Source organism: Amphiura filiformis, chromosome 10 (genome assembly GCF_039555335.1).
Source record: "Amphiura filiformis chromosome 10, Afil_fr2py, whole genome shotgun sequence".
NCBI lineage: Eukaryota > Metazoa > Echinodermata > Ophiuroidea > Amphilepidida > Amphiuridae > Amphiura > Amphiura filiformis.
The window spans coordinates 31,197,079-31,485,436 of record NC_092637.1 but is presented as its reverse complement, the minus strand read 5'-3'; the positions used below and the strand labels follow the sequence as shown (position 1 = coordinate 31,485,436).

Genomic DNA, 288,358 nt, shown 5'->3' with positions numbered 1-288,358 from the left:
ATAGTTTTTTTGGTTTTTTTAGAGGGGGGGTTGTTGTTTTTTTGGGGGGGGTTTGTTTTGTTTTTTTGTTTGTTTTTTGTTTTTTGCTGCTGCTGCTTAAGACAATCACAGTGCAAGCATGAGGCCGTATAAAATTAATGTTTTGGTTCTCGTCAGAGGATTTTCATGAATTGATGAGGGAGGGAGGTTTTTGTTTTTTTTTTTTTTTCAATGTAAAATTAGCATTGTCAGTAGTTTTCGGTCTTCTCCAACAGTGCTCGAGGAAACGATGAGGCCCTTTTTTTTTTTTTCAAATGTGAGATTCTGAGGATAAACCCCTAGAGTACCACAAAAAGACTTGGAAGTGATGCTTGTTCTCTAATAAACTTATTTATATGTATGAAGATTTCATAAATCATTCCAAAGTCTAAAAAATTGAAAAATCTAAAAAAAAAAAAAATCTGACAAATCCCAGAAATTGAGGAGGGAGGGGCGAGAACCAAAATATTAATTTTACACGGCCTGATACATGTTTTCTTGTCTTTTGATTGTGTACTGATGAAGATTTGTTTCCTTATTTTAAATTTAATTTCAGATTTCGGAGAGATTCATGCTCGTTTGCTGGATCATAAACCAGTCATCCAGGGAGAAATCAAGTTCTTTGCAAAAGAGTTTGAGGTATGTACCATGTATGAAGCTTTTTTTTTTCTATCTCTCAAACTTCTGGACAGGAAAGCATAATTTATAGGGGCTGTGGAATTATTTGTGTACCCATGTGGTGGTGAATTCTCATAATGATCAGCCAAAAATTGCTCCCTGCCTTTTTAGCATGCCCAAAATTTGTGAACACATAATTATTGAAACACTCCTGACTCCTTAAACTAAGCAAAATTCAATCAGATGACAACATTTTCCATAATGTCTTGAATGCAGAATACAAAATTTCGCTATTAATTTGACCATAACTGCATTGAAGAAAGCAAAAAAAAATAAAATAAAATAAAATAAAATAAAATATGCTTTGCTTGCTTTGATATGAAATACTGTATTTAAATAATTTATATTAATAATATTAATTGAATGGTGAATGTATACTAAAAATGAAAAAAAAATTATTTACGGAAAAAAAAATTTCATTTGTTTTTTTTACAGGGGAAGAGAGGTGACAGTGAATACAAACGACTGGAGAAAATAGAAACTCAGATGAAAGATTTAAACGAGAAAACAATTCCAGAATGTAACAGATTAATGGAGACACATCTACCTTTAATTCTACAGCAATGTAAGTTTACTAAGTTAGCTCAGACGCTAAGGCGTTTCGACTATGGTGTGAGAGGTTGCTGGTTCAAACCCTGGTGGTGATTTTGTGTGAGCAAAATGGGCTCTTCCATTTAAAATCCACACTAACCCTTTGGGACATGTTTTGTGAGTCACTATAACAGATTTTTTGTTGTTGTTGTTTGGTCTAATTTTCTTTATTATGTTCCATTTCTTTACAGTGGATATAGCCAATAAATTTATAGCCCGAATCCAAAGACAAGAAGAATTTAAACAGGAGGTAAGGGGTTTACCAGAGAAGATACCTTACACTTCCCATAATGCACTTCTTCCATTTCAATTTCCTGTACTGATTTGATATTACGTGCAACAAGGGTCGATAGTGACAAAAAATACCTCAATGAACAGAGCACATCCAGATCTTGCAAAATATGTTTATTTCTTGACTATCAGCCCATGTTTAGCACTGGCGTGTCCAGGATCTTTTCCTGCAGGGGGCTTAGAGGGGCTTTCAGAGTTATGCGGGGGGCTTAATGACTAAAATCGCCAAAAAACAGCTGATATTACATGATTTTTAACAAAGTGCGGGGGCTTCAGCACCCAAAGCCCCCCCCCCCCCCTCCTGGACATGCCACTGTTTGGCCAATCTATTCTCAACATGAAAATAAAGGGAACCTGTACAAAGTAATAGGAGTATCATTTGATGTAATGAGGTGATGCATCATGTTGCAAAGGATTCTGGGAAGGGTAAGATATCTTCTCTTGGGTTTTCCTAATCAAACAAGAAAACAATCACACACAAACACAAATGAGACAAGAAACACATTTGCATCTCATAAATATTCATGAGCAAATCATACCATTTATTTGCCAATCGCAAACGACAAACCCTTTCTGTCTGTGTGATAGTTTTCCGTATTTCACTACAACCTCATCCCCATAGTCAAAGTTTGGTGTAATAAAACCATAGATGAAAGAATATACAGACCATACACCAACAGGCTAAGTACCCTTGCTTTGTATGCTGAGAATTCTCGCATATTTATGAGGCCAATCCTTCATACCTGTGTCTAAAAACATCATATGTGTGCATCCATATCAAAACGATTCACTTGTTGGCTGCTACATGTGTCTCATTTCACATAATAGCTAGGAATAAATACCAGTCTCATTTCCGAAGTGGAGGTCACTTCAAATCATCCCAAGTCACATGGTGTTGGAATACATCAAATATTTCTTATACAATTTGACTTGATGATTTGAAGTGACCTACACTTGATATGAGTCTGGTATTTATTCCTAGTTATTATGTGAAATGAGACACATGTGGCAGCCGACAAGTGCATCGTTTTGATATGGATGTACACATATTTGGATAATAATAAGTCAATAGTTTTTCTTTATTTGTTTATTTTCTATAATACATTTCAGACCAAACCACTTGGAGAGCAGAGAGAGCATCGGGACAAAGAATGGACAGCATTTCTAGAAAGACTTACCAAACAAAGAGACCAACTGGAAGAGGAACATCAACAAAGGATGAAAGACTTAGATGAACATTATACCAAATTAAAGGATAATTTAATAGCCAAGAAGTAACTGGAAACCAGGGAGGAATCTTGAATTTTTGTCTCACATGACACTAGCCAGTTAATGTTTTATAAAAAAAGTGTTAAGATTCCAATTTACTTTACCTCTCCCCTTAAACAATCCTGCAATTTCACATGAAAGTTTGATTTATACTGTATCCTGGGATCCTTTATCTGTCAACAGGTATATATTTTCTGACCTCTGGTATGCCCACCCTTTTTTTTTCAAGGTCAATTTTGGTGTGAACATTATGTTTTGTTACCTGGAGAGATTTAATCATGTCTCACCTCCTTTTTCAACCAAATCGCCGGTAATAACTCTTGTGGTGAGGGATCAACATTTAACCACAAATTGCCTCAGGCAAAACTCATTTCCTGGGAACTAAATACCATACAACTTACAATGTCATTTTTATGTAACTTATTGACCCATTTGTGTTATATAATACCTCTAGCTATAATGACATTCTTGTGATCTGGTCAACTCATTGACAGATATACGAACCTCAGGAGGGAATTAAATTTTTGACCAATTCTCTCCAGGTAGTGAAACGTAATGAAAATAGGTCATTGTTGCAAACTTTTCAAAAAGCTTCCCACAAGTAGGAGCCCAAATTTCAATTTATGTATTGAGTTTTGTGAAGATTTTGCAAAATTGTGTTAAATTTGGCCAACAATCGGTGTCTCTGGTATAAGGGTCACTTTGAGATCTCTACCCAAACTAAATGTGAGACCCAGATCAGGACTGTTTACAATTTCTTGACAGAACTACTGCCTGTCAAACGTTGGGGCAAGGCATTAGAGGGGTCTTTAGGCTGTCCAAAATGTTCAAAAACACCTTATTCTACAAAATTCGGGTGTTCACTTCTTATTCACTCCATTATAAAATTTTAGGGTATCCAAATTGAAAACAGGGTGTCCAAATGACACCTGGACACCCCTTTGGCTAATGCCTTGCGTTGGGGGATACAGTTAAGCTATAGGGCACTAGGCCACAGTACATGTATATCAAAATGAGTTATTATTCCATTCTGTGGTGAAAAAATGGAATGTTTTGCTTTTAGTGGGTTGTATAGGGTAATGAAAAAACACTGGATTAGTGATATCTTGATATCGATTATTGACTTGATATCTGTAACTCCATTATTATCCTATATTTAACATTATTATGTTCTCAGAATCTTCCTTCCTATACTTTGTACAGAGTTGAAGAGTCCAATATAATCAACACTTGGACTCAAAACTTGGACTGTGCTGGATAGGCTCACTTTTTCCCCCAAAATTTTGTTTTTTACAATTTTTTGACCAAAACTCATTTTTGACTTGCTCATTTTTGCCAAAATCACATTTTTGACCAAAAATCACATTTTTGACCAAAAATCACATTTTGACCAAAAAATCACATTTTTGACCGAAAATCACATTTTTGACCGACAATTTTTGCCAAAAATCACATTTTGGACCAAAAATCACATTTTTGACCAAAAATCACATTTTTGACCAAAAATCACATTTTGACCAAAAAATCACATTTTTGACCAAAGAAAAGATTCTGATAACATAATAATGATAAAATTGGATGTTTTTTTCACCCAATACAAAATTTATTGGTCTCGCTATGAGTTTAAAATATTGGACTCGATTTTGTCTCGTCCAATATTTTGAAACTCATAGCTCGGCCAATAAATTTGTGTATTGGGTTCAAACCATCCAATTTTATATCAGACTTGTTCATACTCTTTAAAAGGTTCTTTTGTTTGAAATGAATGTAAATTTTAAAGCCTACTAAATCAAAAAATCACTACTTCAACATCAGTTTGTTTTTATTTTTGGCCCCCACAGATATGTGGGGCTTACGTTATCATCCAAATGGTTGCCTGTTTGTTTGTTTCTGAAGCAAATTCATTAATCCACTCTGCAGCCCCAACGCAATAACCCATCAACTTCAAACTTGGTACAGTGATATCATAGCTTGATGTGCTGTATAGTTTTGTGTCATGTTATTTGCATATTTATGAATATTAATGAGCTATTTGCATATTGTGCCTACGTTTTCATTAATCCACTTTGCAACTTCAACGCAATAACTGATCAACTTCCCAACTTGGTATTGTGATAGTATATGGTGTCCTGATGTGATGCATAGTTTTGTGTCATGTTATTTACATATTTCTGAATATTAATGAGCTTATTTGCATATTACATATTATTTGTATTTACAAACCTTTGTTATTAACACACCTTTGTGTGGGGCCACCGTAATTACGAACCGCGTAGTTCTAGTTTGATATATTTTTTGTACTGCAAAAATTCACTATAAGCATATATGCCTATATTAACGAGATGCTCTGACAAGAACAAATTTTAGGGTAGTGTTAAACTTTTTTATTTTTGTAAACTAAAAGTAAAAAAATGAAAAATTTAACAAACTACCCTAAAAAATCGTTCTTGTCCGATATTTGTAAATTAAAAGACAAAATTAAAAAGTTTAACAAACTACCTTAAAAGTTTGTTCTTGTCCTATGCTTAGGTTTACATCGGGTATCAAAATTGTATTATTATCATCATGACACACTGTAAATATGTGTAAATCCAATGATTAAATGAAATGTAAATTTACAATAAATTACATTATAAAGGTTTAAAAAAACCTATAAAAAGAAACTTTATTAGTATATTTGTGGATAATGTCTTTATAGTAATGTCATGCATGTTTAAAGAATGTAGTATACAACATTGAATGAACTCTTTTGCTGAATACCTCAACAATGTGTGTTTGAATAACCACGGACCGTCAGTGTCAAGGCTCATCTGATAATCGTTGTGTATTTTTATAACTTATCTCGTTCTGACCATTTAATAGCATATAAATTAAAATAAAATCAGAATTGCACTAATTAGTCTCATCAGCCAGCTGCGCATTTGAAACTCATATATTTGCTCCATGTTTTACGAATTCTCATATCACTGAAAGATCACACTAGTTTATCACACAAAGAGCACAATTGTTATATTAAAATGAATGTCCAAATAATAAAGCGCATCCCAGCAAACACAAAATGTTTTACAAAACACGTTTATTTGGGTTATATAAACATGATAAAGGATATAAGGTAACAAAACGTTTTAATTAACAAACACGTTTGAAAACTTGCCGGAAAATATTTTATCATAGTGTTCAACGTTGGTAAAATATTATGCAAACATATTTGCACAAATATTTCATTATCACATTTTGACACTTTTTACATTTACATAAATTTTACATTACAAGCATTTATATAGCGCATCTACATCAAGAACGATGCGCTTGGAAACACAAGAACAACGGAATAAAAAGACAATTTAAATTCATAAATAACTGAGTTTTGAGGGACTTCTAAAAAGTGGGTGGAATCAGAGTTTCTGACAGACTTTGGGAGAGCATTCCATGTTTTGGGAGCAGTATATGAGAAAGTGCGATTTGAAGCAGTATGAAGATGGCGTCTGGTACACTTGGTCGAGTGGTATCAGATGCTGAACGGAGACTTTATCGTGATGGATGGTACAAAAGCAGGCAAGATAACAAATATTGCTTCAGAAGTTGCCCACTCAGCTACAACTAAACTGGGCTCAAAAATAAACTTACAATTTTTTACGTGGTCATATCTTGAAAATCTGTCCATCAAATGAACAAAAATTACACACAGGATTAGGCCCTACTTCAAAACTCTACGATAATGACATGTCAATATTCACATGGTTACCTACTGACGCAACTGAAAATCCCGGAGGGGCCACTTACATTATGTGATGGACACCATGCTCATGTATGGACTCTCGAAACGCACCCTAAACGAGTATTACTCAGCGCGTGCAAAACATACCCTAAACAAGTATTTTGCCATTTTTTTAACACTATAAAGTAAAAATTCATGTTCATACTTTTGTTTAATATAAGTAGTTTGATGTTCCTTAATGTTTTACCCTACGATTTGTTCTGATAGAAGCCAAACATAGCCTATTTCACCCTTTTTTTATTTTGCCATTAAACTTTGGTACCCTACAAAAGCCTAAGCAAGGATTTTGCATGGAAAAGTATACCCTTTTTTCCCGATTTTGGCAATTCTGGCACCCTTTGCACTGTACGCGAGTACATCGCCCGTTCGTGAAAAACTACCCTTTTTACGCGTTTTTGTACACGAGCATGGTGTCCACCTTGTAATGGCAGTGCCCCCCCCGGGCTGAAAATGCAGTGGCATGGCACCGCTTGGCTGTCGGCGACACAGAGTTTAAGGCACGTGAAGCCAAAACAAAAATGAAGGTATTCGTGAGAAAGTGTTGGGGCGCACGAGGCGTAGGCCTATGTAGGCCTATCCGTGTTCGCCTGATCGGTGTGCGTTTATGTTCGTTGGGTACGAGTGTTAATTTTCTGAGGGAATCCTGGGACAGGAAAGTCCACATTGCTGTTACAATTGCTTTACACAAATATCAAATGGGCTGTGACATGTGGTCCAGGAAGCTGTTCCATGTTAGTACATTTTGCTGTTGTGACAGTTAGGCAACTGCTTGGTTAATGACATGTGGTGAGTAGAGTATTGAAGTAATCATGTGTGCAATTTTGGTTCATTTTGACGGACAGGATTTTAAGATATGACCTTGTGAAAAATTATAAGTTTCTTTTGAGCCCAGTTTACTTTCTGCTGAAAATCTTCGACTGCCGATCAATGTCAAAAAGTGTCTCAAACTCATTTTTCTGAAAACGTGTACTCATCAGAAATTACCCACTCAGTTCCGGCAGCTTATCAACTACTTTTTGCCCCGGGGGGGTGGTCATTCCCATTGTGGCCTGTACACCATTCGCGATAATGAAAACGCGTAAAAAGGGTAGTTTTTCGTGGGTAGGCACATTACGCGCGTATCGTGTTTTAGGGTGTCAAAAACATGAAAAAACTCGGAAAAAAGGGTAGCAAAATTGCAATGGCTAATACGCGGAAATGAAATTTAGGGTATGAAATTCGATGCAAGGAATAAATCCCTGTTTATGGTTTGAAAATCCCTGTTTAGGGTATCGTTTTAGCCAAGGGTTAAATCCTTGTTTAGGGTGCTTTTCAAAAGTTGATTATCGCGGATGGTGTACAGGCCACAATGGGAGTGACCCCCGGGCTTTTTGTTGAAGATCTTCAACTTCTCATCAATTTCGAAAAGCGATGTCTCTATGCATTCTTTTATAGTACATTAATATCGGAAGTTGCCCACTCCAGCAGCTAAAATTGAGACATAAATTGCCAAAAACCTTACGAACAATAATTCATAATTTTTTGGCAAAGAATAAGTTAACCAAATTAAAAGTTGACATTAATCGTTTTTTATGGCTCTAACATCTACTTTTTGCTGAAGATCTTCAACTGTTCATCAATTTCAACAAGAGTTTGTAACGCATTTTTCTGGATACTAATATCATCCGAAGTTGCCCAATCCGGTAGCTTACTATGCTCTGCATCTATATTCACTCTTATAAATCTCACCATAGCTCTATCTGCTTCCCGAAAACTACATACCACTGCTTCGGACTTGCGCCTTACTTTTGGCATCTGAAACCCGCAGCCTATCTCAAGCACTGCCAAAGACTTTTCACCATAACCAATATGTAATATAGCATCATCAAACATGGTCTCTTCGCAGTCTGCATACTTTCTAACCCATCGTTTATCGGTAGCAAGTTTTGTACATGGTCTTGCCACTCCTTGACACTGTGGGCAACGTGGGACCTCATCCTTTGCGAGTAACGTCTTTGAGTCTATATCAAGTTTCTTCCACGTCTCTTCTGCAGCATTCCAACGTAAGTCACAGCAAGGTGTTGCACATTGAAGCTCATAAATCGACCCCATACATTCTATAACATTAGACGTTGCAAATCCAGATCTAAGAAACATGTTATCGACATTACTAACGTAAACCCACCAGTCTTGCTTACGATCACACCACTTTTTAAGAATCCCATATCCTTCATGAGGAACAGCTTGGTGGTATTCTTTCATACGAGTTCCATACACACCCCAAGCAAGTTGAGGATTGTTTAGGAAGAGTTCACTGTGGGAGATATCAAAGACGTTGATACCGAGTGACTCAAGTTGCGGATGGGCGTTGGCGTAGTTGGTGTAATCTGGAATGCCACTATCAGTGCTGCAACCTGCCCCTGCTGCAATAAGGAGGGCATCAGCGTCATGGATGGCTAGGGCTGCTGATGTGATGGCATCCTCCAGTGCAGACATTCTGAATAGGGTAATCTTCGCCAATCGCGAACTAGGCACCAGTAGAGCTGCAGAGAAGACCTGAAGAGGGCACGCCACTTGTATAGGTGGATCACTTGTTTTGGTATTGTTTCGGCGGTTTTTAAACCAATGCGTGCAGGTAGTTTGTTCAAGATAGTGCTGAGTTGCCGATGAGACTCAGTTGCACATACGGACTGTTCAATTTCAACTGATCAATCGTGCGTCTTCCAAAAGACATGCAGCTGTAGTCCCATTCCTATACATTGCACTTTCCCAATCATAATCACGATCCACAATGTATGTCAAAATCGGTTGTTTGATGAGTTGTGTGGTAATTTTGCATTATCAATACAGAACTTATCATCGTGACCTTAACCATGCATAGTCCGATAAGTCCTGGTATGCAGTATCAATACCAAGGTTTATTTGATAACCATCATATGCTGATCTTGTTCAATGGTCTATTGACTCAAGCCAAAATCACCTTTTACCCAAATTCACACGAATGCACAACAATAATTCCAAGTCGAATCATCTAAATAAAATGTAATTTTACACCTGACCTACTTCAAATTTGTTCTAATATAGGGTGATTGTGGCTGACAAAGCTGAAATTTCTAGTTTGAGCTTCTTAAGGGAAGGGGTATGATATGAACGTTTGGACAGTATTTATTTTGGGACATTAGAGCACATCAGACATATCGAATTGCATTCTGAATACGAAGAATGTCCTTCTGATATCAAATAATTTTGATTTTTGAAATTCGCACTTTAATACACATTTTATGGCAAATCATTAAAAATTAATATTTTTGATATTTAACAGTACTTGAAGTAAACTTTATAAATCTGATGATTTATACTTAAAGTGTATGTAGGTGGGATGAAAAGCCGACGATCAATTGAAAATTTTGACTTTTCGTATTGAAGATATGGATTTTTTTCCCAAAACACCCAAAACAATTAGGTCTTTTTGGGAAAAAAATCCATATCTTCAATATGAAAGGTCAAAATTTTCAATTGACCGTCGGCTTTTCCTCACAGCTACATACACTTTAAGAATATATCATTAGATTTATATAATTTACTTCGAGGACTGTTATATACCAAAAATTTGAAAAATATCAAATTTTTATAATTTGTCATAACATTTGTATTATATTGTGATTTTCAAAAATGAAAATTATTTGATATCAGAAAGACATGCTTCGTATTCAGAATGCAATTCGATAGGTCTGAGGTGCTCTCATGTCCCACAAAAAATACTGTCGAAACGCCATAAACGCTCATTCTAGATCCCTTAAGCTACGGCCCGCGTGTATGTTCGTTGGATACGAGTGTTATTTTTGCGAGGGAATCCTTAGAAAGGAACGTACACATTGCTGTTACAATTATTGCTTTACACACACATCAAAGGGGCTGTAACATGTGGTTCAGTAAGCTTTTCCATTCCATGTCAGTACATTTTGCTGTTGTGACAGTTGGGCAACTGTTTGGTTAATGACATGTGGTTAGAGTAGAGTATTGAAGTAATCCTGTGTGTACTTTTTGATGGACAGGATTTTAAGATATGACCTTGTGAAAAATTACAAATTTCTTTTACCCACTGAGTTTACTTTCTGCTGAAAATCTTCAATTGCCCGTCAATGTCAAAAAGTGTCTTAATCGTATTTTTTTCTGGATACGTATACTTAATATCATCAGAAGTTGTCCACTCATCTCCGGCAGCTTATAACAACTATATACTTTTTGCTGAAGATCTTCAACTGCTCATCAATTTGAAAATTGATGTCATTAACTAGCTCATTCTTTATAAACACGGCCAAAAAAAAAAAATATTGGCCACTATTATAGTTCCATCACCGTTTTTAAAATTGCACGAATTTCTAAACAACGGTTCCTATGCTCACGATATCAAATTTGGTATCAATCTTCGAGGGATAGTGTATAGAAAATTATTTTGTAAATTATTTTGCCATAAACTCATGAGACTCTGATCCACAATGTATGCCAAAATTGGTTGTTTGATGGGTTGTAATAGCTCAATTTGCATCAATACAGAACTTATTATCATCGATATCGTGACCTTAACCATGCATGCATATCTGATGTGACATCCTTGCTACGAGAAATCGTGTTGTGAGTTCATGAATAGGCTTATATGCATCGGTTTCGTGCGTACCACCCCTAGAATGTTGAAAATTTTCCAAATGAAAGCGTAAATGAAGCCATTAAATGCACCATTTTCACCATTTTGTTGGTTATTTATTTATTTATTTATTTATTTTCGAACCGCATATTTTTTTAATGGATTAATGGATTTCATTTACGGGCCTGACTTGCGTGGGACGCAAATTTTTGGCATGGACCTATATTACTCAATTACGTTCACTTTTACCGAATTTTCTTACTTTTCCCCATCCTTATCCCCGTCCGATTTGTATGATAGGCTTATGCCTTATATTAATTACACATTAAATACAAAATATAGGACCAAAAATGATATGAATGGGGGTGTCTGAAAGTTGCAAAATATTTTTCAAAAGCCGTAATCAAACCAATAATTATTGCTTGTTAGGCCTAGCCTATTATGGTGCCTTTTATACTATTTGAAGTTGTTACAAAGTAGGCCTATTATAATAGGCCTATAGTTTCCGATTTTTTGGATAATTATTAAATAATCGTCACCCTCATAACCAAAGTGCCTAAGTCATTATTACATGTTTCTCATTTGCAATTTTGATTTTCTGAGTAATAAACCCATAATTAATAAAAATTTCGAGCTGCATTCTTCATTAACTTGTGGAATTCATCTCTTTTGATTTTGTCCACAAGTTAATGAAGAATGCAGCTGGAAATGTTATTAATTATGGGTTTATTACTCAGAAAATCACAATTGCAAATGAGAAACATGTAATAATGACTTTGGCACTTTGGTTATGAGGGTATACAATGTGATGAAACCCCGTTGAAGTTGGGTAATTTGAATAGATATCGTCCTGGAAGTATGATGATAAAATTGATGGCACAGGATATACTTCATCATGTAGCGGCGAGTTTGATAGCAAAATCACACGAATCCGACAAACACCAAAATGACATAAAACAGATAGAGAAATGTAAAAGCTTTATTTCAAAGTTTGTTTCAGCGTCATACGGTATTTGGTTCTTGAGATATCTTAATTTTAATATTACCCATGTTAATCAATGCAGGAGCTCTATTAACACCGGCACCAGAATCGAGCAAATTACGGCATGTCTCGCCACATTAAGTTAGTATAAAAATCGGCACTAGGCCGAATGCAAAGCTGTAAAGAAATGTTAAAATGACGAAGCTGACCAAAATTGCTATCTTCAGAAGATAGCAAGCAAAAAAAAATAATAATAATATTAAAAAACAAAAACAAAAAAACATTGCCTAGCACGCGTTGTAGATGATGATTCAGTACGGCGCGAAATGGCAAAACTGCATTAAACGGGGTTGCGCGCTCACATAGAAAATCGGCATTAGGCCGACTGCAGAGCTATAAAGAAATGTAAAAATGACGAAGCTGACCAAAATTTAAAACGGCACTTATAAAGCAGAGATAATCATCTGCCTGTTTCTCTATTTTTACCTCTTTCTTTTTTCCCCTGTTTTTTAATAGCGCGGCATATAGGCCGAATGCCGATTTTTTTAAATTTCGGGCAGAGTAACCGTGCGCGTTTTAGGATTCTTTCGCTGTATCTACTGAAGATAGCATTTAGAATCTCATCCCGATTCATTGCATCTTTATACTCTAGAAGTAATATTTTACATTATTTTTTCTAAATTTTTACTTCATCATGTAGCGGCGAGTTTTTTCTTTCTAATACATCAGTCCCGATCAGAAAGTTTAAAGCGATATTACAGACTCGTCACTTTCCGCATCTGCCTGTTTCTTTATTTTTACATCTTTTACCACCCTTTTTTTTTTAAATAGCAAGGCATATAGGCCGAATGCCGATTTTTTTTTATTCGCGCATAGTAATCGTTCGCGTTTTAGGATTTTTTTCGCTATATCTACTGAAGATAGGCCTAGCATTTAGAATCTCATATAGTCCCAAATTAACGCCTATAGTCCCAAATTAAACTAAAACAAAATATAGCAACATTTGAAATTTTAATTTGATCTTCAGAAGATAGCACAGCAGTAACATGATTCTATAAAATATCGCTTTAGGGTTCATATACCACTAAATCCGCCTGTGAAGCGGTTTCCGGTAACAGTTTATCACGCCTATAGTCCCAAAGTTTGCATAAAAATTCTAGAAAATCGGTACAATATTAACAATTTTAGTGTTGAAAATCGTGTTTTACTAGAACTTGTGAATGTGATCTCTACAAATTTGAAAAGAAAATGCGAAAATTTGAGTGATATTTACGATTATGTGCGCATGAACAAACGAGGTCAGAACGCGGTTAGCAGTCGGATGTAAACACGGGAAAATGTGCATTGCCTTTTTATATAGCACTAATTTTCTCAATAACGGCCCTAAAATGTGTAGTCATTTTCAGAAATGTTATGCAGAATTTTGTTCTAGTTAAGATGATATCAAATATATATTTCAAAGTTGGACGTAACTCGACTTATGGCCAAAACGCGACCCCTATTTAGCACGTAAAGTCTCTGGAAAGCTTTTTGTGGTACACCCTTTATCTCGTTCAGCAGACAAAAACGACAACCAACGGGCATTTAAAATTTGAGCTATCTGCAGTTGATAGCAAAATCACACGAATCCGACAAACACCAAAATGACATAAAACAGATAGAGAAATGTAAAAGCTTTATTTCAAAGTTTGTTTCAGCGTCATACGGTATTTGGTTCTTGAGATATCTTAATTTTAATATTACCCATGTAAATCAATGCAGGAGCTCTATAGACACCGGCACCAGAATCGAGCAAATTACGGCATGTCTCGCCACACACAGTGACATCGCCCCGATATCTTTATAGTAGAAATCGCCATGGTAGGTTAAATCCACAGCCACCCATGACCATTTTATTCGGACCTTATGAGATGCATATTATTAGCGAAGTGACCTGACTAAGGCTACTGACAAGACGGGGTAATTGATTTCTCGCTCTGTGAGCAAGCTTGTATACGACATTGCGGTCAATGGTTATACTCTCTCCACTTGAGTGAGTGCCGCTATAGCCTGCTGCGCGCTGTAGTCCATCAGGACCAACGCAATATAAAATTGAGATTTTTGGTCAAATTTTGAGTTCAAAGCGCACGGCCAATTTTCAAAGCGCACGCTAACGACTATAATATCTGTTCAACACGTATTTTCAAGTGTATGAGACCACATCTGGTTTCTTGAGAAAAATTCATTTACGGGAGATATTCATCATTTTGTAACCCAGTATCCGAAGATTTTCGTCTGATATCAAAATCGTGCATAGCAATTCACGTTTATGGATCCCGTGTATTCATTTTAATGTCTCTGCTGCACCAAATAATTATTAGCCAGGCGATGTCGGTGTGCCACATTAAGTTAGTATAAAAATCGGCACTAGGCCGAATGCAAAGCTGTAAAGAAATGTTAAAATGACGAAGCTGACCAAAATTGCTATCTTCAGAAGATAGCAAGCAAAAAAAAAAATAATAATAATATTAAAAAAACAAAAAACAAAAAAAACATTGCCTAGCACGCGTTGTAGATGATGATTCAGTACGGCGCGAAATGGCAAAACTGCATTAAACGGGGTTGCGCGCTCACAGAGAAAATCGGCATTAGGCCGACTGCAGAGCTATAAAGAAATGTAAAAATGACGAAGCTGACCAAAATTTAAAACGGCACTTATAAAGCAGAGATAATCATCTGCCTGTTTCTCTATTTTTACCTCTTTCTTTTTTTCCCTTTTTTAATAGCGCGGCAAAAAGCCTAGGCCGAATGCCGATTTTTTAAAATTCGGGCAGAGTAACCGTGCACGTTTTAGGATTCTTTCGCTATATCTACTGAAGATAGCATTTAGAATCTCATCCCGATTCATTGCATCTTTATACTCTAGAAGCAATGTTTTACATTATTTTCTCTAAATTTTTACTTCATCATGTAGCGGCGAGTTTTTTCTCTCTAATACATCAGTCCCGATCAGAAAGTTTAAAGCGATATTACAGACTCGTCACTTTCCGCATCTGCCTGTTTCTTTATTTTTACCTCTTTTTCCACCCTTTTTTTTTTTAAATAGCAAGGCATATAGGCCGAATGCCGATTTTTTTATTCGCGCATAGTAATCGTGCGCGTTTTAGTATTTGTTTCGCTATATCTACTGAAGATAGGCATAGCATTTAGAATCTCATAGTCCCAAATTAACGCCTATAGTCCCAAATTAAACCAAAACAAAATATAGCAACATTTGAAATTTTAATTTGATCTTCAGAAGATAGCACACCAGTAACATGATTCTATAAAATATCGTTTTCTGGTTCATATACCACTAAATCCGCCTGTGAAGCGGTTTCCGGTAAAAGTTTATCACGCCTATAGTCTCAAAGTTTGCATAAAAATTCTAGAAAATCGGTACAATATTAACAATTTTAGTGTTGAAAATCGTGTTTTACTAGAACTTGGACATGTGAATGTGATCTCTACAAATTTGAAAAGAAAATGCGAAAATTTGAGTGATATTTACGATGATTATGTGCGCATGAACAAACGAGGTCATAACGCGGTTAGCAGTCGGATGTAAACACGGGAAAATGTGGCCTTTTTATTTAGCACTAATTTTCTCAATAACGAACCTAAAATGTGTAGTCATTTTCAGAAATGTTATGCAGAATTTTGTTCTAGTTAAGATGATATCAAATATATATTTCAGAGTTGGACGTAACTCGACTTATGGCCAAAACGCGACCCCTAGGCCTATTTAGCACGTAAAGGGCTATTCCAGAAAATAGATGCACACCCCCTATAGAGGAGTTCGGATATCCGGACTTTTTGTCCAGTCGTGACTGTTGGAAATCCAGACTTTTAAAGTGCCCAAAGGCAAAAAAATCCGGCAGAAAAATAGTTTAAAATCAGAAATCCTCAATTTGAGAGCTCATTTTCAACATTTCCGTGATTTTTCCTTCATTTTATTGGATTTCCAAGCTTTTTCCAGTAACATTGGCAACTGGAAATCCAGTTGTTTTCAGAAAGCAGACTTGGAAATCCAGACATTTCTTTGATTGAAAAGTTACTCCTCTATAGGGGGTGTGCACCTATTTTCTGGACTAGCCCAAAGTCTCTGGAAAGCATTTTTGTGGTATGTACCCTTTATCTCGTTCAGCAGACAAAAACGACAACCAACGGGCATTTAAAATTTGAGCTATATTTGCAGTTGATAGCAAAATCACACGAATCCGACAAGCACCAAAATGACATAAAACAGATAGAGAAATGTAAAAGCTTTATTTCAAAGCGTCACCCTCATAACCAAAGTGCCTAAGTCATTATTACATGTTTCTCATTCGCAATTTTGATTTTCTGAGTAATAAACCCATAATTAATCAGATTTCCAGCCGCATTCTTCATTAACTTATGGAATTCATCTCTTTTGATTTATTTCCACAAGTTAATGAAGAATGCAGCTGGAAATTTGATTAATTATGGGTTTATTACTCAGAAAATCAAAATTGCAAATGAGAAACATGTAATAATGACTTAGGCACTTTGGTTATGAGGGTGACGATAGTAAGTTTGTTTCAGCGTCATACGGTATTTGGTTCTTGAGATATCTTAATTTTAATATTACCCATGTAAATCAATGCAGGAGCTCTATAGACACCGGCACCAGAATCGAGCAAATTACGGCATGTCTCGCCACATTAAGTTAGTATAAAAATCGGCGTAGCTGTCAGGACTGAAGTAGTTGGGACTGAAAGTAAAATGGTGAGCTGCGAACAGTCAAAATCAAGGGTCTCTCTTGGCTTTGTTGAAAATCGCCTGAAAAAGGGCCACACTGAGATACGAGGAATGAGCAATTTTGGGGGCATTTAGTTTTTTTGGGGGCATGAAGTTTTCAAAATCAAGGGTCTTTCGGAGCTCTATTTTGGTCAAATAATTATAGGGGGTCTTTCGGAGCTGCGATATCCAAAAAAAAGTCAAGTGCCTCCCCGCCGGGTTTATGGAGTAGGCAGTGAATGTGCCGAAAATGCCCCCCCAAAAAACCCCTGCAAATCATAAGGGGCGATCACCCCGTGCTCCCATCTAACGACGCCCCTGCCCACCCCACTCCGGATCGGGCACCGATCCCGCCGATTCCCACCGCCTATCCGCCCGCCTATCCGACAGGCTTCCGACGAAACGTTATGGTACCGTAAAATGGGGTAACTTCGGTCAGCGGGGTAACCGTTTGGTCGGTCAAATATATTTTTTTAAATGGTCATATTTTCCTACAGCAATATTGTTTTTAGTCATATTTGGTATCAATCTGTTAAGAAATATATTTGGAAGAAAATCAGGATTTTTGATCAAAAATGAGCATTTTTTTACATTTTTTTTTTCACAAAAATCAAAATCGATATTTGTGAGCAAGGATGTGTGCTTGATTAATTTTGTAAGAGGTCAAATGTCACAAAAAATAACAACTTGCCCATACAGCGAAGATCAATTTTTTTTTTCTTCATGGAATGTAATACTCTGACCAAAGTTGCCCCAAATGCGGGGTAACTTTGGTCAGGCTATTTTTAACCCCTAGAGACCCTTACAAAATTATTAAAAAATCTTCTTCAACTTCAAGGTGTAGAAGGGAACCCTAATGTCATAAAAAAGAGATAATTAGAAATGTAATGGGTTTTGTTTGGAAGCAGTGGTTTAAAAACTCTGAAAACTCTTCGTAGGGATTTTTCATTCCTAAAAAGCAGCGATGCACAACCAAACACACCGGCAACACCGACTCATTGTTCGCTTCGCAAGGTTGCCGAATTTTGAATCCTTCTGCTGTGAACGACGCTAACAAACACGAAGATAACTCAACTCAATAGCAAGTAATTTTGTTTACTTTCAAATAGTTTTAGTAGAATTTAGAAATTGCATGATACGAGTCATGACTCTACTTTTATCAAGATCTCGTATTTGATATGGGAAACTTGATTTTATTACCGAAATACCCGCGGTAAATGTGTCAATTGCATGAAAACAAAATTGATGAAAGCTTAAATTTTTGTACGCTATGTACCACCAGAGTGCAGAGATCATGAGATAGTTCGACAGTCCAAGTGGTTGTCGAAAAAAGATACAACCCGTCTGTCATGTCTGTACTCTATGAGTTTAACCCCGGGACAAAATGAATGTCGGACAACCAGTTCCAATATTATTTATTGGAACTGATTATTGGCAATAATTGGAAGAAACTCACACACAGACATGACAGACACTCAAAGCAGACTCAAAGTCCTCAAACGTTTGAATTTTGTAGTTAATACAACTGTCGGACAACCCAAAAATGCTGACCGCAGTTGTCCAAGGGACAACCTGCAACCATGAAAATGTGTACGTTAACAAGTTGGCTTTTAAAACATAAAATGCATTGCATTTCATGAAATGCTAGCAGGTGTGCAGTACATGTAGATCGGTATGCAGTTAGTTAGTAGGTCATGTAGGTATGCCAGGTGAATTCAAATTTGCCATCAAACTGCATCATTTTATACATGTATCAAATTAAACTTTTAAAGCCCTTGCTTGAGTAAAGAAAGCCAAAACTGAAAACCTTTTTGTCATAGCACTTTCCGTAGCAAAGTTTACATATTGTAAAGATTGACTTTCATCAAAAAGATTCAGCTAACAAAACGGCATTTCGGTGGTGTTTTCTAGATCTTACATGTAGTCTCATGATCATGATGATAGCAGCTTGTCTATATGGAACTGCTATCAAAATCCCTCTAAAATTCCATGTGCGAGTGTCTCATCACCATAAAAAATCATATATTTGGGTCAAGTGAAGTATAGACAACATGTTTATTTTTGTAGACCTGTTTCCTTAACCTATATGCCTGGTCGAGCACCCTCACAGACTCGAATGTAGTGAGGGTGCTTGGTATATCCGCCATGTTTCAAATACATGGATGGCCAGAATAATGGCCCGCAAATTTAAGCTTTATGAGAAGCCTATTTTAGTTGCAAAATGAGAACACAGAGTGGCTTATCTTTAACCCACATTCTCAATCTCTCATGCCAGAGTTTAAAATAAAACGATCCCTAACTAATTTATATCAAAAGATTGTAAATTTAATTTCTTGAAACGTGCCGGCAAAACGATTTGTTTACAAATAACAATCCTTGTTCCGACACCGATACCGTTCATTCGGCAAACCACATGATCACTCAGGTGAACTAGGATTGGACGATCAATTGCGTTAAATTTTATCCAGGTTACCGGGCCATGCCTAATGGCGATACTCGTGTTGCAAAATGATCGGAAATACACCATCAAGGTGGGACTCTTGAAAATTGGTGAGGACCCTTGAAATTTCAAAGGCAAGGGTCCGGAGGACCCTTGGATTTTGTTTCTTATTTCAAGACCTGAGAATGACCCACTAGTGTACAGAATAACACATGTACTCGATACAGTAACAATGTTCGTACTTGTAATCCATGAGCACAATTGGTCGGTTCTACAAAGGTCCCAGCTGTGCAGTACTCGTGTGTGTTACTGCACATGTACCAAGTGTTCCACGATGGGTCCAAATTAGTTGGCTACTCACACAATTTGAAGATTAAAATTTTGTCGTCTTTTGTTTGTATTACAGTATATACAAGGAACCAGAGTAAACTGCCATCACAATGTCAGGTCGGAAGAGAAAGGCCAAGAACTTGGATGAGATTGATGCGGGCACCACACCAAAAGGGGGCGCTGCAGGAAAGGGCAAAAATAGCATCATAGAAGTAGAAGATAAAGATGGAATAAAGAAAAGATTCCGAAGCTGCGAGAAGACAAGGTGTCCAGCTAAGCTACCAATGTGCTTTGCTAAAGCTCATGATAAGTAAGTGAGATATGAAATGAGAAGTAAGTAGTCCAAGACAATTAGGGCAGTTCTGTAGTTGCGGACATACATTCAGAAGACTTTGAAGACCCAGAACTTCTGAATTATTGAGATTGAGGCTTTTGAATTTCGAACTCTAGTACTTATAGTACCGTATATCTGATAGAAGGGAAAAACCTGAAAATTTAATTTCAATCCCATTCTCAATTGGCATGACAGGGCACAAAAACAGCTCCGTTGCAGACATATTCACAGAAAGTGAACAGCCCTAGATTTAACCCATGCTACTGCCCTCAAAATATGTCCTTTACCCACGGCTGTCACTTGCCGTGCCCTCTGGCGAAGTTACTGTTGGTGCCCTGCCCTACGATCCAATATTTAGACTTACAAATCCCCAATGATAGCTTGTGGTTTTAAGCTCAAAGCTCACCTCAAATGACACTTTGCCGACCACTATGTGATGAATTCTATTTACATTTATTTCCCCTTCTATGACCTTTTGAAGGGACAGCTATGGGAATCCCTCAATTCTTTTTGAATAGTTACGTAACTGTATTTGAAAACCAATGTTTGATAAGTACTCAAATCATCTATCATGTTGTTTGTGTGAGTTTTCTTCACTTTTGAGAAATTGCTTTGGTGCCCTTCTCAAATTTTAAACAGTTGCCGTGATACCCTTTAGAAATATTACATATTGCTGTGCAGTAGCGCCTCGTCTTTTCAATGGAAGTCCAAGGCAATAATCAACTTGCCCTAAAAAAGTTGCCGTGCCCCTTGAGATCCTTAATTCGAGGGATGAAAGTGTGAACTTTTTGAGTTACTTGTGTTTAAGTTACAATTGCTCAGCAGTGTTCAGCTCTGATACAGTTTTGTTTGCAAGAGGGACAAAGCTAAAGAAAACCAGTAAAGAAAAAAGAAAATCAGAATCTTTATCTTTTGGTCAAAATTTCTCAATGTTCAAAGTTCTAAACCGTGTTATATCGTGTCATATCACATGGCTTAGAACCAATTAAATTGCAGGAACTTTCTTCTTATGTGTTTAAGAATTAATATGCCTATATTACATATTGGAATTGTTCTTGGTTGCAGGTGTGCTGGTAATGGCTATACATCTAGATGGTATCACATGTCGGCAGGGGAGCATTTCTGCAATGAATGCTTTGACTATTTCTACAGAAGGTATGTCTTTCTGTTTGTTTGTAAAGATCAGCAAATTGAGGATGCACATTAAATGGCCCCTGTTTCATCCAAAGTTGCCCTTGATTCACTCCAAATCTTGGTGAACCAGGGGTCACTTTTTTGCCAAAGTTGCCCTTGGTTCAATATTTATTATTTTCCTTGATGCAAACACATTGAGAAATCTCTGTACTGTACGGTACTGTAATTGTGGAACTGGAACTGCGGTCGTCTTTAATTCCTGGACAGTTTTTTTGTACTAGATCTAAAAAAGAACAAAACAAAGCCAGGTTCGGCTGCAGCCGGCCTAGTTGATGCAATCTGATTCTGATGATTCACCAGCGGCAGCAAAATTATAGCACTTTGAAACCTCTGGAAAAATGCTATATAAATCCAAAATTTGTTTTTATTATTCATTTGTTTTGTCTCTTTTTTTCATCTTCTGTAAAGTCATAAATTCAGTTTAGTGTTGGGTTCATTATATTTTTGTATATTTTGTTCCACCTTTCAGTCACAGAGAAGGCTACAAAAAACTCGCAATCTGGAAGCGCGAGTGGAGCGCGATCGGTAAGACAGAGCCAAGTTTGAAGCCCTACATGGCCGACCAGGTGATGCCACATTGGGTACAGTGTACGAATAAAGCTTGCGGAAAATGGCGCAAGTTTGCCGAAGCGTTAACGCCAGAGCTCATTGAAGGGTATAAGTGTGGTATGAAGGCTGCGGGTGAAAAGGTGAGGAGGGGTCAGAGGTCAATGTGAAAACTTTAAAAAGATATTGTATTAATGAAATTTACTTTAATTTTGTTAATAAGGTAGAATTTTTTGTTTTATTCATTGTATTTTATATCTATTGTAAATTAGGCAGTTTGGCAAATTGGTAATGCGAAAAACTTTTACATTATTTCATCTGGTCTACATTATTTCGGGAAAAAGGGTTTTTTTGCGATGCGAAGATTGTGTCTTCCACATTGCGTATCCAACACATGACAACTGATGGATTCTAGCCCATTTGTTAGGTTACAATAATGAAAAACTATTTATATTTTCAAGTTATAATTTCAAGTTTGAATAATATTTTTTGGCTTTATCTCCAAATAATATTTCAGGACAAAGGATTCATTTTGCATGATGTCATATATTTTTCCCACATTTTTTATTTATTTATAATTATTGGCAATTTCACACCACTCTGCACAAAAAATAACATCTTACAAAACTTCAGTGCGAAAGAATGTGATTTCAAAATAGTTGAATGATAACCATGCATGTGGTTCACCCCACATACACACAAATACTTGTAAAGTTAATGTGTGCAACATTTTTTTTTCTTAAAGTAAATACAATGTGCCTATTGGCAATGCCAACCCTGTGGTTTGACTGAATTGCCAATAGGCATGTCCACACAGTTTTATAGGCATCATGATTATTGGGCATGGAGAAATCCGCCATATGAACTGTTCAATTTTTTTTTAAATTGTTCCTAGATATTTTTGTCTAGTTTTTAAAAATTAATAAGAATTTTTTTTACTCAAGAAATTTTTTGTTACGGTGACGGAAAAAATGTGGGAAAAAAACCTGTTTTGGGATTTTCTCCAAAACTGAGCATTTTTGCCCAAATTTGGCATCAGAGATGGATTCAGCAAGTTATTTCCATTCTAAATATGTATGCTTTTATACACTTTAGACCATCATTTAGAAGTTATGAGACCCCAAAGTTTCCATAATTCCAGGGTTAAGACCACCCTTAAGCGGTTTGCGATATCTCGAGTGATCCTCAGGTGATCCTAGAGTGCTATCCCCGACACCTCCGTGTGAACAAGCCATTTTGCAATCCTTGAGTGCTGAGCTTAACTTATGCAGGGATGTAGCTACGGCGGGCGGTGGCGGGTGGCAGAGCCCGGCACTCAAGATTTAGAGCCCACCACTGATAAACAATTTAAGCTCTTAAGCACCCAGAACTGCAAAATCACATGAATTTGGCCAAATTTAGGCAATTTTCAATAAAATAGTCAATTTCACAAAAAAATTCCCTCAAATACCACCTGGCACTAAAAATTCTCTAGCTACAACCCTGAACCTATATGTCCTTGCTTTCATTATATTTAATTTGGTTTAATGCGATGTCATCATCGGGGATCCCAAAACTTGAGGATTCCAGTTTTCAGTTGAGTCGCATGGACTTGCATTCGAAGATTGACCTAGGAATTGCAATGGGCTATTCCATTTAAAATCCACACTACCCCTGTGGAAGATTTTGGAAATATATTCCACAGGGGAGTATGTTTTTCAAATGTAATTGGTCAGGGTTAATCATTTTGAAACCCATACTCCTCTGTATTATGGCTGCTACCTATATATTCCACAACTGGAGTGAGTATTTCAAATGGAAGATACCCAATTGTCTATTCAATTTGAAATTCATACTCCCATATTTCCAAAATCTTCCACAGGGGTAGTGTGGATTTTAAATGGAATGGCCCAATTCTCAAGAATACCAATCCTCTAGAATTCTGTGTCGGTCTGTGTGAACACACCTAATATGTAATTAACCGTCATGGTCATGGATCACTAGTTATGAATACCTGTCATAGATGACTGGCCACACAGACCCCATGGTGAACTTCACCTGATCCCTTTGTGTTATGTATACATCAGTTGCCATATTTAATTAACTCAAATACAGTCCTGGATTGAGGTGTTCAATATCTTGTCTATTGAGAGTAGCTTTTGTGTGAAACTGTATCTGTATTAAATTGTTTTTACTGTAGCCCTGAATGGAATGTATTTAATTATGTTCGTACTCACTTAGGTAGCATTGTGTACGAATTTTATAGCAATTTCTATATTCTATTCTCTTTTATGGGCATTTTAGTGTCTAAAATGACCCAAAATGATGGGTTTTCAATATTGTAGTCCATTTCTAATCCTCATCCCCATAGACTTTACATGCAAAATTAAAAGGCCCATAAAAAGTGAATAGAACTTAGGTCGGATGTACATTCACACAAAATGGTTTTTGAGTAATTACAAAGATAATTAAATAATTTTCATTCAGGGGCTATGTGGAATTTTTTTTAATGTATTGCTTGCACATTGAAATATACAGTCCTTTCACAATTAAATGTCCATCTGAAACAAAGGTGTCCATGGAAGACATGACCTTCATGTTCCACACAGGGAGTGTGAATTTCAACTGGAATAGCCTAATCTGGTCACCCTCTAAGCAAATTTTTATTTATTTATTTATTTATTTACATAACTGGCTAAAATACATCAAAAATACACATACAAAGCATGTCATAAAATAAAAAATTATAAAAGATTGTCCCGGTAGGCTAGCCAGGAGGAGCCAGGAGCGCGAACACTATCACCCGAGGGGTGTGACCCTCCAACCCACCGAGACAAGTGAAATCAAAACATAAATATTAAATATTGCACATTTATAAATAATTAACATATTACACATTACACATAATTGATTTCTAATGAACCCCAAATTATCCATCTTTGTATGTCTTATTTTCTCATTTTTACAGCCTTCGGCAGGGGCATGTCAGGAAGAAGAAAATCACCGTGTAGCTGAGGTGTATGAGGAGTCTTGGCTGGAGGTCTTAATGATTCCACCGCTACTCAAGAACTCCCCAGCGGCATCCTTCCTCTCCGCATATTTCCCAGATGGAGTGGGTCTCAGTGCAACTTGTCCAGTGGTCAAAGAAAAAGCAGGTAACAGCAGGTTTACATGTTCTTTTACTCATTAGTCGTTAGAGAAAGGAGCACTCCTCTTGGCTAGAGGTGGTTCTGATTACACCTCAACTAAACTTAATGCATCAGATAGCAACATTTGCACAGTATTTTTTGTGGGACATGAGAGCACATCAGACATATCGAAATGCATTCTGAATATGAGGAATGTCCTTCTGATATCAAGTAATTTTGACAGACATGTTCATTTTTTACTTGTTAGAGAAACTCTTTGTAAAAAGGAAAATTCCTCTTGTCGCTACTTCAGAACCCTCCCAGCTGCACCCCTCTTATCAGCATATTTCCCAGAAGGAGTGGGTTTCAGTGCAACTTTTCCTGTTGTTAAAGAAAAAGTGGGCAAGTTCATTGGTGTAATAGCGTTAGGCAATAAAAGCAAATTATTTTGATCTTTTGATCGACCATCGATGCTTGGTCAATCCTTATTATTTATGAAAACAATTAATTGACTAAATAAAATAGTTAATTGTGATAATATATGAATCTTTGCCTGTATTGATTGTCCAATATAAATTTAGCATTAATTCTCATTAATTAGTTGTTAGTTCATTAATAACAAGCATCGGAGCAGGATCGACAAAGATCAAACAGCTTTCGGGGTTCAAGCCCCCAGGTTTATCCCCAAAACATGACAAATCAGTCTTATGGTTGGTAAATTTCATCCAATCCCCACCCCTACGGTAGAAGGTTTCTGGGCAACCCCTGAAGTTCTTGTGCTTGTTAAAGAAACTCCATTGCAAAAGGAACATTCCTTTGTATAACTTGGGGGAATATCAGAGCATTTTAATCAATTTTCAGTTTCTTGTTTTTTCTCCAACAGCACAAAGGAATACAACTAATGGTACATATGATGGTCAAGGTAAGTGAATGCAGATTTGTCACTTTGGATGTTCTTGAATTTTTTGTCCATTTTTCGGTCATCTTTACCACTTTTGGCACTCCTTTCATGTGCATGGCCACTGAACTAAGAATCAAGAATATTCACTATTTAACCAAGAGCCTACTTACACTGTTCTCATCATAAAATAGTATGCTGAAAAGGTATTGTTGAGCATACAGCAATTTAGAGTTAGATGTAATCGGGGGATGTCTGGCTCCGATTATTGGAAAGATTTGTAGAAATTTGTTATTTGTCATTAGGTTTAGACCATGACGGTATCACTTACATTAAGTAGATAAGCAAGGTCTGCTTGTTCACTGTTCACAACATCTCTTTTCAGAGCCACTACTAGGCAAGGGGCATGCTATATGTCTCATACTTAAGTACTTTGTCCTGAAGAAGTTAGAGATACTTCTGACGAAAGCTTGACAGTTCTAAACTTGTCCGACGACGAACCTGCTAAAAACTAATTGTGTACATCCATATCAAAACGATGCACTTGTCGGCTGCTACATGTGTCTCATTTCACATAATAACTAGGAATAAATACCAGACTTATCTCAAGTGGAGGTCACTTCAAATCATCCCCAAGTCACATGGTTTAGGAATACAGAGAACATTCTTTAACCATGTGACTTGGTGATTATTTGAAGTGACCTCTGATTGAGATGAGCCTGGTATTTATTCCTAGCTATTATGTGAAATGAGACACATGTAGCAGCCGACAAGTGCATCGTTTTGATGTGGATGTACACAATTGTTATGAACTCCTGTCGTAAAAGCCTATTCCACAACATGACAGTATTCACTCCTTATCTTCTTTTTTTTCTCTCGTCTACTAGGTAAAGGTCTGACCACATATTTTCAACCGTTCTACCAGCCAGAGGAACAAGGCAAGGCTATGTGTGTACGACCAGATATAATGGAATACGACGAGGTACAGGAATTCCCAGAGTTTACAAAGGAACAGCAGATGTATCTAGCACTCAGGAATCTAATACTGGCATTATGGTCTACAAATTGCAAGGTAAAGGGGCTGTTGCAGTTGTAATCCATGTACCCCCTATGGAAGACATTCACCTTCATCTTCCACAATGGGGGTGTAGATATCAAATTGAGTCACCCTCAGAAATCTAATACTGGCATTATGGTCTACAAATTGCAAGGTAAAGGGGCTATTCCACTTGTAATCCATACGCCCCTATGGAAGACATTCACCTTCATCTTCCACAATGGGGGTGTAGATATCAAATTGAGTCACCCTCAGAAATCTAATACTGGCATTATGGTCTACAAATTGCAAGGTAAAGGGGCTATTCCACTTGTAATCCATACACCCCCTATGGAAGACATTCACCTTCATCTTCCACAATGGGGGTGTAGATATCAAATTGAGTCACCCTCAGAAATCTAATACTGGCATTATGGTCTACAAATTGCAAGGTAAAGGGGCTATTCCACTTGTAATCCATACGCCCCCTATGGAAGACATTCACCTTCATCTTCCACAATGGGGGTGTAGATATCAAATTGAGTCACCCTCAGAAATCTAATACTGGCATTATGGTCTACAAATTGCAAGGTAAAGGGGCTATTCCACTTGTAATCCATACACCCCCTATGGAAGACATTCACCTTCATCTTCCACAAGGGGGTGTAGATATCAAATTGAGTCACCCTCAGAAATCTAATACTGGCATTATGGTCTACAAATTGCAAGGTAAAGGGGCTATTCCACTTGTAATCCATACACCCCCTATGGAAGACATTCACCTTAATCTTCAACAGAGGGGGTGTAGATATCAAATTGAGTCACCCATTCAGGTAACTTCATTTGAAATTTATGCTCACTGTGTGGAAGGTTAATGTCATGTCTCTCATAGCGGGTGTATGGTTTTCAACTGGAATAGCCCGCAAAGGAATTAACATCTGAAAAATGGGGTTATGTAAATATTATGCATGCAAAATTTTCTTTTTCAATTTGTTGAAAAAGCAGATTCACAATTTCTTTTGAAAGTTTTTTATTACAGTTGTGGAAAAATGTCTACTTTTGTGGAAGATATACTAGATCAGCCATAAAGATAGCAAAATTGCCCATAAATTCTGCATGCATGTGGGAGACCACATAATCTAAAAGTATAAGAAAATTGAAAGAAAAAAATGTACTTTTACCCTTGATTAGAACCTATAAGCAAAAGTGTTATCAAAGATTATCAAGACTCCCCTGGATATGACCCCTGGGGTGTCACCCAATACTATAATGCATATATGCAAAAGCCGATAAATGCAATTTTGAAACTTACCCCCCACCAACATACGCCTATAATGCTAGTATAAAATTGCCACTCTACTCACAAGGCAAATTTTGGAAACTATGACCAAAAATAGCACATATTTTATCATTATTTTCTTTAAATTTGACCAGTTATATCGATAAATGATCTCAAAAGTGGATATTATAATGGGCTATTCCAATTTAAGATCCACACTACCTCTGTGGAAGATTTGGCTAAAGTCTTCCACGGAGGGAGTATGAGTTTCGAATAAAATAGATAATTGGGTAGCTTCCATTTGAAATACTCACTCCAGTTGTGGAAGGTAAAGGTAAAGCCATAATATAGGGGGAGAATGAGTTTCAAAATGATTAACTCTGACCAAATTATATTTGAAAAATGTACTCCCCCTATAGAACATATTTCCAAAATCTGCCACATGGGTAGTGATTTCAACTGTAATAGCCCAATGCTTTTTGCATCTTCATGTTTTAATTTATTCCTCATATGTGATGTTTGATTTAATACAGGAATTCCTTACCGGGGAGAAATGCGCAAATCATCTGATAGTGAGAGGGCTGGTTCGAATCCGTTGTGTACAACTACTGCAACCTATCGTCAACTTTCTCACGCGTAAAGGTCTCATCAATGTTGGTATATTAAAGGACCCTCTAGGGGGCGCTATACTCCCAGCAGACTATTGTGAGGTGGGTAGAATGTTGGAAGAGAACTTTAAACTTTCAGTGTTTATGTTTATTTTCACTAGTTGTTGTATGGTAAAAACTTTTTTTGATTAAATTGCATTTTATGTCCAAGGCAAACATTACTGTGTGCCTTTGTATCTTTCTCGCTGTATAAAATTGTACAAACTACTTTCGATGTCAGGAAAATAGCACCAAATCTATTGAATTAAAAAAAAAAATTCTGTTTTGCCTGATGAATGATCAATGTTTCAAAAAAGAGAGAAAATTTTTTATTTTGCCTGTTATGAGCAATAATAGGACTTGGGACAAGTCTGCAGCCTGGGGACAATTAAATAACTGAAATAATGATGTAAGTCACCTACTGTAAAGTAAAACATCATTGGGTATATTGCTAGGTTTCCCATTTGTAGAAAAACTCGAAAGTTAGCATATGTGCTTACTATCGAGCGCTTTTAAAACATGCAAACATGAAGTGCTCCATCCACAAAAGTGTAAAGGGTTTTGAACAAATCATCGATACACATAGTTATATATGAACAAGTAAACCTGCAAATTTGTGTCTCAACCCCATTAGATCAGTTGGTAAAGCGGCGGACTTTGGTACAATTTCATGTTTTCAAAAGTGCTCGATAGTAAGCCAACTATAAATTTTTACGGTATATCTTAAAATAATTCCAATTAATTTGTGACAGTTATAGTTTTGCATTCTTTCCTTATTTTTTTTTATCTAGTTTCATGGCAAGGTGATAATCATTGGTGCAGGTCCATCAGGCCTGGCAGCTGCTAGACAACTGAAGAACTTTGGGTGCCAGGTTACAGTACTGGAAGCAAGGGATAGAATAGGAGGAAGGGTCTGGGACGATTCAGAGTTTGGTGTACTTGTTGGTAAAGGGGCTCAGATAGTGAACGGAGCAATAAATAACCCCATATCACTTATGTGTGAACAGGTGAGTTGCAGTGTTGGTGTAAGAGTCTGGTATGATGCAGAGATGGGTATACTTGTTGTGGGTTAGGAACAAATGAAATCACAGGAACTTTTTTAAGTGTTTTAAGAATTTTAAAGTAAAAACATAAGATGCAAACACGATAGAGTCAGAAGTTTAGTTACTGTTTTCTCATTTGTTTGTCTCACCTGAACTATGTATAATCAGGTCCTTAAATATTTATGGGCAAAAATATCCCAAAAATGGGTAAAAACTGAAAAATGCTAATTTTAGCATATTTTGGTCCATATTTTGACAAATAAGCATAATTAAAAAAAATGTAGAAACAGTAACTAGACATTTGTCGTCTCTAGATATGTAACTTTTATCATTTAGAAGTGTAAGCATGACTAATCATGGTGGACCAAAACCAACAATTTGGTGGGAAAATCAATTTTTGGACCTTTTTTTTCGAAATTTATAATATTTTCAACATGTTGAGCATATATATAGTTGAATTCCTTTCATCATTTCCTTTCTAAAAATGTCTACTTTAATTTTACTTTATCATTTGATATCAGGTCTTTGCCTATGGATGCTGAAAGTTAGTCCCCATATGTGACAAGCCAATGAAGCTGGTTTACCATAGTATTATACACCATGATTATTTTGGATTCTGGACACTCGAATGTAACCTGTTTGGTTCAAAGTCTTGATATGCTTGATGGAAATTGTAATTTTCTGTTATTCATTTTTTCTGACTCAGGGCGGTCAAAGAATGCGGAAGATGCATGAGAGATGCGACCTTGTGGAAGAAGACGGTTCCATCACAGACTTGGCGCTAGATAAACGGGTTGACTTCCACTTCAATGCCATGCTGGATGCAATAGCTGAATGGAGGAAAGATAAGACACAGTCACATGATGTAGCATTGGGAAGTAAGTAGTGTTTGACTGCTTGAGTGATTGATTGATTCATTGCTTGATTGATTGATTGGTTTGATTGGTTGGTTGGTTGAGTGAGTGAGTGAGTGAAACTGAAAAAAAGTGTACTATAGTCTGTCTCGTCTCAAGTTGAGAGTAATGCCATGTTGGATTTCGTAGTGTAGTGGCAGATTGGAATCGCTTGTGATAATCTAATCCTATGGGGCATATGCACATGCGTAGTAGGGTGATTCGTGCATATGCTGGCGACGCAACTGTGTAAACGCACTAATTTGAAAATGCCTCTGCAAAATCCAAAATGGTGTCACTCTCATCTTGAGACAAGACAGACTATAGTGCAGGTAAATTGAGTGTGTGAGTCAATGATTGGTAGATCAATCAATTGATCAATAGACATTGATCAATACATGTCAATAGAAATTGATCAATACATATCAATTGAAATTGATCAATACATTGGGCAAGTGGGGGTGTGTGTGTGGTGGGGGAGTGAGTGGATAATGGGGGTGGAGTGAGTGAGATGTTGTTGTTGCCATATTGATTTTGTTTTGTTACAATTAAGTGGTGTGCTGCATAAAAATGTACAAATAATAATAATGATATTCTAAATATTAATTTAACCAGTGTTACACAAAATTCTGTGAAGGTTGCTTGTCAGTGGGCTATCCCCTACACCCCCGGTATGTTTGTAAATGAAAATTCATTGACCATATTTGTTTTGTTTTTTCTGCCTTATAGAGAAGTTGTGGGAGATGCACAGAATCTTCATAGAGGAGACAAGTTTAACCTTCACAGCAACAGAAGAGAGATTATTGCAGTTTCATATCAGTAACTTAGAATATGCATGTGGGTGTAATCTATCAAAGGTTAGTAAAAGCATTTACAGCTAAGTCGATTTCCAAAATGGAAAGTCTGTTATGTAATCAATTTGACACCACTTTGACCTTATGCACACCTGTGTATGGTTATCCTATGGAGTGATGTACATCACCAAAACAGCCCTCTAAAATGGTTCAAAATACTAAAAAGTGGCTGTTCAACTTTTACCATTCACCTTACGGTACCATTTGAAACAAAGGGTCATTGAAAATTTCTGTCCATGGTAAAGATATGGGAGGACATGTCCCTAATACTATAGCCAAAATAACAGTTTCTCGATCATGAGAGGATGTACCTTCTGCGTCAGCGTACTTTTCATAGAATAACACGATTTTGCGACCTGCATGACCAAACCTTGACCTTGCCTAGCAACGACCGTGTGATGGTCAATTCTCAAAAGCTGTGTTTGCGCCGTAAGCGCCGTATTTGCGTAGTAAGCTCGGCGCAAATAACTGTGCGTACCCAAGTTGGCTCTCATGATCGAGAATTTAATATTTTGGCTAAAGTGCAGCCAATATCCTGATGAAAATACCATTTTTATTCATGTTTATAATTATCAGAAAGGTCATGAATTTTCATGAAAGTTCCTGAAAAGTCCTGAAACGGGATTATAAGTTTGACTTTACAGATTTGCAATGCCAAACCAATGTTGTCAGTCTTCAGGAAATTTCCTGATTTCAGGAAATTTTACTTGGATGATCCTGTACAAATCTATATGGCAAAGTGCATTATTCAGGAAATTTTTTGCCATTTTTTGGAAACACTGACTGGCATCTCTGCAAACACTTCCTTTTCCTGACATGTTCTGAAACAGACTAACTGTATACATGACAGATGGCAGTTAAAGACATGTCACCGTATTTAGTATGGTAAAACATAATAAATACGGTGGTACGGTCAGCTCCCGAAAAATACGGTATTCAATCTTGACCAAACTAATAATAAGTTATGCCTCAAAAAGATAAATGGCTGAACATGTAATTTAGTGGCTTCAGTGACGTATAATGCATTGATGTGTGCATTTCCCAAAACCTGTCAAAAGTTTGCCAAATAAATAAGGGGAATAAGTACTGCAGCCTAATACTTAGAGGTTAATGACTGCGCATCAGTTGTTTTGAGGGTATTGTGAAATATCTAAACATTGTGCATTGGAACCGAGGGATATTCCGAGGTCCAAAGCACAATGTTTAGATTATTTCACAATACCCGAAAAATAACTGATGTAAAGTCATTAACCTCATTCATAACCGTCACTTTTCACTTTTTTAAATTCAATTTACGTCACATTTTTTTCTTTTAATTTGAAAACAGAACACAATTTTAACTGTATCTGTCGTTTTCCCTGTAAAAAATCGAATAGCCTATTAAGGAAATACCGCTAGCGACCAATCACAATAGCACGCAATCATGCGATGTCCAAATACGGCGGCCAGCGTCCGCTTAAATTGCTCGAACGCGTAACACGTCATGTAACGCGGTCATTGTAGAGCGTATTTTAGCTACGTCGCGAGACGCGTCATTATACTTTTTCAATGACCTGCATTTATGCGTCCAGCGTATTTAAAAGTTATTAGCTGTGATTGGATCGCATCTTGCTGCGTATATTAATGAGGTTATGAATTACAAACATAGCCCACGTTCAGTCAAGTTGTTGCATGAATTTCCCCGACAATGCAAGCGTTCCTCAAGTGGCCCACTGTCAATAATTGAATCCTGTCATCTTTATTCAGGTATCTTCCTTACACTGGGACCAGAACGAAACCTTTGCCCAGTTTGCAGGTGATCATTGTCTTCTTCCGGAGGGTTACTCAGCGATCTTACAGAGATTGTCAGATGGCATAGACATCAGGTTACAGCAGGAAGTGGTCAGTGTGGATTACTCAGGTGATGATGTCATTGTCAGGACAAAGAAAGGCGACGAACACAAGGCACCAAGGGTAAGATTGGCTAGACTGAAGTTATTATTGGCTTTGTATGATTTTTAGTTTGGAACTTCAAATCACAAATATCAAATCAATGCATGTGCCATGTTATCTGTACAGAACAATGCTCTTACATTTTGTAGGTGGCATTCCGAATGGATGCAAAAGAAAACAAACAAAGCAAATTTAAACGGCCACCGCATTAATAAAATGATATCCAGCCGTGTCCTGCACAAAAAATGTTGTGAATTTTTTTGGATTGTTTGAATTGCATTGTGATGACGACACATTAATCAAGGAAAAATATGAACAAGTTCTGAGGCGCAGTAGATGTTCCATGCCTCTGTAACGAGTTCAGATGTGTAGTGGATTGATGCACTACATGGATTAACCGATAAAGTAGATCTTGGATCCTATGCGCTCATGCCCCCTGAATAGGGCCTGGGCATCCATCCACACCATGGATCCCCTCCGTCTGTTAACTGAAACTTGTTTAGTGATACACAGCTTAAGATTTAAATGTATTATCTTGTCAAAGTATTCTTAACAGACTAAGTTGATAGGACCCCTCATCTGCTTTCATTCATTATTGATCATTGCTCTCTTTGTTTCACTCTAGGTGCTGTTGACAGTTCCATTGGCATTATTACAAGCAGATGTTATTGAGTTCAAGCCATCGTTACCAAGCAACAAATGTAAAGCAATCAAGAGCCTGGGGGCTGGTGTTATAGAAAAGGTAATGTTCAAATAACTTATTAGATTAAGATTTTAGCAGTTGACATGTGCTCTCAAATAACAATGCAGAATCTGAAAATAAATAACAATGATAAATAAATAACATCTATAGACGAATCCAACGAGCCAAGTCATGGTCAGGATTTGGTCGGCCATTATTGGGTCCCCGCATGCACCAAACTGGTCTTGTGAGTGCCCAATTGGGTGGATTAAACCCGCTTAAAATTCGATGTTAGATTCTTTCGTGTTGTAAACTGTCATCATTCTTTTGTCTATGTGTAACACGGGTGATAGAATGCAGTTTAAAATACCCTCCAAGGCCGCATCATTTCACATTTTAGGTGAGATAGAGCCGACAGGGACCCAGCTAATGGCTGCCATTGAGGTGTAGGAATGCGTGAAATTGGATTCGTCTATACCATTTTCTCCCCGATGTCGCAGTGGTGTCAATGCATTGAGACAGGTGTTTCCCTTGCACATCTATGTGCCAGCGTTTGAGCGAACGCTAGCGATTTGAGGCTGTATCCAATGACGTCACTGCCACATCATGGTTTAGCAGATGCTGCACTGTACCTAGGAGAGACTTGTTTTTTTAATATGTCTGCTCTCAAAGTAAAAATGCATTTTCAACAAACTGGGCATATTGAAGCCTTCTCAAACCTGAGTTAATGATTGTGAAACAAGAAGTTCCTTTTACAACAACAAATGTATCATGTTCTTTCAATTACTGGCAATCAGGGTTGTAGCTAGGATATTTTTAGTGGTGGGTAACATTTGATGAAAATCTTGCATATTTGGCACTTTCTTGCCAAAATTGACCAAATTCTTGACTAATTTAACAAAATTGTACAATTTTGGCCTCTAAGTGGTGGGCTCCAGTGCTATAATTGCAGCTGAGTTGTGGGCTCCAAATCTGAGTGGTGGGCTCTGCCGCCCACCACCGCCCACTGTAGCTACAACCCTGCTGCAATCCCCGAAATATGTCTTGAAACATTAAAGCGTCTTTAGGGGAAAATTAGTCCCCCACTCCCCCATGCAATGTTGAAACGTGCAAATGTGTTCAGCGTGTCTCCAAAGTGTCGCAACATTGAATGATGGGGGGTGGGGAAGGAAAAGTGTTAATTGATGGCCCAGCTTTCTTCTAATTCCAAATATTGAACATTTTTATCCACATTAAATATACACTTTGGATTTCATTCAAGATGCCTAAAGCGTTTCAACGACATTTTTCGGGGATTGTCTGAGGCAAACGCTAAAATTAACATCTGATTTTAATCTTTTGGCTATAACTTTAAAACTACTTGATAGAATCACTCCAAATTTTCAATGAATATTAGTTAGCGCATAAGCTATGATGTGGGTATAAAATAAAACAACTAATTGTATCAATTTTGACTATATCGCCCTGCACTACAAGCAGCTTGCACCCATCACCTGTGTATGACTACAATCATAGATTGAATACAATAGCGCTCTTTTCAAACATACTAATCTTACAGATGTGAGTGATCAGCATGATATAGTTCAATGCATAGGTACCAAGCGTGAAAAAATTTCCATGACTATTCATTAATAGATAGGCTATGATGTGGGCACAAAATAAAACAACTCATCTTTTATTTAGGTAGTGGTCAAATAATTCTTTTGTACTCCATCCATTTGCATATCTTCTGGAGCGTGCCTATAGAGGAGATGATTTGAACTAATGACCTTATGTGCAAGCACTCTATAAGTAAAATACTTATGAAACGTATGAAACTTGAACGGGGTGGGGGTGTGTGTGGGTGTGTGTATGTGTGTGTGTGTGTGGGGGGGGTTATCTTACAATTGCTATAGTGCCCATATTCATGACCTTTAAAGATGTCCGGATCTATGTTTGTCTTTATTACAATTTAAAACAAAAACAATCAATTATCATGCCATAGATAAATTAGGGTTTTAAAACTTATTTTCGTGTTTCATAATGTCAATTGTCATGAATACAGAAGAATAGTTTATCTTACAATTGCTATAGTGCCCATAATCATAACCTTTAAAGATGTCCGGATCTATTTGTGTCTTTATTACAATTTTTAAAAAAATCAATTATCATGCCATAGATAAATTAGGGCTTTAAAACTTATTTTCGTGTTTCACAATGTCAATTGTCATGAATACAGAAGAATAGTTTACTGGTTTGAATAAGTCACACACAAAAAAAAAAAAAAAAAAAAGGTGAAACTGTTGAGGCTCGAACCACTAGCCTTCCGTTTCACCGTCTGAAGTACTGTCCATTACACCACGCTGTCATGTTGAAATAATTACGGGATGCCGTGATATATGGGTGCGCATTGCATTCTCGTGATTATGAAAATGGTAAATCTCGACAGACGATTTACATTTGCTAAAATCAGTAAAATGTAAATAATGTTAGAGCTAACAAAACGTAAAATAGTAAAATTAGATGTAGTTTTTAACAAGCTTTCAAACAAAACACTTTACAAATAAAAGTTGACACCAAATCGGCCTAAATTATGAATTTTGTCAACGGTTTACCATTTCTAAATTAAAGAAACTCCTTGTATTAATATTCAGTATTAGGCTAGGGTAAATGCGCTAACTAATATTCATTGAAAATTTGGAGTGATTCTATCAAGTAGTTTTAAAGTTATAGCCAAAAGATTAAAATCAGATGTTAATTTTAGCGCTTTGCCTCATACAATCCCGAAATATGTCTTGAAACATTAAAGCGCCTTTAGGGAAAATTAGTCCCCACTCCCCATGCAATGTTGAAACGTGCAAATGTGTTCAGCGTGTCTCCAAAGTGTCGCAACATTGAATGATGGGGGTGGGGAAGGAAAAGTGTTAATTGATGGCCCAGCTTTCTTCTAATTCCAAATATTGAACATTTTTATCCACATTAAATATACACTTTGGATTTCATTCAAGATGCCTAAAGCGTTTCAACGACATTTTTCGGGGATTGTCTGAGGCAAACGCTAAAATTAACATCTGATTTTAATCTTTTGGCTATAACTTTAAAACTACTTGATAGAATCACTCCAAATTTTCAATGAATATTAGTTAGCGCATAAGCTATGATGTGGGTATAAAATAAAACAACTAATTGTATCAATTTTGACTATATCGCCCTGCACTACAAGCAGCTTGCACCCATCACCTGTGTATGTCTACAATCATAGATTGAATACAATAGCGCTCTTTTCAAACATACTAATCTTACAGATGTGAGTGATCAGCATGATATAGTTCAATGCATAGGTACCGCGTGAAAAAATTTCCATGACTATTCAGTAATAGATAGGCTATGATGTGGGCACAAAATAAAACAACTCATCTTTTATTTAGGTAGTGGTCAAATAATTCTTTTGTACTCCATCCATTTGCATATCTTCTGGAGCGTGCCTATAGAGGAGATGATTTGAACTAATGACCTTATGTGCAAGCACTCTATAAGTAAAATACTTATGAAACGTATGAAACTTGAACGGGGGGGGGGTGTGTGTGGGGGTGTGTATGTGTGTGTGTGGGGGGGGGGTTATCTTACAATTGCTATAGTGCCCATATTCATGACCTTTAAAGATGTCCGGATCTATGTTTGTCTTTATTACAATTTAAAACAAAAACAATCAATTATCATGCCATAGATAAATTAGGGTTTTAAAACTTATTTTCGTGTTTCATAATGTCAATTGTCATGAATACAGAAGAATAGTTTATCTTACAATTGCTATAGTGCCCATATTCATAACCTTTAAAGATGTCCGGATCTATTTGTGTCTTTATTACAATTTTTAAAAAATCAATTATCATGCCATAGATAAATTAGGGCTTTAAAACTTATTTTCGTGTTTCACAATGTCAATTGTCATGAATACAGAAGAATAGTTTACTGGTTTGAATAAGTCACACACAAAAAAAAAAAAAAAAAAAAAGGTGAAACTGTTGAGGCTCGAACCACTAGCCTTCCGTTTCACCGTCTGAAGTACTGTCCATTACACCACGATGTCATGTTGAAATAATTACGGGATTCCGTGATATATGGGTGCGCATTGCATTCTTCGTGATTATGAAAATGGTAAATCTCGACAGACGATTTACATTTGCTAAAATCAGTAAAATGTAAATAATGTTAGAGCTAACAAAACATAAAATAGTAAAATTAGATGTAGTTTTTAACAAGCTTTCAAACAAAACACTTTACAAATAAAAGTTGACACCAAATCGGCCTAAATTATGAATTTTGTCAACGGTTTACCATTTCTAAATTAAAGAAACTCCTTGTATTAATATTCAGTATTAGGCTAGGGTAAACCGTCAAATCACTATGTGATTCAATGGGACGATTTACAATCGCACTTTACCATTTCACGCAAATAAAATATCAATTTTAAAGATATCTCTGCATGAGTAGGCCTACTTCATAAGCGTACTAATGCGATTTTGTTATTGGTTCGTTTTGTTTTGTTTTTTGCTCGGGCGGGGGCGTCGCTCCGAAACAGGTGCACACGGTCGTTCTTTCACCATCTTGCCCTGCACTGCAGCGCTCACGCTGATACCTATGCATTGAACTATATCATGCTGATCACTCACATCTATAAAATAAGAATGTTTGAAAAGAGCGTTATTATATTCAATCTATGATTGTAGACATACACAGGTGGGGGTGCAACCTGCTTGTAGTGCAGGGCGATATAGTCAAAATTGATACAATTAGTTGTTTTATTTTATACCCATATCATAGCTTATGCACAAACTAATATTCATTGAAAATTTGGAGTGATTCTATCAAGTAGTTTTAAAGTTATAGCCAAAAGATTAAAATCAGATGTTAATTTTAGCGTTTGCCTCATACAATCCCGAAATATGTCTTGAAACATTAAAGCGTCTTTAGGGGAAAATTAGTCCCCCACTCCCCCATGCAATGTTGAAACGTGCCAATGTGTTCAGCGTGTCTCCAAAGTGTCGCAACATTGAATGATGGGGGGGTGGGGAAGGAAAAGTGTTAATTGATGGCCCAGCTTTCTTCTAATTCCAAATATTGAACATTTTTATCCACATTAAATATACACTTTGGATTTCATTCAAGATGCCTAAAGCGTTTCAACGACATTTTTCGGGGATTGTGGCAATTATGACTTTTAAAGGGGCATAGTCTGATTTTTCATGTTCAGTTTTCTATCTTTCATTTCTGAGGCCTACCAATTATTTACAAAAGTTGTATTGCTCCAGCAGTTTTGATATCGTAGTGGATACTTACGAGTTGTGCCAGCAAAATCCACTACTCAAGATATTGCACCTGGCTGTCATCTATCATTCGGCATACCTGCCAACTGTCCCTATTTAATAGGGACTTTCCCTATTTTTACAGAAACAAATAGCATAAAAGAGAGCGATTTTACCATGTGTCCCTATTTTTGCAAAAATATGACTATAGGAAATTCAGGAATGTCCCTATTTTTAGATTTTTTTCTCCCATTTGTCCCTATTTGTGAGGTTTTAGGGTTGGCAGGTATGCATACGGTGGAGGATAGTAAAAACAAGAATTCCTGTTCTCGTTTATCGTCTAATTAATTCTCCAGTTTGCAAGCATTGTTGGTGTATATGAAACCCTAGTAGTAAAACAATTGTTGGTGATATTCAAATGTCAAATTTTGATGTAATTGTATTTGACTCATTTCACCCTCTAGGTCGTGATGCAGTTTCCGTCAAGGTTTTGGGATAGCAAGGTGAAAGGCACAGATTACTTTGGGCATATACCTGCATCAGAGGACAAGAGGGGATACTTCTCTGTCTTCTATGACTTGACCCCAGATGTGAGTATATCAAGCCAACTTTGCACTCAGTTTCTGCGAATGTGGATTTTGGTAAAATAGCGGCCGGAGTGCTTTTGTACGCCATGCCAGACACTCTCTGGCATTTTCTGCTTACGTGGTATTTTGGTACACACTGTTAAAAATAAGGGAGCGCTTCTATATGCCACGTGTGTCGCGACCCCCTCTGACATTTTCTGCTAATGTGGTATTTTGGTACACATTGTTAAACATAGGGGAACTGTTCTGTACATCACACATGTCAGACCTGCTCTGACATTTTCTGGTAATGTGTTATTTTGGTACACACTGTTAAACATAGGGGAGCACTTCTGTACTACAGACGTGTCAGACACCCTTTGCACTCATTTTCTGCTAACTGTTTAAAATATGGCAATGCTTCTGTATGACACTTTTCCGATTCTTTTAAAACTCTGCATTGTTCAAAAAATAAAGAGCTTCTTGTTGGTGGTGTACTTATTATAGAATCTAGCCAAAATGGGCTATTTCAAGTTTCCAAAGTTTCATAAATTCTCTGGGCGAATGAATTCGCAATTTACACACATAAACTACGCAAAAAAATTTACCCACTATTAAAATCTAGCGACCAATTTTGTACGTGTGCTAAATAATCGCATGCGGGAGATTGTCCTGCGCATTTTGACACCTCAATCACTACCCTATGACACCCCTGAGAAAAGTTATGAATGTTTAAGTAAGACGAGGTCGAAAAATGAAAATTGCAAAGAAGCCTATTCAATGGCTTTAGAGCTGATTCACTGATCCAAGACGGTTTCATTATTCCCGCCTATTCAATTTTAATCTAAAGCATTTTCCTTGATGCATGTTGGATAATCCTTTGCTTATTGTGCCGATGAATGATCAAAGACAAAGGGGAGTGGGTACTAAGACATTTACGTTTTGAGAGATGGATTTGGAAAGGGGATTCAAAACAGGTCATGATTACAGCTGCATTCCTGAAACCAGAAGGAATTGAGACACTTGAGTGGCCCTCCAGAAGCCCTGATCTTAACCCCTTGGAAAACCTTTGGGATCAGCAAAAGAGACGACGAGTCAACAAGAAGATAAAGGCAGATACAACTCTGGTGGGATTGCGTCGCATCGTTATCAACGAGTGGAACGGGGTTGAGCAAGGTAACATTCGACGCCTCATTAGGAGCATGAGCCGCCGCGTGGCTGCTGTAAGGGAAGCCAACGGTGGACACACAAAGTATTGAAAGACTTTTAGAAAAAAGAGATTAATCTCAAGTGAAGTTGGAAGCGGCAGTATGATGCCTGAAATGTGCTCAGCAATTAAGCAAAAAAATTTATCTGCATGTTTGTTGTTTTTTGTGTTCTTTTATGCTGAAAACTTGAATAGGCCTTTTTGCAATTTTCATTTTTCGACCTCGTGTTACTTAAACATTCATATCGTTTCTCAGGAATGCCGTAGAGTAGTGTTTTAGGTGTCAAAATGCGCAGGACAATCACTCGCATGTGATTATTTAGCAACCGTACAAAATTATTCGCTAGATTTTAATAGTGGGTAAATTTCCTAACCAAAAAGAAACTTTTTTTGCGTAGTGTATATATATGTAGATTGAAATTGAGCACTGTAGGTAAACTAATTCAATGGTCTTGATTTAAATTGATTGTTTTTGTTTGTTTTGTTTTTCAATTGTGATAATCGATTGTTTTTAACTTTGTCTGAGCCTAACGGAGGTAGCTTTCAACAACAGAACTCCCTGCGTCTTATCTCATCTTTGTGCAAGATTATCGGCCATTGGATATTACATTTTTCAACTTGCCACACATTTTCGGCCAACATGGTGTTCATTACAAAACTGCATTGGTATTGGTAGAGTGTAATTGGTCCCTGAACATGTTTAAAGCAAAACCTCCTATGTAACCTCTTGGCAGTTTTGTTTTAAACATGTTCAAGGGCTACTAGTATATAGGAGGTTTTCCTGCCCAACAATGATGTATGATCTTACTTAGCACAAAATACATAATATGTAGGGCAAGGATGTTTTGTTCCCAATTTTGCATTATTTGCATAGATATCAACCGAAAGTGTTTGTAATGTTGTATTTTTATGGTTTGTAGAACAAGAACACAAATGTACTTATGACTGTAATCAGTGGAGACGCAGTGGATGAATTGAAAGATTTGGATGATGACAAGATCATTGATAAATGTATGGAGTGTATCAAGGGGCTATTTCCAGGACAGGTGAGTGAAAAGAATCATTCAACTTCAACTTTATTTCCACAATAAAAAAAACAAGACAAATGCGACATGATCAAGTGGAATGAGTCACTTGTCGGCAATTTTCAATTAGAAGTTTTTTGCATCATTTTTTTAGCCGTTTCAAATGCTACATTTTGATGCAAACCCCATCAAAATCGGACATCTGGTTACCGAGTAATGAGCAATTTATCAATGGCTGAAAACAGTATAAAACAAAAGACTTTGAACACTGTTTTTGCCAATATCTCAAAACTTATTAGCGACATCCGACTCATTCCCCTTGATCATGTAACCAATACTTATCAGATACATTACTACAAAGAAAGATTAAACAAAAGGATTGTGGAGAGAATGATTGAAAGGCCAATAAGGCCAGCATTGACCACCCACTTTTAGAAGACAGAAAAGAAGAAAAGCAACTTGCTCAAAGAATTCATTGTAAGATGATAAAGATGCAGTTTGTATTTTTTTCGAAAGTTTTCTAATGATTTAGCTTTTTTAACATTTTCGTTTAGGGAGTTCCACAGGATTGGGCCTGTGGTTCTGAGACTGCTTGATCATTAAAAAGCTTTTATTTCTGTTTGATTATAATTGTTGCTGTTTCTTGTGTGATAGCTATGGATATCAGAGTGTTTTATAAAGAAGTTATTAAACAAGTTTTGTAATTGATTAAGACAATATTTGTACATAAATACACCTAATTCTAATTTGTAGGTATCAAATATGTTTAGAAATCATATTTATGAAAAAGTTGTCCATATTGGCCATATTGACATCGGTGTCAACCAGCATGGTCTTTGTTAAATTCCTTTTGTGTGGCCCCGAGTATTTTACATTCAGTGCCGTATCAGGGTCAGTTGTCTTTAGGGATAAAAAGAAATTCCTGTTGGGCATTATTTTGATCCTGTGTTACTGTGATAATTGCACATGAATATTTTTCTATTGTACACTAATTTAGCCCAAAATGAAGGTGATTTTTTTATGTTTACCAGGCCAGTTTTTGATTTTGATTTTTGACCAAAATAATGGCAAAATTTTATGTTTACCATGCCAATTTCCTTTTTTACACTTTTGGGGGAGGGGGTTAGGAGTTGAAATTTTCTTTTTTGGGTTGGTTGGTTGTTTGTTTTTTTTGGGGGGGGGGGTTAAATTTTCTTTTGGGAGTTGAGTTAGCAAACCAACTCATGGGGGGGTTGGGTTAACCCCTAACCTCTCCCCACTCCCACCTATCCTGCCCACTCCACCCCTTAACACCCCCCACATCAAAGTGTATGTCAAAAAAAATGTATTGAATAGAAGGTGTTTCTCTATAATTGTCTCAATTATCACACAACCCAATTTATTTGACCCAAGTGCTTCTGTCTCTTGTCCTGTTGCAGAAACTGCCCTCACCAAGCAAGTACTTTGTCACCAGGTGGCACAAGGACCCTTACGCAAGGATGGCATATAGCTTCATGTCAACGGGAGGCAGTGGGGAAGCCTATGACACGATGGCTGAAGATGTCGATGGAAAGATCTTCTTTGCAGGAGAGGTAAGTGTGGACACCTGCTGATATATGTGACTGGACACGACGAATCAGCCGTAAACTCGGCCCCCGGTAAATTTATGTTTTATTTCGTGTTTAGAAAATATACATCATAAGCTTTAAAATAGTATATCATTCGACTTCAAACGATATCCAGAAGCGGGGTTATCGTTTGTTGAACTCTGCTCCTTCAACAAAATGGTACCCTTTTTTCGGTTTTACATGTGTCTCTTTTTCCATATTGCTGGTAGTAAAGTCATAATTGGCGGTCATTTCAAATCATCCCCAAGTCAACGAGGTTCAGGAATGTCCTCTCATTGTTTATTGTTTATACATACCTAGACAAAATACAATGCAATTGTAACCCACCACTTGAACAGGATTTAGCCAAAGCATACAAAGACTAGAGCTATTTAATGATTCTATATGTATGTTATTATCCTCTTCAGCAATAGGATTATTGATTGGTTTAAACACTTTCAAATGAGAAACATGTCGCGCCTAATTGAGAGACCTATGAATACGACTTTCACACATATTTTGCACTGTATCTCAGAATACAATTTGCTGAGTTTACGGCTCATTCGTAGTGTACACTCACATATCATCATCTGTATCACATACTGTTAACTCTCAAAAGGCTGCCTTTTGTGATTTTCTTATTATTGTCATGTAAGGCTAATGAAATGAAATGATTAGTTTCCCATCACATTTTTTTCAGCGAAATATGAGGTCATGATTTCATTATTCATTATTTTGGAAAATTTCTTTATTGTTAAAACTTCCATTTATATGGCTATTACCTATATTGTTGATGAAAGACATCTCAAAATAGGTATTAATAATGCCTAGTTCATTAATACAGACATTTTTGCAACAGATTGAGAAAAGATTTGAATTTGTTTTTATTAAAATGAAATGAAATTTAATTGCGCTATAGAAACATGATGTGGTTATCCTTAAATTTCCATTATTTACTACATCCTCTAATACTACAACTAAGAAAACTGCTGATATGATCAGCAGGGGATGTCAGACACTTTGAGAGTTTCAGTTTTGATTATAGTTCCATCTCAATTGTCAGATATTTAACTTTTTTATGAAAATAATGAAAGTTTTGGTCAAATTGAAAAGGTGATGCAGGCTGATGACAGGAAACTAAGAATAAACTTTCATTAGCCTAATGAGATACACTGTAAGATTTCTTTTTGAGGTATTGTTACATTATTGCATCCTCATGTCCATTCATGAAGGAAAGAAGCATGCTGATATATAAAATAACTATATGAAATACAACAGTGATAATAAAAATCACACAAGGCAGCCTTTTGTGATACAACAGTATGTGACACAGACAACAATATGTTATTAGTGTCAAAAAATACATGTGGACAAATGCCCGATAGTACAGATAAGTTGCTGATACATCAATTAAACTTAGGATGAAAGTAGTGTCCTGCAAATATTCCTGTGGTGAACATACTGACCACTTGAGAAGGCCTAGAGGTTGTAATGTCCCTGTCAGACTTTCACGCTGCTTGTGGCAAATGGCACAACGTATCGGCCAATGACGAGCCTTGATTGTGTTCTTTTGTCTGCAATGCGTGTGTGTCATGCTCGTAAGCGGAATGGCGGTATGAAAGCGGCAAAGTGTCTTCAGGATAGCTGAGGAAAATAGAGATGAAATGTACTATTCCAGTTAAAATCCATACACCCCTATGGAAGACATAGTCTTAATCTCCCACACAGGGGGTGTGGGTTTCAAATGGAATCACCCATTAAGGTAACCCCATTTGAAATTCACACTCCCTGTGTGGAAGATTAAGGTCATGTCTTGCATATGGGGTGTATGAATTTCATCTGGAATAATCCAATGTAAGCTTTTTACAGCGCTGCATTGGTAGAGAAGTATCCCAAGTCGGGTTATGTTAATAGCGAATTGTTTCATATGGTTTTGTTTTTACAGGCAACCAACAGACATTTCCCGCAGACGGTAACGGGGGCATATCTCAGCGGTGTCAGGGAGGCAAGCAAGATTATCTCATCATGATAGCGAGGGATAGTAATGACTGTTATACCTTCAACAGCTGTTGTATTCAGTATGCAATCGCCATAGACCAAAATCATCTCGCAAATGATGAGATAGCCGATGAAAGGGATGCAAGGGCATATCTGGCAGTGCTTGACTGTCAGCTACAGCGGCTGTCAACAGCAGTTTTCGGCAGCAGGTGGTTGAAGAATGTTTGAGCAGTCTCCAAAGTAGCCATCTGCTGAACACCAGATGTCGTTTGTTTGTTGGTCAAATAGCAATTATCCATCACTAGTAACTGAAATATAATTGGGCTATTCCAGTTGAAATCCCTACACCCCCATGGAAGACATTTTATCTTCTACACAGGGAGTGTTTATTTCATATATATGGGGTGACTTCATTTGAAATCGACACCACCTGTGTATGATATTAAGATCATCGCCGTTGGGCAGGAAAAACCTCCTAATTGTCATTGGCCCCTGAACATGTTTAAAGAAAACCTCTTATGTAACCTTATGACAGTTTTGTTTTAAACATTTTCAGGGACCACAATTACATAGGACGTTTTTCCGGCCCAACAACGTCATGTCTTCCATAGGGGGGGGGGTGTGGATTTCAAGTGGAATAGCCCAACTCATCTGTATTTTGAATCAACCAAAGTAACGCCCTCTCTCCGGGTTTGGGGTGATAGGCCCGCAGCAAGTACATCAGATAAAATAGTTTGCCATATTTCTCCTCTAACCATGTAGTATTTGTATTACTGTCTTTTTACTTGAAAAGAAGTTGTTGATCCAGTCCACTCTCTCCCCTAAAAAAGTATTTGCTGGTAGTTAACAAAGGAATTACAGAAATTGTGTCCCTGTGCATTACTAGAGGTCCCAAACTTTGAACCCATGCAGAAGTATACTTTCTCAAGTAACAAGTCTGAAATGTCATGGCACATGTGTGGGAAAAGTACAGCTTTAAGATGGCTGACAGTAAAGTTCAGCATACTACTTTTACGTGCCATTATTTTATCCTCAATGTTTTTTTTGTATAGAAAGTTTCCAATGCTGCTGAAATGTTCGACATTTGGGTCATTTTTTAAAATTTTGTCATTGTAAAATTATGATTTTTGTTTGCAGAGGGCTATTATTTATGTGACCAAGGTCACCAGTTAGACTGAGTGCAACTTGGTAATATCATAGAAGCAACATCATCAACCAGGTTCAGTTGCTGTTCGCCATGTGTGACATTGTTGCACAATATGATTGGCTGATGACTTTTGCTCTAATGTCACACGCACATTGGTACCCCTGCATATTGGCAGTATTTTCAAAAGGGTACTAAATAAAATTTTCAGATAATTTTTTAATGATGGCAGCAAATCATGTTATCAAAGAAGCAGGAGCTCTCCAGTATGAGACCCATTTTCAATACATTAGTAATACATGTTTGTTGTTTAGATATCTTGGATACCCATGAGAGTATTCCTTGGAGGTGAGCATCAGCATCAGCCCCGTGTAAAGAGAGGCATGCCTCTACAAACAGGTCATACAGCTTGCAGTCAGTTTTAAAATGAGTAGGGTGTTCTTAATGCCATTTAGTTCCCTTTTGTGAATACTGCCGCAGTGTGTATAGAAGAGGAGAAAATGTACTAAGTATTTATTGTATAAATGTGTTTTTTGTGATAAAAAAAGAAGAGTACCTCATTGTATTAGTCCTATATGTCATGTGTTTGTATAGTTTCATAATCTGTATCGTAAAAAAGGAAAGAGGACATATCCGCATTGGCAGTTGTAAAATGCCCAGGTAATGAATCGCCCATTAGAATATTTTAAATCGTTGTTGGGCAGGAAAAACCTCCTGTTATTGGCCCCTGATCATGTTTAAAGCAAAACCTCTAATTTAACCTATTTGTAGTTTTGTTTTAAACATGTTCAGGGACCAAAAGCACATAAAAGTTTTTTTCCTGCCTTGGCCCCTGAACATGATTAAATCAAAACCTCTTATGTAACCTGTTGGCAGTTTTGTTTTAAACATGTTCAGGGGCCAAAAGCACATACAAGATTTTTCCTGCCCATTTTTTTTTTTGCACAGAAAGTTCCTATCTGCAATAGCACCCTGAATCTGATCTAATCAGGCTAAAGGTGGCAATAGTGAAATTAAGATATAGGCAATAATAGGGAGCAAAAGACAATAAAATATTTCAGGAAAAAAAAAGCAATTTAAAAGATATTTTTGTAGCCAAGGATGTAAGGAGTTCAGCATTGGGCTATTCCAGTTGAATCCATACACCCTCTGTGGAAGACATGACCATAATCTCCCATACAGGGAGGGTGAGTTTCAAATGTGGTCACCTGACTCCATGTGAAATCTGTACCGCCTATATGGGAGATTAAGGTCATGTCTTCCATAGAGGGCTGTATGGATTTCAACTGGAATAGCCCAGCAGTACAGATAAGTTGATGATAATAATACCTCAGTTTTCAAAGTTGCCTGCATGGATCATATCTTGGCAACTTTAGGGTGTCCCTGAAAGAACTATATCGTTGGAATCTTAGTATTCTTTCAGTATAGTCTCCGTGAAACAGAGTGTCTGGGACAATTGCCCTTATGGGAGGGCCATAGCCTAATGATAAGCTGATGGTGCCCCAACAGGCAAAATCTCTGTACTTTTTATGCAATGAGAATTCTGGCATGTTTATGGGCCAATCACAAAGAAATTCATTTGTTCAGATTTATTCAGGATTCAGACATTTTCTTGAGTATTTCTTAACTTTCCTTAACTTATTTAAATTGTAAAGAAATAGTTAAGAAAAGTCAAGAAATAGTCAAGAAAATGTCAGAATCTGAACTAAATCTTAACAAATGAACTTCCAAGTGAATAGTTCTATGGCCGGAGTCTAACTACTCAAGATACAGGCGACGTTGCATGTAAGTTTGTGTTAACGCAAAAGATTTCATGGATGCGCTTTGAAAAATACACTTTTTCTGGTACTTGCTTAGTGGGTGTAGCATTTTCATCTCGCGTTCTTCTTGGAACGATTGACCTTTATTTAACAGATGGCGCTGGACTTTGCCAATTGGTACCCCATCTGTTTAGACTATGGGAAGAACCGTCAGAATGCAAGTCTAAGACACCCATTGCAACCACCTCTTTCACTTCTGTTGGCTACTGTCAAAGGGGGACTAATCGTAACTCTATAAAATGTGTTACAAAATGTGTCTGAATAATTTCACTGTTGTAATTTAGTGTTGTGCGAGCCAAAAAGTAGCTTGGATAATTTATCAAGATTGGGAAATCCAAAGAGTTAAATACAGTACTGCATATGCTAGGAAGAATATTGGTCCCAGGAATAGTAACATTTAAAAAGTTGAACCTGCAAGTTTGTGAGCAAAAGGAAAGTGTGATTGCTCTCTTGTAATGCTTCCGTCAATTGCAAGCCCGGCTACCAGGGACCCGGGACGTAGCGGGGGAGATTACCAAAGGCAATTGTAATAATCCCCGCTATGCCCCGGGTATTGTCCACAAATTGTGGGTGAAACCCCCGGTACTGTCTCCGCCCATGCCAGCCGGGTTTCAACGTCATCTACATAACGGTATCATGGCCCCGCTACCGGGACGACTGATTGTACATCCCGGGTACAGTCCCGGGTACCGGGGACGTACTTTCTGGTAATTTCAGGGTGACAGTCCCGGGTATTGTGTCTACAGTGCCCGGGTCCCTGGTAGCCGGGCTTGCAATTGACGGAAGCATAAGTTGCAAAAATAGACCTGAATGTGACACAGTCAAGAGCAATTGAGCCTAATGTTGATAATTTTGATTTCTATAAAGTTTTGATAAAAACAGATTGTATGTTCTTATATTTATTTATTTTGTTTTTAAACTTAATAGAGAACATTTACATCAGAAACCAGGTCTTACCAGGAGTTACATTTTAATGGGTTTGGACCATACTTAACAGTGTTGCCAGTCTTCAGGAAATTTCCTGATTTCAGGACATTTTACTTGGATGATCCTGTACAAATGTATGGGCAAAGAACATTTTTCAGGAATTTTTTTGCCATTTCAGGAATTTTTGACAATACTGACTGGCATCTCTGACTTAAGCACTTTCAAGTTGGAATGAATAATGAACAAATATCAATATTGAAATTGGTCAACATTAATACTTGTTCCAATTGATTGTGTCACAAATGGTTACTCACAAACAGTGGTAATGTATTGAAAGCCAAATATACAAGGGTCCAAATGCGCTTACTCAACTAAGGTGGCAGGTGCCTCAGAATGGTCATACAGTGATAAATGGGTTTGGAACACCTGTTAATTTGCAATTGTAACGTTTTGGTTTAAATGGCCCCAAATGATATGAGCTCAATGCTTGTCAGAGACAGGTGTAAGATGCATAGAAGTAAGATGCATGATGTGTAAGTTCACCACGGTTCATGAAATGAAGATTATTTAAAACACTTTTTCTTTCATTTCAAGATAAATGACATTAACCTCAAACCTATTCAATTATTTTGTTTTTGTTAAACTTTTTTTTCATTACATGCACTAAATTGATTAAAATAATACATGTTGTTGACAAGATATTTTATTTTAATTTTCTATTTCATTTTAAAATACTTTGAATAGTGATATATTTCATTTGCGCCATTTTATTGTTAATAGATATTGGCTCAGATGTAACAAATTTTCTGCACTTTATTTACATTTTATTACTTTTAATTTCAATTATGGATCAAATCCTCAATAAGAGACGTTGAATTACCGTAGTTTTATCACAGGAATATTTGCATAAGGCCATTCAAGTTGAAATCCATACCCTCCCACCTCTATGGAAGACATGACCTTAATCTCACAAATGGGGTGGGGGGGGGGGGTAGATTTCAAATGGAGTCACCCCATTCAGGTAGTCTTCCATAGGGGGTGTATAGATTTGAATAGGAATTATTGCTGTAGTTTTACCACAGGAATATTTGCAGAAGATAAAAAAGTGTCAAGTTTGAGTTAATAATTGAAATAACTTGATATATTTTCATAGCATAGAGATTTATTGAAAATTGGTATGGTGTTAAAGTATAACAAAAGAAGTGTTTTTGCATTGTATTACTTAACAAGTTTTCCATTTTAGTGAACAGAACTATTTTAATTTCCATTTCTATTCACTTTCACTGTGTTCTGGCTTGATAACAATGGAATACTCAATACTATGAAATTGGAAATTTTCGCGCTTGTAATTTTTAACGCTTTACCAACTTTGAACTGTTTCACTTATTTTTCACAATAAATTCACAATTCTGAGTGTCCATACATTGAACTGTATAGAAAAGGAAATTATTTGTGCATATTATTTTCGAGGTAGCTGCTTGAAACGCTAAAAGAGCGAAAATAAATGTAGCGTGAAAATTTCCACTTTTATAGTACTGGATTCAGCAATCATTTCAAAGCCGTGGTAATAGGTGCCTGACTTTATTGAGCTTATTTCATAAATTTACCCCAGTTAAATAGATTTTGAAAAAGTACATGTATTCAAATTGCTTTGCTGGAAAATCTGTTGGGTCCGTCAAATTGAATCTTTTTCATGATATCTTGAAATGGGTAAGTTGTCAATAAAACTATTAAAACCAAGTTTCCAAGGTCATTAATTACTAAGAAAAAAACATGTATTCAATTAGATAGTGGCTTTTAAAGTGGGATAAATTGTGTCTTTTTTTTCAGTAACTGTTAAGTTGTTTTTCTTCATATTGGACGGTTCCAAATTGATACCCATAAACCCCACTCAGTATATTATATCATTTTGCATTTGAACTCTTTAAAGTTCTCATACACATGGAACCAAGCTAATGGTATCATAAATACACACTGCTGATCAGCCCCACCAGAACAGTTCTGGGTTGAACCAAACCTGCCTGGTTATCAAATTAATCAGTGACAAATTGATACCCATAAACCCCACTCAGTATATTATATAATTTTGTATTTGAACTCTTCTCAAGTTCTCATACACATGGAACCAAGCTAATGGTATCATAAATACACACTGCTGATCAGCCCCACCAGAACAGTTCTTGGTTGAACCAAACCTGCCTGGCTATCAAATTTTAACAGTGACAAGTGACTTAGCTAATGCCAGGCCAAGTTCATTCATTTGGTAACATTTTCTTAAAATGGTCAAGGATATTTCATTTTCTGAATTTGGTTCACCCCAGAAGAACTGCTCTGGTTGGGCGGCTTCTTCTTTAAATGAAACTGGGTTATCCAATTCTGAAAGTGCTCTATAATGGAACAAATTAAAAGTTTGATGACATCTTATAAACGTAAATCCTTTAGTTAGGGGGGGGGGGGGTCAAAACATCTGATTATGTTTGTAAAAGAGTAGTTAAAATATCTATCAAAGTTGATTGGCATTTTCAATGTTTCATATTTACATTTCAGGGAGGGGGTCAGCTTCCTAACGAACGTTTTTAGGACATCGTCAAAGTTTTTGATTTGTTCCTATGATGTGAACCAGTACTTCCATGTTTCATTTTACCAATTTGAAATAATCTCGTTATAAATTTGTAATACATTATTCTAGTGAATGTTTTTTAATACTTGTATTCAATATAATTGCCAGTTTAATTTTCTTAAATGTACTGTTTGCTAAAACAAAAAAGGGTTTGTCTCAGACGGATATGCATGTCGGTTTTAAGATTTAATTTGCTTTTTTTTTCTGGTGTCCAGGCTTTGTGGTGTTCTTTTTTTTCAATTTAAAGGTGGGTAACCTGATTGACAACCTCATCCCCTCACTTTACCCCATCAAAATGCTGATTTTGGTATCAGGTGAAAGCTCATATTTTTCTCATTAACATGCTGAAATTGTGCGTTCCAAATTGGTATATTTCCTGAGAAATCATAAAAAACAGTAGAATTAGTCTCAAATATGGTATACCATATTTTAGACTAATTCAACAGTTTTTTGATCATATCTTCGGAAATACACCGATTTGGAACTCCTAATTTCAATATGTTAATGAGAAAAAATAGGATCTCATTTGATATCAATTTATTACATGATCATGATGATTATCATTAATAAAAACACTGTAGACTACCAAAATCACGCTGTATAAAATGTCAGTAATTCAAGGAATTAGTCACATTTACAAGGAGCATTTACATGTTCTTTTTGCATGAATGTTTGAAAGGGATGACATTTTATGTTATAGGTAAGTTTTAAAGAATTTGATTTTCCAAATATATCAGGTCACCTTCCTTTAAAAGAAAGTGTTTTGTTTCTTCTTTTTTTTTCTTGGTGCACATATTAAATGCGTTACCTTTATTCTGACTTTAAAATTTACATGCTGTATGGGTGTTTGTTTTACCAATTTTCTGCAGAGACAAATCTTCTTTTGTTAGCATATGTTAATTACTGCAACCGCTTGCAAATAAATTGAGAAAGGTAAGGTATTCAAGGAAATTTATTTTCCAAAAGGTATGGGCAACTAGGTGAGGTATAACTTGTGATAAAAAATGCAATAAAAAGGTGAGAAAACTATATTTGAACAGTTGCAAGTGCTTTGTGTACACCATATCATCTGCCTCATCAGTCTGTTATATTTTACATTACAATGCATGTTTATTTGCTGTGTACTTAAGTGTTGGGTGATACATTTGCAAGATATGTTCTGAAGTTATAGTTTGTTTGGCTTACAATTGGCAAAAAAAAATGACTTGTAACATCGTGTATTGATATAGAATGGTATGCGTGCAGTCGTGTTTATGCTATTATTATTTATCATAAGCCGAACAAACCATAGCTCAATATCCATTTATACTCGATCTCATACAAGCCTGATGTTACCAGTTGAAGATGCAATGATGTATTCCTCATTACTGTAATTAATGCCCTTGTCAACTCCCTTGCAAGAAATCGAGTCAAAATTGCTGCATCTTTTTTTCATGAAAAATATCCACAAGAACATTATTTATATCGTCTGGGGACGTCTGGGCACTAATTTTCGTAGAATACAGTTCATTTGATTATTCCAGTTGACATCTATTTAACCCCTATGGAAGAAAATGTGACGTGTCATGTCAAAAGGAGACACTTTTGGGCAGGTTATCAATTTTGAGGTTTTTACATATCTTAAATATAGATTTATTTTGCTCCTCAACGCCGTTTTCCCCAATGAAATTGGACACTCCTAAGCAAAGATATTGAGTTTGTAAGTTATGGTATTATAAAATTGGAAATTGAGATATTGGCCTTTAAAAATATTTTTGACAATGTTGAGAGTAGGAATTACCTTGTGAAAATGTCTCAAAAAATACAAGATGCCATTTATATTCCGGTCTGAGACTATCTATCAGACAATATTTTTAACATTAATAACATGACAAATTCGCAACAAGCCCAAATTGTGAAAAAATCACCCCGGGCAGGTTTTTGGCTATTTCTCCATTTACGACCCTGCCCAAAAGTGTCTCCTTTTGTCACTCATTCAAGTCACCTCATTTAAAATTCACACTCCCTGTGTGGAAGATTAAGGGAATGTCTTCCATGGGGGTGTATGGATGTCAACAGGAATAGCCCATTGCATTAGCTTTAAAGATACTGTCAAATTTTGTTCAACATAAAAATAATGTGCCATTTCAAGTCTTCAGGAATAAATTTTGGTCACATAGGCTCTAATTTCAGTTTTGTAAATAACCAGGTTTTGGCCACATAGGCTATACCACTTTGTAGATAATGTTTTGTACAGTGTATATACATGGTCACATAGCAAGTGGCATAATGATAAGTACTAGTGAGTTTGTTGTAGTGTAACTTGTAAAATTAAATATGTCCTGTTTAAAACTATGTTGTAAATTTACATTTTATGCTTGTGATTGAAGGAGAAATGAACATGTTTCCACATCAACAACTAAAAATTTGAGTGTTTCTGGTTTTCGTGTTTTTTTATTGAGTATTAAGGCGATGAAAAAAGAAAACTCTATTTTACGGGCCTGACCGACCCAGATTTGGGAAACAAATTTTTCCTGTAAAATGAATGCCGACCCAAATTTTGAAAATATCAGAACCAAATGTTTTTTCTTGGTATGCCCACATATTGTAAAATATTTATATTTTGGGGGTCATTTGCAAAAGAAAATGACCGACCGAATTGCTTGAAAGGTCCATCCGCCCATAGAACTTTTTTTTTTTCGTGGCCTGAATGCATAATGTACAATCTTATCAAATATGGAATTGGTTAATTTTTTCAAACCTGATTTTTTGGCTTATTTGTAACATTTACACATGTCCCAACTTATACCTAAATACGGTAGAATCAGCCAAATTTGTTGTGTTGGTCGATGAACAGAGCAATTTTGTCATACAGTCATAATTCTGACATTACGTGCCCCATAGAACTTATAAACAGCCAAAATGACCAGGGCTTCTTTCACTTTACCTTGTTATTTCTGCTTTGGAAAGAAACCCTTTCTGGCAGATATTACAGCATTTTGAATACAGAAATAACAACAAAATTCAAATTTGATGGAAATCATACATTATAGCTTTAAATTAGCGTAAAAGTGCAATTTTCATTTAGTTAATTTTTGCGTTGTGAGGTGTGTGAACTTCCCCAGGGTGTTGTTCTTATTCACACTTTTTTGATTTTTAAATTGATGGATAGCCACATGTACTAACAGGTATGGTTCTTCAGTACATGGGAACAACAGCTTCACGTCCCCTCCCAAGAACGGAATTCCCTCATGGCTCATATACCTAACTCTAAATGCACCATGGGGAAAGCGGAAGTTATAAATTTAATCTACAGAAGTTGCCAATTAAACCCATAAGTATCTCAGCATGTTTTCGAGCAGCAGGAATCGAACCCTGGACCTAATGTGCCAAAATAATTACATGAAGGATCCCCCCAAATGAGAGAAATCTAACCACTGAGCCACGCTCTCCTCCTACTCATCATTATTTGCAATTCAAACTTGAGCACAAAAATTCTAGTAAAAACAAAGTTCTTTTTATCAAAATCATGTTTCATAGAAACTTTTATTGTAATTATCATACAATTATAAACATACTCTTTATGCTTACACATGAATCAAAATTTATTACAGGTCCGTATTATTTCAAAGAAATAGTAGTACAAAAAAAATATGTAATCATTTTTAAAAATGTTGTAGTGTAAATAAAAATGACACATATTTGCTTAAAATCTGCAGAGGGCTAAACAAATAAGCTAACATGGCAGATGTTACACAGTACACATGCATTCTACTTTACAGCATGCAGCAGTGTTGCAGCTATGACTTTTTAAAAGGGCGCTAGGGCCGAGGGATCTTTCGGGGGGCAAATATCAGGGTAGCCTGCAGGGGCGGGGGACTTCTGGGGGAGCCTGCCCCCCCTTGCTAAACAACACACAACATTTGTACACCCCAGCACATTAGTGCACTGCACACATTAACACACCCCTGCAAAGTGCAAACACTTAAACATTGCCACCTGCATGAATCTGTGAGTGGCACCCCAGAGTGGCACATCGTTTTCATCAACCATTTTATTATCTAAATATTGCCAAATGATTAAAGGAGTATTTCGTGATCCTAGCCTGCTCTTTTTTCAGTAGCTATCCACGAAAAAAAAAAGCTTATTCCCAAAATTTCAGTTGATTCCGATTTTGCGTTTGTGTGTTATGCATGATTATGTGTATTACACTGCTCCATAGACAATGTGTTGTAATTTCGTTCTGGTAAACCAGAACGAAATTCAAATTTCACGATATCTTTGCTAAAGGAATTAATCTGCAAGAAATTTTTTGTAGATAAACATTATGTATCCAGAGGTTTCTAGTTGTATAAAAATCGCAACTTTTTTTGACAAAAGTGGGGGATGATGCTGTGGATCACGAAATGCCCTTTTTTGTTAAGTTGCTGCATGCAACATTTTACATTTTAGAAATAAAACAAGGATTTTGTGATACAAACAAAAGTATGATAACATTATGACCATTGTTGCTTAAAAATATAAAATTAATGTCCAATTTCAAGTGTAAAGATAGTATAATTTGGGATTTGCATTCATAATTAGGGGGAAAGAAAATACTGCTTTGCCCAACTTGATCATTTCCTAGATCGAAAATAGACGGGAGCTACTGGTTGAAAAAGCAAAAAAAAAAAATATATATAAAAAGATTGACATAACTCTTAGATTATACCCAAAGAGTATCGACTCAAAATTGTCTTGTGGAATGCTAGTTTTTTGACAAGAGCCAGAAATCAAAATGATTAATTTCTATCTTAAAGCCATATTGTAACATTTGCTGAGGAGGGCGCACTCAATGCTTATAGCGCACTTTGTCACAACACGTTAACACAAAATGCAAACACACCCCGCCGACAAGGGGGGTTAAGGAGGTGTGTTACCCCGGACCCAAAGTCCTAGGGGGCCCGTATAAATAAAGAAAACATACATTAATGGGCCAATAAAAGAAAAGAAAAGACAACTCAGGGGGCCGGGCCCGTAAAAATTCATTTTACCCCCGGGCCCGTAATGGCTCTCGGCGGCACTGCGCAATTCGAAGTTTCCTGGGCGCATAGGAAAATAATCCGAATGACTACACACAAAATATTTTTAAATATTTACATGTGAACACCTGTTGTGGTTCAAGTTCCAACTTAAAAACACCAAATTTTCAACGATTTTATGATAAAATTCAAACTGTGTGATGAAAATGTGCAGTTGTGTCCCTATGACTGTCCACAAAGATGCTACAACCCAGTTGCTCAATATTAGCTATTTAACTAAAATATTAAAATTACATACAGCACAAACACAATGAAAATATATTATTACTACTTTTTAACTTCTAAGTATTAAATACACATAACATAGGTAAGTTTGGAATAAGAATAAATATGAATAGAAGCAAAAAGCTAATTTAAACAGGACAAAATACATGTAATATAGATATTTTAAATAATATACTGAAAATATAACTTCTAACGAGCTATTTACATTATGCAGCGTAACTTATCACACCAACATCTTAAAGTTTGGCTTTTTTTATATTATATAATAGGCAAAAAAATTGATACAGAATGGCATGCCACTTGGACGCAGCACTTACGCTATATAGTCGCGTGTTGCGAAATGTGTGAATGGAATTTATAAGTTAGAACTTTACTGACACACACAGCAACAAAATCCAAATAATTTTTGCCTATTATAAGCCGAGCAAACTAAGGACAACCTATTTGGGACCACTGCCCCTATTTTGTTAAATGTTTTCCAAAAAATAAGCAATAACATTTAACATTTAAAGACATTTTTACACAGAAAAATGTGTTTCAAAACGTTTTCTAAACCTCTATAAAATAACCCTAACATTTAAAATTTACTAAAACATTGTAACTTTTTAAAAATGTTTTAAAAACATATAAAATGTTTTAAAAAGATATTTGTGTTGTAGGCAGAGGCTCAGGGGGCCAGGGGGGGCAATAGTGCTTGGCCCAAATTAATGGGGGCAATGGTACTTTTCAATAGCCATCAAAAAGTATTGGGGGCAGGCCCCTGGTTCCAGTGCCACTGGTTGGGGTTGAAATAATAGGAGTATGAGTATAAGGATGACACATAAGGGGTGTGAATTTCAAATGGTGTTACCTGGGTGACTCCATTTGAAATGCGCACCCCTGTGTGGAACATGTCTTCCACAGGGGGTGCATGGATTTCAATTGAAATAGCCTTTTTGAGACAAACAACACCATTTTGACAGAGGTGGGTACAAGGTTGACATTGAAAATTTCATTGTCATGTGAATTGATCATTCCATTCACCGCACCTTAATGTGATTGTGATATCAAGAGCTCACATCAAAACATGATCGGGAGTTCAGAGTATGAAGCACCTGTCTGCAAAAGCTGCCAGATGTCATAATTTGAGTTATTGTCCACAATAGGCCTAAACAATGCAGAAATTGTCAAATATCTACAAGGCAGCTATTTAATACAGATATAGCACTAATCCCTCGATATACATTACATGAAAAGGCTACCGTGTGTATTTCAGGACTATAAAGGTGATTGTGATATCAAGAGCTCACATCAAAACATGATCGGGAGTTCAGAGTATGAAGCACCTGTCTGCAAAAGCTGCCAGATGTCATAATTTGAGTTATTGTCCACAATAGGCCTAAACAATGCAGAAATTGTCAAATATCTACAAGGCAGCTATTTAATACAGATATAGCACTAATCCCTCGATATACATTACATGAAAAGGCTACCGTGTGTATTTCAGGACTATAAAGGTGTACAGTCATTATGGACCACAATGGCCTCATCTCAATGGCATAGTTCAATAACCTCAATTAAACCTTTGACCTCAAGTTGCAGAGTATGAGTTTTTGTACCCAAATTTTCAAAGGTCATTCAATGAATATACAAATGTATTGGGGTTAAAGAACTGCACTTTGATAGATGAGCATGTTGTGGATCCTAGTGGGTATTAAATGGTGCAATGAATACAGTATTAAAAGCTGAGGTCCATTATAAAAAGAAATATGTACACTGGAATTATCAATAATAATAATGTTGAAATAACTCGAGGCAGCATATGAATTTCAAGGCAGCACATGGCATGTATTTTTTTTGTAGCACCTGGACAATTGACATAAAACAAGTGTTTAAATTATGTGGTTATTTTTGCCATACTAAACTGGCCTCAAAAAGAAACTTATAATTTTTCACAAGGTCATATCTTAAAATCCTCTCCATAAAAATAAACAAAAATTGCACACAGAATTACTTCAATACTCTACTCTAAACACTGGTCAGTAACCAAACAGTTGTCCAACTGACACAACAGCAAAATGCACTGACATGGAACACCTTCCTGGACCACATTCACAGCCCAACAGATTTTTCTTACTGGGTTCCAATTATTCGCCAGTACATGAACAAAAATTACACACAGGATTACTTCAATACTCTACTCTAAACACATGTCAATAACCAAGCAGTTGTCCAACTGACACAACAGTAAAATACACTGACACGGAACAGCTTCCAGGACCACATTCACAGGCGAATAATTGGAACCCAGCAAAAGAAATCTGTTGGGCTGTGAATGTGGTCCAGGAAGGTGTTCCATGTCAGTGCATTTTACTGTTGTGTCAGTTGGACAACTGCTTGGTTACTGACATGTGTTTAGAGTAGAGTATTGAAGTAATCCTGTGTGTAATTTTTGTTCATTTTTATAGACAGGATTTTAAGATATGACCTTGTGAAAAATTATAAGTTTCTTTTTGAGGCCAGTTTATTATAAAAACCTCTACCAATGTCAGAAAAGTTATTTTGAATATTAAAAAAACATATTCGGTATATTGGGCTATTCAAGAAATAGATCCACTCCCCTGTAGAGGAGTTTAGAATTAAAAAACAAAACATATTCCATATATTGTACTATTCCAAGAAATAGATCCACACCCCTATACAGAGGAGTTTGGATTTCTAGACTTTTTCCAGTCGTAATTGTAAATTGTTGGAAATGCAGAATTATAAAGTGTCCACAGGCAGAAAAAAATTCACCATACATTTTGTAAGTACAAAATCGGAAAACCTCGATTTGAGAGCTCATTTGGGACATTCCTGTGATTTTTCATTCATTTAATTGCATTTCCAATCTTTTTTCAGTAACATTGGCAAATGGAATTCCATTCGTTTTTAGAAAGCAAATTTGGAAATCCAGACATTTCTTTTATTGAAACGTTACTCATCTACAGGGGGTGTGCACTTATTTTCTAGAACAGCCCATAAACTCAATCCTATATCCGTCAGTATGACGTATGAATAAATATTGGTCAATATGCAACCCCTATTATAATTCTTTTAAACCAGTCTATCAATACTGAAGTTCAAAAACTTGCCATGTTTATCAAAAGTTAAAAAGTTAATACCAGTACATTGATAGTTCTATATACCCAGCAAACACAAAAACCGTTTTTAAAATGTTATAAACGGGTTATATTTTGGGGTTTTGTTTTGGTAAAAACGTTTTAATAACATTAAATGTCGGGTTATATAAGGGCTGTGCAATAATTATGAGGCCCCGGGGTAAAATTTCAAACGGCTCGCCAAAATCGCTTGCCCCCCCCCTCTCGGCTCGCCAAAAATCGCTTGCCCCCCCCCCAAAATACTTTCCCCCCCCCCCTTGAATATGCCAAATTTTGGGATCCCAAATTGCAAACCTTAAATGGTCTAGATGTATGTTGCGAGCGCAGCGAGCAGGAAAATGTATTTAAGCGTTTCCGTACTGTTTTCCTAAGTCTTTTTAGAGCGTTTTATTAAAAAGGCGCCCCATGAATGCGTGCCAAAATCGCTTGCCCCCCCCTCTCGGGTTGCCAAAAATTGCTTGCCCCCCCCCTTTCGGCTCGCCAAAAATTTCTTGCCCCCCCAATTTTACCCTCCCCAGGGCTCATAATTATTGCACAGCCCCTAAAGGTAACGAAAACGTTTATAAAAAACGTTTTGTATGAAAACACACTACAACATGATTTTAAAATTGTTGTCAAAAGGTTATTGCAAAATATTTTTGCAAACATTTTTTGCGAAATATTTCTCCAACACTTACATTGTGTTGGAACATTTTACAGTAAGTTTTCAAAAAATGTTATGGAAACGTATATATACCCTTTATGCAACCCGATATTCAAACATTTTCTGGCAACCTTTTTCTAACCTTTTGAGAATAATGTCGAAAACTTGTGTTTGCTGGGGTAGTGTATGACATCGACAACACGTTAAAATGTAGACTTTTTTACCTTTTCTGTAAACAGAATTGATTGATTGGAATTCTTAACTTTATTACAGATATGTATGTAGGTCAAACTAAAGGGTTACAATCACCTCGTTTCTAAAAAGTGCTTTATTTTTATACCAAACGATATGAGAACTTTTAACCCAAGCTAGCTATAAGAAACATCCCATGTAGCCTGAATCCTTCTGGCCTCTAATGGCGGCGCCTTTTTTTACCCACAATCCTTCACGTTGCCTTATTCGAGGCCTGAATTCCAAACACGAAAAAAACAGGAGCGCTCCAAGCCCAGATTTTGGGCTTGAGTTTGCGCAGTATGCACTTGTTTATATGACGTAGTCTCTAACACCGCCAGTTTTATTCCGCTCATGGCGCCAAACTACATGGCGGCTCAGGAGACTATATCATGAATAAGTAATGAGCTTACGTCATGACTTGCATATTGTCGAAGTCTGGACAATCATGTTATCTGCCAGCGGGTAGCGGTACTGAAACAGTTAGTAGGCCTAGGCTAGGCCTACTTTATAGATTTTTGGAAAGCAACAGCCGAGTTTGAATGGTTTCGTTATTTATTCACTTTCATTGCCAGAATCATTATTGTTCCAAGTTATTCTTTAATATTCTTCTTCGTATCATTATTATTATTGTTTTGGCACAGAAACACGTTTTTCATTTAAAAAGTGTTTATAGGCCTATTGTGGAGTTTTAATAAATTTAACACATTTTCATGACCTTTATATAGGCCTATATTAAATCAGACGATTTGAATGTTCTTAGGAAGTGTTCATAAATACCTTGGGGTGGAAAATATAGGAGATCAAATACATTTTGGGTCCGAAAAAGGGGGAACAAAAATTCAGTTCTTAATAGAGGGATCAAAATATCAAGAAAGTTTGCGCACTTCACACTTTGGGTGTAAAACACTAACGGTAATTTTTGGCTGAGTTCTTTTTAGGACATGAAGGGGGGGCTGGGGCATAAAAAAGTTTAGACCATAAAAGGGAAATAAAAAATACATAAATAAATAAATCCACGCTTTTTTTAGGGGTATCAAAATTTTTTGATGTCCGAGGTTCCAACTTTTCTAACACCCCCACCCACCAAAGTATTTATGAACCCTCCCTTTTAACAGTTTTTTTAACCAAAACCAAACTGTTTATATGAAAATTATTATTTTTGTACAAAAAAAGGCATACCAGAAAGCACACAAATGTTTAATTGCTGGTAGGCCCCCCTATGCCTTTTTTTTTTTTTTTGTACAAGCAGTGAATGTGAACGCATCACAAAAGAAACGAATTAATATTTTGACTAGATGCCTGATTTTGATGGAAACCGTTTATTCAGTTGCTTGGCTCAAAATATTTACATTCATTTGATGAAAAATCGCGTTTAATTATATACAAAATCTTATATTTACAAGTTTATAGGGTTTTTTAAATCATGTTTGATTCCCTCTTCAGGGGATACTGTCTACACCCCTGGCCAATTTTGTGCCTATTTTTGCATTTTTCTCAAAAATTATTGCGCATATTGGTGACAAGATCCCGGACAAGATATGTATATTATAGAGGCAAGGACTACAATTACTGCACTAAAAATTCAGGAACTCAAGGAAAGTAGTTATTGACTTATTGATCAAATATTGGTTTTCCCTCATTTTTGACTGTTACTCCACAACTGTTGTCCGTGTTCAGTGTGTTGAAATAAAATTTTCAGTGCAGTAGTTGTAGCCCTTGCCCCTATAATATACATATCTTACTTGTCACCAATGCGCTAGTTGAGAAAAATGCAAAATATAGGCACAAAATTGGACAGGGGGTGTAGTACCCCCTTAAACTGAAAAAAATTATCACCCACAAATACACCCAATATTGATACCAGTAAGTCCCTAAAGGACTCGCCAAAAAAAGAAAGCAAGCACACAGATACTGGTACATGATACTTCTTTTCATTTTATTTTTCTATCACATGACTGACATGGTGCACAAAGCACAAAAAAAAAAGGATTACAACTTGATATGGTCAATATGATTCAAACAAGCATCAATTTATTTTAAAATTTAATTGGAAAAATACACTAAGAACATTTGCATTTTAAATAAAAATCAATAAAAAATTACAGAAAAAACACTGCTTTTAACATGAAATAACTGGTATTCAGATTAATCAGTTACCTTATTTTTGAAAGATGCTAGTAAATAAACTGAGCTCAAAAAGAAACTTATAATTTTTTACAACTTGTGAATCACAAGATCATATCTTAAAATACTGTCAATCAAAATGAACCAAAATTACACACAGGATTACCTTAATACTCTACTCAAAACACATGTCAGTAACCAAGCAGTTGTCCGACTGACACAACAGCAAAATGTACTGTCATGGGACAGCTTCCTGGACTTCCTTCACTTTCACAGCCCAACATTTGGCACCCAGGACAAAATATCTGTGAGAATGCACACAAGATCCTTGCACAGATGATAAAACGGTGCTGCTTTCTGCTTTTCATACACTTTTTTCATGAAACAGGGCTGGGCTGTGAATGTGGTCCAGGAAGCTGTCCCATGTCAGTGCATTTTGCTGTTGTGTCAGTTGGATAACTGCTTGGTTACTGACATGTGTTAAGAGTAGAGTATTGAAGTAAATCTGTGTGTAATTTTGGTTCAATTTGATGGACAGGATTTCAAGATATGACCCTGTGAACAATTATAAGTTTCTTTTTGAGCTCAGTTTACATCTATAAATTGAATTTATTGATACACTGAGGAGATAATTTTTTGAGACAGGCTGTAGAACAAAATAATGTCCAAGGCCATCTTAATTAAATCTGGTGTCTCAAAGTTACCGCGCGCGTTAGTAAAATCGTGTGCGTAGTCCTCTTTGAAAATCAAGAAATTTTTTTTATCTCTTTTTATTTTTTTAAACAAAAAGGCGAAAATAAAACTCAAAATTCGTATTTGATTTCAAGTTTTTTATTTTTTCGCAAAATTTGAACACAAATATATTCAATTCAATTCAAGAAACATTCATTTCACAATTCACAACTTCAATAATACATGATATACATTGTACTGACAAATGTACAAATATAATAAAAGAGAAGAATAATAGTTGGTAGCAGTGAATTTTTTGTCTGTTATTCCAACATTTGCAACATTGGATATATTTTGCACAAAATGCTTGCACGAAATCCTGTACTGACACATAAAAAATACAGTAAAAAACACCGCATTCCGCATTAGGTTTTCAATTTCTCACAAACTTTGAGACACAGGATTTAATTAAGATAGCCTAAGTAGTAAGCATCAGTGCAATACACAAAATCATGCATACCTCACAAATGCAAAATTGGAATCAACTGAAATTTTGGGAATAACCCCTTTTGTGGATATCTACTTAAAAATGATAAGAGGATGCTAGGATCACTAAAAATTAACATTGTCTAATTATTGTCCACTGTTTAATACATACAGGTACATGTATAACCTACAACACATCCCTCTCTACTAGGTTATTAATTATTTATTTATTATTATAATTCAGTCTGTAAAATTGGCACATACAAAAGTCATGTAGCTTACCAGGGTAAGGGGACAGCTAATTAATGGCAAGTTAAAAATGGGCGAGTTAGATCGAAAGAAAATGGCGAGTTAGATAAGTTACTCCTCTGGCCCCTGCACTGCAGAGATTAAAGATTGACTCCTGCTGAGAATATGGGAAGTCTCGCCGGTGAGTTAAAGATTTTTATGGCAAGCCAGCAGACGAGTTATGACAAGTCCCATCGATGAGTTAAAATTTACGGCAAGTCCCATCAGCGAGTTATGGAAGTCTTATCAGCAAGTCAGCAAGTTAAGATTACAATCTGATTTAGGGTAAAATGGATTTTTTCTCACCATCATGAACCTCATCAACTAGTGAAAGCAATTTCCCTGTTTTAGTGTCATCATATAACGGCATTGCTGTAACTATCTTGATAATGTTGTCAGAACTCGCCGACTTGATTGTGTTGTTGTAACTCGCCGTTGGGACTTCATGGCTTTGTCGTAACTCGCCTTTAGCTTACTTTATATGGGAGTAATTGAAAAAATCCCTAATCTCTGTGGGAGGGGGTAACTCGCCTTTTCTTTAAGTTGCCTTTCTTTTTAACTCGCTTTTTTAACTTGCCTAGTTACCACTGTGTCCAGGTTGACTTAAGGGGGTACTACACCCCTGGCCAAATTATGCCTACAATGTATTTTTTGCATTTTTCTCAAAATTATAGAGCATTGGTGACAAGTACATGTAATAGATATGTATACATGTAGGGGCAAAAGACTACAACTACTGTACTGAAAATTCAGCAACTCAAAGCAAGTAGTTATTGATTCATTGATCAAATATTGGTTTTCCCTCATTTTTGACTGTAACTCCACAACTGTTGTCTGTGCTGAAATATAATTTACAGTGCAGTAGTTGTAGTCCTTGCCCCTATAATATACATACCTTACTTGTCCCCAATGCGCTATAATTTTAAAGAAATATGCAAAAATAAGCACAAATTTGGGCAGGGGTGTAATACCCCCTTAATTGTAGTCCACATTAGCATAATTATAAATTATGAGTTCCACTGCTATGGTAAAATATCAAATTATCAGTAGCGATGGCTACCAGCTAGCTAGTCCACCAAACCTAATGGATAGGTAGGCGTGAGGCCTACATGTAGGCTGTAACAGCCATTATGTTGACAATGTCTTTTTCTGTCAATAGTTAAATTCACTTGAACTTAGTTGAAGCGCCGACATTCTATATGGCACAGGTGATTGCTATGGAGCATTTACTTTACACATCATCACTATATCATCATCTCGATCTGTCTCTTGCTTTAGCTTGTTGCTGCAAGTGGTTCCTTCCAATAAGTTCAAATTTCATCTGTAAAGAAATAACCAAAATATCAATTGAAAATATTTAGATGTTTTTCTTATCAAGATTTCAAAATGAACAACCTACAGATCCCCCAAAAGTGACATGGAAAGAAAAAAATATCTTGGGGCCTGACTTTAATAGCTCAGGCCTAACTAAAAATTAGGGGCCAGTGCCACTAAGTCAGATACTATCTTGGGGCTTGAACTTGAAGTTACTATCTTGGGGGCCTGAGTTACTTAGTCGCAGTGGCGTGCCGTGGCCGCCCCTGCCCCCTGTGGCTGACGAACATCCGATGTCTCCTCCCCTTCCTCGGCAGCCCGAAAAGGTTGCCCCAATTTTTTTTTTTACGGTCGTTTGAAAAAGTGAAGAGCAAAAAAAAACCAAAAAAACAACAACAAAAAAAGGATTTATAGGCGTATCGCCCCAAAAGCAACACATTTTGATGTATAGTACAATTTTTTCAGATTTTCCGCCCTTTTTTCTTTACTACATGTAATTCTTTTTGCCGCCCCTTCATCTTCCCACCGCCCCTTCGATTTTGCCGCCCCCTGCTTTGACCCCAGGGGGCTGGCGCCCCCAAAGCCCCCCCAAAATACGCGCATGAGTCGGGTCCCAAGTTACCAAGTCCGGGACCCAAATTACCAGATTGGACCCAAGTTACCAAGTCAGGGATAGTATGTAGGGCCCCATGATTATTCCATGTCACTTCGAGAGCTCCTTCCCAGGCGGGGCTGAAGAAAATTCAATTTTGCCGCCCCTTCCTCAACAGTTTTTTTTTTTTTTTTTTTTTTAAAAAGTGAAGAGCAAAAAAAACCAAAAAACAACAACAAAAAAAAAGGATTTATAGGCGTATCGCCCCAAAAGCAACACATTTTGATGTATAGTACAATTTTTTCAGATTTTCCGCCCTTTTTTCTTTACTACATGTAATTCTTTTTGCCGCCACTTCTTCTTCCGCCGCCCCTCTTTTTGCCGCCCCTTCGATTTTGCCGCCCCCTGCTTTGACCCCGGGGGGCTGCCGCCCCCAAAGCCCCCCCAAAATACGCGCATGAGTCGGGTCCCAAGTTACCAAGTCCGGGACCCAAATTACCAGATTGGACCCAAGTTACCAAGTCAGGGATAGTATGTAGGGCCCCATGATTATTCCATGTCACTTCGAGAGCTCCTTCCCAGGCGGGGCTGAAGAAAATTCAATTTTGCCGCCCCTTCCTCAACAGTTTTTTTTCCGGTGGTTTGCAAAAGTGAAGAGCAAAAAAAAAAGGATTATAAGCGCTAGCGCCCTAATAGCAACACATTTTGATGTATAGTACTTGCCTGGTGTCACTCCCATTGTGGCCTGTAGGCCTACACCATCCGCGATAATCAACTTTTGAAAAGCACCCTAAACAAGGATCTAACCCTTGGCTAAAACGATACCCTAAACAGGTAACACGCACCTGTTTCACACCCAGGGATTTTATTCATTGCATCAAATTTCATACCCTGAAATTTCATTTCCGAATATCAGCAATTGCAATTTTGCTACCCTTTTTTCCAATTTTTCGACACCCTAAACACGATATGCACGTGTCGTGCCTACCCACAAAAACTACCCTTTTACGCGTTTTTATTATCGCGGATGGTGTACAGGCTACAATGGAAGTGACCCTCCCCCAGGAGTACTTGTAATTTTTTCTAATTTTTTATACTTTAAAAAAATTTTCCGCCCTTTTTTCTTTACCAATTCTTTTTGCCGGCCCTTCTTCCGGCGCCCCTTCGATTTGGCCGCCGCCTGTTTTTACCCGGAGGCGCCCCCCAAGCCCCCCCCCAATTACACGCATAAAAATCAAACATCACTCTCTTATATCAGATTTAAGGAGAGCAGTAAAGAGCAATGCTCTTACTACTCTCCTCAAAAGGCAGTCCCTGGTTAATCATAGTACATACCAGCTTGTCCAGTACTGTTGAGTTCATCACTATACATTCTGATTAAAAGCCATGCCACCATCTCCTGAAAGCAGTTGCTGCACCTGTACAGTTCACATCAGGTTGACATCACTGGTATCACCTAGTTGGGAAAATTCAAGAAACAATATCTTAATTTGGAGTGCTGCAATCCTAGCCCCAGAGTTACATGGGAGGCCTAAGTACCAATTCAAAATATATTTTTGGAAATTGTTTAATTTTTACCATACCATTTATTTTTGGAAATTGTTTTACCGTACCAGAAATTGTTTTACTTCGCACATTTTAGGTAAAAGTTCCGCAAATCATTTGATCATTGCATCCATATGTGATGTGTATAGCATGCGAGTTGTGTTGAAGAGATCTATGGTGGTGCATTTGAAGTGTAACACACGTATTGCAATTTGCCCATTCATGCCTTAAAGGCTAAACTATGATCAGCTTGTCATCATGTGTGAGATGGAGTCAGGACTAACTATAAAAAAAGCCCACAATTTTCCGCTTTACAAATGTCAAATTCGCTTTTTTCCACTTTGTAAATTTTGCGATAAAAAAAATTTTCACAAAAAACCCTTACGATCAAATATAGGGCCTATGCAGGTGAAATGATGGTTTATTAACAATTTATTAATGTTGAATTTTGAAACTGTTTTTATTACCGGTATTTAAGGTTGGTCTGAACCCTGGAATTATGGAAACTTTCGGGCCTCATAACTGCTAAATTGTTGGTCGAAAGTATATAAAAGTATACATATTTAGAATGGCAAAGACTTGATAAGTTCATGCTCATTTTTTGCCCAAAATCCCCAAAAAATGTTTTTTGGCCAACTTCTTTTTTGTGAAAAAAAAAAAAAAAATTCTTGGGCCAATTTTTTTTTTTTTTTTATTAATTTTTAAAAACAAGATAAAAATATCTAAGATTAGGAGCCATTTTTTTATTTTTTTGAATTTTGACCAACTCCACCAAAAATATTTGAAATTTGGGCAAAAATCAGGCTTTTTTATGATTTTTTTTGAAAATTCAGCCATTTTTTGAAAATTTTGAAAGTTGGTCGAAATTCAAAAAATAAAAAAACAGCTCCTAGATATCTAGCTTTTAAAAATTAATTTTAAAAAAATTTGGCCCAAGAATTTTTTTTGGTAGGATCGGAAAAGAAGTGGGCCAAAAAATTTGGAAAAGAAGTGGGCCAAAAAACAGTTTTTTGGGATTTTGGCCCAAACTTGACCTCACAGATGAACTTATCAAGTCTTTGCCATTCTAAATATGTATACTTTTATATACTTTAGACCAACAATTTAGCAGTTATGAGGCCCGAAAGTTTCCATAATTCCAGGGTTCAGACCAACCTTAAAGGAAGTCTCCGGTAATCACAATGCCTTTATGTAAGAAAAATAATTATCAAGCACGAATCACATGGTTTTATTTCAACAAATTCATAGTGACCATGACCATAAAAACGAATAAAAACATCCGTCTCTCAACACGCGATATTCAAAATTCCCGGGCGCGAATTTGTCGAGTGCAATATGAGTATGACGTCCCAGACAATGAAGGCTGACAACAATTAAGCACAAATAACCATCACGTCATTGCACTTAGACAATTTCGGCGCGGGAATTTTGAATAATGCGTGTTCAGAGCCGACAGTTTCTATGGTCAATATGAGTTTGTTTTAAATAAAACCATGTGATTTGTGAAGGCATAATGTTATGATTGCGGAGACTCCTTTTTTTCAACTTTCTTTTTTAAGCTTTTTCAGTTCATTTTTTCTTTTTTTTAGCAAAACTGCTTTTTGCGTGTTTCTTCCCGAATTCTGAGATTGTTGCGGAAAATCCATGCAATGCAGAAAAAACTACTGGCTTTTTAGTCAGGAGCAGGACTCATCATGGTCTATCGTGGATTGCGTGCACAGCTGGGCGCAGCGCTAATTAGTCGGAAATTATTCGGCTTTTACTGCGCTCGTCAATAAAGTCCAAACTCAGTCACGCTCACATAAATGCACATAAGCGTCGCCAGTCACATAACGCACAACTAGCATTTGATTTAAGCATTGCCATTGCTTACGCCCATGATTGCGCCCAACTGCGTGAGGGGGCGCGCGCCGGGTGCGCCCCCCCTCTAAATCCGCCACTGCCATTCTACATGTATTATTTATTGTATATCAATGCAATACAGCACGTTGGTCGTTGTTACGAGTCATTTTTTTTTTGCCTTATATTAAACCAAACAAACTTTAGGTGCTTTCAAACATCACGTTGTCCGCCCGGGGTTGTCCGTGTCAGAGAAAACATTCACAACACATGATGAACAGTAGGATAGAGTAGGGCATGATGATGATTGTATTTGTTATTTTGTAAATCATGTACCGTACCAGTAAATCTAAATGTTTATGCACGTCACTACGGATGTTTTTTTCGTGGCCTTTACTTTAGCCTACAAATTACATTTACAATATTGAATCAGTCATGAGTCACGACACTGCTCTTGTTTTAGTGTAAAAGATGCACATCCTACGTGAAAATAATTGAAATAAGGGGTGGTGCAATAATTATGTGTACCCCGGGGTGAATTATAGGGGGGCAAAGATTTTTGGCAGGCCAAAAGGGGGCAAGCATTTTTGGCAGGTCAAAGGGGGGGCTCAAGCGATTTTTTGGCAGGTCGAAAGGGGGGCAAGCAATTTTTGGCACAGATATTTTGGGCACCGTTTCTATATTACGCCCTAAAAGGCGTGGGAAAACGTTCGAACACGTTCAAATATGCAAAATTTCCTGCTTTCTCGCTTCGCACTATATGATAAGACAATTTAAGGTTTTAAATTCGGGTTCCCAAAAATCTTGCATGTGTAAGGGGGGGGGGTAAAGATTTTTTGGCACATCAAAAGGGGGGGCAAAGGTTTTTGGCACGTCGAAGGGGGGGCAAAGATTTTTGGCACGGCCAGAGGGGGGGGCAAGCGATTTTTGGCAGACCATTTTGAGAATTCACCCCCCCGGGGGTACACATAATTATTGCACCACCCCTAACGTCAGCTTTTATACTTGCTTACCATACATGCATGACCACCGTGAATACCGAAGCTGTGCTGTGCATGATCGGTGCATGTCTCTACTGTGTGGTCCCGGTGTGTGCTCTGAGCGGGGTTTGTGTGACGATTTTTAGTCTTTCCTTCTCAAAATTAAGTTGAATATTGCGATCTGTCGGTGTGCAATGGGCTCAATGTGTTAGAAATCCACATAAGTTTCACCATGATGACTAAAAATCGTGCAAAGTTCATTATTTTGGTTTAAAAATGGAAAAATTGTAGAAACCACTAATGGCGGACGCAACAGATTTTTTTTTTTTACATCGGCTACCAAATTGCAAGTAAAAAAGGTTTATTCCCTGCGTCGGTACTCGGCTGATTGTTTTCAAACTCGCTTTATGTATAGCGAACAAAAGCTAGCCAAATCAGCCAAATGTCGGGTTTCATAAGTGTCAGATCAGGGCCCCCGTTTGTCTTTATATTCCCTTAGTAGCATGATATGAGATACATAGTAGCTGAAAGCAATGACGTAATCAAATTCTACTAAATATTCATTTTTCACTGCTCCTGATTTGGAACGCAGAACAGTTCAGTCTTCACCAACAGCACAACCCGATGACCGTGCGTAGTTGTTGAAAGACTGAAGGATCCAGTCTACATCCCATGAGCCAAAATAGTATCCTCCCCAGTTGCACCGTTCATTGACACAATGCATTAAAAGACATTGGGGTTAGAGAACTGTGTCTTTAGAGATGAGCATACGGTATTGATTGACCCCTGTAAAGCCCGCCTCAAATATTATCTCTAGTTCAAATTTAACGCCGTGAATTATTTTCAAGTTTTAGAACCTAACTACCGTATTTTCTCGCGTATAAGCAGCAGCAAAGATCCCGCAAAGATACTAGTGATAGGTAAGTCTATAAATAAGCTGAACGATCTACAGAACTATCAGTTTGGACCCATACAAAGATTTATACAGATAAAACCCGACATGTTAGTATTAAACCTAAATCACAAATCTAAATCACAAGCACCAGATGTTTTTGGTTTTTTTTTTACATATAAATACATTGCCGATACGGCTCTATACATAATACTTGACAATAATTTGTTATTAATTTATAACACATCCAGCTTTTGAAACAAAGCTGAAACAAAAATCAGACAAAGGTATACACATTTTTGAAATTATACTTTTGCTAAATTGCTGATAACCCACTTACAGCAGCTAGCTTGGCGCAACCCGGGGGGCATCGACATTTTTGGTGGGTATGCTCCCCGGAATTTTGAGGTGGTGGGAGCTGACGGCGTACCGATAAAAGGGTGTCTTTTTGAGCTGCAAACAAGTAAAATAGGGACTTTTGGAGCTGCCGCGAACAGTCCAAATCGAGGGTCTTTCTTGGCTTTCTGGTTGAAAATCGTCTGAAAAACCTTTTAGAGCTGAAATTATTGAAATCAAGGGTCTTTCAGAGCTCTATTTTGGTCAAATATAGGGGGTCTTTCGGAGCTGCGAAATCCAAAAAGGGGGGTCCTTCCGGGAGCATACCCGTATGGTCCAGCCGTATGGTCATTTGTGTAAACAAGTAAAATAGGGACTTTTGGAGCTGCCGCGAACAGTCCAAATCGAGGGTCTTTCTTGGCTTTCTGGTTGAAAATCGTCTGAAAAACCTTTTAGAGCTGAAATTATTGAAATCAAGGGTCTTTCAGAGCTCTATTTTGGTCAAATATAGGGGGTCTTTCGGAGCTGCGAAATCCAAAAAGGGGGGTCCTTCCGGGGGAGCATACCCGTACGGTCATTTGTGTTGAGTGCGCCCCGAAGGCGCAACAAAGAGGATCTATTACAAGTGCTATTCCTAGTTAGGTTAAACTTCGAGTACACATGGTATGGGTAATATCTGACAGGGTATTAGCAGACCAATAAAAGCCATAATAGTCAGAGACGTTTTTCCAATGGGCTATTCCAGAAAATAGGTGCACACCCCCTATAGAGGAGTAAATTTTCAATCAAAGAAATGTCCGGATTTCCAAGTCTGCTTTCTGAAAACGACTGGATTTCCAGTTGCCAATGTTACTGGAAAAAGCTTGGAAATCCAATCAAATGAAGGAAAAATCACGGAAATATTGAAAATGAGCTCTCAAATTGAGGATATCTGATTTTAAACTATTTTTCTGCCGGATTTTTTGCCTTTGGGCACTTAAAAGTCTGGATTTCCAACAGTCACAACTGGACAAAAAGTCCGGATATCCGAACTCCTCTATAGGGGGTGTGCATCTATTTTCTGGAATAGCCCAATCTTCAGTTCTTATACGATCCGTAGCGCAAGATACTGCGACAATGCAATGGCAAACCGTCTACCACTATGGAAAAACGCCTGAAACTACTTACTTAAACCCTTAACACATAAAGGAAGAAAATACTTTCTAAAAGACCGTAAGTCAAAACAAATTATTAATTGCAGACCTGAAATGATCTATCTCGCCGATACTGAAACTTGAACAAAAATAACCATGCCATGAAACTAAAAGTTTTGAACACGCCGAGAATAGAGCCATTATAGGCCTACGTTGGTTTCCCATAACTTGAAATCTTGTCGGGTGTCATCAAAGACACTACAAAGTGGTGACACAATGAGAAGAGTACAAAGCCATTGTCCCGGGTCTTTGTCCTTTACCAGAATCTCTATAATAAACTATTTGCCGACTTTATTTTCAACCTCATGATTTTGTTCTATATAATCTAAACAAAAGAACCACTATCCTTACAACTCTACAACTGGGTATACTGAATACATACATAAAAATATAGTCAAAATATAGTCATAAATCTACCAGTTTTGGGTAATCGCATAGTAAAATTAGTTAATAAAACAGTCAGTATCTTACAAAATACACTTTTTAAGAATGTAGAGCGCTAAAAAAAACGTGCAGAATTCTTAAGGGAATACTAGGTATTGTTGGTCGAAGCAGCCAAAAAAATTGATTTTCATTTATATCTGAATCAATATATTATTGAAAAATAACACTTTGGTGTTTTGCAAAAGTTCATTCTACAAATCATATACTTTGAAAACTTGCTTAATTTATTGTTGTTAATGAGTTATGTACGTTTTACAAAAGTGTTGTTGTTTCAGCCCTCTTTACAACATAACTCAAGAACCACAGGACCTACAAAAGTATATCTGTGATATTTGAATTCTTCTACACGCTCGCTATGAATTGAGCAATGCAATTTTTGCTAAAGTTCACTACCATTCGCAAGATGCTGTGAACTACTTTTTTTCTGCTGCTTCGACCAACAATACATCGTATATTCTTAAATGGGTGAAACACTTAATGGACCCACAGCGTTCTCATACTACGTACCAAACGAATGCATGAAAGATTGCAACTTTCTTGCATATCTGTCGCATAAAATGGTTAAAAACCCAGATTAAAATACTGTTCCAAATATACGTTTGAACTTAAACTATTTACCCGTGTTTACTAAAAATTTCCTTTTCAGAACCAAAGTTCAAAGTCACAAGTTTCTTAAAATGCATTGTTCTAGCTGGTTTTGTGTTGAAATTTGTATACAAATTGTTAATGGTTTTTCACAATTTCAAAGTAATTTTGACTTTGAAACACTTAATGGGAAGTCGCTTTAATTTATGTCAAATGAGAGCCATTTAATACTTTTTTTTGCATTGTAACTTGTTTTTGTCCAATTACTCAATTTATAAATTAATTCCAAAAACCAATTATGGGCATATACAAATAAAAGATCACAGTTATACGCACGGTATCATAGACACGTCATGCATGATGCATGTATCAAAGAAATAACCGTGGAAGATAATACCGTAAAACCTCGTCTACAAGCATACAGAGTGTTTTTGATGAAAGCTAAATTAATCCTAGGCGCTTTCCATAAACAAAATTATAACATTGTGGAGTTTGAACAAATAAATTACCGATAGGCCTACACTCGTATACAAACAACTAAATTGTAAGACCAATCTATTGTATTGTCATTTTTACGGCTGTTTCGTATTAATTTGGCTTTCATCAAAAACATATTGCTTGTAGATGAGGTTTAACGGTATTCGTACATCGTCATGATCATTAACGTCACAAACAAAAATTGTTGATCACAATATAATTATATTATAATAACCACACAATAATATTATGTAACACACACGTTTTGAACTTGATGCATTTTGACGGTCCTGTTTTAGACAAGGCAACAACAAAATTAGTATTATAGTAAAATGTTATTTACATTGACCATAAAATGTCATTTAACATTTATAAGAACAAATGATTAAACAATAAGGAGACTAAAACACCATCTTAATGTTGACAGGCAATATGTTATGAGGTGATCCTGAGATGCAGTGTCTACTTTGGCGTGACATGAATCTGTACCTTATTCGATATGCACCATAATATTGCAGAGTTAGATGAGGTAAGATTTCTTTAACGTGGTAAAAAGACACTGAACCTCAAAGTCATCTCACATCGACTAGCCTATTGAGGAGAAATGTAATGCCATGGTTGTTGTAATCTCTTCATTGTTTATCATCTTCGTTACGAACTCCATAAAGTTGTCATATTAAAATGTCTCGCTAATTCTTCATTATATGGTCGGTAAAACTCCCGTAGCTTAGCGATGACATCATCGCTTACGTCAGGATGGTCCCTTCCTTTGCTGTCACTCATACAATTCCTAAATGGTTTCTTTAAACAAAAGAAATGCTTCTCTTCATCAAAATAAAAATGATCCTTTGTAAAATAATGACGAATTCCTAAGAACTCCTCAACTTTAATCAAAGTCGGTCCCGGATCCGTGATAAAGGTCTCACCATCGAGTAACAACATTCGATCAGGTTGGTATGTTTTAAACCAATACTGCAGGTGTCTAATATACATACCTTTGTCGATGAGTAAATTGTGCGACTTGACAGTTCCGTTAGGAAACAAAACAGATTCTTGAAAAGTTTTGTGGATTTCGTATTGTCTGCCTTCATGAGATTCCAATGACTTTACTACCGCTTCTTTTGCAGCATTCACTTTAGTTCTTGTATCATTTACACTTCTTTTGTACTCCTCTTTATTTTCCAACCGTGCACAATGTCTACTATCCTTATTTTCATCACGGCAATTGATTTTAGAAGTCATATGCACAAAATCTGATATGGCACGCTTCACAGGGTCTCTCATAATAATGATAATTTTGGTGTCAGGAAGAAATGAATTAATTCTTTCCGGTATGGCATGCCCTACAAAATACCCTGGTGTTTTTTCAATAGTAACTTGCGTTTCTGTTGAATAAGGCATGTTCTCTTTATACCAATCCATTCCTTTCTTATAATTCGAATTAAAAAATTTCATCTCTTTCGTTGCCATAGCAACGTCTGGATGATAACTAAGAAAATATTTCAGTGTTGTAGTGCCGCCTTTTTTCGTACCGGAGATGACTGCTTGTGGAAAGCGTCTTTCGCAGCCTCGTTTTTCAAGTTCTTCATCTTCCATTAGAGCAAAGTACCCTTGTCTGTCTGCTGTTTTTAGGTAACAGCCAACTGGGGATCGAACCACTTTTGGCGAAAGATCAGAATTGAATTGCACTCGCGCCGAATCGCCGCCTAATAATAACAAAGTTGAAAAGAACAACAAACTAATAAGGAATACTATAATCCGCTTCATAGTACACAGGAAGCTGCTTTTCTGTATAGGAGTCCCTGATGGCCATGGGGTAATCTCCACCAGGTGAACTGCGCCGTTTGGTATGTGTCCATTTTGAGGTACTCGGTTCTTATCCGAATGCTTTCTTTCCATGATAGGATCGGAGCTATTCGGTGCCATGATGATGACGTCATCAATGCGGTTTCCTTGCACGGGAGGCATGGAACTGGTGTTGTTGTTAATCTGTAAGTAAGGAATATAAATATGTATATTAAATAAATAAATGATAAATAAATAAATAAATAAGTAAATAAATAAATAAATAAATAAATAAATAAATAAATAAATAAATAAATAAATTTAAATAAATAAATAAATAAATAAATAAATAAATAAATAAATAAATAAATAAATAAATAAATAAATAATATATTATTTTGTACCAAAAGATAATACAAACGAAAACAAATTGCACTAAAAGTAATGCTATACTTATATAAAAGAGACACATAACTTTTTGAAGAAATTAACTCAGTCAGTTGATTTGATTATGCTTTTGGTATATAATATAGGCCTGTACGCTTACTTTTTCATGAAACAGTTTCTTACTTTTGAAGTTATCTAGTTGTATAATAATGCATGTTGCTGAAACGCTATCAAAATATCATGGCTATCGAAACCAAGTGTAAGTAGACACTGGGTCTATATTAATTCTATTTTCAGATTTCCTCCACGCAATAAATCCCGGGACAATCAATTTATCGGAGAAATAAAGTAATTAAAAGTCATAATCATTATCAATAGTCTATTCTTAGTCATATCCTACCAAATCATACACGGTTTGTTTTGGCAAATTTATTTGCTTATTCGTCAAATTCATATTACAGTTAACCCAGCAAACACAAAAACGTTTTTAAAACGTTTTAAATAAGTTATATTTTGGCTTTTGGTTTAGGTAAAAACGTTTTAATAACATTAAAATGTCGGGTTATATAAAGGTCATGATAACGTTTTAAAACGTTTTGTATGAAAACACACTACAACAATATTTTTACATGTTTTAAAATTTTTTATTGTAAACTATTTTTGCAAACAGTTTTGCCAAATATTGTGTCAATACTTAAATAACATTATGTTAAAATATTTGAACCCAGCAAACACAGAAATGTTCTTAAAATGTTTTTTTCAAAACCTTTTAATAACATTTAAATATCGGGTTATATAAAGGTCATGAAAACGTTTTTAAAACGTTATTGAAAAATATTTTGGGCAAACATTTTTCCCAAAATATTTTTTCAACCCCAAAATAACATTCTGTTTAGAATGTTTTTATCAAGTTTTCAAGAATGTTTTTGGAATGTTATTAAAACGTTTTTATACCCTTTATATAACCCGACATTTAAACGTTTTCTGTAAAACATTTTTGTTTGCTGAGTAGTAGATTATCAAAAATGTTTTTTAAGGTTATGAAAACGTTTTATACTCTTAATATGTGACCGTACAGCACGAATGAGCCGTAAATGTCCTCAGTTGTATTCTGAGTTACAGTGTAAAATGGGCATGAAGGTCATATTCATAGGTATTTCTATTTGGTGCTAGTGCTACGTGTATCTCATTAAATGAGGTACACGTAGCACCAAATTGAGGTAGGGAGAGCAGGGGAGTGTTCGCCCTATTTTTTTCTGACCCGCCTAGCGATGTCAATTTTAAAGTTAGGGATGACCTGATTAGCCCATGTGAAAGCCCGAAGTCTTAGCTATATACGACCACAATCCCAGAACTATAGGCCTTACAATAGCAACAGGATAGAGCAAACAAAAAAGTTTTTCAAAGTGGCGAACTTGCCCCGTATTGGGGCAGGTTCGCCCATATGGTGGGGTAAGTTCACCCTAATCGCAAAAAAAGGTTTAAACATAGCGTAACAATAACATATTCAATGTATACATTTAGCAAGAGTATACAGGGCATTCATTCTCTTCTGGGGAATCACTAAATTTGTTGCAGGGTCGGGTCAGGATAAAATATAGGTCCAAAAGTGAGCTTAAACGTATCATGTTTACAACTTCGGGGGGATTATGGATTAGGACATAAACGGTGGTATGAGTAATACTGATACCACATAACTAAAAAACATGCTTTCCAGTAGTTTTACCTTGTTTAATGGTTTAATTATCAATATTTTGCATAATACGCTAATGGGGCATGTCCGCCCTCCAGTTTGGGGTAAGTCCGCCCGGGGAAGATATGGGGCGAACATGCCCCATCCTCAAAAGGGCGAACGTACCCCTTGTACACATTTTTGTATTTTCTTCAGGGTATGCACAATACAAATCGAATAAGGAGTTTATAATTGCATTAAATTTTTAACAAATCCCATATGTTCCAAATACAGATTTCCATTAAAACCATCTGTATTTATGTATCAATGATAATACAACATTATTAATGCAAGAAAAAATTACGTTTTGGTGTAATTTTTTTGTTTTGGCTGCAGTTCGACGAACACGTCCCTATATGTCGCGTAGCTAATATGAGATGTTTATAGTGACCTATGTCACCTAATTTTGCCATCATCAAATTCCCTGAAAGCCGTAGTGCTGAGAAACAAGGGGTGGGCGAACCTACCCCTAGGGCGAACACTCCCCGCTCTCCCCTACCTATGCATACGACCTTCATGCCCATTTTACACTGTAACTCAGAATACAATTGAGGACATTTACGGCTCATTCGTGCTGTACGGTCACATATACCCTTTATATAACCCGACATTTAAATGTTTTCTGACAACCTTTTATAACCTTTTGCGAATGATGATGTCGAAAACGTTTTGTGTTTGCTGGGAAGGTATATGCCTATCTAAGATATATATGTACTTAATCAATGCATTAAACACTATTTATTTATACGAATTTCCTTTCCTTTGACCCAGAGGCAGGCAGTTATTGTTCACTTCGTTTGTTGAAATTAGCTTTCTTTTAGCATGTCTTTTCCTTGCTTTGTCTCAAAATTTGAAGATAAAGATCAAGATCAAGATAAAAGATCAAGGAAAATAAAGCTCTTTTCTTTCAATATAGGCCAGTATAGCATGCTTATAATTTAAAGGCGTTTAGCTTCAGCTTGGGTTTTACTAGCATTTTGTTTGAACCTGGTTCCATCAGAACCCAAGCGTGTCTCCTCAAAATTAATGTCCAAGGTCTATAGCAGCTTATAGCTCAGTGCCAGAAATGGGTAAGCTATTGCACTTACCCACTTCTGGCACTGAGCAGACGAATCATTTGACTTACATCTCAGGCATCAAAGACGGGTTGGGTTGTAAAATTGCATATAGATGGCGCTGTTACGTTGCGCTAGAAACTTCTTGTAGTCTTCATCAAGTCTTGAGCAGAGTAAGTTTGATCTGGAAAAACAAAACGAAATCGCATTATATTGATGGAGAATATGGGTAATACACGCTGGTTTTTTTTATTGGTTTTTTTTTAGATTCTGTCACCCGGTAGGCCTATTTACTTTTGGGACACCCTGTATGGTGAGGATAATGAATGGTGAGGAGCGTATATCCATCCGCGTATGCTATTTATCATTTCCAAAATTTGACAATCATTGGCCATTATTTTCATTATGTTCCATATAAGTTGTAGCTTTATACAGGAACGAGTCACGAACATGTGTAAAATAAATCGGTAAACATGGTAAATGCTATCTAGGCCAATATATGCCTAGGCCATATATAGACCTTAATAGAAAGGTCCTATACAAATCGAATTGATAACAACATTCAAATGATCGATGACATACTTATCTACTCCATCTAGTCTCCCGGTGGTTAATATGCGTGATATTTCAATTGCCTGGGCGTATCATCTAGATGTTTTATGTTGGAAACCACTTTTGTTTTTGTGATTTTAATGGTCAGTTCCCCCCCATATTTTGCCAGGGGATGGTCCAAACAATCATCCCCCAATGTTGATGCCCGATAATGGGTTTATGACCAAATTAACCTCATATTTGCTCATTTTAGCCCCAAAAGTGCAAATTTTCGCACGCTTCACGCGCATTTATTCTACTTTTACACCATATTTCATCAGTTTAGCTTCAAAATACCAAAATTTTTCGCTGGATTGCGAAGAATTCGACAAGTAGCCTAAATAATTAGGACATACCGGTTATACCGTCGATCCCCTGAAGTCACATTGTAGGCCTACCGTGTTAATTGGGCATAAGATGCCAATTTGAGTAAAATCAGGCATATCCCTGGTAAAATTTAGGATATTGTTTACCCACCCACGGGTTCAGGGTTCCAAGTCCTGGGAGCTTCGTATACCCAATATTTTACGCCCACATCAGTCAAACCAACTCCCACGGCCAAACCCAGTTTCAACATCACATCTCAATCGAAAGCAAAAATACCCAGATGTTGAGAACTCAAACACATTTAGTAAAGCGCTGAGAGACAGTAACCACCTTTTCAACTGTCAATATTTTTCTTTCCCCTCATTTATCCAATGGAGAGATGGATGAACTTGAAATCAGTAGAAGGCATTTTGACATTCAAAAGCTGTATTAATCAAATTGGACTCTTTTAATTAAGTTTTATCAACTAAGCTATCATGACTATTTAGGCTACATAATGGTCGTAGCCTACCTTCAGAACAATGCGAATAATCATGATAATATATCAATTTCCATTCAAAACATTTCACAACTATATGCCACATATTATTTTAAACAGAAAACAGATGGAATGATGGAAACCGTTAATTTCCGAAAATGACTTAGAATATTATGCCGCCACATTAGAAATGACATATATTCAGAATTTTTCAAAGTATTCATTTTCAAGAAGTTTTCTGTTTCATTTGGCTGCAGTGCAAGTAGCTCTGACTAGTGCCATAAAATGTTCCAAATAAAAGTCGTATGACCAAGCACTATGCCTCTGAGCTGTCCTAATCCTGAAAGTTTGCCGTTATTTTCGCGTAATAGACTGTCCTAAATCTCTTGGACGTTTATATCACTGATTATATAAGAAATAACATTCCCAGGATCATCATAAGCAAAATGTTTGAATCACAAATTTGCCTAACACTAAAGCATCATGACGATAAACCCTTCGGCGTATCCAGGATTCAGCCCTGGGGTTTAGACATTTTGAACATCATTTTAACGGGGATACTAATACTTGCGCATGGTTGTCAACTATCACGCATTCAGCGTGAGACTCACGCATTCGGGCACTTTCTCGCGCTCTAACGCCAAGGTAGTAAAATCTCACACCAAGAGGAGTAGTAAAATCTCACAAAATCTCCCGCATCACCAAAATTGATTTTGGTTCCTCCTGCATGTGCTCTTCTTGATATCCACTCTGAAACGGAGCAGGCTTACATGGAGTATATGGTCCACGGCTATATGATCCGTTCCCCAGTTTAGAAAGGCTTCTTACCTTAGGAAGTTAGCTTCAGAATCAATGTTTATCTCATGCGATACCATAGGCACCGATACCGGTAATTTATCTCGTATTGGTAAACACAGACCAGTTAAAGAATGCCGATTATTCCACGATTTTGATCACAACATAACCTCAGATATATAAATTAGATGCTTTGTGGATATGCAGATAAATAATTATATTCCATAGGTCAAACATACAGCAAAATACATCCTACACACTGAACAAAGACGCCCACCATCAGAAGAATGAATTGCTTTCTTTGCCTAACCATGCCACAAGTTTGATAGCAAATTGCCCAAAACAACCGCACTGCCTGCCCAATTTCGGGAAACTCTCTAATTGTGTTACCCTTCCGTTTGCTGGTTATGCGCAGAAATCTTGGCTTAAAGAGATATGACGTCAATTTATCATACTGATCATGCTCAAACGAAGTATTTGTATGATTGATGATCGCTATGATGTCGTCACAGCTCTAATCAGCATTTCTTAATTGATTGAACTTGTTCGTAAACGCTATGTACTTTTTGGAACCGGAAATTTTCAGCTTGTTGGTCAATGAAATTTGTCTACTAATTATTGTCATTCGGAAGGACGCATTATATTAATTTAACTACCTGTGTCTTAACAAGCGCTAAACGATACAAACTATTTCATAAATGTCCGTACAATTTAGAACTGTTGCATGGTTAACTTAAGATTGCGGAAGGACAACTCTATCGTGTCTATGATAATATTAACATCAGCGATGAAATTTTTTAAATAGTGGAAATGAGGATTGCCGGCTCGGTAATTAAGAATTTTGATGAGTCACAAATAACAATATTTTAAATTGTAGTTAGACATATGCCTTTGACGATGAGACTTAACACAGATCTTTTAACGTGTGATTATATATTTTCGGGAATGGCTGGATATGCATATGCTTGGGTTTGAATTTCAGTAGCACAGTGTCTGTAATTTTATTAAAATACCATGAAATAAGATTAAGAAATAAATGATTTGTCATGAAGAAACCTACGCTAATAATGAGAAATTTCACCAATTATTTATTTATTTATTTATTTATGCCCTGTGTTCATTAATTAACCTTTTGTTATACTTTAATGTATCTATTCAACACTTAAACCATGCGCAAATATTTGTGAAAAAATATGAATATGAGCTATTCATGGCAATAAATTGAGATAAGATCAATTGACATTAGGCCAAATAAAAAATAAACATGTTTCACGTCCCTCCCGCTTCCGTTTTTGAGGTTTCTTTTTTATTTTTTGAAAATCAGTTGTAACTTTTCAAAACATATGTCTAGGAAGTAGATATGCTTTCTATAGCCTTGCTAATATACAAGAAACACTTTTATAAGGTTTGGTGATAGTTAGCGGGGGCCTATCTCTCAGAACAACAAATAAAAAGAGGCCTCCTCCTTTTTCCAGGCATTATTGTATACGCTAAAACAGCTCTAATTATGGGTATTTACACCGATTTTGCGATAAAAAAAAAAAGTCCCCCTTCCTCCTTTTTTTCCAAAAACCTGGACGTGAAACATGGTTTTTTTTATATTTTACTTGGCCTTAATACACCAGGCAAAAAAAAAAACTCGTAGTCATCCTTGGTGTTCAACAACCTGATAATTTTGGAATATTCTGAATGAAATATACATTTTGTTAATTGGACTTTGCTTTCTCATTATCTGTTCGTGAAAATCGAGCAAGAATTGACCAAGATATGCGCCTCCAAACCCGCAAACCCCAAAATCAAAAGTTGCAATTTCAACGATTTTCAATGGGAACGCATCGTTTTGCACACAAGCACCAGGGCCAATCAATAAAAACACACAAATTGCAACTTTTGATTTTGGGGTTTGCGGGTTTGGAGGCGCATATCTTGCTCAATTCTTGCTCGATTTTCACGAACAGGGTGTCAAATGAGAACGCAAAGTCCAATTAACAAAATGTATATTTCAGAATAATCCAAAATTATCAGGTTGATGAACAGTAAGGATGACTAGTATAACTGATTAGTTTCTTTTTGTGCCTGGTGTATAGATAAAACTATTGGCACAATGGCCATGATGGCACCTATTATTTTGATTTCCGTATAAAGCGGCCTGTACCGCACAAAATAGGCGTTTACAAGTGACCTTATGCAGTTATTTACGCTTTTACATGCCTACGCGAATTTAAAAATAGCAATTATATCTTTACCCGCCATCTCTTAACTCTCTTTCCCACATATCGCATAAGAATGCACTTAACTTAACCACTCATTGCGTCCCTTTCACGAATAAACAATACAATGGTCTGTATAATGTAGATATAATGAATACAAAAATTGAACAATATTTGCCTTGTTGAGTTCAGGTGGTGTTTACAATCATTTTATACCGCAGTTAAAAACCAATATCGCAATTTATCAAAAATTTAAGTGATAAATAAATAAAGTTTAAATGAGTTATTGAAGGGTAGAGTGGCTATTTATATTGATCTTGATCATGACTAATAGTGCAATTATTTTGTGTGTTTTCGTGTTAGGGCATTGACCCATATCCACAGGACCACTATATTTTTACCACGGTTATTTTTTCTCCCTCCATGGTGTAAATTTGGATGTTTAGAAACATGACACATCTGGAACTGTGTAAAGATAAAGTTACCGAAAGTTCACGAGAGTTTGCGAGATAGCGTTTTCTCTTGAAGCCAAAACTTCAGATACGCACACACGTTGCAAAGAAACATGTTGTTGCAGTTGCTCCTGAAGTAGGCTATATAAATAGATTTGAGTCGAAAGCAAGGTTCGGAAATCAAAAAATAAAACAAACCAAAACATTGGTATAAGGAAGTTTATTTAATTTTTCTCACATTTAATTGCAAACCATGGTTTGAAAATATAAAAGAGTCCGGATTATAAAATCTTGCTCCCTGAATTAAATGTTATTTCTTGCAAGTACCAAGTGAAGCCAAATTTGCAAAGTATCTCAGTTTGAAAATATATTAAAAGAGTCCGGATTAAGGTTAGAGTGCTCCCTGAATTAAGACATACACCTTGCTGATTAAAAGTGATGTCGCCTTCAGAAATACTTTCTCAATTTTTAAGGCAAAAAAATGTATGTATGCGTATATAATACCTAGTTATGAAATAAAAGATAAATATGTTATTATGTTATTTGTAAGTACCAAGCGAAGCCAAATGTCTGGTAACTGAATACCCCCTTCACAGCGTAAGTATATCATAGCACGTAGCAATAACACACGGAAATGATATGGCGATTAGATTTGATAGTATCTGACTGGAGGCAAAATGGCTTCACATGGTACAACTTGATAACATTTTCACCAAAAGTAAATGCAGAGCTCTAAAGACATAAACACGATAAATGGTTCAATAAAAAATAACTTTAATATGAGAATAATTTAAAATTAGACTTCCAACTCAACTTGATGAATTTGATGACACTAGATGTAATTTCGTGTATCGCGTGTCGAAAAGAAATCGGAATACCAAATAAATATGAATGTCAGTCATTTGATTACTTTGAAATATGGGCAAGCAAATCTGAGATCATATCAAGCAATTGTATAGCCTACATACAAAAACTATACATACCATTATGGAATGAAATACATGGGCGCTAAATTTAGTCCCACACATTACAGGTAATAAAACGAAATTTATATGCGTGTAGGTATATTTATGTTTGTATGACAACTGACAATAACATGCAATAACATGGATAATGTAGTTTACTCTGTAGATATCTTGTGCCACATGCTCTAGTTCGAATTCTAACCATATATAAATCAAATATTTATCACTAGGATCCACAACATGCACATCTATCAGGGCACAGTTATTTAAGCCCAATACATTTGCACATTCATTGAATGACCTTTGACAGTTTGGGTACAAAAACTCAAACTCTACAACTTGAGGTCAAATTTTGTACTATGATTGCTTAATTGAGGTTATTGAACTACACCATTGGGATGAGGCCATTGTGATCCATAGTGTATGTAGGTAGAGCTCGAAGGATAACTTGCAATTATTTTGCTGGCACACAGAAGCATTCAAACATGTCACGTATTTTGACAGTTAAGATTATCTAACCAACACGTCCGACTGAGTTCACCGTCTAGAAATGTTTACTCGATCTACAGACTATAATTTAAAATGATTGGTGCCCATCATTTGTGTATGTTATTGAAAAGTCTGCCTCTTCCAAATGCAACATTGGATACCAGAATATGATAAAGTCTGCACAGAAAGTAACGCAGCTGTTATAAATACGTCTATAGCTTCAGAACTAATAACTGTTTTCTCAATATTTCAACATAAAAAGAAGGATGGTTTATTTCCGCGCAATTTGATACCCTATTTTGTACAAATTTGACAAAATGGGGCATCAAATTGCGCGTAAATAAATCATCCTGCTTTCTGTTGAAATATTGTGGAAACAGATATTAGTTCTTAAGTTATAGGCGTATTTATAACAGCTGCGTTACTTTTTGTGCAGTCTACAATTTTTTTGGTGATATGTTGAATTTTGATGTGTCAGACTCATCCATTATCAACGAAAACTGATGGATACCAATCATTTTGATACAGCTTAAAAATGGTATTATGTTTTCTAAGATTCTCTAGATAAAATCAAAGGTCTCGCTTGGTTATAGCTCATGGTTTCTCAAATCGTCTCACAAATCCATTAATTCTCATTTCTCAGAAAGGGTTCTAAAATCTGTCCTCTATGGAAATCTCAACGGTTCTTAAATTAACTAACTAAAACGGTTCTTTAACTAACTAAAACATGTAAAAGGGCTCTATAAAGCCCAAAAAATTATTACTACAAAGGGTAAAATTGAAATGTTTTTTTCAGTTAAAGAACCTTTGTCTTGAAGGTTCCATATTGAGGAAAAGTTCTTTAAGGCCTTTTAGCACCTTTATTCAGAGAGTGTACAACTAAAACATGATAACACTTAAAAAGGTGTTCAAGTTCAACTTGAACTTGAACTTAAAAGGTGTAAAAATCGGCAATAAATGAAAACTGCACAATCTTATGGCCCCAAACCGCGATTTAATGTGAGCAAAATAAGAACTTTGTATGCATGGCATACTTCAAAAGTTGTTTTAGTCGTTGTATTACGATGAAGGAATCGAAACATGTTAAAGTTAATGAACTGTGTCGAGTGCCCAACGGCAAAGTCCGAGTTAATTGTTTACCAAATCCCAAGCTGGACATGAACATGAACTTAAACAATGCATGCGGTTTCTTGGGTGCTGGACAATGCTTTACAGCAAACAGCGCGTGTTTTAATTGAAAATCTAACAAAGACGGATTTCGGACTTCAAATTAAAATTTCAGCATTTGGCCCTATATATGTGGTAACTTGTATACTAGTTGCATTATAAATTATAATTGTTGCCATAAATTTACGCTTATTGTAAACACTTGAGTTACATTGTAATAATATTTTGTTGAAAAAATAGGAAGACGAAAGTGGTCAGTGCTCAACCACAAGGGAGCTTGATATTAAGATTAAACAATTTTATTAAATTCGGCTGATATTACATGATGTTGTCAAAAACTCGACATCACGTTATATCAGCAGAGTTAAAAAATTTGTTTATTGTTATTTATTTATTTATTTATTTTTATTTTTATTTTTATTTTTATTTTTATTTTTATTTTTATTTTTATTTTTATTTTTATTTTTATTTTTATTTTTATTTTTATTTTTATTTTTATAATAATAATAATAATAATTATTATTATTATTATCATCATCATCATCACTATTCAAAGCTTCAAAAATGCAGACTAGGCCTACTTTGACATCCTTTCTGCGGATTGCGTGGAGCTCAAATTAGATTCCATGGATTTATATCAACTTTGAAGTTAAACTAGTCAAGCCGTCACTTGAAAAGCAATTACCACATTTTGCTGTAACATATTTCCGATCATATTCGACATATTATGTGATCCCTTACTTAAAGGCTCACTTAAGGACATCAGGAATTGACCCTTAACTTGCTATTGCTATTAAATATCACACAGCAGGAACATGTAGGATGTCATAATTTAATGGTGGGAACGTGGATTTGATCGGAAGAGCATGGGAGTTATAGGGAACACTCAGAGGAACACTCAGTGAACCAACAATTCGATGACGTCCTAAAAACGAGAGTGTTTTCAGTATTATTAGGTAGACCTCCGTCCATATACGATTTCCGCTGATATTTCTGAGGAAGGAATAACTTGGGCCATGATGTTTCGGGCTAGTGTATTTAGAGGGATTTCCAATTCGTTACACAACTTGAAGACATTCTGACATGAAGGATTCAAAATCATTTTCTGAAGGTTGATAATTCTACCACTGAGACTTTCGGAACTTATATTTCGGAATTGCAGCTGCATTCATCGGTGCGATCATTACTATTAAATTTTGAGTGTATGTGGTCCAATTAACTGCTCAGTATTCATGGTATTGTACGTTTATGTTACCTGCAACAACGCGCATGACCTGCTTTATTGAATACATATGACACACAAAAACGATGCATTCCCACCATACTGCAGTTACTGTCCGTTTTCCTATACACAATAGGGGCCTACACAGTGCTCTTACCATTGACGCGTAACCTCTACAAATAGTGTATGATAGAAGTATGGGTAATTGCCTAGTTAACGTCGCTGTGTGAAAAATAACCGGCCAATATTAAAAGTACTCCTCTAAAATTCTAGAAAATATAGTTTTGTAACATGTCCTAAATTTTTAGTTAATTTAGATGTTTGGAAATATTCGCACTTTGGTGTTTTAGTGTATGTTATAGGTAATAGTACATTGCCTAGTTAACGTCGCTGTGTGAAAAATAACCGGCCAATATTAAAAGTACTCTTCTGAAATTCTAGAAAATATAGTTTTGTAACATGGCCTAAATTTTTAGCTAATTTAGGTGTTTTAGGATATCTAAACGACAGAAAACACCAAAAAATATGAAGAAATTATTTCCAAACCGTGTTACGGCCCACAGCCATTATGTTTCTCATTTTCAAGAATGTGGTTAACAATATGCACAGTATTGTCTCATTTCGTGAACAAAGGCCACACAGTAATTGTTACCTTGCATTTGCTTTATAATCGTTCACCCAACTGAAACTATAATACCAGCTCATTGCTCATCACACAGGTAAAACAGACACATGTGTGTGTGGATTTAACCAGAGAAGATCTGATGTAACATAGTTGAGCTATTTTCAATGAGTGTTATCTTGGTTTAATAGCTTTTAATGGGGTTTAAGTCCTGCAAAGGTCGTGATGAATTCTACTGTAGACATGACAGCATCATGCAACAAAGTGGTCCAACAAAATTGATCTAAACGAAATGAAAGCTAATGAAGTATAGGAAAAGTTGGCTACTGCTCATGAAAATATCAACATGGCATTGAACAGGAACAAACTTGTGACAAATAATATTGTCGTACATATATTTATAAATATTTGACCTTGAAACTTAGACACGACACAATTCCGCGGGACAAAGTTCTTACCCCTATTTTATGCAATACTGAATCTTGCATTCACTGGCTATTTACTCACGTCTTACAAAAATAAGGTTAATTTTAATAATAACTTAGGTAGATGTGGGTCATTCACTATGGACCGTATTAAATGACCTCATCCCAATGGCATAGTTCAATAGCCTCAATGAAACAACCATAGTGCAAAATTTGACCTCAAGTTGCAGAGTTCGAGTTTTTGTACCCAATTTTTCAAAGGTCGTTCAATGAATGTGCAAATGTATTGGGGTTAAAGAACTGCACACTGATGGATGAGCATGTTGTGGATCCTGCTGATTGAGCTATATAATCTGGATGTTAGATTGTGTGTCCATATGTGCCAGACCATAGACTCTTCAGAGTCTATGGCCAGACACACTCAGGAAACAGTAGGGCCTAAGTGTCCATAGGGTCTGTGAGTTGTCTGACCCGTTATTCCCGTTAGCCTATATCCATGACAAACCATGATTAACCATGATAACACGACCTATCCATGTCCTTTAGTCCGGCCAAACTGCTCATTGACTTACTAAAATGATATTGAAGTTCAACATCACGTAGAATACGCGAATTCGGGTATCAGTGTGTGTATACTACATGTATAATATACTGCGCCAATAAAGTATCCTTACACTTGGAAAAATAATCACAATTTCAAACCTGAACAATATTGGGGTAAATTTGTTTTTTTTAATAGATGCACTATCTCATCCTGCACATTATGACACCACATTGAATCCAATGTGACTTCAAGAAGCAAAGTTACAAGCATTTGAATAGACGAAGGTCCCGTTTTAAAAGTGACAAACTGTCCTATACAAGGCGCAAACAGATTCCAACAAGCGAAACAAAGAGACAACACAGTTTCTTCAATGAATCATTATTTAAAGCAGTTTTTATTTAAGTTTTTGCTTCTCTGTACTTTTCATAACTTTCATTTTATTTGCCAGTTCTTTTGTTTCAGTTTTCTTTTGTTCCTTTTGTTTTAAATTAAAGCCAAACGCATAAATTAGCCATTCCCCACTCTCAAACCAGATGTCTAGTCTGTGGAGTTTTGAATCTAGGTCAGTTTGAGTTTGTCACTTTTAAAACTGCACCTTCGTCTAATCAAATGCTTGTAACTTTGCTTCTTGAAGTCACACTGGATTCAATGTGGTGTCATAATGTGCAGGATTAGATAGTGCATCTATTAAAAAAACAAATTTACACCAATATTGTTCAGTTTGGAAATTGTGATTATTTTTCCAACTGTAATGATACTTTATTGGCGCAGATTATGTTATAGACCTATATAAAACTGTGCTCAAAATTTAAATAATATCCTGGATGCCCTACATTTATATACTATGTTTTGCTTTGTTTTTAATTCCTTTGTTTGATGAAGAAGAAAACTTTGGGCTGTGACCACTCGTTTCAAAATGAAAAAAGTAATAAGTACAAATTTAATCAATAATTAATAATTAATAATCTTAAACAGTAGGTCTAAACTAAGAATAAATTGTGAAGGGCCTTAATATTATTTACTTCAATAAAATATTCATGGGTAGAAAAATAATAAATATGCATTTGCCTCTCTTCACTCATGTTATTGTGAAATAGTACGTATATGAATGGTTGAGTTGGTTTTTAAAAAAATCCGGCCGGCTGTACCACCAGATTTTAGGCTTGGGAGGGTAACACAACAATCTATTTTTTTTGGCCTAATACAACTGTTGTCAAGTTATAGGAATAATAAAGATCAAATATCGACTTCTAAAAAATGCTTGGAGTTGCGTTCAGATTGTCAAAGCCAAAATTAATTTCAATGTCCAAAACATTCGTAAAATAAAGAACATGTTTTACAACGTTCAATAACTAAAGCCTTGCAATCTCAATATGTTGTGCCTACTAAGAAAAAATGGCCTAAAAACCTTTGTACACGGAAGCACGTTCTTTTAAAGGACTGTTCTTGTTATCTTAACAAATAAATTACTAGTACGCCCCCGGGAGTACGCCTAAAGTCATGAAAGTGTATGGTCGTGTGTCTTGAGCTCGCCACCAAAAAAAAGTGGCGACGTTACATTTTGCCAAAGTCGACTCAAAACAAATGATGATATCGCTGTCAAATATGAAGTTATTGTCATGCTTGTGGTATCATTTTATTGCTAAATAAAATGCACTTTCAACCCTGTAAAAAGAAATACTTGAACTTTTTTAATACTAACACTGTGCTTTATAGAATTCAGAATGGGCAGGGTGGCGGTGGTGGGGGATGTGGTGGTGGGGGATGTGGTACACACAAACTCTATGGGATTGGTATTTTTAGTGCGTAATCTGCTTCTGTAAAGGCTGTAAATTGGATTTGGACTCTATTTAGCATCTAAAAGACTCATGGCCTTACAGCTAAACAATTCTACTAATTGTTTTTAATCACTGATTGGTTTAGTCTAGAAAATACAAACTTTTCCATACAAAACTACCCGTTGTCATATTAAACACTGTAGTAAGTAATGCAGAGGTCTTCAAAATCTAAAAGTTACTGTAAAATTTTAATTACTTATCCTATCATAGTCAAAGTATAGATTTTCTGAAGGGAAATTTGACGAGGAATCTAAATATGGACATATTTTTTCTGTATGGGTTAGGGGAAAATGTTTAAGTTCAAAATATGTTGAATTGTAAAAAATCTAACATACTTTGGGACACCCTATATTCCGAGATTACCAAACAGCTGTGATTTCGGTTTCTTCCAAAGTCAGTTGGCTCTCCATATCCTCTAACCAAATGAATGTTCTTTACTTCCAGTTTATTAATTTAAGTTGGTAATAAGCAATGCACTGAGTGACCCATTTTTATCAAAATCTTTTTTATTCCACCCTGTATAACTTGCAGGACACCCTGTATAATGAGTTGAAATGTATATATTTGAATTGCTTATGCCTTCAGCTTTCCAAAAATGTATACTTTTGCTAGTTTAAGGTTGATGATTGTCGAGATAATCTAATTAGAAACCCGGTTGGTGTAAAAATTCATAATATATGTCATGTAACGCTAAGGGTGGCGAGTTCAGGACACACGGCCGTATCTATGAAAAAAGATTATAAATATTGTCACTTCCATCAATGAAATGGCACCAATAATGCACCACTTATAGGCCTACCACTATTCTATACAAAAATGAAAAGGATTTGATAGATCTCTCGCCTTTCAAAAAATCATTAAAATACTAAAACCACATAGTCCGACGAGTAGGACCTGTTTTTTTCTTGACTCTGATCGCTCAAGAAAGACAAATCACAAAATCCACTAACCGCTCCTCCCGATAATGGCGGCGCGGTCACTGGACTTTCGCGATTCGTCTTTCTTGCGCCATGTGACGTGAGATAGTGATCATAGTCTAAGCTGAGTATAGTCTGGTAACTTAGAAAAAAAGGTCCTACTCGTCGGACTAAATCCATTTTATAGGTGCATATTTTACAGATTTATGCTAAAATCTCCGACTGTGCCGCGAAAGAAGAAAAGCTATTTAACATAATAATGCCGGGCAATAATGAAAAGCTTATAGATCTATTTTGTCTATCATGTGTCTATATACGCCTGCTGCTTAACATTCCAGAAAGATACAGCACTTTAAAAAGTCTTTCAAACCTACTCATTCATTCGTATCGAAAATACAAAACATGACACTTTTTCATTCTAAGCAGACCAATAATATACAGACGGAAAATAAAGAAAACAAAGTTGGACAATTTCGCGCACTAACGGAACTATGTGAAATTTTTGACCCGTATCAGGCCAGATTTTTCGATTCGTAAAAGACCCTGTAAAAGATCAGAACTTATTACCAAAAAACAAATTCTCTGAACAATGGAGCTATTGTCGAATATAGACTAGTATTATTTTATACGGCTTATAACTTTTTATTCCCAAAAATACAACAAATGCTATACATGTACATGCATGGAAATTGACAACTCGCTCTTCATTATGTAGACCTATATCCAAAGTAATTCTAGTATACATGTATCTATCCCTCTTGTTGATAGCAAAGAGATTTACAAAACATGATCAAGTTCTACATGTTGTAAAATGGAGCAGGCCTTCGTCTCAATAATCGTGTCTTATACCTATTGTGTCTTGAAATAATACCGTAAAACTTCGTCTACAAGCATATAAAGAGTAATTATTGAAAGCTTTTAAGTGATACGAAAGTAACGAAACAGCCGTACAATACAATAGATCGGTCTTATAATAATACTTCTTTGTATGTACGCTTGTATCAATGCATTCGCTTAAACTCCACAATGTTATAATTTTGTGGATGGAGGGCGCCTGGATTAGCTTTCATCAAACGCAATCTATTATGCTTGTAGACGAGATTTTACGGTATAAATAGTATGTCTTCAACAATAAGATAACGTAAGAAATCGAATGTGTCTTTTCTGACAACACTGTCTTCTGCTGAGACATATTAATCTGCTCGGTGCCAGAAGTGGGTAAGTACAATAGCTGTCCCCCTGTGAACAGTTGGCAATTACACAGTATTACTGGACTCATCTACACATGCATGGCAGCTACACGTGGCAGCTGAATTACGACTGCTCGGTGCCAGAAGTGGGTAAGTGCAATAGCTGCCATGTGTAGCTGCCATGTGTAGATGAGTACAATAATACTATGTAATTGCCAACTGTTCACAGGGGGCAGCTATTGCACTTACCCACTTCTGGCACTGAGCAGTCGATTTTAAGTTTTGTATTGTTGACGAATGTCCATTCCATTTGCAAGACACTTAATTGCCTGAAGCGTCACAAGAGTCTGGAAGAAAGTTTTGACTAACATTTACCAAAAATGATTCGGTATATAGATCAAGAGGCAATTAAAGAACTTATTTATGTGCATAATCACATACTGATATTGTCCTTTTATTCACCAAGGTTAAAATAATTCAATCTTTCAAAAGCTTGAAAAGATGACCAATATTATTGAAGTATTGATTTGATCGTCATGGCATGGCCTCGTCAAGTCGGCAAGAAGTCACATACAAATGTACATAATATGGACATACATACAACTATATATTAGTCAGAACTGAATTCTTTAACCAAAAATCGTGTTCTTTTTATATATTTCTATCATGCAGGCTTATATCATTCAAAATGTCTTTATTCAAACACGACAATGTATACACTATGTCCAGGTGCGTACATACAGAACTTCAGTGGGATAAGAAAGCCTATAGAAAGGATTATGAAACGTGTTGAAGCTTAATAAACGGAATAAATTCGGGTTTTTTTAAAGCTGAAATGGTCACATTTTCGATACCCGGGCGCGCGCCCGTTTAAAAAGGGTTATACGCTACTGACGTCCTTTTGCATATTTGCAAGATGTGTAATTGTATGGTTATAGAAATTGTATGTTTGATCATAAATGATTTGACCACACATCCCGTAAGTTTACCTTCTGCCATATTCAGGCGGAAACTATATATGATATAAGAATAATGGAAAACATTACACAGTATATACACAACATTATACAAAATTTCTATTTGCATGCAGATTACAGACATTGGGAAAAGAGGAAAGGCAAATACTAAATAGTACCTCAAAAAACAAAACTGCAGCTGAAGTGCTTCCGATCCTGATCATGCACTCAAATAGTCCGGGGTGTCTCCCTGAGTTAAAGATATACGGGGATTTGCTATTGGTTTTGGGTACTTTTCAGCGATTTTGGTGTATCGATTGGGTTTCAATCTAAGACTAGTATAGTAATAGTTTATACTATTCTCAGGTTTCAATGGAGCCCACTTGGGTGCATTGGCCCCTAAAAGAGCCCAGTTATATAGGTCAAATTTGGGTGTTGTGGGTGTTTTTATATGAAAATTGGTATACTGATGGGTGACAAAACAGCAAAAAGTAGGTACAGAGAAAGACAGCATCCGAAAGTCCGTGCAGCACATCCCCAGGTGGTTAATATTTAAACAGTGTGTAAATATTCATCATTATGCTGTACAGTATTTCAATTTCGAGTTTCAAGTCTTTTCACCACAAATTGAAAAAGAAATCTGATCACTTTTTTATTGCTCAGTTTCATTATTTTCTGATTTCTTAACCAAGACACGTAAACTGCTTTAAACCCGAGACTATTTAAATCTAAAGTAGGCATATCAATACCAGAATATAATAACGCCTCTTGTATGTCATGTATGTAGCCATCACTTTGTGTCTTGTTAAAGTTTGAGCTGTCTTGCGTTGCTATGTGTGTTTTACACGAGGACGTGTCTGAGATTTGTTTCTTCTTCAATCTGATTAGGATATCACAAGACATTTCTAACAATGCAATACATCTCATCTGCTAAGACACCATTGCTGTTACAAGTGACATGGTTGAAGATTCGATTCAGTAATGCCATATCAGCGCCATAACATTAGGCTAATTTCTCACAATATGATAGCACAAGACATTTCTAACAATATGATAGCACAAGACATTTCTAACAATGTGATAGCACAAGACATTTCTAACAATATGATATCACAAGCCAATGAAATAACATTAGGCTTCTTAAAGTACGCAGTCTATCATCTAGACTCCTCATAAAAACTTATTAAAATGATCATAATATGACACTCAAAAGTACAATGACGCCATAATGATATTTATGCTTAATCTGCATTCTAAATGGGGTAAAATAAGCCGTGAATAAGGTAGCCTGTCTAATATTTATCGAACACCCGCCTCTTGCTATGTTCAGAATGCGATCAATAACAAAAGAAAGGTAAACTTTATTGTTAATCTGTGTTTGCCTTGCCCAGTACTTGTATGAATGATCAATGAAGAAAATCAATGTCACTCTAAAAACATGTTGTTCTTTCAGCAGTGTACCTAAACTATTTTATTAATAATATACCAAAATATTTATCTTCAAAGATGTTGGTATTTGCACTGTGCGTATGTGCTTACACTATGGATCACAATGGCCTCATCCCAATGGCACAGTTCAATATTTTCAATTAAACACTCATAGTGCAAAATTTGACCTCAAGTTGCAGAGTATGAGTTTTTGTACCCAAATTTTCTAAGGTCATTCGATGAATATACAAATGTATTGGGGTTAAAGAACTTAACCCTGATAGATGAGCATGTTGTGTCTCCTAGTGTTACAATAGACTATACAGTCTATGGTATAGTGTAGTAGTGTTTGGAAAACCGCAACTATATCGTACTAGTAATAATATTGGTCTAGTTAATAAAACTGAGCCCCTGAGGCTGGCCTAAACGATTTTGATAAGAAAAAGATAGAAACGCTCTAATATCTAAGAAGTTTAATCTCTTCTTCTCTGGCAACATTTCAAGTTTCTACGAGTACACCGTCGATTATCACAGTACCGGTGCAGTCGGTCCCTGTATGCGTGGACGAGCTTTCGTCGAATGTGTCTCTGGCTTCATGGGCTTTATCAGGACTCACATACACATCTGACGAAAGTTCGACCACTCACACAGGGACCGACTGCACAGGTACTGTGATAAACGACGGCGTACTCGCAGAAATATTAAAGCTTAAGAATTTCCATCAATTTATATCTTTGTATGTATCACACGCACAAATCTTACTTTATTCATGATGCTGGTGTAAAAATAATACAAATGTATCATTTCCGTATATACAACTCTTGCTTTCTTTCTTCATCTTTAATCACAAGCATGCACTCTTTCCAATAAACAATATGAGCATTACCTTTCGATATTTTCGGTTTTGCAGTCAGAAAACTTTGCACAATATAGGTCACAAAGACCCCTTTTCCCTCTATTTTATCACCACAATTTTTTAAGTTCACCTAGTATTGGGGGGGTGAAAGGTATTCCAGCCCCGCACCAAAATTATTGAGGGGGCTGAGCCCCCTCAAGCCCCCCGGTTCCTAAGCCTATGTATAGGCTAGTATAACCATCGAGATTTTTTATCTCGATGGTATAAGTTATACTATAAGTCCACAAACTACTATATTAATAGGTCTAAATAGTCCAGAGTCCTATGATCTGGAATTGAAACCAGAAATAGCTTATAATTTAGCCTTTGGACTATACTATACCGTATAGTCCCAGAGTCAGTATTCATATACTTGCACACAGGGAACATAAACATAGTTGCTGTGAAATACGGCAAGTGAACTTGAAGTTTTGTTTTCATGCCGTGTTTTGGTTACAGGCCATGACAAATACTAGGCTGCCATGCGTGTATTCCCCATCAGTGCATAGTAAAAAGAAAAGGACAATTCTCATAAGTTTTCATAAATTTTATAATTGTCACACAAATGTAGGCCTACAATTACCCCCGGGGACAATTGTACTACCATAATCCATTTTTTACAAGTCAGAAAATGCAACTTTCACAGAACTTTTGACACTAACTAGTCCTGCCAGCAAGACTTCAGTCTTTTTATCATAAACATAATGACATCTGCAGTATGAAGATACTGAGTTACAGTTGCTGAAACTAACCATAGACAATACAGATTGGACTATGTATCAAAAGCCTATGCAAAAACTCACCATTTTTCCTTCGTAACATTTCAATGCAGTATGATCCTTCAAATTCATATGAGTAATTCCATTATTATATTATCCTCACGTATAGCTTAGTTAAACAGATGAATTATCAGATCTATAAATGTTGTTGATCACTGTGAAGTTTTCATGGTTATATAAAACACCAATGCATGAAAATCTATGATACATGCCTGGAAGTACAGCTCTGGCACTAAAGTTAGTTCCGTACCGTCTGCCTGATACACAATGCATTAACTGACTGACTGAGTACACTGAAAGCAAAATCTGTTTTATTTTTGGTTCAGGCTAAGGCCTTGAATGGCGTACGTACTTACAGTCTGGTGTATTGATGTTAATTCAACCGTGGCCGCTCCCTGAAAACTTCCGGCTTGCAGAATATCTGATGTTTAAAACTAGTTTGCCCAGGCTAGTTGCTTTGGTTAACCCATTATCTGGATAATCTCGAGATTTAATAAGAAGTGATGTGGTTTCAAATCTGTCCTGATTTTTTTCTTTCCATCAAAAATATGGCCTGGCCTGGGGAGAAATATAGAAAAATGATACAAATTATGACCGATTAGTCATTGCATTGTTGAACGCAGGCTGTACGCCGCGTGTTTGTGTGGACATGGTGTAAAAATTTAAATAAATGAAGATGATGATGATAAAAAGGAATCAGATCTATAACAATAAAGTGAAAAATGAGTCATTGACTTTGACCATAGACAGATTACAAAAAAGTGATAACAATGACTCATTTGTATATTAATTGAAAATTATTATGAGATATTGTACACCATTATCTTGAATAGATTTTTGTTTGAGAACGGGTCAAAAACGTCCGACTCCTGGGGTCAAAAATATATAAATAAATAAATAAATAAATAATAAATGACAAGATAAATTACTAAATAAATGACTAAATAAATGACTGAATAAATAAATAAATAAATAAATAAATAAATAAATAAATAAATAAATAAATAAATAAATAAATAAATGAAATATAAATAAATGACTAAATAAGTGAATAAATTACTAAATAAATAAATAATATGTAAATAAATGACTAAAATTTAATAAATAAATGACTAAATAAATAAATAAAAAATAAAAAATAAATAAATAAATAAATAAATAAAATATAAATAAATGACTAAATAAGTGAATAAATGACTAAATAAATAAATATTATATAAATAAATGACTAAAATTTTATAAATAAATGACTAAATAAATAAATAATAAATAAATAAATAAATAAATAAATAAATAAATAAATAAATAAATAAATAAATAAATAAATAAATATTTCTGGGAAGGTAAAAATAAATACCTTTTATTATTAAAGAGAATTAGCCTAGGGGTTTGTGATCCTTTCAACTTTTGAAGGGGTTGAACCCCCTGACTATACTCAATACTGATTAAAAATAATAAAGTGTAACTTTAACAAACTTTTGAACCAAAACTTGATCATCATCATACAGCATATGGCAATTCAGTCACTCATGTCACCGTAACGACTTGAAAATTGGTTTACATGGTTTAGTTACTCGGTTCAGTGCTGATGTTGATCAGATTCATAAACCCTGGCACAGTCCCGGCTTTGACCATGTTGACATTTGGTTTTGCGATAGGTTTATCTTGTCCCAAAGAAAACAATTTATGACTTGTGTATAAACTGAACTTCGCACACGAAGTATAAACTGAACTTGACACACGAAGTTCAATGTAAATGACATTCAAATGTGTGCCTATTTTATCAACTTAAGGTGGCATATGAGGTATTTTCTGGAAACTAGAAAATGGTCTGAGCGTGTGGATTAGAGTAGGGCAAAGTACACTGACCAATATGGCTTTCGTGCAAAAATTACATATTAATGAGCCTTTCACGTCATTTTAGCTCATTAACTACATTAATTATTGATAAAAACAATAAGATACAAAGAAAATATAAATTGATGTCTTATGAAAACCGTATGTCCGATTTGCTTCAAACAAAATCCATATTGATCAGTGTACTTTGCCCTACTCTATTAATCATTGAATGCTTGCTCAGAGCATTTCCTTATTTTCAGAAATATCCTCATATCATACCACCTTAAAATGTACATTTTGTTCAAATTTAGGGGCCTTTACATGTAGGTAGTGCTAGTGTGTCCCATATCGGCAAAGTAAGAACCGAAACAGAAGTGTCACCATGCATGGTCACGTTCTTGGACAAGCTATTTTAAGAAAGTAACTGAAAGAGTGGTTCAAATGAGACACCAGAGATTGTTGCACAAGTTCAAATTCGAGTAAGAAACTCAGATGTTAATTGCGCGGATCATGGAAAGTTGAGTGAAATTTAACGGGTCATAAATAGCAATGAGGTTCGATTACTATAACGAATTGGGTTGTCCAGCAGATGATGTTTATAACTTATACAACCCTGTATGATCTGATGACTAGCTCCGTTGGAATGGAAACTTTAAAGCTTGATGGCAGACCTGACGATTATAAACTGTTTCCCATCTTGTGGCTAGATGAGATGGAGATAACAGGACCGATATCCCCACATTCAACTATTCGGTTTCACTAGAAAAATGGTACAAATTAAGACTAACTTAGAAGCTTTTTGTCATAGGGAGTTAGACAAAAAGAAGGGGTTAATTATATGTTCATTGTTCAAGAACCCAAAAAGGTTCCTTATAGAACCATATGGGTTCTAAAGACCTTTTTTGAAGCCCTGGAGGACAACCGAAAAAGCCAATGATTTCGCACCCTTTCTTTCTATAAGAGTGTTGGGTTCACAAACCTATACCATAAAGCAGAATTGATGCTGAATAGGTCAATTGGCACGTGCCTCCCCCGTTTGCCTTTTTGAGGCTACCATGGCATGGTTAGGTAAGGTTACCTAGTGTTTTAATCGGGGGCGCTCTTTTCATTACCAAAAGAGCCAAAATACCACCACTTGATGAAGTGTCTGCACTTATTTATTTTTCAAAATATTAGAAATTGAAAAGACAAAAGGAATCTGCAGTTTTCAAAATATTAGGCCTACGCCTTTAAAGTGTCAGTATTTTTCAAAATATTAGGCCTATAATATGTGTTTGTCATTGTTATTAAATATAAGTTATATTTCTTATCGACAAGCATTGCATCGAATATCGCAATGTTACGAAAACATCACACATTCAATTCGATCATTAAATTCGTTTATCAAAAATGCTGTTTTTCAAATATGATTTTTCCATAAGGGCCGAAATTGTCTTCGTTTTCTTGATTGAAGACATTGATGAGATTTCCATATCAAAGTTGACAGCACGGGGTGGTTCAACCGGATACCCCTATAACCTCTTTTATCCGTTTTTATCCGAATATTAAATTCACCGGTCATATAGTGGCTCTAATATCTTAAATACAGGATACATTTTTGACCTAGTTTAGCCTATAGCATCTTTCACCACTAAGTTCTATAGCTGATTTTATATAAAGTATTAAATTGATTTTTTTGTTTGTTTTAGAATCTAAATCAAGTTTTCATATGGTATCACCTTGTCAATATCAATTTCGGACAAATATACATGAAAATGAAAACGTTAGTTTAACCACGGACTTGCCTTCATGGTCAAAATGTATTTTTACGGATTTTCTGTTGAAATTTGAGTGAAATAAAGATAGTAGGCCTACACTGACACACTAGGACATGTCTTTTTAATATTTGAAAATATCACGAGTGATCGATCACCAGTACCAAGAATTCAATCAATGAATGGTATATTTTGTAAGCATTTCATGAACGTCGGATATACTATTGAGAAAAATGTACATTCGATGGCTCAGCAACAGAAAGTTCTGTTGCACTACGATCGAAATGATCGCAACACAAAGTTTATGGCATGTACTACCTCAATGATCCAGTTACCAGGGAGTTATGTAACATCTTCGCTGCTGACGAATTGCCCATAGGGCAGGGGAAAGGAAATGGTATATTTTGCCCTATCTCAAATTTAACTTTGCCTGTTTCACTCTTCCCCAAAACCCGCCACAAAATTGGCTCCTATATAAAAACACTTATTTGAAGTTATGCACTAGGACTATATTGTTTTCGCTCAGCCTTATTTTGAGCCTCACATATATCATTTTGCACTAAACAGTCAACATGCATGGTCAATAGTTTGACTGATAGGCCTGTACATGAAGTGGCTTCAATATTGGCTGACGTCTATTTGATTAACTTTAAATTTTCACACGAAAATCGGGCACGTAATAAATGGTAAACACCTTTTCTAATTTTTACTTATTATCGTGTCACCTTTCAATTCCAATAATTATTTTAAGTTGACCTTATAATGAGGTCATGGGCCATCCGTCATAGTCTGGTGATGGTGGCCATCGATCAAAAATTGACAAATGACAGGCACATAAATCAGCGCCACGAGACCGTACTAAATCAAGAATGCCAGTTGCAGAAATTGATATCATAGATCGTCAAATTACAAATGTTTGAAAAAAGCCTAGAGAAAAATAAATAAATAAATAAATAAATAAATAAATAAATAAATAAATAAATAAATAGATAAATAGATAAAAATGACAGGCTAACAAAACTACGCGCAACAACATTCATTTTGGACTTAGTAATTGGTTCAATTACTGTTAAAGTTATTATTTTTTTGAACATGTTGAACCACATAAATGCGGATATTAAACGAATAATAGGGCCTATCATAACAAAATAAAATTCCAAAATATAAGACGATGCCCTTTCATTGCCGATTTTGGGCAAGTAAAAGGCCGAAATATTTTACCTTCTCGCGTTGCATTATCACGGCTTAACTTTGAAATATAACACCATCACCAAATACCTTATCAATAATCGCCCATTTTCCCGAAAATTATCCATAATTTATCCAAAACATGTTACATTTTCATATCGGAAACTCAAAATGAGAGCCGGCGACTTTTCTTAATAGGTTAACCGTTTTTGACAGTGGCTCCCCAGGTGTGCCTGGGTTGGGAAGTCGGTAAAGGCGCAATCCACAGAATAACAATTATGTGAAATACCTAGGGACACGAAAGATATACATGTAGCGTGTTTTTCATGAAAATGGCGATGAAATTGGCCATAGAATTCAGGTCAAATTGAAGATGTTTGTGTTTCATTAGCGGTAATATTATACGGCAAAGTTTATCGTCTCATATTTCAGTTACATGACACACTTTTGAAGCTTTTTGATTTTCAAAGTATACATTTTGCAAAAGGTTTGGCTACAAAACGATTCTCTTAAAAAACGCATCTATGCATAGTTTCCACCTCGATACACCCGAGCACACAATTTCGTCCAAGAGCTTCAAAGCAAGCAGTGAATTGGTGGAAAATAGGCATCTGTGATTGGTTTTTGTCAAAACCTCAAGTGTTCCCTTCATCTAATCAGAATTTTTTTTATATCGAACGAAATCTAACACTTCTCCCTAAGAATTTGTTTGTTTTTTCATTACGCCAACATATAACGGAATTCAATGTTTATAGCAAGGCAAATGTGGTAAATCTGTTGAAAACGACCTATCCAAGCACAATTTTAGACCAAAATGTAGGTTTTGAAAGTCAAAACTTTTTACAATATTTTTCAGATTTTATGTCATTAATTAAATAAAAGAGCAAACTTTATAATATTGTCCATGAGCAATGACCAGTTCTCTTTAAAAATGGCAAATCGTGTCTTGTACGAAAATGTAGTTTCGACTTTCGCCTGTTTTGTCATACGGTTGTATAAAATTCATAGAACAATTAGTGCTTACAAAATAATTATAAACATGATACTTTGTTTTGACATACACATATACACGATCACGACAACATCATCAGAACTTGATTGACCATGTTGACCCAAGATTTGGTTGACCTAGCCTTTAATAGCAAAATTGGAGACAAATTTCCGCCTAGAAATTTCTGCCCTATTACTGCACCTTTATTTAACAAAATAAAATCAAACAAACACAGTTAGAGTTGATTTAAGAAATTTAAATTTGAAACCATTATAATATTCTTATCCGCATGAAGCAACATATTTTGCGTCTCTTTTTACCAACTCCCCGCGGCGCGTCCTTTGAACTAGTTTCATCATTAAAGTTCATCATCCTGTTGTAGGCCTACCCTGGCGTAAATACTCACCTATATAAGCTCTATCATAGACCATTTAAAACGGTCTATGGCTCTATGGACAAATCCAGGATCTTTGAAGATTCTGAGATCATTTATACCACATCAGGAAATGAATTTGGAGAAAACCTTCTGTCAATAATATACTATAATTATGCTGAGCCACCAGCCTGGGTGGCTCACGCTCCAGTAATTTCAGATGATTGAGCTCAGTAATATACATCAAAGAATGTCTTCCAATTCATGAAAACAAATAGATAATCAGCTTATCGGATTAAAAGCTTAGAGAAGGTCTCGCTGCTCAGCGAGTGTTTGTAATTATCAGAAGGTTTTCTCCAAATTCATTCTCTAATGCATAGTGTACACAACCATTTCAATGTTAAAAACTTCACTTTTATTCCATTGTTGACATTGATATATTTGAAGTATCAAAATTTTGGAAACGTTTTACCCCATGATGTTGACAAATTTTAAACATATTCTTTGGTGAGGGGAAACCGGAAAAGACTAAAGCAGGTGCCAAAGACGTCAGTTAAATATTAACCATGCAACAACGGTGCAATATAGTGGAGTCCGCAGGTGTTTAAAAGTCGGGAGGGGGGGGGGGGCACGGGTCTCGATTCCCCCGATTGTCCCAAAATTTTCGTGCCGGTACATTCAAGGGTCATTCCAAGTAATAGGAAACCACCACTGGTGATGCCTGTTAAATGACATAGAATGATTCTAACTCATCCTCCCTAATATGTGAGGTAAACTTTTGTTCTATGAAGGATATGACTTTTGCCATTGGGTATGTGAGATCATTATAACTTGAAGTAAAGTTCCTGAATCATGTCACAGATGTCAATCATTAAAAGATCCATAAATTGCTCAATCTTCACATCTCGCAGCTCCGAAAGACCCCTTTTACCGTACGTTGTCAGCTCCCAAAGACCAACCACCTCAAACAAAATTCCGGGGAAGCATACCCAGTTATTACCCACCAACAATTGATGATGCCCTCTCCCCGCTCGGGTGTGTTCTGGTACATTTTAATGGAATATTGTTGGGATCGATGTTCCTTAAAAATATATTTTAAACGCGAAAATTTGGACCCATACCTGTACCCAGACATCAGTATAGAAAGGTTAAATGTTGCAGATGAACATTTGGTTTTCTGATTTAGTACATCTGCTCATGTGTTAAATGTATAAATTTTATATTAAAAGAAATTATTTGTTAAATGGCAACAAATCATTTGGCAGTGGACAAAATTATATAAACAGGATCTAGGAATGATCGGTGTTTGGGGAATTTTTGAGCTGCTAAATTTTGTCACATCTGCACCTGTAGTATTAAGGGTGCACAACACTGAATCCTTTCGCATTTGGTGTAACCCTCATAATCCTGGTAAGAAATACTCAAATAGGGTCATGCGAAATATCGGCGTCCCGATGGAACCGAATTTGAGTGACTCTTGGTTGTGTTGATAAAAACGATAGAATAGGGGCTCAACATTACAAATCTGTTCAGAAAATGTTCCGAATCGAATGTGCATGGGTCTGAGAGCAATATCATGGCCGGAACTCAGTAAGGAGGCACCGGCTGAAATTCGAGATGGCGCTTTTCAGGAGTTCGTATCTCTCAAGTTTGTCTTAGCTTGTTTCAAAAAATCAAATTTAAATAAAAATAATTATTTAAGACATTGGTGCGATCAAAATATTAAAAATATTGTTACATGGGGTAGAAAAAGAAACTCACTTTCTTGCAATATCATGGCCGGAACTCAGTAAGGAGACGCGAGTATCGGCTGAAATTCGGATGGCGCTTTTCAGGAGTTCGTATCTCTCAAGTTTGGCTTAACTTGTCCCAAAAAAATAAATTTAAATAAAGGTTTAATTTTAATGTAAGACATTTTTTTGATGAAAATATTAAAAATATTGTTACATGGGGTAGAAAAAAACTCACTTTCTTGTATTTCCACGTGGGACGTTTATTTAGTGATGTGCGCCCTTAAGGGGAACGAACGTGTAAAAACGTACGTGCTAGGTTTTATGACTATTGTACAAAAACAAATATATTACGGAATTGGAACAAATATTTAGGTAAATTGGACAGATTCCTTTTGAAACTATGTATGTTTAAAAACTAATATTTATAAGGACGATAGCAATTTCCGAGATCAATGCAATAAGTATATTTCCATCTGAAGGAGAGTTGACTGAACATCCTATTGAACTCACAACATATTATTGCAGATTTCAAATTGAATTGCATATCGGGTGGTGTTAAGGGGTGGTGCAATAATTATGTGCACCCCCGGGGTGGTGAATTCTCAAAATGGTCTGCAAAAAATCGCTTGCCCCCCCTTTCGACGTGCCAAAAAATCTTTGCCCTCCCCCTTACACATGCAAGATTTTGGGGAACCCGAATTTAAAACCTCAAATTGTCTTATCATATAATGCGAGCAGGACATTTTGCACATTTGATCGTGTTCTAACGTTTTCCTACGCCTTTTAGGGCGTAATATAGAAACAGTGCCCAAAATATCTGTGCCAAAAATTGCTTGCCCCCCCTTTCGACCTGCCAAAAATCGCTCGACCCCCCTTTCGACCTGCCAAAAATGTTTGCCCTCCCCCCCTTTTGGTCTGCCAAAAATCTTTGCCCCCCTATAATTCACCACCCCGGGGGTACACATAATTATTGCACCACCCCTAAGTCAGTATGACCCCAAGCCGAGCATTCTTGTTATGATCAAAATATTTATTTAGTATATAGGTGAAAACATTTGTCAAATCACATTAACATTGCGAAGTAAATTTATCACAACAGAAATGCGATAATAATCTGATCACATTCATATCATGAAGGCGTGCGCAGTCGATTTCCATGATAGCAAAAGATAATTTTCACGTCGAGATGTTATGTATTATGTTATGTTCTGTAATAGCAGCAGCGTGTTTAATCATAACAAATCTGTGTTTGGGAGATGTCAAACTTCATAATGATTATCGTGTCAAAGACTGCAATGAAGAGATTCTCCCCTCCCCTCCTTCGATCAAATGATTATTGGCCTGTGTTATCAGAACGTCATCGTTTAATTGCGTAAATCACAATCGCACATATAGGCCTATCTAGGATAGCTTTGAGCCTCATACCCTGCCAAAGAATGTACTTTTTGAATGTGCTTTTATATACCATTTCAAAAGACGTTAATTTAAACCACTACCAACTTGCTCCAAAGATTATGATGAGTCATTTAATACCACGCGAAGCTTCTTGGTAGATTGCCGAGGCACTTTATTATAGTAGCCTATCCACACCAAACTGATAAGTATACCAGTGATACTACTAACCCCATCTGAACTGATACACAACTGACATCTGAGAGAAAATAAATAGTGCAGTGCAACTCGACCTCCATTACCTTGGAACCATTCTGGCCTCTTATCTTTGCACAATATTGTAAACTCAACCCAGAAAGTATCGAAACCGGGATCGAAACGAATATAGATGGTCAGATATATCGGGAACTGAAATATATAGCAAAAACTTATTTAATGTATGTAAAGCGCAGCTTTCTCCTGCGCATTTTGATACCTCTTTTGTTGCTCTACGATATCATTTGGTCGAGTTATGGGCGCTTGAGTGGCTTCAAGTCGAATTTTGAAAGTTGCACTTAGGTTCTATTCAAGCCAAATGCGTTCGTCGTGTACACACACCCCTCCAGGCAGTGAAAGACAATGATGGTGGGCACACCAAGTATTCAGATGTCAGCAGAAAGAGTTCATGAGATAAGTCAGTAAAGGGTAGCAAGCCTAGTTGGAAGTCGAAAGAGTAAAATAAAGTAAAGTTCATGGTTATGTAAACAGAGCACATCGGTGTCCTTTGTCTTGATTTTGTGTTGGGGTGTGTGTGTACACGACGAACGCATTTGGCTTGAATATGAGCAGTGCAACTTTCAAAATCCGACTTGAAGCCACTCAAGCGCCCATAACTCGACCAAATGATATCGTAGAGCAACAAAAGAGGTATTAAAATGCGCAGGAGAAAAAAGCTGCGCTTTTTGGCTATATATTTCAGTTCCCGATATATCTGACCATCTATAATCGTTTCGATACTGACTTTCTGGGTTGAATTTATAAGGCCATAGGGAGGATTCAGCAATGAGTGGAACAATATTGAGATTTATTACAATATGATAGAACAAATTTTACATTTTGGCCCCATTATGACCTTCAACGTGTCAAAACTGCTTACTTTTTGCAAATGAACTATACCAATGTTCTAGAGAGCTTCAGAAGATGGCAATCATTGATGACTTCCTTGCGATCACGCCTGCAGTGTTTATCGACGCCCGGTCGGCAGGTATGCTACAACACATTTTTTTGCTGTCATCCGGCCCATTGCTTTCAGTAAATAAATAAGATGGCATTAAACTTCAATCGGAAACGTATGATGAGCCATCTCAACATCTTGTTAAATCACCTGTCCCACCCGCTATTTTCATTTTGTAGGTAATTATATTTTTTTAGTTCTTCTAATTCTTGATCTACAGATCTTTATTATATATAAATTAGTATCTTAATATTCTTCTTCCGGATCTGACGTTTGCCTTGATGTGTTTATTGCATTATTGTTTCTTCGGCACGGGCAATCGAGGAAAAATAGTTAGTGCGATCTCTTGAGATCTCCGCCTTTTTTTCTCGTTAATCAATGTCGGGGTGAAGATAGGGCCAAGACTAAGATCTATTGGGCTATTCCAGAAAATAGATGCACACCCCCTATAGAGGAGTGCGGATATCCGGACTTTTTGTCCAATCGAGACTGTTGGAAATCCAGACTTTTAAAGTGTCCAAAGGTAAAAATATCCGGTACAAAAATAGTTCAACATCAGAAATCCTCAATTTAAGAGTTCATTTTGGACATTTCCGTGATTTTTCCTTCATTTAGTTGGATTTCCAAGCTTTTTCAAGTGATATTGGCAACTGGAATTCCAGTCGTTTTCAGAAAGCAGACTTGGAAATCCGGACATTTCTTTGATTGAAAATTTACTCCTCTATAGGGGGTGTGAAATTATTTTCTGGAATAGCCCAATTGTCACAAGCACTTCCATCTATCATAATAGCATGTAGCACACTAGCATTGGGTTCGGTTTTCTCGTGCGTCAACGCGTTACGTCGATTTGATGTGATTCAAGACTGCCGATTGGTTACAACGGTTGAAATGACGTCACAATGACGTCATGCGTTACATACCAGGTGCACGTGCGACTATATAACCCTGTCTATTGCATCCATGAACATGATCAATAAATAATCAAACTTTTTCACCAGGATCGTCGTCGCAAATAATAAAGGAGACAAGTAGAAAAAGTGATCCCGCCTGGGAATCGAACACAGGACCTTAGGTTTACGTGACCTGTGCCTTAACCACTTGGCCACGGGAGCTACGGTACATGATTAGGCTATTTGAAATTCTAACCCATAAGCGGTCACTTAATGATCAATAAAGTACTAGTACATAGTGCCAAAAGTTATCGAGTGATGTGTTTGAACCGCATTATTTGTCTATCCCCCGAAGATCTGTCTGTTTATCTTTTTGCGTTTCTGCAATGCAATGAGAAGGCAGTCAAATGTATAGAAGTGAGCTGAATATGAATGCGGTACTAGTATATTCAATGTCAAATTTTATTCCTGATGAGACAAAAATAGCATCCAAAAATCTTGCTATTCACTGTATACAAATTACAAGTCCCAATTATATTACCTTCTTCGCTTCAGGCGGCTCACACTGCATCACCTTACCACACCTTAGCATCCGACCCCAAAGCAACTGTAAGTGCCCAGGTTAAAACAATTCATGGTTAACCTACATTGACGATTTGACGCCGTTTCAATTTTGACTTGTAGTAGTAATAATAAATTGTAATAATAACAGTAATACGTGTATCAGTCGAACGGTTAATGACCTAGTATTTAACAGGCTGGAAAAATAATAAGAGCAAACATAAAAATGAAGAAAAAAAATGCCTGCATGTACATTTGTAAAGCTAACAAATAATGACCAGGTGCTAATGGCAAATTTGGTTAACCCTCGCTCTGCTGAATCATATATCGTTTAACGAAAAGAACCGAGGGAAAGAATCACAAGTTTCAGTTTAAGAGATGCAAGTGGGTGCACTGCGTATGACGTCATAATGCAACTCTTGATCGGTCAAGTGGACATTTGACTCGAATGCACACTCACACTCGCGCTGGGATATGACTAGACATCCATCCGTATTGTCCATCTACTTCACCTCTTTTACTCGTTAATATTGACCAGGTGTTGATTGGCTAATAATATACCACCTGGTATTAGGTCATAGTCAATGCTGACAAATTTCTCTCATTGTCACGTGTAAAAACATTTAGAACTGTTGTTCTTCTGATCCCTGAGGATGATATCTCCAGAGGGGGTCAGATTACGTGGGTGGGCAGTGGCAGAAATATTATATTATTTTGACAGAGTCAGAGTAAACATGGTAAATAATATTCTGACTGATTATCGCAAGCAAAATATCTGAAACAAAAATAATACGCGGGTATTAGCCTTTCTTTGGCTATAAAGCCCATCTCTATTTTTTCTCACGTCGTTTTTGATAGGGCTGAACAAAGGTAGAATAGTACTATGACCCTGTCTGTCCATGTTTAGGTTCACCTTATACAATGTACCCCAAGAATTGGTTCAATCCGATGAATCGGATTTAAGTTTTCCGACTTGTGGCGGCCGTGTAAGCCCATCCAATTTAAAGCGGAATTCCTATCTTGCAGCAAGCTTATACCCGTGAGCTTACGGTATATTTAATCGCGACAGTTACTTACCCTAATTTCGTATTTGCCGCATATTCAGACAAGTTTTGGAACATGAACTTCAATTTTATCAATTTGTTTATTATAACGGTACGATATCAGTTTAATTTATGGTGAACTGAATGGTTGAATAAGTAAGGAGGAAAATAAAGACAAATTAAAGGTGAAAAGAAAAATGGATCCCAGTGCAACGATACAATTTTTTCCTTTTCCTTTGAATATATTGCAAAAAGGTAACGACTTTTGATCCTTTAACTCACAATATTCTGTATATTAAAGTTGCGACGTAGGCCTACATATTTAGGGAAAGCAAATGAATTGGATATTTATTTGCATGTGAAGTATAAAATTAAATTTCGAACAAAAATTTCGAAATTTTTCCCAGGTGTCAAGGGGATGCGGAGGTGGACATTAACTGTCTTTAGAAATAACATCCAACGTTAAAATAAAATTTGTTTTTGACATTGATGTTATGAAAACTTCGCACTGCTTTTATACTTACAAACAGTTTCCGTATAGACAGTTTCCGACGCTCCTGGCAAAAGTCAAAATAATATTTAGATTTTAAGCACGGTCTTCACCGTATGAACTCCCGACGTATAAATCGAGTTGGGCTATTCCAGTTGAAATCCATACACCCCCGATGGAAAACTTCGCCTTAATCTCCCACGCAGGGGGTGTAGATTTCAAACGGAGTCACCCATCCAGGTAAGCCCATTTGAAATTCACACTCCCTGTGTGCAAGATTAAGGTCATGTCTTCTATAGGGGGTATGGATTTTAACTGGAATAGCCCATCGTACCTTCCATGGCAGAAACATTACTCGTTGATGGTCGATAAACGTCCCAATAAATCGGACTTAGTCACCGGTCAGTTCTACAGCATAGATATCCATGGCTAACGATGGTTAACTATGGAAACATGTTAAAGGACATCAAGAAAATTTTTTAAGTTATTTATTTTGAGCTCTTTCGAGACGAGTAATGGATATATTCTGTAGATTTAAGGTTTTGTCTGTGACTGCTAATGTGAGGCCGTCGTAGGTCGTACGGGGCTCAAACTCGGTGGGTGGGTGTAGTTCTGTCCTGGCAAGAAGAAGTTTATGTTCGTTAAGTCATCCGACCCCAGGGCCCCTCCAAGGGGTCATTTGAGGTCAAATGACTAAAAACTGTCATATGGGCATGAAACTAGGTCCTACGGGACTCAAACTCGGTGGGTGGGTGTAGTTCTGTCCTGGCAAGAAGATGTTCATGTTCGTTAAGTCATCCGACCCCGGGGCCCCCTCCCAGGGGTCATTTGAGGTAAAATGACTAAAAACTGTCATATGGGCATGAAACTAGGTCGTACGGGGCTCAAACTCGGTGGGTGGGTGTAGTTCTGTCCTGTCAAGAAGATGTTTATGTTCGTTTTAAAGTCATCTGACACCGGGGTCCGCTCCCAGGGGTCATCTGAGGTCAAATTACTAAAAAGTGTCGTATGGGCATGAAACTTGGTAGGTACAGTCAACATTTAAAACAACATTTTGAAGGTAATTTTGGGGTCATCCAAGGTCACCACAGGTCATCTGAGGTCAAATTAGTAAAAACTCATATATGGGCATGAAACTTGGTGGGTACAGTCAACATTTAGAGTTATAAGTTTAGATCATTTTGGGGTCATCCAAGGTCACCCAGGGGTCATCTGAGGTCAAATTACTAAAACTGTCGTATGGGCATGAAACTTGGTGGGTACAGTTAACATTTAGAGCCAAATTTTGGAAGGTCATTTTGGGGTCGCCAGGGGTCATCTGAGGTCAAATTAGTAAAAACTGTCATATGGGCATGTCACCATCAGCCTGGTAATCGCGCCCAGGCGAGAACCGCCAAATATGGTAACCGCCTAGTCTATTTTAAAACTGATGCATCAATGACTATGTTCATCATGTCATTATTGTATCATTCTCACATACATTAGGAAATGAATTTGGAGAATAGAGGCCTTGTATGTGACATATCATCCCGTAAATATGGCGGACTACTCAAATGCATTCAACAAAAGCATGATTGCAATCAAATAGGTTGATGACAACATTTGATTGAATGGACTGCACTCCGCCATAACTACGGTGAAGGACACCGGCTCAAATCCTTTGTTTGGAGCCAATCGATAATTTCATGCAGGGCCTCTATACTTTCTGTTAATAAAATACTATTCTGACCTCACACTCCAGTAATTTCAGATCATTGAGCTCAGTAACACATCAAAGAATGTCTTCCAATTCATGAAAACAAATAGATAATCTGCATATCGGATTAAAAGCTTGAGGCATTTCAATTGCAAGGCCCATTACTTATACACCAACAACAACATAGGCCTACAAGTGTATATAATGTAGCATGTGCACACATTATCATGTTGTGGATGGTGAATCAAGCTGCAGTGCCTACCCATTCCCAAATAAATGCAGTGACCAACCGGTGTTCACTCATGATTGACGTACTGATCATTATTTTGGCAATTTGGGAGGGGGTGGGTTCAAAATTACCCCATAGGATTATACGGGGGTAAAAATTTCAAATTGCTCAAATACCCCTTTCAAATATATCAAATTATTTAAATAAATAAATAAATAAATAAATAAATAAATAAATAAATAAATGAAAAAAAATGAACAAATTGTAGCGTAGCATTAAAATCATAATAACCATTGCTGGCAGGCGGATTCGAACCAACGATATTGACATTACCAGCCTGATGCTCTAACACTGAGCTATGCCATCATCTTGTAATGAGGGTCGAGTTTTTAGCGTATACAGTGTTTGTCTGTGTAATGCCGCCTTGTGAAATAAATAAATATAAAGTCTCAATTTTAAATTTAAATTTATTTGATAAATTTCTAACCTATATTTTCTTTAGAGCAGGGACAAATATTTCCCCTTTTATCCAATTTGGCCGCTAAATAAGAATCTACTTCTTTTATTACTGATTTAATTCCGCGATTTGTTCCATTCAGCAATATCAAAGATTAATGTCAAGCATCTCACGACAGCTATTTAGTTGGTTTAGTGGTTTTGCACAGTGCTTTTTAACCGGGAGGTACCGAGATCGATTCCCACCTCTGCCTGCAATTTTTTTTCAAGACTAGGAAATAATACCCTGACATTCGCCGCTGACATTCGTACTGCAGAGTTGTAACTTGTTAAATTTTGCTCCTTCCGTAAAAGGGTACATTATTTTAGCATTACATTATTTTTTTTTTCACATTGCTGGTATTAAATATCAAATGGTCATAATTGGCGGTCACTTCAAATCATCGCCAACTGAACGAGGTTCAGGAATGTCCTCTCATTGTTAATTGTTGGTTAACCCACCACTTGAACAGGATTTAACCAAAGCAAACAAAGACTTAAGCTTTTTTACGAATGCTATACATAAGTACATAAGCTTATTTTCCTCTTCAACAATAGGATTAAAGATTGGTGCTTGACTGGAATTACGTGTCATTGGTTATTGTTATTAAAAAGGCAATAAGGAGTGTAATTGCAATATTTCCTCTGAATAGGAAAGAATCTCTACATCGAACCATGGATGCTGGTGGTTCGAATTAAGCCCAATCCTGACTCCACTTCGCAGCGGTATGCGATGCTGCGATGCTTTTCAAACATCTCAGCATCCCGCGATGAAATTAAAATGTACAGGTGGAGTCAGTATCGGGCTTTAGGAATAAAACCCCAATTCGAAATGATGCGCTTGAGATCGAGAATTCAACAATATAAATAATGGTAGCTCTATTATAATACACATTAATGATAAAATTCCAAAATATAATACGTTTTCTGTCTTTGCTTGTCACGTGGTAGGCCTATGTTGAAGTTGCGATTATATTTTTAAATAAGTTTCAAATGAATAACAACAAGACAAGTGGACGAGTGGTCTAAGGCGCTAGGCTCATAGAGTACTAAGCGTTGCGCCGTGAGTTCGAACCCCGCCTCTGCCAAACTTTAAAAGAAGTGAATTAAAATTTGACTTTTTTTAATTTCATATTTGGGAAATGTGACTGGGAGAATTTATGTATGGTGTGGAGTGGTGTGATAGGGCATGTACTTTAACTGGCCGGCGCGGTCCGGTGACTAAGTCTTTATTGGGCGTTTTATCGGCAGTCAACGAGTAATGTGAAGAGTTTGGTTCCAAAATCACTATGGACCACAATGGCCTCATCCCAATGCCATAGTTCAATAACCTCAATTAAACAACCATTGAGCAAAATTTGACCTCAAGCTGCGGAGTATGAGTTTGTGTACCCAAATTTTCAAAGGTCATTCAATGAATGTGCAACTGTATTGGGGTTAAAGAACTGTGCCCTGATAGATGAGCATGTTGTGGATCCTAGTGAATGCGCTCCAAAGGCTGCTTTGTGTAGTCCAATTCATTTGAAGATATTCCTAAGAGTATACAGTAGGCCTACCTTGCCAATCTAATAACATTGGTGCACAATTTTTTGAAAAAAAAAAAAAAATAATTGCAAATCTCTTTAACCTCCCACGTGCAAATAAGAAAATAATAATAATAATAATAATAATAATTTATTCTTATATAGCGCATTACATCAAAGACCACAAGGCGCTTTACAATTAAAACATGTGTACGTAAAAACAAAATACCCATTAAAATATAAATATACATCATTAAAAAAATTAGAAACAAATGAAATAGGCACACGATGAACATTGCACGGTATTGTACGGACAAATACATGCAAAATGAGCAAAGAAACAACTAAGTGAAATGTTCAAAGTGACGGCATAAGCAATAAAGCAAAATAAGTTAAAATATTAACTTGATATAAAAGAAAACCTTTTTTTGATCCAAAAGGAGCTAAATCAAATGGCAGCCATGTTAAAACTTTGAATTGGAGAATTTTTAAGGGACAAAAAAAATGATGTTGAAAATAAACTAGAGTTACAAACATATCCATTTCAATCGATAAATGTCATTTAAACTTAATGTTAAAATATACCAGAAAAATGTGACACAAGGCAGCTATTGGATTTAGCGCATTTTGGAAATAAGCTCTTCAAATATATTTCGCATCAACTGAATCAAATAAATCGGCGCTTCCTGATTACATTGGGAATGTTTCTTCAAATTTTCCAGATGATCCGGTTTCATAAATCATAATCAACATGAATGCCAACATATGTCAGGTAAGGTTTCAAACTAACCTCAACATTTCATGTGAAAATATATGTATTGAGTTCAAAAAAATTCTATACACTTTCTCAAATAACAGAAGGTGAAGTTATTATTTTATTCGTTTGAGTATTAATGTTTTGAAGCATAAAACCGATAAAGAAAACACAATCACGCTTAATACATCACGCCGTACATTAGAGAATAAATTTGGAGCCTAAACCTTCTGATAATTACAAACACTCGCTGAGCAGCAAGACCTTCCCTCTAAGCTTTTAATCCGATAAGCTGATTATCTATTTGTTTTCATGAATAGGAAGACATTCTTTGATGTATTACTGAGCTCAATCATCTGAAATTACTGGAGCGTGAGCCACCCAGGCTGATGGCTCAGCATAGTATTTTATTGTCAGAAGGTTTTCTCCAAATGAATTTCCTAATGAGGTGCAGCCGGTCCCTGCACGGTTGAGCTTTCGTCAGCACAAGGTACATGCTTATTTCGAGCCCTGCCGAACTTATTTTTGGAGTAAAACAACAAGCTATAATTTTGTAAGTAACATGACATTGCAACAATACCACGGAAATATTTTGAATGATATTAATCTAAGCATAATTATGCAGTACAGGGGACTAACATGTAACCCGTATTCAGGAAACGGAGTTGACAACGTGTGGAGAGAAAGGTGACTGGTTCCAAGTTGAAATGTGATAAATATTTATGGCATGGATTTGGTCACTGTTGATCAGTCAGTCGCCGGTTCATAAATACTGAATAATTTAGATGCCTTTGTAACATTATTAGGCCTATTAGAATAATTATGACATTGGGTAACAAATTATTTGATTGTGATATATTTAAAAAATACATTTGCAATGTGTCTGAATTCTGTGAAAAATCAATCTTAAAGATTGTGTTGAAGGAAAAGTCTAAAATTAGATTGAAAATGCAATGGAATTTAGTTTGAATTTTCAATCTTTAAGACTGATTTCTCAATCTTAATTTGGACTTTTCACTGAAAACATTATTTCGTAAGTTCTACTAAATAAAAGTTAGTAAAAACGATGTCTCGTTCTACTAATTAGTGATTTGTAAGGCATGTTTAGCGATGCTATTATATTGGTTGGGTATGCCGAACAAGTCTGCTTTACCAATGAAACTGTTCGTACGGCATACGCTTTACGAATTTCAAACCTGCCGTACTAACGTTATAAGATCGTAAAAACGATGTCTCTTTCTACTAATCTTGGTTAGTTCGACAGGCTCAACAAAGTTTAGAACTCGTTTGTCTGGTCGAACAAATCAATTGTACAAATGTGATGTACGATGGTTGTGAAAGTGGAAAACTATGCTAACAGATAATATTTCAAGTTATTTCTCTCAAAATGAGCACTAAATATTGTATTGATGGTGTAAGCTTCTTTTCTGTATGATCAGAAATGCTGTGCCACATGTGCAGTGTGCAAAGTCACAACTGCGTCACATCGCATGTATAAGCTTACAGCTTTAAGCTTACATGCGATGTGACACAGCATCATGACTTTTAGTCTTTACGACCACACTGTACATGTGGCACAGCATTTCTGATCATACAAAAAGAAGCTTACACCATCAATACAATATCTAGTGCTCATTTTGAGAGAAATAACTTGAAATATTATCTGTTAGCATAGTTTTCCACTTTCAAGTTTGTCGCTGCACAACCGCTACTCGATCAGTCGTCTGCAAGCACGAGCACATGATCGAAACAGCGGGAATGTTTAAAACATCGTAAAACCACCAGAGATTTGTAAAACCAAATGGTACAACGAGTTCGTAAACGCCGCGATGACAGCGTTTACGAACCATCGATGCTGTACTAAATGTTGCATTGTCGTAGAACTTCCAAATCCAATTGGTAGGACCTACTCCACAACTATTATTCCTTCATTTACGAGTCTCGCATACGTCTGCTTAGTATACATATATCGTAAGACATCGTAAACCTGGTAGCATGCGCTCAAGCAGTTTATTTGACTAATTTAAATTAGTAGAACACAACGAAAAACAAGCTTTTGTTTTCCTCACCACAATCTTTCCATTTAAGAGAGAATTATAAGCAACAGAATAAATCCACAGTTCCTTAACCATCCTTATAAGAGCAGATGTTGATACTCGCAGCCCGAAGTGTCTGTATCGCTTTGAGGAAATTTGTTTTGTTTGTTATGTGTTGGTTTAGTTGTTTGTTTGTTGTTTGTTATACTTTGTCTTGATGATATGGAAAGAATATATGTCGACCACTTTCAAATGTCTTCACTCTCCAGCCACCCTTTCATTGCATCTCGCTTCGTGCATAAACAATTTGTTTCAGACACTGCCTCAATTCGTCTCGGTTTGATTTGACAAACTTCAAATTCTTTCTTGCAAATCCATCTCATAATTGTTCTTGAAAGATTGAATTCAAAAATGAAGAAATATTTTTAAAATGCCAAGATGTCAGTACCTGATAGTAAACCGAACTAAGCATAAATGATCCCTCTTTATGAGGAGATCCTTAACCCTCAAGCAAGTCAAACGAACTTGCCAAAAGTTCCATCAATTATAGGGTTCAGCAAGAACTTTTGATATAATAATACAAAAATGCACCCATATTAATAGGTTATAGCAAGCCTAGTATCCATTCAGTGGTTCTTAAGCTATCTCCATATATTTGGAGAAACGACCGAAAATCTGCAAACTTTTAAAATTTTTAGTGAGCTGCACACGCTGAGTCAAAATAATCTCATCATAGCCAAACTCGCATTTCATTAACCTCCGTTCAACCATCACATCTTAAAATATGACCTCAAATTATGGAGTATGAGTTTTGTGCCCACGATATTCAAAGGTTATTCAATGAATGTACAAAGATATTGAGGTTGAAGAACTTTGTACTGGTAGACGCGAATGTTTGAGATCAGTCGTGTACGGACCCGTACTCATGGTACCTGGGACCACCGTACCTCTTTTACCTGTCAGTTAAGACTTCCTTTGTGTCTCGCTATTTAAAGATGGCTATTCCAATCGAATCCATACACCCCCTGTAGAAGAAATAACCTTAATTTTCCACACAGGAGTATATGAATTTCATAGGGGGTTACCTGATTGGGCAACTCCAGTTGAAATATACACCCCCTGTGTGTGAGATTAAGGTCATGTCTTCCATAGGGGGTGTATGGACTTCAATTGGAATAGCCCAAGTAAGATTTCGCCTGTCAATAAAATATTTTGTGTCAAATTTAAATTTCATGAGATGACAAATTTGTAACTTGATGATTTCTGTCCATTTTTTTATATTAGAAGTGAACTTTGTTGTCACGCATTTAGCTCCAGGGTATTATAATTATACGAGGATTGATTCTGTTGGAAAACTTTGAACTCAGAATTTGATATTGTGTGACTTTATTTTACAATTTGAATAAAAAAGAGAGCATTTCAAAGTGACAAAATAGACCTTTTTTCTCGAAACACGCTAATTATGGGTTCGAATGTGAGTGTTGATCTGTCACGCTATAAAGAGCCCATTAAAATACACTATGGACCACAATGGCCTCATCCCAATGGCGTAGTTCAATAACCTCAATTAAACAATCATAGTGCAAAATTTGACCTCAAGTTTCAGAGTATGAGTTTTTGTACCCAAATTTTCAAAAGTCATTCAATGAATGTGCAAATGTATTGGGGTTAAAGAACTGTGCCTTGACAGATGAGCATGCTGTGGATCCTGGTGGTAGCCGGCAGGAGGCTGGAGGAGGAAATAGCCCAAATTTGTCACTCAGTTTTGAAATGATACTTTTTTTTCATTCAATTCTGTAGGGCCTATAACTTGGGGGGAATAAAGTCGCATCTTGCCAAATGAGGTATCAAAATACGCAGAACAAGATTTTTAATATCAATCTATCATGTCTATAAGGATTACTTTATGGTACTTTAAGATTAAAGGGGCATTTCGTGATCCACAGCCTCATCCCCCCACTTTTCCCAAAAAATGTTGAGATTTTTACACCACTGGATACCTCTGGCTACATAATGTTTATGTACTAAATATTTCTTGCAGATTAATTCGTTTAGCAAAAATATCGCCAAATTTGAATTTCGTTCTGGTGCACCAGAACGAAATTACAACATATTGTCTATGGAGCAGTGTAATACACATAATCATGCATAACTCGCAAACGCAAAAACTGAAATTTTGGAAATAAGCTTTTTCGTGGATATCTACTGAAAAATGTCATACAACAGGATGCTAGGATCACGAAATCTTCCTTTAAGTGTCTTTAGACATTGCTTTTGTTTTAAATGTTCGGGTAGTTTTTGTGCGCATGTGCATGAACTATATAAGTTGGCTTAGCTTTTAAAGTGCAACAACGAAGGTAACCCTCAGATAGATTTAAAAAGTTTACATTTTAAATTCTAAACCATCATCATTCCCGTCATCATGACGACTTTTGAACAATCCGTGCATGGTTTTAGCATCATGGTAGTGCATCATTTCCATGTCATATCTCCTACGTTTGTTTATATTCTCTTGTCTATCCACATAAGTTCATCTTTCATCTCCATTGCCTTCAGGCAACCCACTGATTGACACTGATACGCCAAGTATCCGAGATATCACAAAACTTCTCTTGATAAGTTCAGTGTCATGGTTGCGCTGTGTCAATATAATGTTCATCTTTATCATGTTTATGTGGTTCAGATGAATGCATGATTACATAGCATTATGTCATGTATGCAGAATGGCAATTTTATACAAGGCGAGTCTGAAAGAACTGTCCTCCTCTCCCCTCCTCCTGCTAAAAGTACATTCTAAAAATACTAAAAATTATGTCCCGTCCAACATGTGCAGATAAACTTCACGAACCTAAGCTTTACTAAAATTAATCAGCTTCCACGTGCTTTTTGAATTTTGAATTGACCTTTCTTCCTGAACTATGTTGATTTTAACAAACAAACAAGTACAGTCTTAAAAAAGATAAGATGGTTTATGGTTTGTAATACTGAATCCGTGGATGGGATTGAAATTTGAAAAGTGTTTCCTAAAGATGTCAGGATTAATCAACGTAGTTCATTATCTATCTCCAACCCAGCAAACACAAACACGTTTTAAAAACGTTTTAAATAAGTTATATTTTGGCTTTTGGTTTAGGTAAAAACGTTTTCATAACATTAAAATGTCGGGTTATATAAAGGTCATGAAAACGTTTTAAAACGTTTTATATGAAAACACACTACTACAATATTTTTAAAATGTTTTTGAAAATGTTCTTGTAAACTATTGCCAACTATTTTGTCAACACCTAAATAACACTATGTTAAAATATTTGCACTCAGCAAACACAGAAATGTTCTCAAAATGTTTTATTCAACAGACCATCATAAAATTTTGATTGCTCAATAAAGATGAACCGCGAAAGTCCACAAACCGCGAAACCCGGGGAAAATAATTTGTAATAACGGTTGATGGACTTTGGCGGTTTGGTGGAATTTCGTGGTTTTATTTTTCATCGGATTTCGCGGTTGGTGGACTTAATTCGCGGTTGGTGGACTTTCGCGCTTCTTCTTTATTGAGCAATATAGATTGTCTGTGGCTAAAAAAAATCAGGTCCTACTCGTCGGACTGCCAAATTCAGCAAGACGGACTCAATGCTGACGTCATAATCAATCCATGGTGACGGTGACCTGTTGTTGATATGCGAGTCTAGAAAGTGTCACAAAATATGAGTTCGGGCCCGTGAAAATTGATGAGAGCCCGTATATTTTAACCCCAAGTCCTGAATGGCCCTTAAAGACTTCGGTTCATGATTTCGAGCACTGTCTGACATTCAAACAATTACACTGTTGGTTAAAATGACTATAGTTGTAATGCTCTTACCACAATGCAGATTGTGAATAACAAATATAAACCAGTTTTGACTGTTAGAAACTAAAACTCGATCCTATTCCCACGACATGAATCAAAATGTTCATAACAACAAAACATGGTCTGGTTATCGTAACTTCACATTCGACTAAATATAAATCACGAACAGGATGTTCAATTTGAAGTTCAAATTATTTTTAAATGTTCCATGCATGTTCAAACTTTAAAAAATTGGACTGCATATCATATTTGCAATCGTTAGTGATAAGCGACTGATTTCATATTTAGAACAATGAATGAGATTGTACTATATAAAAGTTGTTGGCCTCAGAAGCAACGATCACATTCATTGGTCAATTTCATTGGCTCACTATCGCCGACGACGCAAATGCAGTAGTATAAACTCAAGTTATTTGGCACTCAAATCGCAGACCCTTTCTAGGGCTAGTGCTTAGTGCAATCTCTAGTGCAATCTCAGATCTGGAACACGGTCATTTAGTTATTTGCATGGTTCATTAAAAGTCTCTTGAATATACCCCTCCTTGAATATACCCCTAATAATAGTAATATTACCAAATGACACCAGACATGCTGGACGAGACTAAAAATCTTCATCAAATGTTTACTATAATTTGAATATAATTACATTAAGACCTACAAACATGATCACAATTGGGCTATTGGGCAGATTTTGGAAGGTGGTATTGGACCGGGGGCCTTGAAAAATATTAGTTTGGGAAGTGACACGCAGACTCTGGAAAATCATTTCTACAGTCCATGGGACATTTAAGTTGAGTTCTAGAAAGCAAACAACACTTGTCTACTTTTGAGGTGAAAGTTGCCCAAATGCGCCCAATTCATGTAATGTTATGTGTTTTTGTCTCACGGCTTCCTCGCTTCGCTATAGTATTATCATTATGGCCCTACCCAAATTCCTAAAAATGCACCCAAAACCGTGACACATACCCGTATAAAACAGGGAGATCCCCCTGCTGCAGGGGAAATGGCCTAGTTTAAAGTCACGTTCATACGAGGAAATGTAAGTCACGTCCTCAAATCATTATTAGCATGACAACTTTAGTGCAATTTGCTCGGGAGTTTGCTTGAGGTGATACACTGCAAAAAAAAGTGTTCTGAATTAGAACACTAAAAATTGTAACACTTATTGAACATATAAAAGTGTACTGATTGTGAACACCAAGTGTTTCAGACTTTAACACAACAGTATAATTTGTGAACACGTGTGTTCACCTTTTGAACACATGATGTTAACATATTGTCGTCATTTTGTGAACATGGTGTGTTCATGTTTTGAACACCTAATGTTAAAACTTTGAACACAAAGTGTTCCAAATCCTAACACATTTACATGTTCAATGCCATGTAACACTTTAAGAACACATTTACATGTTCAAAATCAAATGTGTTCAGCTTTAGAACACTTGTGTTCTAATCATTTAGAACACTTGTGTTCTAATCTTTGAAACACCGAGATGTGTTCACAAATGTCATACACTTAGTGTTCTAGTCTGGAACATATGACACTTAGGCCTACATGTTCAATAAGTGTTACAAAAAGGGATGCAATACGGCTACGCAAAGCAAGATACAATGGGTCAATGTATAAATGTACACCTTTGTCCGAAATTTAATTGTAGGCCTAACAACAGACTCAGTAGTAAATTACAGCAAACCTAGGCCTATGCATGTTTGACGAGTGCAACATCGCAATTACATCTGATTCCATCATGCATGCCATGGCATGAAATCGACCCGCATACTGACCAGTTGTAAGACACACTCGTCAGAGGTTTAGGCCTACATTATTGGTCCTATTAGGCCTATAGATATCAAACAGATTTGCACATTGTCTGTCTGACCATGTGACTATTGCATGGTCATGATTGATAAGCTTACTGCGCATTCATTAAAATGCACTAAAACCACGCAATACAAAAACGATGAATTTACATTTTTAGTCTCATTGTTCTATGATATGTGGAGAACACGTTCGATACATTTGTTTTTAAATAAAATGGTATTTTGTGGGTAAAATCTCACCTCCAAATCCCCGCCCAAATCACGGTTTCTCACTACGATGACATCGTATGTTCTATGAACGGTGCAACGACGCATGCGTGGCCCAGCACGTGGTAAATATAGCCTACATACATACAGTGTTCAAAACGAACACATTACATGTTCATTCAGTGTAAAAGTTGTGAACACCTGAGCTGTAGGCCTACAACACGATTTTATGGGCGTGCACCCAGAGTTATTTGGAGTGTACGGTACCGGGGTACGGTATAGGCCTAAATTTCAATATTCGACGTAAGCCTACCCCTATAATAGGCCTATTGTCAAGTATTTTTCTATAAACCGCAAAATGTTCAACATGTTCAATGTTCTTTCATTCCGTGCAAGCTGCAGGCCTGTGTAAAATAAAGTGAGAACAACTGATGATCTCCATAAATAATAGGCCTAGTAACCAATTGGTTTTACAATCAGGCGAGCATTTTATGCTATGCCTATAATAGTGTTGTGAAAATTGTAGATTAAACATACAGTGTTCACAGGCCTCGAAATAAGCCAGAATTTCTGAGGGCCTTTTGGGCCCTCGATCTAAAATGTTTGAGGGCCTTCACAAATTTTTGTGGGCCCGAATTTAGGTTATTGGGTTTAACCTATGAACCCCACAAATTAGTGAGAAAAATGGTAAATTTTTCGTGGGCCATTTGGGCCTGCCAGATGTACCTTTTGCGGGCCCTCACTGATTTTCGGGGCCGAGGGCCCTTGGGCCCTCCTTATTTCGAGGCCTGAGTGTTCATTTTATGAACATTTAGTGAATGATCAAACACTATGTGTTTAAAAGTTTCCTCTGACGTTATGTTACGAACACTAAGCATTACAAAAGTGAATGCTGTATGTCAAATAGGCCTATGTCGAATTTGAACAGGTGGTGTTCTAATGCTGAACATTTCAAACACTATGTGTTAAAAGTTTCCTCTGATATTATGTTACGGACACTAAGCATTCTGAAATTGAATACAGTATGTCAAAATTTGAACAGGTGGTGTTCTAATTTGAACAGGTGGTGTTCTAATGCTGAACACTTCAAACACTATGTGTTTAAAAGTTTCCTCTGACGTTATGTTACGAACACTAAGCATTATGGTTACGAACACCAAGCATTATGAAATTGAATACAGTGTGTCAAATTTTGCACAGGTGGTGTTCAAATGTTGAACACTTTTTTTTGCAGTGTACTTAGTACAGTATCCATTCCAGTCGTTTTAAATTAGTTCCAATTTGTCCACGTTTATTCACATTTGATTGATTGATGATCGGAACTTTTTAACAATATGCAGCTGTATTTGTTTTGTCAAAAACATGAAAACTCAAGACGTTATACCAGAGAGAGAAATGCTTTAACCCTGTTAACGTCTCGGTATTTGTCAAGCCTTTGATGCGGTCGATCAAGAAGTGATGAGGATGGAACATGATGACATGATTAATATGCATTTAAAGAATCTCACTTTCCAACACTCGATCATGTCCATGGACATCCAGCTGTATTTATTTTGTCAAAACCATGAAAACTCAAAGACGCTAGTACCAGAAAGAATGCTTCAATACGTTTGGTCTCGGTATTTGGCAAGCCTTTGATGCGGTTGATGAAGAAGTGATGAGGATGGAACATGATGTCATGATTATTGATTAATATGCATTTGTGTTGCGATCAAACAAAATCAATCGGAACTCGGAAATGTTAATTTTCAGTTTCTGATTGTAAACAGCATTTACAAAGCTGCATTTTGTAGAAAATCCCATTGAAATTGAAAAACTAGCTCTAAAGATATGAGCAATTAAAGAGTTTCCAAAACAACCGGAAACAAAAGGAAATATTTCCTTTGTTTAACTATATCTCCAAATCAATATTTCCGAGTTCCGACTGATTTTGCATGCTTGATCGCATCACATTAAAGAATTTCACGTTCCATCACTAGATCATGTCCATGGACATCTTAATTTTTTTCAGTTTTTCTGAAGCTCAAATTTTGCCACAGTCTGAGATTTGTCACAACAAGACCATATTCTGAATTATTCTTTTATGCTACACTTTTGTATAATGACGACAGGCACATGTGCAGAGAGGGTTGTTTGGATTGAATGGCTAAAATAAGAATAAACTATTTTGCCGCCCATAAATGGTTTCTAAGCATTACAAAAGATGTTTTTTTAACCATCCAATTTGGGATGCGTGTAAGCAGAGAAGAGAGGTGTAAAGAAGAGGACTACGCCCAATTCTTTGGTCTAATCCGATTCAGGATGATACCAACATGATCAAGAAGCGGACTATTTACGTCACGCGTCGTGCAGGACGAACGCGATGCGCAGAATCCAACTTTTTTGCTTCCATACCAATGCACCAGTTTCTATAATAGGGACCGTAACGATTCGAGTCAATCTGGATTGAAACCGACCCATTGTTGATTCCCAGTTCAATCTTTCATCACTTCATATGAAAATTAATAACAAAATACCTCCGGTATGTTTGACCCAGGTCATATTGAGCAGCCGTTTTCTAACTTTTTTTAACTGATCCATGTTTTGAGAAAATATCGGAACGAGTAAAATGATTGTCCCCGTGACATTATGTTTTTTACCCGGGAGACCTCATAAATGATTCGTATTTTGAATGTCAATGTAGGCTATATGGCATGAGTCGGAATCAACGCTGACACCAAGCATGTGATAGCTAATGTTCCCATTGATCCATGAAAATGAGATGGAAAGCCCACTGGAAAAACTTAAAAGCCCCCAAATTCTGGATACATGTAGTTGAAAAAGCTTTGCAAGACATTGTTGCCCGACGCTATTAAAGGTGTGTGACCCCCGGGCGTGACCAGATTGTGGTCTTTAAATACATTATGTTTTGTACCCACACATTTTTACCAAGTTCTGAGGTAAATTGCTCCAGCGATTTGTATTTATAGCAAAAGTGTGTAAAACAGTACAGACCTCGACGGCGACTTCCGGGTGCCATCACCAAACTACCATCGTCGTTGGGCATTGTTGGGCAGGAAAAACCTCCTAGGTGCTTGTGGCCCCTAAACATGTTTAACATAAAACTGCCAACAGGTTACATAGGAGGTTTTGCTTTAAACATGTTCATCAGGGGCCAATGCCACATAGGAGGTTTGTCCTGCCCAACGACGCCATGTTTTTGTTCATACCGCCTAAACGAAACAAAAGGCCTAAAGTTTTACTGGTGCTTATGTTATCATACCAAAATCTGCATTTTGATCAGGTAAATTGGAGGGTGAGGCTGTTAATCTGATCAGGCACCTTTAATTGAATATATGAATACAAAACCTACCCAAGTCCATATTTTAGCCAAATTGAGTTAAGCATGGGAAATTGTTGCTATACATAGGACCCATGTCATATGTTTGAAAGAACAACTCAAATTCATCCTCTGTGTCTATTGAGCATGTGAAAAATAGCACGTATGAAAGAAACACCCAAGTCCAGGATTTGAGTCTTGAAACACAATGATTGAAATCCAGTAGGCCTATGTATAAAAGTCCACTTGTAACACATTCATTGCTAGAGAGTGACTTTTGAAAAAAAAAGGGTTTAATCAAGGAAAGTGTGTAGTGTATATTACATGTTAGTATGCTTATCAACATTATACATACCTGTGAGCTTTATTTTGTATAATCTTACTAGTGGTAATCTCATTCTAACATTGTTGTCTTTGTATATATGATTCAAAAAACCACCCAAGTCCATAATTTAAAATGAACCCCACGGACTTCCTGAAATGCTAATCGTCATACCTAATACAGCTTTTAACCCACTCATTTGCACGTAAAACTTACCGTATTGACCAGGTAAATCTAACTGAAGGGAATTAAAATGACACACATGTTTTTTTTCTCAAAATCACTTCCCATGGATTTGGGTGGGTTTTGTATTCATGTATTCAATTAATATCAAGACCAAGTAGGCTACTCCAGCTTGAATTCTTTGAATGAATATAATGAAAGCATGTCATACTTCTTAATGGTCATCTAATATTTTCAAAATAAATACGCAATATTTTTCTTATGTATACATTTTGTATGTTTATTTACTTGTCCTGCATTCGCACTATAAGCAACCAATTAGTGATGACCCTAATACTTTTGACAGCATGTTTCTATAAAGTTTCAGAACGAATAGGACACCGGGATAGGACATCATCATCAAGCTGGGGGTTCGCCTGAAGGGACAGGGGTAAATGATGAAAGCTAAATAGATCCTGGGAGCAATCGTTTACACATGTTTGATTGAAGAAGATTGAGCGAGATCCATCAAGCATCACTGAGGGAAATGCAAGGGTTTGGCTGTCCTGTGTGTACAATATAATTATTTTTTGCTATAGAACATTGTCAAGTCTAAAATGGCTATTTCTCACAGCAGCCTTTCCAGAATCCATTTTTGTTCTTTGTAGAACAATTCCACATACAGGTCGTCTCAAGAGAAACGGGTTCTAGGCAGAACCCCAACATGGTTCTTTTAACTTCTTTATGGCCTTCAGAGAACCATTTTCATGTCTAAAATGGTTCTCTTTGCAGAACCGTTTTTGAGTTGTTCATACAACTTTCAAGTTTCCTACATAGACAGAGGATAGCTCATCCCTTTGGTTGTATATACTTGGAACCACGAGCCACCTGGCACGTTCGTGCGGTGACATTAAAAATCCGTGCAGTGAGATTTTAATCCGTGCAATATTTCTATGCTATTCAAGTTGCAACTCGATAAATGACCTGGAAATCAAAGAAGTTCCTCATCAAAGTAAAACTGCTCGAGTCGCAAAATCCTATATGCTTAAAAAAAAAATTATGCTATTCAAGTTTCAACTCGACAAACTGACCAGGAAATCAAAGAAGTTCCTCATCAAAGTGAGACTGTTCGAGTCGTAAATCCTTTGCAAAATGTATCAGTAAAAGTTGCACTTACCATTCCTGCAATGTTTACTCTTCAATTACATTTCAGTTGATGTGGCTGACGATCTGAGTGTCAATTTCGTACTGAATTTTTTCATTATTTCTGAAACAAACAAAATCAAAGTAAACATTGTTATGGTAATCGCTAAACAGACAGCAAAAGAATTAGGTACCAGTAGCCTAATTTTCACCATATATGTTGTAATAATTAGTACCATCAGCCAATAGCTGCATCGTTTGGCTCGGATTTAAGACTCCCCATTTGTTGAAACCTGTCAAAAAATAATGACACGATGATCCAAATTACTATGTGGATCAGCATTTCCGTAAAAATTTTCTCATTTTTTCACATTACGTGGTCCTCCGCTATTATTGTTTTGCATGTTTGGTCATCTTGAATGCAGTCGTGGTGATTGTAGACACCAGAATTTCTATTTCTTCAATCACTAGCCTGGTTAATTACATCTGCCCATATCACTACAGTAAACTATGCTGTATCATTGTAAGCTTCCAGTAAGCTTAACTCGGTTTCCACTTGAGGAAGCGTACTGTATTATTAGTAGTTTAGCTGTATATAACACAAAGCTCTATCTTGCTGGTCTGAGCAACCACAAATGAGAACATTCATAAAGAAAATTATGATTTTGATGTCCGTAATCACACACACCGACTGCAGCCAATTAAACACACAAAACAAAATGGTGGAAATTAGCCTCGCTTTCAAATTCGGACTGGACCCATTTGCCATTCAAGCAGGTCAAACATCGGAACCGACCCATTGCCTTTTTACACCGAGTCAATAATGACTCATTAAAAGTATTTACAGGTACATTTACTCACCATACGTGGGTCAATGCAACTGGGTAACATTGTAATGACTCATTATATGTGAGTCGCTGCTCTTGGTTACCATGTACGCATGTCATTTGACCTAATTAGGCGTGTCAGATGAAATTACTCACTGCAAATGAGTCAAGTGACCCATCTGTGACCCAGAAAAGTTTTCTGTGTACAAGAGAACTGCACAGTGCTTTCCAGTGCTTTTTGCAATTTTCGATTTCGTTCCTTCATTGGGTTTTCGATCACTGTTTCTCTAATCTCAACGATTTCAACAAATGTTAAAATAGTTAAAATTAAGCTTGACAATGGACAAATGGACGACAATGGGTGGACATAACTGTTACATGTACCTTAATTCTTTTGCTGTGTCTATTTTAATACGTGTCTATTTTAATACGTCGTAAACACTATGGATCACAATAGCCTCATCTCAATGGCATAGTTCAATACTTCAGTCAAACAATCACAGTACAAAATTTGACCTCAAGTTGCAGAGTATGAGTTTTTTTACCCAAATTTTCAAAGGTCATTCAATGAATGTACAAATGTATTCAGTTGAAGAACTGTGTCTTGATAGATGAGCATGTTGTGAATCCTAGTGAAAAACCTGAAAAAATCTTCAGGTAAAAACCTGCCCCTTTAACTTGAGCAATTTGTCATGTTTGTGGTCAGTATTATTAAATACGCCCTTCAGTCCTTACAACCATACTGCCAATCCTTCTCCACCCCTTTACTCCTAAAATCACCTACAAATCCCTAACAAACCCTTCAGTAATCCTCCATCACAATAGCGAGTGACGAGCGACTGACTAGCAGGAAGGGGTGTAAACATATCACTCCTTACCCCTAAGGTAAATGAGATTGGTAAAATCCAGAGAAGAGCGGCCCGCATGGTTTGTAATGACTATCAACAAACCACTAGTGCATCTGGTCTGATAAGAGATCTTGGCTGGGACATGTTAAGCACACGGAGGAAGATCGCTAGGGTCAACGTACTACACAAAGCCATAGGGGGTCACCTGGCCCTACCAGTGTCGGACTACCTGCGCCCGGCCAGCCGCTTCACAAGACGCTCTACCACCAATACTTACATACCATACCACGCCAGAACCAATTGTTTCAAGAACTCTTTTGTACCTCGCACCGTCGTGGACTGGAACTCAGATCACTTCCACCTGACTTCCATTCAATTGAAGAACCTAACCAATTCAAATCAAGCACTTCAGAATACTACAAGAACCAAGACACAATAAATAATATCAGAGACTAAGTAGCAGCACAGCATTTGCGCACTCACACCCTCTTCGTGTGATTCCTTGTGGAATGTTGGAGAGTATCCAGAAAGAAGAAGAAGAAGAAGGCAAATTAAGGGCATACACAAGGGATAGCCTGCTGTTATAAACCCGGCATTTTTTCACTTTTCAGTGTGATTTAAAATGAACTGTACCCAACTTTACCCATTTTTTTAAATATATATTCGCGGAGATTGTACATATCAAAAAACTTATCATAGAAAGCAGTGATAAGTGTTCTGTAGTAGAAATTTTGAATTTTGATATTAAATAAGTAGTTTTAGTCAGAAGATATCGCATTTTCAGTTTATCATCCCATTTTTAGACCAACACATGGAACTAAGTTTATCCGTGTTCTCTACCGCAGTAACAAAATTGGTGTGTTTTTATAAAAAAATGTACTTTTCTTCAAAACCATTTGAGGTAAAGACATGATTTTTTCACCAATAACAGGTAACATACTATCCTGTTACAGCTTTAACACAAATTATTTAAATGTCGGTAAGTATTTTATTTTAATTTTTTAATTTGGGTACAGTTCATTTTAAATCACCCTGTATACTTCGTATATTTATATTTTTTTACAATATTTTTACATGTCTAATAAATGTAATACTCATACATGTTGGGCTATTCAGTTGAAATCCATACACCCCCTATGGAAGACATGACCTTAATCTTCCACACAGGGAATGTAGATTTCACATGAAGCCACACATTCGGAAATCACACACCCTGTGTGGAAGATTAAGGTCATGTCTATGATGTCTTCCATATGTGTATGGATTTCAACTGGTAAAGCCCAATATACTCCAAATGACAGAATAACCAGCATCCCATGTAACATGTTTATTTATATAAAGTGATGCTGCCTATTATTGGATGCACCCGTTTACAAGAATGTTTCGGTTGTTGAATTCAGTCACCTCAATGAACGTCAAAGCGTATTTTAAGCTGTTTGTGTTCCAATTATTTTTTGCTCGGAAAATAAATGGCAGAGGTTCCCAATTTTGGACCCACAGTGAATCTTCTTCGAGGTCTGAGCTGTATGATGAGTACATGGGTAATTGAACACATTTACATCACATTAGATCAATGAATCATGTTTATGTACCAGGATTATAAGAAGTAAGATTCCCTGCCTTATCTTACGAGGTGGCATCAAACGACTTGAGCAAATCGTAGATCCATCTTTGGACCAAAATTGGGTTATTCCTTCATGTAATTTTACACGAAATGAGGGTTAGGGTTAGGGTTAAGGTTAGGATTAGTTTAGGGTTAGGATTAGGGTTAGGGCTAGGATTAGGGTTATGATTATGATTAGGCTTAGGGTTAGGATTAGGGTTAGAGTTAGGATTAGATTACACGAAATAATTACATGAAGGATCGACCCAAAATTGCCTCAGTAGGCACATAGCTGCACATGAAGCTACTATATATATCTTCATGGTAGGAATGAAAGGAAAGGCACGGCATATTTGAATGAATGCATTTACTTGTGAACCTGGGGGCATATCATAAAATTTTTTGGTGGGTATGTTCCCCCGGAATTTTAAGGTGGTGGGCTTTTGGGAGCTGAAGGCGTACCGGTAAAAGGGATTTTTTTGAGCTACGATAAAGTAAAAGGGGGTCTTTTTGAGCTCAATGGGAACAGTCAAAATGAATGGTCTTTAACTTTCTGGTTGAAAATCGCCTGAAAAAACCCCAGAAATGGCCTTTTAGTGCTGAAATTATCCAAATCAAGGGTCTTTCGGAGCTCTATTTTGGTCAAATTTAGGGGGTCTTTTGGAGCTGCGAAATCCAAAATGGGGGATCTTTCCGGGAGAACATACCCGTATGGTCATTTGTGTTAAGTGCCCCCCTGTGAATTTCCAAAATGCAGCGAGAACTACCACTAGACTATATCATAATATTATATATTCCCTGACCAACTGCTGACCGAAAAGGCATTCGACACTAGTAATCGAATCATGAAGCTCTCTACTACTTTCATGATCGAATTGGTCTGGCAACTTCGTTTTGTACATTCTTCAATTCCAGAGCATCTTTCGTTAAAGACAAGCCTGTGATAACTGGAGTACCGGACTGTTTGTTGAAATACCTTGGATAATATTCATACGTTGAGTGCCATTAAGTCCAGAAAAGAGACCGTATTTTGATTTCTGTAAACCATGTCAATTTCAAAGATCTTGCCCTTTCTTTCAGGTAAAACGCAGTATGCTTTTTACAAGTAGATAGCCCTGTATTGCGTTTACCTCACTGATTACATACATGATAGGTCCCATGTAAAAGAGCTGTATCTGAAAGAGCTACTGTGGGGGTAGACGTGGTATAATCGATTTTCATTATCTAAATCAATATATTATTGATGTTTTGCGAAAGTTCATTCTACAAATCATATACTTTGAAAACTTGCTTGATTTTGTTGTTAATGAGTTATGTACGTTTTAAGGGATGGGTTTATATGTGTGTAAATGGAGGAGAAATGGGAGGATTTTGGCATGTTTGCTGTGATTGTTTGCCTAGCAATATTGATCACAAGTACACAATTGATGGTGCATATCAAGGACCAAACTCTATAGTTTTATATTTGAGCACGATCACTTCTGTAAGGTCATGGGAAATTATGTAAATCGGCTTTTATATTTGATGTTGCATATCGGCTCACGCACTTTATTTTTGTACCCAGTATTTCACAAAGTCCCTGTACTCTGATGACCCTATGACTTTTTGCTGGTATGTTGAGCACTTTAAACAATTAATTATAGTACTTACCTCCTACTTTAGGAACATGCGTATGTCTTTATGTATGTCGACCATGTCAACAACCCAGTGTAGTTTTACATGGTTGGAAAAGTCTATTTCCTTTCGCTATTTTGCCAATCATAATTCATAAATTGTCCAACTTTTTGACAAAAAGAGTTTTACAACTATTCCGCCAGCAAGGAAACACAAATTTATGTGTATCCAGTGCGTCCTTTACGTTTAAATAGTTCAGTTTATTGTCAAGTTGTGCCTCTATACGCCATATTTACGGAATTGATGATACGAGCTGATACGGAATTTTTGAACCCAAATTTCTTGAAATATACATTACCTTTTTAACTTCTCGCCACGAAATTGGATTCATAAGAAGGTCAAATACAAGCATTCCATTATGGCTGGTATCATCATCTCGATTGGTGTCTTGTGTTAGTATTATTCCATATTTTGCTGGTAGAAGTTCAATGAAACCCTCCATAATTCACGACTACTGTCACTTGTGTTATAAACTCGATGTGTTTACTATATTGTCGCTCGGATCCGCGACTAATCGCAGGGACCAGTCTATCATTAGCTATTCTATACACTTTTCAATAGCCTTATTGTGATGTGTGGGAGGTTTAAAAGCCGAGCCATGAACAAAATATAATGCGAGCACCCGGGGGGCATCAACTTTAGAGGTGACGGTATGTGCCTGTCAATATATGCCCCTCTTTTGAAGCCGACTATACCCGATGTCCAGGCACCTTCAGTTTTCAAAATATTATACCCAATGACCCCTTTTTCATTTTGATTGTACATAATGACACTTTTTTTTATAAAAAAAACCCAACGTTTTGTACTGATATGCGCCTACTTCGCGACGCTTGTACAAAATGTAGGCACATATACCCATCAATTCTAAAGTTGAGTGCCCCAGGGGCGAGCGCATACTGCGGGCCAATGAACAATGAGATAGTGGCTTTTCTGATATCACTTTGAGGAACTGTTGAAGTATAAATCAGCCAACGAGTAGGTGTGTCCAAATTGCACATCTTGAATTGAGACCAAGACATGCTGTTATTTCAATTGTTATATCGTTCCGGTTGGTTTATTACCTACCATTGCCTACGAGATGCAGTTCTAAGGTGACAGGGGGACAGGTCTGCAATTCGATTCCACAACCATTCATACCTTTCATCTGTTTTATTGTATTATCGTGCGAATTGCTCCGTGGTACCTTACGGGTACCTGAATTTTATTTGAATGAAGATGACTCTGTCATGCTCGACGTCATATTGCATAATTTCTATACAGTATATGCAATAAACCAACCAGAACAGTATAACAATTGAAATAATAGGCAGTTCTAAGATAGGTTAAGAAGAATATAACGTCATTCTGTATTATTATTCAAGGTTGTAACGTGTGTCTATGCTGTCATGTAGGCCTACCTGGCAACAGACACGCCCCCGGTACAAACAGATGGAATTTGTAGAAAAGCGTGATTATGACAAAAAACATTAAAAAATGATACTTTGAGGTATTGTTTTTTTAATTTTTGTATGGCAGATCATACATACACATGTGCTGAGGTCAAAAGGTAACAATTTTGTTTTTGACCCCTGACTCACCTGTCATTCCAAACAACCCCTTAAGTGTTGTTGTTTCAGCCCTCTTTAATAACTCAAGAGCCACACCTACAAAAGTATAATGATACTTTAATTCTTCTACACACTCCCTATGAAATGATGCAATTTTTGCCAAAGCTCACTACCAATCGTAGCTGTGAACTACCAAATCGCAACAGTTTAAAATAGTTGATAACCTTAACCCTATTCTAAATGTTTCCCTGTGGATATGCCTACTGTTAAATATCTTTAACAATACAAAAAAATGGTTTCCTTTAACAAAAACACTCTTGAAACTTTGCAGGAGTTCTCCAAATTAAAAAAATTGTCTTTTTGTTACAACAAAGTTCTGGAATAATATTACAATTATGGTACTATTGGGTCTCTTTTAATAGTGCATATAACTGATCAAGTTAGAATAATTTGGAAGAGCTACTGAGCTTGTTGAAATTAAGCGATTTAAGCCACTCTATCAAAAATACCACATAAAAGGACCCAGAAGTTGTTCTTTGTAACTTTTCGTTAATAATAGGGTCCTATTGTCTTTTTGTTTCAACGGTAGAAAGGGGGGGGGGCATTAAATGTAACTTTATTGAACCTGCATTATTCTTTTGACTGTATACGTCCTTTTGACTCTTTAAAAAACAAATTCACTCGGATAAAAGTTTAATTCACCGTTCCATTTCCACTCATCATACTCATTCCATTCCACTCTCGATTCCACTTATATCGTATATCAGGGTATGATATTAAGATACAGTATGCAGACTCTGGTATTAGTAATTATGTTTCTTGTATTGCCAATTTTCTGGTATAGAGGATTTACATAGGGGCCTACTAAAAATATGAGGGGCGGTCAATAAGTTCGTAGAACAAGGTATACTTTAAAGAGTACTATAGCCAAATGATATCTAGCTCACACCTGAACATGGTCACTGCATACCTTAATGCACACGTCGCAATTTTTCTTGAAACCTTCTATGTCAACAAACTGGAAGTCTTCCGATTGCTCCATTGAGCGATCTACTACTTAAAATGTTAAAATAGGTTTCACTAACTGGAGCTCGTCACCTTAACAAACCGAGAATAGGTGCAGGACACAATCCTAGAACAGTCCTATTCCTTCCACCAACCTAGCCTGAGTCCCTCGGTCTCTCACTCGCAAAATGGCGGACAAACATGCGTAGTATTCGAGACTGGAGGATTCAGTCTATCACCAACCTTCTTCATTTGATGGCTTGCCTCAATTTTGCTATCAAAATTTTATGATATATGTCTGTGATTGTACTTTCATTTGGCCAATGATCTATCATCCATGCAGATTCTCCCTAAATCTCAGGAAACAGCGATGAATACCTTCCACTATGGTGACCGAGTGATGATCTTCTTAGGGATAGGAGATCCAGGTGCTTCCACTGAATGGGCTCATAATTCCAATGTCTTATTACCATGATCACCTTTAGCCAAATATATATAGATGGAACTTGTCAAGCTCCTCATGCTAAGTGCATAGAAGGTGTGGATCTGATTATGTCACCTGGTATCAATTTTGTGCATGAAGATTCTGGGACCCCCCCATGTAGAAGACACACTGGAGTACCCAAACGTTAATAGATTTATGATGAAAACACTTTCATCAGAGTTGTCATATTTTCCTAGCAGTCTTTTGGAGCAATTTCCATGATGATCCTGTATTTACTTCTGGTAGTACAAGTGTGTGAATTCAAGGAGCTAGGCTTCCTCTATGCATGTCTACAGAGGGTCCTGCCCATAAGTGCAAAAGTGTAATATTTTGGCAGTAATATTTTGAAGGAACAAGCTTTCAAATGAGATCCCCGGGGATGAGATCAAATTCATTATCTTGCGACAAAGTAGCTAAGTTGTTCTACGAACTTTTTGACAGCCCCTTGTAGCTCACTCTTCATTCATCATCTGTTACAAACTTACAATTCGAGTATAGAGCCATAGCTAAACAATAATTGCTGTATTTATAATAAATGGTCGCTACTGTTAAACGTACAAGCGCAACTTAAACTTAAACTTGATAAAAATGATTAATCTGATACATTTTGTCTAGCTGATCAAGATAGAATGCTATCACTATCATCAGGCTATACTATGCTCGGTATGTGTTCAACTTGACCTCAACCAACGCCTTGAGCAATGGCAGCAAATGTGACATGCTTTGCGTTCGGCAGAATGCTTTGATACGAACTCGAGCCTACTTTTTACTTCACGAAACCAGCTGATGATGATGCCGAGTGATGATGTGTTTTAGTTCCTCCATAAATGTAAAAAATAAAATTAGCTTCATCACTGGCTTACATCTCATTCGCTTCCCACTGTCTCCCACTCTTTATTTCTCATATCGCACACAAAACTAAATGTGAAAACAGTGAACCTTTGCTCACATGTCAAGCCACGCCTGTACGGGGTAGGGGGTAGGGGCAGGAGGTACAGTCGCACCCCTAAAATAAGCAAAAAATAAGTCCATTCTTTCTAACAGTGAATAAGTAAAAATCGTAATTTGGGAGCGTATCGAGCAAAAAAACCAGTATTTTAAATGCTTTAGTTTTTGGTCAAAAAGGTCAACATTTTGAGCAGGTTGCCTACTTTTCAAAATAGCCCCCTGAAGAAAAGGTCCACTTTTTCGTAATAGGCACCCCCCCAAAAAAAAACCCCACAAAAACAACAACCCCCAAACCTGCGTACGGGCCTGAGGTAGGCCTACTCTGTAAGCTATAAGATCATTAAATAGCTGTTGTTCAGCAGGTAAAGTGTTAAATCCTGAAAGCAGGCATGTAATTCCACATACAGTACTCAGTAGCTTCGAAAGTTTCTGCTACACCACATCTCGCATTACATGTACCTTATTTCACCATAGATCCCAGTCCTTAGGCCAATGGGTACAGCCATTAGAGGTAAATTAAAATATTGACAGGTTTGTTTTCTTTTAATTATACGATACGTGCCTTTAACGTTTAAAGGGAATATTGTTTTACAATTATTGAATAGTTGCTGTTCTCAAATTATATTATAACGGACGCGTAGCGGTTAAGGTTTCTCCTCATAATCGTGAGGTATGGGCGAAGTTGTGGTCGTGGGTTCGAGTCCCTGTAGCACTTTCCGGGTTGCGCACTTAAGGAAAGGCGCTTTACGTCGCTTGCCTCACCCCACCCAAGAATAATGGGAAGCTGTTGGCAAATAATTATAAGTGTCGAGAGAAACTGCACTATAAAAAAAACCTCATATTAAATTAGTTGCACTTGGGCCTGAACAACAGAACGACCATCCCTGGAACGACATACATGACTGTACAAATAAATTGTAGTATGCTCTATTCGATCATCATGCCTTCAAAAGGCGTATGGTTCGATTATGGCTTTATTTTCTTTCCAAGTTCATTTTCATGTAGTGGGACATGGCCCTAGTGGGACATGGACCTAGTGGGACATGGCCCTAGTGGGACATGGCCCTAGTGGGACATGGCCCTAGTGGGACATGGACCTAGTGGGACATGGACCTAGTGGGACATGGACCTAGTGGGACATGGACTAAGTGGGACATGGCCCTAGTGGGACATGGACCAAGTGGGACATGCATGGCCCTAGTGGGACATGGACCAAGTGGGACATGGCCCTAGTGGGATTGGACCAAATGGGATTGGACCAAATGGGAACTGGACCAAGTGGGAATGGACAAAATGGGATTGGACCAAATGGGATTGGACCAAATGGGAATAATCCAACAAAGTTCCATGTTTGTTTTAATTGTTTGTAACCGAGTTCCATAGCCTGAGAGGAAATCTTCACGACTCCTAAAATTATTATAAATTTACCCAAAAAATCGCAAAATTACACAAACGAAACCAATATTAGTCATATAAATAACCGAACGCAAAATAGTTTCCGGAAACAAAACATTTTACTATTCAACATCTATCAGGGATAGGGATGTGAGACAACCTTCAGTATAAAAGTTGGTTTTGCCCCAAGAATTAAGTCGATTTTATTTCGGCTTTTTACAAACGCCTGTTCGGTTTCAGTCAAGCATATTAATGGTTCGGTTTCAGACAAGCATAAAGTGGCGTCAGACCCACAAAGTATAAATCGCCTAAAGAAACAAAATTGTTATACATGTACATGAGGTCCTATTTAGGTATAAACTTTGGTTAAGGGTTTTCTGACAACAGCTTTGCGATAAAAACAAACGATCAAAGGATTTTATGGAAGTGAAATCTTCTATATCGTCGTGTTTTGTTGACGTCTGTCATTGGCTACAGCTGAACTATTAAGACTGTGCTGTTTTTGGATGACAACCAAAGTATAGCGGTAACTCGTGCTTGCTGCAAACCTTTAGTGACTTAAAGAAAACAAGCTTTTCTTGTTACATTTTGAAAGGGTAATCCTCAAAAACATGAGTCAACTGTAGGGTTCGTCTTCATATTTTGAGTACAAACTCATGTGCGAGAGCAACCACATCTTTACCGATGACCTTGAAAGGAAATCTGGACTGAAACCTGGTCCTGTGTCACAACCTGGGGTACCTCTGTGTTACATAGTAAAAAAATGAAATGTTTCAAACATTTTACCTACACGTCTCATTTGAAGTGGTTCATCCTCCTGAGCATTTTGACACCTTTTTTTTTTTATGGAAATCGGTTAAAAAATGAGAGAGTGCGGGCAAAAACAATCACAAAGTATAGGTGGGATTTAACCCCACCTCTTTTTCCACATTTACAATCATTCTGAGCGAGTATTAGTCTTTTAAATGACCTTCTGTATTTATTTACTTGGTTTAGATGTCTGGGAGACATTTTTTTATTAGATTCAAATTTTTAATGAGGGTTTTAGATCAAATTTACGATACGAATCCTCCTCCTAATCCTTCTCTACCTAATCCTCAACCACCCTTGGCACATTACATGCCAAAAAAAAAAAAAAAAAAAAACAGGATAAAAACATGAGTAATATAAACTATATTAGCCTCAGTTTAAGACCTAATTGAATCTTCTAAGTGAAGAAATACTTAGTACTCAAGCGACACTGTTTTGAAGTCCAAGCTGCACATCAAAATGTAACAAAACTACCTTTTTGGGTACCCCAGTATATGACACAGGATCACCTACCAATCATTGTTGTAATACCGTAGAATTCCATCTATAAGCATATGTAAATGAGTGGTATTTTTTTTGACGAAAGAGATGAATGGCAGACACCGGAGAAAACCTTCTGATCATTACAAACACTCGCTGAGCAGCAAGACCTTCCTCTAAGCTTTTAATCCGATAAGCTGATTATCTATTTGTTTTCATGAATTGGAAGACATTCTTTGATGTATTACTGAGCTCAATCGTCATAAAATTCCTGGAGCGTGAGCCACCCAGGATGGTGGCTCAGCATAGTATTTTATTAACAGAAGGTTTTCTCCAAATTCGTTTCCTAATGAAATAGATTAGTCTTACAAAAATACTTGTATGTAGTTGCTGAATAGTTGCTGTTGTTGTAATATAGTAGGCACTTTTAATGTTTTGGTGGAGGTTGTCTTTTAAAACTATTTACATCGCATGCAATTTGTGTTGCTTATATTTTTGTCTCACTTTAAATGTTTGGATGATATCCTATAAAATCAGCATGCTACTGAAATATGTGTGTCAACTTTAATCTTAAGCTTTTGGAATGTCAGTAGGCATGGTGGTAGGCCTAGAACAGACTACAGTGCATTTTTTCCAGGGTATCAGTATGACATTTCATATCGTACCATTTTCACAGCAGGAATTGTAGCTTTTGTAACTATACATTTATTGGAGTGAAATTAAAGAAATGATACACACGAATGTTTTAAAGCGAAGGATTCTTGTACAGCTAGCATCGTGAGAGCTATCCGGGGAGCTATCAGCAAGCATTATTAACCATGTTGAACCAGGGATGTGGTTGAGCTTAAATAATTGACTCTTCGAGGTTGGCAAGATATTAAAGCTTTGTTCAGACGGGGTTAGGTTTAGAGTTAAGTTCGTGTTAGGCTAACACTAAGCTACCTCAGAGGTAGCTTAAGCTTAACCCCGAGGAATCTATAATGGTGCAGTAAACCACGATGCGATAGCTGCAGCTATAACACGGAGCTCGGAGTGCTTAGAGTTAACGACATCACTGCATCCGTGTTACGCTAACACAGAGGTAACGCTCCCGTCTGAACATAAGTCAATGGTCCAATTTACAGTGGCATAGTTAGGTAATCTCTATTCAACAACCATAGCTCAAAATTTGACCCCTAATTTTGGAGTATGAAGTTGTACCACCCACACTCAAAGGTCATTCTATTACGTGAAGAAGCTTAAGTTATAAGAACGGTGTAGGCCTACTGACAGATGAGTATGTGATCCTAGTCAGCTCGTGAGACACGTGAGAGCTTAATATCAATAGTTCAAGTGTTATCACGTTCCTGTCTTCGTGTGTCATCATCATGTAACAACAATACAAGCAGCATCACATTTCGTATTTAAGTACAACAGAGCGTCTCAATGGTTCAAGTGTAACATTAGTGTTAGTCAGTAGTAGGCCTAGGCTTATTAGCCTATAAACATCGAAAAAAAGACATGCCAGATGACTCTATGACTTTATGAGGGAGTATTAATGTCCGGCTCAAAAATGCACCGTAGACTTGAAGACAACTGACAGAACTGATAAAATCCCTTTTTAACGACGACAAATCGTATTAATAGAAGTCCAATCTACTCCACCAGACAGAGTTTAGTATGTCAAAGAAAACCAAAATAAATCCTTTTTTGGGAAAAATGTAAACTTTTGGCGTCATCCACAGTCGCCTTCACGCAGCGGCCAAATTAGCTCTTCAATTATCTGATTTCTATGCTCTTCTCTGATTAACTGTAATTTCACAGCAAACCCCAATTTTGTTATAGACTGTTATTATTGTCTTCCGCAGGATCGGGCCGGGAAGAAGATGATTCCTCAATATTTGCTCCATGATTTGTTAATATTTATTTTGGATTCACAACCTCATATCTCTTAAGAGAACGAGATAAGAACAGAAGGAATTTATTTTGTCAACACACGAACTACCACTAAACAAACCTTACATTCTGGTATTTACCATGATTACGAGTACATACCAGGCGGCGGATGACATGATCGAGCCGGCAACTTGTGAAACCGCCCGGCCGTATGGCATTTTCCATAGCCGGTTAGTTTTGTGGGGTTCATTATCGAACCCCAACGGTTTTAGCTTGTATTTATATTATTTATCAACATAGGCCTATTTGTTTGTGATATTTCAAGCGTTTTAAAATTTCAAAATAATCCCATTCAATTACACGGTTGACGATGAAAATTTACTGAATTTAGAGAATGCAATGCGGCCAACACCTGAGTACATACGGCATTATACAAAGATAAGTTTAGCAGCAAACACAAAAATGTTCTTTAAACCTTTATTCAAAATGCTATTATAACATTTAAATGTCGGGTTATATAGATCATGATTTGTTTGTAAAACGTTATTGTAAAATATTTTGGGCAAACATTTTTGCAAAATATTTCGTCAACAGTTAAATAATATTCTGTTAGAATGTCTTGCATCACGCTTTCAAAAATGTTTTATGAATGTTATTAAAACGTTTTTATACCTTTTAACGTCCCTTTAACGTCACATTTACATTTTAATCTACATCGTTATAACTCATGTAGCACTTTTTAATCCTCAAATTGTGTACAATTATACTTTGTTATTAAATAAGAAGTATACAGTACAGATGGTGCAGAGCCATGATATACGGAAAGAAGCGTGATTTATTGCTTTATCAAGTAACCTCATATTATCGTTTACCGGTTGAAGTTGTATCTGCGCATGAAAAGAATGTTTCGTCTTCAGTAGATAGCATACAGCATATTAATATATAACTGTAAAAAATCACTGTAATTTTGACGGTAGACTACCTGGCACTTAAGTTACCAGCATTCTACCGTAAAAAACGACGATACGGTGGATGTTATTTGAAAAGAATTAATGTTTCGTCTTCAGTAGATAGCATACAGCATATTATATCACTGTAAAAAAATGACTGTAATTTTGACGGTAGACTAGTACCTGGCACTTAAGTTATCAGCATTCTACCGTAAAAAACGACGATACGATGGATATTATCTAAGAGAATGTTTCGTCTTCAGTAGATAGCATACAGCATATTATATCACTGTAAATATAATTTTGACTGTAAATTTTACGATAGAATACCTGGCAACTAAGTTACCAGCATTCTACCGTAAAAATCGACGATGCGGTGGATGTTATTTGAAAAGAATTAATGTTTCGTCATCAGTAGATAGCATACAGCATATATACCTGGCACTAAGTTGCCAGCATTCTACCGTAAAAAACGAGGATACGGTGGATGTTATCTGAAAAGAATGTTTCGTCTTCAGTAGATAGCATACAGCATATTATGTGCCACATAGATGTAGATGTCCAAATTTAATTGGTGATAATTTGGCGGTCCGGGCGAGCTTGTGTCCTGACGGGACCAGGTACATGCAAAATGCTCAAACCAATCTGAAAAGCTTACATAGCATGTTGGCATCTATATATGACTACAAAAAAAAACATAATTGAAGAAAAGGAGCATTGAAAAAGCAAGTGTACAATTTTGCTCGCAATCCTTATTCGAGATTGAGAAAGATGCTCGAATCTTATAGGAGTGTTAGACCCCTATAAATTATAGGGCCTAGTAGGCCTATAGAAGGAAGGTTAGGCAATTGTTTTGTAAAACTGCTGTAAAAATGTATATAGGGGCCCAAGAGACTGGTAGCTTTACAGTGACACTACTTATATCGGTTGAAGTTTTGCTTTATTACTATTATTATGATTATCATTGGTAATTTCACGAGCAATTCTGTTTATTCTACAGTTGAGGACAATGACATGCTAGGCCACCATATAAAATCATTATAACTTTAACGCAATGTAGGGCCTATACTGGTTTTTTGTTTATCATCATTCATCCAACACACCTCGGGCAAGAAACAAGTCACAAGTGCTTTATAAACTTATCGCAATAATCGGCTCATTAACAGTAATGCTAGACCAAGTAGTGACCTGCGTGACTTTAAAACCTCATTCATGTTCTGTTATCAGGTCAGTTGATATCATGTTTGCTCCAAGCAAGCTGTAGGCTCTTAATTCTATATCCTTTACCATTTACATGCGAATATGGTGTGTATGTTTACGCATCAGGTCAAATTTGATATCATAACTCCTGAATGTCTCAATATGATTAATTTTCCTAATAATACTGAAATGCATTCAAAAGAGTATAGACATGCCTAGTATTGGCTCACTAAACCACTTCCTTAAACTGTCCTTTATATATTAAAAATGGAACGATTCATATTTGGATAACTCTTTCCACGCGTCGCGGGTGTCGACTGCAGACGACAAGTTTCATTTTTTGTGTGTAAAAATTCAGAATTGTAAATTTGCATGACCATATTTCGAATCAGCATGAAAAATGCAGTCAAATGAGTACAAACAAGCCTAGTATTGGTTCAGTGGTTCTTAAGAGAGCTCTTGATATTTTGAGAAAATATCTCAAAACTTGGAACGTTTTATGCTATAGTTAGCACGCAGAGCATTAAACAGGGACAACACGACAAGTGAGCGGCTTGGATCATGTATGTTGATACTGATATAAGAAAATGCTTGATAAATAGGCCATAACGTAAGTAGATGCTGAAAGCTGACTCCCAAAATAAGGTTTATTGGGGTATAACTTTTCCCCTTTAGGACACGGGAATTTTGAAAGCGTCTTAAGTTTGTAATCCTATAATTGAATTGGTCCGGGGAATTGGTGTACATGTAATTTTCACTTAAGGGTACAGCGAGGTTTAAGGCTTACACGTTTGGAGTCAAACTTGGAGAATTGTGGTTTCATTCCTTTAGGATATAAAGCAGGGAGGTTAATGAACTTTTTGAAGTGAACATGAAAAGTTTCAAATCAAACAGCTGAGATCAAAAGCGGTAGAGAGGTTATTGGCTCTTTACTATTATCGATATGTCACATTCATTATGTGTTGGCATCTCAGAATAATGAAAAAAAACGAGTGTTGGTTGAAAAGCTAACTTTGAACTTTATCTATATATTTCCATCAAACTTAGTACAATGATAAAAAGATTGGCTATATCACTAGGATCCACAACATGCTCATCTATCAGGCCACAGTTCTTTAACCCCAATACATAACATTTGAAAATATGGGTATAAAAACTCATATTCTGCAAGTAGAGGTCAAATTTTGCACTATGATTATTTAATTCAGGTTATTAATTAAACTATGCCATTGGGATGAGGCCATCGCCGAAATATAAACACATCATCACATAAAGTAACTATATACTACATGTAGTACCTCTTTTGTTTTGGAAAAATATAGAGCACGTATGTATCACATTTTCAGACAGTAAAATAAGATCATAAAGCCCCATTTATGTTTTGACCATTTTGTTTTAAGCCTATAAAGCAGTATACAGACTTTTTATTGTACGTACAATATTGTATGTACAATATGTATATTTTAATCTATTGCCATTCTATTTCCAGTAATGTTTAAGTTCTAACGAATGTTTGATGACGTAAAATCGATAATATATTTCTGCTAGATATTGTATGTAACATATTATCGATTTTTCGTCATCAAACATTCGTTAGAACTTAAACATTACTGGAAATAGAATGGCAATAGATTAAATAACGTACATATTGTACATACAATATTGTACGTACAATACTCGGAGTCTGAAGCGCGCTTTTATAGTATACCACAAAAATATAGTCCAAAAACTGTTACCATCACTGACCGTCGCCCCTTTTGATGAAATATAGAAAAGCCAATGCTATATTCTAAATAATAACTAGATGGACCGCGGTTCTCGGATGTCGCGGTTTTCGACGCACAGCGTCGACCGTGATGCCTCCACCAAAGGGAGCGATGTGGCACTCAAAAGTTGATACAAAGCAGTTTGTATCAATTTGACCTCAGATGATCTCTGGGTGACCCCGGATGACCCCAAAATGACCTTCCAAATATTTGGCTCTAAATGTTGACTGTACCCACCAAGTTTCATGCACGTATGACAGTTTTTACTAATTTGACCTCAGATGACCCCAATATGACCTCCCAAAATTTGGCTCTAAATGTTGACTGTACCCACCAAGTTTCATGCCCATATGCTAGTTTTTACTAATTTGACCTCAGATGACCCCTGGATGACCTCAAAATGACCTTCAAAAATTTCGCTCTAAATGTTGACTGTACCCACCAAGTTTCATGCCCATACGACAGTTTTTACTAATTTGACCTCAGATGACCCCTGGGTGACCCCAAAATGACCTTCCAAAAATTTGGCTCTAAATGTTGATTGTATGTACCAAGTATCATGGCCATACAACAGTTTTTGCTCATTTGACCTCAGATGACCCTGGGTGACCTCAGGTGACCTTGACCCACTAACCAATACAAACTTGTTCTGCCTGGGGTCAAGATGCACCCACCCACCAAGTTTGAGGAACGTGCGACCCCTAGTCTCTGAGAAAAGAGGTAAATAAGGAAAATGGGCCCCCTGACCTCAAATGACCTTTAACCTCAGTATATGACCTTGAACCTCACCCAAAAAAAAGTAGCCAGAGTTTTTGACCATGACCCACCTATCCTGAAAATCTGAAGTCAATCCGCCCATGCATGCCCGAGATATAGCGTCCGGACGGAAGCACGGAAGGACGGAAGGACGGAAGGACGGAAGCACGGAAGCACGGAAGCACGGACATTGCAAAAACAGTATGCCTCGCGGTGGAGGCATAAAAAAGGATTTTATTGGTACCCTTTTTTTATTCAAAATGTTGCTATATATAGTAACAAATTAGGAACTACAGTTTAACGCAAATTAGATATCAAAATGTGTAGAATGTAGAATATAGTTCATGTGTAGTTAGGGTTTTTTTTCTAATTCAGTTTACAATTGCACCCCACAGTTCAAGGTGTTGCAGGAGTACCACTTTTTGTGGTGTGTTTATTTCCTAACACTATGATTTTATCACGGTTTATATGTATATACATGACCTATATCAAGTATATTGTTACCAATCTGTTTATGCACACAGTCCTAATTCAATTAATTAAGCCGATAAACACGTTAGATTATTTGATGATTAACTTTTAAACACCGTAAACAAACTTGTCGCTTGCTCACATGTTTCATACTACCGTAATTTAGGAAAATGGACGGGATTCACGCGTTGTTTCCACCCGCGAATCCCCACGATGCCTCTTCATACATTTGTACTTCAGTTGCGTAGGGGTGTTTTCAAATTTGTGTGGGGGTGTGTGGGGGGGGGTGTGGGGTGTCCTGGGCTAACTTTCCCGTAGGCCATCCAATATGCCATACATCGTCATTAGTACTGTAAACGGCGATTATATTCTCATTTCCACATCTCTCTTTTCAAAGTGTGGCTTTAAGGACCACGTACCACTACGTGCGGCGTGCACACGTGACGTGACTTCTTACGTACGTGCGTCGGACGCGAAGTGGAAGTGTGTGTCAAACTGGAAATCGCATCCTCTTTATAGGGGAGATCTCACAAATCAATGAAGAGATCTTGCAAAAAATGTTTATTTCTTCACCATTGACCCATGTTTAGCAAATCTATTCTCAAAATGAAAACAAAGGGATTCTGTACAAAATAATGGGAGTGTCATTTGATGAAATGAGGGGGATGTATTATGTTGCAAAGGATTCTGGGAAGGGTAAGATATTTTCTCTGAGATCGTAGATATATTCTGCAAATTGTCTCTTCCCATCGAAATTCATGCTCTTCCCATCGAAATTCATACTCAACTTTAAAAATGTCTGGATACGAAATTAAACTGATTAAATATTCCCATCCTTCCTGTGTCTGTTTTTTAATAAAGGGCACTTCCTGTTAATGATATAGAAAATGTTATATCAATCACGTTAATCATAAATATTATTTTGACGGAAATCCATTGAAATCACCAATTAATAATAAACCTGGTTATTCAATTAAAGAGATTTGACAACTAAATGGATGTACGCCTCTAAGTCAATCAGTAATGTCAAAACATCATGTTTGTCAACATAACAAGATTTGATCATAAGGTTTTGGCTCGCCTCATACGGATTATCATCGACTTGCCAAACCAGGACACATAAGGCCCGTTATACTTTTTACTCGACGTAGAATAACAATTCGATGCAACATGTTTTCTGTTCCTATTATATGGTCCTGCGCCATGAGTTGGGACACCTTTCGGTAACACATGGAAATTTTGAAAATTACAATGACTTTCATCTTGCAGCTATTAAAAGTAACATCTTACTTGATGAGGCTTGTTTTCCTGAGCATTTTGACACCTTTTTAATGAAAATCGGCCAAGAAATGAGCTGGTGCTGGCCGAAATACCATTTTCAGGAAGGGAGGGGGGTCTGAAAAATATATATTTGTAATAAAATGATGTTAATTTTTTATTTTAAAGCTTTTTATTTAATTTTGGTGTGTCTATCTATATGTATTTGGGGTCTGTTAATCCAGAAATTGTGTTTTCATGATACATGGACCTTCCCGTTTCTTGAAAATTAACTTTTAAAACTGTGAAAATGGCTCCCTTGCCACCGGCTCCCTAGCCACCACCGCAATCACCAATTCATTAATTAATTAATCCTAATTAAAACTGAAACAATATGAACAATTTTATTTATTGCTACGGAAAGAGTATAATTATATTACTCTTTAAAATGACAATAAATTTATTATTGTATAACAAGTATTATGGAAAATATGACATCATAAACATCACGTACCGCCAAATTAGGTGTCCCAACTCATGGCGCAGGACCATGTCCAGTCATGTTTAACTTATGACGAAAGTTTGGTGACGTAAAATCAATATTATATTTCCACCAGACATTCGACATCACATATAATTGATGTTCTGTCAACAAACATTCGTTAGAAGATAAAAAATAATTGAAATAGATTAAATAACGAATACTTGTTGAACGAATATTCTACTTCGAACATTTGGAGTATATTGCTCTTAAAAGTCATCAAAATTCGGATTTTTGAATGTGTAACAAACATTGTGTTCATGAAGAGAACAATAATTGGGCGTGAATAAAGACATTAGAAGTATCATGTCTGTTCTTTTATTATTTAAAAAAGGAAGAATGAAGAAGGATATTAAGGCAGAAGTCTTGAATCATGGCTAATGTGTATTGAGACTGTCGAATTCAAAAACAAGTGAAACATGGTTTGTACTTAAGGGAGATACTTTGATCCACTTTTAGTATGAACTTATGTTATTACAGGTTTATAGTATTATAATTTATATGAAGGAGAATTGGAGAAGTGTTGTTGTTGCTGGTATTTTCCCAGAACAAAATCAAGCGTATGAACTCAAAATATCAAAATCTAAATATCGTTCTGGCTTTAAGTACCGGTTTTAATAAAACCCTCTATTTGCCATATACATGAGGCATGTAACACAGAGTATACAGGGTCCCTGAAAGAACTGTATTGTCGGAAACTTAATTGTTAGGGTATATACTTTAACCAATGTTAACGCATAACTAAATAACCTATGTGGTTGTGGAATATATCAGCTATCACATACTTGAACTTTACAAGAATTTTACGAAATACCTCACTTTCAATTCGTTCCACGGAGTCAAATATCTATCAATGACAATAGACGCCTCATGCGCTGATGATGCGCAGTGATTAGCACTCCGAATACAGATCATCGATTGATATTTGAATCCGTGGAAAGGTTTGAAAATGAGGTAGTTTCGTAAAATTCTTATATTTCAAGAATGGTGTGGTCAATTGTCAAAATTCAAAAAGCATGTGATATAGCTGATTTATTTCCCAACCACCACACCAATTATTTAGGTATATTTAGTTAAAACACTCAAACAATTAAGTTTCCGACGATACAGTTCTTTCAGGGACACCCTGTATAATATTGCATTTTAGAGGAAGCTTGTCATAATACCTAGAAATTAAATTATGTAGGTCACATTTAATTCTAATTTATACAAGGAAGCATGCAATGTGCTATTAATATTTTCCATATATAAAAATTAGTCACTTCTGGGACGATTAATGCAGGAGTCAAATGCAACATATTTCATTCCAGCGCCTATAATGCGTGTATATTTGCATGTTACATGAATTTCCGTGATATTTTAGTACACCATTTTGGGCATTACACTCATGCAAAAAGTAGAAATTCGAGGAAAAATTGAGGGCATCGTTCTGGAGCAAATCGTGCAATCAATTAATAAAGTTAGGGTGCTATATTAAACGGCGCTATAATAATTGTATTGGGGAGTAACTACATGGGAAAGAAAGTATAAAGAGGGCGAAATTACGTCGTATATGTTTCCATTATATTAATGGAAACCTGCTACCAAATCGAAGTTTTATTATTTTATTGACTATAAACATGATAAATAACTCTCCATATTCAATAAACAGTTCGATTAGCATTAAAGTAAGACTACTTGTTGGCATACAATAAACGATAACATTTTAAGGCTTATTATCTACCGCCCCATAAACATTACGTCGTTTATCTTCTTATGATTTTGGTGATGGGTAATAAATACGAAGTAGGGCCAAAAGACTTGTTGGGCTCGGTAACCCACATAATGCAAATTTTGCACAGTACGATAGTAGAGAGATCGCGATTTCCAAACGTAGCATCGAACGTATACGTGTAATCTATTCAAACTCCCGTCACAGGAGAATGGTTTTGAATAGATTCCACGTATATACTTTCGATACGTACGTTTGGAAATCGCAATCTCTCTAGTATACATGTATCTATAATGCTACGTACTTAAAGGAGGATTTCGTGATCCCAGTATCCTCTTTTTATGACATTTTGCAGTAGATATCCACCAAAAAAAAAAGCTTATTCCCAAAATCTCAGTTGAATCCGATTTTGCGTTTGCGAGTTATGCATTATGTGTATTACACTGCTCCATAGGTCACTGTTGTAATTTCGTTCAAATTTGACGATATTTTTGCTAAACGAATTAATCTGCAAGAAATATTTGGTGCATAAACATTATGTAGCCAGAGGTTTCCAGTGATATAAAAATCTCAACTTTTTTTGAGAAAAGTGGGGGGGGGGTGAGGCTGTGGATCACGAAATGCCCTTTTAAAGTGTATGTAGCTGGGATGAAAAGCCGACCATCATATAAAAATTCTGATTTTTCGTATTGAAGATATGTTTGTGGGAATCTTCATGTACACCATCAGGACATTCCTTGTAATCCGAATGCAATAAGTCCTTGCATGAACAAGCTGAGAAATTAATAAACAAAATACATTTTACATTCTGAAGCTGGCACATGGCGTGACCTTTTCTTCCATCATTCAGTTAACTTCATGAGACAACATAAAGATTCAGGGAATTGTGTCATTGCATGATAATTGGAAGAGTGTTTCTTCCAATAAACTTGATAACATTTGACATGACAGAGAACGTGGCACAGTCATGATGCATATTGAATTATTTAGGCCTAGACTCTTAAAACGATCTACTAATTTTTTGAATAGATCAATAGAAGCCTGTCAAATTTGACAAGGGAAACTATTCAGATGGGAACACAGCAGATTTCTCTTCAAAATGAATCGGATATTCCCATTAAAATGACAAGAATCAAATTTGATGAGATTGCCTTGGCAAAAAAATAAATATAGATGCTTGTCAAAAATGACCCAACTTATCAAATCTGAGTATTTTGTCTTGTCAGAGGGGAACTTAACAGTATCTTGTGAAAATAAAATCTTGTCAAATAATGAGCTGCAGATCTTGTCAATTTGAATAGTTACTTGTTAAAATAAAACAGGAACTATAGCTACGCCTATTATGCTATATGAAGTATGGGCAGTATATATTGAAGCTTATTGAAATGGTATAAAAGAGTTTTTAAAACACTTACCAAATTACCATTACCAAAGTTGCTACATTGTAGCAAAGTATTCTAGCCAGAATACTTTGATTGTAGTCAAGTTGCAAAACGCACATTATTACCCAACAGTGAAACAGGGCAATGCATCCGAAAGCTTATATATCTAAATGAGTTTCTCCAACATGTCCAACGAAAGAGGTCTGTAGGCATACAATTTGTTGTCTTAGATTTCAAAACAGTTCATTAGGCAATAAGTTATTCGGTTCTCATTTACAGGTAGTTCACACGGACAATTGTATACACTTCAATGTACACAAGTAAAACAATGCTATGCAGTGGTTTACAGGCAATTACCTGATAAAAATACATTCCAAAGTGTAATCGGGATGATAACCAATGCAAACTTTTGAGTTAAATGGTTTAAAATAACATTGGGCACGGGTCAGGTTCGGTATCATCGACATGAACAGAGCGAGGGTCAAGCTATAATGCTGCGCGTTTGTGGGGATTCGAATCTATCGCAAAATAAGATAATACAGGGTGTATTGAAATGATTGGTACCCATCAGTTACCAGTGATTTATGGACAAGACTACCACAACAAAATGCAACAATAATTATAGGATAGGAGCTATATAAATGTAACAGGTCATAAAACTATAAATCATGGGCATCGATTTTCATTATTTAAATCAATATATTATTGAAAAATAACACTTTGATGATTTGCAATTCATTCTACAAATCATATACTTTGACAACTTGCTTGATTTATTGTTGTTAATGAGTTATATAGAGTTATACGTTTACAAAAGTGTTGTTGTTTCAACCCTCTTTACAACATAAGAACCACAGGAACTACAAAAGTAAGCCTATATCTGTGATATTTGAATTCTTCTACACACTCGCTATGAAATGATCAATGCAATTTTGCCAAAGCTGCACTACCATTCGCAAGATGAAATCGCAACAGTTTAAATAGCTGCCAATGTTGCATATTGACAAGCAGGCGACTTGTCAATAAAATATGAATATGGCAGCAAGGAAGATGTCACAGGATATCTATCGATGAGCAAGTTTATCTTACCGATTTCAAGTTGATTGAGTTCGATCCCGGGGTTCAGATATGTCATCTGCACTGTGATAAATAACGTCCTTTACCGTACCTTTTCAAATTATGTGCTATTAAAATGCAGCGTGTCAGTTCGGATCGATCAAGGCTTTGCGCTGAATCACTTTCAATATCCCTTAGGGACGCACCATTAGATTCTCAGGGGGGGGGCATGGGAGTTTGGGTCAGGCAGAATTTTTTTTTTCGCCGCCAAAGGCGGCGGAATTTTTTTTTTTTTTGCCTCCGAGAGCACCAAATTTGGCGGCGAAGTATTTTTTTTTCAATTTTAATGTAAATTTTTATACAAAGTTGGGTGGGTGTATTTTTTTTTTTTACTTATCAGTGAGGCAAATTTTTTTTTTTTCGTCTCACTAGTGGGCAAAGTTTTTTTTTTTTCGTCTCACTAGTGGGCGAAGTTTTTTTTTTCCAAAAAACTCCCATGCCCCCCCTGGAAATCTAATGGTGCGCCCCTTACGCCTTCAACTTGACAACTTGAAGGCCTAAAGTCAAGAGACTATGCCTAAAGCATAATTTATACCAAATGCAACCGTGACCTCAGACTGACATTTGTAAGGACATAGTAGCACGTAACAAATAAACATGATGTAAACACAAATCACATACTCGCATTATTAGATTAGATAAAACATGATTAATATCACTATGTGTAGATATTCACATGTAGGCCTATAACACATGCCCACACGAGAATATGTCATATCATAGACTGGTCATAAAATCGGACCGTACCCATATTGGGTATGGCCCACACTGTGGCCCCATTTTCTTGATTATTCTTTTACATTAATGTTTATTCCTATTATTATAATGTTTATTCATATAGCTATTCAAGGAATGAACTAAATGAATACAAAGATTGAATTTGGAAAAGAAGTTTTATTTAAATCAACTTGATCAAAGAACAAACTTTGGTCAACAACATGGTCAGCGCGTCTTGGGGCCCGAATTGTCAAAAGTGGGGGGATGGGGTGTTCCTGTGTCCCCCCCTAAGGATTAATGGTCATGCTGGCAGTGTTTCCATCTATATAAACCATAGACAGTATAGAGAGAACTTTAAACGGAACGTGACGATTTTGAGATTTCGTTTTCTAATTGTATCATGATGTTTACCATACCAGGCATGCATGTTTATCATTAATTTTATATTCCGTAGGATTCTGTGTTAATTTATCACGTTCCCTATCATTTCTCCTTCATCTGTCTGTGAATAATGTTTGCGTACATAAACTTTCAATTCACCCTTCCTCGACCAATAATGTTTTCCCCGCAAAAAAACCGATGGTTCCCCACAAGGGACAAACATTGCTAACAATTTAATATGCAACAAATTGTTTTATTTCTCTCTTGAGGCATTCATCATTGCATGGACACATGGGTAGCATACCCAACTACTACGGTAAGCAATAAGCATTTTTCAGCAAAGGTGTTTCCTGTCATGCGTTTGCCCACAAAAGTGACAATTTTCTGACCTAAAGGCACGGAAACACTCGGTGCTAATTTTAGACTTTTCACAGTTCCGTTTGTGACATTTTTCTTAATGTGTGTAGACCTATATAATAAGATTTTATGATTAGCATTTTGATACGAATGCTAGAATATCATTTTGTGGCTAAGATAAAATTATGATGAATCTAAAGACGTTTGTAATAATTTATTCTTTTGAATATTTCATGTTCACTAAAACTTACTTATCCTATAAAAATGGTTCATACAGAAATGTTCTCTTTTTTATAATCGTGCCCCAAATCAGCATCGGTATTTTTTTTGCATCTATTTTTTGTATATATCTTTTTTTTTTTTCAATTGCATCGGAAAGCTAAACATGCTAAAAGAGAACAAGTCGTGAAATTAAAAATATATGCCTATAATTATGTGCCTACTTGTTTGACTGGCACTTTAAATTTATTTTCAATGGTATTAATGGCATTTTATGGGATATTTTTATACGACTTGCTCATCCCCTTTACATTTAGCCCTCAACATAAAATTAATGTCAAGTATAATCAGTTACTGTACTAGCGTATAGCCAGTATTTTAGCGTGAGGGGGCAAAGCCAAATTTTCGTCCCCATTTGTCACTTTCTTGTCCGGGATTTCTTGTCCCGTTTTTTTTTTGTCACTTTTACTCTTTGCCGTCCCCATTTTCTCCCTGAGAAATTTCTGTGGGGGAGGTTATCACCCACCCCCGCCTCCCCCTTGCTACACCCCTTAGTATAATATGCAAATCAAGCAGATCTGGCCATTGACTTTGGAGGTTGTTGATCAGTCTGCTTACGGTCCTCATTATACTGCAACAAGCACACATCAGATAGCAAATGGGTCTACTTGTTTTTTTACCCCTCCCAATTAAAGTAAAAGAAAGTAACCCATTGCTAACAAACAAAGCAAACACGGCCCTTTTACTTTAGAGGGCGGGGTTAATCGCGTTACAAGTAGGGCTTTATCTGAAACGAATTCCCATTTCAGGGCGCATTACACCAAATCACTGCGCGAAAGGGTGATGAGTTCCGAAAAGTATATGGCTACTGGAGACAATGTGGTGTCCTTTAGGGACCATGTTCTACGTGAGGTTGGCACGTTCTGATTTAAATGAAAGATGCTAACCTATTAATTAATGACTAAAATAGATATGAAATTATACAAATCGATTTCACAAGAAAAGTAGGCCCTGTCCGAATTACTGCTAACGGAACAAGTTTTAATGCTAGTTTTGGCGTTGAAATAGCGACGTCGCTTTTCAACATTTTTAAATAAAAAACTGAATCTGTAAAGTTCCCCAAAATTGAAGCTATTTAATTAAATGAAATTTCAGTCCTTAATTAATACAGGGATGACGTTAAAAAGTGAAAAATATTGTCACGTCTGATAGAAAACGCCGCTTAAAAAAGTTGATTTTGACGTGCTTTTCAATGGAGAAGTTATTTGGTGGTTTACGCCCTTCATACCAAATGTGCGATCTGGACATGGCGATGTGAACGGCGAGTGTGAACGTTCAGATCAGACCCAATAAGGCAATATAATTATATACAACCAAAGGTGACAAAAAGATCTTGGAAATTTAATATGTTGTATTTCAAACAGGTGATATACCGTAAATAAATAATTTGATTTTCTTCACAAATGTCATTGAAGCCAAAGTTCAAAATCACAGCATTCGGGCATTTATTATTTTTATGCAGATGTCAGGTATTATAAATCAAGTTCAATGAAATATGGATTTTTACAAACTTTTTACACACACTATTATCGGGACTTGTATGCCCCTACAACAAGTAGCATTGACGTATAGTCTGGCATAGAAGACCCAACCCCTGCACAGATTTGAACTTGTTGTACATTCTCATGACCCACCCAAGACTTGAAGGGGCGCCGAGGTTTACCGACACATTTTGCATCATTTAGCCCTATTTTCCTTTTTCCTAAGGCTGGTAATATAGCACCTCATTCTGCAGGTTGATCTTGATAAAGTCATATTCCATATATATTATGGACATGGACATGGAAGTTAAGACATTTTCTATACTAGAAAATACTAGAGTTTATAGCGCAGCGGTAGTTCCCTCGCTTTGCACCACTGAGGGCCCGGGTTCAAGCCCCGGCGCGGCCCAAGGACTCATGTGCACTTGGTTTATCCCGATTCCATGCTCGCTCTCGCAGGTTTTCTCCGGGATCTCCGGTTTCCTCCTGCTTTCAAAAAATCGGTGATTAGTTGTTTGGCTATCAAAAACTTCCTTCACCCAATGGAATTTAGGGAGCTGCATAGATAATTGGTGGATGTTACAATCTAAGTGCGGATAGGTTTGCGCCAAGTTCGGCTGCAACCAGCCTAGTTGATGCGATCTGATTGTGATGATCCACCATGGCAGCGAAATTACAGCGCTTTGATCCCTCTAAGATGCGGAAAAGGAGCTATATAAAACACCGAAATTTATTTATTTATTTATTAGTAGTACAGTAGAAGACATCTAGATACTCCCATGGTTCAATTGCCACACACTCACTCAGAAAAAAATAGTGTTCGGGCCAAACATTTCATCAAAACAAACCAATGAATTACTGCAAACCTTCTACTTTGATCAATTAACGATCATAGAGAAATCAACATGTGAAATTGCATGACAAAGGTGTGACATTGAATACCATGATTCGGAATTATACCACAAGGTCCAATGAAGGTCCAACGAGTGAAGCAATGCACGGTTTTCACTGCCACAAGTTGCCACAACATTAAACTCAAGGATCCAAATAAACTTGAAATATGACCTTGCTATATCTGCAATATAATATACTACAGTAATGTCCTTTGGTATAAAATTGGCTTTAAATGAAATGGAAACTTTAAACTGATAATGTTAAATGTAAAATGGGATTTGTTTAATACAACCCCATGTACACCAACATTTCCCAAGCTGAATTGAACCAACAAGGGTTGATTCAACAAAACGGTACTTCATGAAAACTAAATAAATTTGCTCTGCAGGGTTAATACCATATCTGAACATACAAACATGCCGCGCTCATATAAATCTGGTAGTCCGTATGTAAACTTTATATCACAAAAGAAAATGGATCTACTATAAACGGCACTCGCTCAACTACTTCTTCAACAATGTAAACATAATGGTAAATGTTGGTTAGTGTTGCAGTAAAATGTACAGCAGCTTGCAGATATCTTTGTAAACTGCCACACTGCCAGCAAGTGCCTTTAAAAACTTCAAATTCCTCATACAGACAAGATAGATGAGTACTACTCCCGGGGTACTACTTCACCTTTATATCTAGAGTGCGGTAGGTCGATTCATATGCTGCACCGCGGGCTGCACCTTTATCAGTGGTTTTTGATGTCAAATTCAGTTTTAAATACACGTCAAAGATTTCAACGTGAAAAATGAATAGTTTTAGTTTATACTTTAGTATATCAATTATTTATTGGCATATATATATAGCAAAAAGATAATTTTAGTAAACCATCATAATTTAATGAACTTTGCAGCCCTTTCTTTAGCGCAGCAGCGCGCAGTAAGGTTACATTCGTGCAATTAAAACACTTTTGTCGAGACATATTAACAAACACCACATGTTTCGACGGTCTCTGTGCCCAAAACCACCATTTATCACGGTAATTAACATGATAAAAGGGGTGTGAGTCAGGGTCTGTACATATCTCCCACATTATTTATTATTTTGATCGATGTTTTCGCTTGCCTCGTTTCCATGGTCACGATTGTCACGCCTGGTGAATGGTGATCCCATCAAGTTGTCAAGTATAATAAGCTTACGCTTGATACTCAAGAACCGCGCGCTATTGTTAAACCAGATTTGTTTGCACTAAAGCATTTTATCTGACCAACGAATATTTTGATCTGACTATATAGTATACATATAGGACGAAAACAATATTGTGAAAATGATGATATTAAATAATGCGACTTGACTGTATTCGTTATCTCACGCATGCAACCCAACTGTAAGTCCAAGGATATGCCTATAGGGATACGGATGGTAACAAACTTCCCGGGAAAAACTTGCATTAAGTCATTCATGTACCTGCTAAAAATGCCACATGCGAATCTAAAAATGTTACAAGAAAACTAAAAATAGTCACCTACCTTCCACGATGGCGCATCTAAGCTCCTTAAAAGTAAAGCACAAAGTCGCAATAAAACAAGATAAATCCCAAATAGTGTTCCAACGGACAGCGCAATTAATATAGTAGGTGATGGTGACCTACCCCGTAAGCATTGGCAATACTGACCGGGGGTTGTGTGAGGCAAACGACAACAACAAGCCTTTGACTCAGACTGCGGCATGGTCGGTGTTAGATTTTATGGGTTACAAAGGTTAGACTTATCTAAGACTCCTAAAATGTTGACAGAATTATTCTCCTTTAGAAAATGATGGCGCTATTGATAGTCTGCAGATGTTGCTGTAAAATGTTGCTACGAAAGTATCAAATATAAAGTTTGTTCCGAAATGTCAGAATAGTTTGACAAGAAAAACTCAAAACATTACCACTTGCAGTAGGTCTTTATTGAGTGAGTGAGTAATGTTGATCAACATTGTAATAAAACGTTTCGTTATAAATAGCTGTTAATTAACAAGACCCACTAGCACTTCCCAAATGCTGACACTTAAAATAGCACATAATAACATATAATGTGTTACACATAAGCTGGTGTATTAGTCACTAAGCCTTGGTCATACACTGCGCTAAGAAGCACTAAACCTAAATTACCTAATAGGACTAAGTAATCAATAGATGGATGATTTTGTTCTGCATATTTTGACACCTCATTTGGCACGACAGGACTTTATTTCCTTAAGTTACACCAACTTGAATGGAAAAAGAGAGCATTTAAAAAATGACACATGCAGTTACTGTCCGTTTTTCCTATTCAGTTCTTCACACAGCGCTCCAATTGATGATTGACCTCTAGCTCACTCACTGTATTGCAGATATAGGCAATGGACTAGTTAGTGGGCTGGTGGGAAAACCCTTCACCCAATAATAGCCATAGGAGCTCACATGTGAATTATAATGTTCATCCTTAACATACTACAATTTGAAGTAAAAAATGTCACGGGAAAGATGTTGTCGAGCCGTTTTCCCGAAGAGAGTCTTCCAAAATTTCAGAACAGTCGGACATGTAATTTCAATGGCAAATTGTGCTCAACAGCTGACTCGCGATAGCTCCAACTTCGAACGAGCCAATTTTCGCCATAGAAGCTGTAAATAAACTTCAATTCTTTCCCTCTATTCGCTACTTGCACGGTTCCGCCATTATGCACTATGTGCGGGAGAGCCTCGAACTGGCAGCATACATGAATGGGAATTGAACTAGTCATAACGTTCTGTGTAAGGTTACATAATTCTTCCTTTCATGTATGCTGCCAGTTCGAGGCTCTCCCGCACATAGTGCATAATGGCGGAACCGTGCAAGTAGCGAATGGTCATCTAAAAATGATTAAAATGCGATTTTGGGAAGATTGTTGTCGAGCCCTCCCAAATATAGAGTTCTGACTGCCTGATAGGGAGCTAAAAATGGAAAAACTTTTTCCAAACCGTGTTAAGTCTAAAATCACATGTTTCTCATTTACTTGTGTGATACGATCACAATAACTGTGACAAGTTTGACATGAGTTGTACCATCAACATGGCTGGATAACAATACGCAGACTATTGTTCTCGTTTCGGAAACAAAGGCCACGCTCAGTATTGTTACTGTGCGTTTGCTTTGTAATGGTGCATCCAACTGAAATTATAATACCTATTTCATCACCGCACATTGAATATCGCACAGGTAAATCAGAAACATATGTTTATGTATTTAACCAGGGCTATGAGACATATTCATGATTTAACATAGTTGAGCTGTTTTCAATGAGGTTTATCTTGGTTTAATGGGGTTTAAGTCCTGCAAAGGTCGTGGTGAATTCTGCTGTAGACATGACTGCATAATGACACTTGGAATATTTCTGCCTTCAGCATGTTCGGGCGAATCCCACCGGCTTTTTTAACGGGCTCATTACAGCATGGCAGATCAACACTCACTCGCCGTGCTCATAGCCTATTTCGAGAGATAAGTCTATGTAAACATTTGTCCCTGTAGAGTCATTAGTCAGAAAAACCATGGATGCAGTGGTATTAGAATGGGTTTTTTAGAATGGGTTTGACCCTTCCCAAATTAAAATCTTAATACAGTGGATTCGAATTCCTCAATTAAGCAATCAGCAACCTGGATCCTGCGTAAACTCAGAATAGAAGGATATGTTCACATGGCAAAGACCAGGTATGTGTAACATACAATGTTTATATAGCATACATTAGAAGCTATTAGCGTTATTCTATATCTACTTCGAAGACTGCAAGATATTAAGCCCCAATAAGTTTGTCACTTTTTGTCCAACAAATATTATCCGTGGGTATTTTGGCTTATTTTCATTCCGTGGATGTGGTACATTAATAGTCGCATTGTCTCCAGCTTGAATGACAGTGACATCCCGAGATCCTTCATGAACCTGCACAGCACCTGTAAAAAGAAAGAAAATTAACCTGCAATCATTTTGAACATGTTGAAGTACAAAAACCTGAGAAAATTTTTAGGACTTTTAGGAAACTGATAACGTACCTGGTCTGCTACTGGCGGGTGGAACAGAGGATTCTGTGGATGAGGATGAGGAGGTTCGTCTGTTTCTGCTCCCGCATAATACATGTACCTGCAACGTTTTGAAATAAATAAAAGTATTCACCCAATATTAAAAGGTACACCATGTTTTAACATGGTGTAAAATCAGTTAACAGTTATGTTTAAACCTGTTGTCACAATGTTGCAAGATACAGAATTAGTGAGTTGAAAAGCCATTTGTTTTGTCACGGTTACCAAAAACGTAACAAACAATGACTTCAGAATAATTCGTCGGGGTTGCAATTATTTACCTGACACGTGCACTCCGCTTCATAACATAGATCTTAATTTCTATTAAACTGATTAAATTGGTGGGGCAAGCATGGACCATCGCCCCTAAACTTGCAAAGGATCTGGATGGCTGTTATACCCGCATGCTAAGAACTGTTCTAAATGTGTATTGGAAGGAACACATGTCAAATGAAGACCTATATGGAGATCTTCCAAAAATAAGCCACAAGATCAGGGAAAGAAGAACCCGGTTTGCTGGTCACTGTTCCAGAAGTGAGGAGCCCGCATCAAAAATGGTTCATGGGATAACCAAGAATGGGAGGCGGAAATCTGGAAAACCTGCTCTGACCTACATTGACATTCTGAAAGATAACACTGGACTGGAGGCAGCAGACTTCAGCAATGGAGGACAGAAAGTTGTGGAAAGCCATCACAGTTTGAGGACACCACTCGAATTAACATGATTAAGCAAGTAATTGCTATAAGGCTCATTGCCAACCGTCAAGGTCTTTATATTATAAACTTATAAGAGTTCGTCTGGTCACGAGAATGCACTTCACTTCGGATTAAGGCGCTGCATGTCCTTTCATAAATGTATATTAACGCTATTAGATGCTGATAAAAAATTTACCATAAATAATCAATATACATACCCTAGGAACTAACCGGACTTCGTGGTATCGCCCATCCTCTAGGAACTTCCTGACAGGAGTGTTGGCAGTTGGGAACTCCTCTCCATCACCACATAGCTTCAATACTTTGACATTTCCTTGAGCATCACTGCAAATCTTACACGTTGGTCCAACTTTGAACGGTAGATTGGGAAAGTCTTTGGCTCTGATATCCTCAAGTTCTGCGATGACCCATTGTAGGACTTGGACACCGCATCTGCCACGCCTTTCATCGGAGCTCTGCACTACCAATTTAATCAGTTGCTGATCTATCGCGTTCACCTGTAGCTGAAGCATGAAGAATAAAGGATTTTCTTTGCAACGGAAAATACCACATCGACGGTACACGTTTTTCTTCAGAGCTTTGTCTGGATGGTGGTACCAACATCGAGCAAGAAGTCGATGGAAGATGACGTCACTAGGTACATATCCAAAATCAAAGTAGAATACTTCGTCATCAGGTGCGCAATCCCAACATTCATCGGGGTTTTTATCTGGTAGATGAGATGGTACGATGCAGCTAGAAAATCGAGCCTCATTTGCCGGTCTTATAGGTAACAGCATGTTGTAAGCTTCAAGAAATCGTGTGACCACAGTCACCATTTCCTCAGTGTCATCTATAATCTCTGCGAGTAACTCCACGCTTGCCACGCCAGCCGCTACCAATGTCCGCCATTTCTCAGCACCTTCAAGAGGGCGTTCTGATAATGGCGGAAAGTTCAACAAATCCGTCATGATGTCAAGAAGATACTGAGGATCCAATATGATATAATCTTTCATCACCTCATCATCATACCTGTAAATGAACTCCCCCGATATGTGGCAGAATTTCAGGAAATTGTCAACGTCCTCTTCGGTAATATCACCCTCCGCAGCCTCGACGATTAACTCGTCCTTTTTAATATACCAAGCTTCTATATGTTTGTTCTTCCAATTCGTAATAATTTCTAATAACCTAAGATACCAGATCGGTTGCTTCTGCTTCAAAAACGGTCTTTCTTTCGCTCCTCTTTTGATTGTTTCTCTTAAAAGTACACCATCAACATCTATGGGACGAGAATTCTCGACTGGAAACAGAGGGGCTTCATATTTGAGGTTGATTGCCAGAATACCACAGAATTCGTCATACAAGGAGTCCCGAAAGCATGTCGTGACGTTATCCAGGAATCCTTCATGATCTTTAGTGCCATCACGATGGGTTCCGACAATAAACACAATCGCATCAAATACTGTGGAATGAGCCTTCACTGTGTGCAACCATTGTTTCAGCTTTTCTACTTGTTGATTAAGATTTTCCAATGCCTGTTCTAAATTGAAGACCAGGATGAATACTGCGCTTTTAGGAAAGAAGAAATGTTGCATAAATTGATAAACAGAATCACCAGCAAAGTCCCAAATGATAAGCTTCATGATTGTTGCGTCTTTGCCACGCGAAGATACTACTAACTGGTCCCGCAATACATCTATAGGCATTCCCTCGTGTTTAGATTGATGAAATCGATACCCGATATAGACATCACGAAGAACAAACGATGAAATATTGACTAACTGTTCCCACCGAAAAGGATAAATGATCCTCCATCCAATTATTTGTCCAAAGCCGATAGCAACCAGAAAGCCAATGAGTTTCTTGGTGAGATACCTGTCCTTCAGCCATTCTCTATTTGTCAGTATAGCTCTTCCGCAAAGGACTCCTGTTAAAGATGCGATTCCCGCCACACAACCGAGGCAAAAGCCTACCATGTATCTTCCAAATGGAATATAAAATTGACAAATAAACAACATGAAAGCAATTGATATCGTTGTGCATAAAAGTTTCTTGTATCCTAATCTTGACGCTATCGATTTCATATACATTCCTGCTTGCCGTACCATGACAACGCCAAGAAGGTGGCCAACAGTGTGGACCACAATCATGAATGCCGTGGGCTTCCAGTTGACATCAGCTGGCCAATATAATGATCCAATTCTGATTGGGCGTGACATGAAACAAAATGCAAGAGCCATGCCAGTTCTGCCACCTACACCACAAAGGAAGCTTATAACACCGACCAGGCATACCGAAATAAGAACTGTCCCTATTCCTAAAAGGAGGTCCCAATTGAAAGTTACTTCAAACTCGCAAACAAGTACATTACTGATAACATCAATGAGAATGCCTTGCAACGCACAAGCAGTACCAAACCGATACGCGTTATTGAAATCAATGAACAAACTCAACCCTGCTACAGTTATCCATGCAAAGGGTGCGAATCCACTGCCTACACGATTTAATACTACCATGGCAATCAGAGGCAGAAGACATTTCAGCTGCAATGATAGCACAAACGCCGCAGCAAGTACTTTTCGTACTGCCCCAGTATCATTGGTGACTCCTTGTCGTTTATTTCTAGGTAATTGCTGGCGTCTTAACGCTTTACCGCCTCCTCGCCGCCTCGTAGGTTTTGGACTATCCATTTTCTCTTCATTCTTCAATACACCTTGAAAACAATCTTCATCTTTGCAGACCAGCCACGCAGCGGATAGCTTGGGATCGTCAGCTTTATCACCAGATGATTTCTGCCATTCTGGACTCAGATCTGAAGTCTCACAGATAGTGATGTCAATACCTTCTGTAGACTTTGGCTCACAAGTAGGATCACAGAAGCTTCCAGTTAGCATCTCTAATGTGCTAGTCTTACCAACGCCTTTGTCCCCGATGATCAAGGTGCGTTGGCGGTTGCATGTACCTTCTCCATGTGTTAATGCGTTATGATATGCCTGCTGTAGAGACTGATCACAGACCATCACACTGATGCTGGTGCTTCTTCCAAAGCTGGTAAACCCCCTCAAGTAGGTGTCCAAATCTGGCTCCATGATCTGTGTAAAAATACAAAAAAAAAAAAAGAAAAAAAAACCAGTTATTTTCGCGACCTGACCACTTGTATTATGGTGTACCATATACCATCAACTAAAACAACGTAACATCAAAGCAAATATCATGATTTTGTAATCATTTTCGCCAGCCCATAGGGCTGGTATCTAATTCTGAGATGGGATTTGTGTACACTAAAGATTAGCTAAGATTATAGCCTTCTTCTATTGGTATGAATTATTTTTTTAACTTCTTGTGGTGGAAATGTTTTTGATGTCTGCTAATTCGATTTGCAAGGAAAAGAAAGTATGTTTTGCCGTTTCAACGAATGAAAACGATAGAGTATTGCCAAAGTTATGTTTGAATTAATTATGACTTAAAAAGTTATCATAGGTAAGGCCTACACATATAAACATAAACTTGTTCAGCAATCAGCATATCAAAAAAATGACATGGTCAACAATTAGTAATTAGCGGGGAATGATCACTGGAACGAGGTCATATCAGTGGACTACTGAGCATAGCATGATGTTTGGTTGCCTGTGAGTGCATAATTGATATGTTGATAACAGATCTATAATAATGTTGTAGAATCAAAATCTTCATTATATGGACCACATTGAAGTCAAAGTAATTATCTATTTTATCCTGTATCGTTTAATGGATAAAATTAACTCAAAATGTTATTGATGATATTATTGCTATCTTTAACATCAGTTTTGTCTTTTCAACGGGAAAAATCCGATGGAAAATAAAGTTTTTAGGGGCTAGCTATAATATTGAACAATATATCCCATATTTTGACATGCACTTATAGAAAAAAAAAAATTATTGTCTTACTTTATAAATTATAAATACTGTAAAATGACACATGGGTAAAAAGCAGTAAAGACAAAAATACAGAACAATTTGGAGCAATGAATTAAAGAGTTGACAGGAGTTATAGGAGTTAATGCTTTTTGCTGTTTCAGTGTGCATGTTCTCACCATTGATAGTTTGGTGAACTGTCATGTAACATGGATGTAAGCGTTATCCTAAAAAATGCCTTTCACGGTGACCCAAACTATTTACAAGACCTCTTCTGCATTGAGGCTGGCCTTCCCTTTTAAAGGGAATTTTTATTTAATCTTGTTACAATTAGTTTTTACGTGTGCTCTTTAAACTGGCAATAATATTTTATGTTGTAAAATCATTTGCATTTTTATGCAATGTATATAATTGGTCATTTTGATGGGATGGATTACATAGTTGCAATTTGTGCTATTAAAACTCTATCTTATTTATAAATACGTATTTATAGATACGCACGTGACCCATGGGCACGACAAATCGGACAAGGGTAGACAAATCCTCATGCCATTGAAAAGGATAGGAACTCCTAATATAAATATCATCAAATTTAAGTATTAATTGAATAGCAAAATTTTACACATGTTATCAAAAACAACATTTTGGAAGTATTTGCCGACGGAAAAAGTTACTATTGACGGAAACGTTTACAATATGATAACAAAGTTAAACAAAATTGACAATTTTGCTGCACAGTAGTCTCGTGTTGTTTACCGCTTTTGCATTCAAATGTACAGGAAGACCACCCGCTTTGTAGAAGGTCATGACAAGTTACTGTCTGCAAGCTGTTATGGCAGCGCGGAGGTGGTCGTCATGTGCGTATTTATAAATAGGTATTTATTATTATCGAAGCATACTGTTTAGGAAAAAATCGCATGTTCTGCGGGATTCAGGCTCAGCCGAAAATCAATTTTGCTAAATCGTCCGTGATATGCAGTAGAATTTGTAATATTTTGGCTAACAGAAACAAACTTTACTTGGTTTCTTTCCTAGTTCCTCGTATCTGACTTTTCGGTGAAATTGAGATTTTGTACTGATTTTGTAGCTTACAAGGCTATACCAGGCTTTATACTGGTAAAACCTTGTATGTCTATCTGCAACAATAAACCCACAGTCTTCTTATTAATTTTGTCTTTACACATTAGTCAGCCTAAAGCGAAAGGAATGTTATTGAGAGTATTGTGCAAAAACCTTGTGTCTCCAAAACTCGAAACCATGAAACTCCAGTTGAGTGTCTTTCTTTGTGTTTAGAGTTATATCATGACTGTGGCAAAGCGCATACAAAAATCGTTTCTTCAAAAGAAGGCAGTCATTTGGTGCTAAAATTTCTGTGAATGAAATGTGAATGTTTTTGTGAAATTGTACCGATTTTGTCATAGCTAATACATTATCTCTATAGGCCTATAAGCCAGGCTTTATTACTGGCAAAACCTTGTAGCCTATCTGCAACAATAAACCTAGTCTTCTTATTTTCAAAATTGAAGTGACAAAACCACATATCTAATTATATGATAACATATTAAGATCATTACTAAATACATTAGTTACGAGGTTTGGTCATTGCACATTAGCTCATACGAGCAGGCCTGCATACGAGGTTTTGTCATTACAGCGACGCGTCGCGACGATGTCATTACAGCGATGCGTCGCGACGCTATGCCATACTCCCAATATCGCGAGATAAGAGGGCACATTCACATTATGATTTTATAGCCAGGCGGTATAGGACACGATCTGTACACATTTTAAATTCGTCATTGGTTTACACATTATTTTGAAATAATAATAATGTATGTTGATGTTGTGACAAATTATTTTTCCATTTAAAAATCAGTTCAAAAACAAACTGAAGTTTAAGTATTTTGTTCTTCAATTTTTAATTGTTAATTGACTTCCCAGCACACCCCAATTAATAATTAATAATTACTACGGCATGATTTAAGTTTTAAATAGAGTCCCTACAAATTTATTTTTGATCACGTCCGTTTTGATGAGATAGGCCTATACTGTTGAAGTTGGTTTAAAGTGATAATATAAATATACCTAATCAAAATGAACAGTAGGGCCTGAGTAGGGCCTATAGTCTCCACATAGTGACATTACGGTACAACTTAAAATATATACATGTAGAATGTGTCACTACACACAGCATTTTATAAAATAATGTTCAATAGGCCTATTCCTTTCATTGAAAAAAAATGCAATTTTAGTACTTACCTATTTTCAAATAATTTTCACATTGATCAGATGGTATGAAAAATCCATTGAAATAAGTATGAAGAACGGGTTTGTCTGTATAGATAGCTATGTTGATTTTGTGGGTAATACTAAGATCGGGATTTCCCCGATATCGTTTATACAAGGCGTTTGGCGTGAACCTGTAAATTCCAGGAAGCTATTTTTAGAACGCCACACTGGCTCAATTCTAGAAAAAAAAATACACACACCACTGCTACACAATAATTATGTATGTATTAAAGGGGTATTTTGTTATTCTAGCATCTTCAATTTTGTAGTATGTTTGAGTCACGGGTTTGAGTAGATATGCACGAAAAAAGACGTATTTATAAAATTTCAGTTGATACCGATTTTGCGTTTGCGAGTACATGCCATTTGCATGCGCGTGCACTCCTGACATGCCCGAGTGCCATTCCAATCCACTCAGTGGCGTAACCAGTGGGGGACCGGGGGGGCAAGCTGCTCCCCGGACACAAAAAAACTGGGAAGAAGAGCAAAAAATTGGGAAGGGAAAAGGGGGGAAGGAGAGAAAAGAGGGAAGAAAAAGGGAAGGAGAAGAAAAAAGGGGAAAAAGAGGGAAGAAGAGAAAGGGAAAGAAGAAAAGAAAAAGAGGGAAGAAAAAGGGGAAGGAGAAGAGAAAGGGAAGGGAGAAGAGAAAAGGGAAAGAAAGAGGGAAGAAGATCTATACTACTTTCATTGTGACATTTTGTACTCTGAACACTGGATTTTTAGCTTCTAATATGCCAAAAACCATGAGCTTCAGGGGGCTCCGCCCCCTTGACCCCCACCACAGGCCCTAAGGCGGGCCCCTGGACCCTACCCGTTTATCACTTCGCGGCAAGCCGCTCGCGATGCGCACATAAATAATACAACATTTGGTCAAAAATTGGGAAGTTTTCAATCTTGCCCCCCCCCCCCCGGAAGGTCGCCCCTGAATCCACTGTTATACCAAATATAATCAACTCAAAGTTCTTGACTTAGGCCTATACTATGTAAACTGAATATTGGCACATTACTTACTGCAATAACTTGTTGCCCCAGCATTTAACAATATGTTTACAGCTAATGCAGAAAATCATAATTATAACACTAGAATTGAATTTCCTAAAAGCTTGAATTTGGCAACAAATCTATTTGCTACCAGGGAGTAAAGATTTGGAACAATATCCCAAATCATGTTAAAAAGTTTCAAGAATCTTAACTCTTTTAACGGTTCTTTAATAAGGACTCTCTTATATCAGATTATAAAATTTTAGAATAATCGGTAATTTAGTATAGGCCTATATTTTTGTGTTTTTCTTGTACATTACATATGTGGAAATAAATAAATTAATATGTTGTTGTTGTTATGTTGTATGCGATATAAAAATCTCAACTTTTTGAGGAACTTGGGGGGGATGAGACTATGGATCACAAAATGCCATTTTAAAATGGAAAACGATATTTTTAACCGTAAATTGGATCGATTTGGTCCACTTTTGAAGTATTAGGGGGCTGGCATTTTCTCGGGGGGGTCCCAAATATAGGCCTACTTGGGGGGCATAAACTTTGCAAAGAAAAATAGGGGGGTCATAAAATTTTTGATGACCAAAATGTAGGGAGTCACAAGATGACCACAGATCTAGTGTATTTATTTTATTCAAAAAGATTGATTTCAATACGATTTTAGCCTGTTTAAGGGGTAAGGTGTATCGATGGATGTAATGACATTAGCCTGTGACTGACCTCTGTACGGTCAGCGAGCATACATACGCCATTGTTATCTGCTTTAGACTGCCTCTACGGTAGTCTCCTACACAGCCAGTTTGTGTCAGTCCGTCTGACACTCTGTCTCAATCTCCAGAATATGAATTCTGTTTTAACATCCTAGTATTTTAAGCAATATCATTGGTGCATTTGCCCAAATAATCATAAGTATACGTACCAAAAGGTAGCAACATGAAAGGACTCCTGAAGGTTACCAGATAATGTTAAACATGTTAAGATATGTATTTTCTATACAGAGATGAAGCATACATGAGTAAGCATTTATTGATAGCGTAATTGTTATCAATTAACAAAGGCGTTTCAGAGTTTGTTCACTCAGGCATGTAAGGTGATTCGGAAAGAATTTAGGCGTTGTCACTTGATGTCTTTCGCTCATAACAGCTAGATCGGTACGGAGTATTGTCCTTGTGCGTGTATGCTTGTTCGATTCGTGGCAGTCAGTTGTACATCGGTTGTTAATTACTATGTCCGAGGAGGAATCGGGACCAAGCCAAGGGGCCAAGAGTAAACCTACTGGTTCTACACAAGAATTCGCAGGATTGTTGGACAATTTCAAGTCTTACTTTGAAGGCAAACTGGATAGTTTTCGCAAGGAAATTACGGATCAAAGTTCGCTGACCAGGGAAAAGGTGGAAAAGCTACAAACGCCAGAACCGGAATTTAATTATAAAAGCAACAAAAAACAATGGCGGTTCAATACTGAGGTAGGAGATAAAGTTGAAGAAGCGAGCGTATTTCTTGAGAAGAATAAAGTGGGTGAAGCAAAAGAAGTGTTGAAACAGGCTGCGGCGAGTATTAAACACAGAAATAAGCTGATTCGTCTCGCAGACAAGAGTGACGGGGGCTGGTTGGCGGTAGAAGAATACGAAGAGGATGACCTTGCGTCAGATAGCGAAGATGACAAGCGTATACGGTCAGCACAGAATCGTGGGGCAGCTCGTAAAAAACGCCAAATTCGTCAAAAATCTGATTCGTCCAAGCGCCGTGCTCAAGACCCAAATTTCAAATCCAACATGGCGGCTACTTCTACTGATTTTTTTCGCGGCTCTAACCAATTCAACAGACGCAGTTTTGGAATTGGATTCTCACCGCAAAGCACCGGTAACTGTTTTGGATGCGGGCGACCAGGGCATTTCAGAGCAAACTGTCCGTTTAAGCGACCCAGTGGCACCCACCCCCCACCTACTGGCCCCCCAGTCATCAACCACTGATTTTCAGAAATCTCTGCAAAGGACAACAGGTTAGTTTTTTAATTAAAATATGAATTTTGCACTGGCATGAATTGATATGGTAATGATAAAATAATTGATCCATGATGGATATATTATCATGTAGGCCTAATGGTCTTGATGATCGTTATTATATATGGGCGATGGCCTTTTAAAGAAAGCATACCAGCGTGGTTGTGGTCGCTGACGCGGCAAGTAGTCTATGCCTATATAAAAGGTTGGCATAGGAAATATTTTTTGTTTCTTTTTTCTTGCCTTGTTTATAGATCTTCCAAGAACATCGGTTTTCAACGCCTCTGATATCATTAATCTACCGGAACTTCCATATTTTTTGGACTTTGATGACATGATGAAGAATTATTATGATTACGAAGCGGGTACTTCTGATCCTTTCATAAAGGAAGACTCAAAACGTCTGTTCAATTTTGGCGCTCAATTGGTGCAAATGAATTTGTTATAAGTATTATTGAGCAAGGATACAAACTTCCACTTATTTCATTACCAACATCCGTAGTTCTTAAGAACAATAAGTCTTCCATAGCTCATGCAGAATTTGTTTCTAAAGCTATTTCAGAATTAGTAAGTGCAGGGTTAGCAGTGGAAGTAAATAGTAAACCGACTGTAGTTAATCCACTGTCTGTTTCTGTGCAGAAATCGGGAAAACTTAGATTAATCTTAGACTTAAGGCATGTGAATGTCCATATTTGGAAAGATAAAGTGAAATTTGATGATTGGCAGACTGCTCTTAGTTATATTTCAAAAGGAGATTTTTTATTTTCATTTGATTTGAAGTCCGGTTACCACCATATAGATATATTCCCCCTCATCAACAATTTTTAGGGTTCTCGTGGTTTATCAATGGTAAAATGAGATTCTATACCTTCACCGTTCTCCCATTCGGGTTAACATCGGCTCCCTATGTCTTCACAAAAACTTTAAGACCATTGGTAAAACACTGGAGAAAGTTGGGGTTTTTCCTTGTTTTATATTTAGATGACGGTTGGTGTCGGGCTCCAGATGAAGAATCATGTTCTATTATTGCTAAGAAAGTGAAGTCAGATCTGATTAGCGCTGGTCTTGTTCCAAATTGCGAAAAAATCTGTTTGGGTTCCCACACAGCAGTTGCAATGGCTCGGGTTGCTGTGGAATAGTAAAGATGGATATCTGCAGATATCTCATAGTCGGATTCAGGATATTATCGAGTCAATCAATTCCTTGATTTCTTCTCTGCCTAAAACATCTGCCAGGAAGTTAGCATCAGTCACTGGCAAGATTGTTTCAACCTTTCCTGTTTTAGGTAATACCACCAAGCTTATGACACGGTTTCTGCATCACGAAATTATTAAGAGAACATCATGGGATGATCTTTTTAATATTCCTTCCAGTTGTTTGAGTATTAACGAGTTGTTTTTCTGGAAGTCCCAAGTTCAAAATTCCAGTTAAGCGTGATTTTGCTAAGTATCTTGTTCCACATACCTTTGTTTTTAGTGACGCCAGTAGTACAGGATGCGGAGCTTTCATTTTAGGTTCTGACGTCATCAGCAATCGGACCTGGGACGACACTGAAATATTGGAGTTCTACTTGGAGAGAATTGCATGCCATTCTTTATGCTTTGATTTCTTTTTCTTCAAGGATTACTTCCAGTTCTGTCACAGGTTTTACAGATAATAAGAATGCAGTTTCTATATACCAATCTGGATCCATGAATTTGAAATTACATGTTTTGAGTCTAGCTATTCACAATTTTTGTAGAGATTGGGCAGTGACGTTGGACGTACAGTGGATACCGAGAGAAGAGAATCAATTGGCAGATGAGATCAGTAGATTTGTAGACTGGGACGACTGGGGCGTGTCATCGGCGTTTTTCTCTTTTGTAGATAACATTTATGGTCCTCACACAGTAGATCGTTTTGCCGATGAAATGAACTCAAAACTACCTAAGTTCAATTCCAGGTTCTGGTGCCGAGGGTCAGATAGAGTCGATGCTTTTTCTTTATCTTGGGAAGGAGAAAACAACTGGATAGTTCCCCCGTTAGCTCTCGTCACAAAAGCTATTTTTCATTAAGTCGCTTCCAAAGCAGTAGGTACTTTGGTGATCCCTGTATGGCCATCTTCTTCATTCTGGCCCATTCTTTTCTCCAGATATAGTAGTGTGAGATATATAGTATCAAGTGTGTTTGAGATTACAGATTCTCGTGGTGTGTTTATTCATGGTTGTAATCAAGCACCAGTTATGGTAATTAGGCTAGATGCTAGATAAATTGCATCTGATGACAATTATAAATGTCGTGAAGCATGAACATCACCATTGGGTGATGGGTAGTTCGATGGACAAATTGCCAATGGGCATTAAGGCCAATGGGCCAGGCGATGGGTTAGGCGCTGGTAAAAAATTGTGAAGAAAGTCGCCACTGGGCTAGGTATATTGTGACTGGTGTAAGAGATAAGTCACTGGAATAATATAAAAAGCCATAATTGCAAAGGAATATAATTATATGTATATAGAATATGGGTTTTTTTTTTATTGAGGACATTACAATTAAATTGGACCCGTATCTGTTTTGGCTTTAAGATGCGATTGCATAGCCAACGGCCTTGTTGTTTTTGTTTTTTGCTATTTCAGTTTACGTTCAACCCAAAGCACCTATGAGTAAGAATAGTACCAACATGGCATCTCCTAACATTCCAAACGATTTTCAAAGTGTTCTAAACCATGTGTTACAGTCTTCGAGAGCTACTTCTACATCTTCCAAGTACAATGCGGCGTTTGATTCCTGGGAAAAATGGGCAAGCAACAGAGGTTTTCCATCACTCCCGAGCAATACTGAACATGTAGCAAGTTATTTAGTTTCAATGTTTCAAGAAGATGCACCGTTTTCAAGAATAGAGGCAGCGTTTTACGGTATTAAGTGGAGACATGATATTGCTAATCACGATAATCCTTGCGATTCAAAATTCTTGCATTTAGTTGTTGAAGGTTTAAAGAGAATTCTATCAAAACCAGTTGTCAAAAATCCCCAGTCTCTGCTTCTATGCTTCTAAAGATTTGTTCACAATTTGCCTATCCTTCCGCGTCATTGCTGGATCTCCGCGTCAGTACGTTGTGCTTATTGGGATACGCGGTTTTTTTTAGGTTTAGTGAACTGGTAAATATTAAAAGATGTGACATTCAATTGCATGATGAATTTGCTCATATTTTCGTGGAGAAAAGTAAAACGGATATATACAGACAAGGTGCGTGGGTTATCATATCGGCTACTGGGAAAGTCACTTGTCCGGTAGCTATGGTGACGCGGTTCTTACAGTTATCAGGGTTACTGGAGAATGAATTATCTGATCAATTTATTTTTTGTGGGCTTTCTTTTTGCAAGAAATCATCCTCGTTTAAGCTTAGGAACAAACAACTTTCATACACAAGAGCGCGCGAAGTATTCCGTGATGCTATAAAGAAGATAGGAGAGGATCCCAAAAAGTTCTCTCTTCATAGTTTAAGAGCAGGAGGTGCTACGGCTGCGGCTAACTTGGGCGTCCCAGATAGGCTTTTTAAAAAGCATGGAAGATGGCGTTCAGAGAACGCTAAAGATGGCTACATTCAAGATTATGACGATGTTAGAAAATCTGTGTCTCTCAATAATATTTAGGCATTTAATGATTGTTGTTATTATGTTTGTATAATCTAAAATGAACAATAAGCATTTGTATCATGACTTTATTTTTGGCAAGTCAATAATTGATTCTTGATTAGTGTTAATAATAAAATGTTGAGCATCCTAATGTTTTCTCCTGATTTTCCCGTTCTTTGATACACTTATGAAGGGGAGCTAGCCCTTAGCTGCTGCGGTAAGACGACTCCCCAGTACAAGGATTTCAATGTTTGTGTGTATAACATGTGGCGCAAGCGCGTTAGAAAATGTTTTATTCGCGTTTAAGCAGCGCGTATTTAGCGAATAAATGTATTTTCTATACAGAGATGAAGCATACATGAGTAAGCATTTATTGATAGCGTAATTGTTATCAATTAACAAAGGCGTTTCAGAGTTTGTTCACTCAGGCATGTAAGGTGATTCGGAAAGAATTTAGGCGTTGTCACTTGATGTCTTTCGCTCATAACAGCTAGATCGGTAAATTTTCCAGAAGTGGGTAAGTTTTCAGATTTGATTTGATTCGGTAATAAGGAGGCCTACAATAAAGTCAGGCCTAGTACGTTTTATAGACTCCGGCCCTTAGCTGCTGCGGTAAGACGACTCCCCAGTACAAGGATTTCAATGTTTGTGTGTATAACATGTGGCGCAAGCGCGTTAGAAAATGTTTTATTCGCGTTTAAGCAGCGCGTATTTAGCGAATAAGTACATTCTAGTCACGGTTTATGAAAAGTTTTCATAATATTTTACAATAACGGTACCGATTTTGTTGTACGTATTGTTATTGTAAAGTTGAAAAAAACATTTGGCAGAAAACAGCTAGCAATAATAAACATCTCAAAAAAAGTAACTGACCCCCCTTAAATAATGACTATTATTAAAAAACGGGTGATTGTATTACAAATATGTAAAATGCGCTGGAAGCAAAATTTATTTCTGCACATTTTGACACCTCATTTGTAGTAATTGACTAAATATTGACGTCATAGCGTACATTTAAATCAACGTAACCCAAGATTTGAAAGTTGCAGTAAATTGTATTGATTTTGTATTCAGTGTAATGGAAGGAAATCTGTGTAATGATATCTGGGTGTTTTTGTATTGTAAAATTTGTATGAAAGTGCAACTTTCAAATCTGGACCTCGCTACATTAAATTGACCGGTGTTTTATTGTTTTCCGGGCTATCCTATCAAATGAGGTGTCAAAATGCGCAGAAATAAATTCTGCTTCCAACGCATTTTACAGATTTGTAAATACAAAAGCCCCTTTGTGAATAATGGCCATTATTTAAGGGGGGTTAGTTACTTTTTTTGAGATGTTTATTTAGACAACATTAAAGACTAACATTTTTAAAGCATTATACAACTTTTTGGGAAACCTTTCTTTAACGTTTCAATATGTTGCGTTTTCTGAGAAATGATCTCGCAATATGATACGAACTACTTGAGTGTATTTAGCTGTATTTATTATTTCTTTGGGTGGGAGGATCTATTTTGTTTCAAATTCCCTATACTTAGATATTATGGCAGGGATATAGCAGATAATGCTACACGCAATTTTATGCACCGTGATCAAAGGCGCGTTGTTGTACTTTATGAGTGTGAGTGCATTGTTTTATAGCTTTTGGTCCCAATATCATAGACGTAGATCCGGGGGGACAAATCCCCCCAATTATTGGGGGGGGGGGGATAAATCCACCCCAATATATTTTTTCAGGGGGGGATGGTCCATACAATCACCACCCCCCCCCCATGTGGACGCCTGTATGTGGGTTTCTGACCAAATTAACCTCATTGTATTTGGCAATTTTACCTCCCAAAAGTGCCAATTTTTGTGCATTTCGCGCGCATAATATTCCACTTTTGTGTACCATATTTCATCATTTTAGCTTCAATATATATGGTTAAAAAAATTCACGCGCTTCTCGCGCATTTGTTCCATACACTAGTTGCCAAAAGGTGCAGAATTCACTATACGACGTACTTTAAGAATTTTTTCCAACCCCATCCCCCATACAATGTCAAAAAGATATTTACTCCACTGTCCAATATTATTATTAATGTTAGGCCTACTAATGGTTCATTTGAACTGCTTTAATTATATCTCTTGTTTAGGATCCAAATGTTTTGAAAAATTATTGAATTTCGTTATCCTTGCTTAAAAAGCTAGCACTAAAAATGGATTATATATGACCCATCACCGAGATAGTTATCATTTATTAATGATATACTTAGCCCGGTCTCGGTCTCGGTCTTGGTCTCGGACCAGCCGGTCTCGGTCTTGGTCTCGGTCTCGGACCAGCCGGTCTCGGTCTTGGTCTCGGTCTCGGACAGCCTGGTCTCGGTCTCGGTCTTGGTCTCGGCTAGGCCGGTCTCGACTACAACACTGCTAGCTAACGACGATAATATCTGTTGAACATATATGTTCAAGTGCAAGGAACCAGATCTGGTTTCTTTATACGAAATCATTTACGGGAGATATTCATCATTTTCTACACCGGTATCCAAAGATTTATCGTCTGAATATCAATCGTGCATAGCACATTTACGTGTATCGATCCCGTGTATTCATTTCAGTGTCTCTGGTTGTATAATGTAATTATTAACCGGGCGATGTCAGTGTGTACCGCTAGTTGAATGTTGTAATCCAAAAATCCTTTCCATTCTGTTTAGTATTTATCCTAGCCGTAAGATGCTATTTGACAATCAAAACAGTTTTTTTTTTACGTTTCAATTTTGTTGGAAGAAAAACAATCAATGTACCTTTAAAGGACTCTTTAAAATAGACAGCTTCACCCATGCATAGAATTGTTGGACTGGGAAAATATACCCCACCCCTATTGTAAACACGTATAGTACGTGCCCTGCGTACGTGCTGCTGGGACGTGCTGCTAGAAATACATGATATAAAATCTTCGGTTTTAAGACTCAGTTTACTTTAATTTTACGTCGAACTTGAAACTGTTAACTTCATGAAATCTACATGTATGTCACCTAAACTGCAGCTAACGGCAAAGCATTGACATCACCTACCAGCTCGCCCATTTTAAGTTATACTCATTCTCAACATCTTAGCCTGGGCAACTGAGGCTACACTAAACATGCTAAAGTTCGTGTAATTGTTTTGCGATAGTCATGATAGTGTAAAACTTGACGGTAAGTTATATTCAATATCTTATCTACGTCACATGTAAGCTCATGTATTAATGCATTTGGTGCTTTCAATATTGAATAAGGGCATCTCTTCATTTATAACATTAATATTAAATTAAAGGAGGATTTCGTGATCCTAGCATACTCTTTTTATGACATTTCAGTGACATTTTTCAGTAGGTATCTACGAAAATAGCTTATTCCCAAAATTTCAGTTGATTCCGATTTTGTGTTTGAGAGTTATGCATGATAATGTGTGTTACACTGCTCCATAGGCCACTGTTGTAATTTCGTTCTGGTATACCAGAACGAAATTCAAATAAGACGATATTTTTGCTAAACGATTTAAATAAATTTTTGGTACATAAACATTATGTAGCCAGAGGTTTCCAGTGGTATAAAAATCCCAACTTTTTTTTGTGTAAAAGTGGGGGATGGGGCTGCTTTGAATCGAGAAATGCCCTTAAATCTCACCATTATGGTTCATATTTCGTTTAGGCCCTACGTCTTTTTGTGAAGACTAAATCATCATCGGGCTAAATCATCTTCCAATATGTCTGATTTTATTTTGAGCCTTTACACGTGTTTGTGTCTTTTGTACTTCAAGGGTTCAGAACCAGAGAGCCGTAACTCACTATGGCCAGCTCTCACAGAATGAGCATAAAGTTGGCTCCTTGCTTTGGTCTTCAAAAATCTCAAAAAGGCTCATTCCATTGAATTTTGTCATGTTTAATAAACTGTATCTTCTATAGTGTCCTGACGACTTTATGCTCATTTTGTGGGAGCAGGTGATTGTGAGTTGAGGTTTTCTGGCTCTCAACCCTCGATATGTTTAGCGATTGTTTATATTGGTTGACTTGTTGGCTAGATATCTGATATGCAGGGTATTTCCGCAATAAAAAATTGCATGACTATATTGCGAAATATCGGTGCTTTCCCGGTTGACAACCTTTTATAACCTTTTGCGAATGATGTCGAAAACGTTTTGTGTTTGCTGGGAACACATACAGATACCAAAATAAAGATTTGAAAAACAAATGAATGATTTATCAATCAACCAACTCTTTCTTAATTTCTTAATACAATAAAGGAAGTCTCCGGCAATCACAACATTAAATGTCTGACTAATGTTAGAAAATTAATTATCAAGCACGAATCACATGGTTTTATTTCAAACAAACTCATATTAACCATAAAACGATTAAAAACAGCTATATCTCAATACACGATATTCAAAATTCCCGCGCCGAAATTGTCTAGAGCAATGATGTCCCAATAATTCAATGAAGCCTGACGACAAATGAGCACAAACAACCATTACGTCGTTGCTGTAGTAAATTTCGGCGCGGGAATTTTGAATATCGCGAGTTGAGAGATTGCTCTTTTTATGTTGTGATTGCTGGACACTTCCTTTAAAGAATATATATATTGTAACAACAATTGTCTTATCATTATGAATGATTTCATTTGAACAAAACCAAAATGTAACTCACGATTGACGGTTTCGCCTATCATGGTCGGTAGGCATCATCAGAATGATGGTTGTTGATCCTTACTTCCGGTTGGACGAATCCCGGCCGACGAGGGTGTTTTATCAGCCAGGAGAGGATCATACACGTGACTAAGGAAGTGGGCCCCCTCGTCTCTGTACATGACGTTCGGGCCTCTTCTCCTGATCCAAATGGATTCTTTGATTCTTCTTGTATTTGCATCGCACTCTTTGCACAAGATCTTAGCATTGTCCCAATTGATGACATAGTTTTGCTGGACCGCATGGTCCGCAATGGCGGACTTAGACTGTTCACTCGCTGATTGCTTGCGAGATTGTCGGGTATAGTTGGTTTTGGTCTTTGACACCCTAGCCGTTTCTTTTTGGTGTTCATTCAGTCTAGTTTCAAATTTGCGGCCCGTCTCCCCCACGTAGGAGTGTTTACACGTGTATGATCCTCTCCTGGCTGATAAAACACCCTCGTCGGCCGGGATTCGTCCAACCAACCGGAAGTAAGGATCAACAACCATCATTCTGATGATGCCTACCGACCATGATAGGCTAAACCGTCAATCGTGAGTTACATTTTGGTTTTGTTCAAATGAAATCATTCATAATGTTTACCAACAAACCTGATGAATCTATTTAACAATTGTCTTATTTCTTATTGCTTGTTCTATCAGAATTGAAAACAAAAATGGAGTCGAATTTCAATACCTACTTGAAAGGGTTCACCAGCTTTGGGAGAAGCACCAGCATCAGTGTGATGGTCTGTGATCAGTCTCTACAGCAGGCATATCATAACGCATTAACACAAGGAGAAGGTACATGCAACCGGCAACGCACCTTGATCATCGGGGACAAAGGCGTTGGTAAGACAAGCACATTAGAGATGCTAACTGGAAGCTTCTGTGATCCTACATGTGAGCCAAACTCTACAGAAGGTATTGACATCACCATCTGTGAGACTTCAGATCTAAGTCCAGAATGGCAGAAATCATCTGGTAACAGAGCTGACGATCCCAAGCTATCCGCTGCGTGGTTGGTATGCAAAGATGAAGATTGTTTTAAAGGAGTACTGAAGAATGAGCAAGAAATGGACAGTGCTAAACCTAGACGAAGAGCTGGTTGTCGACAAATACCTGGTAAAATACCACAAGGAACAAGCAAAGAGAAGCACGAAGGCATAATAAGAAATGTATTCAACGCGGCGTGTCTGTTTACAGTGCAATTAAAATGGTGCCTGCCCTTAGTTGCTATGCTCGCATTAAATCGTTTGGATAGTGGATTCGCACCCTTTTCATGGATAACTATAGCAGGGTTGAGTTTATTCATTGATGTCAATAACGCGTATCGGTTTGGTACTTTTGGTGCTTTGCATGGTATTCTCGTTGACGTTATCAGTACTGTACTTGTACACGAGTTTGAAATGGGTATCAATTGGGATCTCCTTTTAGGAATCGGAACTGTTCTTATTTCCTTGTGTCTGGTCGGTGTTGTAAGCTTTCTTTGTGGTGTAGGTAGCAGAACTGGCATGGCTCTTGCATTTTGTTTCATGTCACGCCCAATCAGATTTAGGTCACTAGATTGGCCAGCTGATGTCATCGGGAAACCCACGGCATTAATGATTGTGATCCATATTGCTGGCCACCTTCTTGGAATTATGATGGTACGGCAAGCAGGAATGTATATGAAATCGGTAGTGTCAAGATTGGGAATCCAGAAACGTTTATGCATAACGATAGCAATTGCTTTCATGTTGTTTTTTTGCCAATTTTATGTTCCATTTGGAGAATACGTGGTAGGCTTCTGTCTCGGTTGTGTGGCGGGGGTCGCGTCTTTAATAGGAATTCTGTATGCACGAGCAATTGTAAAACATAGCAAATTGCTGAAGAACAGGTATCTAACCAAGAAACTTATTGGATTTTTGGTTGCTATCGGCTTCGGAAAAATAATCGGATGGAGGATCATCTTTGCTTTTCGATGGGAACAGTTAGTCAATATTGCATCGTTTGTTCTTCGTGACGTCTATATCGGGTATCGATTTCATCACGCCAAACACGAGGGAATGCCCATAGATGTGTTACAGGATCAGTTAATAGTATCTTCGCGTGGCAAAGACGCGACAATCATGAAGCTTATCATTTGGGACTTTGCTGGCGATTCTGTTTATCAATTTATGCAACATTTCTTCCTTCCTAAAAGCGCAGTATTCATCCTGGTCTTCAATTTAGAACAGGCATTAGAAAATCTTAATCAACAAGTAGAAAAGCTGACACAATGGTTGCACACAGTGAAGGCTCATTCCACAGTACTTGATGCAGTAGTCTTTATTGTGGGAACACATCTTGATAGCATTAAAGATCATGAAGGATTCCTGGATAACGTCACGACATGCTTTCGGGACTCCTTATATGATGAATTCTGTGGTATTCTGGCAATCAACCCCAAATATGAAGCCCCTCTATTTCCAGTCGAGAATTCCCGTCCCATAGATGATGATGGCGTGCTTTTAAGACAAACAATCAAAAGAGGAGCGAAAGAAAGACCATTTTTTGAAACAGAAGCAACCGGTCTGGTATCTTAGGTTAGTGGAAATAGTTACAGATTGGAAAAAGAAGCAGATGCAAGCTTGGTTTATTAAAAAGGATGAATTAGTCGACGTGGCTGCCAGGAGTGGATTTACCGAAGAGGACGTTATCAATTTCTTGAGGTTCTGTCACATGTCGGGAGAATTAATTTACAGAGATGATGACGAAGTAATGAAAAATTATGTCATTTTGGATGCTCAGTATCTGCTGGACATCATGGCGGATTTGTTGAAGTTCCCGCCATTATCAGAACGCGCTCTTGAAGGTGCTGAGAAATGGCAAAGTTTGGTAACGGATGGCGTAGCAAGTGTGGAGTTACTCGCGGAGATTATAGATGACACTGATGAAATGGTGACTGTGGTCACACGATTTCTTGAAGCTTACAACATGTTGCTACCTATAAGACCAGCAAATGAGGCTCGCTTTTCTAGCTGCATCGTCCCATCTCATCTACCAGATAAAAATCCTGATGAATGTTGGGATTACGCACCTGATGACGAAGTATTCTTCATTGATTTTGGATATGTACCTAGTGACGTCATCTTCCACCGACTCCTTGCTCGATGTTGGTACCACCATCCAGATAAATATCAGAAGAAAAACCTGTACCGTCGATGTGGCATTTTCCGTTGCAAAGAAGTTCCAATATTCTTCACGCTTCAGCTAGAGGTGAACGCGATAGATCAGCAACTGATTAAATTAGTGGTGCAAAGCTCCGATGAAACGCGTTGCAGATGTGGTGTCCAAGTCCTTCAATGGGTCATCGCAGAACTGGAAGATATCAGAGCCAAAGACTTTCCCAATCTACCGTTCACAGTTGGACCAACGTGTAAGATTTGCAGCGACGCTCAAGAAAAGTCAAAGTATTGAAGCTCTGTGGTGATGGAAAGGAGTTCCCAACTGCTAACAGTCCTGTCTTAAAGTTCTTAGAGGATGGGCGATACCATGAAGTGCGTCTAATCCCGAAGGTATGTATTTTTAATCATCTTACTTTTATTCAATAGAATTTTAGTTCTAAAGTGATAGGCTATATGGCTGCGGCATATCTTCTTTTAGGGTTTAAATATTTATAAGGGAAATAACGGATTAAAATACCAATGTATTAAAAAAAAAAAAAGCGGACTGGTTTATAGTGCACTAGCCCCGGCACAACGCCTAGATCTTGATCCACAAGCCTCATCACACTTTACAGGTTGTCGCTGACCACTACGGTCCCACATCATTCAATAAACCATTTAACAACTCAGGGATTTTGCATTTTGCAAGAGTGCACACCCTAGACATTCCACAAATGACCGCAACCAGGATCAGCTCCCCATGTTTCGTACGGGTTACAACGACACAATTAGCAGTAAGTTCCGTGTCCAAGGGAATTTCAAACTAACTAAATTTACGAGAGCGTACTAAACCACCGCCCGGGTTCGAACCCGCAACCTCTCCAACCATAGTCGAACGACTTATCGATTGCGCTAACCCCTGTGTGCCGATGTGGAGTGTACTCTGGGAGTGTAACTGGTAAATTATTGCGAGAACTACGAGTCCCGATTGTTACACATAATTATTCTATCTTGCCAGATGTGGTCTGTATTGTCAAATCGCTACGAAAGTATACGACTTATAATCCCAACTACTTGAGATCACAGAATTTGTTAATGCAGTGATAGCATGTAATATCAAGAATGTGTAAATGCTTCCTTTTTGTTTTCCCCCAAAAAATTGCAGTTAGAAGTTCTGTGCGGAAGCAGAAACAGACGTACCTCGTCAGCCTCATCCACAGAATCCACTGTGCCACCTACGAGTAGCAGACCAGGTAAGTTATCAGTTTCAGTTTAGACATTTGTCTTGCATTAAGGGCTGGGGTATGGACGTTTGGGCAGTATTTTGTGTGGGACATGAGAGTACATTAGACATACCGAATTGCATTCTGTTTACGAAGAATGTCGATTAAATAATTTCGATTTTTATGAAATTCGCGATATAATACACATTTTATGCCAAATGATTAAAAATTGATATTTTTGATATTTAACAGTCCTCGAAATAAAACTTTATAAATCTAATGATACATGATAAAACTTAGATGACCCTGCTACATTAGTTTTAGAGAACTGTTTCGTAAGGGCCGTAGCCCTCATTCCTCAGAAACATTCTGCACAAAGTTTCTGAGGAGTGAGGGCTACGGCCCTTACGAAACACTTCTGAAAAACTAATGTAGCAGGGTCATCTAAGTTTTATCATGTATTAAGCTCCCTCCTTGGTTGAGCACTTTACCATGTCCATGGTTTCAACCTTTCTTGGATTATTATAAATCTAATGATATGTACTTAACGTGTATGTAGCTGAGATGAAAAGCCGACGATTAATTGAAAATTTTGACCTTTCGTATTTTTCACAAAAACACCAAAACAAACTAGGTCTTTTGGGCATGAATGGTCAATTAATCGTCGGCTTTTCATCCCAGCTACATACACTTTAAGTACATATCATTAGATTTATAACGTTTACTTCCAGTACTGTTAAATATTAAAAATTAAAAAAATATCAAATTTTAATAATTTGTCATAAAATTAATTTGTATTATATTGCGAATTTCACAAAATCTAAATTATTTGATATCAGAAGGACATTCCTCGTATTCAGAATGCAATTCGATATGTCTGATGTACTCTCAGCTCCGGCACAAAAAATACGTGAAAACGTCGCTAAACGTTAATATCCCATTACATAACATGATAAATTCAAAACAGGAGATTTGCTTACGTTTTTGCCCTTTCAAAATCATTATTATATTTGGCTATCTTTCCACAGGTGGTGTTCAGGTTCACGAAGGATCGCAGGATGTCACTGTCATTCAAGCTGGAGACAACGCGACAATCAATGTACCATATCCACGGGAATGAAAATAAGCCAAAACTCAATTTGGGCAAAAAGTGGCAAATTCCGTCGGTGTTTTGACATAGGCCTACTGTTTTGGGGCAAAATGAGTTATATAAACTTCCAAAATCTGTGAATGAAACTCTATATATACACACAATTTTGAGACCTAAATGTAATTAGTTAATGAGATATGGCACTAATTAGTGTGATACGCCATGGCTTTTATGTACCGCCTCCATGAAAACTTCGTTCTGTGATTTTGCATACAGTCGTATCATGATACGTCGCCATAGGCCACCGTGTAACTGCAGTTGCCTATTGTTTTGACATACTGTCGTATCGCATGACGTATAGGTTGCCAAATTGTGCATGTTGTATTTTTTGGCATACTGTCGTATGAGTTTGCAAAACTGTATTTTTCGTCATACGACAGTGTGTCAAAATACCAACGATTCAATAGAACCAACTGAAACATGGAATATAAACTATGGCGACAAAGTTTCGTCTAAGTTCCCCACATCTGATTGAATTCCAAGCACATGTTAGGCAGCAATATAATTATTAGCATGTGAGCAAGTTTAGAATCACGGGACTCCAATGAACCATCAGTCTGAAGCTTCAGGATCTGGAAGACCGCAAGCTACTAGAGATCACAAGTGAAAATTTAATAGAGTTAGAGTTAGATACACCAAAAGATCAGCAGCTGAAGACCCCTTTCTCAGCCTCGCCCAAGCAAGTTTTAGTGGAACCATCCGGAAGACAATACGGTATATCCATTAGACTATGCTATGCATAGTCGGTTTTTGAGGCCTAATTAATCCTGATAAACGTTTGCAGCTTTATTCGATATTATAAGATGCAATAAATAGTCAAATAAGTAGTCAAATAAGTAGCCAAATAGTCTCGATATCGTGTACAATTATTGTAGGCATAATTATGACTGATTCGTGCCCCTTTCTTGCTAAACAATTAATTGTCTTTTATTTTGCTGAATGTTTAATTTTGAGGGATTGCTCACATTCAGAGAAACTTGGGCAGCAAGTAAACAGAGAGAGTATGTTAACTGAAAAGATCAGAAAAATCTACCAATTGTGCACAAAACAATAACAATCGAAGGCTTATGCGGTGTAACTTGTAATAGCCAGAGTATGCACAATGGCAAGTGGACTACGGAGAAGTCTGGAGGTATCCATACAAACAGCAGCACGGTTCTTATGGCCACATTTGGTTGAAATCGGGTCAAGTGACTGGCACTATACATGTTATAGATGCATTTTAAAGATTTTCACACAAATAATAGCCAGCGGGGGGGGAATGAAAAACTGCCCTCTGACAAAAAAAATGAAAGAGAAAATCAGGAGGGCAAAGGAAAAGAAAAGGGCAAGGAGCCCTTTTCTACCAAAATTCAGCCCGATCATGGGCCAAAATAGTGTAAAATAAAACTAAAGATAAAGCAATTTCCATCCTGATAATGGGCAAATAGTGTAAAATACCAAGTTTTTGCGCGCTACGCGCGCACATCGTCCCGATAAAGCCCTTTTTGAAGCTCGAAGACATACTAAGCAACTGTAATTTTTTTCGTCTGGGGCCCTAAAAATGAATCCCCCCCCCCCCGACCAAAAAAGGCTGGCGTTCACCCCTAACTGTGTACAACAGTCCTTAAAATGAGCTTGCAGGTCAGTGCTTCTTGTGGCGAAGTTTAGTCTTGGGAAGAATGGGAAGAAGCTAAAGAAGCAGATTCGACTGCTCAATAATATATATGCCACCTGATATATATAAAAATACACCCCCCTACACATACACAATGCATGAAATGGGGTATTTTGTTATTCTGGCATCCTCATTTTGTTGTATGTGGGGGGGGGGATTCTCAAGGTTTTTCTGGGAATCCATTCTAGATCCGGGGTTCCTGGAGGTAACCCATACTGGGACTAATTTTAACTTAAAATGATTTTGTTTACAATCACAATGTATGCCAATGAATGACTCAGTGCCAGATGGAGAAGACATCAGTATGGTGGCAGGGCACTGGTTTGAACAAATGAAATAGGTGCTTGGATCCGGTAAGCTTTACGGGGGGGTGCGTGTGTGTGTGTGGGGGGTAGGATAAGCTTATGACACATGTAATTCAACACTTACAAGTTAGGCATTATGGTTATGTTCCTGATTCTGTGTGTCTATCTAACTGCTTGTCACTCTTGCCTGTAGATAGCAGATATCAAATACACAACGATTCTGCTTGAAAATTATTTTAACTCGCTTTTTGCTCAAACTATGCTCAAAATAAATTAATTGGATGGAAATAGTCTGAAATTAAGGACAATCAGACACATGTTGGATCATTCATATTTCACACCACCAAATAGTATTATATGGTTGTGCGCCCTTTAATTTCAATTATTAGAAAAAATCATTTACACCTAAAAGTAAGCATGCAAATGAGCATAATTTTGGCTAAATTTGGATTGGTCATGATTAGTAATGTTAAATCCTGCTAGTATCACACAGGTGCGAGAGATCAAGTAATTTTTAATGATTTTAAAGCCATATTATAACATTTCTGTAAAAATAGCTTAGTATTTATTTTTCATAAAATGTTAGCTTTTACTGTCAGATATGTCCCCTTTTAATTTTGAGCCAAACAAGTGAGGTAAAGCATAGAAAATTGGAATTTACTACTAGCGCCCATGCATGTTACTCCCGCGGTTGTAATACGGTACGATCCTCGGGGTGTGTGTGCATGTGTATCCCACACGCCGTGTATGTACTGTGCATACGTGTTCGACTAATATTTCCATCGTAATAATAAATCGTTTTACTCAAAATTTCGGATTTTGACAAAACTACAGCACCTAAAGTCTTGATATTTGCAGAGTATTTTTTGAGGGCGTTCTCCTCAGCAAATGTTATAATATGGCTTTAAGCAGCCCTTTTCATCTGTTTTCTATATAGAAACACTCGTTTTGCATGTAAATTAAGTAATTCCCGGACAACACAGACTTTGAGGGGCTGTCGTAAAAAAATAATGACGGTCAACCTATTTTTTCTCCCAGTCAGAGGGATCAGGCTCTCGCTAAGAACTGAGTCCCTCCTGTGAAGAAAAAAATATTTTTTCTTAAGGCAAATTTAGCACATCTCTATTGGACTTTGATTTGGTGGTGTAAGATCAGCAATCCAAAAATCCGTTTGATTTTGTCACATGTCTTCCGAGCCGGAAGATGCAATTTGACAATAAAAACAATTTTATTTTACGTTTAAATTTTTTTTGAAGAAAAACAATCTATGTACCTTTAATGAACAGACAGCTCGACAGTGTCACGCAATTGCTGGACTGGGAAAGTAGAACCTATCATGCCTACTGTAACACGTACGTGCTGTACTAGAAATAACAGGATAAAATGCTGGTATTCGCATCCGGGATTCGCATATTTATCTTCGGGTTTAGATTCGGTATACTTTAATTGTACGTTGAACTTGAAACTGTTAACATCATGAAATCCACATGTATATTATGTAACTGCAACTGCAGGAAACTGCAATGCATTCATCCTCTACTAGGCAGCCATTTTAACACTCATTGTGGATTATATTCTCGTCGATATTCTCAACAACCTGGCTACGAACGGACAGATACATCTTGCTTTAGAACGCAATAAACCAAAGCACGAACGCTGAATGTATACGATGATTGGACAGGCAAGCTCGTGTCATTTTTTCCCGATAGTCATGATATAGTGCAAAATTTAACGGTAAGCTATTATATCTACGTCATTAAGAATATTTGATGTTTTTAATACGGAATAAGGGCATCGCTAAATTAATCATTAAGGGACCGTTCACAAACACTTGTAAGGGGGGGAGGCCTGATGCAAAAAGATTTCATCGCGAAAATTGTTCGAGCCCCCCCCTTTACAGACCTCAACAAATTAGGGGTCCCCTTTTTGACATGAAATTATGGGTCAAGCCCATAGAAAAGCATATAAACTCAATTTTTCCTGGAAACTTTGTGGTCATTTTTTCAGGCCCCCTGGCCTTAGGAGGGTCAAACATTTTCAGGGTCCCCCCTTTTTACATCAGGCCCCCCTAACAAGTGTTTGTGAACGGTCCCTTATTAAATTCAATCATGCCAATGATAAATCTCAACATCATCATTAAATAAATGATGTTGAGATTGATCATTGGCATGATTGAATCTAAAATAATGACATCTTATTTCTGGCTCATATTTCATTCTCTTTGTGGTGACAAATCATCTCCCAATTTTATTATAATAGTCCCGATAATAGTGTATGTTACTGGCTGTAAATGCCTAGAAGGTATGACCCCTCCCCGAGTGGTGTCAAATGAAGAGGAAATAGTAAAGAATATAATAAAAATATTTCCTCATCCGGGTGTGACACTCATCATAAGACTCGGGTCAATATTCATATGGGTCCTTTTCATATCTCAAAATGCCAAGAAGGTATTACCTCTGAATGATGTCAAATGAAAGAGGAAATAAAAGAATAATAATAAACACATTTCCTAACCCGGGGGTGACACTCATCATAAGACCCGGGTCAATATTCATATGGGTCCTTTTCATATCTCAAAATGGAAAGAAGGTATGACCCCGAGTGATGTCAAATGAAAGAGAAAAAAGTAAGGAATATAATAATAAAAAGAATTTCCTCACCCGGGGGTCACACTTATCATAAGATCCGGGTCAATATTCATATGTGTCTTTTTCATATCTTAAAATGCCAAAAAGGTATGACCCCGAGTGATGTCAAATAAAAGAATATAATAAAAATAATTTCCCCACCGGGGTGATACTCTTCATAAGACCTGGACAACAATCATATTTTGGACCCTTTTCATATCTTGAAATGCCAAGAATGTATTACAATTATTTTTCCACCTGGAGGTGACACACCTTATAAGCTCCGGGTCAACCTTCCAATTTTGGGCCCTTTTCATATCTCGGCATTTCAAGAAGGTATGACCCCGACTCCCGAGTGGTGTCAAATGAAAGAGAAAAAAGTAAAGAACATAACAAAAATAATCTCCCCACCAGTGGTGACACTACTTATAAGACTCTGGATAATATTACTATTTTGGGTCTATATCTGGAAATTCCATGAATGTATGACCCATAGTGGTCTACCAAAATATACTGCCGAAGTCCCATGGTTCAGCTACGGTGCGGTAACCGTTCTAGTTATCCTTTGTACGTGTTTGAGTGTGTATTATTATATGCATATTCAATAATGTCTCGCGATTGTTGCCTCTTCTTGTTTGACTTGCCGGGTATTTGTACAGTATAAATTGCATGATTATATTGCGAAATATCAGGGCTTTCCTGGTTGAAGTCTCAAAGAGTACTGGTAGCTGAATGGTGTGCGTATTGATCATTTTACCGGAAAAGCGTCAACATTGGCTAAATTTATTAATTTCCATGATGGTGGGAAAAGGTCATCAAAGTTTAAACAGAGGTAAAATCCGAAATATACCAAAGTATTCCTCTGGTAAGGATTCATAAAAAGTATAGTTTGACATATTCTGGTAACTTAATAATGCAGATAATAATGCTAACTAATTTTCTACTATAGACGAAGAATGTGTAGCAATATGTAATACCCCCCGAGTGATGTCATAAGACCCGGGTCAATATTTATATCGGTCTTTTTCATATCTACAAATGCCAAGAAGGTATGACCCCGAGCGATGTTAAATGAAAGAGATACATACTGCAGTTACTGTCCGTTTTCCTATACACAATACACAGTGCTCTTTCCCATTGACGCGTGACCTTTACAAATAGCCCTACGTTAACAGTATGGGGATATGACTAGTTAACGTCGCTGTGTGAAAAATAACCGGCCAATATTAAAAGTACTCTTCTAAAGTTCTAGAAAATATAGTTTTTAACATGTCCTAAATTTTTAGCTAATTTAGATGTTTGGAAATATTCGTACTTTGGTGTTTTAGTTAATGTTATAGGTAATAGTACATTGCCTAGTTAACGTCGCTGTGTGAAAAATAACCGGCCAATATTAAAAGTACTCTTCTAAAATTCTAGACAATATAGTTTTGTAACATGTCCTAAATTTTTAGCAAATTTAGATGTTTGGAAATACTCGTACTTTGGTGTTTTAGGAAGGATATGTAAACGACAGATAACACCAAAAATATGAAGAAATTATTTCTAAACCGTGTTAAGTCAAAAATCATTATGTTGCTCATTTTCAAGAATGCTGGTTTACAAAAAGCACGACATTGTCTGATTTCGTGAACAAAGCCACACATAACATTGTTTCCTTTCGTTTCCTTTATAATCGGTTACCCAACTGAAGCTATGAATACCAGCTTTATTGTGATATCGCACATGAAAACAGTCACTTGTGCACAACCAGAGAAGATCCGATTTAATCAGTTGAGCTGTTTCAATGAGTGTTATCTTGGTTTAATAGCTTTTAATGGGGTTAAGTCCTGCAAAGGTCGAGATGAATTCTACTGTAGACATGACTGCATCATGAAAAGTAAAGAATATAACAAAAATAGTTTCCCCACCGGGGGTGATACTCTTCATAAGACCTGGACAACAATCATATTTTGGACCCTTTTCATTTCTCGAAATGCCAAGAAGATATGACCCCGAGTAGTGTCAAATGAAAGAGAAAGAAGTAAAGAATGTATTACAATTATTTTCCTACCTGGGGTGACACTCCTCATTAGCTCCTCATATTTCCATGTTTTTTTGGGTTTTTTTACGGATCAAATATTATTTGTAACAAAAATTGTCTTATTTCTTATTGCTTGTTCTATCAGAACTAACAACAAAAATGGAGCCGAGCTTCGACACCTACTTGAAAGGGTTTACCAGCTATGGGAGAAGCACCAGCATAAGTGTGATGGTTTGTGATCAGTCTCTACAGCAGGCATATCATAACGCATTAACACATGGAGAAGGTACATGCAACCGGCAACGCACCTTGATCATCGGAGACAAAGGCGTCGGTAAGTCTAGCACATTAGAGATGCTAACTGGAAGCTTCTGTGATCCTACTTGTGAGCCAAACTCTACAGAAGGTATCGACATCACCATATGCGAGACTTCAGATCTGAGTCCAGAATGGCAGAAATCATCTGGTAACAAAGCTGACGATCCCAAGCTATCCGCTGCGTGGTTGGTCTGCAAAGATGAAGATTGTTTTCAAGGAGTACTCAAGATTGAGAAAGAAATGGACAGTGCTAAACCTAGGCGAAGAGATGGATGTCGACAAATACCTGGTAAAATACCACATGGAACTAGCAAAGAGAATCATGAAGGCATAATAAGAAATGTATTTAACGCGGCGTGTGTGTTTTCATTGCAATTAAAATGGTACCTGCCCTTAGCCGCTATGCTAGCATTAAATCGTTTGGATAGTGGATTCGCATCTTTTGCATGGATAACTATAGCAGGGTTGAGTTTCTTCATTGATTTCAATAACGCGTTTCGGTTTGGTATTTTTGGCGCTTTGCACGGCATTCTCGTCGATGTTATCGGTAGTGTACTTGTATACGAGTATGAACCGAGTTTCAATTGGGATCTCCTTTTAGGAATCGAAATGGTTCTTATTTCGTTGTGTCTGGTTGGTGTTGTAAGCTTCATCTGTGGTGTAGGCGGCAGAACTGGCATGGCTGTTGCATTCTGTTTTATGTCACGCCCAATCAGAATTGGGTCATTTGATTGGCCAGCTGATGTCAACTGGAAGCCCACCGCATTCATGACTGTAATCCATTTGGTTGGCCACCTACTTGGTGTGCTGCTTGTACGGCAAGCAGGTATCTATATGAAATCTGTAGCATCAACATTGGGATTTAAGAAACTTTTATGCACAACGATGGCAATTGCTTTCATGTTGTTTTTTTGCCAATTTTATGTTCCATTTGGAAGATACATGGTTGGTTTTTGTCTTGGTTGTGTGGCGGGAGTCGCTTCTTTAACAGGAATTCTTTATGCACGAGCAATTCTAACAAATATCGAATGGCTGAAGAAGAAGTATCTAACCAGGAAACTCGTTGCATTTCTGTTTGCTATGGCCTTTGGAAAAATAATTGGATGGAGGATCATCTATCCTTTTCGATGGGAACAGTTAGTCAATATTTCATCGTTTGTTCTTCGTGACGTCTATATCGGGTATCGATTTCATCAAGCCAAGCACATGGGAATGCCTATAGATGTATTACGGGACCAATTAATAGTATCGTCGCGTGGCAAAGACGCGACAGTCATGAAACTTATCATTTGGGACTTTGCCGGTGATTCTGTTTACCAATTTATGCAACATTTCTTCCTTCCTAAAAGAGCAGTGTTCATCCTTGTGTTTAATCTAGAGCAGGCATGGGAAGATCTTAATCTACAAGTAGAAAAGCTGAAACAGTGGTTGTACACAGTGAAAGCTCACTCCACAGTATTTGACGCGATTGTGTTTATTGTCGGAACACATCTTGATAGCGTAAAAGATCATGAGGGATTCCTTGATAGAGTCACAACATGCTTTCTAGACTCATTGTACAATGAATTCTGCGGTATTCTAGCAATCAACCCAAAATATGAAGCCCCTCTGTTTCCAGTCGAGAATTCTCGTCCCATAGATGATGATGGTGTACTTTTAAGACAAACGATCAAAAGAGAAGCAAAAGAAAGACCATGTTTGAAACAGAAGCAACCGGTCTGGTATCTTAGGTTATTAGAAATTATTACAAATTGGAAGAACAAACAGATAGAAGCTTGGTATATTAAAAAGGATGAGTTAGTCATTGAGGCTTCGAAGAGTGATTTTACCGATGAGGACGTTGACAATTTCCTGAGATTCTGTCACATGTCTGGAGAGTTCATCTATAGATATGATGATGTGGTGATGAAGGACTATATCATATTGGATCCTCAGTATCTGCTGGACATCATGACGGACTTGTTGAAGTTTCCGCCATTGTCAGAACGCACTCGTGTAGGTGCTGAAAAATGGCAGACTTTGGTGACTGATGGCGTAGCAAGTGTGGAGTTACTCGCGGAGATTATAGATGACACTGATGAAATGGTGACTGTGGTCACACGGTTTCTAGAAGCTTACAACATGTTGCTACCAATAAGACCGGCAAATGAGTCTTACTTTTCTAGCTGCATCGTACCATCTCATCTACCAGATAAAAACCCAGATGAATGTTGGGATTGCGCACCTGATGACGAAGTGTTCTTCTTTGATTTTGGATACGTACCAAGCGATGTCATCTTCCACCGACTTCTTGCTCGATGTTGGTACCACCATCCAGACGAAGCTTTTAGAAATAAACTATACCGTCGATGTGGCATTTTCCGCTGCAAAGAAGATCCAATATTCTTCACGCTTCAGCTACAGGTAAACGCGATAGATCAGCAACTGATTAAATTAGTGGTGCAGAGCTCCGATGAAAAGCGCGGCAGATGTGTTACCCAAGTCCTGCAATGGGTCATCGCAGAATTACAAGATATCAGAGCCAAAGACTTTCCCAATTTACTGTTCAAAGTTGGACCAATGTGTAAGATTTGTAGTGATGCTCAAGGAAAGGTCAAAGTATTGAAGCTATGTGGTGATGGAGAGGAGTTCCCAACTGCCAACAGTCCTGTCTTAAAGTTCTTAGAGGATGGGCGATACCACGAAGTGCGGCTAGTCCCGAAGGTATGTATTTTTTAATCATCTTACTTTTATTTATTGAATAGAAATTTAATTCTAAAGTGAAATATATAGCCTATACTTCTTCTTTTGTGTAACATTGATCCTGAGAAATAGCACGCGAATATCACGCGAAATTGATGAAATTATTCAAAGGAGAGAAACAGATTAATAACGGAAAGAATAATCTTCACAAAAAGTTTGGGAACTTTCCAAAACGGCTTTATATCAGAAATATTTGAAATCTATATCCATATTGTTTCATATCAATACAAACATTGTTCTTTCCTTTCTTTCAAGTATGACACCAAATTTGTGACCACAACTTATTCCATGGTTGAGTAATGTCTTTGATAGACAAGGAGGTCTCAAACAAAATGTGCCAAATCTGCCATTGTCTGCGCCATTTGCATCAGTAAAAATGAATAAGATATATCGCACTGTTTCATTAAAAACGGTTTCAAAGTGCTGCCAGTCTGATGTACCGGTCTACTGCAGCCTTTGTTTTTCTTGAGCGGCCACTTCTGGGTCTGTCTTTGACATCTCCGGTCTGACGAAACTTGGCTTTTAGGTTGGAGATCATACTGCGGGAAACTCTGATTCTGAGGTATGCCAGCCTCAAGCTGACCAGTAGCTCGAGCCTTATCCAGATCTGATAATCGAACCATGGTTGATTAGAATTTTCTTGCAAATGTCCACTATGAAGAAGTGACCAGCAAGAGAGATTGACTTGTGTTGATCCACATGTAGAACCATCCTAGCACTTATTATTCAACATGATGTACGGCAAAACAACTCTTCATTCATTCTTTTATTCACTCGGTCATTCATTCAAAGTAATAAGATGAGCGCAGACAATGGTCAGTTTGGCACATTTTCTTTGAGACCTCTCTGTCTTTCAAAGAAAGTTACTCAGCCGTGGAATAAGTTATCGTCACAAATGAGGTGTCATTGTTGACAGGAAAGAACAATGGTTTCACTGATATGAAACAATGTAGAGATAGATTTCTAAAATTTCTGATATACAGCCGTTTTTGAAAGTTTCCAAACTTTTTTGAGGAGATTAGATTAAACATGTTAAATATCAATGTAAGTGAACCCAAGCCACGCAATATGTAGAAATCAGCACAGTTCAGAGATAAATCTTTTTGCTATGAAATTCATTTTCTCGGTCAAAAATAAAGCAATAATTTTTTTCTTCTATGTAAACATAGTGCTTGGATATACTTAAAAAAATCTTGGTGTTAAAAATAGGCATGGAATTGTGTCTTTCAGTGTAAGATTGTTGATTTTTACAGGCCTCTTTTTCGGATTTATAATTCGTTAAAGAAAGACATTTCTCACCTCTGTAAGGCACATCTTGTGGGTTTATAGTTTTGTCAGAATATCTGTTTTGATTTCACCTTTTTTCACATGCGACTGCCAAAAATGGCCAACCAGTGCTTCATTTCTAATATACCAGCAGAAATAAACGATATTTTTATTGTGGCTTTGAGGCTTTCAAAATCATCCATTCCTGGGTACATTCGCGAGATGATTTAAAAAAAATTGATCGGAGTTGAAAAATGGTACAATCAGAACCGAAATTCTGACAAAACTATGACATATAGCCCTATATGATGTGCTTTAGAAGTTCTTTAATTTAAATATCTTTCGTTAGCGAATTATGTTACTTTGAAAAGAAAAAACGTTGACCCAAAAATAAGCTCACGGGGCGGGGCGAGTTGAAGCCTCTGAAAATCGAAAATCTTACACTAGAAGTCTAAATTTCACACCTAATTTTAACACCAGGGTTTGAAAAAAATATACAGTACCAAGCATTTTAGTTTTCTTCTGACATTTACCGAAGAAATGAAAATTATTGCTTTTCTTTTGACAGAGAAAATTAATCATTAAGTGAAAAGGTGTAAATAAAATTTGTGCTAATTTAACACCGAATTCGATCATTTCAGGCGCCTAATTAAGTGACTAAGTGGGTCTTGTTTAACAAGAGCCATTGACTGACTAGCGTCCTATGTGAAGTGTGAGGTGAAATGTTCGCCGGGAGTGTAACTGGTAGATTATTGCAAGATCTACGATTCCTGATTTTCACGCATAATCTTGACAGCCTGTGCTTTGTATTTGCAAACTGCTACGAAAGTAACGACTTATAACATAACTACTTGAGATCACATAATTTATTAATGTACTGACAGCATGTAAGTAAAAAAATGTGTAAATGCTTACAGTTTGATCAGCTCGTAATCGACGGGCCTTATAACAACGCGGATTAATATCAAAATATTTTATTTTTAGATCTCGCCAGAAGCATCACAAACTTTTAATTGAAGTCCTATACTTTGTCTACTTTCTTTAACACGGAAAATATAGACCAGACAGGTCAACTATAGCACTTTTAACGTCGGTCTACTTTTCGGCATAGTGATAAGAGCCTAATAATTCCCGCCGATTACGAGCTGATCAAAGTATACTTTTGTGTGTTTCCCTTAAAATGTACAGTTAAAAGTTCTATGTGGAAGCAGAAACAGACGTACCTTGTCAACCTCATCTACAGAATGCTCTGTTCAACCCGTCAGTAGCAGACCAGGTAAGTTATCGGTTACACTTTGTTTAGACACTTGTCTTGCATAAAAATGACAATTGGAACAAAGTGGCAAATTGACCTTTAAAAATCATTATTATATTTGTATATCTTTACATAGGTGCTGTGCAGGTTCACGAAGGATCTCGGGATGTCACTGTCATTCAAGCTGGAGACAACGCAACTATCCATGTACCATATTCGCGGGAATGAAAATAAGCCAAAACTCAATTTGGACAAAATGTGCCAAACGTTATATTCAACCTAAATAGTATTACAACCATACAAGTAGCAATTGAAACATAATGTAGTATTTTCTGTATACGCACGTTTATACATGTATTGGCGGTATATAGTCAACCAATGATTTTGGATAACAGCATTCGGCCCTCTTGTGGCCAAATGTTTGTAACCAAAATCTGGTATATTCTGGAAGGCGTAAACGTGTTTTTAACGGCGTTCTATATAATAACGTTAATTCGACCTCATTTGATTTAAAATGCCTCTTAAAATTGATTGTTTTTCAGTGCTTCCCGAATATTATTATTACAAAAAAACTAATATTCCTGTAGAATAAAGAACACTACAGGGTGAGTAAAAAAAAGTGCAATAGAGAAAAGAATCCATTTTTATTTAAGAACCGATTTGAACCTTTTAGGTTTTAAAACATTTTATAAATGATATATCCATTAGTGACCTTGTGTGATAAAACCAAGGAATTAGCATTTACCGTTTTGTTTTTATGACACATTTTATAGCTATACCCAATTTTAATGTTTGTCCAAGAAGCATCTAAAATTTAAATGTCAGCCCACTCTGTGTATGGTAGATTTGGAACAACTGATATTTTCTTAACCTCATTGGCATTGAAATAAAATGGAGCACCCAAATTGTTATTGTCCTTGGTCTTGTTTAAGGAAAAGAAACATTATTTGTTGTTATTTTCATTTTACCTATACTTTACAGATGTTTATTCTCTATCAAAAACATACACATTTGTACGCGGATTTTTTCAAATGTCGAGATGAAATGCGCGCAAATTGAAGTGGAGTGAATTATAAATATCCAGTAAGTTGGACATATTAGGATTAAAAAAACTGGAATTGGAGTCGAGTGAGGTATGAAGGACTTAAAATAATGTTAGAAAGTTTGTTTGAACAGAAAAAAGAAATTAAATTAACGCAAAAATCACCCTTATTTAAGTTAAAGTCAGTTTCAGAGCTGGTGATTTTATCGTGCATTGTGTGCTCTCATTCAAAATACATGGTACCTCGTGGACAAATAAGGAAATTGGGTATCTTAGCGAAAGGACTCATAAAAATTAAACGGTAGATGTGATTGACTTCATTTTTTCGCAACTGGTGACTATTGAGTGTGGCATTTATAGAAACTTTCAATAATTGGAAAGTTCAACGTGGTTCTTATATAAATATCGATTTTTTGCTCTATTGCATCTTTTTTGACTCACCCTGTATATGCATATTATCATGACGTGCGTATACAAGCCACGTTTGATTCAAAAAGGCACATCGCAATGTCATTTTTATACGGCCGATCGCACATGCATTTCAATGGACAATCTGTACGAATGAACGGAGCGTATGAATTTCGTTCATTTCGAACGTGGAAAATCTTCATAACTGATACGCGACCTCGCTTCGATAAAGGAGAGTGGTTTTGAATAGATCGACGGGCGTAGGATCACGGCGTTTGGAAATCGCAATCTCTTTATTATGGATTGGGTACCGCGTTTGGTTTGTTCCTATATAGTTATAGGTCTCTCCAGTAGGTACCTATGGTTCTTTCTGTAATACTCTGGGGATGTAATCAATTGTATATATTGAACGTGATTATGAACATTTGAAGACATGAGCGCAAGAAGACCGTAAGTCCACTTGGCCCCACAACATGTATACACTAAAGTTATGTATAGTTTCTAAGGCTTTTATAATGTTTAATACATGTTCCAGGGTGAAAACATGAAATGTCGTGAAAGATTTGTTTTGGCCCCTGAACATGTATAAAACGTTACCAAACTATACGACACTATACGCAATTTTAGTGTATACATGTTGAGGGGCCAAGTGGACTTACGGTCTTCTTGCGCTCAGTTCTTCATTTGCTTGGTGTTATCGTTGTTTATTAGTGCAAATGTTCAGGGTATAATATTGGTATCTATCGCAGGCCTTGCCGTTTAAGGCGAGCCATCGCTCTCGCTCGCTACCGGTCGCCTAAACTCAATTTCTATTGAGCGATTTTTCACTCGCCATAGACACTAAATACCGCTCGCTGCGAATTACCATTCAAGTGTCAGCACTTTCAATGTACATGTACTCGATTTATTGTAATAATTCTCCTGAAAAGGAGAGGGTCAATAGTGTAAGTGTTTCATATTGGTATGAATTATCTTTTAGACCTAGAGAGTGAGGGCGAGATGGCCGTGTGGTTAAGGCGTTGCGCTGCCGGCCGGGAGATACGATCGACGAGGGTTCGAGCCTTGGGCTTGCCTTAGGTGAAAATTCTCTTCCCTCCCAAAAAGTTCCTATATGGTCGGGAATCCTTCAATTAAGTTCAGTTAATTAATTTCAGAATTTAATTGAAGAATTTCTTCTCGCCCCCATACACTGCTTATCACGTGCAGATATAGGTAGTGTATGTGCTTCGTCCGTGATTCGGAAGTCACGTAAAGCCGTTGGTCCCGTGTACAGGAAGAGTCAAACCCTGTGCACGTTAAGTGTCAGAGCTATTCGAAAGAGAAGGGGACCATCCCGGTTCTGATATCTGCAATCAATCCTAGGTTCCAGGATCGTGCATAGGTAAACAAAACTGTGCATGTTAAGCCCGTGCGACAATACTCAATTTGAGGTATGCACGTATATAGGAAGAAGAGTATAGGAAGAAGAGTGATACGACCAATACATACTAGAGAGTGATTCAGCTCTGAGAGTGATTCGACCACTCGCCTAACATCAGGGGCTATTTTAGGACGAAATTGTCACTGCACGTTGGCAAATGGATAATGTCTAGACCTTGTAAAAAGCGTTTGGGGAGTTTGACGCTCTAAGGCCTTGTATCCATAGGCTGTTCCCTTGTGGCGTGTGCCCTTGTTCCGTGTTTACTTTTTCCCATGTGACCTGCCACACAGACAACGAACCGTTGTTTTGCTTAGTGGCCGTATCCATAGGTTGTCTGTGTGGCAGGTCACATGGCACAGAACAAGGGCACACGCCACAAGGGAACAGCCTATGGATACGAGGCCTAAGATACAATAGTTCCTAAACTACTTTTCTATTTGAGCATAGCCTAAATGTTATGCTGTATGGTGCAGGTTAACTGTCTGTCCGTCCGGTTAGCTGGTTCTTTCGCCGGGTGGAAATTTAAATCCAATCTGCTTCCTACACGCAATAACTGATTAACTTCAAAATTGGTAGGATGATATATAGAGTATGGAGACCTTATGTGCTGTACTAGTGAGTCAATTATCTGCATATTTTGAATATTAATGAGTTTATTTGCATATTTTGTCAGAAATTCCTTTAATCTACTCTGCAACCTAGCCACTCGGAATAACTGATTAACTTATGACTTGGTAGGATCCAAGTATAACTGTATAATTACCCTTATGTTGTATAATTTGTGCCAAGGTATTTGTATATAGGGTCCACAACTTATAAGTTCCCCCCTGAATACTTTTTAAAATAAATCGAAACATATTTGACAAAATGCAAACGTGTAAAAAGGTATGGGTGCTATGGACTCAGGTGCAACTTTTAAAACGACCTCTTTTCTTACACAATTAACAGTACGACGGCAACTTCATCTACTTCCGGTTTATTTTACCGTACGTGACCTTTGAATGACGTCATATTTTTTAAATTTAAAGGGCCCGTATTTTCGTGCCGAAGCGCGAACCAAAACATTGGCTATTTTACCATGAAAGAATTTGATTTATTCAAATTCACATATTTTTTTAAAGAGATAAACATATGATTAGAAGTTCCATTATACTGAAACAAATCAAATGTTTTCACTTGATGGAGAAAAAAGGTTTAATCTCCGTAAAAATTTGAAAATTCTGACTACGCATTCACCGACGCGTTTTACAAAATCCTTCAAAACATCTTTGTTCTGAGCTCGCCGCCGTTGATATTTTCCCATGTGTTAGACGCTTCCTAAATGAAATTTGTATCCCTAACCTTATACAAATTGGTTGTTTTATACGGCAAATTCACACCCCAAGTTTGTTGTTTTTTCTGAGCTGTGCGTAATGCGTACACGCACAATCAGCCATGATCAATAATATTACCTTCAATTATTAAAAACAATTAAATATATTGCCTTTCTTTTATGAATTTGAATTCGTTAACATAAAATGCTTGTAATTATATATTTTTCAAATCAATGACGATAATCGGCGTATTTTCTATTTCGAAATCAAAGTTGGAATTAATAATCTTTATGATTGACGGGAAATTCCCGGCCTGGTTGGTCATTGAGCTCGCCAGGCCCAGACCAGAGCTGCCCAGGACACGGCCACGGCCGGTGTTGTCTTACTGTGCTGGCGGCGCGGTCGCTGCTGGTCTGGTTCTTTACCTGGCCCGTATAACATGTATAATAAGCTTAGGCCTATTTGATATTAAGATTGAGATCCAAAGCTAAGCTCGGACACGATCTGGGCTGATGCCTCTCTGCACAGTCTGTGGCATGTGAATGATCATCACTCGATAAGCTTACTGAAAATTCATGAACTGAAACTGGATGTGATAATTTAAATTTTCTTTTAAAGTGTATTGGGCACTTGGGCAGATCTATTATGATTTATGGGCTGGCAAACTAGGAGTTTGTCAAAAATCTAGCGGGAAATCTAGGCCTAAGCCCTATAAGGCCACACTGAACAATTTATGCATCCAACATGTCCAACTCCACGGACGCACAATGATTGTTTAGTGCGGCCTTAGGCCTAGACATGCTAGATTTACAAACTCCCTATTATTTTGCTGGAAGTAAACCATTGATGATCGAGAGCGTATATGACTTCTGCGGTGTAGCCGGTGTTAACAAAGTGCACGCTTTGTATGTTCACAGCAATTTACTATACATTGATTCACTTCCAAGTTCGGTAGTGGCGTCAATAATTTTAAGCGATTAACGTGACCGTACCGTGTGTGCCGACAAACCGCCCTTATGCGTGTGTATGCTGTGCGCGATTAACTTTATGTACACAATTAACTTTTATAGCGCATGATTCAATATTGCGATCAGTAAAATATGCACATGCTCACTGAAAATGACAAGGGGGCCTAAGCGCTAAGCGGACCCCACGACATTAGACGCTGCGCTCGAATTGGATTGTATATTGCGAGCACCGCACCAGTATTAAATTCCATGCATCGGGCCCGTAAATTGACACAATTCATTCATAATAAATTGACACAATGCTTGACAGAAGCAGTCAAGTTAATCGATAAGGCGTTAGACTAGTGCAAGAGGTTATGGTTTCAAACCCTGGCGGTGGTTAGTACACTTTAGGTTAGCTTGAAATTCCAATGGACAAGGAACTCACTGCTTATTGCCTCATTGTATTAAACCCATACTGAAACTTGGGGAGCTGATCCTGGCTGTGAAGGATAATTGTGGAATGTCTAGTGTGTGCTTCTTAGCCTCAACCGGGAGCTGTAAAGCCCTGTGTTAAATGGTTTATGAAATGATATGGGCCGAAGTGGTCAGCGACAACCTATAAAGGTTGAGACTTGTGGATCAACGTCTAAGCGCTGGGCCTGTGCCTATTAATCACTGTGCTTTTTGTGTCCAATTAATGTGTCAAGTCGCAAATAAGCGAATCAAGTCAAGTATGCCAGACTCCAATTCTACAACTCACAGCCATAGGCATAGGAACAGGCCAGTAAGGGGACAAAAAAAGAAAACCCTGTTCTGCGGGCCCGACCGACCCAGATTTTGAACAAATTGGAAAATAAATTTTTCCTCTGCCAACCCAAATTTCAGGAACAAATCTTTTTTTGTATTTTCTCAAATTGCAAATTATTTACAGATTTTGGTAAAAAAAGGCCGACCGACCAACCCTACTTCGTCCACCCGTAGAACAGGGTTTCTTTTATTCGTTGCCTATTAACCATGATTTATTTGGGGGGGCTGATTTTGAAAATGTGGACCTTTTTTTCAAAATTTTGACTGGAGTGCGGCAGATTTTGAAAAAGTGGCTTTTTTCCCCAAAATTTGGACCTTTTTTTGACCTTCCCATTTTTTCACTGCAACACGAGCAAATGGGACATTTTGGGCATGGGGCGGCTGCCCTCCTGGTTCTGGTCTGCATAGGAAACAGTACTGTATTTACAGTATTACTGTAAGATTATTTGCATCTCAACAGAAAGGAAGTATTATTAGCAGGGGAACAAGCCATTTTTGAGTATACAACTATACACATACTTTGGGGTAGGCCTATACCGTATTTGTTCCATTAATTGCCCATGCCATAAGCACCCCACCTACAAGCCTGGAAATAAGCAGGTCTGGACCAGGAGCCACACAGTTGGAAAAAGTGGCTCCTGGACCTGTGATTATCCCCGGGGTGATTACCTAGTGAACCAGGGTCCTATTTCATAAAACTGCTGCCACTGCTGCACCTTTGTAAAGTGGAACCTCTTCAACACGGAATCTATGGGGCACAGGTTTTGGGGTTTGTATTATCAGGATTTTTGTTATCATCAAGTACTTTTAACGTACATACAAAACCAATGCCAGTGACTACAAAATGTGTTAAGGCTCTCACCAATTCCGGTACTCTCGGGCCCGTCCGTCCTTGGCCTACCCGAGTCAAAATTCCAGTAACAGGTGAACCCCCCTCCAAAAAACAAGTTCCAAGTTATAGACCCTAAATTACTTGTTATAGGTTGGAAACTGGAGAAATACTGCTACATTGTACTAAAAAAAATGCTAGCAATGCATACTAATTCAATGTGTCCCTGGGTGTTCAATAGAAGCAAAAGTAATTTTAATTACTTTTAAAAATGTACAGACTTTATCCAGCTTTCATGCATGAGTGGCTTTGCTTGAAAAAGATGAGAACCAAAGATAGTCAAAAAAGCTGATCAGCTGAAAAATCTCCTGCCTGCAGCTTTTAGCAGCATTTCTCCACTTTCCAACCTTAACAAGTAAGTTTGGGGTCTATAACTTCCTTTTTTTCAATTTTTGTTTTTTGTGTTAAGTGTGCGAAACTAGAGGAGGGTCATGATGAGAAACAGATATTTTGATGAGAAATGGCCAAAATGAAAAGAATTTAAATTTTCAATTTTTTTTTTTTGATAAGAAAAAACTGCTATTTGTGGTGAGATAAATTTTCTCATCGTAGTGTCTATTATTATTGTCTCATTGAAACTGGGGACACTACAGTTGATAATCCCCAGTAAATTTAGCTCACCACAAACATTATTTGTTTCTCATCCAAAAAAAAAATTTCATTTTCGCTGTTTATCATCAAAATGTCTGTTTTCTCATCCAAAACTTCATAGTGCCTGGCCAGTACTCCACATAACATAGGAACTGACATGCTTCACTTTGATGTGACAGAACAGAATTGACATGGACAAAAATCTCAACCTTGACCTATTCCCTAAGGAACTTCAACATGCTGAACCAAAAATGGGATGGCTTCTTTAACCCTAACTAAGTAGTTTTTACACCATTATGTTATCAAAAACAAAAACACACAAAACATAACTTCAAATCATAAGCACATTTTGGGAATCATTTTTATTGCCTAAAGGTTCACATACAAGAACCTGCTTCACAAACTAGCTACATTATCACTTTTGGATGTTATGATAAGGCTGACGAAAAAAAAACCCTGTTCTATGGGCCTGATCGACCCAAATTTTCCACAGTTTGGGAAACAAATTTTCCTGTACAAAGGAATGCTGACCCAAATTTTGAAAATATCAGGAACAATTTTTGTTTGTATTTCCCGAATTGCAGAATATTACAGATTTTGGTGATTTATGGGGTCATTTTGCAAAAAAAAGAGACCTGACTGACCGACCCTACTTGAAAGTTCAGCCCGCCCGTATAACAAGGTGTTGTTTTTTGTCGCCTAACCTGAATCCCTTGAACTAATTTTTCTTTTCAAATCACAGTATTCAAAATCTTGTCATTATAAATATGGTAAACAAAGTAGTAGATCTATAGCATTCATTGGGGACATTCATGTGTACCATGCACAAATTTTGATTGTAACCGCCAAATTTTGACAAATTTTTTAATATCACTTTAGTTGCAAGCTGCAGTTGAAAATTTATGACTCCCCTTCAAAACTGACAGCCCCTAATTATATTGACATCAGTAATGTTGATTTAACAATGCAACCAAACTGTCTTTGTTGCAAAAACTAATGTAGCCCCTTTATGACGATCTGATTAGAAGTTACATCATTCCACAGACCAGGATCTGTGATCATTCCAATTTTATTCAAAATACTCACACAAAACATTGAAAAGGAAAACAGATAAAGCCAGACAGGATGGTTAAGGAGGTGACCAGGCTCAAACATGATTCATTGGTATTTTAAAACAATTTTAAGACAAAGGGGTCAAATTACATGTACATTTGTGTTTGTTTTTTACATGCAAGTTCCATGCATGTTTCAGAATCTTTTTATTCCGATTAATAATTTTTACTTTCTAATGGCTCTATATCCAGGAACACTCCAAAATTTTTAAATTTTTTTTTAATCCACCCGCCCGCACCTCCTCTTTCAAAGCTGTGAAGGAAAAACAAACAATTATCTTTTTGGCCTTAAAATTAATGGCGAGTGAAAAATGGGCGAGCTAGAGCGAGAGAAAATGGTGAGTTAGATAAGTTACCCCTGGCCCTTGCAGAGATTAAAGAGTGCCCTGGTTAGAATACGGCAAGTCTCACCGGTGAGTTAAGATTTGTACTGCAAGTCGTGCCTGCGAGTTAAGATTTTCATGCCAAGTCCAGCAGACAAGTTACGGCAAGTCCAATCGGCGAATTAAAATTTACAGCAAGTCCCATCAGCAAGTTATTAGTTATGGCAAGTCTTATCAGCGGGTTAAGATTTTTACAGCAAGTCCCATTGGCGAGTTAAGATTACAATCTGATAAAGAGTAAAGTGGATTTTTTCTTTCAATCATGAACCTCAACTGGTGAACAGGACTTGAATCACTTGATAGTGTTGTCATAAACTCGCCGGTGGGACTTGATGGTGTTGTCGTAACTCACCGATGGGACTTGATAGCTTTGTCGTCCGCCTTTAGCTTACTTTGTGTAGGGTAATTGACAAAAAACCTAATCTCTGTGGGGTGGTAACTCGCCTTTTCTTTAACTCAACTTTCTTAAAACTCGCCCTTTGTTTAACTTGCATAGTTACCACTGTGTCCAGTATAAATTTTTTGACTTAATTGCAGTCCACAAACACATTATCATAATTTTAAATTACGAGTTTCACTGTTGTAAAATATCAAATTAACAGTAGGTGATGGCTAGGCTACCAGCTAGTCCACTAAGCCTATAGATAGGTAGGCCTACATGTAGGCCCTACCAGCCATCCATTTGACAAGATGTCTTTTTCTGTCAATAATTTTCCCCTCAAAGTTTAATTCGCTTGAACTTAGTTGAATTGCTGACATGATATATGGCACAGGTGATTGCTATGGAGCATCATCATCACTGTATCATCATCTCAATCTGTCTCTTGCTTTATTAGCTTGTTGCTGCAGGTGGTTCCGCCAGTAGAAGTTCAAAATTCATCTGTAAAGAAATAAACCAAAATATCAATTAAAAATGAAAAAAAAAAAAAAAAAAAATATCTTGGGGCCTGACTTAATTAATAGCTTGGGCCCCGACAATAAATTAGGGCCTGCGCTTCAAAATCAGAGCACTAAAAAACTAAAATACTACCTCGGGGCTCCAAGTGAAGTTACTTTCATGTGGGCCCCAAGTTACTAAGTCTGTGCCCCAAGTTACCAAGATGGGCCCCGAGTTACCAAGTTAAGGATAGTATGTCGGGCCCCAAGATTATTCGGGGGCTCTGTAATAATCTGGGATTGCAGTTGTGAAAAGGAATGATGGCAATAAATTTGAATTCTTTTACGATTCTCAATTGATTTATCCAGTACCGTATTCATTCCAATAAGCACCCAGGGCGCTTAACGAAGTCATTTTGGGTGGGTGCTTATTTTTTACCTGGTTTACCTAATTTTTTTTTTTTTTTTATTATTAGAGATGAATTTACGTATGTTATAAAAGGGTCCTGAGACGTTCTTGTAGCTTTTCTGATGTAGAAAATGTATTGCAAGTTTACACGGATGTGTAGTCCTCCAGCTATTTCACTATCAACATCTATCTGTCACTTCAACATTAATGGTACCCTTTAGCAAATTGAATATACCCTGGGTGGGCGCTTATTGGAATATGGTACATTAGTTAAAATTCACATAGTACATGTAGTTGATTTGCAGAGCTACAATCCAGCTGTAAGTAGGTAGCTGCAAAAACTATGACTAATTCTGGACCATTGTTTGAGGTATCAATCATTCTGGACAATTTTATTGAGGTATACATTTATTCGCATTTTAAGCCATATGACCTAATCCTTTTATCACCCAATAAAGCAGTTACTCATTGTACATACCAGCGTTTTGTACTGTTGAGTTCATCAATATACATTCTGATTTGGAAGCCACACAACTAACATCTCCTGAAAGCAGTTGCTGAGCCTACAACTGTACAATTCACTTTAAGTTGACATCACTGCTATCACCTAGTTGAGAAAATTCAAGAAATAATATCTTAAAATGGAGAAACATTTTACAAGAACAAACATGTTTTTCTCGTAAAGCTTTATGAGGCCTAAAATCTATATAAAATTTATAATTTCAATTATATCAAGAGTTTAGGCTTAGCAAATAAAATTCTCCATTTCAATGTTCCGTAAAAGTTACGGAACATTGAAATCAAGGATTTTATCATGATTTTAGGCTTCATAAAGCTTTGCATAAAAGCTACGGAACATTAAAATCAATTTAAAATTCTCAATTTCAATTTTGACGAGATTTTAGGCCTGGTAAAGCTTTACAAGGCCTAAAATCTTGATAAAATACTTGATTTCAATGTTCTGTAAAAGCTACGGCACACTGAAATCAAGGGTTTTATCGGGATTTTAGGCATCGTAAAGCTTTGCATAAAAGCTACGGAACATTAAAATCAAGTAAAATTCTCAATTTCAATTTTATTGAATTTTAGGCCTAGTAAAGCTTTACGAGGCCTAAAATCTTGATAAAATTCTCAATTTAAATGTTCCGTAAAAGCTACGACACATTGAAATGAAGGATTTTATTGAGATTTTAGGCCTCGTAAAGATTTGCATACAAGCTACGAACATTGAAATCAATTCAAATTCTCAATATTAATTTTACTGAGATTTTAGGCCTTGTCAAGCTTTACGATGCCTAAAATCCTGATTAAAATTCTTGATTTCAATGTTCCGTAAAAGCGACGGCACATTAAAATCAATGATTTTTTCAAGATTTTAGGCATCATAAAGCTTTGCGTAAAAGCTACGGGTAATTGAAATCAATTATAATTCTCAATTTCAATTTTATCGAGATTTTAGGCCTAGTAAAGTTTACAAGGCCTAAAATCTCAATAAAATTCTCAATTTCAATGTTCCGTAAAAGATATGGCACATTGAAATGAAGGATTTTGTCAAGATTTCAGGCATCGTAAAGCTTTGCATAAAAGCTATGGAACATTAAAATCAATTAAAATTCTCAATTTCAATTTTATGGAGACTTTACGATGCCTAAAATCCTGATTAAAATTCTTGATTTCAATGTTCCGTAAAAGCTACGGCACATTGAAATCAATGATTTTTGCAAGATTTTAGGCATCGTAAAGCTTTGCGTAAAAGCTACGGGTAATTGAAATCAATTATAATTCTCAATTTCAATTTTATCAAGATTTTAGGCCTAGTAAAGCTTTACAAGGCCTAAAATCTCAATAAATTTCAATTTCAATGTTCCATAAAAGCTACGGCACATTGAAATGAAGGATTTTATCAAGATTTCAGGCATCGTAAAGCTTTGCATAAAAGCTATGGAAAATTAAAATCAATTAAAATTCTCAATTTCAATTTTATCGAGATTTACGATGCCTAAAATCCTGATTAAAATTCTTGATTTCAATGTTCCGTAAAAGCTACAGCACATTGAAATCAATGATTTTTTCAAGATTTTGGGCATCGTAAAGCTTAGCATAAAAGCTACGGGTAATTGCAATATTTCTCAATTTTATCAAGATTTTAGGCCTAGTAAAGCTTTACAAGGCCTACAATCTCAATAAAATTCTCAATTTCAATGATCCGTAAAAGCTACGGCACATTGAAATGAAGGATTTTGTCGAGATTCCAGGCATCGTAAAGCTTTGCATAAAAGCTAACATTAAAATCAATTTAATTCTCAATTTCAATTTTATCAAGATTTTGGGCCTTAAAAGCTTTAGTTTACGAGGCCTAAAATCTTGATTAAATTCTTGATTTCAATGTTCTGTAACCAAAAGCTACGGCACATTGAAATCAAGGGTTTTATCAAGATTTTAGGCATCGTAAAGCTTAAAAGCGTAAATTAAAATTGATTGGGCAGCTGATTGGGACAATATATTACTTTGATCATTGTTTGATGTGTGAGGTATACTATTTTGCAGCAAACCTTTGACGAAAGCGCGACTGCCGTGATGTTGCAAATTCGAGCTAACAACGCGTCACGGCGCACAGTTCATTCATAAATTTCCACTTTCGCAACAGCAGATCGCCTCAGCAGCCAATCAGAGACAAGTCGTCCAACGCAGTAAATATACTGCTGATGTATGCTTAAAATACGCGCTCGTCAAAGGTTTACTGGAATTGATTATAATACTCATTTTCCAGCTTTTTGTGTGAGATTTATTACCTAGGAGTGAGATTATACTACCTGCGTGAGACCGCGAGAAAGTGACCCCATGCGTGAGACTCACGCGGCACGCCAATGCGTGAGAGTTGACAGCCCTGATGACCATTATTAATACTGCAGAGATCATTCCAGAAAGGAAAGCAGTAAATATGTCATGCATGTTTCGTTTTGTTTGTTGTCAATTTATCATGACAAATTGACATGCAATAAAAATGCATGACTGACAAAACTTTATAAAAAAATTTAATTTCAATTAACAAGAATTTGATAACATAAAACACCGACGCTATTTAACACATGGAAATGAACATGTGTTTAATTTGCACAAAATCAGCACTGTTCTACCGATTTTCTCGATTTTTTTATAGTACGCCGGGAGTATTTCATACACGGCGCAGAATTCGGCAACCTTTACGTTGACCGATGTCGACGAAGGTCCGCATGGAGCCTCGATTATAATTCCAATTTATTGCAAATAAGAGAGTCCGCCGCTCACAAATTTCACCTCAACATAAAATTAACATATTATAGTTTTATATTTTATTATTCTCTAACTGTTATTTTGTTTTATACGGCAAATTCACACCTCTTGAATAATGTAAACATGACGAGAACATTACTTACCGTGACCCAAGCAGTGAACACATCAAAATTACTTCCGGCGATGATGGCATTTCAGATTTGTAAATTTGGTATCAAAAGTTAAACAAAGTCAACATCCATGTAATTTTTTACGTATTAACAGTCGATTGATGATTTTTATTTTCTGTAATGAACTGTCAAAAAGTTGTTTAAAAATCAGCGGGAAAAAATATCATTCCTCATACCCACGGGGGCAAATGTCGTCCACCAAAGTCCTTAGCGGTAAAATTTGACCTTTTAACGGTCGTATGCGAAAGTTGCCGTCGTACTGTTAACCATTGTGACTGAACGCAATGACGTGTGACGCTATAAATTGGTCCACATGTGTAAAACAAATAGGGCTATACATATCTTTTTACATTTTTACATTTTGTAAAATGTTTTTGATTTATTCTAAAAAGTACTAGGGGGAACTTATAAGTTGTGGACCACACCACTCTTCGCCATACATACATTCTCCCAGCCACATTTCCCTAACATAATATGAAATTTAAAAAAAGAAGGAAATTTAATTAGGCAGAGGCGGGGCTCGAACCCACGCTGCACTGCGCCGCTATCATGTATACCATATGACCAGCGCCTTAGACCGCTCTACCACGAAGGACTTGATAGAGTCATCGTGGAAATTTAAACATATAATATTAATAAATCGCCACTTCATTACTACATCATATTTTGGAATTTTATCTGCTTAAGGCGATTTAATACCCTGATTTTCATCAGTACCCATCTTCTTTTTTGTTGTTGCAAATTTATAAAGTATATAAATATGTTCATCATCTCATGTCCTGAACTTATAAAATATCTCTACATACAAAGTGGTTTTAAACCATTTTAGACAATCATTTTAGCCCTATATATTTTTTGTTTACTGTATCCTGGTAACTGAGATGTGTGTTTCATAACAAACCATAATTTATTCTATTGAACATGTCCAAGTAGTATACATGAATAGAATACATTAAATCCTTTGTTATACTATCTATAGAAATATACTCACTGATTATAACACTGAATAAATTAAATAGGCCTAAATAATCTCTTCCACATAGACAATTAAATACTACACCATGTATGTATCTTCTATAATATGTTGTTAGGAAAAGAGATTAAAAAAGGCTATAAGGTCATCAAAGGTCAGGTTATAGGTCAATTGGCTCAGGTCAAATTCAGGCATCAATTTTGAATACATGTGATAGTCTGTGATATCATACATGTCATAATGAGGCATCAATTTTGATATTTTGTCTGTTACTGGATATATAATGGAAATGTGTGAGGTGGATATACTAAAATACCTTGGGATGTAAATGGTGAGTACAATTTAGATTGCCTAGTTGAGTTGGATTGGGCAAATAAATATAAAATAGTTACCAAAATCACAAAAATGAAGCTTACGGAAAACTACCTAATATGGTGGTATAGGTGAAAAAAAGTACAATCTTTTTCAGCATTGCTGTAGTGTGGTTGTGGTAACCTGTTACCTATGGCTTAATTAAGTTTCAGTGACATAGTGTTGCAAGTTCAAAATACAAAATATAGCTCGACATTGAAAATAGAAGCATTTTAACCGGTTCGTTTTTTGATAGTTGTGGAGCACCAAGTTCATGAAGTCATAAAAGAAATCAGGGACCACTTATTCCCATTTTATATATCAACATTATTTCCCTAATGTGTTAGCAACACATATCCAAAATTTTAACGAAATCCGTTGATAGTAAGCTTTCCAAAATGAAGTGAATTTAAATCATCAGTGATGTACCTCCTTTTGGCTTCTATCTTCAAAAGCATGTAAGCTACATTGATACCGATGCCACCAATAAAACGAGAAGATTTGCCCCTTCATTTTGCATACCACTTTGTCCAATTTTTTTGTAATTTCTTCACAAAATGCAAAAAAAAAAAAAAAAAATCAATGGGTGTAGTACCCCTTAAAACATTAATGTGTATTATAATAAAGCTACCATTATTTATATTGTTGAATTCTCAAGCGCATATTAATACGAGGGTCCTATGAATAGGCCTACATACACAATACATAAAATCGATTTTGATATCGGCCACGTGCTCTGCTGTGCATGTGGTTTCCCGCAGTGGCGGATGTTGTATTACGAAGTGCATCCGAACTCCATTTTGAAGCAAATGCTTTTGACAAGGCATTGGATTGTTCCAGTTTGCATCCTAAATCCACATTAGACCCCTAATTTTATTTACGAAATCAAAAGAGTAGATTATCATAACAACAAAACGGTAAACTTTTGTCGGGTCTAATGTGAAAATTACATTAAAAAATTACAGTTTTACAGAATTAATTTTCACTCATTCCAAAAAAAAAAAAATGGCGTATATAAGATTGAAATAAATTCTCTACCTTCTATACTAGATCAATTGTGACGCAAGTTGTTATCAAAAATTGTTGTGATAGATGTACAGTTAATATTCATATATTCCCAAACCTATCTGATGGTACAGTTTTTACACAGATAATATTTATTTGAAAAACCTGCCACTCGGCTATTTCCGGAAAGGTCACAGGGTCGCCGTGACCTGTGCAATAATTAAAATTAAAATTTTTCTTATTCTAACAGCAAGCGTTTCTAAAATGTAGTATGGCGAAATGTGGTGTAGTTGTGGACCGTATATTTATGAATATCAATGAGATTGTTTTGCATATTTTGCTAGATATTCCATTGATCCACTCTGCAGCACATGTGTTGTAATAACCGATTGATTTCTTACTTGGTAAGATAATAGAGTGTGATCACCTCTTGTGCTGTATAGTTTTGTGTCAGGTTATTTGCATATTTATGGATATTAATGAGGTAATTTGCATATTTTGCCGCGAATCATGATGCAGTCATGTCTACAGTAGAATTCATCTCGACCTTTGCAGGACTTAACCCCATTAAAAGCTATTAAACCAAGATAACACTCATTGAAACAGCTCAACTGATTAAATCGGATCTTCTCTGGTTGTGCACAAGTGACTGTTTTCATGTGCGATATCGCAATAAAGCTGGTATTCATAGCTTCAGTTGGGTAACCGATTATAAAGGCAACGAAAGGAAACAATGTTATGTGTGGCTTTGTTCACGAAATCAGACAATGGCGTGCTTTTTGTAAACCAGCATTCTTGAAAATGAGCAACATAATGATTTTTGACTTAACACGGTTTGGAAATAATTTCTTCATATTTTTGGTGTTATCTGTCGTTTACATGTCCTTCCTAAAACACAAAAGTACGACCCTCTCCAAACACCTAAATTAGCTAAAAATTTAGGACATGTTACAAAACTATATTGTCTAGAATTTTAGAAGAGTACTTTTAATATTGGCCGGTTATTTTTCACACAGCGACGTTAACTAGGCAATGTACTATTACCTATAACATTAACTAAAACACCAAAGTACGAATATTTCCAAACATCTAAATTAGCTAAAATTTAGGACATGTTAAAAACTATATTTTCTAGAACTTTAGAAGAGTACTTTTAATATTGGCCGGTTATTTTTCACACAGCGACGTTAACTAGTCATATCCCCATACTGTTAACGTAGGGCTATTTGTAAAGGTCACGCGTCAATGGGAAAGAGCACTGTGTATTGTGTATAGGAAAACGGACAGTAACTGCAGTATGTTCCTTTAATTCACTCTGTAACCTATAGCTACTTGCAATAACCGATTAACTTATAGTTTGGTAGGATGATAGAGTATAATCACCTAATCATGTATAGTTTTGTGTCAGGTTATTTGCATATTTATCAACATTAATGAGCGTATTTGCATGCACCGCCTTTTAAGGCGGTGCATGCAAATACGCTCATCCTATTAACCCACTCTGTAGCTTAGCAATAATTGCTGAACTTCAAACTTGGGATGACAATATGATCACCTTGTCTGTTCTATAGTTTTGTTCATATTATTTTCTCATTTTTAATGACCTTATTTGCATATTTTTATACTCTTTTAAGGGATGGGGTATGAACGTTTGGAGAGTATTTATTGTGGGACATGAGAGCACATCAGACATATCGAATTGCATTCTGAATACGAAGAATGTCTTCTGATATCAAATAATTTTGATTTTTGAAATTCGCAATGTAATACATTTTATGGCAAATCATTAAAAATTGATATTTTTGATATTTAACAGTACTTGAAGTAAACTTTATAAATCTGATGATTTATACTTAAAGTGTATGTAGGTGGGATGAAAAGCCGACGATCAATTGAAAATTTTGACCTTTCGTATTGAAGATATGGATTTTTTCCCAAAACACCAAAAAAAAAAAAGGTCTTTTTGGGAAAAAAATCCATATCTTCAATATAAAAGGTCAAAATTTTCAATTGACCGTCGGCTTTTCCTCCCTGCTACATACACTTTAAGAATATATCATTAGCCTTATAAAATTTATTTCGAGGACTGTTATATATCAATTTGAAAAATATCAAATTTTAATAATTTGTCATAAAATTTGTATTATATCGTGAATTTCAAAAAATGAAAATTATTTGATATCAGAAAGACATGCTTCGTATTCAAAATGCAATTCGATACGTCTGAGGTGCTCTCATGTCCCACAAAAAATTCTGTCGAAACGCCATAAACGCTCATTCTAGATCCCTTAAGGTTAAGGTTTGCGAATTGTGAAGAGTTTGCGACTCAAATTTTATTTTGATTTGTTTGTTCTGTAATGATTATATAATAGCACGACCAGTTTGCTATTTCTGGGACACCCTGACCGTATGCGATGTTCTTTTCCAAACCTGACACTTAAGTTTTAATTAGTAATAGTTATGTATAAATAGCCTATTTATGCGCTTATAAAGATATCTTGTACTATATTTTATTTTATCATATTTCAGTTCCTCTTTTATTTTATCATATTTCAGTTCCTCTTTTATTACTTTTATTACTTAAGTTACTTTGAGCTTTTATGTTGATGAAAGCTATAGAAAACCGTTATTCTCAGAGTGACTGAGAATTATTTTGTTTTCATTTGTAAAAGTGACCAGAATCATTAAAAGGTTTTCAATTTATCATATTTCAGTTCCTCTTTTTACAAAGCTCAAATTCAGCCTCCCTAAATCCGCCATTTTAGGTAAATTCGCTACAATATACGCACCATAATGTAAACTCGTGGAAAGCACATTTTCTATCAAATAAATATTTTACACCATCTCCCGACACACCCCAATTAATATTTAGCCCATGCGGTTTATGCAGACGCCTTCCAGACCAGTCATGGAATTTTGCGAAAAATTGATTTTATTTTCTGTGGCTTGTAAGCAACAGAAAATCGTTGTTCTCAACATAGTGATGATTATTTTTCTTTTACCGAAGTACACAGAACCTTAAAGGGGCATTTAGTGATGCACAGCCTCATTCCCCACTTTTCTAAAAAATAGTTGACACTTTTCTAAAAAATAGTTGACACTTTTATACCACTGGAAACCTCTGGCTATATAATGTTTATGTACGAACAAGTGACACACACGCACACACAAAAGAAGTTCACGGGCGAAGTTCAGTCAGGCCTGTAAAATCAAAAATCTTACACAAACAGACACAATATTTTAAGCACGGATTGTTAATTCTCACTGCACGTATTTTTCACATCACTGCACGAACGTGCCAGGAGGCACGTTAAAATAGCCCCTGCCTAACATCATGCTAGCGAGTAATTAACCACTCGCATTTAAAATCAAAACGACAAGGCCTGTATCGGGGCACAAATAGCGCTATATGACTAAAATAGACGTCGTGCCGTATTCATTGTTAGAGAGTTTGCAAAATGCGGTTCAAAAGCACAAATTTCAACGTCTAGAGGATTATAGAGGAATATCTATTCAAAACCACTCTGCCATTAAAGCCTTTTAAAGTCGAAGTTGACGTGAAATCTATAGTGAGCAGTAAATTATGAACGAAAACACGTCAAATGCAGAACAATAGAGTTTCTATATTTTGCAGCACAAACTTACAAATTATGTATTATCTAGTTAGAAGACCAATTATTGAATTAGGTTAAAATATCTTTTTTTTGTTCCAAACGTCAAGCTTGGTCTATATACATTTGTGTGTAATAAAGTCAGTTTGCGAAATGGCGTTCTGTGAAAACGTCACATAGTGCAGTTATGTTCACGGCAAATTCACCGCGACCTTTCCAGCCATAAAACCGCTTAGTGAAGATTAAACCGATATATGCAGTACTAAACCATTATAGTAGGTATATCACCTCAAAAATAAGGGCAGCAGAAACACGTTATTTAATGTTTCTACATGAATGACCTTTATTAAAGCATCAAAAATTAAAAAAACCGAATTGAAATCGGTCAATGCATTGTGATGTAGTGTCAATTTTAAGATGCTCATAAATGGAATGCAAATCTGCCACAAATTGCTATAATGACAAATTGGCACATTTCGAGATTTTGAAGGTTTATTTGGACACTTGCTTGAAAAAGCAACGTTAATTTAAGTATCACAGGTTAATTGCCTATCTTTTCTAACTTCGTTAAAGAAAACAAAATTTAAAAATCTATCATTTAATAATTATAATAAATTAACCAAATATACTATTTTACCAATTGCGGCCAATCTGCAGACAAATTAAAGTTGAAAAAATTACTAAGTTCAGCTAATTTATATGCAAAATTGATGCCAAAAGAAAACCGTACATGATATCAGGGTGCGGGTTTTTTCTCACAAATATGTATACAAAGTTCTTTCAATTGATAACAAAAAAAATACACAAAAAGTAATCAATTATGCAAATTAGCTTATTACAGCTAATTATGTATTCATGATATTATTATGTAAATTAGGCATGAGTAATTTTGGGTTGTTTTCAATATTTAATGAAAGTCTTTTCATTCATCATAAATTTGTCAAGTATGAACCTGTAAGGATGGTGAGTAAAGAATCTGCAGTTAATTACTTTAAGGGGTGGGGTATGAACCTTTGGACAGTATTTATTGTGGGACATTAGAGCACATCAGACATATCGAATTGCATTCTGAATATAAAATAATTTTGATTTTTTGAAATTCGCAATGTAATATACATTTTATAGCAAATTATTAAAAATTGATATTTTTGATATTTAACAGTGCTCGAAGTAAACTTTATAAATCTGATAATATGTACTTAAAGTGTATGTAGGAGGGATGTAAAGCCGACGATCAATTGAAAATTTTGACCTTTCGTATTGAAGATATGGATTTTTTCCTCAAAATGATTTAAAGATTGACATGTCGAGAATAAACCATACTTGATTCACAGAAAGTACTAAATTTGTACCTATTACGGTTTCGTGACACCAATCTTCTAAATACGACCAAGCCAGGGCTGCCCGGTGAAGCAAAATGTGCATTGGAATAACACGGGAGTTTGGACAGATGGTAGGATTTCTTTCTCATACAAATGTATGGTCTTCCGTTATTAAAGCTTGTACCGGGTTGAAAATTCAGATATTTTGAAAAGAATAAGTAATTGAAATATAGAGCAAGTACTAAAATCATAGCTTTTATACTTTTTGATATATGACGCTAACTAGTTCATCTCCTATATCTACAATACAGCGCTACCAGTAGGGGTCAATTGCCTATTGTAGTGCCCCTGTGTTGTGTGCAAACATGTAGTTAACAATAACTGCATGCTGAACGGCAAGGTGTTTAAGTTCGCGTAAAATTGGCTTGTGTTTACTGGCTTTTACTTTTACTTTTAATTGATTTTTATTCGGGTGCGCCGTCGGATATCACATTACCGGTAGCTACCGGTAGTACCGGTACAGTACTGGTGCAGCCAGTCACTGTTTCACACAGTGACTGGCTGCACCAGTACTGTAGTTTTCACATATTGACCGGCTGCACCGGTAATGTGATATCCGACGGCGCACCCAAATACAAATCAATTGAGATATTTTACGTTTTGGGCTTTTTGTCCCTTTTTGTCAAAAATGTGGTTTTTTTAAGTCGCCTCCCCATGTCCTCCAAAAGGAAAAACCCTAACAACGCCACTGGGGAGGGGGAAATGGGAGTACCCTGGAGAGTGAGTGGGGTATTATAGGAGGGAGTAATGTTTGAGAGAGCGAGGATAGATGGTGGGCAGGTGTAAGAAAGAGTATGGCAATATGAGGGGAGGGGAAACAGAGAAGGGGAAGGGGAGAGAGAGAGAGAGAGGAGGGGAAAGAAAGAAAGAATTGGTGTTTCATTCCGCTTTGTGTTATAAAATGGAAATATGAAGTTGACAAAACTAACGTTAACTTTAATAATTGAACCTTTATTAAACTGCACATATGGAAAAGTTTGGCCCACTTTCAGTCAGATAAGCGCACAGTGAGTGTGTGCCATTATTATAATAATTGACCCTTCTTCACGCTTGCACGCACATCATGCACAGATATTGACTACTCAAGTGGGCACTGCATGGTGGTTTTGTCCAAAGAGCTTTTAATAGAAATAGAGTGGCAATAGATTATGTAACGCTTTGTTCGTTTGATGCCGATTAGAGTTTGCGACAGGCTATTCATAAAAGTGGTACCATTGTTTCGAACAAAGGGGTTCCGCCATTAAATTGGTCACTGATCCGGCATCATATTAGCACTCTACACAACAGGCGAGTATTAATAAGTGACCACAATACAGTCATGTGTAAGGGCAGTCATGTGTAAAGTGGTACCATAAGGCGGAAATTACACATTTATGCTTCTGCTCCCATTCAAAAGTTACGTTTTCGCTCTACCGAATGGGGGTCATCCTGGATTTCTGGGCAAAATATGTCATAACGTCAAACTAACGTCAGACTCAGAATCCTTGGGGTGGACTTGCCCTTATTTTTTCACGATGGCGCCGGTGGATTTCTGGCTAAAATTGGTGTGGTAATGTCAACGTAATGTCAGATTTGAAATCCTTGTTGTTGACTTATCCGAAAAAGTGTCTTTGTACATGATTATAGGTGCTCTGGCTCAAAACTTAATTTTTCAAACTGGCGGCGGCGGCCATTTTGGATTTTGGCCTCTAGCAAAAAATGCCGGGATTTTTGTGAGGGACATGGGGGCTAAATTTTTTCTAAATAGTTCATAGAAATCAAACCCTGGGGGTCACTCCCATTGTGGCCTGTACACCATCCGCGATAATCAACTTTTGAAAAGCACCCTAAACAAGGATTTAACCCTTGGCTAAAACGACACCCTAAACAGGGATTTCATTCCTAACATCAAAGTTCATACCCAAAATTTCATTTCCGCGTATTTAGAAATTGCAATTTTGCTACCCTTTTTTCCAATTATTCATGTTTTTGACACCCTAAACGCGATACGCGCGTATCGTGCCTACCCACGAAAAACGACCCTTTTACGTGTTTTCATTATCGCGGATGGTGTACAGGCCACAATGGGAGTGACCCCCCCCCCCCCCGGAAATCAAATCAATTGTCAAACCTTACTAGCCAGAGAATGGTCACGGAATTGAGGTTTATGACTATACTAATAATTACATATGTGTTTTCTACAGATCATGGGCAATAACTTCTGGGTGACGAACTAAATCAGTCCTCTACAGGGGGTGTACCAGCGTGGTGTCAAAAGTTACATGGGGTCACATTTCAAAATTGCTCTAAGATTGTTTTAAACCCCACCAAAGTATTCCTCTGGTAGGAATCAGAAAAAATATAGCTACCTGTGACGTACGGTTCTTGAGTTATTATCAAAAAGGTCAAAGGTCAAATTTTGACCTCCACAGGGACCAACAACGTAAAAATGCTCCCGATTTAAACCAAAGATGTCTCAAATTGTTCCTCTTTAAAAACCATTTCAAAATAACGATAAGTTTACAATCTTAAATGTTTCGTTACCTAGGAAACGGATGAGAGGTCAATCCCTTGTAAGCTCTATTGATTTTGCTATGTACATGATGTAACAAAACATCCTACATGGTGCAGACTTCTTTATTTTAAATTGCTTTGCAAGATGAACAATTTGAGACATTTTTGGTTAAAATCGGAGCATTTTTACGATATTTACCCCTGTTGGTGTCAAACCTGCTTTTGACCTTTTACCTAAGAACCGTATATCCGTATAAGGTGTTTAGGTTCTCAATACCTTAAGATTTTTACAGCACAGGTCGGTCAAACTCTACGTTTTCTGAATCCTTATGGCCAGAAAAATACGTTATATTTAGTTTTATATCATGATTACAGTGACTTTAGCCGTGTTATAGTTTTTACTATCACATGGCATGAAAAGAAACCATGTGATATCATGATATAAAACAAATATTACATGTCAATATTTGTGTAATAGTAAAATATATCATTTGGTCAAATTTTGACTGATCTATTTCACTCGGTTGCGCCTCGTGAAATAGAAAAGTCAAAATTTGACCTCATGATATATTTTCTACTATCACACTCATAGGCATGTAAATATTTGTATACCAATGTATAGCTATGGGTCCCCTCTATCCAGTTATATCAAAATAAGTACAAACATTCCCCAGATAATGTCGCTATGACGTCATAATGTGAGGACGCCCATGGGAATTTTCTTTGGTACCGTGTCCACAAATCCGCCACTCTGCAAGTTCGTTAGTTTAATTGATCATACAAATATTAGCATGAATTGAAAGTCCTGGCTCTGGTGCCAAATTAAATCTAAAGAACTAAGCTTTAAAACAAGACTAATATGAAAGGTATTCGTATTCATCTTCGTTATTCATTTTTTCATGGAAAATATCACACCGCCAGTCTTTTGAGTGCCCCAACTTGTGAAAGTTTTAACATGGTTCTCACGTAAATATCGATTCTATGCCCTATTGCACTTTTCTGTACTCCCCTTTGTATCTGTTCTGCTATTGTCAAAATGAACAGACCAAATCCACGAATATTCAACCATTTAAAATTTTAAAACTCTGCCACTTTCTTCTCTAGAGGATACAATTTGGTATTAAAATAAAAACATAAAGTCGGTGTAACTTTATGTATTCAACCACAGATCCAGGAAATGTGATATAACCATGCTTCACCATGTTCACGCATGATCACGGGACTGATTTTGGGGATAGGGAAAGTACAAGTCCTGCTCAAAATAAACATGATATAAGTTTCGATGTCAACTGATACCATCCACCAGATCGCTATCAGTATTATATTCTCTACCACATAATACATAAACTGTCGCAGAATGGGCATATTACGCCCTATCGGACATGCACAAATAATTTGCCTTGATCAATGTTGATTGTTTCCCGATACGGATATTTACAGGATAGCAAAGGTAAGTGTAACTATATAGACCACTTGACATGTGACGTCATTGCCCGGCAGTATGCGCACGCATTATGGTACTTTCCATTGTTCTTTGCCCTGCAGTGTGCGTGCGCATAATAGTCTGCTCAGGGCATGTGTATTTTAAATCTCCCATCACATTTCATATAGTACAAGAAAGCCATTGAACAGTGAAGCGGTTCGTTCGAGCATATCGACAGACCAATCCCTCGCCTTTGTTGATAAACAATAATGTAAAGTGGTCTATACGACTAAATAGTTTAATATTAATGGAGCAATTAAGTTGAAGTAACTTGGAATACGGGCTGCACCACGTCTACACTACACAGTACGAATCTCATTTACTCTTTCATCATGCAGTTATTGTTAACTACATGTATGCACACAACACAGGGGCACTCACAATAGGCAATTGAACCCTACTGGTAGCGCTGTGTTGTAGATATAGGAGATGAACTAGTCAGCGTCATATATGAAAAAGTATAAAAGTTATGATTTTAGTACTTTCTCTATGTTTCAATTGCTTATTCTTTTCAAAATATCTGAATTTTCAACCCGATACAAGCTTTAATAACGGGGGACCATACATTTATATGAGAAAGAAATATACCATCTATATCCAAACTCCCGTGTTATTATATTGCACATTTTGCTTCACCGGGCCGCCCTGGCTTGGTCGCATTTGCAAGAGGGGCGTCACGAAACCGTACTAGGTAATTTAGTACTTTCTGTCAATCAATTCAAGTATGGTTTATTCTCTACATGTCAATCTTTAAATAATTAGCATAGTCCTTATAATAACGGGGGACCGCCTTGATGAGTAAATGACAACAAACCAGTGAAAAATACCCCAAAACTAAGTCAGTGGAGCTCCGTCCGTTCATGTCAATAGCGTCATTATCGATTGGATTAGTCGACCGTAGCGGACAATTCGATCGCTCACACGTGGTAATATAAATTTGCGTTGGACAATCGATTACTATAATGGTTTAGTACTGCATATCTCGGTTTAATCTTCACTAAGCGGGTTTATGGCTGGAAAGGTCACGGTGAATTTGCCGTGGACATAAGTGCACTATGTTTTGTCACCGCAAATTATTGGCCATTTTATTTTATTTATATCAGGTGGCATGAATGCCACACTGATATATTGTGGAGCACTAGAATCTTCTGCTTCTTCTTCTGATTCTTTCGTCAAACCATCTTTAAATATGCTACTAGTGCTAGACGCTTGCATCAATCTCGACCAAATTTGGCCACAAGAAGCACTGACCCAAGCTCCTTCTAAGGTGTAGGGGTGAAAGGTCATGTGGGGGTTATTAGAGGTCATTATGTGAAAGTCTTTAAAATGCTACTGGTGCAAGGCGCTTGATCCAATTTCGACCAAACGTAGCCATAAGAACCGCTGACCCAAGCTTAATATAAGCTGTACACAGATAGGGGTCAAAGGTCATATAGCGGAAATTAGGGGTAATTTAGTGAAAATCTTAAAAATGCTGCTACTCCTTTAAATTTCATGCTATGATCGCTAAACTTGGTCAGAAGAACCACTGACCCAAGCTTGATATATATTGTACCACAGCGTAAGGGTCAACCCACGGTCAAAGGTCAAATGAGGTCACATGTTAAAATTAGCCTGATTTGGCTTTGAACATCTTTGTGTAAAATTTGATAGAACAGCTATCATTAGGCACGGTGACCTACATTTATAGTAGACAAGCAACAACTTGAATTTTTTCCAAGAAAAGTAAGTTGCGAAATACCCAAGTATTATTCAAGCAGAATCTTAACCATGTAAGTGGATTTTTTTATTGGGGGGGAACTATCAGCTGTATAAGTGGACCAGGTAAGAGGCGTCGAGAACTGTTAGGAGTGTAATTTCGCTTGTTCATGGGTGGGACGGCAGTATGGGTAGTGGTGGGAGGGGAGGTGTTCACTCAAATGTTAAATTTTGCCCAGGCCAAAGGTCAGGTCAAATTTAAAGTTGCTCCGATGGGACTGTAACTTTCGGAAAACAATCCCTGGCACTCGGGGTGTATGAAACCGCAAAGGTCATCTGAGGTCAAAGGTCAGGTCAAATTTAAAGTTGCTCCGATTGGTCTGTAACTTGGGGAAAATGATCCCTGACAAATTGGGGAATATTTAAACTGCACAGGTCATCAAAGGTCAGGTCAAATGTAAAGTTGCTCAAATGTAAAATTAGGCTGTAACTCGAGGATAACAATCCCTAGCACTTGAGGATTATTAAGTGGCAAAGGTCAACTGAGGTCAAAGGTCAGGTCAAATTTAAAGTTACTCCAATCGGGCTGTAACTTGCAGAAAATGATCCCTGCACTTGGGGAGTATGAAACCATAAAGGACATCCGAGGTCAAAGATCAGGTCAAATTTAACGTTGTTCTGATTGGGCTGTAACTCGAGGGAAATGATGTAATGGCAACGATCATCCGAGGTCAAAGATCAGGTCAAATTGGAAGTTGCTCCGATCGAGCTGTAACTTGCAGAAAATGGTCCCTGAGACTTGGGGAGTATAAAACCGTAAAACATCAATCTGAAGTCACCCAAGGTCAAAAGTCAAACGAGGTCAAATGTTGAAATGGGCCTGATTGTGCTTGAACTTGGTAAAAATCATCCTTGATGTGAGGGAAACATGAAAACATCAAGATGACGTTAAAGGTCAAATGAGGTCAGATGTCGCCACCTGATACTAAAGTATTCATGGCTCTTGAGCCACAGTAGCTCTAGTTTATTTTAGCACGCTATCGGACTTGATTCATGCACAACGGTAAGTAATAACGTAGGCTAAATATCACAAAACAAGCATGGGAGCGAAATCACAATGTTCATAGATCGTTGCATTATAACCAATATATTAAATTACGACGGAAGTATAGGCTATCGAATCAACAAGAGACTTGCATTTATTTTTTTGTAATTTATTTAGGGAAAAGGGTAAGCAAATTAAAGTGAGAAGTAGGCCTATTTAGATTACAGTGCTTTATTTTATGTAGATTTCTACCAAGTGCATTAATTAAAACGACCCATAGGTTATACAGGGGTCACAAATTGAAGGTGTTCAAATATCACTTCAAGGTATATCAAATTATTCGTCGTCTAGGCCCAAGGATCACAAATATGTATTTGTTTCTCAATACAAGCTTATTAATCAGAAGTTATGTGCCGCAACAGGTCAAGGGTCAATTTCCAGTGTGCATAGAGGTCAAAAATTAAAGTTGCTCCGATTTTGGTGAACGTTGTAGCAAATTGTTTGTCTATCAAAAGGAATTCAGAAACAAAACAGTTTACATTAGCTCCGATGTCTGGTTTATGAGTTGCGGAGACAAATATTGCACAGGTCAATAATCTCAATAGGATCAAATAGCAACCTATGGTGTTTGACCTTTGTAATCGTCTATCTTAGTAATTATGCATTGTAAAATAGTGCAAACTATTATGTTTCTGAATTCCTTTTGATAGACGGACAATTTGCCATAACTAAATCTGAAAATCGGAGGAACTTTAACTTTTGACCATGCAAACTGGAAATTGACCCTTGACCTGTTGCGGCAAATAACTTCTGAACCATAGGTCGTATTGAGAAAAAAATTACATATTAATTTGTGATCATTGGTACATTATATTTGCTGTTCCGAAGAAAGCAACATTACTTTAGCACGCGTGACGCGTGTGTGTCTTTTGTACAACTAGTGCACCTGTAGCTGTGAGGGCACCTGCAGAACACCAGCAGCAGGCGTTTAACCCCTGATGAACCTTTTGACTTTTAGTTCCCGTCATATTGAGAATTATTTTACCCTGTGCAAGCCCAATTAGGCGTACTTTAACGTATGACTCCATAGGACCTTTGTCCTCGAGTGACCTCATGCTCACGTGATATTGGATATCAAGGATTCTGCCCACCAAGTTCAGCCCAATCGGGCAAAGTACAAAATGTAGTTCCTAGATGACCTTTGACCTCGGCTTGAGTCCAGGGTTTACTTTAACGCACAAAACACGCGTATTTACGCGTTCAGGCACTTTGCGGACCCCTACAAATCCAAAGTCCCAAAGTTCAACGCGTACAAAATCTTGAAAACGTACGCGTTCAAATATTGCAAGATTTGAATAGAGAAACACCTGGTATTGTGCATTTATTTCCGGCTTTTGGCATTAAGGGGGTACTACACCCCTGTGGTAAATTTGTGACTATTTTAGCATTTTTCTCAAAAATAATAACACACTGGTAACAAAAGTTATGTATATTATTGGGGCAAGAAATCCAATTACTACACTGAAATTTCAGTGACTCAAGACAAGCGGTTCAGTATATATGATAGGAAATGAGGTACATCCTAGCGGTACCTTATTTTTTATCATAAATAACGAACCGCTTGTCTTGGGTCACTGAAATTCTAGTGTAGTAATTGGATTCCTTGCCCCTATAATACACATAACTTTTGTTACCAGTGTGTTATTAGTTTTAGAGAAAAATGCAAAAATAGACACAAATTTATCGAGGGGTGTAGTACCCCCTTAAGGACCTACCCCCGATATGCAGGGCCCGTCACATTTTGTCAGCATCGATCCATACATGTTTTAGTAATTGCTAGTTTCAAGACTTGTGTAGTATCAGTGGACCTGTATAACATTTGAAATTTTGCAAATTGAGTTCGGGTCCTTTTTTCTGTTAAAAGCAATGATTTAAATAGTATAAAAATGATGCACCAAATGACTTCAATTGGACCTTCATTTTGCAAACTTGTCCCTCTCAGGGAGGAACATCCCCTCAGACACCCCTGCGTAGTGGATAAACAAGTGGCCATTTTCGCTTCTGCTTTCGCCATTTGCCAATTTAGGCCCTATGTTTAACACAATTTATAGGCCTACAATAACAGGGAAAATGTGCCCACGAAAGGCTTTATGGACCGTCATTTCACAAATTTTCGGCTTTTTCAACTGTTGGCACGTAATTTTTACACAGTAATAGTGCCAAAATGGTCCACATAATCGCTTAAATTAGGTCTTCATTTTGCAAAATTTTCCAAGTTCTGAGGGGGAACTTCCCCTGCGTAGTGGATAAATAAATGGCCAGTTTCACTTCTGCTTTCGACATTTGCCAATTTATGTTTAACACAGTTTATAGGCCTACCATAATAGGGAAAATTTGCTGTCCACGAAAAGCTTCACGAAAAGATTTCACAAATTTTCGGCTTTTTGAAACTAAATTTTACACATTAATAGTGCCAAAATGGTCCACCAAATCGCTTCAATTAGGTCCTCATTTTGCAATAGTTTCTTACTTCTCACAGTTTCTTACTTCTCATTTTTTACATTTTCTTATTTTCTTCTAAAATTGCCCTCCCCCTTCTGACTGCGCTAGATCCGCCACACTGCTCCAAAAACACACACATTGTTAAAAAATAATATTATAAAAAAACCCTTGGGCAATGTTTTTGACTCCTTCAGAGGAAAATTTCACAATTGAACGGGTCCAATTTTTTTTGAAAATACCCCTCCAGCAAAATGCTTAAAGAAAACCTTGGGCTTGACTTCGATATTATTTTGTGCATTATATTCCTCTCATCTCACGGATTGCACCCACCAAGTTTAAGCCCAATCGTGCGAACTTTACAATTTAACCTCTAGATGACCAATGACCTCTATTAACCTCGATTTTATGATAAAACATAAAACATAATAGGCCTATTTCTAACGAAAATGTCTTATTTCTTCTTCTTTTTTTCATCAGAATTGACAGCAAAATGGAGCCAAATTTCAATACCTACTTGAAAGGGTTCACCAGCTTTGGGAGAAACACTAGTATAAGTGTGATGGTCTGTGATCAGTCTCTACAGCAGGCATATCATAACGCATTAACACATGGAGAAGGTACATGCAACCGGCAACGCACCTTGATCATCGGGGACAAAGGCGTTGGTAAGACAAGCACATTAGAGATGCTTACTGGTGGCTTCTGTGATCCTACTTGTGAGCCAAAGTCTACAGAAGGCATTGATATCACTATCTGCGAGACTTCAGATCTAAGTCCAGAATGGCAAAGGTCATCTGGCAATAAAGCTGACGATCCCAAGCTATCCGCTGCGTGGTTGGTCTGCAAAGATGAAGACTGTTTTCAAGGGATACTAAAAAATGAACAAGAGAGGGATAATGCTAGGCCTAAGAAACGAAGAGATGGATGCCAAAAACCTAGTAAAATACCTCAAGAGAAATGCAAAGGCAAAATACGAAAGGTATTGAACGCTGCGTATCTGTTTTCAATGCCGTTAAAATGGTTTCTACCCTTTGTCGCTATGCTAGCATTAAATTGTGTAGGTAGTGGATTCGCACCCTTTGCATGGATAACTATAGCAGGGATGAGTTTATTCATTGATTTCAATAACGCCTATAGGTTTGGCACGGCTACTGCTTTGCAAGGTATTCTAATTGATATAAGCAGTAACGTACTTGTTTGCGAGTTTGAAGTGAGTTTCAATTGGGATCTCCTTTTAGGAATCGTAACGGTTCTGATTTCGTTGTGTCTGGTCGGTGTTATAAGCTTCATTTGTGGTGTAGGTGGTAGAACTGGCATGACTGTTGCATTTTGTTTCATGTCACGCCCAATCAGAATTGGATCACTAGATTGGCCAGCTGATACAAATTGGCAGTTAACAGCTTTTATGGTTTGTATCCATAGCATTGGTTGCTTTTTTGCATTGTTACTTGCACGACAAGCGATAATGGATATCAAATCGGTGGTGTGGAGATTAGGAATGAAAATGGGTTTGTGCATAACGATAGCAGTTTCTTTTGTGTTGCTTGTTTTCCAATTTTTGTGCCATATGGAAGGTATTTTGTAGGCTTTATTATCGGTTTTGTAGCTGCAATTATAGGTGTTGCAGGAGTTCTGTATGGCCGAACAATTCAAACCAGTAAAGAATGGCTCAAAGACAATACCCTCACCAGAAAAATCATAGGATTTCTAGTGGCTATAGTTGTTGGGCAACTAATCGGATGGAGGATCATCTACCCTTTTCGATGGGAGCAGGGAGTCTATATTTCATCATTTGTTCTTCGTGATTTCTATATCGGGTATCGATTCTATCGAGTTAAGCACGAGGGAATACCTATAGCTGTATTACGTGACCAGTTAGTAGTATCATCGCGTGGCAAAGACGCAACAATTGTGAAGCTCATCATTTGGGATTTTGCTGGTGATTCTGTTTATCAATTTATGCAACATTTCTTCCTTCCTAAAAGAGCAGTGTTCATCCTTGTCTTTAATCTAGAGCAGGCATTGGAAGATCTTAATCTACAAGTAGAAAAGCTGAAACAGTGGTTGTACACAGTGAAAGCTCACTCTACAGTATTTGACGCGATTGTGTTTATTGTCGGAACACATCTTGATAGCGTAAAAGATCATGAGGGATTCCTTGATAGAGTCACGACATGCTTTCGAGACTCATTGTACAATGAATTCTGCGGTATTCTAGCAATCAACCCAAAATATGAAGTCCCTCTGTTCCCAGTCGAGAATTCTCGTCCCATAGATGTTGATGGCGTACTTCTAAGACAAACGATCAAAAGAGAAGCAAAAGAAAGACCATGTTTGAAACAGAAGCAACCGGTCTGGTATCTTAGGTTATTAGAAATTATTACGAATTGGAAGAACAGACAGATGGAAGCTTGGTATATTAAAAAGGATGAGTTAGTCATTGAGGCTGCGAAGAGTGATTTTACCGATGAGGACGTTGACAATTTCCTGAGATTCTGTCACATGTCTGGAGAGTTAATCTATAGATATGATGATGTGGTGATGAAAGACTATATCATATTGGATCCTCAGTATCTTCTAGACATCATGACGGATTTGTTGAAGTTCCCGCCATTGTCAGAACGCACTCGTGTAGGCGCTGAAAAATGGCAGACTTTGGTGACGGATGGGGTAGCAAGTGTAGAGTTACTAACGGAAATTATAGATAACACTGATGAAATGGTGACTGTGGTCACACGATTTCTTGAAGCTTACAATATGTTGCTACCTATAAGACCGGCAAATGAGTCTCACTTTTCTAGCTGCATCGTTCCATCTCACTTACCAGATAAAAACCCTGATGAATGTTGGGATGGCGCACCTGATGACGAAGTGTTCTTCTTTGATTTTGGATACGTACCAAGCGATGTCATCTTCCACCGACTTCTTGCTCGGTGTTGGTACCACCATCCAGACGAAGCTCTTAGAAATAAACTGTACCGTCGATGTGGTACATTCCGTTTCAAAGACATTCCAGTGTTTTTCATGCTTCGGTTACTGACGAATACAAGAGACCAGCAACTGATTAAATTAGTGGTGCAGAGCTCCGATGAAAAGCGCTTCAGATGTGTTACCCAAGTCCTACAATGGGTCATAGCAGAACTACAAGATATCAGAGCCAAAGACTTTCCCAATCTACCATTCAACGTTGGACCAGCGTGTACGATTTGCAGTGATGCACATGGAAAAGTCAAGGTGTTGAAGCTATGTAGTGACGAAGAAGATTTCCCAACCGCAAACAGCCCTGTTATAAAGTTCTTAGAGGATGGGCGGTACCATGAAGTGCGACTAGTTCCGAGGGTAAGTATTTGTTATTTGTAGTAATCAGCATGTAGCGTCAATTCTTTTTTAAACGATAAGCAGTGCCTTAATCCTGAAGTTAAATTGTCGTCAGTGCCGTGTCCAGATTGATCATGCAAGACGAAAAGCATATCCTATAGAAAATGAGTTATATGCTGTGAAAAATGTCGTAGAAGATATCCATGTTGATATGTAAATGAGATTGTGACGAATGTGTAAGTTGAATAAATGCCACCCTACGAATTTTGAATCTGATCATTTGCTTACTGGACACTAAAAACCGTAACAAAATAATGGCTTTTAAACCCACCAACTCTGTATCTTGCAACGGTGTGACAACAGTTATACACGATGTAAAACATTGCGTCAATATTCTTTACACAATGTATATCAAAACGTTGCAGGTAAATGTACTATGCGGAAGCAAAAACAGACGAACCTCGTTAACCTCGTCTACAGAATCCTCTGTTCCACCCGTCAGTTCCACCCGTAACAGACCAGGTGAGTTATCAGATTTAGTTTAGAAATTTGTCTCGCATTCATCATGCAGTTATTGTTAACTACGTGTATGCACACAACACAGGGGCACTCACAATAGGCAATTGACCCGTACTGGTAGCGCTGTGTTGTAGATGTAGGAGATGACTAGTTAGCGTCATATATCAAAAAGTATAAAAGCTATGATTTTAGTACTTGCTCTATGTTTCAATTACTTATTCTTTTCCAAATATCTGAATTTTTTAACCCGGTACAAGCTTTAATAACGGGGAACCATACATTTGTATGAGAAAGGAAATCTACATCTTATCCAAACTCCCGTGTTAATCCAATGCACATTTTGCTTCACCGGGCCGCCCTGACTTGGTCGCATTTGCAAGAGGGGTGCCACGAAACCGTAATAAGTACAAATTTAGTACTTTCTGTCAATCAAGTATGGTTTATTCTCTACATGTCAATCTTTAAAACGGGGGACAGCCTTGATAAGTAAATGATAGCAAACCAGTGAAAAATACCCCAAAACTCAGTCAGTGGAGCTCCGCCCGTACATGTTAATAGCTTTATTATCGATTGGACAATTCGATCGCTCATTGAATTAATATTATCACGTGGTAAGAAATTTGCATTGGACATTCGATTACTATAATGGTTTAGTACTGCATATTTCGGTTTAATCTTCACTAAGCGGTTTATGGCTGAAAAGGTCACGGTGAATTTGCCGTGGACAAAACTCCACTATGTAAAGGGCATGTCTATTGCAAAGACAAGTTCAACTCCATTCGAAGAGAATTACATTACAAGTTGACACTCGTATTTCTCCTGAAAAAAGAGAAATTTGTGTTGGTAAAATGCTGGCTCGTACGGCCCTCCCCCCGTTCGAAGTGAAATTGATTTCCAATGCAGCAGACTAATTACGTACAGTATATGATGAGTAGTTTCCTCCGCAGCCATACGCGTAACCAAACTGGCTGTGTAGGACACTATATGTTCACGAGAAGTACATACACAGCTCTCGGAGAGCTCTTGTGATGTTCATTGGTGTATATAATGCGCGACCTTGTATACGAGAAATTGGGAAGGGACAATATGTCGTGCTAAAAGTCGAAGCTCGTACTGTGAAATTGATCTAAATTTTTTTTTTTTTAGTCCAAGTATTTCTCATCATTTTGATATACATATGAATTGAAATATCACAATTAATATTATAATAAAGAAGCGGCTTGATTTTATCCGTATGTGTAAAAACCATTAAATTTGTAACACTTGATCGAGAGGTTTTTTTTTCTGATAACAAAAACAGTATTGAGAGTGTTGACAGTCCATTCTTTCAAAGCTGGCAATAGTCATACCATGACATCACTATAGTTTCTAGTTTCTAGATCAAATCTGTCACGTTCGAAGGAACTCACCGCGTATATACAATTGGTTTTTGCGGAATATCAATTTTAAACGTCTTATTTTCTCAAAAAAGTAGTCATTTTCATTGCAAGTGGGGAATTGGTTAGATTTTGTCCTTTTTGTACTTCAAAATCAAGGTTATATTTTTCAATCTTCCGACAGGTACTGTTCAGGTTCATGAAGGTTCTCGAGATGTCAGCATCATTCAAGCTGGAGACAACGCGACTATCAATGTACCATATCCACGGGAATGAAAATAAGCCAAAATACCCACAGGCAATTTGGGTAATTAAGCGATGTTCATACGCAGAGATTGTCCATTGAAATGTGTGTGATACTTTCCGTATAAAAATGACATTGCGATTTCACATTTTGGACTCCAACTTCGTATAAAACGCACGTGCCACGTTGAAATATGGTGATTTTACCACATGTCGAGGTACAAGGAAACGTGGAGAATGACGGTGTTTCCCTACGAGTTTTATTGCCAAAATATGTGAGCTTTTTGTACAGCTGACCCTTTTCTGGAGATTTAGATAACTTCACAATGTATGTGTAATGTATGGATAATTCACCAGGAGGGGGATGGCGGTTGATGGGGTGTGCGGATCCGAAAAACTAAAAACTAATATTCTGATGACAAGTTTATGACAATACGTAATAAATGGACATTTTGCTTATACCTGCCTTATGTTATCATAATTATATTTGTTCATCCCGATCAGATGTTTTGCAAAGCAATCAGTCCGCCATTATCGCGTAAAATTGCAACTGGTGGTTCTCGGTGGTCCTGGAAAACGTGCGATACATATCTACGTAAAAACGTACGTATTAACGTACGTTTAAACGTACGTTTCACGTGCTGCGTATGGAACATCGCGATCTCTCTATTATATAAGATTTCACTGTTATGTGTTGTAATTACAAGTAGATTGTAAATCTATAGAGAACTGATTACAAAACTAGGCCGAGGTCTAAAATTACTTTCTGTTGAAGTGAACATAGAACGTTGCACATAATTCAAATGCGTCATGATACGTTCAAAGAAGATGTCGATTCTATATATGAAGACCTGAGCGCAAGAAGACCGTAAGTCCACTTGGCCCCTCAACATGTATACACTAAAGTTGCGTATAGTTTCGTATAGTTTGGTAATGTTTAATACATTAACCCCCATTTTAGTAACAAAAATGTGCGAATTTTCTAAGATTTTCAGAGTATGTAGTATGAACATGTAGAAATATAATCAAGTAGTTGCCCTACCTGCTCTTCTCCGAAAAAATAAAAAGTCCTATACCTCAATGATAATGAAACCTAGGTGTTTATGGCACATACTGCAGTTACTGTCCGTTTTCCTATACACAATACACAAAGCTCTCACAATTCACGCGTGATCTCTACAAGTAGTGTATGTTAGAAGTATAGGCAATTGCCTAGTTAACGCCACTGTGTGAAAAATAACCGGCCAATATTTAAAGTATTCTCTGAAATTCTAGAAAATATAGTTTTGTAACATGTCCTAAATTTTTAGCTAATTTAGGTGTTTGGAAATATTCGCACTTTGGTGTTTTAGTGTATGTTATAGGTAATAGGACATTGCCTAGTTAACGTCACTGTGTGGAAAATAACCGGCCAATATTTAAAGTATTCTCTGAAATTCTAGAAAATATAGTTTTGTAACATGTCTTAAATTTTTAGCTAATTTAGGTATTTGGAAATATTCGCACTTTTGTGTTTTAGGAAGGATATGTAAACGACAGATAACATAAAAAAATATGAAGAAATTATTTCCAAACCGTGTTAAGTCTGCAAACCATTATGCTTCTCATTTTCAAGAACGTTGGTTAACAATACGCACACAATATTGTTACATTTCGCTCGCTTTATAATCGTAAATTTTAAACTATAATACCAGCTCATTGCACAGGTAAAACAGAAACATGTGTCGTGTAGATTTAACCAGAGAAGATCTGATTTAATCAGTTGAGCTTTTTTCAATGAGTGTTATCTTGGTTTAATAGCTTTTAATGGGGTTTAAGTCCTGCAAAGGTCGTGGTGAATTCTATTGTAGACATGACTGCATCATGACAAGAAGTATTTTGAATGTATTTCGAAGAGACCCCTAAATGACCTTTGACCCCAAATCTGTGAATACCCCATACTGATAGCCAGAATGGAGTCAAGTGACTCTCAAAGTGGAGTAATCTAACACTGACTATCAAAAGGAGTCGGACTTGACTTTCACTACAGAGTCAATTGACTCTATGGAGTCAATTGACTCCACATCCAGAGTCATCGACGCGGTACACGTTGTTCTGGTAGCGGGCATTTTGCATTATGCAGTTATTGTTTGCTGCTATTCAGCATGCTGGTCATTCGCACGGTGTATCATATGTTGGTGTTTGCTGTTTAGACAGTGTCATGCTGTAGGCTAACTTGGTCTGAGCTGGATTCCACAGGTGAATTTTGAACCTGTCGGTGAGGTAAAGCTAATAATAGTAAGCTTTCCTACCTGGAGTCGGACTGTCGAAGTAGCCTTGTAATAAAGCCGGGTGACGCTATAAATGGAGTCTGGGTTACTCTAGAAGCAGAGTCCAGCCACTGCGTGACTCTATGTCTAAAAAACTGACTTCACATATAAAGTCAAAGGTCTCCTGTTTACAATCATCAAATTGTTGACTTTTCAAGAGATTCAGATGACTCACAATATGGAGTCATTTTAGGCAGAGTCTCAGAGTGGCTGGTCTCTGCTTTTAGAGTCACCCTGACTCCAGTTTGGCTTTCAGTGCATAAACACTGAGTAATAGACATTGCCTGCAAGTGGCGTCGCTGTGTTATGTTATTTGTGGGAGAAGATTGAAGCATTTTGAGATGGAAATAACGTTTTCCCCCTATGACCCCTGTGTGATCTTTGCCCCATCGTGGGTCATGTGACATGTGCGGACATGCTCAGTAATATTCAATAATGATCAAAGTAGATCAGAGTATGTGAGAGCTAGGTCAAGTTTTTTCTTAACCGAAAGAATCGGAAAGAAATTGGAGAGAAACAAAAGACAATCTTGACTCCGTCAACGTCGTTACCCGGAAGTAGTTTTGATTTTAGCAGTGGGTCATATGCTTGCCTTATCTAAAAAGTATAGATTATTTTGTATATGATCCTGTGTCATAAACTGGGGTACTTTTGTGTCACATACTGTAGTAAAAAAAGTGGAATGTTCAAACATTTTATCTACATGTCCTTTTTGAAGTGGTTTACCTCCTGAGCATTTTGACACTTTTTTAGAAAGAAAAAAATCGGTCATAAAATGAGAGTGTGCAGGCAATAAAGCAGGGGGTATTTCACCCCCTGATATTTCCATACTTCTAATTCTAAGCAAGTATTAGTCTTTTAAATTACCTTATGTATGTATTTACTTTGTTTAGAGGTTTGTGGGTTCATTTATTTATTTTTTTACTACATTCAAAATTTAATGGGGGCCTTGGCACATTTGTGAAGGAATACTCAAGAGACAGTTTTTGAAATCCATGCTGCACATCAAAATGTAACAAAACCACATTTTTGGGTACCCCAGTATATGACACAGGACCATATACCATAATAGGTTTACACTTTCTTACATTGTAAAATAAAATGAAACTGCATATCACTAAATGTAATTGAAAAGTACTAACAAATTTGTGTCAATCAGTTTCAGAACACTCGTAAACTTTTCATTTTACGTATGACATTAATGGGTTTACACTTTTTTACATTGCACAGTAAGAAGAAAGGTGGCATCAAAAATATAATGAAAGTGCAATTTGAATTTCGGAATACTGGCGTAAAACCTATTATTTTATGTATACCATAATGGGTTTACACTTTTCTACATTGTACAGTAAGAGGAATCATGGCATTAAAACTCAAATAAAAAGTACAATATGAGTGAATTTTTTTGTAGTATTTTTAGTAGCAACATAATAGCTTAGAATTGTAGTATCATTTCGTGGGTGTAGCTGTTTGAGAGAAATGTGCCATTCCATTTTGAAAACAACACCCTTTAAGGAAAATTGTTAAATTCTAAGCAAATTCAAATGTTATAGCCATTCCCGATCCATCCAACACTTTTCATCCAAAAAAAAACACATTAGAAAATGCATGGAAGATAGTTAGAATTAAAGCCATATTATAACATTTTTATACAAAATAGATTAGTATGAAATAGTATTTCTTTGCCATAAAATGTTAGTCCCTTACTGTCAGATATATCCTATTCTAATTTTGAGCCGAACAACTAAGGCAAAGCAAAAAAATTGGAATTTACTACCAGCGCTGATGTCGCCAATACGTATCACTCCTTCGGCCTTCGTAATAATAAAACGACGGTTCCTGCGTTTTATTCAAAATCTCGGATTTTGACAAAACTACCGCACATAGGGTCTTGATTTTTGCAGGGTATGTTGGTTTAATAAAGTACAATATAATCATGTAAAAACGTAATTTTGAAAAATATTGAGGGCGTCCTCCTCAGCAAATGTTGTAATATGGCTTCAATTTCAAAGAATTAATGCCAAAAAGGTGGCCAAATTGTACAACTGGATTTCATCAGTTGTTCACAGTTTTCTGTTAAATTTGAATGTTAGACCTACATTCACCATAATAAAGTTCAACTGGAAATTATATAGCAGTGTCATCGTCTATTATTGGAGGGGTCTCAATTTCAAATGGAACAGCACAGTGTAACAATTTAAAGGGCGTCAGCCAAAATGAAATAGGAGATGTGAGAGCAGCCACAGAGAGAGGATCATCGTCAACCAACAATCTAGCCATCTTTTGAGTTAAGCATTGCTGTGCCAATTCACTCGGTAAGTACATAGCTTCGTTATAGACGAATCCAACGAGCCACGTGATGGTCATAATTCAGTCGGCCATTACTGGGTCCCGTCTGCACCAAACTGGTGTTGTTACTGGCCAATTGGGTGGATTCAATCCGCTTAAAAATCGATGTTGAATTGTATTGTGTTGTAAACTTTCATCATTGTTTTGTCTACGTGTAACACGGGTGATGGAATGCAGTTTAATATCCCCGCCAAGGCCACATCATTTCACATTTTAGGTGGAATAGACCTTAGGGGGGACCTAGCTATGGCTACCATTGAGGTGTAGGAATACGTGAAAATGGATTCGTCTATAAACGAACGTGGTTGAATTTTAAAATACACACAATACACAGAAGTTTTGCAGCATTGCTGAAAAAAGAAGAATTCCGCAAATGGTAGTTGAACATGTATGTTGCAATATTTTTGGTTAGTGTGTGTACATATAAAAATCAGCCCTGCGAAAACAAGTGTTTATATTTTAACACTTTATAAACGATCATATTTCCATATTTATGTCTCAAAATAACATGTTATATATCTACATATTACACCAAATCCGGGCAAGTTACTAGTATAGTATATTACCGGTACTTCTTTAGTAGCTACTCCGCAACTGCCAAGTATCTTAGTAAACTAGTATTTTTGGGACTTGCTCTGAAGCGTAACTGGCGAGTAACTATTTCTTTAGTATCTTAGATTTGGTGTACTCAACTGCAAATGTTTAATTGTTTAATGTGTCAATTAGAAATATGTATGTGTGTCAATAAACATCAGTATTTATTTTCAACACTTCAACCTGGTTATTGAGTGTTGCTCTTATACTATTTACAAATGGACACCCAAGTGATTAACTTTTACTTGTGTATATAATTATGTATAGACGAATCCAATTTCACGCATTCCTACACCTCAATGGCAGCCATAGCTGGGTCCCCGGGCCCGTAGGGTATATCCCACCTAAAATATGAAATGATGCGTCCTTGGCGGGGATTTTAAACTGCATTTCATCACCCGTGTTACACGTAGACAATAAAATGATGAAAGTTTACAACACAATACAACATAACATCGATTTTTAAGCGGCTTTAATCCACCCAATTGGGAAGTCACAACACCAGTTTGGTGCGCCGGGGACCCAGTCATGGCCGACTAAATTCTGACCATTACTTGGCTCGTTGGATTCGTCTATAGAGTTGAATTGGCGCTATCCATACGAACGAAATACACAAGGCACAAAAAGAAACTCGCCAGTTATAGTCATCCTTGCTGTTCAACAACCTGATAATTTATTCTGAAATTTTAACAATCCAATTGTGCCTGTTACATTGTGTGATTTATTGATTGGCTCGTGGTGCTTGTATGCAATACAACGATGCGTTCCCATTGAAAATCGTTGAAATTGCAACTTTTGATTTTGGGGTTTGACGGTTTGGAGGCGCACATCTTGGTCAATTCTTGATCGATTTTCACGAACAGGGCATACCGACATCGCCTGGCTAATAATTACTTGGTACACCAGAGATACTAAAATCAATACCCGGGATCGATACACGTGAATGTGCTATGCACGATTTTGATATTCAGACGAAAATCTTTGGATACCGGGGTAGAAAATGATGAATATCTCCCGTAAATGATTTCGTCTAAAGAAACCAGATGTGGTTCCTTGCACTTGAACTCAAAACTGACAATAATTCTGATTTTATATGTACCGAATTATATAGCGCAGTGTATAGGCCAATCGTGGGTAGTCTAAAAGAATATGACCTATGGCGTACCATGCTCGACTCACACACAGCGAGGTCAGTTTCCGGGCAATTGTCAGTAGCCTTAGTCAGATGTCCTTCGGCCCATTATGCGTCTCAAAACTATTAAACAGGTCGGAACAAAATGGCCATGCGTTGCGGTGGATTCAATCTACCATGGCGATTTCTGCATGAAGATATCTGGGCGATGACACTGTGCAGGGTGTCAAATGAGAAAGCAAAGTACAATTAACAAAATGTATATTTCAGAATAATCCAAAATTATCAGGTTGTTGAACAGCAAGAATGACTAAAACTGACGAGTTTTTTGTGCCTGGTGTATATAACACTTCGAGAACAAATGGGTCTGGGGATGATCTTCTTGGATCAATTATAGACCCGTGGTAGTCTAATTTTACTTGCTAACAGATTTTTTGTCAATCGAATATAGCTAAGATATAATGCTGTGAATGTTCGTTGTGCGGACTGTGACAACAAAAAGGCACTTTGAATAATGACTAATTGCCCCGGCACAGCATTTAGCTTGCCTTATGAAAAGTTCTCATTGAATCTTGCTTGCCTTATGAAAAGTTCTCATTAAATCTTGCTTGCCTTATGATAAGTTCTTATTACATTGTTTTGGGATTGTTACCCGCATTATTACTTATAGCCTACGAACCTTAGACTGTTGTTGCTTGACTTTAAAATAAGGTAATCACTTCAAATTCATATCATTACCCCACTCCTGTTTATGTTACATCCGTTTCCGTTTTACCAAGAGCATTGGGCTAGTGGCTGATTATGACCTGTTATTTAGCGAGTGTCTTGCGCGCACAAGACTCTTTATAATACCACGAATACTAAGACCAAGATCACTTTAAGAGATCTGCGGCCAAAATGACCCCCATTTTTCAGGAAATTTCATACATTTTCTTGAAAACAATTATCCATAATATATATTTTTACATTTTTGGCAATGTTATCTCCCAAATGTTTTAGTTATATTTTATATATTAGTTTCAAAAAAGATCCATTCGAAGCCCTTCTCACCAAATGACCCCCATCAACAGCTCAAATCTCTCACCAAAAGACCCTGAGGTCCGAACTGGTGTCCATGCCAGTTGTTAGGTCTTCTAACGCAGGTCATTTAATAATATATTTTAAAATAATTATTCTCAATTTCTGGAAATAAAATACTTTATCGACATGTTATAGAGCATTTCGTACCATATCAACAAATTCAGCACCAGTAGTCATTTGGAGTAACACAATCACAGACATATTTGTACAAAGAAGAATTCAATCAAATCATGTGAGTAGTTTTCATGCTTTTAAAACTATTAATTTATTGTGTCTCTTTTATCGCCTATAATGTCTATTTTCGATATTATCTATCTATCTTCTCTTATACAACAAGAATAAACTTAGATGAAACCATCACTATCTTCTCTTATATATATATGTTTAATAATTCATGTTCATCTTTATTTATTTGTGGCAATGCGCCTTGATTTTTTGTATGTTTATGTCGTGCACCTCAAACCTGAACCCCAGGATGCCCAAAGTATAACTGATCTCCGTGCTTAGAACCGCAGTGGCGTAGTGGGTGATAGCATGGATAATTTGCTTGTTTCAATCTCGAGATATGTTTATTTAACAACGAAAGGGTAAAATCACAATAATTGTGCCACTTTTACTAGGGAAGAGAGCTGAACATGTAAAATCAATGATAGCTGATGTTGATGCGTCTAATGCACTCAGCTCCCCCTCCTTTGGGGCTCGTACAATAGACGCATCATTCGCATCAACATTATTTTGTCTAATTTCTCTTCCAACAAGTAATATAAACCTATAAGGTCCGTATGCACAAAAGAGTAAGACCAGGTCTAAAGTTAGACCTGTTCTTAGTGGAATTTAGTACCATGAGAAAGGAAATTTTCCGTTACCTTTGCTTAAGTTATTTTGTATTATTTTTGAACGTTGCATTAAAATCTTTAGAATTCGCTAGCTACTCTAGGAAGTAAAGGGCCATTCCTGATGGAACCTAATTCCATTTAAACCAGGTCTAACTTTAGACCCTGTCTAACTCTTTTGTGCATACGGACCTTAGTGTGTAATATTTGTTTGTCTTTTAACATGTCTTGAGTGACTGAGAGAACAGTATCTACTATAATAAAATCATTGACGTGCACATGTATTTAATTTTACAGCAGAATGTGAAATATTTATTTATCTTTTAATCTGTGGAAAAAAGAGAATCATTATTCCTGCATCATGATAAAATAGTAAAACAAAATTGTATTGTTTAATTAATGCATTCTTTTGATTTCTCGAAGGAACTCTTGATAAACTTGATGCTATCACTGATTTACAGGTAAAGCCCACTTCCCTAGTAAAAGTGGCACAATTGTGATTTTAACCTTTAAATTGAACAGAACAAAAGGCATTTGAGAGCTTAGTCTACGCCCTTGACGTTGATGTAAGCATCATGCCACAACGGTATTTTCTAATTGCCAAAGAGGGCGCTTTTCACTTGCACAATTTTTGCTCAATGATAACTTTATATAATAACTTTATTTATGGAATGGGCTTTAACGGTGGGTTTATGGGCAATGGATTTTGTTAATAGTGTCATTAATTGGTGGGTAAAATGGATGCCGAATGGGACTTCTTTTGCTTTACTTATTTTTTCTTGGTTATTTATGCCTTTTAATTTTATTATGTTTCTTACTTTCTTACTTTGTTGTTTCTTGCTTTCTTTTTTTATTTGCAACATAAGTCATTTCTCTTTTTAGGATAAAAGGTAGCCCTAAAAGGCTGTTTGGTTTGTCTTTGGTTCTTCTGAAGTGAGTTTACTGTGCTGCTCTGCCCTGTACCTGGTTGCCTCCTTGGCGAATACATGTTTCAGCCCTGGTCCTCATCCTTGTGCGCCGGATATTTGCGAAATCATTCAGTAATACGTTTGCGAAGATCTTGGATTTTGCCACAAAGGAAAAAAAATCAAGTGGTGTGAGGTCTGGTGATCGTGCAGGCCACTCCACAGCATGAGCCATCCCAACAACTCTGTTTGCTATCCGTGGACAGAGTGAAAAACGGGTACTTTTATTTAAAAGGGCATATCTTCAAAAGTTGTGGGCCGGTTGAAATAATTGTTATGGTTTATTAAAGCTAACGATTAAAGGTTTCTTTACATACCAAAATATATTTAATCAACTTTTCAGAAATAGAAGAAAAAGAGGGCGCAATGAGGGGCCTCTTTTTTGGGGGGTAAAAGTCAACATTTAGTGAGTAATTCAACACAAACAGTCATTTAAAATTAAACTTGATTGTAACCAAAATAGTGGTATTGGTGCAATTGTTTCAGAAAGGGTGGGGTGGGGATGTTAGGGGTATACCTTCTGTAGGATTGCCCCTGGGGCCGGGCTCAACAACTCCTAGCTACACCACTGCAGAACCAGGGGTTCAAAATTAGTTCAATTCCTCTTTGAGTGCAGCATTTGGACTAATGCATTTTAAAGTCCACACCTCCTCCCAAAATGGGGGGGGGGGGGGCATAAGAATTATTGTCATTGATACTTCGGTGCGACAGCGGTACATGTCGCGCCTGCGGGACGTAGGGGTTGTCTGAAGTGAGAAACCTTTGCAATGTTACAAATTTTGACACTATTATTGTGTCAAATTTTAGTTTTTAGAAAAACCTTGGAAATGTGTGAAAATAAAGGCTCAATTGAAGCCATTCGTAGACTATTATTCACTATTATTAAATTATAGAGGCCGAATGATTAAGTTATTGCTCAAAACATAAAGTGTACGGGTGTCCAAAACAGAAGCAAAAGCGACCACGTGTATACCCAGGGGGTCTGAGGAGGGATGTTCCCCTTTCAGACGTTGGAATATTTTGCAAAATAAAGGTCCAATAATTAAACCCATTTGGTGCATCATTTTTACATTATTATCATTGCCTTATAGTCGAATAGAACTTGCTTGTGAGTTAAGTCAGGTATGCTTTTTTGCTTTAATATGAAAAGCCATCATTTGAAAAGTGAGGGGGCGTGTCCCCAGTCCTCCACCCGATCTATGCCTCCTCCCCTGTGAAACATTGGGGAAATATCTTCCAGAGGGAAGTATATTTCAAATCGTGGGCAGACTGAAAGACTATCGTAAGTGCAGTAGAATATAATAACTGCCTTATTTAAGGGGTGGGGTATGAACGTTTGGACAGTATTTATTGTGGGACATTAGAGCACATCAGACATATCGAATTGCATTCTGAATACGAAGAATGTCCTTCTGATATCAAATAATTTTGATTTTTTTCGCAATGTAATACACATTTTATGGCAAATGATTAAAAATTGATATTTTTGATATTTAACAGTACTCGAAGTAAACTTTATAAATCTGATGATTTATACTTAAGGTGTATGTAGATAGGATGCAAAGCCGACGATCAATTGAAACTTTTGACCTTTCGTATTGAAGATATGGATTTTTTTCCCAAAACACTTTTAAAAAAGATTAGGTCTTTTTGGGAAAAAAGTCCATATCTTCAATATGAAAGGTCAAAATTTTCAATTGATCGTCGGCTTTTCCTCCCAGCTACATATACTTTAAGAATATGTCATTAGATTGATAAAACTAACTTCGAGGACTGTTATATATCAAAATGTGAAAAATATCAAATTTTAATAATTTGTCATAAAATTTGTATTATATCGTGAATTTCAAAAATAATAAATAAATAAATTTTCAAAAATTTGATATCAGAAAGACATTCTTCGTATTCAGGATGCAATTCGATATGCCTGATGTGCTCTCATGTCCCACAAAATATCACCTTTACATGCAGTAGGTGTCTTTCATGAGTTATTGATTCAAATGAAGTAGGCCTACATTTATTGAAATATTGCATATGGCAGCTATTAGATTCTACACGCACTGCAAAAACAAGTGTTTATATTTAAACACCGTATTGTGTTTATCAGAGCAACACTTAATAAACACATAATTCATGTTAATGGTCTAACACTAATGTTCATAAATTAACACTTGGTGTTATATTACAAACACTAATGTTTGTAATATAACACCAAGTGTTAATTTATGAACATTAGTGTTAGACCATTAACATGAATTATGTGTTTATTAAGTGTTGCTCTGATAAACACAATATGGTGTTTAAATATAAACACTTGTTTTTGCAGTGCGGTTGTGAAGAGTCAATATAATTATTATCAAGTAGCCACCACGGTGAATGTACCCGTGACCTCAATATGTTACTAAGAATTTGTAGTAAAGTTGTTACATTTCTTTATAATGTATTAATACTACAAAAATAAAATGCCTTTATCATTATCGTACTTATACAGGAACACGAAGGTAATTTTCGTAGTCGTTGCAGTCGTCGCATTTTTTATCGTCAATGTAGAGGCTAGATGCACGCGTAAGAATAATATTTCAAAATACTTTGGAAAAAAAGTAATGATACGACAGGACCAGACCAGGACTGGGGGCTAAAGAAATCGCTCCAGCCTTGACTACCATATTCAGGCTTTCTCTTGAATCAGGCAATCTGCCGAATGATTGGAGATACCGAAACATATCTTCAAGAGACTAAGCCTTCCAACTATAGACCAGTTTCACTCGCGTCTATATGCTGCAAGGTAATGGAGCATGTACTTCATCGAATATCATGCTCCATCTAGACAAATTTGATATAGCCTACTGACCGACAAACAGCATGGATTTCGTCGCAATCCTTCGTGCTAGTCCCAATTTATTCTTACGACCCATGACCTTACTAAGACTCTTGACAAGAATGTACAGACCGACGTTGTGATTATGGACTTCAGCAAGGCCTTTGATGTGATGCCACACAAACGACTTATGCGGAAGCTTGACCATTACGGCATACGAGAACCGAACTACAACTGGATTTCCAACTTCGTAATGCTCCGAGAGCAAAGGGTAGTGGTTATCGGAGGTGAATGCTCGGACTGGGTCAATGTCAAATCTGGCGTTCCGCAAGCCACTGTACTCGGTTCACTCTTATTCCTGATGTATATAAATGATCTTCCTGACGATATAACCGCCACTGTACGATTATTCGAAGACGATTACGTAATCTACAGAGCCATTTCAGGTGACCATGAAACTGACCTCTGATACAGACGGATGTTGACCGACTTACAGTTAAAGAACATACTTGGCAAATGAAATTTAACCAAGATAAATATTTTGTTACAAAGTTACAAACTCACCCCTACATATAACTACCCTGCAGGAGACGAATCACACCCCCACATACACACCCCACCCCGGGGTAGAATTGTCAAATGACCTAAAATGGAATAAACACATAGACCATATGACAGCAAAAGGAAACACATCATTGGGGTTCATAAAGAGAAATTTACGTACATGCACACAAAACATAAAAGATCTGGCATACCGCTCGCTAGTAAAGCCATCACTAGAATATTGACTTGTTCTTGGAACCGTATACCACCGAACACATACATCAGGTTGAAGCGGTACAAAGGAGAGCAGCATGATTTGTGAAAAGCGACTATGGCAGATATAGCAATGTCACCACCATGATCAAAGAACTACAATAGGGAACACTAGCCGAAATAAGATGTATCACTCGCCTAGCCATATTCCAAGGCCCCATCATTTCAAATTTTAGGTGTAGAACTGTCAAATGATTTAAAATGGAACAAACACATTGACCGTATGACAGCAAAAGGAAACAGATCATTGGGGTTCATAAAGAGAAACTTACGCTCATGTACACAAGACATAAAAGATCTGGCATACCGCTCGCTAGTTAGGACCATCATTGGAACGGCGCAGCGGTCTGGGACCCGTACACCACAGAACACATACATCAGGTCGAAGCAGTACAAAGGAGAGCAGCCCGATTTGTTAAGAACGACTATGGCAGATACAGCAGTGTCACCACCATGATTCAAGACCTTCATTGGGGAACACTTGCCAGGAGGAGGGAAATCACCCGTCTAGCCTTATTTCAAAAGTCACTTCAGGGTTACCTTTCCATACCAGTGCGAACACTACTGCGCCCGTATACAGCGCTCCACCAGGAGATCACATTCACAATCATTTACAGAATTTTTACCCACAAAAGATTGCTATTATCACAAGAACCGTTATAAACTGGAACAATCTACCACGACAAATAATCAACATTCAAGAACCCAAAGCATTCAAAAACCAGCTCAAAGATCATTTCACCATTTAAAGAAGAACTAGCACACACTGGGTTTATTGTTGCAGACATTAGACATACAATGTCTTGCCAGTATAAAGCCCGGCTTGCTAGCTACAAAGTCAGTACAACATTTCAATTTCACCAAAACTGGGATACGAGATTGTGTCATTACAGCAAAGATATAGGTCCTACATTTGTAAATAAGGCGCAGAATTCCACATGACGATGAGGATTGTAACAAAGTGAGTCTTTGCTCCTTGTTGTTAAATCAAAACACATTTTTAACATCTATACGGAAAAACGTAACCACACACGAACATTTATTCATTCACTCTACGAAATGCTTTTCAGAAAACACTGCCAACTAAGAAAACGAACAAGTACAGATGACTTTGCATACATTAAAACTTTCATAAATGGGATCAAGTTTTAAAAAAGGTGACAAGCCACACAGGAAAATATTTTAAACTTTGGCCCCTTTGTACGTTTTGAAACTTTTTTGGTAGTTTTAAATAGGCATAATTATTGCCTCTTTAATATCAATCTATTTCTTACAGCTTCCATTGGGTGTTACGATTGTGTCCGTCGCGACCCCGATAATGGAGTTTGTGTTTTTTTGTGCGGCGGGTGTATGCCTGGAAAGAGATCTGACAAGACTGGAACATATGGTAATACACTATATAGCAACAAAAATAAAAAACATTAGGTATTTTGGGGAAAAATGTATATCTTCGATACAAAAGGTTAAAATGTTCATATGATGGACAGCTTTTCCTCCCAGCTCCATACAGATAGATATCATAAGATTTATAAAGTTTACTTCGAGGACTGTTTAACATCAAATAAAAAACAATATCAATTTTGTTTATACTTTGCCATAAAATTTGTATTATATCTCGAGTTTAACAAAAAAAAGTTATATCATTCGTATTCAGAATGCAATTTGGTGTGTCTGATTTACTCTCAGGCTCCACATAAATACTGTGCAAAGGTGGGTGGCCGATCCCCTTAAGAAGCAGACTATTCATCTCAAAACAACCATCAATTCTATATAATTATGAGCTTAGTGTCAAAAGCATGCCTGAGATTTGTGGCTCACATTCCACCAAAAGTGACTCCTCAATTAAGTCCTTCCAGTCTCTTTCATAATTGAAAAGACTTTGTGATAGTATACAACCCTGACTATTTCATACCATTTTGTTTTGCCACTGCTTATCATCACTGTCGATTCTGCTGACAATCATGTGCTTAGGAAAGCCCGTCCTCTACATGGTTCCCCACATTATATTTTGGCTAAAACTGTCGCACGCTTAAGATCAGCAATGATACGTGGGAGCTTGATTTCCTTGGATTTTGTCAACGATGTTTCGTATATTGAGTACCTGATCTCTCGTTCCTCTTCCTTCTCAAAAACCAACTTGCATGATGGAGATCTCTTCCTCTAGTGCCAGTTCTATATACCTCTGACCTTCAATCTGACCTTTGTCGTGGTGGTTCATCTCTAATGCCATACAATGTTTTGGGTGTAAGTTTGTCGATGGTCTTTGGACTCATACAGCATTGCACTGTACTCCAAGCATCTGCGTTTCATGTCCTCAATTTCAGTAAGGGTTTTCCCACTTCATCATTAATGACATCAGTTCTTGGTGTCCACTTATTAGTCAGTTCTCAGCATTCAGTCTTCACTGAAATCCATATCTTCAATACAAAAGGTCAAAATTTCAAATTGATCGTCGGCTTTTCATCCCAGCATTTCCCATAAAATGTGTATTATATCGCAAATTAAAAAAAAAAAAAAACTATTTTATATCAGGACAATCTTCGTATTCGTATTCAGAATGCAATTATTCGATTTTGATTTATTATTATGTCCCACAAAACGTAGTGTCCAAACGTTGCTACCAGAGCCCTAATGACTTACAAAAAATTATTCTTGGACACAATGTTGCATTCCCACCTTTTTCAGTTTTGGGACCAAATTGGTTCCTATGACATGGTTATTCCAATGTAAAAGTATAGGATCGCAAATGCGATAGTATGTTAGAGACTGAATAAGTCTCTTACACAAGTCTCTGAAACTTAAACCCTAACCCTAATCCTAACTCTAACTCTAACCCTAAACCCAATCCACCCATAGCTTCATAAACACAAAGAAACCGATTTGTGCCCATATACCTCCCTCCCGGGGGGGGGGGGGGGTCACTCACTACTTGACTTGCTACGCACCCGCGTCCAAGAAAAACGTCTAAAAGGGTATGTTTTTTCACCACACAGCGTCGTCGACGTCTTTTTGAAAATGGGGTACTTTTTTCAGAAGGCATCGCCAATTGTTATTATTGTTTGATGAGTTTGCACTAATTTGATAAAAATCACCACTTTTTAATTGATTCTTGTTACCTTTGTGCATGTTTTCTTTAGTATTTATAGGTCTGCAACATCAAAAAGACACCTTGGGTATCACTTCGCTCATTTTCCTGTTTACGCCACTTAGGGTATAAATTAGATATTTCTCAGTTGACGCCATTTAGGGTATAGGTTTTGCATGTGCTACGCCATTTAGGGTAGGATTATGCATCTGTTTCGCCATTAAGGGGTGCAATTTGGTTATGTGAAAATTCGCCATTAAGGGTGCATTTCAGAGGTGGTCGGACGCGGGTGGGTAGCACTTTTGTGTGAGAGTGACCCCCCGGGCCTCCCTCTTTCCTAATTTTTCGCCAATTTCTGCGAGTCATTTTCTCTGATCGGCGCCAGATGAATCAACGTTCCTTTTACGCGCTACTACCCAATCAATAGTCGCGGGAGCTTGAATGACGGTGACGTCAGACATAAACTAGTCTTTTTAATTCTGTCTAAGAATATAATGGTATGATAAAGTGGGTTGGGCTGATTAAGTCTTGATTACATTGCTCATTCTCCAAGTCATAAGGTGCATTGGGATATATCCCCATGCCAATCATCTACGGTAATGATTATGAATTTAATATCCACTAACATGATTACTCTCCTCGTTTATTCCCCTACCCCTCTTTCCCCCCCTCTATCTCTCTCTCTCCCCTCCTTCTCTCTCTCTTCTCCCCCCCTCTCTCTCTCTCTCTCCTCTCTCACTCTCTCTCTCTCTCTCTCTCTCTCTCTCTCTCCCCTCTCTCTCTCAAAAAGAAGAAAGAGAAATTGGAGCGGAGGACCAGAAGGACCGTCGCCAATGCAGCCCGTTTTTTAATGGTTGCTAAAAAGAAGAAAGAGAAATTGGTGGCTTCTAAACCTTGGTAAGATGTTCAAATAAATCATGACAAACTGTAGCTTATTTGCTGCCATAGTAATTGTAATCTTGCATAGAATGATGGCGCTTTGAGCTTTGGCTAGTTTGGAATCTGAGCAAAAATTATTATCAACAATCATGGCTAAAATTTAAATTTAGGAAATAATAATAGTTCTACAACCATGGCCAAAATGTGTTGGGACACTTACGGAAAACGTACACTATATTATGGCCTTATTTCCGTTATTTTTTAACATGATAAAATGGAGGTTTCTTTGGTGACAAGCCTAAACCTTTTCCTAACACCTCAACCCTCCCCTTCCCCACCAATCAATGTTGGGTGCCACTCGGTGCGTGTGACCAAAAAGTAGGATTCAACATTGATCGGGGGAGTGGGGGCTTATTTACATTACCCTATCAAACCGTCCCAACACTTATGGCCAGCATTGTCTCTAAGGTACAAAAATCCAATTTTAAAATGTGTGTTTTGGCCCATATCTCCTCAACCATAGCTTGGATTTTCATCAAATTTTACATGAAAATGGAGAAACTATTTATTTTTTCACTTATATAAAAACTATTGGATTTTCCCCACGTGATATAGCGATACGGTCACTTTTTATACGCAATATCATGTATTTTACAGTGCGTGCTGTACATTATTAGCCTACGCGAACTACGTATTTTGCACAAAATGACGTTTTATTTTGAAAGAGTAGTGATTTAGTCGCCAGAAATACATGATATTTGTTGACAGGAATTGATTGAAGTCTTTTAAAAGAGTGACTCTGGAAAAAAATTCATACTTAAATTAAAAAAAGCTAATTTTTAGACAAAATAACAAACTTTAATAATTTTCATCGTTTGCATCAAAAACGTATGTGGTATTTGCAACAAGTATATCGTGTAAATATAATTATAGTCGGCAGGAGTGGGCTTAAATTAGGTTTTATGACTGAAATCTATTAAAGCGCTTTCAAAGAAACTTACGTTTGAAAAATAACATAGCACATAAAAAGAGTAATTATTATAATATTACACAGAATTCCTAAATCAGAATTTCATCTTCAGAAGATAGCAAACATCATTGACTATTCACCTTCATATCCTATTAGACTAGTCGACTTCCTGCTGAGAAATAGAAGTCTTAAGTGCATTTTTTAGTTAAAAACGGTATCTATGTTTTTAAAGTCAATTTGGGTATGCTGAATCCAACAATCATGGATACCATAAATAATTGTAATTGTTTGACATTCTAATTTGCATAAAAACAAAATAACCACCAAAATCATTAAATTAGTATGTAAAACTCTAATTATTTTTGTGGTCATTTTGTTTGATGCAAATTAGCAGGTCAAAGCATATACATTATTTTTTGGTATCCGTGATTCATGGATTCAGCATAGGTCATGCCGATTTTAAGGATGAATACTAGTAAATATAATAGTTCATGATTTAGAGATAAGTTACAACAAAAGGTGAACGATCTTCATGATACAACATTACCTATATAACACAACAAACGCAGTATATAATACTAAGAAGCCACAATAAATTCGCATAATAGTGACATTTTGTATTTTATTGGAAAAAAGGAGTTTGTTCGTCTGCAAAGTAATTTGAAAGAAAATTGTTACGAAATAATTATAACAAACAAAAAAATTGGATGGAGTCGAACCCGCGCTGTCTATTGGAGACGACCAGCGCGCTAACCAATTGAGCTATCGGAGACCACTGGTTTTCGTATGGTTTTGTTTGTTGACGAGTGTCAAATTAATCATGATATTTAAATTGACAATATTGTGCTAAATAAGTTGAATTTCTGAAATGATCATATCGGTAATCCATATTGTTGTGAAAATATTGTGTCGATTTGTAAAACATAACGCCATGAATCTACGATATAGACGAATCTAAATTCCCGCATTCCTACACCTGACTAGCAGCCTTTAGTTGGGTAGCCGTCGGCTACAATGCACTCAAAATGTGAAATGATTCGGCCTTGGCGGAAATTTTAAACTGCATTCCATCACCCGTTTTACACCTTCCGCGAAAACACAGGTAGACAAAAGAATAACACAATTATACAGTGTTCCCACGACAAAACACACAGAATGGTCTATTCGCTGTTGAACTGACATAACAATCGGATTAACTATACGCGGTATCTATGCATTGATGTACTTGCGAACAAAAGGACTATGTAGATGCGACGGGATTACCTGCGGAATTATCTCCATTATATACATTATTAGCTATTATTCTATTAACCCTCCTCGTCCTTACATCTTCTCTAGGTGTTAGGCGGCTTTTATTTGCACAATTGGACGCTCAAAACACCAGATTGGTGCTATCGGCTACCCAAAGATGTCCGACCAAATCCTGACCATGACTTGGCTACTTGGATTCGTCTATACCACCGTATTCTTAGAATAAAAGCAATTGACTATGATCAGACTTTATAGCAGTGGTTTATCGATGATCATGTTGGTGTTTCGTTGGTTTACCGTCGCATCCTTAATACAAAGTCCATACAATATATTTAAATTTCATGATTAGTCTTACTTTAGGAACGAGACTGGATGCGGACATGCTTGAGTTCATGTCACGGTATGCACTATAATAAAAGAGAATCACTACTATCTCTTGATTCAGTTTACGAGTGCATACCGTGGGTTTCAAACTTTCTTACACTTTAAGACTCGATTTTCTTCGAATATAGGCCTTGAATACCGTTGTTCTATAGCCAATAAGCCACGTTTCATGTCCTAAAAGCAGCGGGTTAGTTTCAACACTTTTATTCCATTTGTAATAGCTTTTATACCCAAAAAAAAAAAATGGCCAGCATTGTAGAATCATATTCGCTGCAGTTTGTTCCTCGTTTCGGGGTCATATACTGGTTGTCCCAAAATAGTAGATTTTTTTTATACATAATCTATAACTGACTCAGTATAGGTTAAAGGCCCATTCAGTGACTTGCTCATCCGGAGGATGGTAATAATTATAGATGTTATAGATGTGTTAACATATAGCTTGTTAGTGGCCGAAATTAAGCCCATGTATTAAAGACAAAATAAGACATTTTACATGAATCTGTAATTTCTCTACTTAAATAAAGTGTATATGTATTTGAATGGGGCTTCAACTTTTTTCAAAACTGCTGTTTCAGGCCTTGCCGTCAAGTGTGGTCGAATTTGCACAAATATTACTAATTTTGGTTATAATCAAGTATATAGAACTTCGTTTATTTTTGTATTTTTATTATTGATGTTGAAATACACGCAAAGGCACTTTAATAATGCTGAATTGGTTGATTCGACGGGACCTGGGGGTACATGCCCTCCCTTGCGAGCGTTGTCATCTTTCCGCTGACATAGTCCAATCAAGGTGGCTATAACGTTTGAGTTGCACACTGTGCTGTCTAGTACTCGCCATATGATCATACCAGTTTTTGATCCACTTCAAATATATATTTTCCAATTGAAAACGTCTAGATTTTCCAATTGAAAACGTCTAGTGAGGGAGCAGTTTAGGAGTTTTTAGGCTGTTACCAAATGCAGTAGGTAAGCCAACATTGTGTTATGAATTGACTTGATGTGATTACGAATACACTAGGCCTTAAAGATCATTAATACCATGCGCGTATTTTTTTCGGGGGGGGGGGGGCTTTGGGGCGCGAGCCCTCCGGGGTAAAAGCAGGGGTGGTAAAAAGAAAGGGTGGCGGAAGATAAAGGGGCGGCATAAAGAATAACTAATGAAAAAAAGGAAAGAATAAAGAAAAAAGCAGCAAGAATAATTATCAAGGAAAAAGGGCAAAAATTATGGAAAATTAATGCAACTATACCTTTTTGACCGTCAACAGGGCAAAAGCTCTATGCGGTGGGTGGTAATTGGGGGGGGGTGTAACACTTTTAAAACTTTACTTTTAAAAATTTGTGAACATTTTTAAGCTCTTAACCCCCACCAACCCCCCAACTCCTCCCCCACACTTTTTATATTTTCGAGAGCCGTCCTGGCTGGAAAACATTTGGTTCAACCTTTTCGGGCTGTTGCTGCAAGGGGTGGCAAAATTTAAATTTTCCCCCCCCCCACGAGCGGCCACGGTACGCTACTGAATACCAATATGAAACAATCGTTCTCAGGGATTATTTATTTTGATATATATCACCTCAAACGCGAAGCCTGCTGTTTCCCTTGTTTTGTCAAAAGTTGGTCTACACAGGGATAGAAATCTTAAAATGCTCCTATTTTGATAAAACTGGTCACAAATGGCTCAGCGTGAAACATCATTTTAAACAAGACTAGTTGTTATAATATCTCAGATATTTTTGTTCAGTTCAGTTTCAGTTTGTCAAACAAGACAAACTGACTAAATTAAGTATACTGCCCATATTTTTATTTTGTTTGAGGGAGGAAAAGAACAAATATCATTTAGGCTAAATTTGATATAATCAAAGTACTAGTATTCCAGCATAGTGATAATAAATGCTCTAAAAATTGAACGCAGAAGTTTGTAACCATATGTGACATGTCATGCAAAAGGAGACACTTTTGGGCAGGTTATCACTTTGGAGGTTTTTACATTATATTATAGAGATATTTTACTTCACAACGCTGTTTTCCCCAATGAAATCGGACATTTCTAAGCAAAGATATTGAGTTTGTAAGTTATGGTATTATAAAATTGGAAATTGGGATATCGGCCTTTACAAATATTATTGACAATGTTGAGAGTAGGAATGACCTTGAAAAATGTCTCAAAAAATACAAGATGCCAGTTATATTCCGGTCTGAAACTATCATCTTTTAAGATTGCGAATTTGTGCTGTTATTAATGTTTAAAAACATTAATAACAGCACAAATTCGCAACAAACCCAAATTGTAAAAAAATCACCCCTGGGCAGATTTTTGGCTATTTCTCCATTTGCGATCCTGCCCAAAAATGTCTCCTTTTGACATGACACGCCACATATGAAGATAAAAAAGACGTTAAAAATTCCCGAAAAAGGCCTTATTGGGATGATGTGCGCGCGCAGCGCGAAAAAAAATGGTATTATACAATATTTTCGCCCATTATCCGGCTCAAAAGGGGGGAAATTATACATGCGAAATCAAAAATATGTACAACTCTATGGAGAATGCAAACCTAACTTATGTGTTGAAGCCATCGAGACCCCAAGCCAATATCTCTCAGAAATGTTGTCCAAGGACATATTTTCAACATACCTGAAGTTGATGGTGGATCAAATTGTCTGACATTGGTTTTCAGGGGGGTCAAAATGTACAAAAATGTGGGGTTTTGCATGGGTAATATCTCAGCTAAAAGTATTCTAATAGGCTCAATATTGGATAAGAGTAATGTCCTACCAAAGGGCTCTGACTGGCGAAAAAATGGACTGTAAAATTATTTTTACTTTCGGAGTTCTGACCCCCCAAAGTTGGTCCTGGATGGACGAAGTTGCATTTTGAGGGCCCTATATCTTTTAAAGTAAAGGAGTTACAAGTTTTCTGATGCCAGATTTGAATTCTACACAAATAAGTATCCCAGGATACATACTTTTCAAAGTTGTAACGGGTTCCCTTTATACATTTATGGACCTCCAAACGTCGTCTTTCGCGTTCCCACACATTTTTTATGCTGCCCCCCCTAAATTTCAAATTGATGCCACGGGAAAACGAAATGGAGTATGAAGCTCAAATTTTCGGGATTTTACTTTCTCATCAATATCTACCACCACACAGAAAAAGAAAAAATTGAAGAGGTGCTGCGGTGCACATCCCTGGAGTTGACATGGAATGGGTCTGCTACAACCTATTATTCTTCTCTTTTATTATTTTCGTGTCCAAAGTTTGCGAAAAAATCGAAAACTTGAAATCAAATACGAATCTTGAGTTCTATTTTTGCCTTTTTGTTTAAAAAAAAAATAAAAAGAGATAAAAAAATGAATTTCTTGATTTTCAAAGAGGACTACGCGCACGATTTTACTAACGCGCGCGGCAGCTTTGAGACACAGGATTTAATTAAGATGGCCTAATAAGCTTCTACCTTAGATGGCAATAGAATTTTTAATAGTTCTGGTCTTTGTTTGCTTTGGCTAAATCCTGTTCAAGTGGTGGGTTACCAGGCATTGTATTTTGTATAGATATGTAAAACCAACATTTAACAATGAGAGGACTTTCTTGAACCTCGTTGACTTGGGGATGATTTGATATGACCGCCAATTATGACTGTTTGATATTTATTGCCAGCAATGTGGAAAAAGAGACACACGTAGAAACGAAAAAGCTACCATTTTGTTGAAGGAGCAAAGTTCAACAAACCATAACCCCGCTACTGGATATCGTTTGAAGTCAAATAATATACCATTTTAAAGCTTATGATGTATATTTCAATTTTGACCGGGGGAGGAATTTACGGCTCATTCGCCGTGACAGGTCACAAATAGCCTTCGCAACCAGGATCAGCTCCCCGAGTTTCGTACGGGTTACAACGAGACAATTGAGCAGTGAGTTCCTTGTCCAGGGGAATTTCAAGCTAACTCCATTTATCCATGGAAGAAAGAGATTAGAAGGAACCACAACGAACACATTCACTTTGTCCACTCCCTTTACCGACATTTAATTGACATTGTTATTCATGAGGATTTACTTTGATCAATACCCCGCGTTAAATAGGTGATTGGTATTGTACTCTATGTATTTGCATGTCTTCTGGAGCGTGTCTGAAGGATGATTTGAACTAATGACCTTCCGTGCAAGCACTCTATAGGATTTTCTCTGGTGACGTGATCATCGGTCATTGATGGCCTACATCTTTTTCTTCCATTTCGCCCAATTTTCCCGAACTTTGATGACTTTTTTCTCCGAGTTGGCAGTCTTTGGCACTGAAACGAGTTAGCTAGTTACGACTATACACATATAAACTATTAAATTAAACAGGTTTCATGTACCGGACTCAACCGGAACATTGTGCATTATTTAAGAACATTTTGCATCTATTTTTCATCGAAAAAGTCACCAAAATCTTACCTTATTTGCTAAAGATGAAACTCAGCAATTAAACGGCCGATTTTGATGACCTTTTCGATGTGTTAAAGGACATTTTCTACACAACACGATCAAGAAAACAGTTTGACTGTAGATCCCAAAACAAAGCTACTATACATGTTCAGAGCATCAGTGAAATTCCATAATCTTACTTCTGGGTAGCGTTTGTTTGTTCTTGGATGGGTTTGTTATAGTTGTTTTTCAGTAATGATTTCGCCAATCATCGATCGCGGTAAATGGATCATACATGAAAGTAAGTACCATTGATAGCTTTTCTTTTCATGCGTCAATGGATAAGCGGATTAAAACCTGGCCGATCGAAGTCGTTGTGGTTCCTTCTCATCTCTTTCTTCCATGATTTATCCACGAGAGCGTACTATTGTCTGTCCAAATAACTTAGACACCCGGTTTTTAGGATATATTTCGAAAAGTTTTTACTTTGGCAAAAAGTCATGAAAGAAAAGTTGCTAAACACGGTCAGACCTAACAGAAATTATTAGTAAAGCGATGAAAAATTATTCTTCCTTGTCTACTTTTATTCAATTTTGACCGATTTACAGCAAGATATCTGGGTCCAGCCGAATATTCCTAATGACTTGAAACTTTTGATGGGATAATCTATTTACAGTAAGGGGTGTTTGAACATTGTAATCATGCATATTGATCAGTGATGCCACCCTTTTTTCTTTGATCCTTTTACTAATTCACAATAATGGCGGTCTACTCAAATGCATTCAACAAAAGCATGTTTGCAATCTACCGTGAGAGGTCGTCTCACACGCATAACAAATACACTACGATCAAATAGGTTGATGACAATATTTGATTGAATGGACTGCACTGTGCCATGATTTCGGTGAAGGACACCGGTTCAAATCCTTTGTTTGGAGCCAATCAATAATTTCAGTTGGTGCATTATAACAAATGATAGGGCAAGTTCCTATGCGTCTGGAGTGTATTGTGAATTACGTCGTATACTCCTCACCAATAACATCAGAACATTCATAGGGCATACAATCTGTATTTTCTTGGAATTGAGCCAAGCCAAAAGCATGCACAGAACAAGATTCAAATACCGCGCCGAATTATTGTAATTGGTTGAGGGACAGCTGGGATCACTGAGTCAATACACTAAGAATAAATATGCCAATTAGAAACACTGTCTGCATTTTATGAACTGAATTATATTTTTCATTTTTATGAAATGTTTTTGGTGAGGAGTATAATTAATTTACTATTCATCCATTCACTATCCAAAATCACAATACCTACAAATCTGTATAATGAGACCTTCCAAAATAGTGGTACCCAACTTCTACCGGATTATTTTTAAAGTGTTGAGAAACACCTTCCAATTTCAATAGAATTTCTGGTAAACTATCACTCAATGCTTTGGAAACACAAAAATCCCTTTAGGTCTCAGCGAATGTTAACACTTTTCTTTCATGACTTTCTTTGAAAGTGGATATTTTTTCAAATAAGTAACAAAAACTGGGTGTCTAAGTTAATTGGACAGACAATAGGCACCGCCAGGGTTCGAACCCGCAACCTCTCGCACCATAGTCGAACGCCTTGTCGATTGAGCTAGCTAAAGGGCGCTATTTACATATATTTTAAATTCAAATTAGCCAAATGAGTTCTTCCTCACATTTCATGATAAAAAGTTTTTGAGAATTCCCCTGTCATTTGTTAGTCTGTTTGCTGATGTTCTAATACCATTTTTACCCACTCATAGAAATGACTTGTTCGCCTTGTTGGCGCAATTCAAAAGGAGTAAGTTTGGACAACTCAAAAATAGTGTAAAAATTGCCAAAACAAAATTCATTTTAGTTATCTGAACTTAAAAAATGCTGAAAAAGCTCAAAAAGTTCCGTCAACTAATCAACTTTGTTGGCATTACTTAAAAAGTTGATGTAAGTCGTTGCGTCAACTTTTTAAGTAATGCCAACTTCTGAATTCAAGTTCAGGGAACTTAGAAAATAAACAAGGTTCAAAGAACCAATTAGTTGAGTTATTGTAACTCAACATGTAAGTTGATGTAACTCGTTCATATTAAGTTACTGGTACTTATAGTTTTGAGTTATTCCAATTTGGTACTTTGTTACTTAATTCACGTAATTGGATCATTTTCTGCACAATTAGCAGTATTCAAATATTTATTTTTGTAATCAGTGCAAATTTTGTATACTATAGCACACCTCTAGAAAATTATGCTAACCTAGTTTCATTTTCTGAGTTGTAACAACTCAATAAAGTAAGTGCAAATGAGTGCGACCAACATAATGATATCGAGTCAGCGTTACTCAAAATTGTACGCGTTGGCATTACTCGGAAAGTTGACGCAACGACTTACATCAATACTGAGTAATGCCAACGAACAACAACGAGTGTACAGTCAACATTAATAGGTAAATTTTCTGGACACGTGTCCAATGCGTATCAATGTGAGTGTAACCTCGAGCCTGATCCTGACCCCTGGCGGTGACCTCGCTATTCAAGTCTTAGTAATTTTGAATTGGAACAGTATTCTTGGCTGCAATTTTGATAGAAATTCGTGCATTGCAAATTTATTGAATATTATGTAATCTTAATTTCTTCACAATATCATCAAAACGTAATTTCAAAAACATCTATCTACGGAAAAAATATTTATCTACGGAAACATTTACCATAATATTATTAATTTGCGGCAAATAACTTATCTTGCATCAAAGGAGGAATTCTTCCCATTCAAATACATTGGAAGACCACCCGCTGTGCTCGGGGTCACATTCCATAATGCTAATATGTCTGCGCCCATGGGTGTCACGTGTCCAGAAAATTTTCCCGTGAACATTTACGAGATTTTAGATAAATAGGGCCATCATTGTTCAACTTTTCTTTAAAATGACTCAGTTTTACATGCCATCAAACATCTGTGTCCGTGTGTATCAACAACTTTTAATGTTCAAAAACTGGTACGATTTAGGAGTTTGTTACCACAATATAAAATAAAATAAAAATAAAATCCCGACCTACCTACCCAGGTGGTGTATGACGTGCATTCCCTAAATTCAGTAAATTTTCATCGTCAACCGTGTAATTGAATGGGATTATTTTGAAATTTTAAAACGCTTGAAATAGCACAAACAAATAGGCCTATGTTGATAAATAATATAAATACAAGCTAAAACCGTTGGGGTTCGATAATGAACCCCACAAAACTAACCGAGTATATGGAAAATGCCATACGGCCGGGCGGTTTTACGAGTTGCCGGCTCGATCATGTCATCCGCCGCCTGTACCTACCCAATATTTCAGGCTGCAATTATTGTGTATGTGTTACCATGGTTACGGCAATCAAACTATTTTAGTGCTAAAATAATAATTAAAATTGTGAATTCATTTCCAGGTTGCTGTGAGATGAAGCAGTGGATTCTACTCTACTTTTCGTGGATCTATACGTTACACTCAGTACAGCAGTGACCATTCTCTATTGTTATGGAACTTATGCATAGTCGTGCTAAAGGTCGATCGATACATGTTGAAATCAGCATAATTCAGAAATACACCTTTTTGCTTTGAAATTTATTTCCTTGGTCAAATAAAAAACAATAATTTTTTTTCAGTAATGTCGGATAAAAACATGGCATTTGGATATAATTTTTTTTTAAATCCTGGTGTTAAAATCTAAGCATATAATAAATCAAACAAGTTGTCAAAGTATATGATTTGTAATGATCTTTTGCAAAACATCAATGTAAGTCTGCACAAAAAGTAACGCAGCTGTATACGCCTATAGCGTCTGAACTAATAAATGTTTTCACAATATTTTAACACAAAAAGAAGGATGATTTATTTACGCGCATTTTGATACCCAATTTGTCCAATTTTGCTCAATATTAACAATACAGCAGTGTTTTGAAATATAAATACCCGAATGTAAAAGTTGCAGCTATTTGTATTGATTTGAAGTAAGCGTGAAGATAATGGCGGGCTTTACGTGGTACAGTGCTGGCATAATAACCATTGATTTGATTGCTGCTAACTGCAACTTTTAAATTCGGGTATTTTTCTTTAAAAGCACTGCTGTATTGTTAATATTCAGCAAAATCGGACAAATTGGGTATCAAAATGCTTTATGTTTAAATATTGTGAAAACAATTATTAGTTCTGAAGCTATAGGCGTATTTATAACAGCTGCGTTACTTTTTGTGCAGACTTTATATTGATTTAGATAATGAAAATTGATAGTTTGGCTGCTTCGAGCAACAATACCGCATCTACCCGTAATTAGCGACTCAACATGTTGATTACAGCCTGGTCTGTCAGTATCTTCATATGGGAGGTAGACAGCTGTATTTTTCAAGAGTTGCCTTTGACCATGGCTTATCCAAAATTTCCACTTTACACAAGTGAATCTGTGGAAATAAATAAATATAGAAGTTAGAGGGAATTGATTAATTAAGCAAACAGTTTCTTATCATCATAGTCAATTGAATAATATACCGTGTGCAATAAGTAAGCATTTATAATGTGCTTAATATTAAACTTACACAATGCATGTTACGCAATCTTTTGTTATTGGTTATTTTGTTACATTAGTAGAGATGTTAAACCAATTAATTTGAAGTCATAGTATCCATGATGGTCAATCACCATGATCACCTTAAAACACGCTTGCCCCAGTTACTGTCCAGACCTTTCTTCCTCTATTCTCTAGCAATTTCTCTTATTGAACAAGCCACTGTCCGGGTTTTTGGACGCCATCTTTAACTTCTCTGAGGTTTGTGGTTCTTTGAATTCCTCAAGACACACATCTGTCCACACTACAAGAAATGCAAAATGCCTGGAGAATTTTTACAGCGTGTATGTCATAAGAACATTCATAGCAAAAAGTTCGTTCCGCCCTTATGTCCGGTTTGCTCCAAGCATATTATCACTATAGTTGGAGCGCCATCAGCTTTCGTCCTCAGGCGGTTCTCGAAAGCAATGTGGCAGCGGTATGTTGGGAGCATAATTATAAGCTAATAGCGAAAATAAGGGCTAAATGAATGCGTTATTGAAATGAGGACATTTTTTGGACTTTTCTTTGGAGCGTTTTCGGACAGCGTTACGTAGTTAGGGCGGTTTTCGGACTTGTTTTCTGTTATAAACATCCTCGTACGTATCATTCTTTCTTAAATTTTCTCGGTTTATATGAAAGCAGTTCTCGAAAGAAATGGCGCAGCGCGAGCCCCGAAAAGTTGAGTGTAACCGTAGTTAGGGTGGTTTTCGGAATTTTTTTTGTTATAAACATCCTCGTACGTATCATTCTTACTTAAATTTTCGTTCCACCAATAGCACAAATAGCACAAATAGCACAAATAGCGCTTACTGGAAGCAACTCAGATATTGTCATCATCTTTTATAAATTGCACAAATTGCATCACCTGTGGCTATTTCTACAATTTGTAACAAATTGCTTACATACGTGGCTACCGTAAAACCCCGTCTAGAAGCATATATCAAAGAAACGCCCTCAATAAAGTTAGTTGCTTTTTGTATTTGGAGTTTGAGCAACTATAAATATACTGGCACCACCGTGTACTGGCAATAGGTGGCTATAATACATTCCATCTATGTATATAACACCAATCAATTGTATTGACATAATAACGAATGTTTTATATATCAGGATCATATAGCTCAATTGATAGCGTCAGACTTTGGCAGGAAAGAGAGCACGGTCTGGGGCAGGGATCGAGAGGAAGGGATAAGGGGGATAAGCATCCTAGACTGCTGACCTCATTCGGCATTCGGAATATGTATCCTAGGCCTAGACAATAGGCGGATTAGCGGCCATTTTGTCTTCGACATGATTTTATTCACGTGTCCTTATACTTAAGTACACAAATATATGGTCGAATCTAACGAAAAGTGTACACGGCATGTTCAGGGCCATAACTTAAAAGTATTAATCAATTGGCATTCGTTTTTGTATTGTGTTTATTCGCCTTGATCATACGCTTCTCGCCATATATAATAAGACCCCTTCTGCGAAAAACTTAGACACAGAGAAACAAAAAAATGCTATTTTTACCCATTTTTTCAAAAGTATTTTTAAAAACATCTAAATCAGTTATGAAAAGAAGTCATTGGATTGAATCTAAATTTATTTCCTGAAAGGTGTGTATTCAAAGATTGCCTGTTCAATTTTTCACATTATTTGTACATAATTATGAATTTTTTGTGATAATTTTTTTTTTTTTATTTTTTTACATTACCTACGAATACAATTTTTCATAGCACTAGATATATCTTTAAAAACTGTAAATCACTAATAAATGCGCAATTGATACAAGCTTTGATATGTCCAATACTGAAATGCATTGCATTCGGACATCTTAATTATTGTGTTTAGCTGCCAGAAATTCTAAATGGCACAAAGGTAGGTTTGGTAAAAAATATGCATTACCTCCGAATACATGTTAAAAGCTGTGTCATTTCCACAAACTGAGAGAATAGTAAACAATAGTTAAGCAATAGGTGCAGGATAATACACTCTTTATTTCTACCAAGTTTCAATAGCCTGCGTTTAAATATTTCTGAGATGTCAACAATAAAAGCAAGTATTCGTAGGTAAATTTCGGTAACCGAATGTTACCTACGAATACAATTTGACATCATGACAGTATTGTGAAACACCGCCATTCATGCCAATGCCCATATTGGTACATAACGAAGGCCTGTATGTTTGCTATCAAATCATATGTCAATGAAAGTTGCGAATTCACATACATGCCCACCATGCAAAACTGAATACGGTTTAATTGTTGAAAAATATGTACTGAAATAGACAACGGTCTGCTCATTTGAAAGAAAATTCAGATTCGAAGAAGATTAGAAGGGGATAAATACTTGGATTTGTCAGCTGTCATGTGTGTTTCATTTTAAACGTTTACCGACCTTCTGGTTTCTGAGTAATTTGTGTCCAAATTGGTTTATTCGAAGGTAACTTTTGACGTTTTCGCTAAGTTTACCTACGAATACCATGGACAAAAACGACTTTTCTCATTGTCTCATGATCTAGACAACACAGTGTTGGACCCTAGTATAAAGCTAATTATAGTTGCCCTCAAACGAAAGGCCGCAAGACGTAACTGACTCCAAGATGGACTTCACAAGTCTGCAATAACGGTTTTAAGCGATTTGTGTGCAATTAAGCAAATTAAAGCCACTTTAGTGCCTTTGTTTCTTACTTCAATCCTCTTTCAACCACTGTGAACTGACATTAAATATACATGATAGGGTCTCAAGTATCAATAAACGCACATAAAGAAAATAATACATTCAAAGTGCTTTATAAAATGAAGATTTGATTGCGATATCCACCAAAAGTCTAATTCTTACCTACAAATACTGAAATGTTACTTACGAATACAGCATAATACATGACATATGTAATGAAGTGTCGATACCAATGGAAATTAATTGTCAAAAACTTTAAGCGGTACCCACGGACAATATTATTACCCATATACGGATTCATTCAACAATTATTTATTACATAAGTGTGCTGTTTAACTACTTGTATATCAAAATGAAGTGTTCAAAATCGTGCTAAAAGCATTTAAAAAAATGATCTAAGGTAAAAGCACTTATTCATTTGGACGTACCATCTGAAAGAGATCTAAAAACTACCATTTTATTCATTCATTATCATAATAGCAAAATTTGAACCTCTAAACTCAATATAGAAATTGTTAAATCGCTCATGTTACCTACGAATACACGGGTTTCTTCACTTATCATTTTATAAAGCACTAGGTGTATGCGTATAATTCCTAATATTCCTGAAAACAGATATCCCACTCGTTCTTATACAATATGTAAATTTATTCATACTCATTTGATAAATAAATTACAGAAACTAACCTAAACTTAATTTTCAAAAATAAACTAGCATAAATTGACTAAGATCATATTGATCGCGTTATAAAAATAAAAACAAACATTTTCTGGTTGAGCTAGCATTTTCCTGACACCCCGTGGTCTACATTACACGAAAAAAATGTTAATGGGAATATTCCATTTGTTTTAGGTTGATTAGTATTGCGATAATGAAAGCATCCGAGTGGTATTCGTAGGTAACATTGGGTTTTGATGTCACATTTACTATCACACGTCCTGGATTTATTTTTCAAGATTAGTGATGGCACTTTTGGTTCCTATAAGGCCAACATGCCATCAATCAATGGGCAAAAGGAAAACATTTTGGTTGGATTCAACCATATAAGTTAACAGGTTTACAATACTAAAATTATATTTTGAATATACAATATATTCTGTAGTAAATCGATCAAATGACGGTGATTGTTCAGGTATTATATGCTTGATAAAATTAAACTGTCTGACCAGCTAGTATTCTCCTCCGCCGTCAGTGTGATTTCAGACACTCCACGTACCGTGTTGCGAAGGTGGAGGAGACTAAATCTGTATTGACGAACACGCATGCGTTAAAAATATGTAGCCTAGGTCGAACAATAGCGTGACGTAGTTTCCGGCATTGTTCCTATGCATTTTCACCCTCCTGTCTGGGGACTGGTTCCGTTTAATGCTCGTTTTGACATGTTCTTTTTATCTATCTTCAAACCTACCTTTCTTCTTTTAGGATTTCATTTTTTTTTCTTTTATTATTTTTATTTACTTTTTGATAGAAACTTTGTGGTTTTAAAGAAACTAGTAAAAGCATTTATTCCGAACAATATCGAAACCCACGGTTAGAGCTAGACTGCGGAACTCAATGATAGTCAGTCACTTATCTTTTGGTCCTTATATGACTACAGGTTAGAGCAGCCATAGGCCTTTAGGTTCATATTATTGGGAGAAGAAGGTACCTAAATTGGTGTTTTATGAACATTGACATTCTTTTGTGGCGAGTGACATGGTCTTTCAATTCGCGCCGAGTGTCCTTGACAGTCTTGACTATTCTTTAGTGGTCATGAAATAATTTCAAAAGATAACCTCTGTCCCAATAATCCCAAGCTATTGTCTGAAACTGCTCCTCTCCATAAGGAAACGCGGAATAATATTGAATGAAAGACTTGTGATGACATTAAAAACAATATTGTTTTGTTGCCACAATTGCAGTCTTTTCAATAAAAAATAAAATAAATGAGGAATAATAATTATTCCATGTTTGAATCTATTATCTCATCATGAATATAATGTCTTCCAAAACTTCAATCATTTCATCTTACAAAGACAACTATTTAGCTCATTCAACTACAAAGGCCCACTTCTTTTGTATAGAGTTTGTGCGTGAAATTATTGATTGGCTCAAACAAAAGATTTGAACCGGTGTCCTTCATGGCGCAGTGCATTCCATTTAGTCAATCTATATGTGATGCGATCAAGCTAAATCAGTCGGAACTGGGAGATATTGATTTTGAGATATAGCCAAACAAAGGAACCATTTCCCTGTGTTTCCTGTTGTTTTGAATACTCTTTAATTGCTCATATCTTTGGAACTGGTTGTTCAATTTCAATGGGGTTTTCTGCAAAATCCAGCTTTGTAAATGTTTTTACAATCATATAAGAAACTAATAATTTAATATTTCCGAATTCCGACTGATTTTGCTTGATCGCATCACATATTGATCATAGTGCATTCGTTATGATTGTGAGACGAACTGTCGCGGTAGTCTGATTGCAATCATGCTTTTGCTGAATGCATTTGAGTAGTCCGCCATATTTACGGTGTGATTTACGTCATATGCACAACCTTTATTCACCGACAGGATTAATTACCATAACAATAACTTGAACCCATACTCCTATGCACAGTTTATCCCTTACATAACCTATGTCTTGAATACGCTGGCGAAGTTATGCAATAATCGGATTTACTACCATAGCAAATTGAAAACAATTTTTGCATATACCGCGCTCAAGCCCCATTCAAATACATGTAGTAGGGATGACCAATGAACCATCAACTTGATTAGAACACTCCTATAGACATGCAGGGAGCTCAATTGTGCACTGCTTGCACAGACATTTCTAAATTGAGCTCATTCTTTTATTTTTCATAATTTTTCTGTAAAAATTGGAGATGTTAATGCCAATTATGTTTTGTAACTATCTTGCAAATTACAGCAACATAACTTATTTCATTTTCCTGTAAGTGCGAGTCAAAATTGGTCCATCGCCACAGTGCGCTTAATTGCCAGTGGCTGAGTTCAGCACTGCTCAAGAATGGCACAAAATATTCATGTCAATAAGATCAGGTGAACAACGTGGCCTACTGAGCTGTAATTTGGCAGAGTTGCCAGTAATACCTCTATCATACCCTCTGTAAAAAGGAAAAAAAATGAACAAGTAGATCTCGAGTTACAAATTAAATCACCAGCTTCCCTTTGGAATTTCCATACTCCTTTCGAATCATGCTAAGAAGACACCTTTCTGAACATAAATGTGAAGTTTCGTGCTCATTCGATGTATTGTTCACCTGATTTCAACCCTAAACGTTTTCTTATATTTAGGCCTATGCCATCTACAACTTGCTGCTGGCTATAGAACTCTTACTTGTTTAGAACTTTCAAAAGAAGTACCTGAATGTGCAACCATAACTGTTTCAAAATAGCCCGCGAAAGTCATGCAACTAACTTCGAGGTCATGCATTGAATTGTATTGAATAAGGAATACTACGGGAACCAGCACCTTTTGTTAGAAGTCACACATGAGCATGATGAATGAAGTGGATAACCTCTATTGTTGTGAATGAGTCAATGACCTTCAATGACACTTAAGATTTTCTTTGCATACACCTACTAATTGGTCATATTAAACCCAATAACATTGACATTTTTGGTTGTGAAAAAAAAGTTCACCTGTACTTAGTGCAATTTTGATTTTGTGCCATATCGGATCGGCCATCTTGGATGATTTTTGCCAAATGTTCTCTAAATGCGTGATTTCAATGCCTCGGTTTGAAAAAATAATTTATGCCATTGACTAGTAAAGTGCCATTTCATAAGAAACCCTTTGATACTTTCACAATATGTTGTTTCATGTTTGCATATGTTAAAATAAAGAAATATATAAAGGTAAATATATGCTTATGCCAATTTTGCTCCCAATTGCTATTTTTGGACCTTGTCATTTCATTTCGTTCCAATGACCGGTCAGAATGGGAAACTTTGAAAATTCATAATTCGAAAAGTTTTTGACCGATTTTGACCATTTAACCACCAAATACTTCTATTGATGAGTTCTATCCAGAAAACGATCTTTGTAGCAATAGGGGTAACATGAAATTTTGATGGTTATCCCTACATGTAGCTAATTGTAACTGTCAGTAAAGAGATTGTGCATATCGTCGGCTGTATTCCATAGTGGCGTATAGTGATTTTTGGTCATTTTTTGAAAATTGGCACATATGTTTTTAATGATGTTTTCTTTCATTTTTCTAAGTCTCATCAGTCAAAACTAGCTAATTAATTAGTAATTAATTAATAATGTGGCGTATAGTTACAAAGTGAATTTTTTTTTTTTCATAGTAGCGTATCGACCATACGCCACTTTTTATACACATTTTATAATTATGAAATATAGGCAAAAATGAAAAACATTGTATGTCATAGTGGCGTACACGTCATAGTGACGTATCAGACCTATACGCCACTATGGAATAAAAACGACGAAAAGTAACGCCATAAGGATTACACGGCGACCGAGGTGGCGTAAGGTTAACGTTAGGTTAGGGTATTGCGTTTTGCTTGTTTTCCATAGTGACGTAGCTCTGTGCTTTTTGTTTTCAGTTTGCCAGCAATAGTATGTATTTATTTCTTTTGAAAAATATACAGCTCAACTGATCATACTTTTCCTACATTCGACCTTGCATGATTTTTGACTTGACACAGTCATGAAAATAACTATAGATACTTGACAGACCATTAGTAGCCCAGTTCTGAACCTTTTCATTGATCATTCATAACAATAGGTATCTGATGGATCAGTGAAGATAAGAAGGATTATAATATATCCGTAACCTTGATATTATAGAACATCTCGAGGAAAAAGTGCAATGGACATGTTTTCATTTTATGTTTCAAATATCCCGCGCATGAAAATTGAGTATTTAACCCAAAATGGAAAATGGAACAATTTATTGGAAATCTGTTTAACAGATTTTTTGACATCTTTTTCTGCACTGTATTATACCTAAATTAAGAAATGTGATAAATATTCAAAGAAAATATAGGTCATCCAAAATTTTTTGATTTTTACACATTTTGGGACAAAAAAGGAAAAATAAGCAAAAATATCAAAATCTGTTTGACAGCTTCATTCATCAAGTCATACCAAACGGCCTACATGCTTAATTTCTAATAAAATATTGAAATTGTGAAAAATATAGGTATTTATTGATTTTCATGTTTTTTCTTGCAAATCGTCGTCCGTATTCCATAGTGGCGTATAGTGCGGCGCCGCGAATAAACAACTTTCGAGAAAATCGGGTTTGAAGAAATGACAATTTAAAATCGAGTTGTGTAAATCAGACATTCATTATATTTTGTAAATGATGTGAAATTTCTGTAGTAAACTAAATAGTTTTTATTGTTATATATTTTTCAAAAGAAATAAATACATACTATTGCTGGCAAACTGACAATAAAACTATACGTCACTATGGAAAACGAACAAAACGCAATACCCTAACCTTATGTTTACCGTACGCCACCTCGGTCGCCGTGTAATCCCTATGGCGTTACTTTTCGTCGTTCGTATTCCATAGTGGCGTATAGGTCCGATACGCGTACGCCACTATGACATACGATGTTTTTCAAGTTTTCCGATATTTCATAATTATAAAATGTGTATAAAAAGTGGCGTATGGTCGATACGCCACTATGGAATACAAAAAATCTCACTTTGTAACTATACGCCACATTTAATTAATTAATTACTAATTAATTAGCTAATTATGACTGATGAGACTTAGAAAAAATGAAAGAGAACATCATTAAAAACATGTGTGCCAATTTTCAAAAAAATGACTAAAAATCACGATACGCCACTATGGAATACAGCCGACGAAATATGCTAATAATATGTAAATTATGAAATTGCAAAATAAAGTTTCTACATAGCATACATCTTTCAAGTGTGATGTTCAAAATGACAGACATCAAAAAGAGATTTGATGAAATGTAAAGATGTAGTAACAATTTTGGCATGGACTGTCTGGTCAGGAAAAGTACGGTAATTTGTACTGTATAACAATAAAATGTATTTACTTTACTAAAGAAATTTCACATCATTTACAAATCAGAATGTCTGATTTACACAACTCGATTTTAAATTGGCATTTCTTCAAACCCGATTTTCTCGAAAAGTTTTTATTCGCGGCGCCCCACTATACGCCACTATGGAATACAGACGACGATATGACGTATCATACAGTGAATATGGCGGACTACATAAATGCATTCAACAAAAGCATGATTGCAATATACCGCGACTGCGACTGCACTACGGTGAAGGACACCGGTTCAAATCCTTTGTTTGGAGTCAATCGATAAAAGCATGCAGGGCCTCTATATAAATTACATATTGGTACATAACGAAGGCCTGTATGTTTGCTATCAAATCATATGTCAATGAAAGTTGCGAATTCACATACATGCCCACCATGCAAAACTGAATACGGTTTAATTGTTGAAAAATATGTACTGAAATAGACAACGGTCTGCTCATTTGAAAGAAAATTCAGATTCGAAGAAGATTAGAAGGGGATAAATACTTGGATTTGTCAGCTGTCATGTGTGTTTCATTTTAAACGTTTACCGACCTTCTGGTTTCTGAGTAATTTGTGTCCAAATTGGTTTATTCGAAGGTAACTTTTGACGTTTTCGCTAAGTTTACCTACGAATACCATGGACAAAAACGACTTTTCTCATTGTCTCATGATCTAGACAACACAGTGTTGGACCCTAGTATAAAGCTAATTATAGTTGCCCTCAAACGAAAGGCCGCAAGACGTAACTGACTCCAAGATGGACTTCACAAGTCTGCAATAACGGTTTAAGCGATTTGTGTGCAATTAAGCAAATTAAAGCCACTTTAGTGCCTTTGTTTCTTACTTCAATCCTCTTTCAACCACTGTGAACTGACATTAAATATACATGATAGGGTCTCAAGTATCAATAAACGCACATAAAGAAAATAATACATTCAAAGTGCTTTATAAAATGAAGATTTGATTGCGATATCCACCAAAAGTCTAATTCTTACCTACAAATACTGAAATGTTACTTACGAATACAGCATAATACATGACATGTGTAATGAAGTGTCGATACCAATGGAAATTAATTGTCAAAAACTTTAAGCGGTACCCACGGACAATATTATTACCCATATACGGATTCATTCAACAATTATTTATTACATAAGTGTGCTGTTTAACTACTTGTATATCAAAATGAAGTGTTCAAAATCTTGCTAAAAGCATTAAAAAAAATGATCTAAGGTAAAAGCACTTATTCATTTGGACGTACCATCTGAAAGAGATCTAAAACTACCATTTTATTCATTCATTATCATAATAGCAAAATTTGAACCTCTAAACTCAATATAGAAATTGTTAAATCGCTCATGTTACCTACGAATACACGGGTTTCTTCACTTATCATTTTATAAAGCACTAGGTGTATGCGTATAATTCCTAATATTCCTGAAAACAGATATCCCACTCGTTCTTATACAATATGTAAATTTATTCATACTCATTTGATAAATAAATTACAGAAACTAACCTAAACTTAATTTTCAAAAATAAACTAGCATAAATTGACTAAGATCATATTGATCGCGTTATAAAAATAAAAACAAACATTTTCTGGTTGAGCTAGCATTTTCCTGACACCCCGTGGTCTACATTACACGAAAAAAATGTTAATGGGAATATTCCATTTGTTTTAGGTTGATTAGTATTGCGATAATGAAAGCATCCGAGTGGTATTCGTAGGTAACATTGGGTTTTGATGTCACATTTACTATCACACGTCCTGGATTTATTTTTCAAGATTAGTGATGGCACTTTTGGTTCCTATAAGGCCAACATGCCATCAATCAATGGGCAAAAGAAAACATTTTGGTTGGATTCAACCATATAAGTTAACAGGTTTACAATACTAAAATTATATTTTGAATATACAATATATTCTGTAGTAAATCGATCAAATGACGGTGATTGTTCAGGTATTATATGCTTGATAAAATTAAACTGTCTGACCAGCTAGTATTCTCCTCCGCCGTCAGTGTGATTTCAGACACTCCACGTACCGTGTTGCGAAGGTGGAGGAGACTAAATCTGTATTGACGAACACGCATGCGTTAAAAATATGTAGCCTAGGTCGAACAATAGCGTGACGTAGTTTCCGGCATTGTTCCTATGCACTTTCACCCTCCTGTCTGGGGACTGGTTCCGTTTAATGCTCGTTTTGACATGTTCTTTTTATCTATCTTCAAACCTACCTTTCTTCTTTTAGGATTTCATTTTTTTTTCTTTTATTATTTTTATTTACTTTTTGATAGAAACTTTGTGGTTTTAAAGAAACTAGTAAAAGCATTTATTCCGAACAATATCGAAACCCACGGTTAGAGCTAGACTGCGGAACTCAATGATAGTCAGTCACTTATCTTTTGGTCCTTATATGACTACAGGTTAGAGCAGCCATAGGCCTTTAGGTTCATATTATTGGGAGAAGAAGGTACCTAAATTGGTGTTTTATGAACATTGACATTCTTTTGTGGCGAGTGACATGGTCTTTCAATTCGCGCCGAGTGTCCTTGACAGTCTTGACTATTCTTTAGTGGTCATGAAATAATTTCAAAAGATAACCTCTGTCCCAATAATCCCAAGCTACTGTCTGAAACTGCTCCTCTCCATAAGGAAACGCGGAATAATATTGAATGAAAGACTTGTGATGACATTAAAAACAATATTGTTTTGTTGCCACAATTGCAGTCTTTTCAATAAAAAATAAAATAAATGAGGAATAATAATTATTCCATGTTTGAATCTATTATCTCATCATGAATATAATGTCTTCCAAAACTTCAATCATTTCATCTTACAAAGACAACTATTTAGCTCATTCAACTACAAAGGCCCACTTCTTTTGTATAGAGTTTGTGCGTGAAATTATTGATTGGCTCAAACAAAAGATTTGAACCGGTGTCCTTCATGGCGCAGTGCATTCCATTTAGTCAATCTATATGTGATGCGATCAAGCTAAATCAGTCGGAACTGGGAGATATTGATTTTGAGATATAGCCAAACAAAGGAACCATTTCCCTGTGTTTCCTGTTGTTTTGAATACTCTTTAATTGCTCATATCTTTGGAACTGGTTGTTCAATTTCAATGGGGTTTTCTGCAAAATCCAGCTTTGTAAATGTTTTTTACAATCATATAAGAAACTAAAAATTTAATATTTCCGAATTCCGACTGATTTTGCTTGATCGCATCACATATTGATCATAGTGCATTCGTTATGATTGTGAGACGAACTGTCGCGGTAGTCTGATTGCAATCATGCTTTTGTTGAATGCATTTGAGTAGTCCGCCATATTTACGGTGTGATTTACGTCATATGCACAACCTTTATTCACCGACAGGATTAATTACCATAACAATAACTTGAACCCATACTCCTATGCACAGTTTATCCCTTACATAACCTATGTCTTGAATACGCTGGCGAAGTTATGCAATAATCGGATTTACTACCATAGCAAATTGAAAACAATTTTTGCATATACCGCGCTCAAGCCCCATTCAAATACATGTAGTAGGGATGACCAATGAACCATCAACTTGATTAGAACATCCTATAGACATGCAGGGAGCTCAATTGTGCACTGCTTGCACAGACATTTCTAAATTGAGCTCATTCTTTTATTTTTCATAATTTTTCTGTAAAAATTGGAGATGTTAATGCCAATTATGTTTTGTAACTATCTTGCAAATAACAGCAACATAACTTATTTCATTTTCCTGTAAGTGCGAGTCAAAATTGGTCCATCGCCACAGTGCGCTTAATTGCCAGTGGCTGAGTTCAGCACTGCTCAAGAATGGCACAAAATATTCATGTCAATAAGATCAGGTGAACAACGTGGCCTACTGAGCTGTAATTTGGCAGAGTTGCCAGTAATACCTCTATCATACCCTCTGTAAAAAGGAAAAAAAATGAACAAGTAGATCTCGAGTTACAAATTAAATCACCAGCTTCCCTTTGGAATTTCCATACTCCTTTCGAATCATGCTAAGAAGACACCTTTCTGAACATAAATGTGAAGTTTCGTGCTCATTCGATGTATTGTTCACCTGATTTCAACCCTAAACGTTTTCTTATATTTAGGCCTATGCCATCTACAACTTGCTGCTGGCTATAGAACTCTTACTTGTTTAGAACTTTCAAAAGAAGTACCTGAATGTGCAACCATAACTGTTTCAAAATAGCCCGCGAAAGTCATGCAACTAACTTCGAGGTCATGCATTGAATTGTATTGAATAAGGAATACTACGGGAACCAGCACCTTTTGTTAGAAGTCACACATGAGCATGATGAATGAAGTGGATAACCTCTATTGTTGTGAATGAGTCAATGACCTTCAATGACACTTAAGATTTTCTTTGCATACACCTACTAATTGGTCATATTAAACCCAATAACATTGACATTTTTGGTTGTGAAAAAAAGTTCACCTGTACTTAGTGCAATTTTGATTTTGTGCCATATCGGATCGGCCATCTTGGATGATTTTTGCCAAATGTTCTCTAAATGCGTGATTTCAATGCCTCGGTTTGAAAAAATAATTTATGCCATTGACTAGTAAAGTGCAATTTCATAAGAAACCCCTTTGATACTTTCACAATATGTTGTTTCATGTTTGCATATATGTTAAAATAAAGAAATATATAAAGGTAAATATATGCTTATGCCAATTTTGCTCCCAATTGCTATTTTTGGACCTTGTCATTTCATTTCGTTCCAATGACCGGTCAGAATGGGAAACTTTGAAAATTCATAATTCGAAAAGTTTTTGACCGATTTTGACCATTTAACCACCAAAATACTTCTATTGATGAGTTCTATCCAGAAAACGATCTTTTGTAGCAATAGGGGTAACATGAAATTTTGATGGTTATCCCTACATGTAGCTAATTGTAACTGTCAGTAAAGAGATTGTGCATATCGTCGGCTGTATTCCATAGTGGCGTATAGTGATTTTTGGTCATTTTTTTGAAAATTGGCACATATGTTTTTAATGATTTTCTTTCATTTTTCTAAGTCTCATCAGTCAAAACTAGCTAATTAATTAGTAATTAATTAATAATGTGGCGTATAGTTAAAAAGTGAATTTTTTTGTTTTTCATAGTAGCGTATCGACCATACGCCACTTTTTATACACATTTTATAATTATGAAATATAGGCAAAAATGAAAAACATTGTATGTCATAGTGGCGTACACGTCATAGTGACGTATCAGACCTATACGCCACTATGGAATAAAAACGACGAAAAGTAACGCCATAAGGATTACACGGCGACCGAGGTGGCGTAAGGTTAACGTTAGGTTAGGGTATTGCGTTTTGCTTGTTTTCCATAGTGACGTAGCTCTGTGCTTTTTGTTTTCAGTTTGCCAGCAATAGTATGTATTTATTTCTTTTGAAAAATATACAGCTCAACTGATCATACTTTTCCTACATTCGACCTTGCATGATTTTTGACTTGACACAGTCATGAAAATAACTATAGATACTTGACAGACCATTAGTAGCCCAGTTCTGAACCTTTTCATTGATCATTCATAACAATAGGTATCTGATGGATCAGTGAAGATAAGAAGGGATTATAATATATCCGTAACCTTGATATTATAGAACATCTCGAGGAAAAAGTGCAATGGACATGTTTTCATTTTATGTTTCAAATATCCCGCGCATGAAAATTGAGTATTTAACCCAAAATGGAAAATGGAACAATTTATTGGAAATCTGTTTAACAGATTTTTTTGACATCTTTTTCTGCACTGTATTATACCTAAATTAAGAAATGTGATAAATATTCAAAGAAAATATAGGTCATCCAAAATTTTTTGATTTTTACACATTTTGGGGCAAAAAAGGAAAAATAAGCAAAAATATCAAAATCTGTTTGACAGCTTCATTCATCAAGTCATACCAAACGGCCTACATGCTTAATTTCTAATAAAATATTGAAATTGTGAAAAATATAGGTATTTATTGATTTTCATGTTTTTTCTTGCAATATGCTAATAATATGTAAATTATGAAATTGCAAAATAAAGTTTCTACATAGCATACATCTTTCAAGTGTGATGTTCAAAATGACAGACATCAAAAAGAGATTTGATGAAATGTAAAGGTGTAGTAACAATTTTGGCATGGACTGTCTGGTCAGGAAAAGTACGGTAATTTGTACTGTATAACAATAAAATGTATTTACTTTACTAAAGAAATTTCACATCATTTACAAATCAGAATGTCTGATTTACACAACTCGATTTTAAATTGGCATTTCTTCAAACCCGATTTTCTCGAAAAGTTTTTATTCGCGGCGCCCCACTATACGCCACTATGGAATACAGACGACGATATGACGTATCATACAGTGAATATGGCGGACTACATAAATGCATTCAACAAAAGCATGATTGCAATATACCGCGACTGCGACTGCACTACGGTGAAGGATACCGGTTCAAATCCTTTGTTTGGAGTCAATCGATAAAAGCATGCAGGGCCTCTATATAAATTACAGATTCACGTGAATGCATTATACATGTATGCGGTTTTCGGCTGAACCACTAGCAGGTTATGTTTAGTCATAAACCTTAAACATCATATTCCGAGGCGCGGAAGTACACCAAATTGGTGTATTATGACTTATGACATTCTTTTGTTGCGAGAGACATGGGGCTCGTTTCATCTTTTTTGTTTCGGGAGGTCTATTGTTCAGAAACGAAAACGCAAGGGATTAAGTAGGATGGTGTGTAAGTTGACTTCATTGTTACGTTTGGGGCATCATGCTTCTCATTTGAAGAGGTAATAATAGGTGCTGTCAATCACACTTATGTCTGTCAATAAACATGATAAAGGTTGGATAAGTCAATTATATGCAACACTGGCGTCTCAAGTGGGCAATCTTACCCATGTCAGTCATTTAACTAGGCAGGATAGGCCTACATCAGGTCCGAACGCAAATTTGGTGTCATTATGGTCCATATTACTATGACATTTAAAAAAATGACCCCTGCCTCTTCTCCTCTCGCTTTCTTCTCTTTCTAGTTTGTCTGTCTCTCCCCCTCCCCAACTCTCACCTGTGCCATCTTTTGAATTATGTGGATATCTGAATTATATTGGATGTTGTATTTCCTTTACCCTTCTCCCCCTCTCACTGTTTTAGCAGTAGGCCTATGATCAACGTGGAAAATTAAAATAAACGGAATAAACTCCTCCCTGCTCTGCTCGCCCCCTCTCTTCTCTCGATCTCCTCTCCACTCCTCTCCTCTCCTCTCCTCTCCTCTCCTCTCCTCTCCTCCACCAGATCATCTCCTCGTCTAGCATCCCCACTCTCTCAAATAATATACATTTAAAATAGATTTGAGTCTGGCAATTTTGCCTGAAGCAATTATCAGATTACTAATTCCAATGAAAAAAATCCTTCAACGCACTTCACTTCTCTGGTGTTGCATATTACCAAGTTTTAAGGTGTATTTGGGACGAAAATAATTCCCCGTTTAATCGCTACATAATCATAATATGACCGATTTTTGCGCGATTGCACGAACAAGTATACGTAATTCTTGGCAACACTGATTACTATTGATTAATTTATATTAATCGTGTTAATGTATATTTCTACGTTGGGCTATTTTCACGATCTACTCCCGCTTTGGCTGGAGTACCTATACACCCAACGCAAGTCAATTGAAGCCGTACAATTTATCGCGAATTTACGACCGTAAAATTTAGACAGAACGTAAGAAAATATAAATACAACACCAAAATATAAATGAAAAGTTCAAAAAATATTTGGTTTATAAAATTCATGTGACCCTGATGAGGCTCGAACTCAGCATATTTCGATCTATAGTCTAAAGCGCTCGTGTACCAAAGTCCTATGCCTTACCAAGTGAGCTATGCTCGTGAGATTCGAAATAAGGATAAAATAATACATTGTATTACCTGCTTGTGTCGGTAATTGATTTGCTCAAATTCCATAATGATATGATTTTGTGGAGGGCGCTAGCGTGAATTTTGCTATCATCACAGTCGCTACTATATGCTTGTAGACGGGTTTGTACGGTATTTGTGCTATTTGTACAAAATGCCCACTTTCTTGCAACTGTAGGCTATTTTGTGCAATTAACTGGCATAAATGCCACAAATTGCAACACCTGTGGCTATTTATGTGTTCTAATAATAGACATTAACATTTCACCTTGTATCACTTCCTGTGGGTTTTCCACGATGTCATTCTTTCGTTACAGTCTCAGGGATTTTCCCCTTGACATAAGTCTTGATAAATGATGTTGTTATTTCTGTCATAGGGGTTTCCCAAAAAGTCGTAATAAACAAACTATTGCTTGATCATAAAGGTAACTCCCCCTATTCCATGATATAGGATTATACAGGGTACACCACACATATGGTCGGATCCAACCAAAAGTGTCCACGGGCCAAAAATAAAAGTCCGAAATAAAAATGTCTCCGCAATTTTTTCCTTTTGCCCATTGATTGATGACATATTGGCCTTATAGGAACCAAAAGTGCCATTACTAATCTTGAAAAATAAATCCAGGATGTGTGATAGTAAATGTGATATCAAAACCCAATGTTACCTACGAATACCACTAGGATGCTTTCACTATCGCAATACTTATCAACCTAAAACAAATGGAATATTCCCATTAACGCTTTCTTCGTGTAATGTAGACCACAGGGTGTCAGGAAAATGCTAACTCAACCAGAAAATATTTGTTTTTATTTTTATAACGCGATCAATATGATCTTAGTCAATTTATGCTAGTTTATTTTTGAAAATGAAGTTTAGGTCTGTTTCTGTATTTTATTTATCAAATGAGTATGAATCAATTTACACATTGTATAAGAACGAGTATGATATATGTTTTCAAGAATATTAGGAATTATACGCATACACCTAACGCTTTATACAATGAAAAGGTGAAGAAACCCGGGTATTCGTAGGTAACATGAGCGATTTAACAATATCTATATTGAGTTTATAGGTTTAAATTTTGCTATTATGGTAATGAATTAATAAAATGGTAGTTTTAGATCCCTTTCAGATGGTACGTCCAAATGAATAAATGCTATTACCTTAGATCAAAAATTTTTTGATGCTTTTAGCAAGATTTTGACCACTTCATTTTGATATACAAGTAGTTAATCAGCAATTTTACATAATAAATAATTGTTGAATGAATCCGTATATGGGTAATAATAGTGTCCTGGGGTACCGCTTAAAGTTTTTGACAATTAATTTCCATTGGTAGGGACACTTCATTACACATGTCATGTATTATGCTGTATTCGTAAGTAACATTTCAGTATTTTGTAGGTAAGAATTAGACTTTTGGTGGATATCGCAATCAAAACTTCATTTTATAAAGCACTTTGAATGTATTATTGTCTTTATGTGCGTTTATTGATACTTTAGACCCTATCATGTATTAATAATGTCGGTTCAGAACGGTTGAAAGAGGATTGAAGTAAGAAACAAAGGCACTAAAGTGACTTTAATTTGCTTAATTGCACACAAATCGCTTAAAACCGTTATTTCAGACTTGTGAAGTCCATCTTGGAGTCAGTTACGTCTTGTGGCCTTTCGTTTGAGGGCAACTACAATTAGCTTTATACCAGTGTCCATCAATGTGTTGTCTAGATCATGAGACAATGAGAACAGTCGTTTTTTCCATGGTATTCGTAGGTAACCTTAGCAAAAACGTCAAAAGTTACCTTCGAATAAATCAATTTGGACACAAATTACTAAGAAACCAGAAGGTCGGTAAACATTTAAAATAAAGCACACATGACAGTTGACAAATCCAAGTATTTACCCCTTCTAATCTTCTTTGAATCTGATTTTTCTTTCAAATGAGCAGACCGTCGTCTATTTCAGTACATATTTTTCACCAATTAAGCCGTATTCAGTTTTGCATGGTGGGCATGTATGTGAATTCGCAACTTTCATTGACATATGATTTGATAGCAAACATACAGGCCTTCGTTATGTACCAATATAGGCATTGGCATGAATGGCGGTGTTTCACAATACTGTCATGATGTCAAAGTGTATTCGTAGGTAACATTCGGTTACCGAAATTTACCTACGAATACTTGCTTTTATTGTTGACATCTCAGAAATATTTAAACACAGGTTATTGAAAATTGGTAGAAATAAAGAGTGTATTACCCTGCACCTATTGCTTAACTATTGTTTACTATTCTCTCACTTTGTGGAAAAGGCACAGCTTTTAACATGTATTCGGAGGTAATGCATATTTTTTACCAAACCTACCTTTGTGCCATTTAGAATTTCTGGCAGCTAAACACAATAATAAAGATGTCCGAATGCAATGCATTTCAGTATTGGACATATCAAAGCTTGTATCAATTGCGCATTTATTAGTGATTTCCATTTTTAAAGATATATCTAGTGCTATGAAAAATTGTATTCGTAGGTAATGTAAAAAATACCACTCAAAAAATTATCACAAAAAATTCATAATTATGTACAAATATGTGAAAAATTGAACAGGCAATCTTTGAATACACACCTTTCAGGAAATCAATTTAGATTCAATCCAATGACTTCTTTTCATAACTGATTTAGATGTTTTTTAAAAATACTTTAAGAAATATTTTGAAAAAATGGGTAAAAATAGCATGTTTTGGGGTCTCTGTGTCTAAGTTTTTCACAGAAGGGGGTCGTATTATATATGGCGCGAAGCGTATGATCAAGGCGAATAAACACAATACAAAAACGAATGCCAATTGATTAATACTTTTAAGTTATGGCCCTGAACATGCCGTGTACACTTTTCGTTGGATTCGACCATATACACATGAATTAAGTATACATGCTTATCTGAATATTCGTAAAAGATCGACAAAATATCGGAGCTTGTAAATTCACGTCGAATTGTCTGCATTGACAAGATTCATTAAGGCATATGTTGTGCTAAGAAGTTGGAAATAAGTACCATAATTCTTTCTTTGGAGTTTTCAACACACAATTTTAAAAATATCAGGAAATCGGCCAACGGGAAATGTATGAAATTGCGTCTGCAAAAATGTGCGTGAGCTGAAGTACAACATCACATATATACCCCGGGATATATACAAGCCTATAAATAATACTGAAGTGATCATGCTTAAATATAAAACTGTAGCGATTGGTCATTGATATGCACCATCAATTTTCTACCTGTGATCAATATTAATAGACAAAAATTCACAGCAAACATGACAGAATCCTCCTATTTCCACTCTATTACAAAAATTGCCCCAGCATTTAAAATTCCTATTCTTTTGTGTATACTGTGTGGATCACACATCATTGCTCAGTGGTCTGGTTTAACACTGCCCATGGTCATTAGGCGAATTAATCAATTCGTAATTGATACATTCCATCAGAAGAGTGAAAGTTCACAGGCGCAATGTCGAGATCACGCCACTGTTCGACCTAGTATACACACACCCGCCATTGGTAATTATTAACGCATGATCGTTGTTTGTTTCCATGTTAAGGTTTCCACTGAACAGTCCATGGCTTGTCCATGGAAGAAAGAGATGAGAAGGAACCACAACGACTTCGATCGGCCAAGTTTTAATCCGCTTATCTATTGACGCATGAAAAGAAAAGCTATCAATGGTACTTCCTTTCAGGAATAATCCATTTACCGCGATCGATGCTTGGCGAAATCATTACTGGAAAAATTTATAACAAACCCATCCACGAACAAACAAACGCTACCCAGAAGTAAGATTATGGAATTTCACTGATGCTCTGAACATGTATAGTAGCTTTGTTTTGGGATCTACAGTCAAACTGTTTTCTTGATCGTGTTGTGTAGAAAATGGCCTATAAAACATCGAAAAGGTAATCAAAATCGGCCGTTTTTTTGCTGAGTTTCATCTTTAGCAAATAACGTAAGATTTTGGTGACTTTTTCGATGAAAAATATATGTAAAATGTTCTTAAATAATGCACAATGTTCCGGTTGAGTCCGGTACATAAAACCTGTTTAATTTAATAGTTTATATGTGTATAATCGTAACTAGCTAACTCGTTTCAGTGCCAAAGACTGCCAACTGTGAGAAAAAAATCATCAAAGTTCGGAAAAATTGGGCAAAATGGAAGAAAAAGATGTAGGCCATCAATGACCGATGATCACGTCACCAGAGAAAATCCTATAGGGTGCTTGCACGGAAGGTCATTAGTTCAAATCATCCTTCACACACGCTCCAGAAGACATGCAAATACATGGAATACAATACCAATCACCTATTTAACGCGGGGTATTGATCAAAGTAAATCCTCATGAATAACAATGTCAACTAAATGTCGGTAAAGGGAGTGGACAAAGTGAATGCGTTCGTTGTGGTTCCTTCTTATCTCTTTCTTCCATGGCTTGTCGAAGAGAACTTTTAACCAAAAAAAGCTGACAACGTAAAGAAAGCAGCAAGTTTAAAAAGTCCTCATCTCGGCTGACTTTTTGAAACTTGGTCCCATTTGTAAAAGGTACTGATTTAAACTTAGGGACATTTCACAAACACTTGTAGGGGGGGCTGATGCAAAAAATTTCATCGCGGAAATTTTTCGGCCCCGCCCCTTTACAGACCTCAACAATTTCATTTTTTTCAGGGCTCCCATTAGGAGGGTCAAAATTTCTCAGGGCCCCCTTTCTGCATCAGCCCCCCCTAACAAGTGTTTGTGAACGGTCCCTTAATCGTATTATAAACTTAATACATTTTAATATTGTAAGCATTCTAGAACGACCAGAAAGGTAAAATCTTGTTCTTGCAAGGTAAGCCAATATTCTATATGTTTTTGTTTTATATTATTAATTTCATGATTAATGATTGAATTAAACGAATACAAGTAGGTGTGTAATGTGATGCTATTGTTAAAACGTTGTATCTTGTTGGAAACGCTGTTTTGTTGAAAATTAAATAAAACACCGATTTGCTGTTAAAAATGGGACCAAATTTCAAAAAGTGAGCCGATGTGGGGGCTTTTTCAACTTGCTGCTTTGTTTAGGTTGTCAACATGTTTTTGTATTTTTTTTTATGAATGTAACCAAGCAGCTCAAAGCTCGGGAAAGTCATCAGATTTAGAAGTACTCCATCAAACGAATAAAACGAGAAATATATAGACGTTTGAAATTAATTATGTTAATGTTTTAACTAAATTATGGTCACAGCTACCGCGTGACTGTAATGTTAATAGGCGTACATATTCATGATCAATACAGGCAATTAATGCAATATAAATATGAACAACACATATCCAATGTTGACAATGCCAGCGAGACTCAGAGAGTCAGCCCGATTTACTTTGAGTTGGAACTGGTAAATGCGCGTATATGTAGCTAGGCTTATACTACGGAAGCGTCGAAGTACCACAACTTGGCAAGATAATTTTGTTTTAATGTTTGTGGTTCTTTGCAGCCCTGTGGGTACTCTAGTTGGCTATCCAAATTTCCCGGTTCGTGGTTCTTTTCTCTCATTCTTCAAGCCCTGCTCTCTATCGGGGACTAATTGTAATTTATTGGATATCCATATTTCGCGGTCTGTGGTTCTTCGTAGCCCTGCGGGGCAATATAGTTGTATATCCTTATTGAGCGGCAGTTGTAGGCGGTCTTTCGCGATATGTGGTTTAATTTGTCCTTATTCTTCAAGCCCTGACCTCTATCGGGGGGGGGCTAAATAGAGCTTGTTAGATATCCGAATTTCTCGGTTTGTGTTTTATTTTTGCATCCCTAAAGGGCAATATAGCTGGATATCCCTATTGAGCGGCCGCGGTTGTGGCGATATTTCGCGGTTTGTGGTTTTAATTTGTTTGTCGTTCTTTGTAACCCTGCGGGTCAATTAGTTGGATATTTCTACCATGCCTACTGAGCGGAGGTTGTTGGCGGTCTTTCCCGGTTTAGTGGTTTTAATTTCCCTCTTTCTTCAAGCACTGCCATCTATCGGAGGCTAATTTATAGTTTAAGCTCAGAGTAACGACTTCTATTCTGGAAGGTCTAAACCTTAAAGTAATTTTTTTTTTAATTATTAAAATGTAAAAAAAATAAAAATAATAGATAAATAAATAAATAAATAAATAAAATAAATAAATAAATAAATAAATAAATAAATAAATAAATAAATAAATAAATAAATAAATAAATAAATAAATAAATAAATAAATAAATAAATAATTAATTAATTAATTAATTAATTAAATAAACTAATTAATTAATTAATTAATAAATAAATAAACAAATAAATAAATAAATAAATAAATAAATAAATAAATAAATAAATTATAAATACAACAGTAGTTTATTGTTTTAAAACTTGTTGAGTATGACGCCTGCGCGAAACCAGTCAAACGGCGAAATAAAAATAATTATACAATCCAATTCGTGCACCATGTATCCTGTTCTTCTTTCAACACATCCCTGTATCATGGTATAGCATATACGAGGGGGTATCAAAAAGTTTTAGAAATCGCACAGAAGTAAAAGAGCTATATCAACGAAATTTTGTCAGTGCAATCACTGATCCTTATGTACACTATGGTGCAAAAATGGTCTCATAAGTATGTTTACTTTTTTTTACAGGAGCTAGATGTCACTACCTGTCTATGTTACCGCATAACCAGCAAAATGGAGAAAATTGAGGCATGTAGTATGATTAAGTTCCATTTTAAGGGTTACAGTGCCCAGAAAATCTGTGATGAAATAAAAATTTCTTTTCCAAAGAGCGACAGAGACATATCACAATCACCACCGAAGATAACTTTCATTTCATCATCAATTTGCTAGGCACTGCAACCCTTTAAAAGCAGGATCTTAAAAATGCTGCTTGCCTCAATTTTCTCAATCTTGCAGTTTATGCGCAGTAACTGGGGCAGCGGGTTATTGGCATCTAGTGCCACCTGTAAAAAAAGTAAACATAGCTATGAGACCATTTTTGGACCATAATGTACATAAGGACCAGTAATTGCACTGACAAAATTTCATTGATATAGCTCTTTCACTTCTGGGCGATTTCTAAAACTTTTTGATACCCCCTCGTAATTATATTATATTGAAGGTTCAGAACCAGAAAGCCGTATAATTACATGATATCTTCACTTTAATCACCAATCAGAATGGAGCTTTGCAAATAATTCACCCTATTTTTTTGTTTGCTAACATTTTTCTAACAATGTTGCGGATTGGTCCAATTGATAATGAAAACTTCTTTTGACCGATCAGAGGCAATGTTAGATCGACAGGTAGTGATCAGGGCGTTAAGTAATGATAAACAAGAGAGTCACATAAGGTTTGTAAGGATTCATTAGGAAGAAATTGCTATAGGCTTTTCTGATGATGCCATTGCATTCAGATATGCTTAGATTTTAAAAACAAAACAAAAAAACACTGCACTAGTCCAAATCTGGGAAACATTTACTTACTACTGTATCAAGTTTACAGGAATCTCGCTCGCTACCCTTCCTGCAGTCTGTTAAGCGCATTTCCAGAGTCAAGTGGTAGAGGATACCTGCAAGAATCTGTTAAATAGAAGAGAAATATCTCAAATACTCTACATGTACAACACAATATTATTTACTTAGTTTGAACTTCTTTGGGAATTAAACATTGCCTTATATATCCCAAGGCATTTTGAAAATATATCAATTCAATGTTATTTTATCAACATGAAGGCCTGTATACCAGACAAAATGTTTCGAGAGAGGGTCAACTCAATATTTCATATCATTTGTTAAATGCTAAAAGCATATCCTACACGGGGAAAAACATAAAAGATATAAAAGAAAAATATCTTGGTGAACATCTTTAAAGGCGAACTTGAAGTACTGGTAACTGGAGACGGCAATCGACGAGTTACCCCAAATCACAGCGCTAGGTAGTGCCTGGGCCGCTGAGTGCGAATTTATATATGTATTTATTTTGGAAGGTTCGTGTTTGTATTAAATTTAAAGTTAAACATGATAGTCTAAATAATGCAAAGCCTTGTCATGCTTGTGCTGTTTCTCAACCAAAATCAAACGTTTACGTTTTTCAGAAAACATAAATACCGGGTTTAATATATAAAGGGTATAAAGCATTTTAATAACAAATTTTGGAAAACTTGTTGCAAATAAATGTTATTGTATTAATACCGTTAAAAAGTAAATGTGCATTTACCTGTGTTTCAGCCTTGACAATATTGGTTAGCTTCACCAAGTTCATACTATTTGACCTCGCGTCAATTTCTTCTTCGGCAAATGTTGCTACCTTCCGCACTTGCTCGTCGTTTACATCGATATCAATACGATCTGCTTTGCAAACAAAATCTGATAAAACCACTAGCAGTAAAACGCTCACGAAGCATTGTGATGGCGTCATGTTGCCACAGTACTACCTGATGGTGCAGAACATAGAGAATTCGCATTCGCGACAAACAGTTCAAGCTATTAAAGAGAATGTCCTTTAAATACGTAGTGCCCTGAAGCCGTCTCGATCAAGGATGTCTCGTTGGACCGTTTGGTTTATCATACATTGCTGGGGACTTGGGAGTGATCAATGATAGAACGCCACCATCTAATCAATGACCATAAACCGATATACATGGATATAGCGGCGAGCTCGCACGTAATAGAGTGTATGCAATAAACCCATGGAGCTATTAAAGATGGAGAAGCAATATATTACGTAACGCATTGTTCACTTGTGCCGATTTGATTTCCGACAAGCTATTCATCAAAAGGTACCTTTTGTTCGGGACAAAGGGCGTCCGTCATTAAATCGGTAAGCTGACCTGACAGTGTATTAACGCTTTACCTAGCAGGCTACTGTCAATAAGTGATCAAACGAAAGTCGCGTGAAAGCGCCTACTGGAACGAAAGTACCTTTTGTTACCATACAACCCAAAGGTGTAAATGAGTAGCCGTAAGCACAAAAGGCACGCATTAGCCACCGACGTATAATTCGTTGTCACTCACTGACTTTAGGTGCTTCATTTAAATAAATTGAATGCGCTTGCTGATCGATTACACATCAGAATGTATTAAGGCTGCCATGTCCGCATG

General features: G+C 36.8%; 9 protein-coding genes and 2 long non-coding RNA genes across 15 annotated transcripts in view; 6 read left to right on the top strand and 5 right to left on the bottom strand.

Moving 5' to 3' along the window:
• The window catches only part of LOC140162743 (biogenesis of lysosome-related organelles complex 1 subunit 5-like), a 6,176-nt gene extending 1,898 nt beyond the window's left edge, over positions 1-4,278 (top strand). Inside the window, exons 2-5 of the mRNA XM_072186031.1 lie at positions 575-657; positions 1,132-1,261; positions 1,479-1,537; positions 2,689-4,278. Coding sequence (XP_072042132.1) covers positions 575-657; positions 1,132-1,261; positions 1,479-1,537; positions 2,689-2,856 — 440 coding nt within the window. The 3' untranslated portion in view covers positions 2,857-4,278. The remainder of the gene's footprint in view (positions 1-574; positions 658-1,131; positions 1,262-1,478; positions 1,538-2,688) is intronic.
• Positions 4,279-8,209: 3,931 nt separating this feature from the next.
• LOC140161799 (NAD-dependent protein deacetylase-like) lies at positions 8,210-9,100 on the bottom strand. The gene has a single exon (XM_072185097.1). The coding sequence runs from the start codon at positions 9,098-9,100 to the stop codon at positions 8,210-8,212; it is 891 nt and encodes a 296-aa protein (XP_072041198.1).
• An 8,896-nt stretch (positions 9,101-17,996) lies between these two features.
• Positions 17,997-52,237, top strand: LOC140162741 (lysine-specific histone demethylase 2-like). The gene is made up of 17 exons (XM_072186029.1): positions 17,997-18,095; positions 19,857-20,090; positions 21,180-21,269; positions 21,778-21,997; positions 24,802-24,988; positions 25,845-25,883; positions 26,747-26,931; positions 28,708-28,884; positions 29,613-29,828; positions 30,571-30,742; positions 31,487-31,614; positions 33,358-33,564; positions 34,169-34,285; positions 39,975-40,100; positions 42,204-42,329; positions 43,727-43,879; positions 45,840-52,237. The coding sequence occupies exons 2-17, from the start codon at positions 19,891-19,893 to the stop codon at positions 45,921-45,923; spliced, it is 2,427 nt and encodes an 808-aa protein (XP_072042130.1). The 5' UTR covers positions 17,997-18,095; positions 19,857-19,890; the 3' UTR covers positions 45,924-52,237.
• Positions 52,238-73,843: 21,606 nt separating this feature from the next.
• Positions 73,844-160,333, bottom strand: LOC140162740 (heparan sulfate glucosamine 3-O-sulfotransferase 1-like). 3 transcript variants are annotated; one of them, XM_072186026.1, is made up of 5 exons: positions 160,015-160,333; positions 129,777-129,866; positions 99,078-99,279; positions 80,503-80,615; positions 73,844-77,461 (listed from the first exon to the last, which is right to left on the bottom strand). In XM_072186026.1, the coding sequence occupies exon 5, from the start codon at positions 77,438-77,440 to the stop codon at positions 76,124-76,126; it is 1,317 nt and encodes a 438-aa protein (XP_072042127.1). In that variant the 5' UTR covers positions 77,441-77,461; positions 80,503-80,615; positions 99,078-99,279; positions 129,777-129,866; positions 160,015-160,333; the 3' UTR covers positions 73,844-76,123. The 3 variants fall into 3 exon arrangements, with proteins under 3 accessions (XP_072042127.1, XP_072042126.1, XP_072042129.1); XM_072186025.1 differs by lacking the exons at positions 99,078-99,279; positions 129,777-129,866; positions 160,015-160,333 and adding an exon at positions 98,746-99,054; XM_072186028.1 differs by lacking the exons at positions 99,078-99,279; positions 129,777-129,866; positions 160,015-160,333 and adding an exon at positions 82,656-83,007.
• A 1,025-nt stretch (positions 160,334-161,358) lies between these two features.
• On the bottom strand, positions 161,359-169,505 carry LOC140162739 (uncharacterized). The gene is made up of 4 exons (XM_072186024.1): positions 169,414-169,505; positions 163,476-166,352; positions 162,535-162,622; positions 161,359-162,435 (listed from the first exon to the last, which is right to left on the bottom strand). The coding sequence occupies exons 2-4, from the start codon at positions 166,347-166,349 to the stop codon at positions 162,257-162,259; spliced, it is 3,141 nt and encodes a 1,046-aa protein (XP_072042125.1). The 5' UTR covers positions 166,350-166,352; positions 169,414-169,505; the 3' UTR covers positions 161,359-162,256.
• A 9,476-nt stretch (positions 169,506-178,981) lies between these two features.
• Positions 178,982-187,034, top strand: LOC140162738 (uncharacterized). Its single transcript, XM_072186023.1, has 4 exons — positions 178,982-179,228; positions 181,398-184,273; positions 185,028-185,115; positions 186,114-187,034. The coding sequence occupies exon 2, from the start codon at positions 181,412-181,414 to the stop codon at positions 183,299-183,301; it is 1,890 nt and encodes a 629-aa protein (XP_072042124.1). The 5' UTR covers positions 178,982-179,228; positions 181,398-181,411; the 3' UTR covers positions 183,302-184,273; positions 185,028-185,115; positions 186,114-187,034.
• A 1,057-nt stretch (positions 187,035-188,091) lies between these two features.
• On the top strand, positions 188,092-199,399 carry LOC140162736 (uncharacterized). 2 transcript variants are annotated; one of them, XM_072186022.1, is made up of 4 exons: positions 188,092-188,245; positions 192,993-195,868; positions 198,362-198,449; positions 198,565-199,399. In XM_072186022.1, exons 2-4 carry the CDS (start codon positions 193,007-193,009, stop codon positions 198,654-198,656), a joined length of 3,042 nt encoding a protein of 1,013 aa, XP_072042123.1. In that variant the 5' UTR covers positions 188,092-188,245; positions 192,993-193,006; the 3' UTR covers positions 198,657-199,399. The 2 variants fall into 2 exon arrangements, with proteins under 2 accessions (XP_072042123.1, XP_072042122.1); XM_072186021.1 differs by lacking the exon at positions 188,092-188,245 and adding an exon at positions 189,452-189,931.
• An 8,634-nt stretch (positions 199,400-208,033) lies between these two features.
• Positions 208,034-212,073, bottom strand: LOC140162734 (uncharacterized). Its single transcript, XR_011860338.1, has 3 exons — positions 212,045-212,073; positions 209,107-209,235; positions 208,034-208,223 (listed from the first exon to the last, which is right to left on the bottom strand). It is a non-coding gene; the product is annotated as an uncharacterized lncRNA (long non-coding RNA).
• An 11,154-nt stretch (positions 212,074-223,227) lies between these two features.
• LOC140162733 (uncharacterized) lies at positions 223,228-237,984 on the top strand. The gene is made up of 4 exons (XM_072186019.1): positions 223,228-223,336; positions 229,092-231,953; positions 232,358-232,454; positions 234,012-237,984. Exons 2-4 carry the CDS (start codon positions 230,574-230,576, stop codon positions 234,101-234,103), a joined length of 1,569 nt encoding a protein of 522 aa, XP_072042120.1. The 5' UTR covers positions 223,228-223,336; positions 229,092-230,573; the 3' UTR covers positions 234,104-237,984.
• Positions 237,985-238,587: 603 nt separating this feature from the next.
• On the top strand, positions 238,588-261,596 carry LOC140162732 (uncharacterized). 2 transcript variants are annotated; one of them, XR_011860336.1, is made up of 6 exons: positions 238,588-238,694; positions 241,670-241,766; positions 245,824-245,897; positions 248,243-248,353; positions 250,842-250,948; positions 261,381-261,596. It is a non-coding gene; the product is annotated as an uncharacterized lncRNA (long non-coding RNA). The 2 variants fall into 2 exon arrangements; XR_011860337.1 differs by having other exon boundaries at positions 238,589-238,694; positions 250,845-250,948.
• Positions 261,597-261,827: 231 nt separating this feature from the next.
• LOC140162731 (cystatin-1-like) lies at positions 261,828-287,882 on the bottom strand. The gene is made up of 3 exons (XM_072186018.1): positions 287,475-287,882; positions 286,742-286,837; positions 261,828-262,389 (listed from the first exon to the last, which is right to left on the bottom strand). The coding sequence occupies exons 1-3, from the start codon at positions 287,673-287,675 to the stop codon at positions 262,306-262,308; spliced, it is 381 nt and encodes a 126-aa protein (XP_072042119.1). The 5' UTR covers positions 287,676-287,882; the 3' UTR covers positions 261,828-262,305.
• Positions 287,883-288,358: the final 476 nt, after the last annotated feature.

Bases quoted from the DNA above. Each gene is read 5' to 3' on its own strand.
- LOC140161799 (XM_072185097.1), bottom strand. From the start codon at position 9,100: ATGTCTGCACTGGAGGATGCCATCACATCAGCAGCCCTAGCCATCCAT.
- LOC140162741 (XM_072186029.1), top strand. From the start codon at position 19,891: ATGTCAGGTCGGAAGAGAAAGGCCAAGAACTTGGATGAGATTGATGCG. The intron at 21,270-21,777 runs GTATGTCTTTCT...TCCACCTTTCAG, and splicing joins TTTGACTATTTCTACAGAAG to TCACAGAGAAGGCTACAAAA. The intron at 43,880-45,839 runs GTAAGTGTGGAC...TTGTTTTTACAG, and splicing joins AGATCTTCTTTGCAGGAGAG to GCAACCAACAGACATTTCCC.
- LOC140162740 (XM_072186026.1), bottom strand. From the start codon at position 77,440: ATGCCTCCCGTGCAAGGAAACCGCATTGATGACGTCATCATCATGGCA.
- LOC140162739 (XM_072186024.1), bottom strand. From the start codon at position 166,349: ATGGAGCCAGATTTGGACACCTACTTGAGGGGGTTTACCAGCTTTGGA. The intron at 162,623-163,475 runs GTATGTATATTG...AAAACGTTGCAG, and splicing joins AAGTCCGGTTAGTTCCTAGG to GTACATGTATTATGCGGGAG. The intron at 162,436-162,534 runs GTACGTTATCAG...TTCTTTTTACAG, and splicing joins ACCCGCCAGTAGCAGACCAG to GTGCTGTGCAGGTTCATGAA.
- LOC140162738 (XM_072186023.1), top strand. From the start codon at position 181,412: ATGGAGTCGAATTTCAATACCTACTTGAAAGGGTTCACCAGCTTTGGG.
- LOC140162736 (XM_072186022.1), top strand. From the start codon at position 193,007: ATGGAGCCGAGCTTCGACACCTACTTGAAAGGGTTTACCAGCTATGGG. The intron at 195,869-198,361 runs GTATGTATTTTT...TAAAATGTACAG, and splicing joins AAGTGCGGCTAGTCCCGAAG to TTAAAAGTTCTATGTGGAAG. The intron at 198,450-198,564 runs GTAAGTTATCGG...ATCTTTACATAG, and splicing joins ACCCGTCAGTAGCAGACCAG to GTGCTGTGCAGGTTCACGAA.
- LOC140162733 (XM_072186019.1), top strand. From the start codon at position 230,574: ATGCAACATTTCTTCCTTCCTAAAAGAGCAGTGTTCATCCTTGTCTTT. The intron at 231,954-232,357 runs GTAAGTATTTGT...AAAACGTTGCAG, and splicing joins AAGTGCGACTAGTTCCGAGG to GTAAATGTACTATGCGGAAG. The intron at 232,455-234,011 runs GTGAGTTATCAG...ATCTTCCGACAG, and splicing joins TTCCACCCGTAACAGACCAG to GTACTGTTCAGGTTCATGAA.
- LOC140162731 (XM_072186018.1), bottom strand. From the start codon at position 287,675: ATGACGCCATCACAATGCTTCGTGAGCGTTTTACTGCTAGTGGTTTTA. The intron at 286,838-287,474 runs GTAAATGCACAT...TCTATTTAACAG, and splicing joins TTGTCAAGGCTGAAACACAG to ATTCTTGCAGGTATCCTCTA. The intron at 262,390-286,741 runs GTAAGTAAATGT...TTATTTCCACAG, and splicing joins CCTGTAAACTTGATACAGTA to ATTCACTTGTGTAAAGTGGA.